Here is a 233,484-nt window from a genome sequence, read left to right on the forward strand (position 1 = left end):
TTTAATGTATTGTTTCAATGTTATTGTATCAACTGATTGTATAATATACATTTTTTAATAATAATATAAAGAGTAACGATAAACATTATACTTAAATAAAAAAATATTAATAAGGTATTGTTTAAAATAATTTAATAAAATATGTATCTGATTTATAAGAAATGACAAAATGTTAAAAAAAAAATTAACACTTTCCAGATCGTCACATCACTAGTTCGCCCTTCGGTGTTGCCAAATGCAAAAATTTCTATTCAATTAAAATGCCGCTATTGTTTGCACGAATAGCTATACATACACAACGTATATACACCATAATTAGGCCAAATACAAGAGGCTTTCATTTCTGTTCAGGGTTGATGAGGGTGTCATTGACCGAATATAAATTAGTTAAGGTTAAGTAGCTTTATTGTTTCGAATAAATTGTCGTGAAAATTAACTTGTTACTACCCACTTAATCTTTTTGGAGCTTAATAAGACGTGCTTCAATTTATTTTTTGTTAGAAAATTTAATTTAACGCCAATCATAAATATAAGATAAGAGCTTTAAATATTTTATTATTTTGATACTGAAAGCGTAAAGCGACGGTAGAATTACACAATCTTATTTAAGTGCAAAAAGTTTGTAACTCAGAAAGGTTTCACTTACATCACGAATGTTATTTGCACGTACTTTCCCGGATCACTATGATGTTTTCCAACATTTCAGCCAATCGACTAAAAGTAATATTTATAGACCATACTAATACATAAACCATGAGTATGTAATTATAAAGCCACACCTTTATTGTTTAAAGCCACATCAATCCCTTCGGTCGTTTTTTTTTGGTATATTACGTTCAGACAGTCGCCCAAGGTGAAATCTGTTTCTAAACTAGTCTTCTCTCGGAGCTTCACCTGTTTTGGTGGGGGAGAGGGGGGGGGCGTAGTACTGTTGTTCGGCAGTCGTAGATAGTATAAATAATATAAGTCGGTATAAAAAGTAGCCTATACCCTTCCTTATACTCATTAAGCATTTGGAAATTATGATGTTCAGATTATTAAATACAAATAAAATTAGTACTGAGGCATATATATTTATTTTAGTATTCCTTATCTAATTCTTCATTTTAGATTTAACACGCAGAGATATATTACGTACTTACAAATATAGTTTCGTGTTTACCATCAACGTATGAATCTTCTGAATATTTGTTCCATATTTTAATTTCTATGGATTATGCAATCACATAATCTACCTACAAACAGCAACACTCAAATCTGGTGTTTTCCGGTATAAAGGATCAGTACGCCAGTTTAAATACAACAACAACGTATATAGCATTGATATTTCTTACAGCGCCATTGTGTGACCCCTTTGCAAGTTTTTCTGATATTTTTTAAATAATAATAAAAAGAATACCACTTGCATAGGGCAATTATTTACGGATATTCCAATTTCATTTAAATTATACTTTCGACCTATTAACATAATATGACAAAATGTATGGAAATATAAATGATAAAATTCTGAGATACTTTTAGTTCAATAAATTCATAGCTAGCATTCTTGCCACGCGGTTAATATATACAGTAACTATTTTAATTCATATTTGTATATATTTAATCACTTAATGTTATCAATTCTCATGTTAATAAATTTAAATATTATTAAGCTGTTTTATGAATTGCATTTGCTTTGTTCTAATTAGAAAAAAAAAATGATTTAGTGTGACATATGTCAAAATTGAAAATAACCTTTTCAATAATAATAAACTTATATAAAAGGCATATATTGTTGTTATAATTCATATATTTCGTGTTAAAATATTATAGAAATTTATTGAAATTGTTAATACATATTTAATAATTTATTATGAATATCGCTCGCAAGGTCTCTTCAATAATACCGTATCACAATGCGCGGAAAAATGTGTACCGAAAATTTCGTTTTTCTGCTTCAAATTTCGACTCCTCGGCTCAATCACAACCGCAAGTTAGGGAAGAGAAGTATGATTTCGAAGATTTAAAAGTTTTAGAGCGCGTTGAGCGCCGAAAAGCCCAAATTTCGCCATTTATGAAAGATGTTTTCATGTCGATTTTCAATAGAGATTTACTCGCATATCCCGAAATTTTAAACAAAGAAGAATCTGCGGCTTTAGACAACAGAGTTGCGGCTTTAGAAAGCGTGTTTTCTGATCCTAAAAAAACAAAAGACGATCGTAGAAATGCGTTAATACAAACAGGGATGTACGGCGCCCCGGCAAGCCTTACAAATGGTGGCCTGGCGATGAATTACACAGAAAGTTTGCGGTATTTAGATGTGATATCAACAGATCTAGAACTAGGACTAGAGTTAAGTGACCATTGGGTTTCTTTAAATGTTCTTAAATTGGGTTTAAATGCAGATGTTTATCAGAAGTTAGTTAATGACCTAACATCTGGGGAAGAAACTATTAGTATATGTATAAGAGAGAAAATTCCGGAAAGGTTGATGCAAGCTGATTTCAGAACTACAGCCGAAATGGATGGGAAGGGTCTGTGTTGTATTCTTTTATTACTTTATTTCTAGTTAGAGTTTGCTCAACGTTTGAACTTTGAACATGATCAATGACCTAATATCAAATCATAAATATTTAAGTATTAAAGATTTAATGTTTTGAACATACTATTACTTAATAACAACTGTTTTGTCTTAGCCTATAAATATATAGACTAATAACCAGGCCTGGTGTTTGAAATAGTTTTCATAACTTTGGAAGTATAATTATCGAATCAGGTGTATCTTGGTCACATATACTATATAATAAAGCATTTTTGAATCATTAATATTTCACATACCATTGTTTCGAAAAGCAGCCACCATTGAGAAGAAACTGTGAGAATCTTTAATAGTTCTTTTTAGATAAGCAGATTTACAATTATGTTGTTATTCACAATAATTGTTTAATCAGTCCTCGTATTCGATCCTAAATCTAGATATCTTTATCCAAGTAGTTAATTGAAATAGTGTATGAGATCTAAAGGTATATTCATCAAAGTGCTTGTATCGTATAATACGACATATCTAGTAACAAATCACATGGAATTTGTCGATCTTAGATTTGTCTGTTTGCAAGTGAACTAAGAAATACATAGATAGTCCTTGTACATGAGTGGAAGATGATATGTAATACTTTGTAACAATGTAATTTTATGTCGTAAAACCTGTATTTAAGACATTAAATTATTTTTTTACAAACGTTACATATTACCTTCTTTATATAAGACAACTATTTATAGTTTGCTTTGTTATTTATTTCTATATTTTGATTATTGTTCTATCAACTATAATAATCAATCTCTATGCTGTCTTATTCGTACAACTAAAAGCAATTGTTTTTACATTTAAAATAATTTGGTAGAACAGTAAACAGACCACATGATGGTAAGAGGTCACCACCACATATGTTGACTTTTAGGTAGGATATATAAAAAAAAAATTGTTGTTTACTGACATACTCTGTAATTAAAATGATGAAAAAGTGTAATGACTGGGTTCTACTCGGTAGAATTTATTTCCGAACCAGTTATGGCTTCCAATTTAATTAAATACTGTAACATGACGATTCAAATGCCTTTGCAACGGATATTGATGCCGTTTTTTTAAATAGATAGATTCTAAAGATTGCGTCCCTAGCAGCCTGCCTGGCCCCCTAACAACAATGCTAATCCGAACGCTAAAAAACTGGCACAAAATGGCACAAAATTCATATTTACTCAGAAGCACTTTTTAACTAGCCCAAGTGCACAAGCGTGTGCGTAAATACAAATACATTCAAAATTCCTTCATTCTCGTCTATTGAAACAGCAGTTCGGCCATGACTCGAACAATACTGATGTCTAATGATGTTACAAACTTTCCTTTGCAGGTGTATGGCATTTAAATGGTGAAAAGATATGCACGAATTCGACCGGTTACTTACTCGTCCTGTGTCTCGTGGAGGAGACAAGGTTCAAGGCATTCCTTGTTCATCCGAGAGCGAATGGAATTAGCAGCAACAAGAACTTTGTCACATTCAGACAGACACCTGGTAAGTAATACTATTTTGTGTTTAGACATTACAGTAGAATATGTTATCAGGACTAATTGGGACCGAGACTTGTTCGGATGATCAAAATGTTTGAGACACCATCGTACAAAAACAACGTCCTTTCACCCAAAAATAGTACATTAATGTTTGGGTACTTTAATTGTAATACTTTTGTAAAAAAAGTCAAGTGCAATTTTTTTATAAAATTATCAAATCCTGATTGAAGAACGACTGCAACGCGCTTTCGAGCGGCGAAGTTGCGTGAATCATTTATATCATATTTATTTATTTTTATGTCAGTTCACTACAGGCACAAGGGATGTAACATCTTAGTTCCCAAGGTTGGTGGCGCATTGGTGATGTAAGGAATTTCTTAAAGCAACAAGACAGCGGTGACTACTTACCATCAGGTGGTCTATTTGCTCGTCGGCCAACCAATATAATTAAAATAATAATATTTTGGTAAACAGTATATAACAGAAAAAGGGTGGGCAAAGTCATCTGGATGGTATAACAGCTTTCCCTTACGTGACAATTTTTTGCCAGTTTACAGATACAATACACAGTCTGAAGTATTTCGATAATGTTTAAAAATATATATTAATTTTTCAGCCACCCCCTTAGACGAGATCACAGAGGAAGCGTTGTCACAAACACTTGCAGCATCCCGTCTCTACACGGCCACACTGTGTAGGAACAGTCTCATGAAATCCTTGCACACTTGCTTGGAGTATATAAAACCAAGGTACTTTTCAGGTAACCACCGTTTTAAATATAAATTAACTAATATTAATGTACTTGTAGTGTAGTGTACCTACCACAGGTAGGTCTGAGTACCACCCACTCATATATTCTACAGCGATACTTAGTATTTTTCTGTTCCGGGTTATTTGAGCCGGTGTAACTACAGGCACAAGGGATTTAGTTAACAAGGTTGGTGGCGAAAAGATGTAAGGAATGATTAAAATTTCTTACAGCGACCATGTCTATGGGCGGTGGTGACCACTTAAGATCAGGTGGCTAAGTTACACGTTCGCCTACCTATTTTGAAATAAATTGACCACTTTGTGCCTGATGGTATACGGACTCTATGATATTTATTATGGATGAAAAGGCTGTAGATCCTAGGTCTATGAATCAAATGCCCGAAGATAGAATAACTGCGCACGTGCCTCGGAGGGCACGTAAAGCCGATGGTTCCGCACCAGAACCTTGATCGTATCGTGCAGAGACTAACTAAAATTATACTTAATAAATGTTTTCAGGTAAACCGCTCACCGAAGTTCCGACGATCCGCGCCATCATAGGCGACACTCTGCTCAAGCAGTACGCCAGCGAGAGCGCCGAGTACTTCACCGCCGGCATACTCGACGGCTACCTGCAGCCCGACGCCGAACTCGAGATGGCAATGTGCAGGTTCGAATCGGAATATTCTATTTGCTAACGAACAGAATACAAGATGAAATAAGAAATTATTACTTTATTAAACATAAATGATTACTAATGGTAACGCAATGCTATGGTGAACGTACTGTGGTTTTTTTAATGGGTATTCCGGTGTACTAGGGCGCAGTCCTGGGCACCGGTGAGTCGCCTATAACACCCCCCCCCCCACTTCACGTGGGGGAAACGCGTAGTGCGTTTTTCCAGCGAGAACAAAAAAGAAAAGGTGGAAGTGTAAGTGGTCACCACCGCCACCGGAACTTCGTCAAAGTACATCGAAAATGTCAGTTCTCGAAGGAGCGTTAGCAAAAGAGTTCCGAGTAATAACTATTCGACTTGTGCAAAGTTGTGTAAGTGTTTGTATGTATGTTTGACTGCTGGGTATTGTCACGTGATCGACTATTCAAAATGTTTACCTCTAAGAGTAAAAGTAACGTAACAAGCCTCTAAATGTCCCACTGGTGAGTTAAGGCCTCATATCCCGTTAAAGACAAGTCTTGGAGTTTACTCAACGACGCTTCAATGGCGGTGGATAACTCTCTGTCCGCTTTTGATTAATGTTATCACTAAAAATAATCTTACCTTTAAATAGTGTGGTTACAAATCGCCAACAAAATCCAAACTTCAACAAAAAAAACTTCGACGAGAGTTTGATGACGTCACCGCGCCTCTCAGATACAAAACGACGTATCGATCGCACACAGACTATACGCGTGTGACAGAAGACGACGTGGAAGAATATGGCTCCATACACACAATATTCAAGGAAGCCCAACCAGACCAGCAGGCGTTCTTTTAAATTCCGAACCGTCAGTGAAGCTATGTTTAATTTCTAAGATCTTTCATTTGTTTTTCTAGAAACTTCATCGCAAATCACGCTCAGAACCAGCTGCTGCAACTCCTCGCGATACCGGGAATGGAGATGCAGGATCGATGTCTGGAGCTGATGGAAGAGATGAGGCTCCTGACGTTGAGGGGCGAGAACACGGACAACATTAATATGTACATAGGTAAGGCTTTGATTGTATGTATAGATATATTGTCAAAGCGTCGAATAGAGGCCAACACGCACACAAGTAAAGTAGTTTGAAAGTATGACGTTTGGCGAGTGTTAAGAGCTGTTCACAAGGAACATAACAACAGCTCAAAATCAAAATATACTTTATTCAAGTAGGCTTTTACAAGAACTTTTGAATCGTCATTTAACAAACTATTTAAAGTGAAGCTAAGCGGTTTGGAATGTACCTCTCTTACAGTGCCATTGTCTATGGGCAATGGTGACCATCATTTGCTCGTCCGCTTATATATATCATAAAAAAAATACTTTATTGCCAATGTCAGGATTATAAATGGTCTATGGTAAACGATTATTTAAAAATTCGATCAAATTACAAGTCCTTCATTTAACGATTTTTTTTATGTAATAGGTAGGCGGACGGGCAAATCGGCCACTTGATGGTAAGTGGTCACCGTCGCCCATAGACATTGACGGTGTTAGAAATATTAACCATTCCTTACACCACCAATGCGCCACCAATCTTAAGAGTTAAGATGTTATGCCCCTTGTGCTCACTGACTATTCAAACCATAACACAAGAATACTAAGTATTTCTCTAAAATATCTGATGAGTGGGTGGACAAAGCCCTTACACCAAGTACTGTTCAATTAGTCGTGTGTTAAAACCTAAAAGTCTAAATCAAAATGTATTTCAAATCGAATCCAAAAAATATTAATTAGTGATAAATTCACAATAGTAATTAACATCGATTCGTTAATATTATACACAAACATAAAAATCACTGAATCTACAACTAAAAGAATAAATATAATGTCGGAAATTATTGATTCGTCGCATACGCGGTGCGCGGGAAAACTTGAACGTCGATACAAGATGGCCGCCCATCGATTCGACGCTTCACTGTCGCTGTTCGAACCCGTAAATAAACAAGATGGCGTACGATAAGCCGTCACATATTATTTATAATTATGATAACGAAGATATTATAATTAGATGTTATTTAATTTCCAGCGCTAAATGGGATACATCACGCCGGTAAATCGATGGCGACCGAAATTAAACAGATGCGGAATCCGATGTTTAATCCTTCGTTTATTTTTAAGAAAATTCTGACAGACAGACATCAGGTAAACCTTAATCTACTGTTATATACTGTTCGACAGCCTTGTTGGTCTAGTGGCTTGATATAAAACCTCAGATCCTGAGGTTCTGGGTTCAAACCCCAGGTCGCACAGGCCGATAGCAAAATGGTATTTTTTTTTCTGTCGAAAAATTCTCAGTAACAGATAAAGTTACGTAAAGCCGTCTGCACCTGAACTCCTTCAGAAGCAATTTTAATCTTCCACTTACCGACGTAGTTTCGGTAATTTTTTTTTTTCGGAATAGAATAGGAAAGTAGAGTAGAATGAACTGGCAGAATCTTCACGTAAGGAAATAACACAAAAGACCTTATTAATAAAAAAAATTGACATCAGACAAAGGAACTCCTTAATGCTGCACAACTATTTGGTATATATAAATGGGTGTTTATTTATTTATGTATTTTTATAGTATAAGATGGCGGACGAGCATATGGGGGACCTGATGGTAAGTGGTCACCAACCGCCCTTAGACAATGGCGCTGTAATAAACATTAACCATTCCTAGTGCAATAGTTTTTAATAATGTAGTAATTGGTCATTATCTCACAATGTCAACTTTAATAGGCGACGTTCGTTTACGAATTTCAATTGTTTTGACTAATTGATCTCGAACCACCAATTCTTGTCATGGCAGCTAATCTTATGGGAGACTAACTAACCACCCACGACACTTTACAGTGCAGATATGTGCGTGCACAAATATAGGTGCATTTTCGTGATCTGAAGGGAGGGAAAATCCGACGCGATTGCAAGAGTTACGATGTTTGACTGGCATATTTAAGTGCTTTCCAAGGGTTGGGAGTATACATACTTTCATGTCTGAACTCGGGGCTTTTGTTAAGTAATTTACGACGAAATGACAAATAAGTTTTATCGGCCCAATCTGGGATTAAAACCTAGGACCTTGCGAACAGCGGCGACTCTGTAGAAACATTGAAATCCAGTTTTAAGATTTGAGTAAATAATATTTCGATTAAAAACTATTATAATGTTCCAGGAGAGAGATAATCCGAAGCTGGACCTCTATTTATCGGAACATCTGCATCCAACGCTCAAACAGTCTGCCGAGAAGCTGGAGTACTGCGTGCTGAGGATGCGTTTCACCTGCGAGACCTTGATGAGCAGACACGGCCAGGAAATAGGGAACGCGTTCACGTGAGTTAGAGTCGAAAATTAAAATAAAGCACATAGAAGTAAAGAAAATAACTGTTCGTAAATGTCGCATTGATACGCGAAGGCCTCCTCTTCCTTTGAAGTTTGGAGCATATTTCACGACGCTGCTCCAATGTGGTTCGGTGGATACACGTGCCAGAATTTTACCAGTTAATTTCACAGAATTAGACTCATGCAGATAACCTCACAATGTATTCCGTCAATACCGAATACGAGTGATTTATTATAATTAATAATCAGCACATGACAATTAATTGGTGCTTGCCTCGGTTTGAACCCGCAAACGTCGTTTAAGATTACATTACATTAACAGTCTGTAAATTTCCAACTGCTGGGCTAAGGCCACCTCTCCCTTTGACATGGTTTGGAGCATATTGCATCACGCTGCTCCAACGCGGGTTGGTGGATACACATGTGGCAGAATTTCGTTGAAATTAGACACATGCAGGTTTCCTCACGATGTTTTCCTTCACCGCCGAGCACGAGATGAATTAAGCACATGAAAATTCAGTGGTGCCTGCCTGTTCCGTTCTAACCACTGGAACACTGCTATCACATATATAAAATCGTTTGTTGCAACTGACTTGAAACCATTAACTGAGGCAGAACTCGAAATAATAGACCGTCATCTCACTACTTTTAATATCATTCAAACTATGTAAATAAATAATAAAATATAATCAAAAAACTCTAGAGACCAGAATTGTGATTTATAAGGAACTGTGGTTTTTTTTCCAGAGAATTAACAAGACTCGCCGAAGCGGCCACTGAAATTTTAGCCATGACCGCCGTGTTGGCCAGAGCGTCCAGGTAACGTTACTTGTAGAGAATGAGAATCTCGCGGCGCTACTTCTACGGATTATAAGATTTTTTTTTTTTATAATTCGTTTCGTTAAAAAAATGTAGTTGTCTATGGGCTCCTCTTTATGGTGTCTATATAATTTGACAGTATGTGTTAAGTTTAGAGTCTATCGGATACCCTTATAGCCATTAATACGTCACTAGGGTATTAATACAAGAGTCACTTATTTTAATACAAGGAAGGCTTCATCATTATAGTTGTATTTTTTTACATTAGCATTAGCAGCCCGTAAATGTCCCACTGCTGGGATAAAGGCCTCCTCTCCCTTTGAGAAGAAGGTTTGGAGCATATTCCACCACGCTGCTCCAATGCGGGTTGGCGGAATACACATGTGGCAGAATTTCGTTGAAATTAGACACATGCAGGTTTCCTCACGATGTTTTCCTTCACCACCGAGCACGAGATGAATTATAAACACAAATTAAGCACATGAAATTTCAGTGGTGCCTGCCTGGGTTTGAACCCGCAATCATTGGTTAAGATGCACGCGTTCTAGCCACTGGGCCATCTCGGCATAGTTGTATAATAAATAATAATAGAACAAGGTCTTTCATTTTCAGTTTTACGAATTGATATAAAGAAAAACACTTATGTTACTTAGTAAAACAATTAAATTTTTAGTAAGTAGATACTAATAGGTAGTAGGTACCCTCTCAGGTCAAGACCTCTAAAGCTTTCCATTTCTCTTGGTCTCGGGCTATTATGAGCGACATTTTTTTTTATTATTATTATTATTTACATAGAGCGTACTGCATCGGTCTGCGTAACAGCGAACTAGAGATGAAACTGTCCTCGTGTTTCGTCGAGAAGTCCAAGGAGAGAGTGCAGAAGCTTCTATTAGAAGTCAACGATGGGGAGTACTTGAACATGGACCACTTCCGGATCCAGTTCGGAAAGAAGGTTCTGGATAATAAGGACGTTATCGTCGAAAAACCAACGGCTAGAGTTTTTTGGTAAAATAAACTTTGTTAAATAAAAATAATTGTTTTATTTACATTTATGGCAACATCGGTAGTCAGCTTGACATATTTAGATTTTTATTGAAGTTCGAATTAAAAAACCTTTTTGATTGTTTAAATATATTTAATAAAAACTTTAATTATCTGTACTAATATTATAAAGAATTTTATTTTTTTTATTTGTATGTTAAGGGTATTCTCCGAAACTAATAATAATAATAATTTAATTACTTTTATTTGTTCACTGATAAAAACTAAGCTACATTATTCTGAGTGCTATAGGATTTAAATTATATTTATATATTATCGTTTTCTTTTTTAATAAATTTCCGTGCGAATCCGGTGCGAGTCGCTAGTTAAGTATACTAGTTTAGTATACTGTGCTATATATTACACAATAATATTTGGTGCGTCTATTGTTTAAAGTATTATAAGATTACTTCTACTCGAAACAACAAAATTGTTGATATAGACAATGCCTAAAGGATTTTTTAAGGTCTAAAACCACCCCTAGGATAAACACTAATATAAGAGACACCCTTATCGGCCGGCTTAAAATGATCACCGATTGTGACATTTTTAATAATGTTGCCACCCTTTTTATTCCTCTTACGTAACTTGGCAACACTGTCCGCTTTCTTTTTGGGTACTTTCTTCGGTTTTACGAAAGCCTCCGTCTTCTCTATGGTTGCGTCTATGGCTTGGACTTTATTTTTTTGTTTTCGCTTGTAATAAAACACTTCCCACCCCAATGTTATCATGGCCAGTCCTAGACCGAATAATGTCGCTATAAATACTCCTCCTGTAAGAAAAATTATTTAGTAACTTCACTATATTTTATTTCGATGTAAAACAGCCACAGGACGATCCCGACCCCTTGGGCAATTGTCGTCCCCACTGACACAAGTGATAAGCTTAAAAGTTTTAACCCTTGTAAATACGGATATTATTAATTCCTTAATAATTTCGATATAGGTATTATTCTTTTAAAATAAACATGTTACTGTAAAGTTCGAACTTCGGAATCCTAAGATTTTCCATTAAAACCTAATATTTACCAATTCTTAATGGTAAATGTCCAAAACGGTTTGCGATTCTAACTTTTGCCACCATTCACTTAGAAAATCTTAGGATATACATTTAAGGAAAAAATCATGTCATAACGTTTTGTTATAAAATAATATCCGAAATGAAAATAAATAGGTTAGGTTAGTTATACTTACATTTACCAACTCACGTCGGTAAATCTTAGGTTTAACTGGAAAATCTTAAGATTTACCTTAGTTCGAGCTTTTACAGTAACATATATACCCTGGACTGGACGGTAAAACCCCCTGTAGTCCGGCATGTTTTACCACATTTTGACAATCTTCGCTTATGTAGATAATGCATAATTGTGCAGGTTACACACTGTGCGCCACCGCTATTGTGCTCGACGCGTTTGTTATTTGGATTCTGATCGCTTTGTTTGAATTTGACTACACGTGATAGCTATCGCTCTTTAAACTTTAGAGTATAACACATAGAATCTTATCATTGGATTTGTAATTTGTCGGATAACAAGGTACTCTTTTGTGAAAAAATCTGGACTATTGGGGTCTTAGGCAGTAGGATACTCTATAATCCGACAATTTCGATAGTCCGACACTGCCCTGCAAAACGTACGTCAGATTACCGGGGGTCCACTGTATATTATTTTGTCAACCCAACGACAGTTAAATAAATTTAGTATCGCTATTTATTTGCGGTGCAAAAAGATGCCGCGAAAAGTAGTTATGGCGATTAACTCGGCATTAATAAAATTTACATGTTCTTATATAATAATAAACTTGTGATTTTTTTATAACATTATGAGCAAAGAAAAAATACTGATTTTACTTTTTTTAATACTGGCAACTGACTTCAAATATAACATGTATGATTTTCTGCTACTTTTACATATATAAGATAACAATGAATACCAAAAATATTACAAGTTTGATTATTTTTTAATTTATATAATTTTTCGTTTGTTACAAATTTCCTTTAGACAAGTATGCGCCGAATATCGAATAACACTACTAAATAATGACAAAAAAAAATTACAATTATTGACGAATACCGAAAAACCTAACCTTGGGAACTAAGATGTTATGTCCCTTGTTCCTGTTGTCACACTGGCTCACCTCAGCAATGCTGTTTGACGGTAGAATATCTGATGAGTGGGTGGTACCTACCCAGACGTGCTTGCACAAAGCCCTACCCCCGAGTAAGATTCTGACCCTTGAATAATGAGTACTGACCCAAGCTCTCGAGCGTGATCCCTTCAGACTCGTCGGCGTCGGGACACGCCTGTCTCGCGGATTCGTTCCAATACCTGAAGATCGATTCAAAGACAAAGTCAAAAATCTTTATTCAATATAGAAGTGTTCACACTTGATTATTGATTGACAACAATCTACCACCGGTTCGGAATTTAGCTCCTCGGACCTGATAGGAACCGGCGAAAGAAACTCAGCAATTACCAATATGTACTAACTTTTATTTACATAAGAATTATTAACATGAATGATGAAGGCCTTAACTACATTTATACTAATATTTTTATTTACGCATTTAAATTTACGTTGGGAGAATGTATTTTTTTTTTGCGTATATAGATGTACATATGTGTCTAACGTAATGTTCGTAATAAATAATATTACAAACAGTATTTAAAACGGGATATTTACCATGTTTTTTATTTTTATTTTGTGGAGCTCGGACAAGAACAGATGGTGGTGGAGGTGGACTTGAACAAGACATTCGAAATGTCGAAATATCGAGCTCCACCAAAATTAAAATAAAAAACATGGTAAATATCCCGTTTTAAATACTCTTAGTAATAAAAATAGCCATGTTAATTTAAATTCTTATATAAATATTGTCATATCCACATACTTCGAAGCCAGCTGTTCCAAAAAGCGTTCCTTCTGCAGATCCAGGAGAGTCCTGGACAGGTCCTCCTGGAGTCTCGATCCTTGCTGCACTGCGATGGCGTAGGGCTGTTCCGCGAACACCTCCCCGACTTCCGTGAGGTTACAATTGCGAGTTATCTCATATCTGTGCAGAAGTTACACTGAATTGTCACGTGACTTTAACAATAATACGACATAAATATATTAATGGTGAGTCTTGATCGATTCAGAACTCTGCGACCATTATTTAAAGACCGGACTTACACAGTACATAGAATATAATTAAAAATGGGCGCAATTTTGTACAAGAATATATTGGTGTATTTACTTGGAGGGATTTGTGCAAGCCTGGTACACCCCCACTCATCAGATATTCTACTGCCAAACAAGGATACTTAGTATTGTTGTGTAGGGTAAGTCAGTCAGTGTAACTACAGGCACAAGGGACATAACACCTTAGTTCCGAAGGCTGGTGGTGCACTGGTGATGTAAGGAATGGTTAATATTTCTTTCAGAGCCATTTACCTAACTATACCATCAGACATAGCTTACAGGGCCGGATCTACCATATGGCTTTTTGGGCTTCAGCCCAGGGCCCCGTGGATTCAAGGGAGCCCCAGCTAAGTTAAGTCAAAGTTAAAAATAGACGATAATGCGGAAGAATCCATAATTTTATTAAATTAAACAGATCCGTATGGTCCTGCGAGTCCTGCAATTAATCAAACCTATTTAATTAATTTAATTGAAGTCTACTCTCAGATATGTCTTAAGTAGGCCCCTAATTAGTGTTTGGCCAGGGTCCCCTAAACTTACCCCGAGAACCCCCTCTAGATTTTGGAGGTCCGTATAGGCGGGCCGACCGTCATGGCGTCACGGTAGCATGCGTAAAGGGCATTTCGGCGCCCGCCGAAAGACGGAGAAGGTACCGCTGGTGTTTTAGTGCGTAAACCCGGCGTACCTAGGCGCACTCGGCGTCCAGGGCTCCGGGGAGTCCCACGAATCCCTCCACTTTCCATCACATGGGGGAAGCGCGTAACGCGTTTTTCCAGCGAGAAAAAAAAGGCCCCCTTAAACTTACGGTCCGGCCCTGATAGTTAAGCTACTTGTACACGTATCATATGTTATAATATATCCAATTACTCAATCAAAATAAATCGAGTCATGGATTTAATGAAAAATAATAATCTCACTTGATTTCAGCGGAGTCGTGTATGAACGCGAAATCGGCTTCCGCGTGCTCGTTGACTTGCTCGAAGCCGGTCCTCGCGTCTGGGACCGGCCCTACGCGATATCATGTTTATTTATTTCAAATACATCGTAATAGTAACTAATCACGTGACATGTATATATATATATATATATATATATATATATATATATATTAAGTAAATATAAAATGCATATGTATATACACACAGTACATATACCAAAATAACATATTTTTAAATTTTTTTTCTGTCTCTCTGTTTGTTCCGGCTAATCTCTGGAACGGCTGGACCGATCGTGACGGGACTTTCACTGGCAGATAGCTCATGTGATAAGGAGTAACGGACACAGCTAGCTATATAATAAAATTACAAACCTGACGCATTGATAGCCAGTAGGATGTGTCCGTACTGTTCCCGAATGGGATAGTCCCAAACCCGGTACTGCGCTTGATCTGACGTCGCGTTCAACGTTATCTCCTTCCAGACTCTGGTGGGAAATACATTTTTATTATTTGCATTAACAGCCTGTAAATTTCCCACAGCTGGGCTAAGGCCTGCTCTCAATTTTGAGGAGAAGGTTTTTGGAGCATATTCCAAAACGCTGCTCCAATGCGGGTTGGTGGAATACACTCGTGTTAGGAAGGATGACAATAGTCCAATGGTGGAATATGCACCAACAAAAACCTCAAAAGGGAGAAAAGGTCTTCGCCCAGCAGTGGCAAATTTACAGGCTATTACTGTTGTTGTTGCTGTTGTTACGAGGTGTAAAATGTCGCATGATTGATCGTGACCCCTTGATCTATTGCCGTCCCTCCTAGCACGAGTGAAAAGCTTGCATCAGCACATATGTTTGTCGTTACGACGCTAGCCACTAGATAGCCACTCCAAGCGTATACAAGATCTGCACGCCACCATTATAGAGTAAATAAGTCCACAGACTACTCCATGGGCATACCAGATTTATGCACAAAAAACTGCGAAGGGGTCGTTTTTGCTACCGAAACTTTTGTATATATACCCGAAACATTTGTCTAAATAAACTCACATTTTTATTCATTCATCCATTGCATTCCACAATACTGCTCTCTACAAATCAGTTGTTTTATTATAATGCCACACCTCCTCTAAAAGCGTAAATAGGAATATTGGTAATTCCTTAATTAATTTTGGGCATTCCTTGTTTTCTTTTTAAAACAAAATCTCACCTGTACAGTGTGTCTTCAGCGAACTTCATGTTGATGAAGTATTGGTGTATCGTCGAGCTCTCCACGACCGTGTAGTTGATGCGAGACTGTCTCGCCAGCTGCTCCAGTGAGGACACTGGCGTCTGAAAGTGACTCAATTGTTACTAGTAACTGACATTTCTGAGTGATCCTCTCTTAAAATTCTGGAGCAACCTGCATCGGTGCAGAAATGTGCATATTTAACCTTTTTCTTTTTTTTCTTTAAAATTTAATTTTACTTTTTGAAAGGGTTTGATGAATTATCAGTAATAATAGTTATTATTATTATTACATAAGAATTCTAACTAAAGTAAAAACTCCGTAAGTGAGTTGAGAGAAATATCAATTGTTGGGGGTTCAAAAGAGCATAGTGTAACTAACACCTGCCCCCTTTCCCCACGGGGTTAAACCGCGGACGGAAAGTATGTTTTTTTTTTTAGTTCCATATAATCTTTACTAGTTTTGGAATTCCATGGTCACCCAAACAATTAATGGTAGAATTTTAGTTTCAATAGGCAGACAGACTGGTTAAAAAGCTAGCTGATGGTTAGTGGTCAGAACCACCTCCAGCTAAGTGAATATTTAATAGATCAAGATAAATTCAATGAAACATTTTCCAATAAAAACTTATCTAGACAGATTCATTTTAACTTTAAACTTAATATATACTATTATTATAAATGCGAAAGTCTGTCTGTAAGGCTTTCATGACTGAACCACTCAATCGATGTGATTACATTTTGATCTGTTGCAAGATTGAACCCCAAGAAGGATTTAGGCGACGGGGCGAGATTACTTTGATTGTTGATTTGGATAATTAATGAATAGTTGGCAATAATGTTTGATGACTGATTTACTTTTAAGAGCGGGTCACCCCGAATGGAGTTGTAAGTGTCATGGCAACGCGAGTCGTTATGTTTTGACAGGCGATTCGAATGCGATGGTTGCTTGCAAACCCATTTGCTCTTAATCGAGATGAATTATTGTAATCCTTTGATATTATTATGATTCTTCCAAATGTCGGATCAATCCCCGAAACCCAACTGTTCGGCATCCTGCTCCTCCGTCATATATATATATATAATTAAAAAGGGAAGTACCTGCATTCTCTCGACCGTCAGAAATGCAGCTAAATTAGCGGTAAATGTAGCGAGCATTAGCACCACGAACAGCCAATACGCGGCCACTAAAGTTCTCCCTGAGAGCGCTTTGGGGGCCTCTCCGCCCCCTTGAGGAGTGAAAGATGTCAGAGCGAACCAGAAACTCTCTTTTAAGGTGAACTCTCTGTAATAATAAACTTAAATAAGTAAGCAGACTAACAAATGGACCAACAAATGGTTAGTAGTTACAGTATTGGAGACTAAAATATCATGTCTTGTACTTTCAGTTACAAACACACACAAAATACACAAACACACGCGCGCACGCAATCCGCACACTTTCGACTTCCATCAACCAATGAGACAATCATATTTACATATAATCTACTCCAACCATAAGAGGAGAAAAGCCAAATAAACAACATTTGACAGCAAATTGCCGCGATATCATTGGTCGAGGGCTTGATTAATCTATGATATTCACTATGGATTTGCGAAACAATGGCGTTTTGAACGTCAACGAAATTGTTAACGGAAATTTGAAAGTAAAATTAAAGTGTATATAAGTAGTTAAGTGTAATAGTGTTGTATTATAAATAAAGATATATTAATCATAAACTCTTAGTAGTGCACGATATAGCTGAGTTATTAGCAAATCGCATGGAATACGTAAATCTAAGGTTTGTTTATCTTTTTTCCTACTTCCATTGGAATAGGCTATACAGTTAATTTTTGCTTCAATAACATTTTCATTTAAAGACGAGGTTAATTATAACATTATTTGTTGAATGGTAAGTGGTATGTGGCCACCACCCATGGACACTGACACTATAAGAAATACTAACCATCTATCGCCAATATTCTATTAAGACGTTATGTCGCTGGTGCCTGTAATTACACTGACTCACCCTTCACCGGAACACAAAAATAAACGAGACTTTCAAACGTCACTTACCTGCACGGATAAGGATAAGCGTCAGGGTTATTCCTGGCAGAGTACGGGGAGTACTTCTCCAGTAACCAGATCATGAAACCAGTAAGAAGCAAAGCTGCAACAATACTCAGCCACACTTCGGTCCGCAAGACCGTCATAAATTTAAATAGTGACGTTTTTCGGATCGGTTTTCGTATAACTGGAAACAATTACGGTATTTTATAGATAGAACTTTCTAGAAGGGAAGGGAAGGGTCTTTCACAAAAAAAGTCAAGGACAGTTCTCATTGGGTGGATTACTATAGTTAAGTATTCTGTTGAATATTCCAAGTTCAGGAACTAGAAAGATTGCCGCTCGCGACGCCATCTTGCAAAAATGGTACCAGAAAACAATTTTTCGATATATCTTCTCTCCAACGCTGTGAATGTTCCAAATTATTCCAAGTACCATTTTACCAAGATGGTGACGCACACGTCGTTCTCCTTGTATTTATGTATGCCAAAACATATCTACCTAATAATTAGATTATTAAATCAATAGAAGTAATATTTCTGTTACATAAAACCTATATATTAAAAGTTTTATGTATAGTTGTAATTGTTCCTCGCCCGTGTGTCTCTCTCTTTATTTGATTTTTTAATATTTATTATAATTTCGCTTACGTATTGCATCTCATTCCCTTAATATTTACATTAATCTAATATTGGATACATTTGGTTAAGTTTCATTAATGTTTCTTATTTAATTAAATGTTACATACAATTTGTTTCCAAAATGAACAAAGTGATTATTTCCAAACTAAAGTTAACCTTGATGAAGTCATACCTTACACATATAATATGATAAATACGAAACTAAATTCGTTTTTTACGCTTACACGTCTTAAATATTCAAGCGAATATCACAACGTTGCCGAGGTACAGAAAACCACATAGGCCACCTAAACCCGAAACTATATTAAATTCAAGTGAATTCTTAATAATTTTAACTTAATTTTATTAAATAATCATTAAATACCGATAAGTATGCCAGTCTGTTCAAAATACGGCGCTACAAAGTCCACTACTTCTTCCCTTTCAGCTGTCATCGTTAAAGCGGCGACTGCGATATCCGTTTCCTGTGTTAAGATGACAGATTAATGTTTTTGTCAAATTTGCCGTTGGAACACTTGAACCTTGGAATAGTAGTGCAAAGACCTTCATTAAAAGCATAACAGCTTCATTTAAAGTATAACACTTCGTCCTATTGCCTCCACTCCCTGACAGGGCTGGTCCATTTTTCTTCAAGGCGATCGGAATTGCGATTCAACGGAAATCTTGCTAGCATTTCATTCCACGTGGATTAATTAATTTTCCGAAAAATGTGACAACTTTACCTTTAGGTAAGAATTTCTTTTATTATAAAATCCTTACATACCTTTTTGTCTATGAGCGGTTAGGACCACTTAACATCAGGTAGTACGTACTGTAAGTATACAGCACTTACCATGTTCCCATCCGCCTATCAATATTATAAAAAAAAATTTTTGAATTATATAAATTAATGTTTTATACATAAGAATTATTGACATTAAGTCCTTAGACGTATACAAATATGAATTCAAATGAGTTACTGTATATAGCCATAATAAAGCTCTCAGTGGACATCTTGAACAATATTCGTCATATTGCAAACAGTTTTTAAAGAACCTGGGTTAATTTTACACGTGGTTCATTCCATCCAGGGTGAAAGGATACACCACTCATACTCACCCCAGTCATCAAATCCCCGACGATTCCATCCCAAGAACCATTCGGCAATCTTCTACCGAACGTACCAGATTTCGGAGTTATTATCTCGTAGTCGAAGCCCATCTCCTAAACAAAAGTATGCATTCAATTTGACTTCATAAAAAATAATCATGGCATGCGCCTTTTGTAGAAAAAATTTTCGTAGAATTAATAATAAAATTAAAAACTTTTTTCTAGTTTAACAAAAGGGTTTTATCCAGCTGTAAAATGTTAAATTTATAACTCACCTCAGCTATTTTGTCAATTAGGTCGATACAGTAACCCTCATATAGAGGTTCCCCATCTTCTGAGAACATCTGTTCCCCTGACTCCGGGTCATACTTAGGTAACGTCCATGGAACTGCCTATGACCAAAATGTTTGCAAATTAATACTCGTTGTTTTCTGTTCTTTTAAAATATTGCGGTCAAGTTTCACCTTAATATTTTCTGTAGCAGTGTTAAATGAAAAATATTTTTATGAAAGAATTACCGGAGAAGTTCCAATTCTGAAGAAATCCCTCAACGGTTCCAGAACCACACCAGGCAGCAACTTGTACTCCTCATCAGAAGCCCAGGTCGCTACTTTCTGAAGACCAGTTTCCGGTGTAAAAGTGGACATGATGAAACGTGACCGCAAGAACAAGCCAGACCTGTATTGAGGGAGGTATAAGAGTCTATCAATTACGGCAATTTAAAAAAAAACGTTACCAATAATATCCAGGCCTATCTTAACTGCCTCGCTGATGATGGCAAAGTTTTGGACCAACGTTGAGAAGATCTATTAAATGGGTTTTAGGGAAAGGGGGAAATCGCCAGAACACTGCTTGCAACGTAGCCGATATATTTCAGACTAAATTGTCGCCACGACGACAAATCTCAAGGATCAGTACACAACACGAAAACTATTGTAATCCAAAACTATGTACCTACACAAACCTTCCCTCCATAAATATTTTTACCATTTTACTTTGTTCTATCGTATTGGTAGCAGGAGCCTAGTAATAAGCAGCCACAAAGTATATGGGATACACATTGATTAACGATGCCTTATTTCATCTTAGAAGATGAAGCACTTGTACCAATTATATACATTTATAGAGGGTGGTAAAATTTGGTCATATTTAATATTTTTATTTAAGTTTCAGGGAGTCAGGCGACAGTGGTGATTAATGCGCCCCGATACGACAGACATTTTCGCCCATGAATACCCAAACCCTTCTCCGATACACTCTGCATCTTCTAGTATAAGTTTTATATATATTGTTTTAATAGTTTTTCAATTAGAGAGCACAAAAAAACATCAAATGTAGTAATATAGATTACCTTTCGAGGTCCCAAAAGAATAATGTGCCGTTATCAACTAAATCTTCCTCAATAATTTGATTGAATCTCTCTTTTGTTACGTTCATCTCGCCACTCGGACTCTCGCAGTTAACACTGACGATTTTATCCGTGTCTAATTTTGATAGCGTTTCTGCTACGTAATGGATTAAATTGTTGACAATATATTGTTTCTTCTGGAAATAATAATGTCACATCAACAAGATATACATCGTTAATAGCTTGCGCTCTGTTGCCGTAGATTTCGTTTTGATACCAAATATCAAAACTAAAATTTTTTTTCAGGGGGGGGGGGCTGTCTTGTAAATAGAAGCTATAAAAGGATACTTGAGCTGTCATTGTTTTTTACTCGGTGTTGAGACATCTTGTGAATCAGTTTTACATTGAATGGTCTCTTCCTGACCGATTTCGGTCACGGTGGTTAACCTCAAGACCGTACGGAACATATTATAATATACAAGAGTGCGTTCACACCGGTGCCCTCTTTATTCCCTCCCCCTCATAATCCTATGAGACGGCAAAACCGACACGACCGGAAAGAGTTCACGTGCTTTCCAAAGTACGACATTGTACACACTTCCAACATCCAGACTCAGAGCTGTTATTGAGAATTTGACAGAAACCGCAATAATTTTTTATCGACCCGACCTGGAGTTTTAACCCAGAACCTCGAGATATGTCATCTTATATCTAGCCACTAGTCCAAATATTAATATTATATGTAGTCATATAATTATGTACTCACCTCCAAACTCATTACACAACTGCAACCCTCGCTGAGTCCTAACAGCTTGCAGCATTCAGCAACATCAGCTTGCATCACAACGGTTGGTAGTATAATGTTAGATACATCAATGTTCTCATAATCCGTAACAATTAAATTCCAACGATATCTCCGCTTGACTAACTTCTCTTTGACTGCCTACAAGAATGCACATTTATTACCTTCTAGATACCCAGCCAAGCTGGGTACGTACAACTCATACACATATTCTGTGTCAAACAGCAATACTTAAAAATATTGGGCAACATCACAATACATACAACATCACATACATCACTCTGATCCCAATGTAAGTAGCTAAAGGACTTGTGTTATGGAAAATCAGAAGTAATGATGGTATCACAAACACCCAGACTCAAGACAACATAGAAAACTAATGAACTTTTTCTACATCGACTCGGCCGGGAATCGAACCCGGAACCTCGGAGTGGCGTACCCATTAAAACCGGTGTACAAACAACTCGACCCCGGAGTCTCACTTAATATTGTTATGTTCCAATTTGAAGGGTCAGTGAACCCATGTACTTACAGTCACAAGGAATATAACAAAGTTTTGTCTATGGGTGGCGGTGATAACTTACCATATGCCAGCCTTACTATACTATACTTATTTTAAATTAAATGAAAAAACGTTTTTATATATGTCTACGCGTTACTGAATGATTGTCGCGAAACAGCAGAACAGGGAAGGAAGATGAAGGGGCCTAACGGTACCGGTAACTACTGACTTCTCTCTTACACTTGGTACCCAAGAATATATTTTATTATTTTAACTCATAAAAGTTAAATACCGAATAGGGTATTCTGATATGTTTGAAAAAGTACTTCAAAATTTCGATTTTCCTAAAAAAAAGCCACAAAAACAAATACTTCGACAAAATAAACACGTTTTCTTGCCATAAATTTAAATTAAATTTTAAACTTTTTTTACTCCCGTAGAAATGCTTTTATGTCAACAACAACAACAAATTTTTATGATTAAGAATATTTAAATATATTTCAACATATATTTTTAATTTTATCAAATTTCATAATTTATTTTTCACGAAATAGTTAATTGTTGATTTGATCCTTCGAGCCGGATATGTCCCTCGTGACGTCACTTGTTAAGTAATGCGTAGACATTTTATATTACAACGAGAGACATAGCATGTTACATCCCAAGGCACTGTAAATAATAGCAGCTATATTACGTGCTCATAAGAAAGGGATGACTGTATTCTCTTCAAAATACCATGCCAGATACTTCAACTAAACATTATAAGCTCAGGACTTGACCACAGTCTGAAAGTTAATTTCGAAATTCACACGGACAATGACACAAAAACAGTTTTTAGGTTGCATCGGTGGTCGTAAGTTTAAAAAAGCTACTTACTTAAATGGTAAATTAAAACCGAATAGAATAATATCAAGAATTATAAAAATGTAACGGAACCAAAGCAGAGAATATCTGAAAAATAACTATCCAACTCTGGCAAAGCCAAAAGAATAACAAGTTTTTTGCTGATTGGGTTTATGTAGATATACTCGTATGTTCGATTGCAAGAATTATGACGTGATGGACTTTTCAAAATTTTGCCTAATAATAATCTTTTCACTATAATAATCGTACTACGATAAATCTTTACAATAACGCTGTAACAAATCACGAGCAAAACTCCGCACGAACGAGTAGCAACGTCTCGAGCTTCGACGCGAGTTTGCCTACGCGCGTCTTAGTTACAAAACGACGTATCACATTCTCATCGCTCGTTGATTATTATTTCAAACTATCTTTAAAATGACCAAAATCTTATTTAAATAAGTATATCTGCACAAATATTTTATTTATTACGCAATAAAGTTAATTAGGGATATTGGATACATACCCTTTTATATGTCGAAGTGACGAAAACACCGCTCCCGATGATAATATAAAAGTTAGGTTCAGGTCTCATGCCTTTAAGGGCTTTAGCGGAATCCCTGGTCAGGCCAGCGTGCACCCACACACGCACATGTGACCTTCCGAGTAACTCGTATAGAGTTCTATCGACATCTGTTAAAAAGTAAATTAGAATATTTATAACATGACTGGAAAAAATACGTGAGCGTCTCGGGACTTAAGCAATAACTGAAACTGTCCGAAATACGGCAAGCGCTGTGGGTTAGAGTGAGAGAGGAGGAGCCTGCCTAGCGCTGCCGTATGCATAAGAGAAAGAGAAGCCAGACAGACTGGCGTAACGCGTTACGTAACGAAGCGGTTTAACGTCCCATAAGAAGTTATCAATTCTAAACTAAGCGAACATTGGAAGTAAAATATTTTTTAAGGCAATGATCATTTAGTAATAACTTTTGGCATTTTATTTTTGATTAAATAGACTGTCCAAACTAAACTTAAGCTCTGAGTACAGGCACGCTGGTATAGTATGACGTTTGGCAAGTGTCAGGCGTAGCTGGCACGCACACCGAGACAATAAGTGGGCTCATTATTTTGTTTTAATTATTTTGTAGTGTCACACTCAATCTAGATATAAATATTCTATCCAAAGCACTTTATCGTATTGAGAAATTTTTCCTTGTTCCTTAATAATATACTTATAAAGTCAAGTTCATAGTTGACCTGGGGCAAAGTCTTGTTTGACTACTAGGTACTAATTCCCACAACTCACGGTGGGAGGGATGAAAAAAATCATGATGGTCCTTTTTTTAAATTTATCGGGTAATCGAAACACGAAGACGGTCAGTAGTCAGGAAGAATGAACTGCACTAGCCGCTCTCGTAACGCCGGTCCTCAAGATGTTCAAGCCTCGTTTGAAGGAGCCCAGTAGTTTTAATAGTTAAGACGTAAAAGCGTAACGCACAAGCAAATAAACTACTTTCGCATTTGGAATTTTAGATAGGATGCATGTATTAAGAACCACACAATTGACAACCAAAAATTGTAGGCCTTAGATTGCTTTAAAGTAAATTAATATTAACTAAAACATAACATCAAGACCAATAACTCAATCATTTCCTGTAATTGTGATTTCCCTTTAAAGATACTGACCTATTTCGCTCTCCAATATTATAGCAGCATCCGTTGCATTCCTCGTTTCCAAATAACCATCAAAACCTCCTATAAACTGCTGAGATCCTAGTAACGAGCGCACAATCGGTACGCCAGTTGACGATGACAACTCCTCAGCCATCTCCCAGGGCGACCAGGAAAGGTCTATGATAAGAGAGACTCCCTGGGATACGGATGAGCATACTAAAAAAGGGATTTAAGATGAATGTCAATACAATTAATGATTCAGTGCTACTGCTTCTATCTCTTTCTTTCTTTTGTTTCTCACTTTCTCTCTTTCGATTGATGATTCGTGCAGCACATTCGTTTGTTTTTGTAATGCCTAACAGAAAAAAAATTATTAGACGCAGCGCGATTCGGAGAAAGTTTTAGAACCATTATTAAAAGTGACAAGCGTGTTCATATTTCATGCATATGTATTGTAATTTATAAAAAATATTATAATTATGCCTTCCGACTTTGATAATCTGTAATATTATGGTTTCAGAAACAATAATTACTGATTTATTCATTTATATTTCTGAACAATATTCTTCTTTATTAGAGAAATCGCTATTTCACAGTTACCTACATGAATTAATTCTTTAAATTTTACGAAGTCACAATGTTTAATAAGCATTCAATAATTTCTGTATTACATTTTTGATTTTGCGCTTATTTTACCATTTATTTATTTTTTACCCTAGATGGCCTCCATATTTAAATCCTCATTACGCGCTCTCTAAAAGCCCGCCAAAATCATTCAGTCAGTTCAGTCAACTCCATTAGAATCTAAATAATTATTTTTATATAATATATAACAATACCAGCTGTCTTCAATAACAGTTCTTATTTTTTACGATATTATGGAATCACAAGTAGTTATCCGTTAAAATGTAGCTTAAATTATTCTAGACTAATCTAGAATATTCTAGATAAACATATTTCGACAAATTATTATTATTATTGTTAAAAAATGATTCTGTTTTTTACTCATTATTCCACGCCATATAAGTTATATTATTCCTAATAATTATTTATTATTTACACCACGCTTGAATATTTTCGTTTTATTTACTTCTTTTTTTATATAAACTCTTACACTGTCTATAACTTTCCTCTTCATTCTCTCTGTCCAGCTGAATGATGTCATCACTAATAACAAGACCCTGTTTGTTTTCTTCTGCTTGTTTAATGGCAAGCCCTACTTGCTGGGGCAAGTCATTTTCATGAATTTCTGTTATTATTACTGAAAAACATATTATTATTGTTAAAATGTACATTATTATTTTATTCATAAGAAACTAAGGCTTATTGTTGAAATTAATTGTCACAATAGTAAGTAGCATACACGGCTGCAGATCCTAAGGCCTTGGGTTGATTTCACGATTGAAACCTCTAAACTTAATTAGTCGTTTTGATACCGGAGGATATGCATTCAACACGGAATGTCTCGCCTCACATGCGGTCAAACTGATCTTAAATATCCGAGCAACGCCGCGCGCTAGATTTAAACGCTTTACAATTACCGAAGAAATTATAGATTTGCAAAATGCTAAAAATACCGATTTATTCTAATCTAATTTTTTTAAAATGGAATAGACAATGAAAATGAAATAATTAATTAAATTAGTTATCTATTTTTTAAATTATTTTTTGCGATTTTGAAGCTCCGATGTCCTTAATAGTGACGCGTAATGAAGTGTACCGAAATTTTATCGATTCATTCCTGTGTTTCTAATATGATATTCTTAAAGTCGTTTGTATGATTTGTACCTTGTCATATAAATAAGTCAATTTTACTAACATGATATTGTATAAAAAATATTTAATTGAATTTATATAACGATTAATTTAATGAATATGAATTAATACTTTTTTTAATAATTTAATTACTCTTATAAATGTAGATTTTTTTTTACAGGCGAATTGGAGATGGAATTTGTCAAAATTGGACTTATTAAAAAAAAGTACTAAAATCATAAGGTTCATTGATTTGTTTTTTAATTTTAATAAAAATGTTTTCCTTACCAAACTTCAAGGTCAGTTCAGAAACAACACAACTGATATTTACCAATATAATAAACAAAAATAAAGCCGGTATCTCCATTTTTAAAACTTCCCGCAGGATCTACATTTATTACAATTACCTACTTTACTTATTAATATTGCTGAAATGTATTCTTGCAACAAATAAGGTATGAATAACGTTAATAAAACATAAAACAAAATTCTTAACTTTTCAAACATATTCAAACTAAATCATAATTGAAAATAAAAAAAAAACTATTTTAAATTAAAAAAAATTAAATAAATAATTCGAGAGGAGTAACTTTTTTTTTAATTCCTAACAAATATTTTGTCTTTCGAATTGTCAAGACAGCCCTTAGCCGCCTAATTTTATTCTAAACATATTATGCTGGTAGACAAGAAGGCTGACTGTTATTGACAGTGATAAATCAAAGGCGCACTGCCTGTTAAATTATTAATATTTTAAAGGGGTAAACCGTATATACTCAAACAAAGCGGCCTTAGATATTATTAGGCATAATAAGTTTACACACAGTACAGTCAGAGTGAAAATTACTTTTTTTTTATTTTGTTTTGGTTTATGCAATGATACAAATCTGACTGATAATGCCGCTTACATTATACGTACATATTCATAAAGAATTAGATTACTATAAATATATCTATCTCTTTCTTATATGTAGCATTAAAAGGAAAGCATTTTATTTAAGACATAAGGCAACGAATACGGCAACAGAAATAATTATTTTAGGAATAAGATCACATTTCATGGGCAGACACCAGGTGTAAGCTTAAGATAGCAGTACCTTGGTCATTTAACCAAAAACAAAACAACTCGGTTATTACGTACAGATACGATGTTTGTAAACATATATTTTTGTATGTCACAGATAGGTGGGTGCTCAAAATGGTCTACCTGATGGTTATTGATCATCATAGATAATACACTTATACTAGCTAGTGATCATCTCTACCCATAGACATTGGCACTATAATAAAAATTAAATTCTAAATAATATATTTTAATAATAAAATGTTAATGTTGCTATACCTTCTTACGGCCTTACAATGAACAATGATACCTCTCTTTCTACAATTACTGATTTAACATTTGAGAGAAAGAGACAGAGCTTCGTTCAACCAATCACATCTTGACTAATATTTAAATTGAAAACTTATGTTGCTGTCAATCCAACTTATAAATTATTAAAAGTTGACAGCGCACGAACAGACTGATTCCGTGAGACAATCGTGAGAACCGACATGAGGTTGTGCTATGAATAATATATCAGCGTATTAGATAAGGGGGTTGCACGAAATTTCAGATTATAATTTGTTTAGTTTCAAAATCAAAAATATACTCTATTCAAGTAGGCTTTTACGAGCACTTTTGAATCGTTATTTAACAAACTATTTTAAGTAAAGCTACCACCGGTTCGCAATGTAGATTCTACCGAGAAGAACCGGCAAAGAACTCAGTAGTTACTCTTTTTCAACATCTTAAAATACAGTCATGTTAGTTAAATACAATTATATATGTATGCTATGTCTCCAGTCTGTCAATATTGTTTTATAATTTATTTTTTTTACTGTCCTGGATAGCCGGATTTAGGGGTTGAATAAGGGGCTAGAGATAACAAGAACATGTAAATTTTAAACAGCCATAATTATTTTAAAAATATTGTAAATAGCATCCTACCAAGTTCAAGACCGGGTCATAGGTTTGATAAAATAGTTTTATGTTTATGGTCTTGACTGTAGGAGTAATGAGAGTTAGGACTGTTACGTCTATAAGTCTTGCTTAACAGCATAGACACTTACGTAGCCTTCTGCCCAGTACCCGATACGACCGTAACGCCGTCCCTGGGCACCAAAAAATGCCGCCCATCGAAATCGAAATTTAGCGTAAAATTAACAATTTCAAATAAAGAAATCATTCATAAGCAAAAAAATGGAATATTTTTTTTTACGATTCACTGTTTGGAAATTTTTGTATTCTTTTTTCTCATCATTCTAATTTTTCTGCCCCTGAAAATTTGCCGCCTAAGCCACTAGTCCTGATTGTATTTAGTGTACCTACTCATAAATCCAACGCTGCTTTAGCCGTTCAGACAAACAAAAATAATCAAAGATATCATTTCCAAATACGTAAATTAGTTTGTTTATCTTTAATAATTACGGAATAGGCTATATGTACCTACTACAACACTATATTCATATGGGGGTGTCAACTAGAAAACAAATATTTTATGTAGGTACTAGGGTGGCAGCAGCATACTCACCTGCTCATAATTGACTACAAGTACTTGATTACAAGATTGAATTACAAAACGAGATAATTGCTAAATACGTTAAAAAAATTAAATTGTTTCATTGTATTATACCCTGTTCCAGTTAGCTTGATCTTTTTGACAGACGGGCTAGTGATGAGAAACAGAAAATATAACATGTATCGATGAAACGATGGAATGCGTAATTCAAATTAGAATTCAAGTTTTTTTAACTTATTTTTCTAATAAGAGTTATACCAGCTAAAGAGACCCCAACCACTAGCCAAAGAGACCACAACCAAAAGAACCCCCGTTCGTAACTAACTTAACAATGATCTTTAATAAGGATTTTTGTAATCGATATTTGTAGCAGTTACTGCCTGTTATTCGCGTCCCTACCGTATTAATTAGTAGTACCTATATTAATTTCAGTGTTTCTATTACAATTTTCCTTTGAAGCAATAAAAAGACTTAAAATATAATTTAATTTTAATTATAATTTTACAACTCGCCTCTGACATCCCTGGTTGGTCTCCGTGGTCTAAGAGCACCGGTAATTATTTTTTGGACTATGAACTAAATTTAAAATCAAAGCATCTCAAAGCAAAATATTCGTAATTAAATTTATAAAACCTTTACTTTAAAAAAATAATATTGTGTATTTAAATCAAGAACGTCGCCTCTAGAATGTACAGTCAGAGTAAGAAAACCTTCGTCAGTTTTCAAATTCATTCCTTTATCGAGTCGTAAACTCTTAGTACATTTTGAAACTAAAGCATTAAACAGAAAACTGCACATAAAATTAAACTAACATAGTATGATAACTAGATTCAAAATAGTGTACATTGCGACGCAATATGTCATACTCAATCGGTAAAGCAGATTATCGCTCATACTGAGCACACGAAAATAGACCTTAAGGTGACGAGCCTTTTCTTACCCCGACTGTACATACACCACATTCGTTAGGCTAGCATATATTTCTCAGATAATAAACAATTGTAATTTCAGTAGTTCGGGATGGCAAAATAAAATTATGTTGTACAATGATGTTTCAATCTCTCTCTATATTTTACAATGCTCTCAATCATCCAATTGTTTACCTTATGACAGCTCAATCACTTTTAAAATAAGAAATAGTGTTACATGCCAGTATTAAATGTTATAAAATAATACCAACTAAAGTTGTACAAATTATTGATCAATTACAATAATAATTGTAATAATATGTAATAATAATAATGTGACATTATTAATGATATTATTAATTATGATATCCTATGACGTAGCACCGTATTGGAGGCTAGGGCTAGTCTCGTAACACAATTTATTAACAATACTTAGTTAAATTCTCTTTTTTTTATGATCTAAGTATACCTCGCCGGCAGGCCCCCGATTCAACGTATTTACATACATTCATTCTGAACACTTCATCTTTATTAATTTAGATTGAAACCTATATGGACTGTGCCCTCGGGATCTACGGCATAATACCGCAACATTTTTTTAATGATGTAATGAATGATTTTATTTATGGAAAGTATGACATGCGTACGACGTTGCAACGCCGGGGGCCTGCTGATGCGTTGCCGGCCTTTAAGGAATATGTAGGCTCTTTTCTTGAAGGTTCCAAAACTAGTTCATAAATTTTGGCTATGGTCGTACCATACAACAACAACATTAACAGCCTAAATATTTCCCACTGCTGGTGGCCACCTCTTACTTTGAGGTTTGACCATATTCCATCACGCTGCTCCAATGCGGATTGGTGGATACACGTGGCAGACTTTCGCTGAAATTAGACATGCAGGTTTTCTCACGATGTTTTCCATCGCTGCCGAGCACGAAATGAATTATAACCACAAATTAAACACGTGAAATTCATTGCTGCTTGCCTTGGTTTGAACCCGCAATCATCGGTTAAGATGCACGCGTTCTAACCACTAGGTCCTCTTTTTACCATACTTCGTACCATATTTTGCTAAAAATGACCGTCGATATTATATTGGGTGCAATACAACCGGCGGCCGGTGCATCCAAAGCAGTTAATTATATTTAAAGATTATATAGTACTTTCTTAACTTTAGTGTCATGCGTCGGCCTAGCAAGAGAAATTTTACCTAGTTCTTACCACAAAGGTCTTTGGTAATAATTAAAGTTCTTTTATTCAGTATACATACTCGCAAATCTAAGCCATTAGCCAATCTATAGACGTGCCTAAACTTATCTATTTACTTACTTAAATTTTACTTATTCCTAGGCCGAATTTATTAAAAAAAAAAAATATTTCGAAAACAAAATTCATAATAAAACAATTAATTAGGCTTTTATAAAATTTATTATAGTTTATTCGTTCTCCTGGCTGCGGAGACGCGCGGCGGCGTTGGTGACTCTGATACTGAGCTGTTGTGCGCGTTCCACGATAGTCTTTCGCTTCTTAGAAGACACTCCGTGAGCTATTTCTGCGCAGTATTTCCTGTTCTGCATCATGAGGATTTCCAGCTCGCGGACATTGTGGACGAGGACCTAGAAAAAAAAAAACAATTATATTGTTTTCATATGACAAATTCAAGAAATTTAAGTAATAACTGCACACTAAAGATACAACGGAATTTTAAACACAGAATATAATTTACTGGTTAACAAAAGTTCTGCCCCATAATATAGGCAATTGAATTTTTGACAATCAAATTGATTGTTTGACAACTTTTTTCACACCTACAATTATTAAACTACTTCTTTAGCAGTTTGATATATTAGTTTAAGCACTTTTACTATCGTTTAAACTTATAAGACATTTTAGTAAATAAACTGAAATATACATTAATTTTTACATGTTTAAGAGAACCATTTAAGGTTCTTAATCATATTCAAAAAGTTAGACAATTACTAATCCTTAGTCAGAATATTTTTAGTTAGGTAAACTACTTATTATTAGGTTCTGATTATGACTGAAATATTTTTATGAGATTTCGTTTTTGTTTATTTTCCCTATTAACAGAGCATTATTAATCTTTTGAACTATAAATTTGAACTTAAACTGTGTTTACAAGATGTTAATCTTGAAATAAAATATTTATAGATCATAATTTACATATATTTTATAGTAAATAGTAGGAATACATTGCCTACCATTGATTGTAGACATAATAATTTCATTTCGAGTCTAATTATAAGAAAATTATTATTCACTTGTATCTATAGCTTTGTTGTATTTACGTTTAATTTATTTGTGTCACTATCATTATGACTAAATGACTATAATTGAAGTCATCCAGAATAGGATATAATAGTATTTATATTGCAAGGTTACAAATTGCGAGTATCATATCGAAAATGAATAACACAGAGTGCCCTTGCGTTGTAATAAAATCTACAATTGTATTTTTTATATGACGGCAATCTTATAAACACAATTTCAGTTTTTTTTTTCAAATTTCAAGCAAATTCGATAATTGCAAAATCTACTTGATTATAGTCGAACTTACAGCTTCTGAACTTTTTATGTTATTGTAAACTTTTGCGAATGATACAAAACTTTATAGATTTGATAGATGTGTATTGTATACATTTAAATATTATGTTTTAAAGATCTACAACAATGGACGTTCCTAAAAAAATATTAAGTTGATTTTTCTTTACTTTTACTATTGTAAAACCAAATTATTCAATATAAATTTATTATTTTCACCATAATATGTCCTGTATAAGTTGAGCTAATAAAAGTTTAATACATATTATTATATACATATATGTATATAAAGATATGATAGTAAAATATAGAAACAGATTGCCTAGTGTGCATTGTAGATATAACTATGTTACTACTAAATCCGGAAAGCCACACCGGCTTCGCTTGCATGCATTATGGTACAGGTGTACCTGAAATGCACTCAGGAATGCTTCAAATATTTACAAGTGTTTTTTTTTTGAGAATTCTTTCAATAGGATCATCATTACTATGCACAAACAAAACAAAACAAAACAAAAGAAAAATTTTTATTTACTTATAATATTAGTATAGAAGTAGATCGTTTCTCACCTTGCGGAAGCCATTGGGGAGCATGTGACGGGTTTTTTTGTTTGAACCGTAACCAATGCTTGGCATCAAGTATTGGCCCTTGAAACGCCTACGCACCCTGTTGTCAATACCTGTAATTTTATATTTCATTATTATATTGATATTTTGTTTTTTATTGGGATTGAATGGTAAATAAGTATACAAAAAAAAAATAGCACAAATTTTTAAGCCATACGTACCATGTGTATCGTTATTTCAATATATTACAATCTCTTTATAAAAGTCAAGTAGAAAGAAAACTATGTACAAGTATGGAATCAATGTACACAAATATATAAGTTTAATTTATTACTTATATCTATATTATTGTTGTCTTTATGTTTAAATTAATTGTGTTAGTGTCACTATCATTATGACTAAATGACTATAATTGAAGTCATCCAGAATAGGATATAATAGTATTTATATTGCAAGGTTACAAATTGCGAGTATCATATCGAAAATGAATAACACAGAGTGCCCTTGCGTTGGAATACGGTATATAATTGCATTTGCTTTAAAACTCTACTAAATATGGAACTTTTAAACATCGTTCATATAAAATCACATTATGGTTATAACCTATAAGATTAATGTTTTCGAGTTATTTCACGTTGATCAAAGCTAATGCAATAGTTGATTAACTATAATAACGTAGCAAATAAACTTTAAATTACTTTTGAATTATTTAAATTTACAATTAAAGTTATAAATTGGTTAAATACGGTCCAACAACATTTAACATACCTCTCGGTTTACGCCAGTTGCGTTTAAGTTTGTCATATCTATCAGATTGATGTCTGATGAATCTTTTCGTCCTCTTTTTGACGATTTGGGGCCTGTACACAGGTCTGATAGCCATTTTGAAATTGTTTCTTTCACGAAACGCGGCTGCGAACCACGCGGTGACACGGCCGCACGAAAAGGAAGAAGGAATAGACAAGTACAAACATTCCTAGACTTTGTGCGTTTTCACTGTCAGTTTTGTTGTGTCAATAATTTTTTAAAATAAAAAAATGTCTATGGTCTTATTTTATTTGTAATTGGAGTAAAAATCTTACCTTACTTATTCTAATTAAATCAGGCCACAGTCTTATTTATAAGCAATTTAGTAAATTGTTCGTTCAGCTTTTTTAATACTAAATTTCAATAAAATCTTTTCATCATAAGATATATAACGTTGTGTGCGCACTGATTTAACCTAATATTTTATTTGAGAATATCGTCGCAAAGCTAGATATGTTCACAAAAGAATTTTGTTGATTTAAAATATGAAAACGATAAAATGATAATATGCAAGATTGAAGAAATTTCTATTACAAGAAAAAATTCCTTATGTGTTTCGTCAATTAACAAAAAATACAATAACTTATGGACAAGAAAAATAATGAATATTTTGATAGAAACAATTCTGAGAAAATACTTTGATGAATTTATAATGCTTTACAAAAGTATAACTTCATTATATTTTTTCCTAGAAAAGATCACGCTAGGAAAGAGCAATAATGCCAACTCAGAGTACGCCTACGAATAATATGTAATTATGTAATATATTTTAACAATAGGAAAGTGACGACGCCTACATAAAATAACAAATGAAATATTTTGATGGATACTATAATATTTAGTATTAACTATATTAGTCAATAGAGATATGCAATAAAAACAAGTGAGTAAATGACTAAATTATTTGTAATTTTAAGTGTAGTGTTTAGTTCAATAATTTTAAGTGTGATACAACAAATCTGTGAGTTCCAATTTATTTAATTGTTTATTTAGTTTAGCCCATTATTATTTTTTTACCTGTGATTAGCATAGACAAAAGAAGGTGACAATTCAAACGATGCGCTCCGCGAAATTGAGAACAATCCGATTCTCTATGCCACAGACGCCAAATGTCGCCATCGATCAATGACATTTTGAGAAGTTGAATTTATTGATATAAAGCGTTAATGTAAATAATAAACAATTTCAACATAAACGTCGGCTTTCAGTCGATATGTATGCCAAGGGCAAAGGCTCTACGGTACCTTCGGACGCTCAGGCTCGCGAGAAGTTGGCCCTATATGTCTACGAGTACTTACTTCATGTCGGGGCTCAGAAAGCGGCGCAGACTTTCCTTTCAGAGATACGATGGGAAAAGAACATAACACTCGGCGAGCCGCCCGGGTTCCTCCATTCCTGGTGGTGTGTTTTTTGGGATCTGTATTGCGCCGCTCCAGAGAGGCGAGATACTTGTGAACACTCATCTGAAGCAAAAGCATTTCACGATTATGGATTTGTTAATTCTGGATACGGTGTTAATGGGATCGGTCACAACGCTGGCCCGGCTCCTCCAAATGACGGTACGATGTTTATTTCTAATGTAGATCAACCATAAAATCTGTTTTCTTGCAGTGTGGCACACTTTCTAAGGAATATTTTTTCTTATCAACTTAAGTAAATATGAAGGTGCGAACGTGTTAGAAAGTAGATCACTATTATATTCCATCGTACTTCTTAGTAACAAACAAATTGACTACTTAATTGTTAAAATTAATTTAAAATATATATTGATGGCTTTTTTATAAAAAAATTTTATGAATATTAGTAACATTTTAAATAACCTTAGAAATTACTCAAATAAATTATAGAATTACATTAACAGAATACCTAAGTATTAAGGTTAATAAATATTTGGTTATAATAAAAAACAATGTGTACTGTTAATATATAGTTTTAATATATGAGAAATTCCATATTTTAGCCTACTTATAAAAGAAAATTATGAAATAAGGATGTTTTAATAATTCTTCATTAACAATATAAACCAGTAGATAGCACAGCTAAGTAAAAATAAACATTAAATATGAGAAAATTGACTTGAAATACATTTAAAAAATAAAATATTTAATTTCAATAAAAAAATCTATTTTAGGAATGGGTGGAGGTGGTATGCCACCTGGTTTCTTCCCAAACTCTTCACTCCGGCCATCACCGCCTGCCCCACACCCTGGATCACAGCCCTCGCCTCACGGACCTCAGCCTCAGCTAATGGGAACGGGACAGCCGTTCATTGGCCCTTGGTACTCTGGTGGACCACGATCAGCAGTTAGAATGGGCATGGGAAATGATTTTAACGGGCCTCCAGGTGAGCTTTTAAAATTCCTATCAGAATTTTTATTTTTTTTATTAATAAAGGTAACATTAAGAAACCTTTCATGAGAAATATGATATATTTTAGGAAATTTTATTTTGAAGATACTATGAACCATTAAGGACTACAAACTAAGTTTTTTTTATCCATATGACGTCACTATTGCACTTATAAATTTATGTTGATGGTGATTTACTTTAATATATATATATATATATATTATTAAGTAAGTTTTGTAAGCTATATATCCAATAAAGACATCATCCTTCCTAATTTGAGGTGTGTGACCGAGATTGTGACAGAGACAATATTTTTTTTCTTTATTATTATTCCCTCTTGCACGCATAATTTCGAGTTAATCTGTCTTCTTCGACATTAACACTTATGTCAAAATGAAAATATTTATTATAAGCACTTCACTCTTTTATTGATTGTCAAAAATATAACATGTTCAGACACAAATATCTGAAAGGTTAATTCAAGTCATTGTTTATATTGATATATTTATAATTTTTTTTTTTCTTTGAGAAGGCATAGAGATAATCGCTTTATTCCTAAAGTGTGTTATTATCTGTTCAGTAATGTGACATATCTTGTAGTATGATTTTAATTAATTTGAATTACATTTCTGTATTTAAGACAATTTGCTATGTACTTGAGAGGTACTACTAATTCTACTAATCTATACTAATATTATAAATGCGAAAGTATAGTCTTTTAGCTTTTCTCATTAAAACCGCTGAACTGATATAGATGAAATTTGCCATGATATGGTCATAAGGTCTTTTTAGTTCTTCGATGGGGTAAAATGAGGGGTTCAGCCAGGGGTTGAGCCAGACAGTTATACAGTTTTTTTTTCTGGAGACTTTATATAGATAAAGTTAAAAAGCAAAACATTTTCTAGATAGAAACCTTTAGAGCCACTTCTAACTTCAGAATATTATTTGATTCATATAAGATTCCTTCGTCATATACAACTTGTAAATAAACATAAAGTGTGAATCTTTTGTCTCCAGGTCAGGGTATGATGGGCAATTCTCTGGAGCGCGGCGGCGGGGGAGGCGGGGGCGGCGCAGGGATGCTGGGCGGGCCGCGCATGACGCCACCGCGCCCTGGCATGGGCCCCATGAGCCCCGGGGCCTACGCGGCCGGCATGCGCGGCCCTCCGCCCCAGGCTCCAGGTGAGGACTCACGTCATGAATCTTTTCAGTAATATAGAATGTATTAGATTGAAATATTGATTTCAAACAAATGTCAAAAATGGTAATGATTTTAGCCCCAAATTTTTTAAAGAAGTTTCTGTCGAGTCTTGAATATTTTGAAGTCATTACTAATATTTCTTTCTGGAGCCACAGCAGTCCAATGTTGCTCTTATCTGATAGTTGTGTTTGAACCATTAATATATCGATAAAGTAAAACATCGTGAGAACATTTGAAGGTGTATGGCATTATTCTCTTTGAACAGTCAGAAACAAACATTGGTCTGTTCAAACATATTCAGCAATTCATTCAAAAACTCATAAACAGGTATGCCACCAATGGGGATGGGGCCGAGGGGCGCGTGGGCCGGCGGCAGTGGAGGCGCCGCCGGGGGTTCCGCCCCACTCAACTACAGCGGAGGCTCGCCCGGAGCGTACGGTGCGCCGCCCGGCTCGAACGGTCCCCCTGGACCTCCCACGCCGATAATGCCAAGCCCCCAGGACTCTTCAAATTCCGGTAAGATTTTTAAATGGTGATGGTAGGTGATGGGTTTTTGGTTATTATTCCTGTTATAAAAAACATTGAATAAAAAAATTATTAAATATATTTTAAATATAAAGTGTTAATATGTACATTGAAATACTTAGACATACTTAAATATATATTTTTAACCATAACTTAGTATAATTTTATATGTGTTCTTTGTATTCTCAGAAAAAACATATATTGAATATAACCAAAAACCGTCCTATGTAATATTAAATATAAATAAAATTTGGTAATTGTTAATTTCTTAGTATGTAATTCATGTTAACAACACTTTTGAAGAGTGCCCATGTGTTATTTCTAATAATTATTATAAAATGGTGCCATTTTTATTTAATTTAAAATATTATGTTGTATCGTATAAAGAGTAATGGGTTCTATACTATATTCCAATGCCAGGAGTAAAGATAAACATATAACTTTATATGTGATTTGCTATGTTATGCACTACAAACAGTTCTTGATTAATGTATTATCTTTATATATAAAACAACACTATTACACTTAACTACTTATATCCACTTTAATTATGCTTCCAAAGTATATTATCAGATATTCTACTGTGAGACAGTAGTATTATTGTGTTCCAGTTTGAAGGTTGAGTGTGCCATTGTAACGACAGGCACAAGGGACATAACATCTCAGTTTCCGAGGTTGGTGGCGCAATGGTGATGTGAGGAATAGTTAATATTTCTTACGGTGCCATTGTCTTTGGGCAGTGGTGACCACGTACCATCAGATGGCCCATTTGGTCGGTCAAATAAAAAAAAAAGTTACTGTAATAATTTCGCTGACGTTCAAATCGCCATTTTTTTTTCACCATTCATTATTTCAAATCTCGACCAATGAAATCCTGTCAATTCAAGGTCAACTTGTTTGTTTATCTCTATACTCCTTGTGCACTTGTAATTATATATATATATACTGTATTGTATTGTCCCTATTCTTGTTATTTCAAAAGTGATTTTAACGTTAAATATTAAGATTTGCAGGTTTTTTTTTTTTTGTTAATTACAACACTAAACCAGGTATTTGACTGTGGCACAATATTAAATGTTTCATTCCGCTGATGCGTTCAGAAACGTGTAAACGATTAAAATGTCGCATTTCTGAACGTCGTGTTTATAATTTTATGTTAAATCTTTTTTTTTTTTTAAATAAACACCTATTTTTCTTTTCGTTCCGCTTGCTTCATTCTCGCTTGTATCCATTCACGCTTGGGGTCACACGTGTATATGCTTATTACGTATCTGTACTGTGTCTCTAAAACTCATTGTCGTAGACATTTATAAAGAGTGCGTATCATGTGATATTTTTTCGACCCTATTTTTTTTTTTTTAAATGATTTATGTAATTTTTTTCCATGATCGTATTTCTTGTTTGTTTATTGATTTAAAAATTTAGATTTTCATTTTATTTTCTTGTCCAAGTGATTTCATGGAAAACATGATGTTTTCTATAGTATTAGAAAATGCATAGCGACTTAATGTATGATGTATCATATATAAATCCCCGGTTGGAAGTCATAAAACCTAATAATAAAACTTCTGTATACGGGGATGATTCTTTAACAATTATTTTTTTTACTTGTAATATTTTTATTTATCATAGTGCCTCATTACACTTGTATTGATTCCAAGCGGACGACTAAACACTACGTAGATTAGATACTCGTTAATTTTTCTAAAAAATAATGGCAACATCGAAAAAAAATATTAGTGATTTGTTTTAATAAATGAAATCATTTTAAATTTAAATGTTCAACTATAAACAAAAATCTAAACACTCAGAATTCAAAAACGGAAAAGGATATTAAAAAAAAAAAGAATATTAAAAAAAAAGTACTTTTAAAATTATTATTTATTAACGTTACTTCACCTTTAAAATTTAATAAAGTAATCATTATAATAGTAGTTTCTCAGCGGAGAGACTGGCATTTCAATTAAATATTTACAAGAAAAAAAAAAAAAACACATTTTTATGACTTCTGATCTGGTTCTGTAAATAAATTAATTTAATATTAAAAAAAAAAAATATTTGCATTTTGTGATTAATATATTAAATGTATCTAAAATCTTAAACGCAAATATTTTTGTCTAAATGTTAGATTTAAGACTTACGTAGATGTTTACTTTGATTGGATTTTGTTATTTCAAAATTAACTTTTAAATTATATATATTTTCCGTAAAATCGATTTCAAATTAAATATAAACTGTGATATAACATTAGATTTAAGTTAAAAAAAAATATATATCTGTCGTAAAAAAATGGGTTAAAAAAGTAAGAAATGGTGACGCGTAATATTGCGCGGCAGGCGGTGACAACATGTACACGCTGATGAAACCCGTGGGCGCTGGCGCCCTAGGGGCGGAGTTCCCGCTCGCCGTCGAGCACGGGCCCCCATCGCAGCATCTGCCGCAGCCCTCTGCAGCCGAAGGTGCTTATGAATAAAATAGGGACCCGCTTAATTAAACATTAAATAAAATTAAGAATTTAATTGTCAAAATTCAAACAAAATTTCACAATCAAAATAGTGACGTGGAATTAGTTAAAACAAACATATTTAAGAAATTGGTAATACATTTAAAAAACCGACTATTTAAGTTTTAAAAGAAACAATTTGTAAATTGTATGTAATAGAAATCACTATAACGATATTAAAAACACGAATTTTCCCGCGTTTTTTGACAGCTGTCTGTTCAATGACAGTTTGTTTTTTTTTATTTTGTTTTTATATCTGTAAAAATTGTTACGTTTAAAATGTCAAATTAAAAGAAAATACTGGGGATACCAGTGCGAATAAAAATATTTTTTTTTTAAATTAAATTTAGAGTAATATTTAAAGTATCTTGTCTACGTAGTTAAGTTAAAACGCTAGAAAATCATCAATTTTGTTTTTCATCGAAGCATGTATTGTTATTAGCGATGCTTCATACCATTTATTATCACAAGTCAAATACCCGATGTACGAATTGTATGTATAATGTATAATTGTATGACTCCGTTATGAGAATGAAGCAAATGAAATAATGTTACGACCCCAGTAATAACGAATATGTATGTGGTGACGCAAATTTTGCGTGTGAGAGAATTTTATAAATAAAAAAAGATTTAACGTAAACAGTCGAGTGAAATTATTTAATAGTGTTATTAAAGTAATTATTATAAAATGTTTTTTTTTATTAAAACATTTAACTAAAGTATATATATTTATATAAGCAAAAATGGCACAAATTAAAAAAAAAACCTAAAGATATATAATTACGACTAGGCTGTATAACCTAAACCCTTCGTCTATCTTGAATATGTTGAATATAAAAAAATTATATATTGAGAAGTATGGGCGTTATTGTTAACAATATATACGATATATTTTATTAAATTATTCATACTTACGATATATCTAAATTGAAAAAAAAAACAATCTCTGAAATACCAAAGTTTGCGTCGCCAGAACAGCATCACGTAAACACAATAATACCATATCGACCACAACACTTGGCCCAGGACTCGGCGGCGTGGACGGCATGAAGTCTTCACCGGGCGGCGTCGGTGGCGGAGGGCCAGGGACACCCAGGGAAGACTCCGGATCGGGAATGGGCGATTACAACTTAAGTAAGTGTATTAATACACCCTATTATACTTATGATTAATACATTTTTTTAAACAGGAAGGCTGACTGGCAGGTTTTGATAAGATTTTAAGTGATCATCACTCGTAAATTGCCACTGTAAGAAAAAATAATAAGAACATAACTTAACCGGTCAAATAGATTATTTTTGATCTATTCTAATTTTTGAGTAGTTTGTCTCTAAAATAAATTTTACCGCTAGATGGCGCTTAAACATAAATATTATTATTTCTGACTTATTACTGAAAATAATTCAGGTAAATACATGTAAATGTAGTTTATATTAACCGACTTGAATATAGCCAGGTCCTCTGTTACATGTGTATGTTTATACATGTGCAACTATGATATATGACCATTTTTACACGCGGGGTACTGATTTATACTTATATAAATATATAGAGGGTACATTTACAAAGTTATGATTAATAACGAAGTATTATTATAAATATATGTTTTCGATTTTTTCTTTTTTAAAATATATGTTGCCATAATTATTGCATGTAATTACTAGTGGTTAATATTTTCCACAGATTATAATCTGATATATTTGATCTACTTTTAGTTTGGAATAATTTAAATGAAATAATTAGTGATTTGTTTTTATAAATAAAAATAATGTTTTATTTATAGAAATGATAGAAAAAATAGTTAATGTGTACAAAAGTTTGATTTATTTCCCGTAGGTTTCGGCGGACCGGGCGGCGACCAAAACGATCAAACGGAATCAGCGGCCATTTTGAAAATAAAAGAGAGTATGCAGGAAGAAGCGAAACGGTTCGAGAAAGATCCAGATCATCCGGACTATTTCATGCAGTGAATACATTAGAAATACGTCGACTCGTCTGTGCATGGTACCCCAACGGTGGTAACCAACCTCGGGCCCCCGTGACCGCGACGCAGTGACGGGTTGACGGTTTATTTGCGTTCCAACGATCTGATGTTCGGATTTATTTAAGCTTCTGTCGTTCGCAAATTATTTATTAGTTTTAATTAATTATCGATATCTTTTAATTATTTTTTTTTGATGGTACTTTTATTGTTTTAATTGATTTGTAAACAACATCAATTACTTAATCGTTTTAACGCGGCATTACAGTGGAATACTTTTGCCTGACATTAAATGGGAACATAAAAAGAAGAATTGTCAAATGCCAAGTGTATATTTAGTCTGTGCCGATCAATCTGCCTACGTGACGTTAGAGTCCGTCTGCTGAGAGAATGCATTTCTGATACAACATTGAACCGACGTCGAATCCACGATAAAAATGTTAATATCCTTATTAAATTTATTATTTAATAAATGATGAAATATTTAAACTTGTATTTAATTTAAATGATGTCAACTGTTTTTGTTTGTAGTTTCTTGTAGCATATGTCGTGACTAACTGACGTCAGAGTCAATCTCTCGGCGGCCGGACTTTAATAAAATTATAATGAATGTTACCTCGACACATGTAGGCAATTGGAAATGTTACAGTTTCACCTACCCTAAGCTGCCATATTTCGTCCTCAAAGTACTTACAAAAGCAGTTTATGTTTTTTTTTTTATTTATACTAGAGTTGCACCGAATATTCGAACATGTAAATTTTATTCAGCCAAATATTCACCATTAATTTTGATTTTTTTTTCACGTTTCTGTTAAATAGAAAATAAATTGATATAGTTTTAATAAACTTCAACCAATCTCAAGATAGGATTCTGAACAGATACGGTTGAACGATTCGTTGCGACTCTAGTATTTATGTATGTCGTCATAAGAAAATCAAAATGGCGTTCGATGTTTGTATGTATTTTTTAAATTAGTTTTATGAAAAGTATCATCAAAAAAGTTTTCATATATAAAGGCACTTGCAATGTGAAATAGTGAAAAAAAGTTATTTTTTAACAATACGCCCATACTGATTAATATCATAAAATAGATTTTTCGAATAAATTATATTATAATATGTATCTATACATAGAATCACATTATAATGAATTGATATTTTATTTTTATGTTTTTAAATGTAAAATTTTATATGTATTTTCAAATAAAAAAAAAAAATAGACGTTCAACAAATTTTGATATTTTCAAAATTTAGTTTTTAATATACGTTTGCTCTTAATTTAAATCATGTTATATTTTGTCTAGTTGTCATATCTAACAATATTACAGTGGAATAATATCTCTAAGACGATACGCACCGATTTCTATCGACATACGTGCGTTAAAACATTTGACTTAGACATGTCGCCGATACAATCGAGAATTAATGTAAATGTATATAACGAACTTCTTTGTCCAAGTGAGCGTTTGTTTGATCCTCGAGTGTATAGGTAAGGAGATGTACTTCATATGAATAATGGTTCTATAATAGGTCGGAATGGCGCTACTGTAGATCCTTACCTGTAATTATCATTTGGGATTTAGAATTTTGACTAACGAATTTTAGTTCCATCCTCTGATTCCAGCAACGTTGTAAATTTCAGACATTTTAATACACAATGATGCTCCTTGCCTGTACACTCCATATTTGATTCATGGACCTATCAAAGGAGGTTTTAGCAATTTTAACGTACTCTTGTTTTGATTCGTCATACGTTGATCTCGTGACTCGTCTAAGCCATGATGGACCAGATACAGAAAGTTATTAAGAATGAAATGAATTTGTACGACTCGGTTTATTTTTCGGTCCGATTTTTTTGTACGAAGGTTCGCTGCTTTGTAAAGAGTTTATGGACACAAAAGAGTGCGCGATCGGATGTTTAGTTTTTTTTTTTTTATATATATATTGACAACAAAGTATTTGAATCTGGAATTGATTATGCCAACTGTAGATTATGTCACGCTACAAGGGTATGTACCAAGTGAGTAAAGGAGGTGGTGACGTCATTATGACGTCAGTTAAAGAGCAATTTTTCAATGACACGATAAAGACTGCTGGGTAAATGACCTTCCTCACCAAGTGGGTCCACTACATGTAGTCTTGAAATTGTGACGTCACGAGAGGTGGGGGGGGTCGTGTAGAGTGGTGACGTAATTTACGGATGGCTCGTATTTGTCTCGTCGTTTCGTGCACTCCTTTATTAAATGTATTATGATATTTTAGCAGTAATTAAAAAAATAAAACTTCCATTTGTTTTTTAAAAATAAATTATTTAGCGTACATTTTGATTTAAGCTCTAATGTTCCTAGATTTGTATCTTTATTTTAAGTTCAGTGATTTTTATTTTTCGTAGGATATCGGTGCGTCGAGTGTGGGGCCAGTGTGTATTTACTCATTAAAAAAAAAAACCAACAATGTAAAATTTTCATTTATTATTTATTTTTTATGGTAACTTTTACACGGTACGTTACTATAAATTATTTATTATATTTCTAAAATTAAAAAAATAATAATGAGTAACTCTCAATTTGGTCGCACTCAAGATTCAAATTTCGAATAAACGACAGAATTATTTCGATGATTACAATTGAATATAATTCCTCGTTTATCCGAAAACGCATTTATTCATGTTAAATAATGATTTTTTAATATATATATCACGCGGTAAAAAATCTTAGAAACGTTAGTAAGGTATCCGTGCCCAAAAATTACTTTTAATGTTTAAGGAATGTGTATTTCGTACGAGGTTTAGGTCCGCGCGCTAGAGAGAGACAGCAATATGTGAGGGTATTATCGGAAGATATTTTTCACGTAATTCTTGGGCACCGCGAAATGTCAGATTCGAAAATTTTTATGCAGTGAAATTTTATACATTGAGATAGACGTAATAGATATTTTTTTTTTTTCTATCTGGTATCTTTATAGAATAGGTTTTTTTTTTCGGGGTGTATGGAAAATTGTATAAATTAGAATTATTTCTTAGCGAGATTCGGCGAGGTAGGCTCTAAGGGGGCGTCGCCCTGTCCAAAGCTCTGCGAATACTTGGCTCCTTTTGGTGAATATAAATTAAAAAAAAAAAACTTTTCAAATTTAGAATCTCGACTGAACGTACATACTCTTTCGTTCTTCGATGTGTAAATAAAATTAAATTGGACATTCTTATTTTTTTTTTTTTTTTTTCAATAAATTGATCATTAAATATTTCTTAGCGAAAGTCGAACCTAAAAGGACCCAAAAATGTAAATTACGCAGAGTTCAAGATTAGATTAAGATTTAGTGTAAACTTAAAAAATATAGATTTCCACGATGCGAGTTGTAAAGGGAATTTTTTTAAAGATAAAAAAAAAAAAAATATTTTAAATCGGTTTTTAATTTAAATTAAAGTACGTGTAGCGTGAGGTTGTATGTTTTTAAGGTATATTATTTTTATGTTTCCTTAATTTTTTTCGTGAGTTAGGTAAATGAATTATTTTTTTCATTAATGTACGTTTATATACACTTACTAAAATAGTTATCATATATTAAATAAGTTGTTTTATTGTTAATATTAAACCCTAATAGATCCCCATTCGAAATATTTATCTTTGTGTATACGAAGCGTGTGACCGGAATGGAATGGGACCTTCTGAAACTGAGTTTTTATTGCACGCACTGTCCGCCCGCTAACGTCTCTGTAGCGTCGGCACAGTGCGAGTTTCCTGTTGATTTTTGCTCGTTATTTGTTATTGTATTCTTTACGAGATTTAATATTATTTTAGTGATTAGATTCATGTGAATAGTATAAAAAAAAACCATCAATCATAAAATTGAAATTAATCATACATACCCACTTGTTCGAAACTTCTTTTGCTAACGCTCCTTCGCTCGAAAACTCATTTTCGATACCTATATTTGAACAAATTTCCTGTTCTCATAACTGGACTATTTATGAGATCATTCATATTGTCTCGTAAAAAAAATCTTGTAATATCTCGGGACGCCCGACAGAAGTTATAACTTACTGTCCGAAATATGTCTATCGCTGCGGGATAGAGTGAGAGAGGAGAAGCCTGCCCACCGCTGCTGTATGCGTAAGAGAAAGGAAAGTTAGTTAGACTGGTGCCGTAACGCGTTACGTAACGAAGCTCTTTACCCTCCCATAAGAAGTTATCACTTCAAAAAACTGCTTATAAATATCCTACAGGGCTGAGTCCTCCACTTAAGGAGAAGTTTGGAGTTTATTATACCACGCTGCTCAAATGCGGCATGGATACACTTAGCAGATTCTTATCTACGACGTTCGGGTTTCCTCACGATGTTTAGTGATGACGAAATATAAACACAAATTAACATGAAAATTCAGTTGTGTCTCGGGTTTGACCTCGGAGTTATCGGTAAAGATTGACGTCTAACTATCGGTGAAATGGTCTAACTATTTTCCAGTTTTTTACTGAAGAAACGGAACTTCATACATATGATATGAGTTGTGGATAGTTCCCGATTGTTAACTGTTATGGAGTGTAAGGAGGTACGGAGAAGTGGGTACCGAAATTTATGGAATGAGGCTTCCAAAAATTGCTACAAAAGGCGCCAGAGCTGGATTCAGGTGAGGACAACTGCCCTGGGGCCCCTACAATAGAGGTTTCGAGGAGTTGAGAATTTAAATATAATACATATATGTTTAGATATCTGTTTTAAAAGACACTGATGATAAAAATAAATAAATTATATTGACAAATTTTACTGATAGTAATGAAATTGTTCAACTTAATTTGTACAATAATTATAAGGGGCCACGACTCCTTTGTGGCTCCAGACCTTCAAATTCAATCCTGAATTGAAAAAATTAACAGTTATCGACAGTTAAGTGTGCTGAGCGAGAAACAGCTCAAAATATTAGTAATTTAAAGAATGGATACAGTTTTTGTACCAAGAACTAATTAAGCGTAATGTTCATTTTATTAAAAGGAACATTTGTATTTCGTCCTTTATGCGTTCCAAAGTCATCATGATCTGTTTGTAATGTAATCTTTTTTTTATGATATAGTTTTGACGAGCAAATAGAAGATCTGATGTTTATTGGTCACCACCGCCCATAGACATTGGCGCTATAAGATATAATAACCATTCCTTACCTAATGCGTTACCAACCTTGGGAACTGAGATGTTATGTTGAGCCTGTGTGCACTGGCTCACTCACCCAAACCATACTGAATACTGAATACTGCTGTTTAGCAGTAGAATATATATAACAGACGGGCTAGAACAAAGCCCTACCACCAAAAATTTAATGAGTTTTGTGTACGCAAAGTCGAAAAATACTTTAATATTTTTTTCTATTCTTGCTTTTAAAACATTTTATGTAGAACCTTATTGAATGACAGAATGGTCAGTTTAAATGAAACAATTGAAATAATTTAATTTTCTATTATGACCTGAGACTAATTTCTAACGATAATAACCGAAAATCCTCAGCATAAAATTAAATTGATGAATGAGATTAAAGGAGCCGATGACCCAGTGTTCAGAATACGTGAATTAATAAGACTCGCCCCACTATTTTTCGCAACTCGAGTATCTAACGGAGTTGCCGTTAGATTTTCGAGTCCACCACGGGTTCGTATTTATCGCTAGTTTAATTAACGCCACCAAATAGAAACGGATATTGATTCAAAGGGAAAATTGCTCTAATTTAAATAAATTAATCAATAAACATTGGACAACATCATATACATTAGTCTGATCCCAATGTAAGTAGCTAAAGCACTTGTGTTATGGAAAATCAGAAGTGACGACGGTAGCACAGACACCCAGACCCAAAACAACATAGAAAACTAATGAACTTTTCTACCCAGGAATCGAATAAAAACCGGTGTATATTCAACTACGGAGGTTATCAGATTTTGTCTGTCCTCTTTTAATCTAATATTTTTCCTGTTTTAATCCAATATTTTTAACTAGCGACCAGCCCCTGCTTCGCACCAATGCAATGCTAATACTAAATTTACTACAGAATGTCTTTATATACAACGTTCACAGAATTTTGTCATTAGGCAACAAAACCCGCCGTGTTTCTGCATTTTATATCTGTAATATCTTCGAAAATATTCATTTAAATTACACGCTATTAAGGGCCGTACTTAATTTAGTAAGGATGAATGCAGTAAAGCTTAAAGTCGCTTCGTAAATAAGCTATTATTTCTCGTCTAAAGTAAAGGATAAAAATTTTTTATTATGGGTTATCCCTAAGAGATAAACCATCACGGACTTTTTTGATCTATCTCGTTAGGTTCAGCCAGCGCTTGCAATATAAGCATTGCAAACGTTGGCTGAACTTAATCCACCAAAAATTAAGAAATAAAAAAATAAAAACCGACTTCAAAATTGAAAACAGCTAGGCAACTATTAAGAATATTTGTAAAATTTAAAACAGCTATTTTCGACATGTGTACTCAATTAGATATATCTTAGACAAATCCGTTTTTGAATTTTGTTTGCCTTTCCGTTCGTCCTAAAAGATATTTTTATAGCGAGTAACCCTAGCCTAAACTAGTCTACAATACGGTGTTTTGTCATTTGATTTTATATCATGAATTATATAACATTATCATTACATATTATGAATATAACAGAAACTATTAAATTTACTTTATGATATACAAAATTATTATTGTAATTAATTGATCAATAATTTGTTAAACTTTAATGAATATTATTTTATGTGGCATAAAATTGAATACTGACATTTCTTATTAAAAAAAAAATTGAGTTGACACTAGAAAAAAACAATTGGATGATTGCGGGGCATTGTAAAAAATATACAGAGCATTATTGCAAAATGTGATTTTATTTTGTGATCCTGAACTACTGAAATTACAATATATATCACTTGGTGGGATGGCTTGTGCAAGCCCGTCTGGATAGGTACCACCCACTCATCACATATTCTACCGCCAAATAACAGTACTCTGTATTGTTGTGTTCCGGTGAGAAGGGTGAGTGAGCCAGTGTAATCACAGGCACAAGGGACATAACATCTTAGTTCCCAAGGTTGGTGGCGCATAGGTGATGTAAGGAATGGTTAATATTTCTTACAGCGCTTTTGTCTATGGGCGGTGGTGACCACTTACCATCAGGTGGCCCATATATTCGTACTCCAACCAATGCCATAAAAAAAATATTTTTTAGTTCACTAGCTGTGTCTAATTTTGAAGTCGGTCTAATTTTTATATAAATTATATTAATTTCTTAGTTTTTAGTTGATTAAGTTAACATAGAAGTAAATACTGCTCGTTAATAATAATAATAGGAGAACGAGCCCCGTCGCTTCATCCGCATCAAATTATTTTATTACAGGAATCTTAAGAGTACAAAATTTCATATTCATCTGTTTAGTAGTTCGTAAAGTATTAGTAGTTTCTACGTGTAATTTCAGTAGTTCGGGTTGGCAAAATAAAGTTATGTTGTACAATGATGTTTCAATCTCTCTCTATATTTTTACAATCCCTCACAATCATCCGATTGTTTTCCTTATGACAGCTCAATCACTTTTAAAATAAGAGATAGTGTTACATGTCAGTATTAAATGTTATTCCATGTAAAATAATATTAACTAAAGTTTTATAGTATGTAATAATAATAATGTGTGTTAATGATATAATTAATTATGATATCCTATGACGTAGCACCTTATTGGAGGCTAGGGCTAGCTCTCTAACATACAATAAACACTCTTTTCGACTTTTGCATTAAATTTATGGAATAATATAATACAAATACTTACCTATATATTCTTACGAGTAATTTACCAATATCTTTAAAAGTACTCAACCGATTTTAATGAAACTTATACTGTTCCCTGAGTTAGAGTGTACCGAACGTAAATTAAAAATAATTATCTCGATACGACTTTTAGTTTTCGATAAATTCGTGGACAAACATACTCTTACGAAATTAAGCACGCGTGCTTGGAAGCCTAAATGGATCATTATACTTACTCAAATATAATTCCTCCCTTTTTGGAAGTCGGTTAAAAATGTGTTTATTTACGACTTACACATTAGAAACCTCTAAAATCCCTACCAAATAATGCATGTATTATACATACAAACCTCCCTCTTGAATCACTCTATCTATTAAAAAAACCGAATCAAATGCCGTTGCGTAGTTTTACAGATCTAGGTAAGCATACATAAGGACAGACAGTTTTTATACTATGTAATGATACCTCACTTGTGGTGCCGCCATTATATTAAATGTATTATACGCGGAACCCTCGAGTGGTGTACATTGTAAAGAAAATACTTTTATTTAAGATTTTTTTTTATTTATTATACGGAATATTTTGCATTGAATAAATGACATCGTAATTTGAACTCAGAATTTCCATCCTTTATCCAGTTATTTCCAGTTAACTAGTCAACTCATATGAATTAGTGTGCGTGTGCTCACATAGATACTCTGAGTGTACCAATAGAATTCAGTATCTAGATTGTGAAAAGGAGTGGGGCGCATCAACTTGTATTGAAATATCTTTAACCAGATGCTACATCCACACGTGCTTGGATGAACTTATTAGACTTAACTTTTCCTTATATATTCATTCCTTAAATACCGGCAACGCACCCGCAAACCCCCCGGTGTTGAAGATGTCCATGGGCGGTGGTAAGCACATTCCATCAGGTGAGCCTCCTGCTCGTTTGCCCCTCGATTCCTCTATAACATAAGATAAAACAAGGAAAACGGATGAAAATGATTTTTGATTCCGTTGCGGTTGAAGATCACTTCTATAGGTATAATAATGTCTCACGTTGTTAAAGCGACTGACACGAATCTGCGAGACAAAGTCAAAATCAAAAATCATTCTCCAATATGGAAGTGTTACAGTTTCTTATTGATGGTCAAATCTACCACCGGTTTGGAAACAAACACCTTGGACCTGAGAAGAACCGGGGAAAGAAACTCAGCGGATTATTTTTTAAATCTCATATTTTGCTATTAAAGATTTTATAAAAAAAATATATACTTTCGTTATTTGAAATACTCGGAGGTGATCATTTCATTCCCAAAGTGTTCATCAACTAAAAAGTCGTTAGGTTTGTTATATCCTTTAGCACACAAATACTCTTTAACGATTCTTTTATAATTTACAATTGAATATTTTTTAACGTTTTCTGGGATCCTGGTGTCTCTTTTGTCCCATAAAAGAGACCCACAATTGCAAGTCGGTTCACGTGACGGTAAGTCTACTGCAAGCTAGTTTGGTATCATCCTTATATATATTCTACCGCCAAGCAGTAATACTTAGAATCGTTGAAATCCGGTTTGAAGGATGAAGTAATCAAATCAAATCAAATCAAAAACTCTTTATTTGGACATACACATTGTACAAATCATAAAATAAAATAAAAAATATACAAAATGACAAGCAACAGGAAAGAATGTGATGCCCAAATTAGTAAACCACTCAGCTTGTGTTGAAACCATTGTTAAATGAGCTTCAACGCTGGTATTCTGTGGTCGCCAGTAGCTACGTACGTCACGTCATAGGTAGCGAAAAAATAATTGATAAAGTAACTAATTATAAATATACATATCTGTGGTACTATTTGAATGAAAGTGAACGCCCTAGTTATAGTCTAGACGTAAGTAATCTTAGGGCTCCAATGTCTAAGGGGGATGGTTACCACTTACCATCAGTTGGTCATTACCCAGTCCAATCTTTGCTATATACAAAAAAAATGTAATCCACATTTGTGAACGTAAACATAAATCCACTTCAGACTCCGGGCTGTTATAGATTCTCTCTAACAAAGGATCCTTCGACTTTAAGCTATCAGTGTATTAAAATATAAACGTAACAAATAAAATCCTTTACTCTAACCTCCCACGCACACTAACACACTGTAACGTCGCCCACTAATACTAATGCACGTATATTATAATCCAACTTGGAGTACATCCCTTTGTAACTGAACAGATACACTGAGGATTTCGTCAGAAAAACCTAATGCTTTTGGTAATAGCCTAACTCTAGGCTTAAACCCAAGACCTCGGGATTGGCAGAGGTACAGGCAAGCGACATAAACTCTGCAGGGTACACCTGCCCCTCCCCACACATACGGACGAGTATAAAACAAAATAAAATTAAAATAGCCTTTATTGTATCACAAAACATGTTCACAAGATTCCAATTATATTATATCCAGTATATATTATTTCCATTTTAATTATTTAAAATATGTTTATTCCTAAAACATGCAACATTACTAATCTTTTGTGAAAGTCGTCTCTTTGGCGTAGGCCTCCCCCAGCGTCTACAGCAACAGCTACATGGACGGGAACTAGTAAATAATACATTATCGTTAAAAATACTTATTGTACTCGTAATGTTATGGGGATTATTTGTTAATCGTGCGTGTTTGACTTCGCGTGATCGCACGTAATAAGTTTTCCTTTGCCGAACTACTGTCATAGACGGAGAGTGTTATGCGTTATAGTCTGAATTAAATTTTATTTAAAAAACAAAAAACTTTTTAAGTTGTTTTGTGTTTAAATAGTTTAATTACATATATTTATGTAATAAATGAGGTTATTTCAGAAGGTATGCTTTGAATGAGTAGGGGACTTTCTAATTATGAATATACAAAAGTATTCCATAAAAGCTGATATACATACAATTAATACAAGAAATAGGAATAAACTTGTAACCCCTACTTTCCGTTTGCATACGGTACAGAGAACGTTTTTGGGCAATGGTATACGCATATATAATAAGATACCGGGAAATGTAACCAATTTACCATTTACGAAATTTAAAAAGTTTATTAAGACTAAATTAATAAATAAGTCTTATTATTCATTAAAAGAGTACTTTTTAGAAAAAAAACGCCTGGACTTAGGCTTGGTTTCCATCACAAGACACTAATTATTGTAAAAAAGATTGTAAGTATGTTTATTTGAAAAGAGGAACTATGCGAGTTTCTTGCCGTTTCTTATCGCTGGAGGCTGCTTTCCGAAACGGTGGTAGTGTTTAAAATTGACGATTCAAAAACGCTTCGTTGTGAAGTTTACTTGAATAAACTTGATTTGATGATTAGTATTTACTGAAATTAGCACAGTTACTAGAAGCCTTCCGGTCAAGGGAAACTACTTTAGTCTGTGTCTTCTAAGGTCAATGGAGCATGCGAAAGCGATCCCGTGGCGCCCGCCAATAAGACAGAGTGGGTACTGCTGGTTTTTCATTGGGTATTCCGGTGTACCGGGGCGCACTCGGCGTCCAGAACACCGACGAGTCCCACTTCCAGGTGGGGGAAACGCGTAACGCGTTTTTCCAGCAAGAAAAAAAAGGTGTTATCTACCGTCGATAAGTAATTTTGTTGCTCAAGCTGTAATTTTAAAATAATTTATTTTTGCCGTTTCATACATTCAAGTCAATTGTAAAAAATACTTTGGTAAAGAAGGCATATTATTCGATACAAGATTATATAGATGATAAAAAAGCGTGGAGTTAATGCTCGCTGATTTCCAGACAGGAGACATAACATACATATATAATTGTATTTAACTAACATTACTGTATTTTTAGATATTGAAAAAGAGTAAATACTAAGTTTCTTGGCGGTTCTTCTCGGTAGAATCTACATTCCAAACCGGTGGTAGCTTTACTTTAAATATTTTGTTAAATGACGATTCAAAAGTGCTTGTAAAAGCCTACTTGAATAAAGTATATTTTGATTTTGATTTTTTGATTTAAAGCTGGGGTATAAAAAAGACACGCTCGGTGTTTAGGTAGAACGAAAAGGTAAATTCATTTTCTTATAAATTATGAAAGGAGGTTTTATTACTTTTAATTTATATATATTTTTTTAAATGTTTCTTGTTGTAACTTCAACATCTGTAATTTTACATCTTTTATCTCACCAGACTACAGATATATATCTTTTTTTATTACTTTCCACTTGCATATTTCTAAACAGTCGGTTTTCAAACTATATTATGTAATAAACTAAAATTGTGAGAGTTACATGACAATTTTATAAAAAACTTGAAGGTAGGTATTGTGTTTACTAAGTGGCATAAATATATAATTATTATTTATAAATATATAAATTTGTTTGCTTCGAATATTTTTATTTCTACCCTTATTTACATTTTTACAAGATTAATGATAGCTAAAAAAAAATAAAACACAACACACATCAAACCACAGAAAATTGTACTAATGTGTTTTGCCTTTGCCTGATTATATATAGGCCTGTACAGACACCTAAGGGGAAGACCCCTTAGTTGTCTGTACAGGCCAATAAATGCATTAGGAAGGAAAAAATGCATGCAATTCAGGCCCTTTGTGATTAGACGAGGGTTTTATGATGTATAGATACTTGTGTCCTCAAAAATATTAATTAATGCTATTATTTTAAATGAAAATTTTAAGCTCTGAAAGCTCTAACTTGAGCGTGTTTTATTTCGAATAAAATATATAATTCTATTTTAAAGCTATTTTATTTATAATGTTTAGAATTTATACTGAACTTAATGGAGAGTTTGATGTGTTCAACTCATGGCAGTCGTGGCCGAGTGGTTAAGGCGTCTGACTCGAAATCAGATTCCCTCTGGGAGCGTAGGTTCGAATCCTACCGGCTGCGAGAGTTTTTACATGAAACGTTTTAAAATTTTTACGCGAAACTATACTTATTTTGAAGAATAATTTTAATCACAAACCGATATTCTCTGTATGACATTCATAATATTTTACTATAAGAAGTTTTCATCTGCGGAATGGTCCAGTGGTTAAAACACTTAACTTAACCGAAGAATCCGGGGTTCAAAAACAGCACCACAGTTTTCACGCGGATAATTTTTGTTTTTTATATAAGTCACGTCGTGTTTGACAGGGAAAGAAATCTTCGTAACGAAAATCCCTTTTGTATGTTTTTTATGCTATAGTTGTCAAACGGGCAGGAGGCTCATCTGACGGAAAGTGACTACATACTGGCACCGGTGTGCTTGTAAGTGCGTTGCCGGCCTTTAAGAAATGTGTACGTTATTTTCTTGAAGCTTCCCAAGTCGTATGGGTTCGGCTACGTCTCGAGTCGTAAGCTGGTTCCACTGAACAGTTGTGCGAGACAGAAAATGCCTTAGAAATCGCGCTGATATTGGTTTTCGGACATCTTCGTTTCGCGAAATGTGCCGCAGTGGATTGGTGAGGAATAAACTCCAAGCCTTCTCCTCAAACGGACATGCATTACTCAGCGGAGGACATTATAGGCTTTATATTATTAAAGTAAATACATAATTTTTATTTTGTACTAGATTATTACTCATCTTGTAAAGCCTTGGTCTGGGTCAATCCCATGGTCCTATAAAAAGGTAGGTTTTTCATTAGCAATCTCGAAGTTGAAATTGTTTAGACTATGTTTTCGTGCCTCGAAAATCACATTCCTATGTTTGGTGATTTTCCGTGCCGTCAAATTATGAGTAATTATATACAAAATAGAGAGTTTAATTGTGTTTGTGCACACACTTGCACACACTTGATAGCTCCCAAGAGAAAAGCCGCTGTGATCAAGGGCAGGTTAACATATATATTTTTTAAATATTAAGTTAAATATTTATGTAAAAGCTTTAATTTCATGTTATATGTATAAAACCATTCACAAATGTCAGATCATTGGGAAATTCAAAGGTTATGATTTTATTTTTTACGATGCACGCGCCCGTACCAAGTACGACTCGTTAGCTCACGTAACCAGGGTGTTCTAAACGAAACAGTCAAGAGCGAGTCGAACTGATATACTACGTGTTCCGTACCACAACAGTTTCTATGACAGCTATATTAATAAATCAGTATTACCTTACTGAAAAACTACTAAACAAATATACGTGGTTTCGTACTGACGTGCTAATATTTCATTAGATGTTGAAAAAGAGTTTCTTGCCGGTTCTTCTCGGTAGAATCTACATTCCGAACCGGTGGTAGCTTTACTTTAAATAGTTTGTTAAATGACGATTCAAAAGTGTTTCAAAAGCCTACTTGAATAAAGTATATTTTGATTTTGATTCGAGATTAGATGAAGTCTGACGCTTGAGTGTGTTTTCAAAAATGCTTTGTTAGTTTAATCTATTAAAATAACTATTTAAAAAGCATGAAAACTGTATATTTTTATATTAACAACTTCTGAGACTAAACGTCTACGGACGCCACAATTACTTAGGTGTTCCGTCTATGTATTGTACTGGCTGTGAATTTTAAAGAAAAGTATTTAAATTTTTAAAACAAAACAGCACTAATTCATTATTTATAAAAAAAACGATAGTGTTGTAGTGTATATCTATACATATAATAAAATTGGTGTGTCTGTTTGTAATATTAAAATAACCGCGTTTTACTAAATGCATATGTATGTATGTATACACGGTACATATACCTAAATAATATTTTTTACAATTTTTGCCTGTCTGTTTGTTCCGGCTAATCTCTGGAACTGCTGAACCGATTTTAACGGGACTTTCACTGGCAGATAGCTGATGTAATAAGGAGTACTTTTATTTTAGAATTATATGTGAAATAATAATAAAGTCACGCTTTTTCGCGGGCACAGCTAGTTGATAATATACATTAAATCAAGTAGAAAAAAATCACTTCGTAATTTGATAAAAAAATGTACACTAAATTTTGAATCAGCCTGTATACACGACAATGTTCGTCTGCTGTCTCGATATACGAAAATCTATGCAAAATTGCCATACCGAGGGCGTAACTTGCATCGTATAGACTAGGTAAGTGATCGAAATTTATAATATCGTCATTTAAAATGAAAATAAAAACCTACGTGAGATTCGATTTAACATAAAACCTGTAATAAATTCAGTAAGGAGAGTTTACTACGCTGTTTATATATGCTGGTTAGATATACAGGTTGGTGGATAGGGGATCAGAATCAATCTTGACACATGGAGGATGCCTCACGATGTTTTCGTTCACGAATGATAACAACATTAACATCCTGTAATTTTTCCACTGCTGGGCTAAGGCCTCCTCGCCCTCTGGGGAGCAAGCAATGCTGATAATTCAGTGTTGCTCGCCCGAGTTTACAACCAGATCTACCTCCACCACTAACATACACCATCATAATTAAATAATTTTCGTTGTTGTCGCAAAGGAGCCCTTAAACGGTATTTAGTAAGTGTGCAAAGGCCGGCTGATAAGTCCGCGGCATAAGGTACTTGATGGAAAAAAAAAATTTTTTTCATTGGTAATTTATCTGTGTAAGAAGTACGACAATAATCTGCCTCTACACGTTGCCGTTATTTATTGTTATACTAGATAAAAACCCAGCTTCTCTCGGGTCAAATAAATAAACAAATATAAATAATTAAATATACTAACTACCTACGAAAATATTATTAGGAACACACATTTTGAATGCACTCGTAAACGTCAAACATGGCCGCCCGTTGAACTGTCATGTCATTGAATATCATGGATTTAATATCGATATATCTCGATTATACGAATTTTGCGGATAGATATTATCGATTCCAAAATAATTATTTTTTAACGATCTATCATTGTGGATAGGTTTCGATCGGGTCTATCGTAGATCTGAAATTATGGATATAGATTGTTTTAATAAGAATTAAAGAACAGCCGCTAAACCTTCCAAGGTTAAGGTGTTAAGTCGTTTTTTTTTAATATACACAGACGTACTTTCCGTGTCGTTGTCATATTATATTTTTGTATTACATTATTAACAATAATTATGTTATTAATGTTCTTGCATTTTTTTTTGCGAGGTAACATCACGATTGGAATTTTTGGACTGCAATTTTGATGTTGCAAAGTTTGCATTGAACTCTACAATGACGAAGATGTAATGATTAGATTATTCCAGCAAGCTGCTCCACTATTAAGGTTTATATAAATATAGATGTCAGCGTTCGTTCCAATTCATTCATTCATTCATCGACTATCTTCACGTCACTATATATTGCTTATAGAAGTCAAATAGATTAAAAAAAGAAATCAAGAATTTAAAACACTTAAAACAATTTACTAAAAAACCAAAAATATCACCAAGCCATACATATTGAAGTAAAGTACTTACTCAGTTAAGTCAAAAGTCAAAGTTAAAAATCTTTGTTCAATATAGAAGTGTTTACACTTGCTTATTGATTGTCAAAAATCTACCACCGGTTCGGAATTTAGCACCTCGGACCTGAGAAGAACCGGCGAAAGAAACTCAGCGGGGTCTATGTATATATCTTTTTTTTTAACCATTTTTCATGTACAATGATGATTATATTTTAGTTATTTGAAACAGCCTGGAGGCGATCATTTCATTACCAAGGTGTGCAGTCAACTAAAAAGTCATTAGTGTTGTAATATCCTTTAGCACACAATCGCTCTTTAACGATTCTTTTGAATTTTATAATTGAATAATTTTGAACGTTTTCTGGGATCCTGTTGTAAAAACGTATACATTGCCCCAAAAAAGAGTTACTAACCCTGTGTAATCGGGTACTGGGTTAACAAGTTTATTCGTGTTCCTAGTGTTAATAGAATGTACGTCACAATTTATGTGAAAATCATTTATGTTTTTGCGTGCATACATATAACATTATCAAAACAAATTGAGAAGCGACAGTCATTATTTTAATTTCTTTAAATTTACCTCTTACCGAATCTTTTGGGCCCAGGTTATAAATTGCACGAATTCTGCAGTACAAAAATAGTATTAATGTCAGCTGCATTACCCCAGAGTAGGATGCCATACGACATTATGGAATACTATGGAAATAGCTGAAGTACAAATCCAAGCTTACAAATCCAAAATAAAACAACGAACCGTTTTAATAAATTACAAGTCGAACCAATATCGACCTTACTGTCCACGCCAAAAAATAAAATGACGTTTAAATTCAGTTTCGCGCGCTTTTGTTTTATTTGTTCTAGCTAGTTGTATGGATAAACGAATTCCTAAATATATGTTATAAAACAAAGTCTCGTTGCGTCTTTGTATCGCGGTAAACTCAGAAACGGATTTTCAAAATTATTCACGAAATTTAGGCGTACATTTCTGTCTAGCTACGAGGAAATTTTCCGAAAAGTGGGGATGATTTTTAATGAGGTCGAACAAATCTTACCGAATGGAACGATTAAATAACGATTTAAATGTAGTTTATCTAATAAATATTAGGAATACATAATATTCGTAAAAAGTAGTAACATTATCTATGTCAGAATTGGGTCTTTTCCGCAGTGACGTAGCTACGCCAATACAGCCAAAACGGTCGCAATGGCCCCCCTGACCCGAGGGGCCACAGATGATACTTTAATATCAAATTACTTTTTCAAATAGGGCTCTAGAATAAAAGTTAAAAAAAAACCGCAAGGAAAAAGTTACCAAAATTTCGTCAAATGCTTCTGAAACTGCATTGACTGAAACGGAATGGGACTACTCCTATGTTGCTCACCTTTTTTTACTAAATTTTACTTTACCGAATTCTGTTGAGAATTAAATGTCTCGATATTTTAAAACCTACATTGAGTTTACTGAGATCACGAGCTGCACTGTCCATATAATATAACTACGGAAACGCCGAAAAGTTGGACTCCAAAGCTCGATAGTCCACGTTCGTTTTCATAATTCAACAAAGGGGGGGCCTCCTTTTTTTTAACATTGCAGGCTCGAAAAGGCCACTGGTATTCCGGAAGTCTGCGCAGTAATAAAAAGTGTATAGTCTAAATAGTTACTAAACAAGAACTCAACAGCTATTTAATAAACTAAAAAAATATACAATGGAATATACAATATATTCTACCGCCAAGTAGAAGTATTGTGTTCCGGTATGAAGGTTGAGTGGGAACAGTGTAACTACAGGCACAAGGGACATAACATCTTAGCTCCCAAGGTTGGTGGCGCATTGGCGATATAAGGAATGGTTAATTTTTCTTACAGCACCATTGTTTATAGGCGGTGACCACTTACCATCAGGTGGCCCATTTGCTTGTCCGCCTATCAATGTCATAAAAAAACAAATGATACGTGTGTTATCAAAATAGTTTTAACTTTTTTAAACAGGTTTAAAGGATTGAAGATGTCACTGAAAATACTCCACTCTGCATCCCAAAGGCCTCGTAACATACACTGCGTCAGGTTTTCCGGAGATGACTTACCCAAGTTTAAATCTATGGTAAGATGTCATAATAATTTCATTTTATTTCATTATAAGCTCTGCGTTAAATTTGGATAATATTATAACTATATACTAATATTATGAAAGCGAATGTAACTGTATATCTGTTACACCATGCCAAACTACTGAAAGAAAATTTATGAAAGTTGGCATCAAGGAAACTTGAAATACAAGGAAAAATATAGGCTAACTTTTATGTCTAGGACCTGACGACCAACCTCTAAAACGAGGAGGAGTCGTGGACAACTATATAGTATAAGAAAAGTACGTAGACTGGTAAACTGTCCCAGTGTCCACCTTCTGATAAGTGGTCAAAACTGCTCACCAATTCTGAAAAAAAAATTACATCACATCTAAGTGGGTAGTACTTATCTGCTGAAGCGTTTATCAAATATTCCGTTGTGTTCCGGTTTGAAGGTTGATTGAGTCAGTGTCGTGACAGGCGCAAGGGACGTTCCCAAGATTGGTAGGGCATTGGCAATGCAAGCAGTGCTTAAAATTTGTTACAGCACCACTGTTTATGGACAGTGACCATTTACCACCAGGTAACACATTTACTTCCACCTAGGTATTTAATATAATAAATTTTGAAGATTCGTTTACATCGACATATTAAAAAATAATAACCACTCATATAATTTTAAGATGTAACTTTTATTGGCCTACACAGGACACCCCAGACCCAAATCCTACATATGCACCGCAGTCGCTTCTCAGCCTGGATTCGGGAGCTCCGAGTCCGGACAATGGATTCCAACCAGCCGCGCAACGATATCGCCTCAATGAGCAAAGTAAGATAAATATGTATTTACACAAGAAATATGACAAAATATGGAATTAGCTTTCATTATTGATATACCTAGATGGACCTTCAGTACTGAAAATGCATCAAAACGAATAGTGGCCAAGGCTTGGTCGCTAAGTACAGGCACACTAATAAAGTACTGTGACGTTTGGTTATGGTATTAAAGTAGAGAAAAGTCTAGAACTTCAACTTTGTCTTCAATATAATAGTTTTATATGGACCATTATTGTACTTATATTTTCAGAACCGGCAAGAAACTCAGTGGTTACTCTTTTTCAACATCTAAAAATACAGTCATGTTAGTTAAATACAATTATATATGTACTATATATATCCTGACTGGAAGTCAACAAGCATTAGCTCCACGCTTTTATATCAAGTATATAATCTTGTATCGAAAAATATACCTTCTTTACCAATGTACTTTTTTACAAATGATTTGAATTTATGAAACGGCAAAGTTCAAAATGTCTGCGGAATTTTATTATAGAAACGGATACCTTGCCCCAAGAATGATTTATTGACTTTCCGAAGTCGGAAACTAGTCGGAACTTGGCGAAGGCGTTCTAAGCTTATCCTTACTTCTTGTGCACATACAATGATTATCACTGATTTTATCAAAGTGATCAATGCTACTGTGAATATAGATAATATTGTTGTAAATATACTGTGACGCAACAGCGAGTATTCCTACTTTGTTAAAAACATCCCGAAGAGAGTATAACATTATGTTGTCTTAGATTTTCGCGATTATTACACATTGAAATAAAACTAGTTTTTAACGGATTTAATATACGCGATTAAATCCGTTAAAAACTAGTTTTATTTCAATGAGTATAACATTATTCTATCTTTAGAGAGATATAACTGATATTTCAAATCTTCTACTTGAATGACTGACGTGATTTGTGCAGGAATTAAGCTGCTCACCGCTATCAATCAGATAGTGCAACAGAGAGCTGACCTTGAAGCGAACAGAGCAACTTTATCTAGCATGTTGGAGGAGCTGAAACGGAAGCTGAAACGTAGGGTCGAAGAGTGTCACTTCGAGAAGAAAGAGAAAATGAAGGTGCATATATATTAATAAGCGAATCAAAAACTTTGTGTGTTTATGACGGAGGGGTATAAAATTTGTCACGGTTAAATTTTATCTGGAAAAAGATATTTAAGTTTTTTTTTGTAAGAGATTGTGTTGGCTCGTAACTATTTATGCTGGTTGAAAGAATATCTAGACGGTAGATGACTATCTATCTTGACTTTGAAATACTTTAACCTAAACAAAAATAAATTGCTATCGCGATGTTGTAAACAGTCAAAACACGCTTGGTTTTCATAAAATAGTACGACACTTGATGTAGCATCGGCAAAATTCGTAAACCCGATCACATCCGAATTAAGTACGCCTTCAACATCGTCAATCTTTTTTTTTCCTATGCGAAAATGATCTTTACGCAAACGTAATAATTTGTAATGCCATATAACCAAACACTTTCGCCATATTGACGATTGTTTTTTTTTTTTTAATTGTCGCTGCTACATTTAAATTGTGTCATTATTTTAGCTAATTTTACGTCAAGTTTTGGAACCAGATTATTTACACGAAAAGTACAGTAAGACAATCACTATGACAGGCTTTAAAACAAGCAAATCAACGATTAGAAAGAGAGAAATTCAGCATCGTGACCGAGATGGAACACCTGAAGCGACACTTGGAGAAGGAGGAGGCACATCACTTGCAACACGCGAGGACAGCGGTAGCACAGGTACAGAGTATTTACAGTATATAATACTACAAAGATTTTAGCTCAGGATCTTGGGGTTCTGTAGTTTTATTAGTCACCTATTCGACAACGTGGCAGTCCTAATATACTAAATTATCTTATATTAAAGAGTGAGTATACGTATAGTTTTTCTAATTGCTGTTTAAGTGCTGGATTTAGCTAAAAAGTATCCAATCCATATAATTTTTCAGCGACATTTATATTTTTTATATGATTATACTAAGCCTTCCACGGTTTTTTCAGCGAAAGGAGCTAAAGTATAAAAGTTGTTTCAACTAATTTATTCTTCAGTCAGGTCAGATCTCAGCCAGTGCCCGATAAAGGAAGGCCACTGACTCCGCAAAAGACAAAACGACAAGTTAATAATTTTAATGTTATATATGTATGTTTAGACATATAGATATAGTCAAATTATAATATAATTACTAATTACTTTTTTCTAGAAGTAGATGATACAAATGGAAAATTTATTATGTAAAATAATAATCAGGACTTCCACTCCTCTGTTGATACAGGGCCTCAACTCCTTTGTTGCCACAAGGTCTTCAGATATTTAAATGTATATGGATGACAAAACTTATTATTTTCAGGCGATCCAGGGTGTAACGAGATCATCAGATTTATTTACGCCTTGTTCCGTAGCGGAACTTCCGAACATCGTGAGCCGAAACGTCGCGAAAAACGCACCATCGAGAATTGTGAGCTTCTTTGATAATAATTTTCAAGTTAGAATTCTCTCTTCGTCGAAAATAAATCTAAATGGCAGGTGGAGTTAATATAAAGAAACCTTAGGTTTATACATGCCACGCAATTTATGAATAGCTCTACCGTATTATGCACTACAAACAATATATAAATGTGTTTAACCACCCCAGGGTGACGTTTTTCGAAATAAATATGTTTTTGATTATTATATATTCAATCAATTCATTTCAGAGTAAGACGTGTATAGGCCAATGAATAAGGAATACTGGAACAAGATTATGTGATTTCTAAGTCTAATATTGTTAAATGAGGCCTCAAATTAAAGTAGATGGCAGTGTTGCTGATTGATGATTCCAAGATATCATTCCGTAATAGGCGGTGGCAAAGTTACGTACTTCATTTTTCATTAGCAGCCTGTAAATTTTCCACTGCTGGGCTAAGGCCTCCCCTCCCTTTGAGGAGAAGGTTTTTTAAAGCATATTCCACCACGCTGCTCCAATGCGGGTTGGTGGAATACAAATGTGGCAGAATTTCGTTGAAATTAGACACATGCAGGATTCCTCACGATGTTTTCCTTCACCGCCGAGCACGAGATGAAATATAAACACAAATTAAGCACATGAAAATTCAGTGGTGCCTGCCTGGGTTTGAACCCGAAATCATCGGTTAAGATGCACGATTTCTAACCACTGGTAACGTACTTAAACGTAATAAATCAAGAGAACGGAAAAATTGCACGAAATGCTTACGCACATCCTGCTGTGAATCGGTAAATTACCGGCAAACTTAATTTTTATCCATCGCCTGCGACGACAACACGATTTTTAACGGTAAAACGTCCAAGTTTCACGTTAACGAAAAGTAATTCGTTAAACGTCGCATGAATCCGACAGACAATTGAAGCTCAATTTTGTATGTGACCTGTATTACTTAGTTTTTCAACAAGATAATAGATCAGACATCGGCGTATTAAGGTACTAAATCTTACACAAACGTAACAAATCTGTTACAATTTTAATAGATTGGCAACCTTGAGGAACATGTGACTACTAAATCCTTTATAACCACTGATATTTTTTATCAAATCAAATCAAAACAATTTTATTCAAGTAAACTTCACAACGAAGCGTTTTTGAATCGTCGATATTAAAAAACTACCCTATTTGGACGACCTCTGTGGTCGAGTAGTGTGTACACCGGCTTTCATGGGTACGCCACTCCGAGGTCCCGGATTCCCGGCCAGTTTATTTGTTGTAACTCTTGTATAGTTTTAGTTAAATGTATTGTTTTAAACGTACCGTTGACAGTACCGTACCGATGTCCTTCTTGTGAATTAAACAAGAAAATACTCCAATAGTGTTAAAGATAAACATTGACAATTCAAGGTCGAAGTTGTTTATCTAGTCTTCGTGCCATTATATTGGCATATTTGCCATGTAGTAATGGCATATTTGTATTAAACACAGGCTGACAACAAGCTGGCTGCCGCGCGGTTGATGCGCGACATTGCGGAGCTGAGGCAACGTGTCGCCCAAGTTGAAGCTAGACTCGCGAATGAACTAAAGGTAAACTAAACTTAACATTGCTTACATTTCAAGCATAAAATGTTGTAATTTTCATATAAATTTACTTTACATATTACATTACATTACATTAGGAGCCTGTAAATTTGCCCAATGCTGAGCTAAGGCCCCCCTTTGAGGAGAAGGTTTGGAGCATATTCCACCACGCTGCTCCAATGCGGGTTGGTGGAATACACATGTGGCAGAATTTCGTTGAAAAACACATGCAGGTTTCCTCACGATGTTTTCCTTCACAGCCGAGGACGAGATGAATTATAAACACAAATTAAGCACATGAAATTCAGTGGTGCCTGCCTGTGTTTGAACCCGAAATCATCGGTTAAGATGCACGCGTTCTAACCATTGGGCCATCTTTACATCAGTGAAAATCAATTTGTGCAATCCCCTTGCTAAATGATCTGGTTAATATGAAAATAACTCTAACAATACGCGTAATTTAAATGGGCTAGTCCGAAGTTAGTTTCTCCGAAACGTTCAAGTACTTCAATAATAAAAATATCACATATTTACGTAACTTTAAAAAATATTTTAATTGCACAAGATTCAACGATATCTACTTTATTAAAATCCAGAAGCGTTGCGTGCCTTGGCGGGGCTCCGTATAAAAATTGTTGGGCCTTGGGAATGGTAAAGATTTCTCACAAAATAAATTTCTCACGGTCGAGTATAATTTGCGTAAAACTGCTTCTAATGGAAACACCGTTAACCCATGCAGAGTACGATTGCATTGACGATCTGCTAACAACCAACAGAAGTGGCAATATGTTTGTTTAAACCATTAGAACACCATACCTATGGACTTGGATTTTTTATGCCAGCTTTATTGACATATGAATAATAGTAGACAGAAAAAAGTTTTTGAGAGATTTTGGAGTCTTTTGGAAACGCTCCTTGTGGTTTAAATGGACCCAATTTTAAAAATATTTTTCGCTCGTATTTAAAAATTATACGGGGACCACGGGGGTAATTGATACGGCAGATCAATTACACCCGGTAACTACGCCCCTGGTAAAACCTCTATTAAGACTTTTTTTTTATCTTTATTTATTATAGAGGGTTTTTTCACTAAGTGAATATGTCACCCTCGTCATTATATACAGTTAAATACACTTCTCACATCACATATTAGTACAATACAATCATAGATAAGGCTTTCTAATTTCTATTTTTGAGAGCTAAATTTACAAATTTATATACAGATTTAGCTTCGTTAGACAATGGAGAAGCTAAAATGCTATTATAAACACCAATATTATAACCACGACTAGCGATAACAGCTCCCTTTAGCGCCCTAACACGAACATATTCTTCTAAAATGTGATAGACATCCTCTACAACACCGCACACAGTACAATTAGGAGAATTCACTTTTCTCATCATATATCCGAAACTATTCAGTGGAATGTGACCAGAGCGCAGTCTCAAGGCAGTTGTAATATCTTTGCGCTTTACTCTATTAAGACTTGATATACTGTTTGGTAAGTTTAAATAAAGTGCGCACGTCTTAACTTACCAATATATATAAACTATCTTTACGCATATTGTATATTTATATACTTTATTTTGTGGAATACGATAAGAATAATACATTAGTGCATTTCCAGCGTAAACGGCAGGCTGAAATCGACATTGTTCGACTGAGGAAGGAGCTGTCAACTACAAAGAGCTGCGTCGCGTCGCTAAGGCTCCCCGCACAACGGAAACCATGCTCGAAATTTGTTTAATTTAAAAAAAATAAATGTTAACCAAAATGTAACTCATTAAATTTAGAAAATTATAATGAATAGACTCTGAATTTCCAAGTAAAATTTATATTTTGTATGTATTGTCTCATTGTTTAGTAATTGTAGCATAGATTCAAAGTGCAAATGTCTATGGTACTACATATTGTATACAATCTTATTCCTGTACAATGCGGGTAAGTGCTTTAAATTTAAAGGTACTTCTCCACCAGGTAGGAATAAAGATAAACAAACCTTAGTTAAGAATTTCATGCGATTTGCTAATAACTCAGCTATATTGTGCCCTACTTAGAGTTTATGATTAATATATCTTTATTTATAATATAACATTATTACACTTAACTACATATATCCACTTTATTTTTACTTCTAAAATTACCCGATAACAGTTTCTTCGACGTTCAAGACATAACGTCGCAAATCCATAGTGAATATCATAGATTAATCGAGCTCTCGACCAATGATATCGCGTCAATTTGCTGTCAAATGTTGTTTATTTAGCTTTTCTCCTGTTATGGTTGGAAAAGAGTATAGTCGATCGTCAATTCCGATGTTGTTGAGGAAAATCGATAGGATTGTTTATTGTAACACAAAGTTATTATTAAGTGTAACTTGCAACACCAATTCATAGCCAATTGGCAAAGCCCAAATTATGACGACTGCGTGTAGAAGCACCAAGGAAACATTCATGACTCGAAGGCCCGTAAATATATCAATGATATAGTTGTTAATAACGGAAGGGCGGATGCAATTCAAATGTCACTGGCGGCAGGACTCTAACCTGATTGGATTAACTAACTCACTCAAATTCTCTGTAAGAGGAGGTTATTTTAATATTCTGTTGAATTTACTAAGAGATTGTGTCTAGTAGTACAATGTTAATCAACCACAATAAAATAATTATATTTTGATTACGTTTCATTAATTTCCAATTGAAAAAAGGCCACAACAGCCATCTTCCATGAACAACTGAAAATTCTACAGGAGGAATATCATAATGCCTATCTATGTACACAAACACAAGAGCACTCTATGGAAGGGGGCACTCTATGGGGGGAGCACTCTATGGGGGGAACACTCTATGGGGGAAGCACTCTATGGGGAGGAGCACTCTATAGGGTGGTTATAAATGTATTTCGTTACATTCCCCATGTTTGTACCCCATTGTATTGCTCGCTTTCTCAAGCACAAGTATTTAATCATGGTTAACTTACAAGCTTAGAGCTGCTCCTTTTCTTATGTCATGATAAGAGACCGCCAGTCATATTAAAGACCTCAAAATCTGCATTCATTAAAAAGCTAGTTGCTAAACCTTTTTTTATAAAACAGTTGGTCGTGTTAGCCTGATGCTAAGTGAGCATCACCGTCCGTAGACATTGGCGCTGTAAAATATCCTTAAATAATATTAATATTCCTCACATAGCCAGCGCCAACCTAGTTATGCAACCAGTACCACGAAGAATATTCACGGTAAAAACCTAAAAATTGCATTGTTGCATTCTAGCGTTGGGTGGTCGTTGTACTGGGAAACATAACAATGTAAATGAATTCCTGGAATGTAAGATTTTAGTTAAGACAGTGGGAAACATGTATTTCAATAATTAATTAAACTGAGCATCCAAATCTGTTCAGACGTGTTTAATTCAATCCTCAATTATTTTAAATATATATTTTTTTATTTTTAAAAAAAATCAATTTGCCTCTTCGTAAACTTGACTACCTAGTAAACTAAAATGTTAACTCTATTGTGCCCGTATTTACTCTTACCCTTTAAACTGGAAAACAATAATACAATATATTGCTGCTTGTCGGTAGAATATTTGGTACATCGTTGGTAAACCCAGACAGATTGCACAAATCCTATCACCAAGTAATAAATGTATTCGAGGAGCAAGAAAACGAAATCTAAATAAAAAAAATAAGCAATAGGGCTTTAATAAACAAAAATATAAAGTCAATAAAACAAATAATAAATAATGTCCGCAAATAAACTTACAGATATTACAAGACAATATCAAAATTTTCAGTAAGAAACTTTCCTTCCGAGACAATCACAGAGTCCGCTAGAATATAGATTCAAAAAGCAGAGCGGTTGAAAGGAGTATTTATATCTCTGCTTTTAATCTATAATTGTACATATCGCGCATCCCAAGCTTAACGCCATAGACAACCGACAAAACTCTTCACTTTTACTTGCCATGCGTCAAATAATGTGTCTGAAATAATCTTTTCCCTTTAAATATTCGCATACAGACATCACACCGGTATATCGGCTGGCCGGTGTGTGTTCGCATATGTCTCTCTAATAGCTCCTTCGTCTTCATATCCTTGCCGCAGACTGCGCATAGACAATGCAAGCTGTTTTTATGCACGCTGCTGACGTGTTTCGCCAAGTTTTGAGCCATTGTGTATTTTTTTGTACATTGGCTGCATTGATATTTCGGTTTCACAAATATTTCTTTTTTCATTGTTTGCGAAGAACTTTTTGCAAAATTGCTGAGCCTAAAATAATGAGAAATCATTAAAATCTTCGACAAACTCGTAAAAAATTATTCCAAATTCAAGAGTTTCATACTTTTCCAGAAGTTAAATGACTGACTGTTAGTAGTTTGTAGTAGTTTATAAGTTATATTTAAAAATATAACCTACAAACTATTCTGCGGTAGTGGATTTTTAATAAATATTTTACAGATTACATATAATATACAGCCGAGAAACTGGCTCTAACAAAATATATCACGCCTATCCAAGCCAAGCTGCACAGTGAACAATTGACTACCGCACAAACCCACTTTCGCTTTTACTACTTAGTACTACGATGATGTCGAACTGGAATGATCCAAAAAGAAGCTAGCAGTTCTAAAATTTTGGTAAGTATTATTCGAATAAATGGAAATAAAAATTCTTTACCCAGGCAGAACTAATTATCATTTATATTCCTTAAACTTTTAAGTTCGAATTTTGCACTTGACTAACTGGTTTTTCACTACAACTAATAACTGTGTTAAAGGCGTTACAGACACAATCAAAACATTCCCTAGCAACCTTAGCAACAGTCTGTAAATTTCCCACTGCCGGGCTAAGCTCTCTATTTTAAGTTTAATTCCCCAGTAAGGAGCTTTATTCATTGAGAGTATATTTACTAGCAAAACTGGACGATGTCCTTACCGGTGCTTAAGTGTATACCAGTTGTCATGGCGATCAGTTAAATAAGTAACAGTAACAGTGAGTTGAGTTCAGAATAGATAATATAAAAACCTCCAAGAAAAATTACAAGTGGCAACAAAAACGTTGATCTCAAACTTGGGTCAATTCTACTGATACGTTGTCGATTCTATTCCGATCTAACTTTGACCGAACCGCAACTGGATCGTTGCGTTGTAGAATAGGTACACGGGTTAAACGGCAACGATTCGATTGCGACGAACTGTCAATTTGTTCGTAAAATTGGAGACCAGATCAACGTCAAACTATCCAAAAGATTAATTTACACTTGAGTGATATAGGAAATTCTTGCCTGTTCTTCGGTTTCAAGTCAGACTTCGCGTGCAGTTCGAGATGCTCTCGCATCGCATTCGTAGGAACCATCGTATTACACATCCTGCATATTATTCTACGCGGCTCGCAATTCTTCTTGCATCGTGAGCATATGAACTTTTTCCACCCTTCAAATGGTACCAACATTGGGTACCTCTGTTTACACACGGTACATGCGATATTCATCCTTTTAACTTGAACATTAGAGTTCATAATCGATTTACGTTCAATCAGCTTTCGCTTCCTCGGCGGATTTACCATGGTACTCTTGGTCAACTTCTTGTATAATTCCACGATTGGAGATTTCGGTACGTTCCTATTTTTTGAACGCGCAAAGCCTTCGCCGATGCCCAGGTGTGATTGATTCGTTGAAACTATAATTAAATCATGTAAATACAATTATTAAACTTAATCATTCAGTGATTGAAGTACGGTTGTGAAGTAAATGGGCGATTTGATGGTAAGTCATCAGAGCAACTCTAAAATAAAGGCATTTGTTAAGTTTGTAAACTTCAATACTGACATTCGCTGGGCGGTTTTGCAAAGGCGGCTTGCACGAGGGCTCGAAAACGCTGGGTGTTACGTAGTTGACGTATACAGCGCTCGCATATCATGCCATCTGTTTGAAGAACCTGAAACGACCATATTGTTAGGAATATGTCAAATCAACACCACTGGGCCAATTAGACCCTGACCCACTGGGACAAAATTACTACTGGGCTACCGTTGAGGAGACGCCTAGGCAAGAAACTCGAGGCCCGTGCCCGGCTTGACCTAGGCCAACCACGATAATGGTGTCAAATCAGTAAATAGTAATAAAATTGTCTATTGCCAAATCATTGACTTTAAATTTCAATTTTAACTTTGACAAATTTACGCAAATAGTTTGAAGATACATAAGCTTAGAACCTTTCTAGCGTAAATTGCAGCAAAAATATCCTAATCTTAAACTAATATTTTACTTTTTCAGTTCAAAAGTGAAACAAGACTTAATTTAAAAGTTGTTTTAATAGGCCTTCTATTAGAATATTTAAATAACTCCTAATAAAAATGAGGTATAGCTTAGCTCGATATAATTTTTCAATTATGTACCCGGACTCCAAAGCAGTCATACAATAGTTGGTCATAACGCCCTTCAACCCCCTCCCACACGTATGTGTCACAAAAGCAGTGTAAATTAACATCTCCTCCACAAAGACGGCAGCAACGTATCGGAATGCGGGCATCGCCTGACGCATGCGCTGTGGTTAGTTGAATAGAGTCCTAAAATATTTTTTATAATGGTTGTATTAGATTAGTGATGTAACAGATTTGTCAAAAAAAAAACTTTAAAATTACTTAAATAAAAAAAAAGTGTTAATTCAAACTTAATTGAGAAATTATAATAAACGCTTACATATTTTTTAAAATTATATATACAACTTATACTTAGGAAAACGTTTAACCAACTCGAATATAAAATTATGATGTTTACAGGAATTTTGTAATAATATGATAAAATTATAATTTAAATTACTTACTTTACTAAAAATCTTTTGCAACCTTTCTTTTGACCACAGCAAATCCATTTGATCCAATACTTATTATCAAGAAATTTTGGTAAACTCGAATAATTTTGTAATTTTAGGAGCGTAATGTCACACGAATTGTCAAGTGAAAAAAAAAATACATAACCTTTAGTAACATAAAGTTTTAATTTCTTCCAATAACGCTAAAAAATTTAAAATAGAGCATAAAATTAACAAAAGAAAGTTTTGAATATTGCTTTATATTGGATAATTATGACAAAATTAAAAATCAATACGTTAAAAACAATTTGTAGCAGAAGTTAAATATGTGTAATCGCCCTTAAACCAAATACATATTCAAGGCATCTTTAATATTAGAGGATATTAAAATCAGAGATGTTATGAAATTCCGAACCGCAACTGAAACTATTGGATATCCGAAATAAAAATATATCCATAACCGTAACCGCTACAAAACTATATATTATAATTTGATTTTTGCATAGTGTTATACTTAAAGAAAGTGGCTAGTTGTATTTAAAATTATTAGCTTTATATGAGTATACCTAATACTAAATAATAGCCTGTTAATAAATTCAAATGAATATCTCGTAATTTTTTCTTTTACAATTACTAAATAATTTAATATAGGTAACTGAAACTAACCGAAGCAATTGGATAATCTAAATAATTTCTTATCCGTATCCGTAAACTGGTAAAGTATTATTGATATATCCGTATCAATATTCAAATCCAAAATGACATATCCATACATCATATCCATACATCAAAACATAGTCGTTGTATACTCTGTGTTAATACTAACAATTGCAACACTTTATGACATTAGAGACTTGACAGTGACATTCGTGTATTTTCTTTTTATCGTTTGTGTTGTGTTGAGAAGTTAAATTAAGTTTTATTAATTATAAATTTCAATAAATAAAAACAGTGTATTAGACATAATAAAGTTTAACGATATATGTTAAAAAAAAAAACCAAACAAACTGCTATCAATTTAGTTTTATAAAAACAACAGCGTTAAATATAGTGTAAAATATATTTTTTCTAAGTTAGTAAAAAATAAATAAAATCAAAAATGGGAAAAGCAGAGGTAGGAACTCCGAAGTACATGGCGAACAAAATGAAAGCAAAAGGGCTCCAGAAGCTCCGCTGGTACTGCCAGATGTGTCAGAAGCAATGTCGTGATGAAAACGGGTTCAAATGCCACACAATGTCGGAGTCACATCAGAGACAGCTATTGCTATTCGCTGACAATGCTTCCAAGTACATCGACGAGTTCTCCAGGGAGTTTAGTGATGGTTACCTTGAATTATTAAAGCGTCAATTCGGAACTAAACGGGTACACGCGAACAAGGTTTACCAGGATTACATAGCCAATCGGTAAATACCTTTACACGTCCTGCCTGACTGAATACTACTAATGGAGTGTACATTACAATTAATTACATTTAGGGTGTGTAAAAATTAATGGTGTGTTTTTTATGATGTCCGCATGCAGGGTTAAAAACTTCACGATAAAGTTGCTCGCTATGCTGTCAATTAAGTATCAAGTAACTCACAACGTCACAATTTATCTTATTTTACAATCTCTAAGTTATAACATATTTAAATTTGTGACAATTGGTGAAACTATCTCTAGACAAAATTTCAACTAAATCGGTTCAGGGATTTAATTAAATTACTTTTGTTGAAACATTTTTATATATAAAATATTCATTTCTAATATTTCAGCGATCACTTACACATGAACGCCACACAATGGGAGACGCTGACAGAGTTTGTGAAGTGGCTCGGTAGAGAGGGCAAGTGCACCGTTGATGAAACAGAAAAGGGATGGTTCGTCACCTACGTTGACAGAGACCCCGCTACAATTGCCGCACAACAGGCCAAAGTTAAGAAAGAGAAGCTCGATAAAGATGACCAGGTACTAACAATGTATATGTCCAATTTTATATTTACTAATGCTATATGTAATATCTTACAATTTAAAGTCAATAATCATAATCCACCCCTGGTGGGAGATCGCCACTTTTGCAAAAATTGAAAAAAATTGTTAAATACGTAATAAGTGTCCTGAAGCTACCCTTTACTTGGTGAAATAACCGTAACCCATAGTGTCCGTAAGATAGTTTGAGTGTCATTATGGTTTTGGCGCGAATGACGGCGACGTTTCGAGAATGTCAAAGGTTTAAATGCTTATTATGACAAATTGCATTTACGCAAAAGTGACAGTCTCGCACCAGGAAAGCGATATGTCTGCTCTTAAAAATATATTCAAATAATTAAATAAAACTTCATAACTTGTAAAGAGATAACTACTATGATAACTTTGATGTCATAGATTCCCGATTATGATATATAATATGCGTCTGTCCTAATGGTATATGTCTCGATAACTTAATTTTAATGTACTTTTAAAGTTCCTGGAATTTTGCAGCCATTCAAAACGTAAATGTTATAAAAAATACCATTATTTTCCTATATAACTATTGAGATGAGATGTGCGTACTATTAAAACTTCTTTGATGTAACAATGTATATGCTACTACTAAAGGTTCACAGCATTGTTAAAAGTTTTCAATCGTTATTTTAGAAGAATCAATAAGATATGTTTATATTGCTAAACAAAATCTAAAAATTTTAAATTTACATATATGTATTTAAGAGTATCAGTTTTAATACATTTAACATATAAGTCTCTTAGTCTTTTTACTATTAACTATTTGTTTATAAAATAATAATGTACAATTTATAATATTTATTGTTCACATCAAGAGATATTGGAAGCTTTCTTTTAAAAAAAATTCAAAAAATTGTCATTAGAAATTAATACTATATTGCTTTGTAAATATAAGATTGATCATTTATATGAACAAAGAATAGAAATGGTCCAAGAATATATCCTTGTGGAATCCCCGTATTTGCCCCGGGAAATTTTGAGGCATTTATATCTAATTTCAATTGCTTAGGTTTGACATCAAAGATCGAGTGTGGCTTCCTTATCGCCGTATTCACGTAGCTTCCTGGCTAAGGTTTCATGTTGCACGCAATCGAATGCCTTAGAAAAGTCGTAAAATTTTCCTAAACCATCCTGTGACTCCTCCCTTTAGGGCTGTAGAGTGGACATGACAATAAATTAAGAACAACCTAAAATCATGTATTATGATTTATTTACAGGAAAGAATGTTGGAATTTATCCAACGGCAAGTGGAGAAGGGTAAAAAAGAATCTACTCAAGGGGAAACATCGTATACAGAGTTCAAAAGAGAGAGCAGCCAAGAGAGACTCACATTGAATCTCAACTTGAAACGGAAACCTGAAGGTAAGAATCTCTATTATTATAATTCTATCGGTTAAGGTACACCTGAAGCATCCGATCGCATTAAAGATTTCGGAACTTATTCTTGTTGTTAATGTTTTTCCATTGTGTTCTGATTGATTAACACGACAAGTAGCAGAATTACAAATTAGTACTTAGTACAGCAACAGCCTGTAAATTTCCCACTGCTGGGCTAAGGCCTCCTCTCCCTTTGTGGAGGTTTGCAGCTTATTCAACAACGCTGCTCCACACTCCTGGATACTATCCAATTCAATGAAATGCAGGTTTCCTCACGATGTTTTTCCTTCACCGCCGAGCACGAGATGAATTACAAACACAAATTAAGCACATGAAAATAAACATTAGTTAAAATGCACACGTTCTAACCACTGGGCCATCTCGGCTCATTACAAATTGCGATTATTTTATTAAATTAATATCTCCATGGACGTGTTGTTCGTGCCTGTCATCTTTTGATTCACGATTTTTTTAATTTTATGTAACAATAATACTTTTAATTTCTTTACTATGACGATTGTTGAGTTCTTAGTTTCTAATCAAAGACAACGAGATTTAGACATAGACAATTTTACTATTTTTTCTTACTAATGATAAAAATAAAGAATTTCAATCAGCATTACTACAAGCTTTAATGGAACCTCAATCTTGTACTATTTTGTGTTACTTAACACTAGTACCCTATTATCCTCACACGCAGGCGATAAATAGGCGTTTATATTTGTATAGCCCATTCAAATGGAAGTAGGAAAAAAGATAAACAAATCTTAGATTTACGTATTTCATGCGATTTGCTAATAACTCGGCTATATTGTGCACCTCGAAGAGTTTATTATTAATATATATTTATTTATAATACAACACTATTGCACTTAACTACTTATTTCTACTTTAATTTGACTTCCAAAATTCCGATAACAGTTTCGTCGACGTTCAAAACGCCATTTACTAGCAAACGCATAGTGAATATCATAGATTAATCGAGCTCTCGACCAATGATATCGCGTCAATTTGCTGTCAAATGTTGTTTATTTTACCTTTTACCTGTTATTTTCACTTACCATCAGATATCCAAAATGATGGTCCGCATACCTATTAAAAAAAAACCCACCTAAACATAAAGAATGATACTAAAAGTCTCAATATTATCTCAGTTATTGTAGATATAAAGCCGGATCCATTGACGAAGACAGCATTCAATTCCAAAGTGAAGGAAGAGTCGACGACCAAGAAACCAAAGACGGAGAAGAGCAAACAATCCGCCTTGGACGAAATAATGGCGATGCAGGAACGTGCGAAAGAGAAAGCGAATAGGTTAGTCAAGATACTGAGTTCACATCGGTTATAGCGGCCGTTCCACTAGCCAACTTCGGCAGTGTTGTTGTGGTCAAATGTTTGTGCGAACAAAGGTGCACATTGTTTTTCTTCTCAGAGACAAATTTAATGTTAATACTAACAATTTCTCACGTCACGAATACGTCATCAAGTTCGGATGCTACTATGTCATGTCCCCTGTGCTAATTTGAAAGGGCATGGACATCTTATCCTTAGAAACAAAAAATAAAAAAATAGAGTATTTTTTTATGATGCACGCGCACACAATGAACTAGATTTAATATATTTTTTTAATATTGGTGCTTTTAATTCTATTCTTAGTTAACCTTCGAATATTTCAGCAATTAATCTGATTTAGTCATAATTTTTGAACCATTTTTGATTTATTTTAGCGTGCAACAATGGGGTCAACATATAGGCTGCTTATAAGGGCAAATTAAAAATAATAGAATAAAAAAAATTAGTTGCTAACTAAACCGCCGATTGAGTATCAGGTCGCTCGAAATAGACAAGTTCATACCTTTTATTTTTATTAAAAATAAGTAAATTTTTATTATTTTATTGTATTTCATTATTGATACGCTGAAGGTGTAGAACTTTTACGTGCAACCACCTTGTTTTTCTTATTATTTAAGATATACGTATATTACAAATAATTCCATTTTTGACGAAAATACTTCAAGATCTTGAATACAACTCAATATTAACCCCCCCCCCCGCCCCCTCAGAGGCTAAAAATATAGCCTATTTTCGTCCTATCATGATCGGTTTAATGTCACCTTTATAGGCACCATTAATTTTCGTTGAATTTTGAGACACTGTTTATATACAGGCAGACAACGTCGGCCAGGTTATACTGGTAATTGTTTTTCAGAGGAAATGTTTATATTTACAGAAAAGACTATTGGCTGACCGAAGGAATAATAGTGAAGATAGTCACGAAGTCCCTCGGAGACAAGTTCTACAAGCGTAAGGCGGTCGTCGAGAGGGTCGTCGACAAGTACGCTGCGCACGTGAAGCTCACCGATGAACCCGTTAAACTCAAACTAGATCAGGTAAGCCTATTCTCACTGGGCAAACTCATTACATGTTTCCCTTATATCTCGGGGGGGGGGGGGGGCGTATGTGTGACCCACCGTTGCCCAGGACACTAGAATTCCCACTAAAAAACCAGCGGTACCCTCTCTGTCTCTTCGGCGAGCGTCACTGGATCGCTTTCGCATGCTACCGTGACGTAGATCAGGTAAGCAGGCATCGACTTACTAATCTTAACTTAACTTGAACCCCCAAGGCTATTTATTAAGGCAACTCCCTAACGACGAACCCGTGTGCGAAAGCTAGTATATAAATATACGTTTGGTTGTCTGATCTTCAGAACCATGTGGAAACCGTGATCCCGTCCCCGGGCCGCGCCGTCCGGTTCGTGAACGGCGCCTACCGCGGCCAGACCGGCCTGCTGAAGGCGCTCAACACTGACGAATTCTGCTGTGACGTCGAGGTCAGTTGCACGGTTATTTTTAGGAATTTCGAAACTTACGACAGGTTTTGTTTTGATTTAATTTCATTGCTAACTGCAAGTCACTCACGCCAAACATAGTAGCGCCAAAATGATGAGGTATTTTTAAAAGTTTTTTTTTTTTAATATCAAAAAGGTCATGTCATTAGTTCAGTTAGAATTGTGAATTTGTCGATAAGAATTTCCTTATACAGCCGTTTTCTAATTATCCAGTACCTTCTTTCTCTCGTAATTATCTAATCGTAACAATTTAGTAAATCGCAATCAAGAATCCTCTTTATTTTTCTGCACATCGAAAGCTGGAGCTCTTCAAAATTAGACCATGACCGAATTTTTATGTGCAGCTACCGTCCCATAATCGCTGTTACAAAAATCGGCTTACGCTATTAATATATAAGATTTGACATTAAATTCAATTTGAATAGTCTATGGTAGAAACATGGATTCGCGGAAAATTGGCGTTTTAAATGTCGGTGAATTTTTGTATCGGATTTTGTTTAAGTATAATTAAATTGGATATAATTCGTTCTTAGAAAAGTTCTTCATGGTGCGTAATATAGTTGAGTTATCAGAATATGTGATCCATCTAAAGATTATTCTTTGCTTCCTTTGATAGCCTTTTGACACAGACGTACAAAGTTTACGGACACACAAACGTACAAAAATAGTGTCTGTTTCGGTTTAAGCAACTTGTAAATAGACTCATTTAAATGAAAAGGGTATTTTTAACAGACGGACACTTCAGTTTATATTATTTATTACAGATTTCCGAGGGATTGCTCACGGGGAGATTGGTTAAAGGCGTTCAATATGAAGACATCAGCAAATTGGCGACGTTATGAAGATTTCTAATGAAAATAATAATAAAGTTTATTGTTAAACTATATTTTGTTTCATAATTTTTTATTGTTGGCAATACCAAACGGTATTGCTATATATTTAAGTTATATGAGTAATTACAGGCCCATTTTTATACTTAGATTTTTGAGAAAAATATTTTAAATTAACATTTCGTATGTTTATGTACTGATACTATTTTTCATAGTTAGCTAGTCGATTGTATCAGAGGTCGATCGATAATTAATTGATATGGGAATAACACTTACACAGATTTACGATTATTCGTGAACATTCTGGAACTTTGAAAGGATGTAGTAATCGCCGAATAAGTCAATACTTATTCTGATAATTCTGGGTTAGATTCTTTAGTATACGAAAGGCTTCTATATAAGTTAAAAGAATAGGGTTTTAAAGTGAATTCAAAGAGCTTAAAGAGTGTTTATTAAGGAATCAATATTATTTGGATCTGGTACCCCACAAGGATCAAATTTAGGACCTTTTCTTTTTCTAGTATATATAAATGATTCTTCCAGTCTACCTTAAAGGTATTTGTGAAATTTAAGTAGACGGAACGAAATCTAAGTATGATAGTGTATTAGTGTAATTTTTACCCAATCTTCTATTAAGAGAGCAAAACTAAAATATAGTATAACACAAAAATGATCTTTATGTATTTGTTGTTACAATGTTTTCGGTATCTCATTCGATTCGAATGAGATAAAAAAATCAGTGAAATCATTTATCGAACCCAACAGGAAGACTCAGCGGTAGAAAAGTTATACAACTAAATACTATTTATACAGCTTGCTAGTATATTTTGGTTATATTTACAGTATTGTCTTATGGCATATTTGTATATTCAAGTAAACTTTACGATAAAACGTTTTTGAATCTTCAATATTTAAACTGCCACAGTTTCGGAAAGCAGCAAATGTAGTCGAATTTCCTGAACATTAGGCTTAAATTCTCGTTCAACTTTATGCAACCACTTAAAGTAGTTATAAGCACTCAATATAAAAAAATATCTATTCGAAATATACTCTATTCCAACCATAACAGGAGAAAAGCCAAATAAATAGTATTTGACAGCAAATTGAAGCGATATCATTGGTTAAGAACTTAATTCATCCATGATATTCACTATGGATTTGCGAAATAATGGCGTTTTGAACATCGACGAAACTGTTATCGGAATTTTGGAGGTAAAATTAAAGTGGATATAAGTAGTTAAGTGTAATAGTGTTGTATTATAAATAAAGATATATTAATCATAAACTCTTCGTGGTGCACGATATAGCTGAGTTATTAGCAAATCGCATGAAATACGTAAATCTAAGGTTTGTTTATCTTTATTCCTACTTCGATTGGAATAGACTTTGATTTGCAACACTTCGTAATTGAAAACAAAGTGTTTGGTCTACGTTACTACTAAGGAATATATAAGGAAAAGAAAAACTTCATTGCACCATATATATATATTTATTATAAATGTGACATTGTAAAACCGTATATTTGGTACAGAATAAATATATTTAAACACCTTTTTAAATAACGTTAAAATACGAATGTTAAAGTTTAAAATATTCGAAATTTAAAATTACATTGACAGCTGTCACGTTGTCAATCAATGTTGCCGTAAAACTACGATTACTCATAAAAGGTTAAAAAATACTTAGCAGGTAGATTGGGATTTCTAAACGGAAGAGCACCGGTGTTTTTTTTTTTTAATATAATAAGGCACGACTTGGACAAGGAACACAGTGCACTCAGACATTATATAATTTAATCTAATCTATAAAAGAATCAACAATGTAATAATGATGTTCTTATAAATGTTTTGATAAAAATAGATTTATCTAGAATTGCACGATTTTTTAAATCACTTTGTGATTATAACACGAGGCGTAATATATTAAAAAGTACAGGTTATAAAAGAGCAACGTCATTTAAAAAATGAACGAATGGATGACAAATTTAAAGATGGACCGAATTTGTACGATTGAATCTTTTTTTATAATCTATAGTAACATTCATATACTACAATTATCTCATATACTATATAAATTGCGTAAACAACAATTAGCAATGTATAAAAAATGTAAATTAAACACGTAATTAGGGATGTGGCGACATGTTTGCGTTTCCAACAAAAAAATTGTTAATAAGATTCGACAGATACAAAAATGCTAAAAAAAAGGACATTTTAAGGGCTTATACACGTTGGGCCAACATTTGTCATTGGCGCTGACTGACCAGCCACGTTTCAAAGAGTTGTCGCTCTATGCCTATGCGCTATTAAGGGATACTGATATTGTTCAAGAGCTTATATCTTCATATAGCTGATGATATTCATTAATATTAGGAAATTTAATTATTTGTTTTTTTTTTTTTTAACTCATTAAGCATAGATTCGTGTTATTATATCTCTCGTATAATACGCGCTGTATAAATAGTTATTAGACATTGCTAACCAATGCCGAATGAAGAACGCCAAGGTGTTCACTTGTCAATTATGATCCAACCCAACGTTGGCCTAACTTGTTGGCCAAAAGTGTACTGGTTTTGTATTTTGGATTAAAATTATTTTACAATATTTCATAATAGTGTGTGATGTTTTTGAATTTTACAGATGATTAAAACGCAAAAAACGTCTCACGCAAACAGTGGCAAACGAATGTTGCCATATAAAACACGAAATAAGTACTGTAATCTCCTAAGCCTACTCCTAAAGCTAAATTGTTAACGCAACAAATGCATATTAAATACTAACAGAAAAAACTTTAAACTTACGTAAAATTGAAAAATATTTTATACGATATTAAGCTTTCACCGCGAAATTGTCATAAATTGTAGTTATGGCAGTGTTGCCTGTCGTCTTCTAATATTTTTTAGTTTTACTTCTTGAGGAGTTTCTCTTCTTCAGGATTTTTCTCGAACTTGCCGCGAGCTTTGAATTTGGAGTTGGTGTTTGGGCTGGCTGATATTGGTGGTGACTGAAATAAAAAAAAATATATAATTTAAATTATTCGGCAATACATTTTACAATAACAATGCTTTCAGCGTAGAATCCGTCGTTACTTGTTTGCTACATAGATAAATAAATATCGAACAACATCACATACATTACTCTGATCCCAATGTAAGTAGCTAAAGCACTTGTGTTATGGAAAATAAGAAGTAACGACGGCACCACAGACACCCAGACCCGAGACATCATAGAAAACTAATGAACTTTTTCTCCATCGACTCGGCCGGGAATCGAACCAGGGACCTCGGAGCGGCGTACCCATGAAAACCGGTGTACACACTACTCGACCACGGAGGTCAGAACCATATAGAAATTATTTTCTAACGCTTCTTCGTCCGAGTACTGCCATTTTTGGTATACTTTGATAAAGTTGCTATCAATTCTCTTAGCGAGCGGACCACACTTTGTTTATTCATAATAATAATCATTATATCACACAACGATACCTACCTTTAATCGTTAATATCTAGTTTTAGGAACGTCCGTCTGATGGCATGAAAAACAAATATTTATTTTAATTATCAAAACATCGAATAAACGCTCGTTACGTCAAATTTAAATTTAAAGCGAAGCGAAACTACGAAGCGCAGCTACTTCTGCTAACAAAAACCTTCTTCAAAACGCGCTGTATCTTCTAGTATAAGTTTCATCTATATTGGTCTAGTAGTTCAGATACATATAAATCTCAAGTTATATATATTGGATTGCCACTAGTATATATAAAAATATATTAATACAGTATGTATCAATGATGTTACCTGTTTAGACGGCGATTTCTCGTTTTGATTTTCAACGATCTCATCGAGTTTGTCGCCCTCACGGAGTAACTGGAAGATAGAAATATTTTAATACGCTATCGTTATGTACTCGAACCGCCTCAAGTTTGGAACTTGGGACACCAGTGCCTCGTAAAACTCGTAATGGTTGGTCCTGCACCTGATTTCCCTGTTATGTTGGTAGGCTGACAGGCAAATGGACCAATTGAGGGTAAGTGGTCACTACACCCAAAAGATTGGCGCCGCAATTAAAGGAAAATACATTACTAATGTACCACCAACCAAACTTTTACATCACCAATATGTCTAAAGTTACACTGGCTCACTCACCCTTCAAAAAGGAACATAACAACAGAAAGTATTGCTGCTCGGCGGTATAGTGCCGGTTGATTGGGTGGTACCCACCCATAAAGGCTTGCACAGAGCCCTACCACTAATAAGACTTGACTTGACCGATAACACGTGGCCAACCGAATTGGAACCGGCAATCTTCATCACGATACACTGACTCTGCGCACTGGAACATCTCGACTGTTTTATAAATGTAAAATAAGGATTTGAAATGGTTACCTTATCAACTTCCGGCTCGATCTGCTCGTTGGTGCCCCCCTTGTTGAGGGCGCCCTTCTCCATCAACGTAGCGCGCTTGGCCGCTAAGTACATTGATCTGAAATACGTATCGATCGATTTTAAATTAAGCCCATTTTAATTTAAAATAATCATAACTAGTTACCGTCTACATATGAAGGGGGGGGGGGGGGGGGGTGTTAATAATTCTTTATTTTTAATTTGCTCATAAATTTACATACATACATTACATTTAACAGCCTGTAAATTTCCCACTGCTGGGCTAAGGCCTATCCCTTTGAGAAGAAGGGTTGGAGCATATTCCACCACGTTGCTCCAATGCGGGTTGGTGGAATACACATGTGGCATAATTTCGTTGATATTAGACGCAGGTTGCAATGCAGGTTTCCTCACGATGTTTCCCTTCACCGCCGAGCACGAGATGAATTATAAAAACAAATTAAGCGCATGAAAATTCAGTGGTGCTTTCCTGGGTTTGAACCCGAAATCATCGGTTAAGATGTACGCGTTCTAACCACTTCGCTCAACTTTCCAAAAATTTACATTTATTGGACCAAATTTTGGTCAACGTTTGAACAATAATCTTTACCAGTCTTAACAGCTTTACACTGCTTAAGGAAAGCTTGAAGTGATTGTTAAATTACTTTATAATAAATAAATATTATAATTGACATTTATACTTATATACACATACATTTTACTACAGAAGTTTCGATAACATTTTCGTTGACGTTTAAAACGCCATTTTTTTGCAAATCCTTAATGAAGATCACGTCAATTCGCTGTCAAATGTTGTTTATTTGGCTTTTGTCTATATACTAATAATATTTGTTACGTAGTTAACGAATACCACAGATTTAGACGTCATGTCAATCCAAGGTCAAGCTTCTGTTACATGCCTTTTGATGGTGAGGTAGTACAGCTCGGCGATGGCGCGCACGGAGTAGTCCGGCACGAAGGTGTGACGCAGCATGGAGTCCATGTTCAGATTCTGCAGCGAGCCCAGCGTGGACGGCGCGGGTGACTCGGCTGGAAGGAGAAAATTTAAAGTATAGTGACTGCCTGTAATTGTCACCCTAATTGTGACCTGAGAAGGTCAGAAGGTCTTCGAGAACCAATTGTGGAGGTTAGGAGCTTATTCCCTGATACCCCAATAGGTATAGGTTAATACAAATGTCGCCAATTTTCACTAAACATATGCAGGTTTCCTCACAATGTTTGTACCTAAATATTCGTTTGAGTTTAAGGTGTTAAAACCAATAAGCTGTTTCGGCTCGCAAATTGTAACATGTATATTTGAACGCGATGGACTCAAAAACTACCTGAACGTATTCTCGTACGGCTTTCGCTTATGAACGGGGCGATTAATGAAGCAGGTTTAAGTGTATAATTCATTATGCTTTTGTATAAATCAGCCAAGATGGCGTAATGGTTAATGCGTGCATCTTAACCGATGATTACGGGTTCAAACTCAGACAAGCACAACTGAATTTTCATGTGCTTAATTTATATTACATCTCGTGCTTGTTGTAGGAAAACATAGTGATGAAACCTGCAAGTGACTAATACCAACAAAATTCCGCCCCATATCTATCCACCAACCTGCATTTGGGCAGTATGGTTGAATATGCTCCGAACCTTCTCCTCAAAGGGAGAGGAGGTCTTAAACCAGCAATGGGGAATTTACAGGCTTGTAACTTTGTTTAAATTAACGACTATGTGTTTGTTAATAGATTTCACGCTTATCTTTATCTAATATGTATAAATTACTTTCATAGAATTATATGTTTGTTAACTAATTTGATTCGTTTTTGTCATAAATAATTAGTGAATCAATTGAACTAACCGAGACCGACGTTCTGAGTCAACGCCTGCACTCCAAAGTACGTGAACGGTCCAGCTTCGAACACCAGGTTCTCCCGCCCCACCGTCACCTCTACACGACCCTCTAGAATCAGCACGAAGTAATCCACCTGGAAAAAGGAGGAAGGGATTTTTGTCGTTTAAAATGCCAGATCGGGAAATAAAATTCACATGAGACAGGAAAAGTTACGTCAAATCCCAACTCACCGATTTTCCCTCCTGGAAGACGTATCTCTTGGGATCGTTCTTGTCCTCGTCACCTCGGAGCTTGATGTGCTGGATGACGTCTTGCTTGAGCAGACGACGCAGCACCGTCTCCGAGATCATATCCGCACGGAACGGATCGACACCTATTATCGAAAGCAATTTTATTTATAAAATTAAATCAATGTCGTTAGACGTCCATAGCGCAAAGTCGCAAGTCTATCCTGATCTTTTGGGCTATTGTCGTCCCCACTCCAAAAACAAGTTTTAAGCTTAATCGGAGGGGTAAATAGGAACATTACTAATTCCTTAAAATAGTGCTACTTTACTTAAAAAAAGAATCTCCCATATTTAAAGAGGCACCTTAATCAGCTCCGTACCCCACTTGCAAAAATGAGTTACATACACACGTGACAAATTTTTACATTGGAGCAGCGTGGGGGATTAAGCTGCAACATCCCAATGCTGGGCAAGTCTTCTCAAAAGGAGGAACTTTAGCCTAGAATTGGAGTGGTATTTACAGACTAGCGAGTAGTTTTAACGGAACAATGAGAGGGGCGACTGACTGGTGCTGAGGAACTGGAAGGTGGCGAGCACGAGCTGCGGCGACACGTGCACGCGCTGGTGCTGGTGGCCGGCGAACGACGCGATGTCGTGCAGCTTGTTCATGGGCCGCATCAGCCGCTTCTTGGTGCGGTTGTCGCCTGCGGACGTGGACCAGGTTATTATACCTCGTTTTCGGGCTTTTTAAAAGATATAACTCGGTACTCACTGATGACGTCACTCTCGTCGACGATCTCCGCCTGGATCATCTCTTCGATGACGTCCTCCAGCGTGAGCAACCCTATCGTTTCGTATACAGGGTCACCGTCGCCCTCCTCTATACGTTGGACGAATGCCATATGTCCTTTGTGACCTAAAAAAAAAATAAAAACATATATAATATCTATGACATTAATTGTTAAATTACGTTTAAAATACATTTTTTTTTACCAAAAGTTGATGTCAAGCATCCTAACAACTATTATAAATACGGAAGTCAGTGTCTTATGGTACGTTTGAACCCAGTACCACCACCGCCAACCACGAGACTACGCATAGAAATAATACCTTTTGGCAATTTTCAGACGAACTTATATCTACAAAATTATATGGAATACTGGTTCAGGGGGGCGGGGCTCAGGTATTAAGTTTTTTTAATGTTCTTTTCTGTGTGTGCAAATTTTCATGATAATCGATTATCAATCTCACTTTCCGATCCAAAATATTAGTAATGATATCGTGTCCGGTGAGTTTCGTCTCCGTTCTAACAGAATAACTAATCGGTGTGTCCAATGGCGGTTGGTTAAATTTAAAACAATATGAAAAAGCATTATCTCTGGTAACAGTAACCTCGACTTCCGCAGACGCCGCAGACGGTCTTACATAAATAAACAGGCCGACATATAAAAGATAAATCACGGCGAAACGTGCTATTTTTCATTCCAACATCTTTTGGCACGCTCCGTGATATTTTAGTAATTAGCAATTCCTTTGTATAGGGTATAAGCTTGCTTTTTTTTTTGTTTTTTCGGCACAAAGCGTGACTTTTAGGGGATGCAAAGTTTTTTATCAATTACCGAAAATATTCAAATGTTTCTTTTTTCTTTTGTTTTAATCTTTTCTTAAGGATATTATGCCAAATGAAATTGAGTTTCAAGACCTTATAATTGTTTTATTACAATTACTTATAAATGGGGGGAATAAAACAACAATATGGGAGGTAAAAATAAAAATCATATAGAAACTTTAACATCGTATTGACGCGATATCATTGGTCGAGAGCTTAAATAATCTATGATATTCAATTTAAATTCGCCAATAAAATGGATTTGAATATCGGCAAAGCCGTTATCGGAACTTTGGACGTACAATTAAAGTGGATATAAGTAGTTAAGTGTAATAGTGTTGTATTATAAGTAAAGATATATTAATCATAAACTCTTAGCAGTGCACGATATAGCTGAGTTATTAGCAAATCGCATGAAATACGTAAATCTAGGTTTGTTTATCTTTATTCCTACTTCGATTTAGATCCATTAATCAAAATCAAAATATACTTTATATCAAGTAGACTTTTACAATCACTTTTGAATCGTCATTTAACAAACTATATTAGGTAAAGCTACCACCGGTTCAGAACGTAGATTCTAAGAAGAACCGGCAAGAAACTCTAAATTTAAAAATACAGTCATGTTAGTTAAATATAATTATATATGTATGTAATATATCCTGCCTGGAAGGTCAACAAGCGTTAACTCCACGCTTTTTTATCATCTATATAATCTTGTATCGAATAATATGCCTTTTTTACCGCATGCACAACTTACCTTCCTTAAACTGCTTTAACATAACATCCAGGGTGACGTCCTCGAAGACGAAGTTGCAAGGGTTCTGGTAGTACTGGCAGAGCGTCCTCAGCGGCGTGTTGTCGTCGGGATCGACGAACGCCAGGTCCTTGATGAACAGCACCGTCACTATGTTGCCGCGGTTACCCTCGTACACCGGGATTCGGGAGTAACCTGGAGGTTTACGCCTTGATTTATACACTGTTTGGGTTCCTTTTTATAATGTATATATAGCAAGCATATAAAGGAGGCTACAATCCCCACCATTAGAATATCTTTCATAAAAATTAAATTCAAACTTATTCCTATACTTTTAATACGTTTCACATTAAAGATATTGTCGAAGAAGATCAACTGTCAATAATATTTGTTTGCTTCACAATCATATCTTCACAATCAACATATTCCGAGATCCGTCTGTTTGTAGGTCCCACTACTGGGCTTATAAATTAACAGACAAGTGTAACAGACTTTTTATCCCACATGTTTTCCTTCATCGCCGAGCACGAGACGAATTATAAACAAACATTGAACATGAAGTTTGAACGCCCCTTACCCGGATTTAAACCTGCTTTCTTCGTTTAAAATTCACGTGTTTAAAACCTGAGCCATTTAGTCAGAACATAGAGAAATAATTGTATCAATATAGCTCCACCCATTCATAGCTCTTTCACAGCGTCGGGTTATTTTTAACATTTATGAAATCACAGCTTTATGGGGTAATGTTCAGTCAGGGTACAAGGGCAGGGGTGGAGGGGGAGGTTACAGGTCAAGGATAGAACTGTATGTTACAGTTTATATATCCTTCATGTCATGAAACAACTACCATATAGTTAGACCATAAAGTTCTTGTCTGTTTGTCAAACGAATTGTTTTTTTTTTACTAATGACTGTCTTGAAGATGGTCAAATTTCGATTTGCGAAAAAAAATTAAAGTGAAAAAAAGTAGTTAAGTGTAATAGTGTTATATCATAAATAGAGATATATTAATCATAAACTCTTAGTAGTGCACGATATAGCTGAGTTATTAGCAAATCGCATGGAATACGCAAATCTAAGGTTTGTTTATCATTTTTCCTACTTCCATTGGAATAGGCTATATGTCTTTGTAGGTACAACATTAAACAGTTTTGCGCGTACTTGTACACTCCCATCCGCAATTGTCTCGTCTTGATATTGACTGAGGCCTAAATACGAAACAACATTATGATTAAATAAATAATAATATATCTGACTCCGTTCACTCACCAGATTTTACGATCTCAGTCAAAGTTTCGAAGTCCATCACACTGTTTATGGGCAACATGTAGCAGTCCTTGAGCTTGGTCATCACGTCCTTCACTGTCTTCTTGCGAAGGTCGAGAGCACCAGAGATGATGTTCACTTCTTCTTTATCCAGATCGTTCACGTGGTTAGTTACCTTGGGTTGAGAAATATACATTAGAACAAGTATCACGTTTGTTCAAAGTCCAGCTAGCTTCTTTCAATAAACTCTACTGTTTCTCTATTCGTTTATTATTTCAAATAGATAGGCTTACTGGTGAGTTTAGGGGGCCCTGGGCTAGTACTACTTAGGGGCCCACCTATATGTACACCTATATACACACCTGAATGTAGACTAGAATTAAATGAATTGAATGGGTTTTATTAAAATTAGGTGCAAATTAGGTAATTCTTTCGCATTATCGTCCCCCTTGATCCGCGGGACCCTGGGCTGAAGCCCAAAAAGCCATATAGTAGATCTGGCCCTGCTTACTGGCAAATAGAGCATCTGGTGGTAAAAAATCACCACCCATATACATGACACTGTAAAAAATATTAATCAACCCCTAACATCTTCATCAGATTTTGAAAAAGAGTAACTACTGAGTTTCTTGCCGGTTCTTCTCGGTAGAATCTACATTCCGAACGGGCGGTAGCTTTACTTTATATAGTTTGTTAAATGACGATTCAAAAGTGCTTGTAAAAGCCTACTTGAAACGCCTTGAAAACCGACGTAAGATGTTATATCCCTTGTGCCTGAATCTCCGAAAGGTTTCGAAGGAGACATGTAGTGTTGTAGACTGTTCTATGGAGTCTACAAGTTCCACTTAACCCTACCATACATTATTTTTTAAATAACTTTCAGAGATTAAGAATATAATAAAAACAATAATAATAATATATTAAGATTAATAATATATTAAGATTAATAAAAACGCCACAGAAATATGCCCAAAGGCCAGTACTTTCATCGAATATTAAGACGTACAGACATAAACTTCGGCCTTTCGTTCATAATATAAATACTAACACGTATTAATATACAAATACCTATTGAATGTAATTGTTATCTGTAAGAAAATTTTAAGTGGAACCTCATTGGACGCTGTAAAAATAATAATTCAAGGTCGAATTGTAATGAAACGCCGCTATGCATAACGTTCGACTTGAACATTTTATATTTGTGTATTAGAAGGACAAAGCAACTTTTTTTTTATAACCCTTTGTTTAGTAGCGGACGAAAGTCCATCCTTGTACATCCTTGTACGTAATTAGAGATTAATATTCTTTCCCGCCTTAATATTTATAGTTTCTACTTAGTCTATACATATAATAAAATTGGAATGTCTGTTTGTAATATTAAAATAACCGTTTTTTACTAAATGCATATGTGTACACGGTACATATACCAAAATAACATTTTTCCAATTTTTTTCCGTCGTCTGTTCGTTCCGGCTAATCTAAGAATCGGCTGGACCGATTTTGACGGAACTTTCACTGGCAGTTACTCCTTAATAAGGAGTAACTTAGGCTAGAACTATATATTTTTTGTTAAATTCAATCGCGCACAAAGTCGCGGGCACAGCTAGTATAACATAAAGTCCCTTCCCAGGTTAGAGTGGTCCAATACGAAGGTTAGGGTTATTTTAATATTAAGGTTATTATAACAGTCATATTTTAGAAGACATAAGCCATGAGTCTACATTCCTAGCACGAAAAAAATAAAATCTGTTCATGTTTTACATCCATGTAAAATATCCAGTTGTATATAAATCCTTATTGTAGCCGTGAGGAGCCATGAAATACGTCACGATCACGAGATGAGAACCGTGGATGCGATGGGCTGGAAATTTAGTACGGTGTTTACGAATTACGCAACATTTTTTGGAAAATTCATCTATAGGGAGGTAAAGTTATAATTTTACCCGTATAAAGTGGGCACGGGAGGTAACCCCCAAAAGAGGTTGGAAGAGATCTCTGCAACTGATACCTTTGCATATTTTGTAGTAACTTGTTTTTTTTTAACATTTTTGTATATTTTGTGCAATCAGAACTAAATGAATACACCCCAAAGTCTGTCCCACCGTGGATTTGACATCAATTTTTATTACTTTCTAAGTATATCTCACACAGAAAAAACACGACGACTTGATTTATCCGTATAGTTTTTCTTTATACCATCAAATCTCTTCAGAACTTCCGTGTCCTCTGTATCTTTATATAATTTGATGTATCTTCGTCTTTTTCTTTTCATATTATATCAAATCAAAATATACTTTATTTAAGTAGGCTTTTACAAGCACTTTTGAATTCACCATTCAACAAACATTCAACATCAATACTATCAACATCATACAACAAACAAGTCATTTAACAAACTATTTAAAGTAAAGCTACCACCGGTTCGGAATGTAGATTCTACCGAAACGAACCGCCAAGAAACTCAGTAGTTACTCTTTTTCAACATCTAAAAATACAGTCATGTATGTCATGTCTCATGCCTGGAAGTCAACAAGCATTAACTCCACGCTTTTTTATCATCTATATAATCTTGTATCGAATAATATGCCTCCTTTTTTTTCTTGCCAATGTATTTTTTACAAATGACTTGAATCTATGAAACGGCAAAGTTTAAAATGTCTGCGGGATTTTATTATAGAAATGGATAAATCAAACATTTCAATGTGAAAGCATTTCGTTATAAACTTACCTTAACAAGTTCCTTTAGCCTCTCCCTGTTGTAGTGTGTACCGATCTCTTCGCCTAAGAAGTAGTCCAAAAGTTTGCTGGTCGGCCAAGCCAGTGGGGCGCATATACCCATCACGATCTGTGACCACATGACGTAGATAATAATTCATTAATAATTCACTACAGACACGCCATCGCAAACAATTTTGACGATGCATTTACCCGAATATCTTGGATTGAAAGCCAACATATGCTGGTTTTATCATATAAACGAAAATTAATTTAGAACAATATACAAACGTCATCTTGAGGAGATGGTTCGACAAAAATAGAATTATCATATTTATATGAAAGTCAATTTTTTTTTTATGATACCGGTAGCTGGACAAGAAAATGGGTCACCTGATGGTAAGTGGTCACCACCGTCCATAGGTAATGGCATTGTAAGAAATATTAACCATTCCTTACATCACCAATGCGCCACCAACCTTGAGAACTAAGATGTTACGTCCCTTGTGCCTGTAGTTACACTGGCTTACTCACCCTTCACACCGGAACACAACAATACTAAGTACTGCTGTTAGGCAGTAGAATATCTGATGAATGGGTGGTACCTACCCAGACGGGCTTGCACAAAGCCCTACCACCAAATATTCGAATTCGAACTTAATCATTTATTTAAGTCGCAGGTTCGATCCTACCCCTTGGGCTATTGTCATTCCCACTCCAAGCACAAGCTATAAGCCTTATTGGAGGGGTAAATAGGAATATTAGTAATTATTTAAAATGGACCATTGTTACTTATTTTTAAATATAATCGGTGGAAATCTATAATAGGATCGGGAACCTATTGGTACCAACCTTCATTATCCAAATACTCTTCGCACCGACCAGTAAACCGTGTCTCGCGCATATCGCCTGCGGCGTGATCTCCGCAATGAAGACGATCGCCAGAGTCGAGCCAATAACAGCCACCAGACCAGATGTTAAATCGTCCAGAATCACAGTAAACGTACTGTTCACGGCGACGTTACTCAGCAGAATCGTACAAAGGAGGTAGTTTCCATGAGATCGTACAGGCATGATTGCTCTAGCGTACTTTCTCTCCTTATCCGTACCCGTGTTCGCTATAATCTTCAACTCGGTCCTGTCCAATGCCATCAGACCAAGGTTCAATCCAGAGAACAGTGACGCCAACATCAGTAAAATCACAATTAAAATCAAGGAAGCCCACAGAGGTAACAGTTTGTTGTGAGTACCCAAAATCTTCCACTTCTCCTGGCCTTGATGGACGAAGTCTTCGTTGGGTGATCTCTTCGCGCAAATATAGAATTTGTAGTCCTCTAGTGGAGGTGGAGCGATCAATTCGAAGAGGGCTGAGTTCGTATCCGCTAATTTAACCTGGAAAACATTTCACATTACAAGCTCACGAGTCGTGATGGTCCAGTGGTAGAACATGTCGATCTTAACCGGGTCTTATAAGTTGTCGCGTGTTTATTTTGTATTTATAAATAATCTCGTGAGAAAATCTGTCACATGTAACTAACTCCTGCCATTAAGATTGGAACAGCCTGATAGAACAACTCCAAAAGCATCTCATCAAGACAGGGCACTTTTGCTGAGCAATGGGTCGTTAAGTTTTACCTCAGCTCATTGAAAACCTTATTTCGTATAAACAGAGAAAAAAATAATTAATATTATATTAAGGATTCATTATGACTATTAAGCACCGTTAGTGGAGCAAGGATAACAATAAAATATTGAGCTAAATATCTTAATCAAGAATAATTAAAAGTATCACTGACACTAATTTAACTTTCAAAGTGAATTAATTATCTAAATTAAAATGTTTTTAGTTCAACGGATAGCGAAACTCGAGAAATACCTAACTTTCTGTATAACATCTCAGTAAAAACTAAACTAAACAATAATGCTTTAACTTTGTACGTATTTTTTGTTTCAAAATCGATAGTTAGTCTGGCAAATAGACCACCTGACGTCAGACCATATGTGGCAGAATTTCATACAAGTTTGATTGCTTCATCGTCGAGTGAGACATTAATTCTAATACATTTGTTTATAACATTAACAGCCTGTAATTTTCCCACTGCTGGGCTAAGGCCTCCTTTCCCTTTCAGGAGAAGGTTTGGAGCATATTCCACTACGTTGCTCCAGTGCGGGTTGGTGGAATACACATGTGGCAGAATTTCGTTGAAATTAGACACATGCAGTTACTCACGATGTTTTTCTTCACCACCGAGCACGACATGAATTATAAACACAAATTAAGCACATGAAAATTCAGTGGTGCACGCCTGGGTTTGAACCCGAAATCATCGGTTAAGATGTACGCGTTCTAACCACTGGGCCACCTCGACTCTCCTAATACACTAGGGCACTATATTTTACCAACAACTTTTTTTGTCTATAAAGTCGGGATCTATAGTGACGCTGTTCGGGATATGTAAGGTGACACGGTCGTTAAGAATTCAGGCGCAGGGCCTCCAGCTTAACGAACGTTCGGAAATACTGCAAAATTCCTGGCTCGGGGCTGAATCTGAGAATTTCTCAACAGTAAAACCCAATACCGTTTTTTAATTGGGCCAACTCGGGGTTTGTTACCAGAAGTTTATAAATCATGAAGAATTAATTAATACATTTGTACCAAAACTATCAGATAATTATTACCTTATACTCTCCGTTCAGCAGGAAATGGCAAGGTGTGCCGTAAACTTCAGGCACATGGGTGAACGCTATAACAGTCTCGTCCGTGAACCCTTCACCGAACAGCCGCATCGTGAACAATGTTTCTCTCAGAACACTTGGTATCATTTCATCTACGATTTTCGGTTCTTTCTTAGACTCCTCTATCCTCAAACCCATGACTTTAAGAGTAGCATTACTAAAGACTTTAACTTTAGCACCCAGGCTAGATTCTGATGCAGTTTCAAGTTCTGGTGTTGTCGCATTGACGTCTTCTTCAACTTGACGTCTGATCCTAGCGAATTTGTCATTGGGATTCTCGTATGAGAATGTTTCGACGATAACGTCCTCAGCTTCGTCGCCATATTTGTTCACGGCTAAATCTCTGTAAAATGTCTTAGCTTTTGCATCTTCGATGAGATCGTCTACCTCTCCACGAGGCGTATCTTCGACTTCATTGTCCGATAGCCTGTAACAAAATAGCATTTTAATATTCCACAATCAATAACGGATCTATTTATATAGGCAACAGATAAAATTTAATCAATGATGTGATCACCACTGGTAACAATTCTGCTAACTGAAAGACTTTAAAAGAAAAGTGGGAAAGAGACGAAGCAATCGAGAAGATTGTTTGTCTCATTTTGTTTTAATAATTACAGACGTAATGAAAGAGGACATATGAGCTACACAATCAAGTTACCTCTTTTAAGAATGAAAAATTTTGTAATGGTTGGCGGACGAGCATATGGGCCACTTGATGCAAGTGGTCACCGTCGCCCACAGTCAATGGCGCTGTTAGAAGCCTTGGGAACTAAGGTGTTATGTCCCTTGTGCCTGTAGTTACACTGGCTCACTCATCCTTCAAACCGGGACACAATAATACTGAGTTACCTGTTTGGCGGTAGAATATCTGATAAGTGGGTGGTCCATACCCAGACGGGCTCGCACAAAGCCCTACCACCAAATCAATTATTTATATTGATAGTTTTATTTTATTTATATCGAAAGAACCATAACAGGATAAAACTTTAGCTAAAACTTTTCAGTCAGTATTTTAATCTTAAATAAATCCTCCTTTAAATCACGAAACTTATGCAACTGGCTGGCATTCGACGATTTAAACCTAATTACACAATCGCACTTAACCTGTATAATAATTAAAACGTTGCTTTGAGAACAATTGACACAGTTCCGTATGTTTACTAGGCACTTATCGATGAAAATTAACGATGTGTAATTGTGTGTGTAGAGAGATATCGCGTAAATTGCTCTGTGATAATATTTAGTTATTACTTACGTCGTTTGTCGAATAAGAAACAAAATTTGAATTAGTTATAATAATAATCGAACAATTATTAAATAAATTCTGACAACCTCCGTAGTCGAGTAGTGTGTACACCGGTTTTCATACGCCACAGAGTCGATGTAGAAAAAGTTCATTAGTTTTCTATGTTGTCTTGGGTCTGGGTGTTAGTACTGTCGTTACCTCTGATTTTCCATAACACAAGTGCTTTAGCTACTTACATTGGGATCGGAGTAATGTACGTGATCTTGTCCAATATTTATAAAAAAACATATGGATGTGAATGATACATAAAGTAATAGAATATACTCTCAGTAACACTAACACGCGAAATGTCTTACAGTTTAGTACCAAAACAGAAAGGGTAAAAGTTTCAAGTGTATCCGTGTGTGAGTCTGTGACATCGTAGCTCCTAAATTTATTAACCAATATTAATTTAGATTTATACCTATTTACCGAAGTGGGAGTAGTCAAGCTTTGAGACTAATCGGCTTTACGCGCGCGAAATTTATAATATTTTATAGCACGCAATCCACCTCACATTTTACTCCCTCGAGGGGGAATTAAAAACTGTAGCCTATGTCCTGCACCGGGACTCAAACTATGCCGTTTCCAAATTTCATTAAAACCGGTCCAGGTTCAGAGGTTACAGACAGAATTACTTTCGCGTTTATAATATTAGTAGTGATTAATAACAACAAGAATAAAACTCAGCACCCTTATTTGTTTTAAGTACATCGCGCGCACGGAGGAGTGTACGATTTGCCAAAGTTAAGAAATATATGGGGAAGCAGTGAGGCAACTTAAAATGTATTTACTTGTAATACATTGTATTAAAAAAAAAACTGTTGTTGTAACATTTTAAATGAAAAAAACGCTTTTAACATTTTTGTCAAATATATAATGGTTTAAGCAAATCACCGTATACACCGTGGCGACTTGTGTAAAAATGCTTGTACTCGTTTCCTCCACATGAAGAGGCTATGTAGGAATCAACGCCTAAGAAACCAACGGTACACACTTCACCTCTTTGGTCGTGTCACGGGATTTCTTGAACAAACTGCCGTACCATTCCGTCTGCTAGCGCGATTCCATTCCTACAGGGATTCCTGGGTATGAACCACCAAGTCCCGGCAGCGAGGAACGGCAACATATACCCTATACAGTAGTTTCAATACAATACACAGCAATAAATGGTATGTCTGTGTGTATTGAACGGTGAGTGAGCCAATCTAACTACAGATATAAGGTACATAAAAATACCAAAACAGGCAACGCATTCAAGGTGATACCACTTACAGTGCGCAATGTCTACTTGCCAGTGGTGACCACTTGCCAGTCTGTCTATCTATTTGAATTTAAAAAAAGAACCAACCCATTCCATTTCCCTCTAAGGAAAATTTTTATAGTCGCCAAAACAGTTCCGTGCTACGCCTACTGTTGGAACGAGATTAATTCCAAAATGGACGTCCGTACATCGCGTGACTTCTAAGCATTTAGCTGATTGACCTGATTTCTTTGACGGCCAGTAAAAGCCATGGACGTTTTCGTTATATAAGTACTTTATATGTGGCATGAAAAAATATTTTCGGTTAAGTGATTGCTATTACTTAAAAGCTTAAATTATATTATTGACTAGATGTGCCCGCGACTTCGAACGCGTTTGAATTTAGAAAATAAGTTATTGTTGAATCTAATTTACTCCTTATTACATCAGCTACCTCTCAGCGAAAGTCCCATCAAAATCGGTCCAGCCGTTCCAGAGATTAGCCGGAACAAACAGACAGGCGGACAAAAATTGTAAAAAAAAAAATTTTTTTTTTGTATATTTACCGTGTATACATACATATGCATTTATTAAAAAGCGGTTATTTTAATATTACAAACAGACACTCCAATTTTATTAGTATAGATTAACTGGAAATTCGCTCGCTTATTTTAGGCATGAATCAATTTTCCTTATGAGTTATCATACAAAGCAACAGACATACATTATTATTATTAATGACCATTATTACATTCAGGGTATACGAATTTAAAAATAAAAATACTATCAATATAAAGAATAATTTAGGTGAGAAATTGTGGTACAAACTCAGACCACCAGCAACTTATCAAAATCAAAACTATCATAAACGAACTATTTAATGTAAAGCTACAACCGGTTCGGAATGTAGATTCTGCCGAGAAGAACCGGCAAGAAACTTAGTAGTTACTCATCGTCATGTTAGTTAAATACAATTATATATGTATGTTATGTCTCCTGCCTGGAAGTCAACAAGCATTGAGTTAATGCTTGTTGACTTCCAGGCAGGATTTTTATCATCACGCTTTTTATCATCAATATAATCTTGTATCGAATAATATGCCTTCTTTACCAATATATTTTTTTCAGTTGACTTGAATCTATGAAACGGCAAAGTTAAAAATGTCTGTGGAATTTTATTATAGACGCGGATACCTTGCCCCAAGAATGATTTATTGACTTTGCAGAGTCGGAAACTTGGCGTTCTAAGCTTATCCTTACTTCTTGTGCACACACAATGATTATCACTGATTTTATCAAAGTGATCGATGCTTCTGTAAATATACATAATATTGTTGTGAATATACTTAATTGTAAGTATTCTATATCATTCCCTTGGTGGTAGGGCACTGTGCAACCCCGTCCAAGCAGCACCTACTCATTACATAAACTACCCGCGAACAGTACTCAGTATTGCTGTGTGCGTTTGAAGGGTGATTGGGTCATGTAACAGGCACAAGGGACATAACATCTTAGTTCCCAAGTTTGGTGATGCATTGGTGTTTTAAGGAATGGTTTATACCGTCGGCTGATTGGCTGATTATGTTGACCACTTACCATCAGGTGAATGCAAATTTTTAGATGTGGTCCTCTTCGCGGTTTAATCGCTGAACCGATTTAGATGAAACTTGATACGCAGACAGTTTGAGTCCCGGGGAAGAATATAGCCTACTTTTTTAACTCACCCCCTTTTCCCGGGGGGGTTTAGCTTTGTGTGGTATAAAGTGTTATAAATTTCGCGTAGGTTCAGCTAGTAGCATATATTTTATTTTTCTTTTTTTTTTTAATTCCGTATATTGTCTGAATATTAGTCGAAGTTTGATCGGAAAATATATTATAACTAAGATTATAACAGTGTTCAGTTTTGAACACGGCACTATCGCTGCTCTGAACTGTCCACCTATCGTGATTTTTGACGTCATATCCGTTCCAATGTCAAAATTTTCTCAACGCGCCTAAATAAGTATAATCTTTATGATAATTAATATTGAAAAGATAAAATACCACGCCGATTCACGTTCAAGAGTACTTAAGAACGTCAAACTAAACAAATGTCTACCCGGTCTTTCACGTAACTTGTGGTAGGGCTTTGTGCAAGCCCGTCTGGGTAGGTACCACCCACTCATAACGAGATACCGAGCCGTGACGTCATCAAGTGAAAGCAAACACAAATACAACAGACTAACTACACTCTCATTACACTCCAGCGTAACTCTTAAAATACCATCTGTGACGTCTGCCTTATTGGAAGGTCGCCAAGCTGTGAGCAGACGTTACTCGGTCTCCGCGGTAACGCGATGTGTTCGACGTAGGAGTGACAGAGACGGCATTACCTTTACGACTTTTATTAAAAACTTTATACCCTCTAATAGCTCTGTTACGCACTACAAACAGTTCTTTATCAAAATATATATTTATGAACCATCCGTCTCACATTCACACGTGTACAACTTTTATGTTGAATAACAACCCTAATAAGAAAACAAATTCTTTTTTTCCGACTAGTGCCATTATACGCAAAAGATGCGGATCCTTGGTGTACAGATTGCGGGATAGTCCCAACAGCATCATGAAGGTAATTGCTAGTAGGTTTGACTGTAAGTATGTTAGTAATTGCTGTGCTATTTCGAGCGGATTAGTTCAGCTATTACTACCATAATTACAATTTAGTGATAGTTTTTATTATACTAACATAGGAGATAACTAATATGTATCACTAACAATAAAAATGAGTCATAGTCACTTGAAATAAAAAGTTATTATTATTATTATTATCATATTGAAATTCTCGGTTTTATAGAGGAAACCGAGAATTTAAATATTAAAATTCTTTATAATTTTTAATTTCAATACAGAAATACTGAAATTAAAGTCTCGGTTTTCCTCTATAATTAGAGGAAAACCGAGGCTTTTAATATTTCTGTATTTAAAATTTTAATACTTCTGTATATTAATACACCATTCGGGTTTTCTCTATAAAAACCTTCCCCTTGAATACTTCTGTTCATTAATGAAATGCGCACATACGTAGAGAAGCGACTTTGTTTTACTATACAAAGATAACACAACCCTGTTCTACTTAACTACCAAAAATCTAGTATAATTTTACTTCCAAAACTCCGATAACAACTTCGCCGACACTCAAACTGAATTTACCATCAAAAATGCCATGACATTATTCATAAATGATATCGTCAATTCAATGTCAATCTTGTTAAATTCTCTGAAGCTCCTGTGGCTGGAATAGGCTTCTTATAATAATTTATTTATTTTTAATTACCTAAGAGTCCGATTTATAGGTTTGGAGGCCATAAAGGCGTGGAGACCCTAATATTATGAGTGAATTAGAATATTTGGATTTAAATCAGTAAGGTATATCTGTTGTCTATCTCATGTGGAGGGCCCGAGGGCCCTGGTTCCCATAAATCCGGCCTTGCTATTTAATTGCCTGCGTGCGTTGCGATGCCTTTAAACTTATTTGTAAACTATTATTCGATAAGACTTGCGCTAACACAGTCTTTATGCTCAAACGTATACCATTTATTATGGCTATCGGTTGAACGGTAGGGATTTTGGATAAAGACACCTGGATTTAGGCTCGGGCTCCACACAAGACTGTTTTAGAACAGTAATTGTGAATACTAACACCATTGTAAATCTGGTTACTTAAAAGAGTAACGTTTTAAAGGAGACTGCTTTCCGAATCGGAGGTTTTTTTTTTTATGGGGCAAACGAGCAGGAGGCTCACCTGATGGAAAGTGATTACCACCATCTAGCGGCGTTTCCAACGAATGATACAAAGGTTCACCATGTAGAGATACTGTAGAAATGTTGAAATTGAATTAATACTATTTTTAACATATTTTCTAATAAATTAGAAGAATTTTAATAAATAAGACAACACAGTTTTTCTATGTTCTAACGCGACCTTGGCGGAAAATATGAAATTACGTGAGCTGTTGCAACCTCCTTAAATAAGATTTTATCTCCGATTGTCTTTATTTATAATTATTCAATTCCTACATATATAATATTAGTCCAGTCATTTCGTCGGAAAAAAAGGCAAATAAATGAAAATTAAATTAATGATGGCGACCTCAGAGCCCCGGAAATCTTGGTAATTTCATTTTCATTTTTGAATGTATGTAATGACTGGTTTATATACTACTTGTCGCCTGCGACTTCAGTTGCGTTTTCGGGTTTGGTCGTCAGATGTTAGGGACAAAACGTAGCCTTCCTTGGAGTTCAAGGGTGCTGCATACCAAATATCATCAAATTCAGTTCGGCGGTTTGACCGTGAAAACGTAACAGACTGACATACAGTTACTTTATAATATTAGTAATAGGGTTGGTAGATCCCACCATCAGATGGAAATGATAAATGCCACCGGGAGAGAGAGAAACCAAACTAGTACAGATAATAAAAGGGCAAAGGAAAACAGTTCTTGTTTAATTTCTAATTTTTTTTAGTAGTTTTTGCCGAGCTTCAGTGTTAACAATAAAAACTCTTTATTAATAAGAAAAAAAATCGAAACATGTAAATTCAGTAACATTATCGTTCATTTAATTATGTTACCCGTTTACACCACCTAGATAGAAAAATGAAAGTTAATAATATACCGTATTAGTTTAGTATTACTTATTTTACCCGAGCGAAACCGGGTTTTCAACTAGTCAATAATGATACTAACAGTAATAACAGCTCTCGGTGAATATTTCAAATTCAGGTATCATAACAAATATATCTAAGTGTTGAAACGCGAAACAATACGAAAATAACTGTCGCATATCGTATGGTGAATTAGTGACAATTAACTCGAAGCCGAAGCCAACTTTACGATGTACATATAGTTATCGTACAGAAGTGAAACAGATTTTAAAAAAAAAAACAAGAATTAAAATTACTTCAAACAATAATGTTGTCTTAGATTTTCGCGATTATTACACATTGAAATAAAACTAGTTTTTAACGGATTTAATCGCGTATATTAATTTTTTTTTTTTTAACAACTTACTTACTTCAAACAATTTACTAACAAACCAAAAATCTAACTTCGAATTTATCTTAACATAAATAAACTAACACATCATACATACACCGTTAAGCTTACAAATTAAAACAAAACTCACTTTTAACAAATTACAAGTCGCGCCAATATCGAACTTACTGTACGAGCCTAAGAGAAAAAATAATGGAAGTTTAATTTAATTTCGCGTGCTTTTGTGTTTTTTTTTTTTTAATTCGATCTAGCCGTCGTAGATCGTGTGGATGAAGGAAACAAAATCAAAATATACTTTATACACCCAGACAGACTTGTACAAAACCCTACCACCAAGTGATGCGTGTCTTATGAACGCGAAGTACAAACTATGAGTGGAAGTCTTACTTATTCGGCGTAAATATTTTTACAGTTTTTAATTGCGTGCAAATATTGCATTACAATAAAATAATAATAATCTACTTATTAATAATAAAATAATTATTAATCTTATTATAAATTTAATTTAATCTTTTTTCACCACTACTAACACGAAAATAAACATTTATATAATTTTTAATAAAACAAAACATTGAAAATAAGATAAGATGTGAAGTTGTCAATTCCAGCAACTTGACACTTAATTGACAGTTTAGCAACCAACTTCACCCTTAGTTTTCGCGTCAACCTATACACGCATAAAAAAAAATCACTGTCATAATATTTCACGTGCCAAAAGAAATATAAAAATATTCAAGACGTCATTCATACAAAGATAAATTAGACATCACAAAATGAGCAATAAATGACGTAATTTCATATTAAAATAAAAGAAATACGGCAGTACACCCGTCTCTCTCACGCATGTCGTTAATCACGATTCGTAAATAGCACAGACCGTTTTATATCCCCGTCGCAGACGGAGTTTATGACGGGTGTAAAATTAAGATGGCGGGTTTAGCGCGAGATGGCCGCTGGATACGATCATATTTTTTTATTCCCACTTTAATAGATCATCTCATTTACTGCCATCCTGTATTTAGGTCAAGTTTTTATTGTAAATAAAAAACTAAATATGTGTGTCCACTGTCACGTTATTTATCCAACAAACTGCTTATCTTAAATAAAATCTCATTTTAAATGTAAAAAAAGAGGTGTCGTGGGAACCAGATTGAATGCAGATATTAAAATTCATATCAAATCAAATCAATTTTGTTCAAGTAAACTTCACAATGAAGCGTTTTTGAATCGTCGATATTTAAATACAACCACCGTATCACCACACCACCACCATACCACCATATCGTATCATAAAAATCATCATAACATAGTATAAAACAAAGTCGCTTACCGCTGTCTGTCCCTATCTATGCTTAAATCTTTAAAATTACACAACGGATTTTGATGCGGTTTTTTTTAATAAATAGATTGATTCAAGAGGAAGGTTTATATGTATAATACATGCTCAATATAGTAGATAAACACTGATAATTGTAGGGGTTGCAAAAGTGATGTCGTAAATAAACACATTTTTTGCGCTTACATTGCAAACACTGGCTGAACCCTACGAGATAGATCAAAATAATGTACTACAGTATTGTACACCTTAAAAGGGTCTTCAAAAATGCTCGCAAATGGTACCCACAATAAACCTTTTTTATTGTTTACTTTTTACGAGAGATAATGGCTTATTTTCGAAGCGATTTTAAGCAATACAGCATTAATCCTTATCCAATCAAGTACCTTAAAATACATTGTGCATTTAATATAGATCATACAGCATGTAATTTATATGAATATTTTCGAAGATATTACAGATTTAAAACACAGGGACGTAACGGTTTGTATTGTCTAACGACTGAAAAACTGTGAACCTTGTAAGAAAATCTGTAGTATACTTAGTTGACGCTGACAATGGTGACATTGCACACGTGCGAAGCCGGGGCGGGTCGCTAGTATTTAATAAAATTGGAATTAAAAAAATCCAGAAACTTTTTTTTTTTTTAAATGAATTTGTCTATGTGTTCTGTATTAAATAACAAGACAAAATAATAATAAAATGACAATGACAAATTTGTATTTAAAAACCCGAGTTAATCAAAACGAAAACCAAAAAAAAACTTATAATATCTATATTCATATAAAAAAGATTAAGCGTCTGTTTGTAAAATATCCGTTTTTCTCTCACCTTCTTATGATTATCTCTATTATATGTGAGAGATGAGATACAGCCTGGCGACAGACAGACGGACGGACAGCGGAGTCTTAGTAATAGGGTACCGTTTCACACTTCTAATTTAACCTTACAAAAAAGTCCGTTATAAAATAAGTATGACGTGATAATTTCAAACATGGTCGGCGCTAGATCTGTGCGATATCATTGGATAGACAAACAATCGGATTACCGTTTTAGCAATTTCTCATTTAATTTGTGATGTCAATGTTATTTGAGTTTTCATATTGAACTTAAGATAGTCAGCCTGTAAGAGTCCCACCATTGGGCTTACCACTTGGTACTCCAATAATGGATACAAACATACCCTTTCCACTAACAATCTATTCCTTTATCGCAATGGAAACGTAATCGTTGCCGCCCAGCTGTTTCCTCAAACGCAACGATCCAATTGCGTTTCGGTAGAAGTTCGATCGGAATACAATCGAAATCGTACTGTAATCGATATGTCGCAGTCATCTGGTTGAATCCGCTATTTGATTGTATGACTAGCGCGTTCATTGAATGAAGACATTTCATTGAATGACTAGGGCCGAACGTTTATTGAACGAGCGTCACTCAACGTCCAACTAGTTAGCGGATTGTAACATAGCCCTTTGAACACAACGGACGTAAAACAGACCGGTGATTGTAATTTAGTTCACTTTTTTCCTATTGTTCATGTTCATTTTTTAACCTAACTTAACCAAACATTACAAAGTCAGCTATATCCTATTCAACGACTATGCTAAATGACGTTCAGTCAAGACGTTGAACGTTACACGAAACAACTTGACGGGTTGTCCTTTAGTCATACAATTAAATGTCATTCAATGAACGCGCTAGTCATACAATCAAATAGCAGATTCAACCAGATGACTGCTATAGATATAAATAATTAGAACTGATCCACAGTTACGATTAGGGTATCGTCGAAGTTGGATCGCGATAGAATAGGGAACGTATACCTTTAAATTAAATTGGCACCAGGTTTCCACCACGGGATGAGATATTAACACAAATAAAGTACATGTAATTTCAGCTTTTTTCGGGTTTAAGCTGGCAATCGTGGGTTTAAGATGAGTCGAACGTCTCGGTTCGGTCGTTTTAACAAATTCATCAATTAAATAATGATGTCATTGTTATTCGTGTTTATTATTAGTGTGCGTGAAATAATTATCTTTTTTCAGTATCACGGTACGTCTCGTTAATCCGAGTATGCCACGATGTACAATCGTCGCCCTGTCTAAGCCAGTTAATCTAAAGAAAACAGACGTACAAAAATTGGAGTGCATTATTTTAAGGACATGCTGGAGTTTTCTGTTCCGACTTCGTACGGGTAAAATTAATAACATACTTAATTAAAGTATTATTTAACAAGCACTTTCAAATCTTATTATTTTTTATAAGTAAACAGAGGAAAAGTAAAAATTACATTAAATGACGCTCGACAGAAGTAAATATATAATAATATATAAACTAATCTATATTCTATTCCAACCATAACAGGAGAAAAGCCAAATAAACAAGACTTGACAGCAAATAAACGCGATATCATTGGTCGAGAGCTCGATTAATCTATGACATTCACAGTGGATTTGCGATAAAATGGCGTTTTTTTTAAACGCCGACGAAACTTTTATCGGAATTTTGGAAGTAAATTTAAAGTGGAAATAAGTGGTTAAGTGTAGTAGTGTTGTATTATTAATAAAGATATATTAATCGTAAACTCTTAGTAGTGCACGATATAGCTGAGTTATTAGCAAATCTTATGAAACACGTAAATCTAAGGTTTGGTGATCTTTTTTCCTACTTCCATTAAAATAGACTGACTATATGTTGAACTATTTAATATTGACATTGTTTAACTTGAGAAAAGCTTAGGTTATTGATTAAATCTTATGTATATTATTATGCTAATGTAACAGCCTGTGAACGGCCCACTGCTGGGCTAGGACCCCCCCCCCCCCCTATTTGGATTTGGAGACTAATTCCACCACGCTACTGCAATACTGGATTTGTGAATACACATTACACATGCAATAACCAATCAGTTAATCAATCAAAATATACTTTATTCAAGTAGGCTTTTACAAGGACTTTTTTTTTATAAATATTGGACAACATCACATACATTACTCTGATCCCAATGTAAGTAGCTAAAGCAGTTGTGTTATGGAAAACCAGAAGTAACGACGGCACCGCAAACACCCAGACCCAAGACAACATAGAAAACTAATGATTATTTTTTCTACATCGACTCGGCCGGGAATCGAACCCGGGACCTCGGAGTAGCGTACCCATGAAAACTGGTATTCGCGCTACTCGACCACGGAGGTCGTCAAACTTTTGATTTATCATTTTACAAACTATATTAAGTGAAGCTACCACCGGTTCGGTATGTAGATTCTAGCGAGAATAACCGGCAAGAAACTCAGTAGTTACCCTTTCCAACATTTAAAATACAAAGTTCTGTTAGCCAAATACAATTATATATGTACTTAATATATCCCGCCTGGAAGTCAACAAGTATTAGCTCCACTCCTTTTTATAATCTATATAATCTTGTATTGAATTATATACTTTTTATATTAATGTAATTCTTAAAAATGATTTGTATTTATGAATCGAAAATATCTGATAAATTTCAATTACAATAATCCTCGTCAAAACCATTACGTTTAAATATATATTTAATCCAACAGAACATTATAATAAAAAATGATAAAACTGTCTGTCTGAACGAAATCTAAATTTAAATCAGACGTTTACGGTCGCCATTAAACGCATAAGTGACGACCGCATAATATACACCGATAATATCGCGACCGAAGATGCGCGGGCGCAACTAGATCAGAAACACGTCACTAAACAAAAAACCATATCCATTTCGATGTAATGTTGTAGAAGTTTATGATATAAGAGTAGCGATTTTTTTTTCTCGCTGGAAAAATGCGTTACGCTTTCAAATAAGTGGGGGGGGGGGTTGGAACGCTTAGCGCCCCCGGTATACCTTCAAAAACCAGTGGTATATAGAAATGTTCCTATTGCACGACTTATCAAAATCAAAATATACTTTATTCAAGTAGGCTTTTACAAGCACTTTTGGATCGTCATTTAACAAACTATTTAAAGTAAAGCTACCACCTGCACCGGTTCGGAAAGTAGATTCTACCGAGAAGAACCGGTAAGAAACTCAGTAGTTACTCTTTTTCAACACCTAAAAATACAGTCATGTTAGTTAAATACAATTATATATGTATGTTATGTCTCCTGCCTGGAAGTCAACAAGCATTAGCTCCACGCTTTTTTATCATCTATATAACCTTGTATCGAATAATATGCCTTCTTTACCGATGTATTTTTTACAAACGATTTCCGGTCAATCAGGGGTAAATTCACGAAAAGTTTTTTTTATTTTTTATAATCGAATCAATAATTAAGAATAAGTCTTTTGCGAATATCTTTTACTAGTTGTCGTTTGATATAAAAATAATTATATTTAATATAAAGACATATTGTATATCTAAATATAAATAACTTATCGATACATTTTTTTTTTTTTTTCGATTGAATGACAGTGATTTGTCGTGCACTTTTAAACATGTCTATGTGTGTTGAGGATGTGTACAATAAATTTAAAAACATAATTATTTTTATGACGAAAACGCTTTTAAAATATATTCCTTAACATGCGTAAATCTTACGCGTAATCTTAACATTGTCACTTCAATTTCATATCGACCAACCTTGAGTCATCCATCTTTTATCAATTTATCTAAACAAAACAGCTGTTCACGTTAAGACCGGTCTGAAAACACTTACATAAGACCATCGGTTCAAACAATTGAGACGGATCAACAATTAACATTTTAATTATTTATAGTCTGTCGTACATTTAGGGATGCCAGTTAAAAAAAATATATTTATAATTTTTCTTATACGGCCACGTGAAACGGAAGATGGTCCAGAACAGGGAAAAAATGGTTTTGTTATAAACAATATTTATTAAGCAGGCAGGGTAACCCTGATCAAGTTCGACATTAATTATAATCGTTCATTGCAAATACATTGCCATTATACAAAATTCAAATGACAATTAATGTTACATAATTCCGCAGACATTTTTAACATCGCCGTTTCATAGATTCAAGTCATTCGTAAATAGTACATTAGTAAAGAAGGCATATTATTCGATACAAGATTATATAGATGATAAAAAAGCGTGGAGTTAATGCTTGTTGACTTCCAGGCAGGATATATTACATACATATATAATTGTATTTAACCAACATGACTGTATTTTTAGACATTGAAAAAGAGTAACTACTGAATTTCTTGCCGGTTCTTCTCGGTAGAATCTACATTCCGAACCGGTGGTAGCTCTACTTTAAATAGTTTGTTAAATGACGATTCAAAAGTGCTTGTAAAAGCCTACTTGAATATATTTTGATTTTGTTGGTAGACGGTAGATGTAAAAATCACACCGCGAAATCAAATAACATTAAAACAAAATTTATAATCAACTTAAATAAATATAATTCAAAATATAAATTCTAAATAATACACGCGTCGGTCGAAGCGATGAGTTTAACACACACCAACAAATTTAAATTAGAATATCTTCTATCGTTTTTACAGAAAAAAAACCATATTAACAGATACTGTAATGTCGCTCTTAAATAGTTAAACCTATCGTATCGATCGTATATCATCCGCGTAGATAACACAAATTTCGACGATAGCATGCGTGTGCTGATACCAAACACGCAATCATTGTTCAATTGGCTAACAGGCATACATCCTAATTGCCAAACACGCTCGAAGCCATGAACGATAAATTAATGAAGACATTTCACTGAAACGTTTAACCGTGAGTGATCGAAGTTCGTCTTGCAGCTCAGACGAGACATGTATAACATTTTCAAATACGAAAATTAAATTAGTTAAATAATAAAACAATATCGTTTGATTTGTTTTGGCTTTTTTTTTTTGTGCCAAGAGGCCAAAGATTATTTCATTATGTATTATAAAACAGCTACTATTTTTTTTTTTAAATTGTATAGGCTGACGTTCAAATGATCACATGATGGTAAATTGTCATGATGACTGATGGACTTTGACGCCGTAAATTTAACCATTTCTTATAACTCCAATGCTCAACAAACCTAGGGAATTAAGTCGCTTGTGAAGTTACACTGGTTCACACACATTTCAAACCGTAACACAAGAATACAAAGTATAACTTTACGGTAGAATATATGATGAGTGGGTGGTACCTACCTACGGGCTCGCACAAAGCCCTACCGCCAAGTGAATAAAAAAAATATTTATAATACAACACTATTTCACCTAAATACTTATCCACTAATTTTACCTTGATAATGTCTTCGTCGACATTTAAAACAAAAACAGAACGCTCTCGGATTATAGCGAATTCATTCATTCACGAGTTCCATTCTCGCAAAAGATCGCGTGACTATATTTTTTCTTTTTTTAATTTAATTTTCTTCCATTTGACTTTTGCTCCTATGCCTATACGGTCTACCTTTAACTCATTTTTTTTATAATTACACCAGCATAAACATTGGAGGCATGAGAAATATTAACCATTCCTTACATCGCCAATGCGCCACCAACCTTGGTAACAAAGATGTAATCCAAGTTCAAACCGTGTTGTTGTTTGGCGGTAGAAAACGAACGCTATCACTAAGTAAAACTTCGATCCTTTCGATATAATATCACTCTGTGATTCCACAATCGAAATCGAGTTTCGAGTTCATTCTCACAGAAAAAGTACCAAAACCGGGTGGGTACTTATTATTTGTAACGCGATCCATTAAACCAAATACACGCGAAAAATATTTTCAAAGTCTGACAACCCTACAAGGGCTATTTAATTGAATCAATGATGTAACTTAATATTAATCAATTTAGAGACATTTGAATACAAAAAAAATCTTTATCTTTTTCTATATACATAAAGAGGCAAAGGAAAAACAGTTCATCCGTTTGTCAATCTTTTCTTTCGTTTCGTCGAAACTTGGAAATTCATAACATAGATTATTCTCTTTGATGATGTATATCTAGATAGACTGTCGAAGCTGAGAACGCGTCCAAAAAAAAGTAGCGAATTGTGGTCACCGAGAACACGCACACTAGTAAAGTAGTTTGACGTTTGACGAGTGTCAAAGAATATCTGTCACGCACACCAATACAATAAAGTTAATTAGTTTTTAGTTCTTTTGTAGTGCGACGAGTAATTAAGTCATCCTCAAAATTATCAACAGTGATTACTGTCGAATTTCGATCACTCTGAGAACAAGAACCTCTTTAGCGTTTATTCCAGATAAAACGTAAGCTGTAAGCGATCTTATCAGATAGGTTTAACAGACGAGTGTATTTTATAATAATTAACTTTATTGCACATATTATGATAAACAAATACAACGTGCAAATAGTGACACTTCCAGACAACCTCGGTGTGAATAATCGTATCAATGTTAAACAAAGACGTAAAATTTGTTAATCCTAAATTGTTAAATGTCTCCGGGGATAAAGAGCCGATTCTAATTTTTTTTTCGCTGGATGAAAGCTACATTGGTCCTGAGCGTTAATTACGATAGAAATCATATTTATGTTATAACATTTCATTTAGCAGGGACTACGAAACTTTGCAAGCAAAAACATTAATGTTTTTGTAGTGTCTTGTTAAAAAAAAATGAAAGTAAAAATAATTCTATAAGTTAGTTTACTGCTGAGCACCTCTCTTCTCTTGTACAGGTTCACAAACGATGGCACTGAATGAAATACAAATCAATCCTCGATATATAAAAAAGCGAAATACCACTCACTGATAAATCACGAAATCTTAAGACCTTGAAATTTGGCAGGTAGGTTCCTTATATAATGTAGGCATCTAGGAACGGATTTCACGAAACTCCACCCATAAGAGGGGAAAACGGGGTTTAAAAGTCCACTAGTCAGGCACAGCTAGTATACAAAAAATGCTTTGATATTACGTCATCATCCTCCTGCCCTTATCCCAATTTTACTTGGGATCAGCGCAGCATGTCTTCCTCTTCCATACTTCTCTGTCGGACGTCATCTCACAAGTAACATGTAACTGTACACTTATGATACGAAAAAAACCACTTCCGTCCGTACGGTACCAATGTCTATGGACGATAATGACCACTTATCTGTACTAATATTACATTAACAACTAAGGCCCGACCACCTGTGGCCATTCTTTATAATGATGTCGGAGGGGTGCTGACCTGCAGTGAATGTGGTCGTACATGCGCTGCAAAAATTGACTATGTCAGTCACTTGAGAACACACAACAAAAGTTCTCAATAGTCAGATCACAGTCGCTGTGGCCGAATACGGTCGGGATAGGATATATAAACATCCTCCTCACCCTTTGAGGAGAAGGTTTGGAGCATCGTCCACCACGCTGCTCTAATGCGGGTTGGTGGATACACATGTGGCAGAATTTCGTTGAAATAAGATACATACAGGTTTCCTCGCGATGTTTTCCTACACCGGCGAGCACAAAATGAATTATAAACACAAATTAACCACATAATAATTCAGTTGTGCTTGCATTGGTTTGAACCCGCAACCATCGGTTAAGATGCACGTGTTCTAACCACTGGACCATCTCATCTGTACTAATTTTATTAATTAGAAAGAAAATCTTCCTGTCTATCAGTCTGTTACGTTTTCAAAGCTAAACCACCAGATTTTTAACCCCTCTTTTTTCGCTGGAAATACGTATTACACGTTTCCCCCGCGTGAAGTGGGGATGTGGGACTCGTCTTCCCAGAACTAGAACACCAGAATACCCACGAAAAAACCAACGGCACCACGGGATCGCTTCTGCATGCTACCGTGACGCCCTGACGAGATTTTTAAGCCCTAGCTTGGACTTGGGCTAACTTTTTTCATCCTTCGAGGAGTTAATGATGGTGATAAAGGGTTGAATACAAGTTCAAAAATTTAATTCCAAGCGGGCGAAGACGCGTGTTCATCTAGTCATTATATGTATAGCAATCATTATATCTTTATATGAAAAAAAAAATTAGAAAGTCACGACGTAATCTAAGGCGCAAAACAATAAACTTTCGTTAAAAAAAATCGAATTCGTCACGGCTCATGAGATTTCGAGTTCAGCTCTAACAACGACGTTGATTGGTCAAGAGTGGTTGGTCTCGACGGGTCATTTTTATGTTGATACCAATATTTTCGAAAAAATAAACTGCTAGTAAATTCGTTGAGCGAGTGTTATGACACCCTTCTACTGCCCTACACATGAAGCTTATGAAGAACTCACTACTAAGAAAGCAGCAGTGCCCTCTTCGTATTCGGGGGAGCGACGGGAGCGCAAGTTACCGTGACAAATATATCATTAAATCTAAGAGACGCATAAGTTTCACTTATTGGTGAAAATACGTAATCCGTATGGAAAATTGCACGTGACAAGGACCAAAAACTGCACTAACATCTCTCCTCTAATCTTCAAGAAACAGATCGCGATCCGGGTCAAAATATTTTATACGAATTATTTCAAGCGAACACGACAAAGTGCGAGTTGATCGGGCAACTTTGGGCATCTCCTTCTTGAAGAAGTTGGGGATACCAACTTCTCTAAAAAAGATATCATCACGACATTTGTGAAATATCATTACATAGTATAAAACAGAATCGGTTCCCGCTGTCTGTCTGTCCCTGTTTATGCTTAGATCTTTAAAACTACGCAACGGATTTTGATGCGGTTTTTTTTAATAGATAGTATTTCAAGAGGAAGGTTTATATATAATGCATGTGACAGATTAAGTAAGAAATTATCAAATAATTAGATGATTACAAAAACGCTTACATTATTTATTGATTGTTTTAATAAATTCTTCAATAAAAATAATGAGATTTAAATTATTTTTGAATTGTATTGATAACATTGATACTAAATAAGAAGGTACTTTGACTTTTCTGTTCATTATTGTGAGTCACGTGATTTGTAGTGAGGCTTATATAAGTGATGGAAGCTCTGTACAGAAAGTCTTTACTCTTTCTTGGAGCAGCAAGCTGTTAACATTTAAGGTATGATATAATTTTGTGATAAAGTATAATTATTGTTATTGCTTGTTAAATGACGATATATGAATTGTGGTTTTAGCAATTATCAAGAGACAAATTTAGTATTAAGGTAATTGGGCGTTAATGTAAATATTAATTAATACAAAATTACAATTACTACAGCTATTATAATGGTTAAATAAATATTTGTGTTTCATATATAATCTTTTATTGTCGTATAACCTTAAAATATAATATAATAAAGAAATGGAAATTATTCCTAAAATATCCTGACATTATTTGTCAAATCTCTATAAAAATTCTAACACGTGCATAATACAGTAGAGAAACACTGATAATTTTAGAACCCTACGAGATAGATTAAAATAATGTTCTACAGTATTGCACACCTCAAACAAAATACTCAGGTCTACAAAATACTCCGCGATGGTATATGTCTATCTCTTAGGGATAATCCACAATAACCATTTTTTATTCGTTATTTTTTATGAGATATTATTGGCTTAATTACGAAGCGATTTTACGCAATACAGTATTAATCCTTATCCACTTAAGTACGTAACTAAATTATGCATTTAATATAGATCAATAAGGCCCTTCACAACATGTAATTTAAATGAATATTTTCGAAGATATTACAGATTTAAAACGCAGGGTCATAGCGGTTTGTCTTGTCTAATGACAAAAAGCTATGAACTTTGTATATAATGACATTTAGTATATTTATTATCAGTATCGCCGTGCGAAGCCGGGGCGGGACGCTAGTAAATTATATAATGAAAAAGTGCAAGTGAACGCGACTAAAAACCGCTAGTTAAAAATAAAATATTTGGCACACGTGACGAATTCCAGATTGAAATTTTAGCAAATCTGAATGTCCTTTACGACGCTTTGGAAATACGCCAAGTAGACTGGACCAAGACATTAATATTTTATTAAATAAACTTATTGAGAAGTTCTTTACGACTCTTTACTGAGAACATAAAAAAGAATTAGGTCATTCATATTGTTGTTAAAAAAAATTTGGCAAATTTTTATTCCATTCCATAATTTGGGAAAAATTTACAAATCTCCACGTGATGGCTTAAAATATTTCATAATAAAAAATGATGTCTAATAATTTAACCGTGTAAATTTATCACTTATTATTGGCAGGCGGAGTGGCAAATAGGCCACTTGATGGTAAGTGGTCACCTCCGCCCACAGACGTTGGCGCTATAAGAAATATTAACCATTCCTTACGTCGCCAATGCGCCACCAACCTTGAGGTCTAAGTCTTGTCTTTTACGACACCGCTACCTCACTCACACTTCAAAACCGGAACACAACATGTACCAAATTGTACCGATTACCGGTAGAATATGTGATGAGGAGATTGTAACTACCCAGACAGAGAAAGAACCTCCATCACCAAATCAAATCAAATCAAAATATACTTTATTCAAGTAGACTTTTACAAGCACTTTTGAGTCATTTAACAAACTATTTAAAGTAAAGCTATCGCCGATTCGGAATGTAGATGGAAGAACCGGCAAGAAACTCAGTAGTTACTCTTTTTCAACATTTAAAAATACAGTCATGTTAGTTAAATACAATTATATATTGACGACCTCCGTGGTCGAGTAGTGTGTACACCGGTTTTCATGGGTACGCCACTCTGAGGTCCCGGGTTCGATTCCCGGCCGAGTCGATGTAGAAAAAGTTCTTTAGTTTTCTATGTTGTCTTGGGTCTGGGTGTCTGTTCTCTGTTCGTCCTGATCCTGTTAGTAATAGTCATTGGGATTTCCATCGGAAAACTCTCACAAGCAAACCGGCAAAAACTCATACACAGTAATATGGCCAGACTTCCAAATTTACCGTCGCGGCCAAAAGCGGTCAATTCTGTTTCCCAACCAATTCGCATTTAAAACATGTTCTAAGTGAGATATTCAACACTTAGTGTCACATCCTGTACCTATTTCCATAAAAACAAAGATCAATGCAAAACTAAATAATTCGCAAATAGTAAATTTAGCACAACATTCATACCGGTTAGCAATATGCGTGTAAATTGACGCTAAGAGAGCCAATGTTTGAATGAATGACGAATTTATATTTTAGACCACTTCGAACTTTAAAGCTGTCTATATATGTATATAGTACTAGTGACCCTTTGCTTCGCACGGGTGCAATACTGATACTTAATATACTACAGTATGTATTTATATACAACGTTCACAGTTTTTCAGTCATTAGACAATACAAACAGCTACGTCCCTAAGTTTTCAATCTGTAATATCTTAAAAAAATATTCATTTAAATTACATGCTGTAAAGGGACATATTCAACCAGCGTTTGCAATGTAAGTCCGCGATGGTATATGTCTATCTCTTATGGATAACCCACAATAAACCTTTTTTATTGTTTACTTTTTACGAGAAATAATGGCTTATTTTCGGAGCGATTTTAAGCAATACAGCATTAATCCTTAAATAATACATTGTGCATTTAATATAGATCAATATGGCCCTACAGCATGTAATTTAAATGAATATTTTCGAAGATATTACAGATTTAAAACGCAGAGACATAGCGGTTTGTATTGTCTAACGACTGAAAAACTGTGAACGTTGTAAGACATTCTGTAGTATATTAAGTGGCAGCATGGCACCCGTGCGAAGCCGGGCGGATCGCTAGTACATAATAAACTTTTCGAAAATATGCTAAAATATATTAGTGACTGAATGTCGTGCCGCCGGCCTATTGTAGCACTCGCCGATGTGCCGCGGACACAGATTAGCCAATCAGTAGCCACTTAGCAGATCTCGTCGGTCAGTCGCTCGTGCGTTACATACTGTGAACAAAAACGCAGACCGTCTCAACATTCACACTACGCCTGAAACCCTAATTACTGACGGCTGCTGACTTTACGTTGAATGTGAAATGTCAGTAACTGGTCCAGTCACGTAGATCGTAGCGTGAATATAGATATAACCTTACTCAACAAATGAGCAATGTCATACGAAAATATATTCTAAGACCAGATGTAGAGATTCCAAATTAGCGCAACTTCTCGGTGGCTGGGCTTTGTGCAAGCCCGTCAGGGTAGGCACCACCCACTCATCAGATATTCTACCGCCAGACAGCAATACAATAATGTAGACGGCAGCAGTTAAAAGTCTACCAGGCATGATAGACTTATATTGGCATTATTATTCCAACATCTTTGTCATACCTTAGAAGATACCTAAGTTAGACGGAGAGAAGATCCTTGACTGCGGCAGCCACCTGCAGTCAAAGTCACTCCTTAACCCTCGACTTCATAATGTGTCTATCTCTCTATGGAGCCAAATTTATAACATTATTAGCGGTATTATGTGGAATTCTTATTTCCAAAGATCACCTACAACATGGTCTTAAGATATAAAGCATCGGTCGGATCTTCCATGACCTTTTCTTTTAGTCCCTGGAATAACGAATTACGCGTTTCCCCCACGCTTAGTGGGGGTAGCATGTGGGACTCGCCGGTGCCCAGGACTGCGCCCTAGTAAACCGGAATACCCACTAAAAACCCAGCTGTACCTTCTCCGTCTTTTCAGGGGCGCCACAGGATCTCTTTTGCATGCTACTGTGACGGCCTACATTATCTAACAGGGCTTCTCGAATCAAATATTCACAGGAAATTTATTTAGGAACGCCTTGTCAATTAAACATCTCTGCTCTGCTCTTAATTTTACGGAGCGCTACTAACATCCTGCTGGCGCCCCTCAATTATACTTCGTTATGGCGCTGCGCATTTAAACATAAAAACATTTCAATCAACCGCAAACCCGAAATGACGGGGAAACAGAGCCTGATGGTAAGTGGTCACCTCCGCTCTAATATTTGTAATGCATTGTAATGGTCGGTTTATTTATTTAAAATCATCTTCTCTGCGTAGTATAAAACAAAGTCGCTTCCCGTCGTCTAAACGCGAGATCTTTTAAACTACGCAACGGGTTTTAATGCGGTTTTCGTCAATAAACAGAGAGATTTTAGAGTAACATATCATGCACTATATGTAAAATATGTATATTATAGTTGAGAAAAGCCAACAATTTCAACTTTCTTAGCCGGAACAAAAGAAGAATTTTTCTTTTTATGTTTAAAATTACAATTCTTGATTAAAATATACAAAACTATTAAACTTAACTACTTATATCCACTTTAATTTTACTTCCAAATTTCAAAGACAAATAAACAACATTTGACAGCAAATTGGATATGACTATGGATTTTTGAGTATCACGGATCAATCAAGCTCTCGACCAATTATATCGCGTCAGTTTGCTGTCGAATGTTGTTTATTTTTGTTTTCTTGTTATGGTTGGAATAGAGTATACATTAAAGAATTATACAGCCTTTATTACTAAATACACAGATTATCTAACGCACCAAGAATACTCGAACAGCAGTGGTGGTTCTTAAAATTTACGCGTTGAGTCGTATAAACTATATAATATTAGCTTGGGTAATTTATTAATATACAATTATATAATAAATTAATGAATCCTAATTATATCGTAACTCTACGAATGCAATTTGGCACCAAGATTTTCATTCATTACTCAATCACCTTGGTTAAAACATTTGTACCAATGTTGTTTCAAATATGTTTATTTGGATTCACAATTGGTTCCAATTTACGTTACGTTTGATAGTGATTTCAATGTATTATTTCAGGTACTTTTCGTAAATAAACATGTACAAACGTATGTATATTGGTCAGTGAAAAGAAAGAAACGCCAAAATGGTATTTTTGGAAAATGTGCTTTAAAACTTGTAGGTAAATTTTATTACCGAGAAGTACAGTTTTGGCAATTTTTCTCTTTTTCCTTTCCACTGACGATTTGTAGATCCAAATCTGCTACTTTATAGAAGGAGCGTCGATAACTTAGGAGATGCTGGTTACGAGTTGGCCCAGTGACTAGAAAATATTTATCTCAACCGAGGATTGCAGGATCGACTCGTTGAATTTTCATCATTTGCTTTAATTCATCTGATGTTCAGTCTTCACGAGCCGGATGAAATTCTGATAATTACGTATCACAAACCGCCTTTGGAACTGATTAGTGGTATCAGATTCAAACCACTTCCTCAAGGAACTTTGCTCACCCGAGAAATATTTACAAGCTGTGTCACCAACTGCAATGAGTTTTTCCAAACGGTCACATCGAATACCACGTCGCAAGTCATTGGCTTCACCTACATAATCAAATGACTTGCGATTTCGTTTCGGAACCTTCGAAATCCCACCACTCCCCGTATCGGCCGTTGATCATAAACTAATTTTAACGACGCCGTCTGCCTGTCTGGGCGCTAGCCAAATCTACGAGCACATGATACTTGTCATTCAAAATGGCGCTTATTAATTTATTGTTATTATTTTAAAATATAAATTTAAAAAAACACAAGGTTTTTAATGGAGCAAAATAACGTAAAATTAAAAAAAAAACTCAAACTTAAATTGTGTTACGCTGTTTGATTAATATTATTTATCGACTCGTCGACGCCTAGGCATACGACGATGAAAGCACACATCATTCCTCTCTCCCGTCGACGACGGCGTCCTAAGCCAAGGTCCGGCCTCACAGGAGGCACCCTTAGGACGCGCGTGGGAACCCACTTAAGGGGTCCTAAGGATATCCTTAGGACCCCTTAAGTGGATTCCCAACATCCAGGCTTAAGTAATTTAACACCGCCCGGTGACGCTGATAAGGCCATTAAGGGCAACAGCATTACACATTTGCACAACACAAACAAAATTGATTAATATATCTTCAATCTTTATATATAATGCAAAACCATATTAATTATTTTTGATTTTATATCATCGGACGCATATATAGCATCACGGGCCTTTAGCGCCATATGACCAACCTTGGAAGGTTGGTAGCGAATTGATTACGTAAGACTGCTGCGTAAGACTGCGATGTCACGTCCGTTGTGCCTGTACCTGTTACACAGCACTCACCCTTCAAACCGAAACACAACAATACTGTTTGGCGGTACAATATTTGATGAGACGGAAGATTCCACCGAGAAGAACCGACAATAACTTCAATTTACGTAATAGTTAACGTACAAACACTTTTGTGTGGCGTGCAGATATACCCGTTATTTTACCTCGCCTTTTATAAATAATAAGAAAATGGCGTAAGCATTTAAATCTTGAGAATTTATTTAAGGAACAGCAATATAAATAACCTTTAAAATGTAATAAAACAATTTCCTCATTTCGTAATCTTGGGGAATACCCTGCGCATGCACACATGAGGACAGATAACTTTATATTCAAGAAAGGCGTTCGTGACTTTGCATATTGGATGAAATTGAAGTGTTTCTTGACTGCGTGCTTAAATTAATGAAGTTTATCTTTATTATTTGAGGTTATAAAAAAGATATTTCGCGTGGAGTTGAATGCTTGTTGACTTCCAGGCGGGAGACATAGCATACATATATAATTGTATTTAACTAACATGACTGTATTTTTAGATGTTGAAAAAGAGTAACTACTGAGTTTCTTGGCGGTTCTTCTCGGTAGAATCCACATTCCGAACCGGTGGTAGCTTTACTTTAAATAGTTTGTTAAATGACGATTCAAAAGTGCTTGTAAAAGCCTACTTGAATAAAGTTTATTTTGATTTTGATAATATTATATCAATTATAATTTATATAATAACAAAATTTAAGTATCGTTTCACTGGGAAAGGAAGACTTGTCCTTTGGGATAACGCAGCCGCTAACACGATTTTTGTGATGCAGAAGTTTTTGGTTTAATAGTTAGTTAGACTGGGTGAACCACCCGACATTAAATAGTTATAGACAACGGCACTTTTACAAATATCAACCCACCAATGTGCCATTAATCTAGACGACCTCCGTGGTCGAGTAGTGTGTACACCGGTTTTCATGGGTACGCCTTTCCGAGGTTCCGGGTTCGATCCCCGGCCGAGTCGATGTAGAAAAAGTTTATTAGTTTTCTATGTTGTCTTGGGTCTAGTTGTTTGTGGTACCATCGTTACTTCTGATTTCCATAACACAAGTGCTTTAGCTACTTACATTGGGATCAGAGTAATTGATGTTGTCCAATATTTATTTATTTATTTATTTATAAAAATCTTTGATGTTATTTCCGTTGCGTCTGTAATTACACTAGCTCACTCACCCTTCAAATCGGAACACAACAAGTATTTGATAACGATGTTTGGGTGGTACATTCCCACGCGCCGTTAATCCAGGATTCGAATGCTGAACTCCACTCGATCAGCTGCCGTTACAGCCCGCCACTCAACGACTGCGGTAGTAACACGCTAGTCATCACCGATCATATATGTCGCTAACATATCATATATTAACAATGCAATAACAAATCACGTAAAATTCATTTAACATATAATTTACAACTGAACGTTAAACCGTTACGAGCTTTAACGCGTTTTGAGCGACACGTAACCGGCTCCTATTTATATTTATTATTATATATGTGTGTAGTGTATTTAGCTTCTTCCAATCTAAGTAGGAATAAAGATATACAAACCTTATATTTACGTACTTCATTAGCTATTTTTTGCACTACTAAGAGTTCAAGTAATATAACTTTATTTATAATCCAAAAATGTTATAATCAACCACTTACATCCACTTTTTAACTAATTTTAACGTTCGAACGCCATTTTATATCAAGAAAAAATGACGTTTTGAACGTCGCCGAAACTGTTAACGGAAGTTCGGAAGTTAAATTAAATTGGAAATAAATAGTTAGGTTTTTTATTTTTATTTAAGTTAAGTGTAATAGTGTTGTATAAAAAATACAGATATATTCATCACAAACTCTTAGTAGTAGCCGAGTTCCGATTTTTTTCCTACATCCATTAGAACAGGATACGGGTAGACTTTTAAATAGACCACCAGATGATAAATTAACCCCACTGCCCAGTGACGTTGGCACTGTAAAAAATATTAGCAATCCCTAACATCGCCAATGCGCCACAAACATTGGGAACTAAGACGTTATCCCTTGTCGTATGTAATCGCAGACGTCTAGTATTTATAAAAAAAAAATCACCGTTGAAACGTGTTCGATGTCTTAAAACCAATTAGACAGACCACTGATAAGTTTAGACATTTGAGCAATGAACCCTAAATTGAAAGGGTTTTGGTTATAAACAATGAACACCATATTTTATAAATTAGATGGAAATAATGCCTATGCTATCCTACCTCTATGAATGCCATCGCCGAAATTCGGAAAATACATTGGTCGTAATGACCTTAATAATGTCACAAATGATATCTACACGTTTTCGAGATAACGAATCAGATAATTTACGAGCATTATTTACGTAAAACGACAGCGCTATTGTAATACTTCTGAAACGTGTTAAATCACTATCGTTTTAAACTTGATTTATTGCCTCGTGGTTGAAACTCGACCATATTTTCATAACTAGTTGTCACCGGCGACTTCGATCGAGATTTAAGAGTACATCGTCAGGTTTTAGGCATAAAAGTCGCTTGTAGTTCAAGCTCGCTCTATGGCAAATTTCATCAAATTCGTCTCAGTGGTTTGATCGTGATAAAGCAAAAGACAGACAGACAGAGTTACTTTCGCATTTATAATATACATTACATTTTCATGTTCGTCAATCAATACCACACAAAAAATATATTGACTATCCGAGTAGAAACGATAATGTGGATAGAAACGGCTACGAAATTCGGCCGAACATTCGGTGAAAATAAAAAATTCGGCAGAAAATCAGCCACCACTAAAATAAGTACCTAGAAGGTTATTACTGTGTTCCAAATATTCCTGTATATTGTATAATATATCGTAGAAGATAATTTAATTTTTATCACATTTAAGTTAAGGTTTACTTGTTCCTACTAAAGTAAATGACCACGAGTATATAAAGGCCTAATTTTATTTTACAGTTATTGTAGATAGTATAATATCCATTACTTGCAGTCAAAATAGTGCAAGTAGGTATTTTATTTTACTTTATTCTTGCACTGAACGTTCGGCTTTTGAACTGAATTTCAGTCGAATGTAGAAATTTGGCCCAAGGCCCAGTGACAAATGAATTTCGGTCCACCCCAACTATTAATATATAGACATGCTAAGGATACACTGCTACTTTAAAAAAAAAAAACTGTCAATGAAACTGACATTTAATCTGTAAATCTATTCAATGAAAATAAATTAAATAATCTTGATTCCGATCAGTTTGTTGATACGAGAATATTAATTAATCGATAATAATCTTACAATTTATTTCGAACCTAATTATTTTAACCTTTTATTACATGCCTCTTTCCTTTACCACTGAACATACGATCTTATAAACTTACTAGCACTAAAAATCCATACTCGGAGTTCTTTCTTACATAAATTTGATTTGATAAAAAAAGGGACGTTGCGACATTTTCGGATTCATCACTTGACAACACAAGACAAAACGTCGGACAAAATTTTTATCAGCGAGAAAGTTGAAACAGTTCAATTGACTTTTTAAGTTACAATTTAAAACAACTCTAGCTATCTCTCTCTTACTCACACACACACACAAACAGCCGAATACATGACAGTCATATTTTTTCACAAATCGAATATTGAATATCGTTATTTTTCATGTAAACTTCTGATTTTGTTATTCTCAGGTCCCAGAATATTGTTGTGTATTTTAAGATTATTCATTGCATATAGTACGCGTGCACACGTGCTTTTCACGCGAGTCATGTTGGGTAAATGTAAAATAAAATAATTTATAGCCTATTCCAATCGAAGTAGGAATAAAGATAAATAAGCCTTAGATATGCCTATTTCATACGATTTGCTAATACCCCGGCTATAATTGGGCTGTGTGCAATTCTAAAAGTTTATGATTAATATATCCCAATTTATAATACAAAACTATAACACTTAACTAATTATATGAACTTTAATTTCACTTCCAATATTCCGATAACAGTTTCGTCCATCTTCAAAACGCCATTTTTTCGCAAATCAATATAAAATATCATAGATAAATCAAACCCTCGACAATGATATCGCATCAATTTGTTGTCAAATGCTGTTTATTTTGATTTTCTCTTCTTTTCTGTTATGGTTGGAATAGAGTATACCTTTAACTTGTAATACAATGACAAGCGGCATTTTTTTAATTAAAAAATATCTGTTAAACTTTAAAAAAAAAAAACATTGTTTTACGTTCTAAGCGAGATTCTTATTAGAACGAATTAAAGGGAGATAAGGTCAAAGAACAATCTAATTTTTTTTATATGTACAGTCATCTAAATGATCTCTCAATATTGTAAGAAAAAGTCGCTTCCCGCCGTCTTTACATTTAGATATTTTAAGCTACGCAGCGGATTTTGCAGTTTTCAACTTTTCATCAATAAACAGTTTGATTCAAGAAATATTGTAGTAGAGAAAAACCGAGTAATTCAACTTTCGTAACGGAAAAAAAATTAATTACATGTTTTTTCTTCAACCTAAAAGTTATATATATTTACTATGTGTACCCATGCGAAGCCGGGACGGGTACAAAACAATTATTAAAATTTACAATTCATTATGCATAACTAATACTGTATTGTCCTATTAGGACGCTAACTTAAACCACTAAGTAATTATTTTAGCAAAAAATATTTACGTTGACCCCATTAGATTATTCGCTTTCACAGTGAACGTAGGCCAATTAGAAAAGCAGACATTTTGATTTTCGAACAAGAAAATAGTTTATTCTTTATTCTTTCTAAAATCTTTTCAGACACCTACGTCATTATATTAAAAATATATGAAGTTTTTCGTAAGTGTTTCCTGTAAACACTGCCCTGCTGCCCCGTCACAGATATCCACCCTGTTTGTGTAAAAATAGTTTTTACTTTTAAAAATATCTCAAAATTCCTTATCTCAATAGGTATATGACATTAGATAAACATTTTTCGCGGGAAATTTTCGCATTTAAAGATATTCAATACCACGTTTAAATAAAGAATACTACAGATTGTACAGAAGTCAAAATTATGTGGGTAGCAACGTAACATTTTTAAAAATGGCGATCACTTTTGCGACTTTGAACTTACATATATACACGTAATAAAAAGAATCTCTAAAAGGACTGAAGGAGGAAAGAAATATTAATAAATGACACTCACATTTATTTATAGGAGCTATTTTTTTTTAAATTAAAAAGTAAAAATATTTATGGCAAAGGCACGAGGTTCAAAGTAAACATAAAACAGTAATTAAAATTTACAAAATGACGCATGCATCCAGACCATTTAATAGATATGAAACTGTGATTCATGTATTTATACATTTCAGTTGATAATTAATTTCATCTCTTTATTTACACTTAGGACGTTACGTTAAATTAATATTATTAATATGAATAATTCGTTACTTTTATTTTATTTACATTAATAACTGCAATATTTCTAAAAAAAAAACAAGTATGTTAAAAAGTTTTTAAATAATTTTGGACGGTATATTTCTGCTATAAAAACTTTTGATTACTGAATAACTCATTGATTTGTATTGAATACAAATTATCAAGGTTCCTTAACTCGGTCAAAATGCGAATTTGATTCAATTCAATGTACTCACCGTTCCTTACGCGAGATGACGTCACTGCCACCCAAATAGAATTCCTGCTGGTACCACCCACCATCGTCACCTTCCGCACAGAAGTAAAGCGTTTGAGACTTATCAACTTGTAATTTAACATCAATACCAACAGGATTTATGTTTGAAATAAAGTAACACAAATCGCCGGGCTCAGAGGTTAACGACCAAGAACGAAACTCCCCATTCACTCGCAACAAATAATCACATACGATTTCAGAACACGTGTAATTTTTCACATCGACAGATAATATCCATGGCGGGGACACGGCGAGCGTATTTTGTATTAGAAACAACAATAAAATTGCACCACTAGTCCGTAATACGCGCACATGAGCCATGTCAACCTCGACTGTTGATGAATGAAGTAATGAACGAGTAATCGCTGTCACAGGGATTTTGTTGCCATGTATTTTTTTATAATTAACCCAGATTATAATTACAATAAACAATTATCTGATTATAATATAGTCTTTCGTGTATACGTTTTATAAGAGTTTATCATTATCATTAGCTCATTAAATTATCAATGAGCTTAAGTAACAAAATTATCATTTTATTTTTCGGTGAGTATTTTCATGACTTATAACCAAATTGCAAGATAATTTTGCGTATATAGCCTTCGATAACATTAATTATTCTTATTAAATATTCTTAATAGTAAGTATTGATTGTGTTAAAACCAAATTAAAACAAAGTTAATATGATAAAAAATATATCAATTAAACTAAAAAATATTAAATGTAACTAAAGTAGTAACTAAAACTTTAAAAACGAAATAAAGTATTTTAAATGTTCCTTGTATCTGAGCAAAAGATTAACATGTGGCAACACCGTAACCCAAATAGCTAGTGATGAGCAACATATCGTGTCTCATTTATTGATTGTCGACTCAAAAATGTATTTTATTTTTATTAATGCTTATTGGAGATTGAGATGAAATGATTCAAATGTATACGGTTACATAAACATTATTTATCATATTTGCAACGCACTCAAAATACACAAGGACGGGTCGATAAGATTTGAGTGTCAGATAAGATTTATCATATTATTATTTTAATGTATTATATAATTCTAGATACAGATTAAAATGCCGATAATCACGCAGAATTTTCTAATTAATCTCTGATAAATCAAAATCAAATATTTTATAAATAATAATGATGATAACTCTATTTGCCCTACTTATCAGATTTTTGCTATTTTCCATTTATTTCGTGTGATTATCAATCATTTTCTAAAATTTTATTCATTACGAAATGAATAAAACATAGTTACTAAGTGACTTTACCTTTGTATAACTAACACATTCTTTTATTTTTTAATATCACTGTTTGTTTCGCAAATTTATTTGTTTGGTTTAAAAGACAGAACTAGATCATAAAATGACACTGAAATATAATTTATTATACATATTCTTCCATAAGAAGATTTCTAATAAAACTTAAATTTATCAATATTTACATATTTAGCATTAGCAGCCCGTAAATGTCCCACTACTGGGATAAAGGCCTCCTCTCCCTTTGAGGAGAAGGTTTGGAGCATATTCCACCACGCTGCTCCAATGCGGGTTGGCGGAATACACATGTGGCAGAATTTCGTTGAAATTAGACACATGCAGGTTTCCTCACGATGTTTTCCTTCACCGCCGAGCACGAGATGAATTATAAACACAAATTAAGCACATGACATTTCAGTGGTGCCTGCCTGGGTTTGAACCCGAAATCATAGGTTAAGATGCACGCGTTCTAGCCACTGGGCCATATTTACATATAGGTATAATAAATAATAAAATATATGATTATTTTTCGTCATGATCATACATACTTCTTAAACAATGTATCTTATCATGTAAACATTCAATTTTCGCAAAAAGTAAGTATATTAAGTCCTTTACTGGTGTTTTCGTTTTAGATACATAAATGCTTAACATGACAACTTCGTCTTCTCGTAAAAAGTGACAAGCACTTATTTATTTTGTAAAAAATAATTACCTATAAGATTCCGTAGTGTAGTCGTTTGTGTTCTGTGATGTATGAATAAACATGACATGCTGAATATTTTCGTAATCTTTTGTAAATAAATGTCTATGGCATATTTCGACTTTGAACTAATTATTTTTTTTTATTAAGTAGTGCTTCACACTCTTGGTATACAAATTCTAAGGTAGAGACGGTGCTGTACATTGTTTTTAATATTATGTGACTAATAATCTATTTTATGACATACTGGTATCTACCCACAGCTTCGACTGTCTGTGAGAGGAGAGTGATCTGGTGTAAGACACGTCCTTTTCTTTTGACAATGTATTGGCATAATTTTATGATGTTCGGTTAAATGTTAAATCGAGGAAGCGAAACTAACAAACATATAAATAGTTTCAATCTTAAATATTTTCATTTAATATTAGATAGGATTGTTTTATTTATAAAGTATTACAAAGGACAGAAAGAAAATATTGATAAATCCAAGCTCTTAGCGCTTTGGTACTTGTAAATGGTAATTACCTTATATGTCCTTAGGAAAGTACATTATTCGTTTGAAGCACCATACAGATGTTTTAAGCAATTGAAATCTATGTTAAATGATATAATGTCAAGATACATGTAAGGATAAAACTTATTTTACAATTTAAATAAATTACTTTAATCGGCTTAATAGCATTAGCTTAAGATCATAGATATGGAATAATTATAAATATATTTAATGAGTCATATTTTTTGAAGATAACTAGATAATTTAAATTTATTGATTAAATTCGTTGCTTCTTGGTACGTCTTTAAATTGATGTCATCAAAGCAAAGTAAAACATTGCGCAAGTTGTTTATAATAATACTAATCACTTATTGGCATAAACTGCAGATTCATAAATTCAAATCATTTGTAAAAAGTACATTAATCAAAAAACATATTATTCAATACAAGATTATATAGATGATCAAAAAGCGCGGCGCTAATATTTGTTGAGTTCCAGGCTGGATATATTATTTACATATATAATTGTATTTACCTAACGTCAGTTTGTATTTTAAATGTTGAAAAAAGTAACTACTCAGTTTCTTGTCGGTTCTTCTCGGTAGAATCCACATTCCAAACCGGTGACAGCTTCACTTAATATAGTTTGTAAAATGATTCAAAAGTGCTTGTAAAAGCTTATACACTACGCTCATTGTAGTTACGAAAATTCATATTTTTAATAAAATAAATAGTTTAAAGTAGAATATGGAATAATTTATATTAAATGTATGAACATTTTATCGATAGCGTAGTGAATAGCATCACTAGTCTTTAATTATGGTTAAAAAAATTCATTTTCTGCTTCTTTGAATTTATGTTTGTAGTTTGTATTAATGACCTTGTATTTTTTTTCTAATGGTTTTAAAAAAGAAATGTATTATTATTGACCATCAGAAGGCGAGCCATTATATTTAAGTACCTAATAGGATATACAGTTACTGTCTTTACCCTTGTCCCCTCAGGGCATCCCGTGGGGGCCCGAAAACCAACAATTTCTCTCACACGTTAACTGTTATGTATATTTTCAAAATTGCAATATTTGTAAGAAATAACTAACATATTTAAAATGCTAATGACCATAGTTGATATTAAAAGTTGAAAGCTACAGACGTGCCAATCAGATTCCTTAGAATATACGAAAATTACTTCACCGTTTGTTTGAAACTAAACTCAATACCTGGCTATAAGCAAATTATTACTACTTGGTAGAGGAATTTTTAAAATTAACAATAAATTGTTTCATTGTTATTTTGTTAAATATTTTACTAGTTATTTAATTTTAGTAATTTTAGCAAACCTGTCCCAAATTCATGTGTGCGCAACGGCCTCAGCATAGCTAGAGATGGCTCTGTGCTTACGGTTAGAGCATATCAACTGTTGTTATGGAATATTTGTTGCGGATTGATAAATTTTGCAGTCGATAAATTAGTAATATGGAGTATTATGCTACAGCATAGGTCCATAATACTGGTTTGTGATTTATTGATTTGATATCAACCCTGGTAAAATCAAAAGTATTATTTTGATGAACAATAAGATTTATTATTTAATTTAGTGTCAATAAACTTTTTAAATTATTTAAGTGGTAAATTGGTTATATTTTCCGTAATCGTATTATATATGCGAATACCATTGCCAAAAAAAGTTTTCTGTACCGTATGTATTTATTTTTATTCTTACTTTTTGTATTAATAGCAGTTTTTATGGAATATTTTTCTGTAAAAACATTATATTATCAAAAATATATTGTGAAGCAGCCGTTAATAGACCTATGTCTTTAATTTTTTCGCGTAACGGTGTCCTAGAACTAATATTGTAAATAGTTCGGATAGCTCTTTTCTGCAGAATAAATACTATTTCAATATCTGCTGCATTATCCCATAACAACATTCCATATGACATAAGACTATGAAAATAACTAAAATAAACTAGTCTAGCAGTACTTTTGTCCATGAGTTATCGATTTGTTTTTATTACATAAATGGCACTACTTGGTTTCCCTCCTAGAGCATACAAATGGGGGCCCACTGAAGTTTGGATTTTGCCCGTTGCCAGTCAGCCTATCTATGTATAAAAATATATCTTTGTAGATTTAGATTTTTCAATATAGATTTCTTAGTCTTTCTAGATTTTCGATCAATTACAATAGATATATTCAAATAAGGATTCCTGTAATTTATAACGACAGTACTATTTGGCATAATAAATTCGGTTGCTATTATTATTTATTCAGTTTATTTTCCTTAAGATTATTTCCAAGTCACTAGCTTACTGTGAAGGGGGAACACATTCCGAACTCGCACTGGTACATTGTGAGAAGGCGAGAAGTAACTTAGTATCTCACTCGTACGTAGCTCGCACTGAGGTTTAACGATGGTGGGTATTCTTTATTCCAACTATAACAGGGATAAAGTTAAATAAACAATATTTAACAGCAAATTGACGCGACATCATTGGTCGAGAGCTTGATTGTTCTATAATATTTACTATGGGTTTGCGAAAAAATTGCGTTTTTAATTTTAAACATCGAACTGTTATCGTTATTTCGGAAGTAAAATTAATGTGGAAATAAGTAGTTAAGTGTAATAGTGTTGTATTATAAATAAAGATATATTAATCATAAACTTTTAGTAGTGCACAATATAGCTGAGTTATTAGAAAATCGTATAAAATACGTAAATCTAAGGTCTGTTTATTCCTACTTCGATTGGAGTATGCTATAAATGTAAGAAGTGTCTTATATTCGTTCTTCACCGAAATGTATCAATTAATAGTACCGTAAAATGCCAGAACAGCGCTACTGTGTCTGGAATGTATTATCTCAAATTTTTATTTTTTGTAAGGCGTTTACCTTTTTCTCTTTAATTCCGTTTTACTGTACCGAGTATTTACACGTTACTTAATCTTTTTTCAACGTAATGTCACTTCTCGTTAGCTCAGCACTCGATAAGTTTAAAACTACCTAAAATATGACGAATAGCGTTACGTTGTTACTTATTCGTTAGTGTGGGGTTTGCTCGGAATTTGCTTCTGAATTAATTTAGAGATTTATGTTTGTAAAATTATTTTAGTGATAACAATGTTATTTGTTTAGAATATGTAGACAAATGTTTGAAAAGTCAATCGCACGAATAATTCCTGAAGTTGAAAATACACATATATAAACATCTACATAGGCTTAGTCTCTAAAATCTTATAAACCTATTTGACATTGCTAGTCAGAAAATAATAATTATTCTATCAGAAATTCTTTGCTAACGCGCGCTAGAGAAGTATAATTTTCGATTTATTTTGGCAAAGTTGCGTCCTATTACCACAGCGATTGAATTTACCCATAATTTTTTTGTTACTTTATCGTCTGATAATACTTTAAGATTAAAACCAAAAACTCACATCACAATGAGATGGAACTAACTGACCACAGATTATGTCTGCTATCTATTTTCATTTTTATATTATTGTTTCTCAGAAACTTCTGACTTAAATTGTTAACATTTCTATTATCGTATTTAATATTTTTTAATAAGTTGAATTTACTTTATTTAAAAACTTCAAAAGCGACGAGTTATTTATGCTAGTTAGCAATAAAATGCAGATATATTAAAAAAACATTATGTTAGAAATTAGCCCTAGCCTCCAATAAGGTGCTACGTCATAGGATTTCATAATTAATTATATCATTAATAATATCACATTATTATTACATACTATAAAACTTTAGTTAATATTATTTTACATGGAATAACATTTAATACTGGCATGTAACACTATCTCTTATTTTAAAAGTGATTGAGCTGTCATAAGGAAAACAATTGGATGATTGTGAGGGATTGTAAAAATATAGAGAGAGATTAAAACCTCATTGTACAACATGATTTTATTTTGCCATCCCGAATTACTGAAATTACAATTAATAAATTCTGAATTTATATTAATATTTTAAATGCGAAAAAAATGAGTCCGTTACTCTTCACGCTTAATCCGGTGAGCCGATTTAGATGAAATTTTTTATCAAGGTATTTTGAGACCCGGGCTAGGATATAGGCTACTTTTTTTTAATTCAGCTTTCGAAGGGATAAATAGAGGTGATGGTTTGTGTGCTATGAGAAGTTTAATAACTTTCTATGTAAACTCGCAGGTTTAGCTAGTAATATTATATAACAAGCTCAAAATAAAACACAAATCACAAATAGAAATGCAATATTTATTCATCAACATTATGGTATATTCGCCAAGTAGTCCTTAACGTGCGCGGGCTCCAGTCTGCGGAACCCATTCGAGTCGCAGATACCTACTTCTATGTTATCGGCCGTCATTTGACCTTCAAAGCCTTCTTTCAGTGTTAAGATAGCGGTGTGCACCGCATCATCTAATTCCAACTCCTCGGTATATCTGGAAAAATATTAAAATAATATAGAACCTGTTTTTGTGAACACACTAAGGGTTGTATCCGCATTAGAAGTTATACTTCTTTATTCTAATATTTTTTTAAATTTTTCTAAATCATGCTAAGTATTATTTTTCGAGTGAATACGAGAATGTTAGCGTCTTCGTAATGTCATGTTTGACGTCTTTTCCGATTCACTGTTTAATTTTACTCTCAACCTAACCTAATAAGAAATAAAACGTCAACTTTAAAACGTAAAAATAATAAAACTAGACAGTTAGCACAGGGCTTTGAGATATGCAACCTTAGTAGCTATTAAGCCAATGAGGCAGTCAAAAATTTAATAAGTAACATTGTAATAATACCTTTTTTCTAAAAATGTTTTCCCATTATTGAAATTCTTTCCCATAGCAGTAGCCTTCCAAGCAAAGTAAGCTCCAGACGGATCACATTGGAACAGGTACGGGCGATCACTGTCCCAGCCGCAGATTAGTAGTGACACTCCAAAAGGTCGGACACCCCTGTAAATTGACAATTTTGTATTTTATATATTAGTTGTTTAGATAAATTACTCTTTCATAAAAAAAAAATATATAAATTAGTAATTAGAAAAACACTTCAAGGCACAGATTATAAACATTAGGCATCAATAAAAAATTAATTCTCCATTGTTCCATGAGGGTTATATTTTAAATCCCATTTTGACATCCTAGATTTAATTTCAAGGTTGGGTTTCATGAATAAGGTACACAAGAGATATTCTAGTACCTAAATATTTATTGTGTTTTAGGAACCTTACACAATTATTATTATCTGTGAACTTTGTGAACACACAAAAATACTTTTTGTATTATTTATGTTGTCATGCTAACGTAAAAAATTAAAGCTTGGAACAGGTTATTGAACTCAATTATAACTATTTGATGTTGAAAAATAATTAATAGAAACAGTTATTACTTTTAATGAATAAATATCATGACCACTCATACATAAAAAATCATTTTAAAGAATTTCTATAACAAGTATTACGACATAATTATATTTTTATTGATTTTTTAAATTGATAGGAGAAAATTAAATCTTACAATCATTTTGAGAATCCAATAAAATCAAAATAACATTTAAATATGACGTTACCCTGATTGTGTGTACTCCTGCATCACAGTAGCAACACGCTGCACCAGCTGTGCGGTCGGTATAGGCTCGCGGTACATGAGGAAGTACTGCTGAGCCATCTTACGTGCCTGCGTCACCAGCAGCCTATAATCAGGGCCCATACCAGAGTACACCATCCCTGAAAAATTAATTTATATTATAAGTAATATTCTAAATACGAAAGTGGATTTGTTTTTTATTTAAGCTTAAGCACTCAACCAATCACCACACGATTTGGACAAAGGTACCTATCTCATGCACCTCACATGTGGGGAAAGTTAGTATTATTATAAACAGGTGTGTTTTAATGATACAGGTAGGCGAATGAGCCATCTCTGGTCACTACTGCCTATATATATTAGTGCTGTAAGAAGTATTAACCATTCCTTACATTGCGCATGCACCACCAACCTTGGGAGCTAAGATGTTACGTTCCTTGTGCCTGTAGTTACATTGGCTCACTCAACCTTCACAGGGTAATCTAAATTTAACATGGGTGAAACTGTGAAACACCTATTTATCTATAATCTTTTTTCGGGTACTCGAGATGGGCTCGCACAAAGCTATGAAGTAAAACCTTCCAAAAGGTACATCATCATCAATATACATGTATATTGACATAGAAGTTTTTAGTTAAGCAATGTAAAAACATTTTTCTTTATTTATTAGTATATATAAAAAGACGAGTCATTGTATTATTTGGACTTACCAATGTGCCCCGTAATCATCTCAACCTTGTTGACACTGTGCTCATCATACAAAATACTCTTGTGTTTGTTTTCAGTTGCAATCACGACTCCATTGGATGCTGAAATTTATAAATAACTTTTTTAATTCACTTTCGATTATATTTAATTACATAGTTTGGTTAGATATCTAAGTTAGCTGGTTAGGTGTTGCATTTTTACCCATTGTAATAGATGTTACGAAAACAATGAGAAGGCAAACCTACCTAACCTTTTATATCAAGAGTATAGAAATATTACCTTTGATACCGACGGAAGTACCGCCTGCTGCCACAGCTGCTAGAGCATATTCAATTTGCACCAATTTACCAGACGGGCTACAAAAATAGATGATAATTACAGCATTTGAAATAATTTACACTTTTAAAGTTTGTTTAGTCAAACACCGGGCATAATAGGTTTTTACGTAACTTTATGATACAAAACTATAAATTAGGTTAAATCATAAACAAATATCATTAAATAAGAAGTTACTTCAATGTAAAATAATTAAATTTACCTAAAAGTTGTTAGAGAAAAACTATAACGTTCGGACGCCATGATTACAAGGCAAATTGTCAAACTCAATGAGAAAGTCAAAATCGCTCTATCATGTTGTCAGCTTTGCAAAACAAAATCCGTTCAGAAATAAGTTTTATCATAAATTTTATATAATACTCAAAAAATATAAAATACTAATTATAACTAATAAATCAATTAAGGTTTTTTAATACATTTTAATGATTGCAATTTAAATTCACTTCACAAAATATTTTAATTTATTAAAAAAGCAATAAAGATAACAGCGAAACTGAAATTGTATTTCAAATATCATTGGTTAAACAGTAGACCAATAGCGTGCGAGAGTCTTCGCTCAATATTTTGACTATAGGATCGAATCGGAACCATTTGTGCTATTTATAATTTTACATACTTTAAACAGATTTCTATTTGGTAATAAATAAAGTAATGATGTCAAATCTTCGGGGCGTCTCGCCCTTATCAGAAGCAATGTCCGACACGACGCTAGAAAGAAATCGTGGAGAAAAGGCGTTGTTAACCAAAACGCCCTCTCAAAGCCAAGTATTTTTACATAAAACAACAAGTAATATGCTTAAAAATTACTCTGATAAAAATGGAAACGACGTTACGAAGACTGTTCATAAAGGCCGCAAAACCTTTGCGTTTTGGACACTAGTGTGCCTATTATTTATATTGGCTATCGGGAATCTGGTTCTCACGTTCACCATTCTCGCTGTATTAAGACTTGGGCAAGGTAAATTGGTATTTGTCTTAATGTAAATATATATATACTTATAATATAGGAAAGATACTAAGAATAATTTTTAAATATTTTATCTTTTTAGGCCTTGAAAGTATGGAGTTTCTCCCAGAGCACAACGCTATCAAATTCTTCGGATTAACAGATTTAGATCATATTTATAAGAGAGATGGTTTGATAGAAAGCTTCAGAGACACACCCATGAGTATAACGAGTGAAAATGGTTCTGTAGTCTTCAATTTGCAGACCAGGTATTCAATTAAATAATAATAATAATAATAGTTTATTTGCTCGAATATGGGTTAACAAAGGTATTTCATACATTTACAGTGGTCCAACATATTCTGCCGATTTGGCGTGCAAATATTTTTGAAGAAAATAATAATACTATTAATGAATTTACTACAATTACAAATATAAAGTTTATAGTTTTACAATTTAAATAAATAATTTTCAATTTCATCATTATAAATAAATAGTTATTTGTCAATTAATTCAAATAAAGTTACAATATTATTTATAATTTAAAATTTGTCGTTCAAAAATTCATTCATACTATAATACAGTTTATCTATCAGTAATTTAAAACAAAAATTCTTAAATAAATTTAGAGACAATTCTTTACAATTTCTGGGTAGGTGGTTGTAAATGCGTATGGCCATGCAATATACATTGTTGTGATACAAAGCTAATCGTTGAGCTGGAACGTACAGTTTGTCCTTAAATCTGCTACGCGTATTTATTACATCACAATTTCGTTTTAAACAAATAAATATTTTTATGAACAAATATACTAATTTCATATATGTATAGGCAAGGAACGGGTAATATATTTAGACTTTTAAATATGGGTTTACAGCTCTCGGTGAAATGAATATTATAAATAGTTAAAATATTTAGTTATTATTAGAGGGGAACTGAAAGAAGCTGTCGGTCATTAGTTGATTCTGCGTTGGTAACTCTTGGAGAAATATCCAGTTGAAAAATTACCAGATCATATATAATTATGACATTTATATTTTTTATTGATGAAAAAGATTGACAGAGATTTTTGCCTCTCCTCGTTAGAATCTACATTCAGGATCAGTGGTAGCTATACATAAAAAAGATCCTTGTAAAATGACTATTTTTAAGTGCTTGTAAGTATCTTAAATGGTGTTCATCAGAAATTAGTATTTAATTTTTTGTATTAATCATAGACCTAAGAATAGAATTAGGTATAAAACAAAATCTATTTGAATTGATTTTAATATTATAAAAATCCTATCCTAAAAAACTACTTGTTTAATACACATTTTGTAATCATCATAAGTTGTAGTAGTAAAAAGTAATAACAACAGCCTGATTATGTCCCACTCTTGGGCGAAAGTACTCTTTTTCCACCACACTGCTCCGATGCAGGTTGTGGCATGTTAAAGATGCACCTCCAATATCATGCAGGTTTCCTTAATATTCTCCTTCAGGGCCATCAATATATATTTTGTATTTATTATATGGTTTTCTCTTCTTATAGTTTATATATAAGTTAAGTAAATGAGCTAGTGTAACAGGGATGTAAGATCACTAACTTTGTCGGTGGTTCATTGTAAATTATCATTATAATAGTATAAGGGTTGGTGTATACTTGTCGTTACCACAACCACTTGGCATTTAACCTGGTGTTGCTTGTCTGAGTTAAGTGTAATTACTACACCTCTTTCAGATTATCACGCACGGATACAAAATTGGTGGTGAACACGTCTGGAGTCTTCATCAAAGGGGTGAACTCCCTCGAACTGACCGACCCTGACTCCGGCGAGCGGGTGTTCAGCACCGCGAACCCGGAGATCACGGTTACTGAAAGCATTAATAACTTGAATGCTAAGGTAAGAATATGTCCAATTATTTACTAAACTTGTGATTGATATGGTTTTTAATGATTTTTTCTCGGTAGAATCTACATTTCGAACTGGTGATAGCTAAAATTTTAATTTAGTTCTGTGAAATGGTGATTTAAAAGTACTTGAATATTGTATAATTAGGTTTTGATGTATACATATATTTAATATTACACCAGAGTGCTATATTTGATTAGGGTCTATTCTGGATGACCCTATAAAGATTATTGATACATAACACTAGACTCATAGTGTGATTGTAATATGGTTACAAAAAATGGTCCTCGTAACCGGATTTGTGTCAAATTCGTATGTGTTATGTAATATTCTATTAAACTAACATAACTTTGTGTTTTAAATGTTGGAAAACTACTGAATTTCTTCACGGTTCTTCTCGGTATAGTCTGCGTTCCAAACCAGTAGATTTACTATATGTAGTTCTGTAAAATAGAGATTCAACAGCACTAGTAAAAGCCTACTTGAATAAAGTATACTTTAATTTTGAATAAAGGATACGAAAGTGAATTTTAAAACTATAGTCTAATCTAAACTATTTAAATTTACTGATTTTTTCTGCTATTGATTAAAATGAGTTATAAGTATTGTGTCAACGTTAATACAATTCGTTGAAACCGTTCGTAAGAATCGCCGTCTAGATGTTTCTTTGTCATATCAAAAATTATTCGCAACTTTGATACAGGGTGTTAAATAAGGTGAGTTACTTACCCTGGTTCTGGTCAAGTCTGGATATTTACTTTTCTGAACTGGTGGTAGTCACATTGATTAACAAAAAGCGATTATTTTGTATTGTATTAAAATAAATTAGTAAAAATGGATAATACATTAAATCAATGGATTCGAAAAAGCTACGACAATATGGTGACGTATATTGTTTGAACTGAGAAATAACTTGTGCCTGTAGTTATACCGGCTTACTCACTTTTTTAACTGTAAAGAAAATCATGCGAATTGTGTAGAAGACTTGTACAAAGCCCCACCGAGTAAATCATTAGTAATGTCAGTCTCTTTCAGCAAGTATCAACGAAACGCATCTCATCACCAGTTGACGAGGATCTCACTTTCCGTTCTGAAACATCAGCCTACCTCCGAGGAGCGGAAGGCACTCACATGGAATCGAAGGAACTGTTCTGGAGTGCTGACCAGGATATCTACTTGAAATCAATCAACGGTTCTGTTGTCCTAAGCGGTAAAGAAGGTGTCTTCATCGATGTCAGATATTTGCCGATAGCGATACCCCTTAACAAAGATAAGTTCCATGGCACGGGGCAGTTTAAAGTGTGCGTCTGTATGCCCCAAGGGAAATTGTTTAGGATAGCAGTTCCCAATGGACAAAAGATCACGTGTTCCCATGTTAATATGACCGGGGAACTGAATCCTTGTATGTAGTGGTGTTTATAATATATATATGTGTAATAGCTGTAGATAGTAGTCATATAAATGTATATTTTATGTGTATAATTATTATAATATAAATGTACTCGAACTCAGAACATAAATCAAAGTTTTTGGGAGTAAAATGAGTGGTTGGTATGATGATTTAAATAGTGTAACTGTGTTTGCTTATTTGTGCCTTCTCAATACCCCTTTTTTGCGCTGCAAAAAGTCATTGCGCAATTCCTTTATGTGAAGTGGGGGCGGGGGTAATCTGGGACTCGCCGGTGCCCAGGACGCTCAGTGCGCCTTTTTTTTCTAGGTGGTACAACGTGGGAAGTGGGGGTATGTGTGACTCGCCGTTGCTCAGGACGGCACTAGTACGCCCTAAACTAAAAATCTAGCGGTACTCTCTCCGTCTTTTCATGCGGGCTTCCAATTCGTAAGAGGCGATTCTAGGGTGTACTGAGAACCCTACTAGTCACTGCAGCACCTATTGAGGCGGGGGGAGAGGGTGTCCGTAGCGTAGACGCTTAGTGCGCCCTAGTACACCGGAATATCCGCTATAAAACCAACGGTAGCCTCTCCGTGTCTTCGGGCGCCACGGGATCGCATGCTACCGTGAATTCTCAATACCTAATACCCCATGCTGATATACGTTAAGAACAGCAGTAGTCGGAATCTAAAACTAGTCCAATCGATTTATTTTTAGGAGATTATGGAATTATTACGTACAATTGTCTTCAAATTATAAGTATATATCGTAAGTCAAGTATTACCCTTGTACCTAGTCATTGTTATTTTTAATTAAAAAGTTGTTAACCGTGCTACGCAGTAGTTTATTTATAATAAAATAACTATTTATAACATTGATAGAACTGTTTCGTTTGGTTTTATTCGTGTAAATTGTAACTTACCTCAATCCCTGATCCTATTGTAGTTTTACGTTTTACGAAGCGGGAAAAGCGTTACTTATCTACGAGGACGTAGTGAGAATTTAATGGAGCGGGATAGTCGTGATATTGTACTTGTATGTTGAGTTACATTATAGAACATTTTCAATAAATACAATTTAACTTAAATGTCGGGAATTTTGTGTTGAACTCTAAACCATTTTAATTAAATATAATTTTAATCAAAAGTTAAACGTAATGATTTAATACTAAAAACAAAAATATTTCAAAAGACAACCTAAACTCAAATGTTGTGGTCTAACAGGATTAAATTTTCCACATGAATATATTTTAGAATGTATTCTATAAAAGTCTATAAAAACTGGCTTCGTAGGGTTTTTATCTTTGGGGTTTTAATTAGGTATTAAATTGTGGAACGTCATTTCTAGTTTAAAAATATGAAAAACGTTATTTAGGCTTCTGTTAATGAGTTAACGACAGTTATAAAGTTTTTTTAAAATACATCCATTTGGAGAAATAAATTAAAAATCAAAGTTCACTTAGAATTAAGGATTCGTGTTTATACTTACCAGAAAAATACTTTTGTGAGAGCGTTTTTGAAAAATCAGTCTTCAGTGTGAAATTTCGTATTGAAGATCGCAATTTTAGATATTGGAAACACATGACCATTGAAGTTTACTTCTAGCTGTCTTTTTCAGAAGTATCATATAAAATAATCTCTAAAGTTACATTTAGGTATTAAGATTTTAATAATCAAATAATTTGGAAATTTATTTCATATATTTATAGTATACTACTCTATACAACACATATTATGTTTACTCCATTCCAACCATAACAGGAAAAAAAGCCAAACAAACAACATTTGACAGCAAATTGATGCGATATCACTAGTTTAGTATTCACTATGGATTTGCGAAAAAAGAGCGCTTTGAACGTTCACGAAACTGTTATCGGAATTTTGGAAGTAAAATTAAAGTGGAAATAAGTAGTTAAGTGTTGTATTATAAATAAAGATATAATAATCATAAACTCTCAGTAGTGAGTTATTAGCAAATGGCATGAAATACGTAAATCTAAGGTTTGGTGATCTTTTTTCTTATTTCCATTGGAATAGGCTATAGATATATACTCATTAAAAAAAGGTGTTAAAATAAAACGCTCCGATACAAAGTAAGATCTTTATATCTTGTAATGTAACAATAATTTACTTTTACTCTATAGATAAAAAAAAATTATAATAAAATAATAAGATTAACATTAAAAATGGCTACGGTTCTATCTGGTATTTTAATAACATCTTGCAAATACTGTGGTAATCTCAGATGATAACATGGAAATGCACAATGTACAGATTTTCACTATCTAAATACTTAAAAAAAAACAATTTGGACTTGTTTTTCGATAGATAAACACAACGCCATAGACACAACATACTTTTTATTGTACGACGTCATTTCTGCCTATCGTATGGACAATTTCGGCGGATTACCTTACGCGGGTGATGTGGACGTTTCGGTTTTTATATAATTGTTTTAAATATAGAATGATTTATCATGGTGCAACAAAATACTTAAATATATAACATTTTTCGTTGTACATTATTTTATTTAGATATATTTCTTGTATGGCATTACATCTCACACGTAAGGCGTTCAGGCTTAATACATCTATAGACATATTTAAAATAAATCCATTTATAAGGTAGTGACCAGTATTAAATAGGGAAGGACAGTCCGAGCGAGTAATTTCTATTTTTGTACATAAGACCTTTTAAGCGTATTTAGGATTATGGACAATAAATATTTTGACTGAAATTCAAGTAAAAAGATAAAATAAGAAATCCCGCCGTGATGTCGTTAAAGACATTTATCTAGTCAAGAATTGATTTCATTTAAAAATATAATTTTCACAGATAATGAAAAAAAAATCCAATTAAAACTGTCTCCGAAGGAATTTGACAATTGTCTTTGGTTTACTATACTGTATCCTGTTCAATCGAAGACTGGCGGGAAAATAAAAATAAGACCACAAAGGTTTTATATTATCATTTATAAAATTATAATTAAAGTGGTTAGTTGTTAAAGTAAATAATAAAACCTACTTTGTCGTTCGTGATAAACTCATACCCACACTAGAAGTCTTTTATAAATTAAGTAGGCACGTTTAAACAATTAAAATTACACAAATACTGTACATGAAAAAATATTTCTTCTTCTATATCTACACGTCAGTCGCCGCGTCTTACGGCTGACTTTTTTATCATTTTTTTGTCCTTAACAACTGTACAAAATATACAATTCTTTCGTGTTTTTTTTTATGATGACTAAAATATCGATGAAGTAAACGTGTAAGCCATTTCATTATCTAAAATAAAGTCTTTGTTATTTATCCCTTAAAGCAAATTATTAATAATAATTGGAATATCCAAAAAACAGCTCGAAGATCACGCGCCATCAGCTTAACTCTTCTAATCCTTTGAACAAACTACCGCTTTCTAACCTAAAATATAATCATTCAGGCAGCTTCTGACTATCATAATACCACCAGTACAGAAATGGCCTACCTAATATTTTGGACGAATTTAATGTCTAAAACTATGGATATGTCATTTGGTAATGCATTAAATATGCAAGTAGTAAGTAGCTAATTATTTATAACTTGTTGAAAAAACATTTTTTTCTTTAAATAATACTAAAAGTCTAATTTTTTTAGTGCGTGGCCGATGGGGATAACCTTGACCTTTTTAGAGTTCAAAATATATTTTTCAGACCATTTAAGTATTGATGGTCTAACCTACACACAAAACTTAGGCCGAAACTACTACTAAATTTGAGCACCATATTGGTGATACAAGCAAGCAGTCTCCTTAAAGCACTCAATAGAAGCGCGGCGTTCATTTGCAATTCAATTCCTCAATTCCTTATGTATAATTATAATCATAAGACTTTCAAAAGCATGTTTTAAAATTTTTGGACGTCGAATAAATTTTCGTGTCCTCGCGTTATATAACTTCTAATTCGCCAAATATTGGTTTAATTTTTTTAATATAATTTTAAGTCTTGACGCTCTTAATGATTTGGCACTTATTATAATTAAATTTTCTCAAAAATTGCGTTTAAAATAAGCTCAAATTGCTTTTATTTTTCTCGAGATATAGAATTTCCTACGCGATTCAGATTCGAAGATTTACACGTGTACACAAAACAATTATAACGGAAATCCAACTGAAAAAAAATATTCATTACTATGATATATATACGTAGTAAGATTTGCTATTTAATGTACAATTTATTATAGGCAATTCCCGCGTAGTAAATTCTAAACGTCATTGCATTTTGGCGCCCATTTTGACAATTGATAAGTGACATCCGACCCGACTTTTTTTATTTACATTAATCGTAATGGCTGGATGCTAGGCTTGTTCTAGATGAATGAAGGGTTGAGCTGTGCTGGGGCATGCTGGATGTGGGGGGCGGGAGGCGAGCGTTGGCCGCCAATCTTTCTTGTTCCTCCAATTGACCCGTGAATTCATCTTCTAAGGCCTGTTTAATTGACAACAACATATTAAAGATCACGATATTTTTTTACAAATTTTCAAAATATTTAACATTTGACTCAGGCAAAAAAAACAATACCATGCCAAAAAAAAAATTTGAATGCAGACATACCATGCAGTCCACCGCTGGAAGTACATCCAGTTCCGATGTTAGGATACCTTGAAACCTTATTAGTTACCATGCTATAGACAAAGCATTATTATACTATCTCCTTCATTTTAAAATATTGCCAGTTACAAAAGTAATCTGATTTTTTTTTTCTACAAAATACGCACGAAGACATGTCTTTTTAAAGGATTAATTAGCGAAAAATATAGGTCAGAAATATGTACAAAATTTAATTAAAAGTTATTAGTTAATCTTGAAGGTCATTTTCTAAGATCAGCAACATGCGAGCTATATATTGATTTATTTTCCCTTTATTTATCTATATTATAAAATATTTCTTCTATTTAGAAATTAATTTTATTTTAGGATATAATATAGCAGAACTTCTATTTGTCTTTGGTATCGCCATAAGCCCCAAATACATATTGAAGATGACATATTTGTTATCTATGCATATACAGTATGTTACATTATTTTCAAATCAATAAAAAGTTTATTAGTTATTAAATAAGTTATTGAGATCCCGCTGTATAACGAATTGGATGTAAATTTCAAATGTACAACTTATATAATAAAATATTTGACAATATATTGACAATATTATATATAAAAAAATAGCCAGGTTCAAATCCCACCACCAAGAAATGAAGCAAACAATCCATAACATAACAACTTTATTATTATTTACATTATTGTATTATTTTTATCATAATCAAGCTTTTTATTAAAACACTTCAGCTCGTAATCCATAGATGATATGAAATGTCAAATAATACACCGGAAAACTACATACCATGTCCAAACGCTAACTGCGATCGACAGGCAAGATTAGAAAAACGATCGAAAATTTGTCGACTGAAATTGTATTTTGAACCGACAAAGTCGTGTAACGCTTGTAATTATTGTAACTAGCAGTTAATATATTGCTAAGAGACTTCAAAAAGGCAGTTCTATGTTCGTCTGTATGTATTTTTTATGTTTACCTAATTCAAGGTCAATTGTAGACAGATTTTATTATTATTATTTTTCATTTAATTAGACAAAGAACATTTCAACAAGTCTTTAAATAATTTCATTATATTTTATAAATATACGTTTTACTGATAATGGTTATCTTTTGAGACGATATTGTGACACGAAAAGATTGAACGGAAAGATTAAAAAAAAAAACTGATCTCGATCGGAAAAATAGTTATATATATCAATATAATTATATCGTGACACGTTCAATCATACATAAATCAAAATAGCTTATATCTTGACTCCGACAACTACCACAGCCTTCCTTATATACCTAATATATATCTCCAAATATTTTAAATATTTTCTTCTAAGGCTTGAAGAAATTTAATCTTCAACCCTTTCCAATCCCTCAAAGTATTACGATACATGCATTTTATGTAGAGAAGTGAGGGGGGGAATACACTTTATTACCCACCACCTCCCACTCTTCTTGTAACGTCATTGTTCCCATTCATTAAAAGACTTTATTTAACATTTCTGTAGTCATTTTTTTTCGAAAAAAAAAAAAACCGATATTTTCTCATCATGATATGATGTCGCCATTACTAGACATTTCGACAAATATACCTGTCTCCCTGTCTCTTTTTAACAGCACTTTTATACTTTAGGACTTTGATGGTAGTTATTAAGTTCTTTCTTATTTAAGAACATTTATTTCTGGATATGAATCCAGCAAATACATAGCTTAGTATTTTCAAACAGACAGGCGACATCTTTAATTGAATTTTCCAATATCTCCTACAGTTAAAAAAATATTTTAACTATCTACTTACCAATTTAAAAACAAAAAAAATACTCAAAGTTTTCTCCTAAACCAAAATTATATATCGTTTTAACTTTAAAGCAATTTATTATCTACAATAATACACTTAATCCTAAAAAGAAAAAACAATAGAAAATTAAAACTTAATGGCATGTAAAAGATACTTTATGGAAATTATAAAATTAGTTTAAACATAGTTTTTACACAAGCATTATTATATATACAAAGCATAAAAAATAACATGCATAATGACATACAGAATAAAGAATATGTTAAAATATGTTAAAATTACTTATAAAATATAAACTAAACATAATTTAAATAAATGATTAATGAAAAATGTTAGATGAAAATGCATTATTTAATTTAAAATAAAACGTAATTAAATTAAATTAACACTCGACAATCTTATGAAACTAATTTAAAATTCAATAAAATATAGAGTAAATTAATATTAAAACGCTAACAATAATTAATTATGGAATTGTTTTACCGATAATAATAATTCTAATTGTTTTAATTATACATAGACTTTCAAAATACTATCAACGATTATATTCAATAGAAACAATTTATATGATAACATTTAAAAGTTGACATATTTTAGGCACATTGAATTCTATATCTAAGATTTAAAACGAAGAACTAGCACTGGGCGTAGCCAGGAACAGTCACGACTCCTCTGGAAACCCTTACCGAGCAAATACGAATAACTGTATACTGATGTCTGTATCAAAATAACATAAAAGGTGAATATTTTAATAATGTTATTACGCGAAGTCTGAAACTTCTCGATAAGGCAGAGAACGACTCAAGAAAATGCAATTAGTATTTTTGTTGACTTTCCCCAGAATAAGATCCTGGCTACGCCAATGACTAGGGAATACGTCCAACTCTTTATCACTAAAAAACAAATACGCCCGTAATTTCGTTGGTAATTGATGGTATTATATTTAACTGTCACCACGTAGTTGTGGGTTGTGATCCAGATATAACAAAAAAGCTTATGGCATTCCTTGATCATAAGTTTGACAATGTTTTGAGTAAAATGAGAAGACATCAGAAAAGAGACGTCCGTCGCGGGACAGGACACCTGGCACTTGTGAAACATCGAAATCAGTAGAGTCGCACAGTCACTTGCGATGGCGAACGTCACCTCACCGTCACCGTACTTGATGTTTAACAATATTAAAAACATAACGCATTCCATTACTTGGGTACGATTTGGAAGGATTTTTAAACTGGAGGGTTTTATGAGCAAACGTTTTTGAGTCAAATTTCAAAGGCGTTTTTTGTGTTGTGTTTCAAACACATAATAAATCTACGAATAGGTCTACAAGTTTAGTATAAATAGGAAGATTGCTTGGCAATTCAGTGTTAATATTAATGGCAAGAAGGCGATACATTTATCAATTAACGATTATAAACATTTATAAAAACTGGGCATTAATGGAAGCATGGGCTTAAGCCATTGGTAAGGAATTATCATTTCATTATAAATAACTCATCACACGCCGCCCTCTCGGTGAGTATATAAAAGACTTATACATTTTTTGAATACAGCAGAGTCCTTTTGTAGAAGCTTTATACGACGAAAATTGACCTTGAATTGACAGCACGTCATTGGTCGAGACCAAACGAAGTGTAACCATTCCGGAAGAATTCGATTATCAAATCAACAAGGTCTATATCACAACGAACCATGTTGTGCGTCGTCCGGTTAATATGACGTCATAAAGCCGGTCAATAGACAGTCGGTCGATCCGTTAAAATACCCTCGTCAAACCAGCGTCCCTTCTAAGAGTTCCTAAACATACGAAAGCTTTAAAATTACACCAATTATTGAGACTAGACACAGTCCACTCGCCGTATTATATCCATTAAGTATGAACAATCTATCAATTCGTCTACAAATCTCCTTTAGAATAGCATAGAAGTGCCACAGTTTCTCTTCTTTTTTGAACTATATTCGTCGTATTTTTTTAAATTACCTTCGATTGAATAACATACAAAGCCTACAGTCAATACTAAGGTATTAAGCGACTGAATCTGGAGGGTCTTTCGTTTTCTCAGAGGCTACCGCCTTCAAATTCAACGTTGATAGCTGACTGACGGGTACGTTGGACGAATTCGAGTAACTATTGGAACCCCTGACAGCGCCCCACCGACTGAAATAAGCGTCCTCGCTGTTCTGCGAACTGTTACTGGTTACGCTCTTGTATGTGTCGTATTTATCGTCGATGGATGGCATATCTATCATGACCGCCTCCAAGGCGATGTCCTGTTTGAGACTCTGCTGGGAGATGCTGCGTTTCATCGGACTCATATCGTTGACTTGTTTAAACAAGTTCTCGCTTAAGCTCTGCCTGTTCATTTTCTTGTTATTCCTCACGGTTATCGGCACACGCTCGACCTGTTTCGATCTCTCGAACGTCTTCTTTGGTTCCTCTTCAATCTTCTGCACCCTTCTCTCAACCGGGACCTCATCGTACGCCATGATCGGATCCCGTTTAATATCCGGACCGCTGAACACGGAAAAACCGGATATTTTCTCCGATACCAGCTTCAGATTCGAAGTGGATCCGTATCTTTGGGCTTTAGTCAGTTTGCCCCGCTTCGTCGTGTTGGTGGCGCTGGATGCAGCTGATTTTGTTAGTCTGAAGTTGTTACTGGGACTGATGCTTCTTCGCCTGTCCATATTTGGCGTGTTCGCAGTCGATATGGCGAGGTTTAGACTAGTTCTGGATCGAGATAGTGATCCCATGAAGGAGTTACGTTGATGGTACGCCGTTAGGACGTGTTGTAGAACGTTCTTCGGCCAAGGAACGTCCAGATATACGCTCTTATCCGGTATGGTAAAGCCGAACTTCTTTTCGTGATCGTCCAAATGTTTCTCGAAGGTCTGAATCAGTTTCTGTTGAAAATTGTGCAATTTAGTGCAGCGTTTGACGTCGGACGTAACAAACATGTACTCTCCTGCTGTGACCTAAACCCGAGGCCTATTCGATTCATACTTTACATTGCAAACATATCGGAATTGTTTTTTATGTATCTTTATATATATAAAAAAAACTTGAGTAGCCGTTAAGCGTGACTAAAATTGAAACGCTTAGAAAATTTTTAGTATAGAGGTAACTAAGAGAGGATTTTCCAAAGTTTTATCTAAATTCGCACCCTTTAAATATGCAAACCTAATCGACATAGTCGATATGTACTTTCTATATATAAAGATTAATACACTTCCGATATATTCATACGTTTTAACATACAATATATCATGTTGCTTAAGGTTCCACCACCGATTTAGTTTAAAGCTAAACCAACATGCGTGTCATGCCCATTTACATATGCCATGCATCAATCTCATCGGAATATAACTATTTTAATGCATTTCACTGACACAGTACGCTTAAAAAAATATATATATTAGCACATTATTATTTTTTTTTAAACAGTCCAGTACCAACTTTAAAATAAAAACTGAATCTTATAAAAGTTTTACTATCTCGTATAAAAAATTATTGTTGAATTAATTTCAAGTATCAAATATTACTCTTATATGACATACAACCAATCCACGTGGTTTTATCCACTTTAAACGTTGCTCCACCCACGTAGGTCGTAGCTCAAAAATATAATACCTTTGCCTTTTTTTTTAAATTAAAACAATTTAAATCAACCAGACAAACAGTAATTTTTGTTATACTTGATAGCTGTTTTTTTTAAATTTAATAAAATTGTGCTATAAATTTAATTAACCCATAACATAACGATTATCAAGTCAGTCGAACACATATTAAAATAGTTATATTTCAACACATACACGTAATAAAGAAAATGTGTCATGCCTTCCACACATTAAATACGACTGAGAAAAAAAAAATTGTTTATCTGTAAACATGTGTGTGTTATACGTATTATATATTTAGCTATTCTGTAAATGTGTGTGTATTTCATTTCAGTCTGTGTATGTATTTATAAAAGAATCATTACGTATAATTGTCATTTGAACACTTACGACCTTATTTATAAACTGATCATATATTCTACCGGCAAGGTGTTTCGTTTAAAACTAAGCCAGCGTTACTACAGACACAGGAGACATAATATCTTAGTACCAAAAGTACGTGGCGCATCGGCGATGTCAGTAATCATGAATATTTATCACAGCGCCAATATCCACGGATGCTGGTGACCATCGACCACTTGTCTGGGTGGTCCATTTGTCCGACCGCCTATTTATTTCATAAAACAACATTATCTAGCGGCTGTTTAGTTAAAGACGGATTCATCTCTCTGACTTCATTGATTTGATATTTGAAAGAGCATATAGCCTTGTTACCTAATAATTAACCCCATTTAAAGGTTCGTCCTTTTGTATTTTATATTTATTATGACAATGCATTCTTCTGTAATAACAGTTATATAGAAAAAAACATGGGTCAATGACTTGTGACGCTAGTAGCGCTGAAAATACATTTTTGCATCATCAAATATACATCTGTCGGTTCTGATGAAGTTGATTGTATTTATAACGTCGATTTTTAAAATAATATCTGTAGCCGTTAAAGGAACAATGTCTAAGTTTTAAATCTTTAGGCTCGAATATGTAGTTGTGTACGTGTTTGCGTGCGTGCGCGTGTGCGTGCGCGTGTGCGTGCTCACCGCCTTCCTGTCGGCGAGGGTGGCGCGCCACTCCTTCAGCTCCTGCGCGTATCTCTCCTCGATGGCCTTCACCTTGCCGCTCTCGTGGTTCATCAGCGCCTTGCGCTTTTCGTTCTGGTATTGTTCCAGCTCGCGGAGTAGAGCCTGTATGAGTATTGACATATAGTGACTCGAACATTTTAAAAACTTATTAATTAATATAAACTAGAAATTAAAAGATAGAATAGTTGCACTGTTAATCTCAATAAACGAAATTGTGATATTTATTTTGACAGTTCGAATGTCATATATACATAACAAGAATAAACACGTGACGTCGGATGAATCCCTTCTCGTCGAGGTGACTGACTAACACAAGATGCACAGCCTAAGCCACTGGACATAATGTTTAAAAGTAAATATACTTAATTTATTTTGTCGTTGTCGTTGCGGTCTTTAGTATTCAATAATTATACTCGAGGTAACTCACCTCGCCGGCCGCTTTGAGCTCCTCTCGCGCCTTGGCGTGTTTGGTGGCCAGCCGTTGTTGCTCAGCCCGATACCGACGTTTTTCGTTCTCTTGGAACTAGAGACAAATCATATACAATTAATATATTTTTACGATTGTCAAGTTTTTTAGTACTACGGTGCTCAATTTGAAAAGGGAGGTTCTTACTATTAAAATTTCATTTGTAGTGTAAGGTCAGCCTCCACGAAAAATTGGGAGCTAATGTGTTTTTAACACACGCTGCTCATAAAATTATTTGTATTTCTTGGTGGCTTGGAACAGTTAATAAGTTGAAAATTGTAAATATTTAATTACAACCGGAACAAAACAATATTGAGTATTATTATTTGGCGATAGATCGTTTTCCGAAAACGGAAATATCAAACTATCTAGACATGCAGACCTTCTTGAGGCGCTCGCGGTCGTCCTCGTGCGCGGAGGGCGCGGCGCCGATGCGCAGCGACTCGCGGAACATCATCTCGCGCGCCTTCTGCTCCGCGCGGATGCGCTTCGGCAGCGAGCGCTTCTCCAGCGCCTGGCACTTCGCCAGCTCCTCCTCCTTGCGGCTGTTCTTCCTGCGGGGCGATGACGGGGCATGTTGTATATGTTTGTTGTTGGGCATAGAGAAAATTCAAAACCGAATTAACTGGTGCTGTAAGAATCGAACACGAGTAAATTTATATTTCGAGTCCCACCGTTTGATCTGCTCCAACTCCTTGTCGTGCCTCACGAGCATCTGGTGCCGACGGAGAAGGAACTCGTCCTTGAGCTGCCTCTTGGCGAGCTGGTGCCGCTCGTGGATCTGCTTCTCCTCGAGCTCCCAGAGCGCGGCCTCGCGGGTGCGCATGATCTGCAAGGAAGGCGGGCCGTGAGTGCGGGCGGATGCGGGCGGGGCGGCGCTGGTCGGGGCGGCGGGCGCACCTGGTGGCGCTGCTGCAGGTACTGGCGGTCGGCCAGCGCCTGGCGCTCGCGGTGCTTGTCGTGCACGCGGCGCAGCACGGCGTCGCCCGCGTCGGCCAGCGCGGCCACGAAGGCGCGCTCGCGCGACGCGTGCTCGGCGTCGAGGCGCGTGCGGCGCGAGCGGTACGCCTCCTTGCGCCGCTCCTTGGCCACCAGCTCCACCTCCTGTGGACGTGTTCTCGTGTTACTGTCGATTGGGTCGATATCGTCACTGATTATAATAGTACAGAGTCGTAAATGCTTCCACGATGTTTGGTGCCCGTGGCACAAAACTATAGGCACTGTAGAAAAATTAACTACTCCTTCGACTGGTAATACGTCGAGAACCATTGGAATCAGTGCGATAGTACCTTTGCCTAAAATTGACTCGCTCATAATACCATTCCTATGGCCCCCTGCATCGGACCGCTGCCTCACCTGCTTGAGCAGTCGCAGTTCCTGTTTGAGCGTGTCCCGGAAGTGCCGCAGGTCCCGCTCGTGCTCTGCGCGCAATCTCTTGGCGTGCTGCCGCAACTCAGTCTCGAGCTGCTGCTCGGCGCGCTCGGCGGCCGCCCGTTGCGCGCGCGCCAGCGTCTCCAGGTCGGCTTCGTGCGCGCGGGACAAGGACGCCAGCTCCGCCTCGAACCTGAACAGATGGTTGAAAATTATTGCATTCAGATAGAAATGGTTAAATCAACAGCACACAGATAGTCTAAAGGCAAATGTTTACACATGTATTGCACGAAGAAATCTAGAAGTCTGAATAAGTACAAGGCAAGAGAATGACATAAGCAAAAACAAGTACAAGAGAGTGTCAAGTGATGGAAATTAATGGAGAGCCACACTGCATCGAGCCAGTATAAATAAAGGTAACGACATTTTTGGCCAAAAATGAACAAGCAAACAATGAAAACACAGGGATATCATGTGTTGTAATATAATTTGAGAGGAAAACATGTCAAAACAGATATATGTGGAGGGAACTAAATTAGGTCTTTATCAGTAGAAATCTTGGCCATAATTGGTCAGAATAATTAAGTTCTTATATCAGAAGAATGAAGACACACACCTCTTGTCCTGCTGATCCCTGAGTTGGTGCTCCTTCGCGTTGAGGTCCTGGAACTGTTTCTGCTCCTGTTTCTGTAGCATCTTGATCTCGCGCAGCTCCTGCTTGCGCAGCGCGTGGTCGTCCCACGTGCGACCGCTCTCTTCGTCGCCCCATATAACCTACAAATATTTGAAAATAAATTATATATACATACAGTCATTTCGGGTACCTTTGAATTTGAGTGCAACTTTGAATAAAATGAAGCAGACTGTTTAATAAAAAATTTTCTAACCTTTTTTTGTAATTTTTCCTCCTTGAATGCGTAAAATGCAACGACCAATAATTTTTTTACAAGTCTATGGTAAAAAAAAAATTGATTGCTACTTGAATGAAAGTTAAAATTGGATAAGTTTTGGATTGTATTTGCTTATTAACGTTTATTCGTCATATTTAATAATAAATACTTGATTTTGGGTGCTATTATTACGATAAATACTGATAAACTTAAACTTTATCAAAACATGGCATAATTTGGGTAACTTTGAAGCATTCGAAATGTGAGGGAAAACTAAGAGGAAGAGGTGGAAAATGGAGATAATACACAAGTTAACCAGAAACATTTGTGGAAACAATAAAAAAATAGTAGCACAAATTCATCAACCACCAGCAGAGAAAGATACAAAAAATTATAAAACAAAAAGAAGTTCAAGGGAAAGAGAGAGTTCGGATTTGCAAAAAAAAAAATTACGATCAAGAAAGAGATGAAAAAAAAAAGAGAGGCCTAAGCCCAGCAGAGGGAGCTTAACTTTTTTTTTTACCTTGGAAGTGGTGGTGGTGACGATGACGCCATCGATCTCGAACTTTCTCGTCCGTTTCCGCGTCTTCTTCTTAAGGTTAGCCATGTGGATGTCTTCTTTCGACCTGGCAATTATAACATATATTAACGAAATTACATTTGGTTGACGATTATTGGCATAGATTTCTACTCTATTTTAAAATATACGAGGAGTATATAGTCTTTCAAATGCCGATTTTAATTGTAACTATTAAATTTCCAAGCTTTTACTAGAATATACAAGTAATATAAGTAAATATCGGACAACATCACATACATTACTCTGATCCCAATGTAAGTAGCTAAAGCACTTGTGTTATGGAAAATCAGACGTAACGACGGTACCACAAACACCCAGATCCAAGACAACATAGAAAACCAATGAACTTTTTCTACATCGACTCGGCCGGGAATCGAGCCCGGGACCTCGGAGTCTCGTACCCATGAAACCTTTATTTCCTGTCTATTCATATTCTTAGAAAAAACAATGAGCATCAGATGTAACTATGCATTTATTACATCTTGTAAGATTAGTTTTTTAAAATTTTAATAAGAAACTTTTTATCTGAAGACTGTATTGAATGAGTAAAGGATTGTTTTATTATAGTTAAAATAGGTATATCGCAATACGAAAAATCCTGTTTAAGGTTGTTGAATACATTGATAAGGCCTACTTTTCAGGCAATCTTATTGAGTAACGATACTCAAAAAAAAACCAATTCAATCCACGAAGACTTTTGTTTGATTTCAAAAGTGACTTCTGGGACTAACATGTACATTTAATTCACAGTAAAATCATCAATCATCAAAAAAATTACGTCATATTAGCCGAAATCCCCTCCCCACATGAGATTCGGTGAAATTTGTCTCGAATAAACGATACACGGAATTAAAGAATTATTATCAAATTGAATTCGGACCAAACAGGAACTAAACTAATGTAAACCTGCTTTTCATTTTGCAGTTAAAAACTAAGTTTTCTATCTATCATCGCTCATAGCGAACCTTTGTATCCTGTTGGGTTGTCCGTCTTGTGGTTTTCTCCTCAACACCACCTCTTCCGTGTCTTGATTTTCCGAATTTACTCTGTAATATAAAAAATAATTTATATACTCTTTTATTATTGTTACGAGATAATGCGTTGATCGTTCGTGGCTTGACTAAAAGGCCGCTGAGACCGAGATTTGTTCTCGAGAAATTCCTATGTATAGTTTATATGTTGAGACTTCAGTCAAGAAATCTGGGAGAGCCCAGAGTACACAGAATTAAGAAATTATTAGTATAACACTCTCATCTCTCCCCTCTCTCGAATAGTGCACCAATAGACTGTGGAAAATATCTTCTGCATAATTAGGCAGTTGAGATCAGTTGCCGTGACTTTCATTGATAAAGTCAAGCAGAAAAATAAGTGATTCTATTTCCACATCAAAGATAACATCAATATCATCCATAAACCAGGTTAAGAGTATTTGCTATACCCAGAATTTGATGCTGGTTGAAAGTGAGTTCTATTTTAAATTAGTAGTGTATATACCTAGCGGCACCGTTGAGTAGGTGGTGCGAGTCGGGTGAAGCGCTGGTGGCGCTCGTGGTGGTGGCCGTGGTTGCAGTGGTGGCCAGCGAGTCCGCGTCGCCGCGTCGCGACCGTTCCGAAGCAACCGAGCCGCTGTCCGACTGCGATCGACCGCTAGAATCGACAACAAATGGATAAACAATCACACCAAGTGTTTATTTTATTAAAAAAAAAAAGTTTTTGTACTACAATTTATGTGTGGAAAACATAATCTTTCGGGACATCGGGCCTCGACTTTAAAATTCATACAGTACTGTACAATCATATAGGCGGTACCTCTCGAAGCTGTCGGGGCTGAGTCTCGGCGCGGCGCTGGCGGAGTCGCGCACGCGCACCTCCTCGCCCACCGTCACCACCGACACGTGCGACGTGTCCTGAGGACGATTGGTACAGTTAGCACGACTGATATATGTACTTTTAAATTTAGTGTAACAGTTTTTACTTCTGTTTATATAAAAAAAATGTATTGTAATTCGATTGTATATATAAATGTTAACAAAACTTACGAGATTGAGATGATTTTGTTGACTGTCATCGAAGACTCCTGAATCACCAGCTCCGGGGCTGAGTATTAACACTTCACTACTATCCAGTCGCCGTCCGCGACTCTTTTCTGTAACCGATAAATGATTCTATTAATAAGACCTTTTGGTTACCACACACATAACATTCTAACACCAAAAAACATATATTTATATTTCTGAGATACACTTCACGATATAAATTTACGTTTGCAATTGACCATTAGGACTTAAGTCTTTTTTAATTTAATTAAGATAAAACTTGAGAACCTCACGTTTACAATAGTGGGATGATTTGGTAGCCTAATATAGTAATAGCATTCCCAAATAGGTTTGTCGTCGGGCAAGTGACGGTAAGTTTTGTTTGCAGTTGACCCCAGTTGGATCTATAGCGAATGATGGTGTAACATACCGTTGTAGCAGGTGGTGCAGTCGAGGGAGTCGAGCGAGGAGGGCGCGAAGGCGTCATCGTCGGAGGAGGAGCCGGCGCGGACCACTACCACTTCGTCCATGGGCGGTGTTGTCGATATGGTCACCGCGTTGTGGGGGAGCTGGGTAAGTATAAATGAATATTTATTAATACATATATCTTTTTTATACATTACACTTTGTATTTTATTTATCCGATGAAGAAATACAATAGACTTGAAAAAAAGTGTCATTAAATAAGGAGAAAAATTAAATAAAATTATGACTTAATATTTCTAAACTCTGCAAAAAGGTTGATACGCAGACATTATTATTATTATTATTAACTTTGCCGTTTCATAGATTCAAATCATTTGTAAAAAATACAAAGTAAAGAAGGCGTATTATTCGATACAAGATTATATAGATGATAAAAAGCGTGGATTTAATGCTTGTTGACTTCCAGGCAGGATATATTACATACATATATAATTGTATTCAACTAACATGACTGTATTTTTAAATGTTCAACTCATGTTCAAAAAGTAACTACTGAGTTTCTTGCCGGTTCGAATCTACATTCCGAACCGGCGTTAGCTTCACTTAATATAGTTTGTTAAATGACGATTCAAAAGTGCTTGCAAAAGTCTACATGAATAAAGTATATTTTGATTTTGACGAATGACAAATATCATCTAACCCATGCAGGTTGCCTCACGATGTTTTGCTAAAGTAAAACTTACATAATCGCTTCGACTATCGATGAAACATAATTATTCTATTGAATGGAGTAGTGTATACTGACCGGCGCGGCCGTGTTGAGCACGGGCGGGTGCGTGGTGGTGACGGTGACCAGCCCCACCGGCGCCGCCGCCAGCGAGTTGGGCTCCGCACTCACCGCCACAACGGTCACCGCCGCCGGCTGCAAGGGCAAGGGCTCTTTCATTTATCATATGGGACTGAGTAAATTTTCAAATATATATGTGTAAGGGAAAAGTATTACCATTATTTAATAAGACACGTATCACAAAATGATTACAAATTAAATCAAAATACATTTTTAGCAAACAATTGCCATTTTTTTTAAAGGTTACCGGTAAAGTTACTATCTGTCCTTGATTTTATAAGAGGTTATGAAAATTCCAAAATCCCCCTCTAGTTGAGCACAACGCTTCTGTGTCAGGAAATATGTAATTAAAACGACTCACCGTAACCGGTCTGATCTCGACCTTTCTCGGCTTCTCGACTTCCTTCTCCTCGATCGAGCTCGACCTCGAGTAGTCCTTACTAACGCGTTTGACTTCAACGCTACACCTGTCCTTGTCGTCCACGGACCGCGACCTCGACTCGATGCGACTAACTTCAGCGCTGACTCGCTTCGTATCGACTATCTCGTCGGTGGAGCTCGATCTGGAACGTTCCTTTTTATCGTTTCTAATGAGCTCAGCTATCGAGCGAACTTCGGGTTTAACTTCTTGGTTTTTATTTATCTCGACGCTGGATTTACTAATTTCCGTGTTAAATTTGCTAATGTCGGCACTTCTTCTGTTCGTCTCTTTTACTCTAACGTCCTCGTTGAGTCTGACATCGTCCGCGCTCTTTCTCACTTCTACCTTTGCCTTGTTCTTCTCTGGACTCGTCTTGACACTGGTCTTGTTGACTTCTGTCTTGTTGACGCTTTTGACGTCGAGGCTTGTTTTGGTGACGTCACTCGTTCGACTCGCGTCGATCTCAACTTTGTTGATGGCGAGGCTCGACCTGTTGACTTCCGTTGTGATCTCATTTATCTCGAGGCTTGTCCTCTTGATTTCTATGACTTTGTTCGTTTGCTTAACTTTTGGACTCCTGTTGAGTTCTTCGTTTAGTTTATCGTGTGCATTCGTTCCGTTGACAGTCGCCTGTTTGTCGTCTGTGGGTTCGGGGGAAGCTAATCTATGTTCGGGCTTTGGTTTCACGTCCTTATCATTAAATTCTTTTATTTCTGTTTTCTCTGATTTTTCTTCAACCGCCTTTTCTGCATCGCGACATACCTGTTTTCAAGATTTTTATGATTGTAAGTAATACTTTTATTCAATAAATTAAAACGATTTTAACTATAGGCTTCAAATTCTATTGTTTTAAATCTTTTTCAGCAAATGAAGCACTTAAATATTTTTTTTACAATTTTCTGAAATAAAATTTGGTAGCCATTAAAAAGATTGGGATAGATAAGGAACTAACCTGCTCCACGATGCGTCCGGCCACGGCCGAGGGCGTGGTGGGCGTAGAGGGAACTGTGGTAGGAGTTGAGGGCGCAGAGGGCGTGGTGGGGGTGACGGCGGGCGGGGGCGGCGCGGGCGGCTTGCGAACGGCACGCGCGGCGGGCGGGGCGGGGGAAGGGGGACCCGGTGAGGGCGGCGAGGGAGGTGAGGGGGGCGACGTCGCACCAGGGGGAGGAGGCGCGGGACCTTTTTCTTTCTTTGGTGCCTGAACATAAAAAATAATTACAATATAACTTTCCATTTGTTAACTTCCCATAACGTTGTAACCAAAATTTATAGAAGTAGGAAGGAATTTGTAATTGGAGCTCTCAAATCGGACCTCTGCCCTGTAAGTCGTAAATGATCGTCTCACCGGCGGTCTCCTGTCAGCGGGCGGCGCGTCGTCGGGCAGCGCGCGCTTGGCGGGCGCGGCGGGCGCGGGCGGCGCGGGCGACGCGGCGCGCGGGGAGGGCGGCGCGCGGGCCTCCGCCTCCGACACTGGGGGGCGAGGTGCGCAGTGATTACGTGCGTTATACTTGTTAAAATCTAGTCCGGCAGAGACACTTGCGGACAGTTCTATCTTCCGAGACTTATCTATTGTACTCGTAAATGAACTGAATCTCACACTACGACATAATGCTGTTCTAAGTTAGCACATGAATAGACGATTCATCTTAAAAAAATATCTATGCTGTTTATCCTTGAGGAGTTCCTTCTTTTGGAGTCAATCTTGGGACCCAACATGTAAAATTCCGTAGGATAAGAGCAATTGATACTTATTCAGCTTACAAGATTTGACGCAAACAAACCAACAACAACTATAAATCAAGTAAATAATTTTAAAACCGTATCGCATCAGAACAACTCACTCTTGATGTCCGGTGTGTCGCCCGACCTCACCGAGGTGGAGTCATCTTCCATGTCCACATGCATCTGGGAGCTGCGGTGCTCCTGCGCACGAAACAAAACCGAATCAATCATTATAACACGTTAAACGGCCGACACGAACGTTATGTGTCTATATTAACTCTGTAAAGGATGACATTTTTGATATACGACTTCAAAACAAAAATTAAAAAATTAAGCATATTACATCGTATAAAGTAAAATAAGCGACAAAAGTTTGGTGTTAGTATTTCGTTGATGCTTATACAGGGTTGCATAGACATAACTGTATCTAATAAAAAGTTCAGTTCTTGGATGTTTTTCTCGGTAGAATCTTTCACTCATTCCCAATCGGTAGTAACTTTACATTACTAAACTGTATACTAAAATGTAAACTTACTAACATTTCGGAATATAGATTACACCCAGACGAACCGAGAAAAAACTTAATCGATAATATATATAAAAAAATAAATATATAAACAAACTGTAATAATAAAAATAAATTAAAAAGCAACAAACATTAACAAATCCACATAATACAAAACCTAAAAAAAAAAACTTACAATGACAAAGATTGACCCGTTTATGAAAAGTTTCAAACCAATGGAATGAAGAATAAAGATAAATAAACAACTTCGACCTTGAATCGAAACGATATCATTGGTCGAGATCAAAAATGGCGTTTCGAACGCGGTTTTGAATTTGGAAATAATATTTAAGTATAAGTTGAGTGGAATGTTTTTTTATAAACATATAGCGGGACGGTTTGTTTATCTTTACTTCCGACATGATAACACAGTATAGATACCTTCGACGACGGCTGATCCTCTAGCGGCTGGCCGTTCGATTCGCATGCAATGTAAACCAGACACGTACGTAACATTAACGTACAGTATAACATATCACACTCGTAAATCAACAGGGACAACTATTGTGTGATTTCTTTACTGCATTTTAAATAGCAATCTGAGAAAACGAGATATCTCACGGAGGTTTACTGAATACAGGGCAAGCGAGGCGCCCCGGGCGCGAGCGCTGGGTACTAACCAACCCGCTGGTAGTGCTCCCGGCCCGCGCGCCGCCGCCCGCGCCGCGCCCGCGCCTTCCGCCGCGTGCACACGTACATTACATAAACGCGGAGCCGTGCTGGCTTCGGCGTGCGCCACTTTACTGAATCTAGATACAATGTCGGGCACGACGAGGCTCGCTCGGACGACGTACGCTTGTACTCCGTCTCGCTCACTCGCGCGACCGCCGCTTTGCGCCACATGAGATGGGTTGCGTCGTCACGTTCACTCGTATCACATATAATTCAACCTATCATCCCAAACCTCATTGAAGACGCTTCGCTTGAGAATAAATTTCAATGAAATATTGTCTAATATTTTTCTGACACGGTACTGAGACGTCGTACCAAAGCGTAATCAAAATCGTCTCGCAAATCTAAAGTACACGTAGTCGTACGTCGTGTACGTAAATGAAAGCGAGTGATCAATACCAACTACACGAATTGAGCCGTTGCCTTTTACTCTATATAATTAACCAATTGGACGTTTTTATACGAATCACACACGCCTAAAGCCAGCACAGTTCCAAATAAACGACATTGACGTTCGTTATAAAATCTAGTGGTATTTATTTTGTTTATATAATGTACGATTGAATTGTGTAAGGATTAGTATGGTTGCGTGTAAAATATAATTATTAATGTACAGTATATATTGTTAAAACAGTGTGAAGATGCCTTATCCTTTTCATAAATACAAATTCAAGTCAAAAGTACTCAATATTTGAACTCCATTGACATTTCGTTGTACGATATTTATAACAGATACTATACATCGTAATGTTTGAGTAAATTATTCATAAATATAAACATAAAATATTATATATACTTGGAAAAACTACTTTAATATATGATATAAATTAATTTAAATTTATGAAGTACTCATTTAAAAAAAAAAGTTCGTTGTGATGGTGAATTTTACTTTATCGTGGAATAATTAAAATGGCAACACATATCACTTCGGACCACAGACAATGTTCCATTAAAGTGTTGTAACTTAGATAAGGCGACAAAATACAAATATCTTTCATAAAAAGGATAAGTCAGATTCACAGTAATATAATTCAATTAAAAAATTATTAACGTGGATTAGTTAAGCGATATTATTATTGATATTAAATTTACATAGTATACTAAACATATTCCATTAGAATATATGTAATCCACTTTTATGAAGCAATATATAATAGCTAGACAATATATTATAATACAAATATGTTTAATAAACAACACATAATTGTTGATATATAGAACCCCATATTAAAAACTTTATCATACATACAAAAATATAAGTTTTTTTTTTCCATTTATAGTTTTATTTTCCACATAGTGTACTTTATAAATAAAAATATGTAGTACCTCTGAATCGTCGTCCAAGAGTTCTTCCTCGACCACCTCTGCGCGGTACTCGAGTAGGAGGTCACGGAGCGACTTCGAGTCGAGGTCGCCGGAGACGAACTCGTGTTTAAGGAGATCGGTGGCTGTCGGCCTCTTTTCTGGATCCTATGCATCGAAACGAAATTTTGTATACTATATTTTTTTTTAGCATTAGCAGCCCGTAAATGTCCCACTGCTGGGATAAAGTTCTCCTCTCCCTTTGAGGAGAAGGTTTGAAGCATATTTCACCACGCTGCTCCAATGCGGGTTGGCGGAATACACATGTGGCAGAATTTCGTTGAAATTAGACACATGCAGGTTTCCTCACGATGTTTTCCTTCACCGCCGAGCACGAGATGAATTATAAACACAAATTAAGCACATGAAAATTCTGTGGTGCCTACCTGGGTTTGAACCCGAAATCATCGTTTAAGATGCACGCGTTCTAACCACTGGGCCATCTCGGCTCTAGTATACTATATACTAAATGTAAACTCCCAGCATTTACAAATATGTACAAAAACTTGCTGACTTCCAGGCAGGTTATATTATATACACATATAATTTTATTTAACTAACATAACTTTGTATTTTAAATGTTGGAAAAGGAGTAACTACTAAGTTTGTTGCCAGTACTTCTTATATAGTTCTGTAAAATGAAGAATCAAAAATGCTTGTTCGTTCAAGCTTACTTGAAATTATATTCTGAATAAGTATAACATTAAATTAAAAAAAAAAAACACATAATTAAAAAATTACATAAACAATACAATATATTGTTAGTAAGTTTTGAAAAAGTAAAACACAAAAATTTACGAGGCTCCACCCCTTAAGGGGTTGAAACGGGGGTAGAAAGTTTGTGTTTTAAAAATTTTAGTTCAGCTAATACTTTAATAAAACTAACTAACTAAACTAAACAAACTAAAAAAAAAATTAAACTCTTTCATTATTAGAAGTCCGTTAAATATACTCACTTTCACAAGAGCCTTCGCTATGAAGTCATTGAAAGATTTACTCCAGAGGGACGGCTGGTCGAGGCTCGGTGGATCGCTCTTTTGTATCTTCAAGAGGACCCTCATCGGTGTCATCTCGTGGTTCGGCGGTTCCATCTGTGCGAACTCTATAAGCGTAATACCTAGCGACCAGATATCCACCTGGAAAAAGAAACACATTCAATTTTACAAAGTTTGAATGGCAGTTAAGGCGATTCAGTGGTTACTTGGGGTTGTAAGTGTACCCCCCAACTCATATACATTGGAACTTTAATAAATATGATGCTTGCCTTACTTGCATTAAGTCCCTCTAAGTTTATCCTCCTCCTCCTAAGGTGTCAACCTTAAAGTGAGGTATTAATATATAATATTGATTTAGGACTTTAGTGCTCCCGTAAAGAACATATGGCCCTTTCCAATAGAAGTAGGAATAAAGATAAACAAACATTCGATTTATGTACGTTTTTCATGCGAATTGTTAATAACTCAGCTGTATTGTGCACTACTAAGAGTTTATGATTAATATATCTTTATTTATTATACAACACTATTACACTTAACTTGGTGGTAGGGTTTTGTGCTGTGTGTTGTGTTACCCGTCTGGGTAGGTACCACCCACTCACCAGATATTCTACCGCCAAATAACAGTACTCTGTATTGTTGTGTTCCGGTTAGAAGCCAGTGTAATCCTGTTATTACACTGGTTCAATGGCCCATGTGCTCGTCCGCCGACCAATGCCATAAAAAAAAACTACTTTTATCCACTTTAATTTTACTTCCAAAATCCCGATGGTAAATTCGTCGACGTTCAAAACGCAATTTTTTCACACATCCATAGTGAATATCATAGATTAATCGGGCTCTCGACCAATGATATCGCTTCAATTTGCTGTCAAATGTTGTTTATTTGGCTTTTCTCCTGTTATGGTTGGAATACAGTATATAGCCGGTACGTCTTGGTCCTTGTCGCCCCATCAGAATAGTCAAAATATAGTTTTTTTGCACACTTGCATGACAATATAGTATTAATCTTTGAAATAGACATTCTTATTCTAGAAGTAGATTAAATGTATATTATTGACTCCACGCTACACACCATATGGTGGACCCACCTTGAAGTCGTAGGGGTGGTCACGGAAGGTCTCGCAGAGCACGACCTCGGGCGCCATCCAGTACGGCGTGCCGATGAACGTGTCGTGCTTCTGCAGCGTCGACTTGTTCTTAGCCGACACGCCGAAGTCGGCTGTGGGGGGGGGGGGATCAGATTGTGTGGTTAGTACTTAGAATTATAACTTTAACTTTTATTCGTCAAAAATAATTATTACAGATACGGCAAGACATACGGACAAAATGTGATAAGTAAGTCTTTTTTAATTAATTAAATAAATACTTGAATTAGGAAAGGTATTATTATACAAGTATGTAACGTGACATACCGAGCTTGACGCCCCCCACCATGGTGGCCAGCACGTTGCCGGCCTTCAGGTCCCGGTGTATGACGCGGCGCGAGTGCAGGAACTGCAGCCCGCGGCACATCTCGCGACACACGTACGCGATCTGCGACTCGTTGAGGCCCTTCTCCAGCTCCGACATCACCGAGTCCAGCGCGCCGCCGTCGCAGTACTCGAGCAGCATCTGAAATTATACTCGTTTATTTACCTCGGTCAAGTTGGTTCTCAGGAGCTTTAAACTTTTGGTTGGTGATAGAAGCCGCCAAGCAATCGAACCTTATCTTGATTATTTGTTTGTAGTAGTGTAATGCCTTAGTACGAAAAGCCTGTGCTCCTGCTCTCTCCTCTCGTGCATAGCTTAACGAATTATTAACTCGCGTTTGTGGCGGAAGTTTTAAATTGACGTGACTTGTAAGTACAACTATCCCCACTATATATAATAAATAAATAAATATCGGACAACATCACATACATTACTCTGATCCCAATGTAAGTAGCTAAAGCACTTGTGTTATGCTAAATCAGAAGTAACGATGGTACCATAAACACCCAGATCCAAGACAACAGACAAGAAAATATATTGACTCGGCCGGGAATCGAACCCGGGACCTCGGAGTGGCGTACCCATGAAAACCGGTGTACACACTACTCGGCCACGGAGGTCGTCAAAACTATTTATAATTCAAATACCGTTATTATATTTCAACTACCGTTTAAGTATTTTTGTTTATCTCACTTTTCACGTACCGCTCGACAGCAGTTCTCCGGCACCTGTTTTAGTGAATGTACCTCACGTCAACTCACCCATAGCTTGTTATCGATGAAGTACGCCTCGTGCAGTTCGACCACGTTCGGATGCCGAACTTCGGAGAGGATCTCGATCTCGACTGTGAAGTCCGCGAGATCGTCCTCGTTGTCGAGGACGCACATCTTGGCCGCGGCGAGCTGACCCGTCGTCTTGTGCTGCGCTTTGTATACCTGACGATGTGGCAATATTCAAAGTTCATCAACTCTAAAAACGATACTTTTCATAGATTTTTACAGGACTGATTGGACTGGACTTAATTATCAGACTTTTATATGTTCAAATGATATGTTCAAACCAGTCAATAGCGCAATGGTTTACGGGCATTCTAGCGATGTGCAGGTCACAGTCGATAAGAATTTCACGCCTCTATTCTGAACCAAAAACACAAATTGATAAATTCAAGAGCCTTTTTTTTATAAGTAAAGGTAAAGGTTGTGCTAGGACAGGAATGGAAATCGTTCAATTTCCAAGTCTCTTGAATTTATCAATTTTTGTGTTTTTGGTTCAGATTGGAGGCGTGAAATTTGAACACAATTCCTATTACACCCGAACAAAGTCGTGACGGACATTTCGTATGACATACCTTTCCAAAAGCGCCATCGCCAAGCTCGCCGACCATATCCCAGTTCTCGCCCGGGTCGCAATTGTCCCGTATGTTACTGAACACTTTCTTTTTCTTGGCGTCATTGCCGCCGCCCAGGTGCAGCACCTGAAAATTTTAAACATATATCTATTAAGATACCTTGTTTATTACTTTTTCTAAGGTCAATTACAGTGGCAGGGTCAAAACTAAACCTAAATATATGCACTGCAGACAGTTCCCTATTAATATTTATTTATTCTACTCAAATACCTATTTAAATTTATTATTACTTTCAATTTATTACGTTTCAATGACAGCTTTGCTATCAGAATTTGCTTTAATATCAAAGTTATTATTTGGCTTAACTCCTCCTGCTATTGGAATAGGCTGTACAAATGATTGGTCTGTGTAGTGTACCAATTGCATATTATTTATTGAATTTAATTTCACGAGAATTCGTAATAAAAAAAGTAAAATATCCCACTGCTGGTATGTGGCCGCCTCTCGCTTTGAGGAGGTTTGGAGATTATTCCAACAAGCTGCTCCAATGCGAATTGGTGAATTTCATTGAAGTTAGATAATTCATCACGACATTTTCCTTCACCGCGGAGCAAATTGAAAATTCAATGGTGCTTGCCTCAAGATGCAGTCGTTTTAACCACTGGGCCATATCGGCTCCCGTATAATGAATAGTGTGTATTACCTTTTTAAGATTATTAAAGAAAGACATGTCGTTAGTTTGCGCGCCGTGAGCCGACGCGCGGGCGTCTCAACCGTCTTTACTCATCCTGACGCCGCGCCTCTGCTGTATCTGAAACACGATAAACAATTAATTATTATATAGATCAGGGGTGGCCTTAACCGTCTAGGCGCCCGGGGCTGAACATGCATTCGGCGCCCTTTTATATCCGAACAGGGTCGGACTGGGAGGTCAAAGACTTTTTTCGTGTGTACAGAGCGTAAGTGCAGTGTGAACGAGGACCAGGTCTAGCGACATGCGTACGGTATTGAGAAACTCCAGACTTAGGCGCCCCGCTATCACCGGCGAATGATGATATATATATACACTGAAGCAACAGATAAGCAAAGACCTATACTCCTTCGATGATATGTTTCAAAGCATTGCTGCTCGGGGGTAGACTAAGTGATGCATAGGTGGTTCCTTGCACAAAGCCCTACGAAAAAGTAAAATGAAGTAAAATTTTGTCTATGACCTATGCACTAATAGTGCTATTTACGCATGTGGGTATACATTATACATGCAACAATTGCACGCACCACCCACGGGACGTGTAAAAGGCTCCTCGGTCATACTCGACGCATGCACGATGCGACATTAATTCCGGTATCAATTAACGTACGGCCTTAAGCGCTGTAGGTGAATATGTAATCCCGACAAAACGTGTGTTAGCGAGTAACCCTAGCCTCCACGGTGCTATGTCATAGGATGTCGTCGTTAATTATACCACATCATTATTACATATAGTTATAACCGAAACTATTTATTTTACATTATTATATATAAAATTATTATTGTAATTAATTTTATTTAATAATTTGTTAAATTTTAATTTTATGTGGCATAGTATTTAAGATTGGTAAAACTACGTATTTTTCCTTTTTTTTTACAGAAGAATATCTGTATTGGGTGGTACCTACCTAGAGCGCAAAACACAAGGTTGCCACTATCTGCCAATAGTATACCTTTAGTTTTTATATGTATATGTTACTGTAAAAGCTCAAACTACTCGGTAAATATTAAGATTATCTAGTATAACCTAAGATTTACCTAAGATTATGAATGGTAAATGTCCATAAAATTTTGGGTTTCGAACTATTACCATCATTCACTTGGTAAATCTTAGGATTTACATGTTAGGTAATGTTAGGTTGGAATGGTATAAAAGTCCGAAAAAGTCGTCCCTTTATAGTAAATACTTACATATATCAACTAATATCGGTAAATCTTATAAGCCCATATAAAGTATATAGTTAGATATTAAAGAAATCGACGAAAAAAAAATCTTACCAACGCAACGTAAATCCAAATATAGTCAAAGATTGGAAGTTAATTAACAATAAACCCGCTTGTATTACAAACACGTAACCCGCGACCGCCGCGGGCCTTGTAATCGTCCTTGTCGCACTGATAGGACGTGCGGGGCGAGGGAAAGTGACCTCTGTCGTTACTAAGCTACGGCGACGAGATGTATTTGAGTAATGTTCATATGGGTTCTTGGTGTGTGGTACATGTTTCGAGTAATTTAAAAAAATTAAATTTATATATTTAAATTGAATTAAATTTAAAAAAAGTTACATTTGCGAAGGTCTGTCTGTGTGTTGCGCTTTCATAGCCAAACTGAACTGAATTTTAAGTTTAAACACCTAAGAAGGATTAAGCTATTTTTTTACTACATGACGACCAACCCCTTGAAGACGAACGAAGCCGCAGACAACAACTCTTAACAAATATTTGGAGACGTAATTGTTGAGGACGATTTTACTGAGGAAATCAATCAAATCAAAATAGTCTTCGCTCGCGTTTTAGGGATTTGTCGTCAGATATTATGCATAAAACAGTAACCTAATCTCTTGGAGTTCAAGCGTTTTTTTACAGTAAATCTCATAAAATTAGGTTCAACAGTTTGGCCGTGGAAAAGCAACAGACAGAGTTACTTTCGCATTTATAATAATAGCTTACATTAGCAGCCTGTGAATTTCCCACTGCTGGGCTAAGGTTTCCTCTCCCTTTGAGCAAGAGATGAATTATAAGCACAAATTCATTGGTGCCTGCCTGGGTTTGAACCCGAAATTATCGGTTAAGATGCACGCGTTCTAACCACTGGACCATCTCCTAAACTAAGTAAACCGTTTCAAGTCATATCGAGAATTCTTTATTCTAATTGAAGACCAACGACTACCTCCTCCAAGCTTTTTTATTTATCGAGCTTTATTCGTCGCCGTTTTTTATTGACGTGAGATTAAAAATTTATCGATAGGCCAAGTTAACAATATACGCGGACACTTTACTTGACTTCGCACGCGATATCAATTCTTGGATATATCGTAAATGTTTCGAGTTTTCCTCCGCAGCCGAACACGTCGTGAATTATAAGCACTCGGACGAATGTGAGCTCAATGGCGCTGCCGGATTTGAAACCGTGACCTATGGTAATATGCACGTGTCAAAAGATTAAATATAGAAGCATTACAGTTATAGTCTTTACCAACGACAAGAAGACAAAGGCCAAATAAACAACACTTGACATCGAATTGAAGCGATATCATTGGTCGACAGCTTGAATTTTGTTCAATTCAAGTTATCGATATTATATTCGTTAATTCTTTATTCTCTGTACATCAACGGCTTTTACAATTAATATATACGGATATTCATATTGTTGTGAAAGAATTACGTTCGAACAATGGCGAATCTGTTATCGGAACTTTGAAAAATTAAAGTGGATACAGGCAGTTAAGTCTAATAGTGTTGTATTATAAATAAATATATATTTATCATAATTTAATTGAAATTATTAGCAAATCGCATGAAATTCGTAAATATAGGATTTGTTTATCTTTTTTCCTACTTCGATTGGAATAGGCTGCAGATATATTGATACCGGTTCACACTGATCGTGAGTTTTAAACTGAACACTCGTCAGAGAACTGGAGCGATGGAAACACTGCGCTGGAACAGTTTATAACTCGTACCAAGCGATCACGTATCATTAGTCACGTTAACTGCCTACCAATATTTTATCGGCGTGTAACCGAGTTTCCGTTGACGCGATAGTGTTGACATTTTACCATTAAAACTATGTATTTAGATCTCTTTTTCATTATCGAATTGCTTTTATAACATTACATATCAAATCCGTAACTGATATTTTAAATCGGCAAGATTTTATGTTCGATCTTATACCAAGATTTTGGTGGTAGGGTTTGGTGCAAGCTAGGAACGGTAGTTACCATCGCTGCAGTTAAACAGGTTTAATTATTATTAACCGAAACGATCGGTTGAAAGGTTGAGTGACCAATGTAACTACAAGGACGAGGGACGTTCCATTCCAATCCCAACGTTCGTACGCCTTCCTATCAGGGTTGAAAAAAATCAGGATTTAAAAAAAAACCTAATTAATCACGACCGTTTTGATGTTTTTCGTTTTATTATTTAATTCAACTACATTTTGAGAAGAGGAACAGTCAAGAAAATTTCCAGTGGTGAAGCGATTGTTTCGGGCGATAGCTTCTTCAGCTGCTGTGGAAAGAGTGTTTTCCACCTTTGGAATTGTTCACAGCAAATTAGAAAACCGACTGGGACATTTTTTAATCAAATATAATAATAATACTTATTTCTCAGATTTAAGCGACACTAGTTAGTACCTTAATTATAATTTCAGTACATACGTATTCAAGCGTTTCTGGATAATCCACCTCTAAGATATGAAATATACACCAATGCGGTACACAAAGAGGTCTTAAATTAACGTAATATTTTAAATTAATCTGTAAATATATTCAACTTCCAGGCGGGCAACAGCTAGTCTTATATAAAAAAGGACGTATGTAGATGTTAGTGTTAGATAACTTAGTAGGGCGATGGATGGGTGTCCAAGTAGGAGTTACAACGGACCGTCACAGCTGATCGGCGTGCACCCAGTGACCCGAACTCTCTCATTACTGTACATATGTTTTACGTCGGGAATCGAGACTTGCGCGTAAGACGAAATAAAATCGAAATAACAGATCACCTTATCAATACTAATATTATGAACACAAAAGTAACTATATCTGTATGTCTGTCAAGGCAATAAAATGAAGAAAAAAAAAATGAAAACCAAGCCCTTATACGCGAGAAAAATCGCGGGCAACAAGTGTTTTCAAATAGATACAATTAATGTATAGAAAATAGAGCAGTAATAACATAACCGTACTGTTGTGAAGCTACTGAGTTTCTTGCCGGTTCTTCTCGGTGAAATCTACATTCCGAACCGGTGGTAGCTTCCATTAATATAGTTTGTTAAATGACGATTCAAAGGTGCTTGTAAAAGTCTACTTGAATAAAGTATATTTAGATATATGTTTTTGTAATTATCAATTAAAACTAGTACCATCACATCTACGGCTTGCACGGTTAATATATAAGATAGCGTTATAACATAAATAAAGATATATTAATCAAGAATACTACATCTGAGCTATTAGCGTGGAATGCATACATCTAAGGTATGTTTATCTTTATTCTTTATATTATTACTAGCGACCCGCTCCGGCTTCGCACGGGTGCAATGCTGATACTAAATATACAACAGAATGTCTCTACCTGCATGTGTCTAATTTCAACGAAATTCTGCCACATGTGTATTCCGCCAACCCGCATTGGAGCAGCGTGGTGGAATATGCTCCAAACCTTCTCCTCAAAGGAGAGGAGGCCTTTATCCCAGCAGTGGGACATTTACGGGCTGCTAATGCTAATAATGCTACTATATTATACATTTAAACCTTCCTCTTGAATCAAAATCCCTTGTGTAATTTTAAAGATCTAAGCATACATAGGGACAGCGACGGTAGCGGCGACTTTGTCTTATACTATGTAATGATAGTTTCCGCCCTTGACTTGACGCGCGTGATATAATTTTCTGTTGTGACTACTCAGTTTCTCTTCTCACTTTTCGGTAGAGTCTACGATCAGAACAGGCGGTAGCTTTATATTGCCGTCAGCTCATATGTCTTGTATAAAGTGTATTTTCAGAATTTCATGTTTGAGTAGTTATCACGTTTAAAGCGTAACAAACACACAAACTCACTCTCAAATTCATAACATTAGTTAGGTTACGTCATTTATTTACTTGACTCAATTCGGAGTTATGATAACATAGAAAATCCTATATAAATAAATAAAATAAAATAGCCTTTATCGCTGCTTATTTTTACAATAAATTGATACATGCCTACTTTCTAACAACTAAATAACAGATTCTTATACTAATTTGTATTAAAGTATAAAGATCGGCAACTGGTTGCTTTTGTTGAACAGCTTGTCCGTCGACAAAGGCATCTTCTAAACATTTCCACGTATTCCTGTCTCTTGCTAATCGGCTCCATATTCGGCCAGCTATTTGCCGCAAGTCATCTTCCCATCTTTTGTTTTGTCTGCCTCTACTTCTTTTTTCATCCCTTGGATACCATTCTGTTACTAATCTACTCCATTTTTCTATATTTTCTCTCGACATATGTCGAATCTCTTGAAAATCCTATATACCCCTATATAAATTCAATCAAAATTATATTTTTTTCTTTTTCACGGAACATCTTAACGTACCACCAATATGTACCCAATATTATAAATATAAAACTACTTAGTAGACATTAATACTTAGAAGGAAAAAACAGCCCAAGGAATCTTATGTATATCGGAGCGTGGTTACTTTGGTTGTTGATTTGGATAAAAATTAATGTATCGAGTAGTTGGCAATAATGTTTGATGGCTGATTTACTTTTAAGAGCGGGTCACCCCGAATGGAGTTGTAAGTGTCATGGCAACGCGAGTCGTTATGTTTTGACAGGCGATTCGAATGCGATCGTTGCTTGCAAACCCATTTGCTCTTAATCGAGATGAATTATTGTAATCCTTTGATATCATTGTGGTGTACGATTATTGAATCAATTAATACAGTGAGTAGACGATATTAAATACGTTTTATTTTGTGAATATCTCCATTGCACGCCCACATAGTCTTACAAATGTCGGATCAATCCCCGAACCCAACTGTTCGGCATCCTGCTTATATATTTTTAAATATACATGATAATACGTACTTATTAGCGAATTAACGCATTCCAGCATTATGTCACCGCCGGCCAGCGCCGAGATTACTCACACTATAGTATTATATTGTTTGTATTGGTGATATGTTTGTGTGGGTGATGTCATTCGTTACTTTGGCGGATGGTCCAAGTGCGGTCCAAGTGCAAATAAATTGGTAGTAAAAATTTATAATCAAGTTCCTTATAACACTGTGTGCGGTTGTGTAGTGTTTAGAGATATATATTACCTGTTTTTATTTAAAAAAATATACTTTGTTTATTAATTATAAATAAATTGGTTTTATTATTTATTTATATGTCGGCGGAAAATCACATATTTAAGAAAACCACGTGCCCGAAAATTATTTTAATAAATGAAAACTGTTCGATTATTAAATTGATAATATTTAGTGAATTTTAAGATGTTAAATTAGTCTGAAATATTTTACCGTTCATAAATAGTGTTGTTATATTGAGTGAATAGTGTCCCCACCCAATTTTGTTATAAAATGCCGAACGCCTGCCGGTATCGAGAGGCTTGTTCGAACCGTCGGAGCGATCGGACCTTCTCAGTTTGGAATTAACCACAGAAGAATATTTCCTGAGTTTAATTTCACACCTTCGAGGATGAATAGAAATCCAAACCCTGACATTCGTGACGTCAGCAATACTGACGTCATGTTTTTTTAAAAACAAGCCGGGACAAGCCACTTCGTCATATATAATCTCACATACGTATTGGCTAAGTTTAAGTATTACGCTTAGGAGCACAAACTATCTGTGCAATTAAAACTCAAAGCTGTTGAATTTTACATTAGCAGCCCGTAAGTGTCCCACTGCTGGGATAAAGGCCTCCTCTCCCTTTGAGGAGAAGGTTTGGAGCATATTCCACCACGCTGCTCCAATGCGGGTTGGCGGAATACACATGTGGCAGAATTTCGTTGAAATTAGACACATGTAGGTTTCCTCACGATGTTTACCTTCACCGCTGAGCACGAGATGAATTATAAACACAAATTAAGCACATGAAATTTCAGTGTTGCCTGCCTGGGTTTGCACCCGAAATCATCGGTTAAGATGCACGCGTTCTAGCCACTGGGCCATCTCGGCTCGAATTGAATGTTCGGCTGTTGAATTGGTATTCACATTTAAAATGAGTATACATTATTATTTTTTTTTATTTATATATATTTCTAGTCAGTAAGATATACTTCGAAACACTCGCCAACAGAAAACATTTAAACAAATCGCTCCGCTCGTAAACTTGGACCGCTGCGCTTAACAATGGAAACGCGATCTGAATTTAAGTTGGACGTAATTGGAATATATATCTTAGGGTTTAATCATAAACCACGGTCAAGAGAAAAGGTTATAGACACGGTTGAACAGTTTTATTAACTCTAATTGATGGTTAATTGTGGGGGGGGGGGGAATAATATACTAGACATTTCTTTCTTTACGAATAGCGTATCTGTTTGCAATAAGCAGACAGACACATCCTACTAATGTGAATGAGAAAGTTTATGACTACTGGATTAATTTTGATGAAACTTTATCATAATATAGTTTATACATCGGTTACGAATATAATATCAAGTCATTGCGTAGATTTCGTTATTGAAATAAACCTTATTAATTAACATATTTCCCGTATAGGCAGTGTCATTTTATCATCATTGAATGTTCCCCTTAACGCTTAAACTCTGAACCGGTTCAGGTGAAATTTCGTATCGAGATAAAGTCCCGGAGAAGGAGAGATCATCCCTTAGAGGGGAAAATGGGGGTAGAATTTACTATAATAGTGTGATTATTGATTGATTTCCTGTGGGTGTAAGTACAAAATATATACGCGGACGGATTCGCGCTTATAGCTGGTGCTTAATATATCCAAAATGAGGGTTTCAATAGTATTGATTAGTTCTGTTCAGTAAGTTTCAAAACTAGTAGAAGTAAGAAGAAGCAATTTTTAAGCATATCTTTTCTGACATAAATGCGAAAGTAACTCGGCCTGTCAGTCTGTCTGTTGCTCTTTCACGACCAAACCACTGAAACGAAATTGATGAAGCTTGAACTCCATGAACGGAGTATTCTTTATACCTAGCACCTGACGACCAACCCCTATACCGCGAACAAAGTTGCGGTCAACAAATGTCTGTATTTCCAAAAAAAAAAAAATAGCCATTTCAAACTTCCTGACCCCCCCCCCCCAACCGTTAAAATTCATCAACGTCCAAAGATTTGGTTCTCATTGCAAATATCTAAATATAAATATTCGATCATCGCGCGGTAACAAATCAATTGTAGTCGTATCGTATTATTAGAAAGCACGTCACATTTAAATGACTAATTAAAATTAATTACTGATACGCGTCCAATATTAATGACAAATATTGTATTAACAAGCAGGGTCGTACGGCTGCACATTATTGATTGAGAAAAATTGATTATATAAGTTACTGTAAAAGCTCGAACTAAGGTAAATCTTAAGATTTTCCAGTAAAACCTAAGATCGAATCGAAAAGTTTAATTAGGATTTATTATTTTTTTTTATCGTACATGGTGGCGACGTCAGTATGACGTAGAAGAACACGTGACAACCGAAAAGTACAGTTGATGTGAATATCGAAAATTTATTACTAACGTGAACGACTAGACTTATATTTCGAATACCATCATGTCCGATAACGAGTTGACGCCTAACCCCTCGTTATATATATATTATTATGTATCTTACGTAGTGTTGATCATTAGTTCCGGATATTACCCCCTACATACAAACAAACACAGATATACTCGCGGTCTCGCCGAGCACGTCACATAATATACATCCTTTTTTCGTATTCATTAAGTTAATAAAGGAGCCGAGATGGCCCAGTGGTTAGAACGCGTGCATCTTAACCGATGATTTCGGGTTCAAGCCCAGGCAGGCACCGCTGATTTTTTTAAAATCATAATGGAATAGGAATTAAAAATATATATAAACATATTATTAATTAGCTTTTTTTTATTAATATTTTTATTCATATCTGATGAAGAAGTATTATTTAAACGAAATAGAGATTTTAAAAACAGAGGATGCCGAATAACTGACATGAACCCCTCACCCCGTCACCCCCGCAGAGTTTGACGTAGGACGAGGGCAAAAATTAGTAGTAAATTATTACAAAAGGCGTACTTCAACTCTAACACGAAAACAATACATTCGGTATAAAATCGTTTTAAGAGGAAAATCACAATATTAACTCGTAACCTTGACTGATTTAGCCAACCTAATTAAAAATAATAATAATTTTGTTAATCGGTAACACGATATCGTCTCGTTCGTTCAGTGGTAAGCTCGTAAGGCTTCAAGGCCCGAGGTCTTAAGTTCAATCGGGTAAGGACAAGAAAAGGTTATTGGACTATTCAGTCGGAAAATTCTCACAAACACGTAACACACACACGAAAAGTTAATTAAGTTTCATATACATATATGTCCTATACAGTATATTTCCTAAAACAACTACTATGTTATATATTTTTTTATTATTCGTCTTTTATATTAATATGTACCAATTAATAAATCTACAGTGAATGGTCTGGAAGGAGATCGCTGGTTTAGTGACATTAACTTTTATTGCTAGGTTTTTATATATTGTTTTCAGGGTGTGTGTGTGTGTGCGTGCGTGTATGTATTGTGCGTGTGTGTGTTGTGCAAATTTCTTTATTCCACCATAAGTTTAAATGCCTTAAGCAAATTCGGAAACAAGAGGTATAATTAGAATCCTTACATAATCCCGAGTGACACTGGCTATGAAACAATTAATTACTTTAATCAATCAGGTTTATAGTGTCGCACTACAAAAAAAAACTAAAACAAACGAGTTAACGTTACTATCTTGGTGTGCGTGACACCGCCAAACGTCACACGTACTTTACTAGCGTTCTCAGTTTTGACAATCTATCTAGGCAAATAAACAATCAAAGGTTAAAAATGTTCAAACCCTCGAACTAAAGTACACTGTACAGTCGATATCAAAACGTACAAAACATACATGCATCGTAAACGATAGAGCAACGCGCTATTCGAGTGCATAAAAGCTACGACCGCATCAGTGAAAACGTTTCGCGGCACCACCCGTTGTTATGAGAGTGACGCCCTCCGGTCTGAGATATCGTACAGTCGCGACGACTCGTATTACATTGACATTACTTGCAATTGAAAATAATCGCTTGCTTGTAATACTTCACGCGACAACCATAGTAGAAACTGGTCGATATAAATGGTATTTTTTACTCAGGAAGGCGGACGAGCAAATGGACCATGGCCCTTAATTGGTGGTAGGGCTTTGTGCAAGCCCGTCTGGGTAGGTACCACTCACTCATCAGATATTCTACCGCCAAATAACAGCATTTTATCTCTTCTCTATTCTATTCTTTTTAATCCAGCGACACCCTTCTATCTTAAAGAGCGTTTCACTCTCCTCAGGGAGACTCATAAGCGCGCTCTTCGCTCGAATGAAAATTTAATTCTCTCCATTCCTTCCCACTCTTCTTCTTATTATTCTAAGTCTTTCACTGTTGAAGCTTCTCGAATTTGGAACTTACTACCCTTAGCTATTAGACGCGCACAGTCGTTAGCCGTTTTTAAAAGAATGGTTAAGGACTTTTACTTGTTGCATTAAGCAGTCGTTTTGTCGTTGATAATTTTTTGTTCTGTTATATCTCCATTTTTTTATATATATATATTTTATGTATTTATTTATGTAAATATTTATTATAGTATATATTTATATTATATATATTTTTTTTTATCTGTGTATTGTGTAATTTTATATTATGTAAGTATTATATTATGACTTAAATTACTGTACCCTTCCCATATATGTAAATATTATGATCCTCTGCCCAAAGGTTGCCTGGAAGAGATCGCTGCTGAGCGATAAGGCCGCCTGTTGCACCTCATGCAACTTTGTGTAGCAATAATGTAATTTTTAGTCTTAAGTTTGGGTGCAATAAAGGATAAATAAATAAATAAATAAATACTCTGTATTGTTGTGTTCCGGCTAGAAGGGTGAGTGAGCCAGTGTAATCACAGGAACAAGGGACATAACATCTTAGTTCCCGAGGTTGGTGGCGCATAGGTGATGTAAGGAATGGTTAATATTTCATACAGCGCCTTTGTCTAATTGTCTAAAAAAAAACTTGATAACGCGTGGTCACCATAGACATTGATACTGTAAGGCGTTTTAACCATTCCTTACATCACCATTGCGCCACCAACCGCCGGGAGATACGCTATCTCGCTCACTCTTCACACCGAAACACAATAATACTATACTCTATTCCAACCACAAGAGAAGAAAAGCCAAATAAACAACATTTGACAGCAAATTGACGCGACATCATTGGTCGAGAGCTCGATTAAACTATGATATTCACTATGGATTTGCGTTGACGCAAAAAAAAATGGCGTCTTGAACTTAAACATCAACTCGAAAGAGCTTGAAAATGAACTTCAAGCTCTTTTCGGAATTTTGGAAGTAAAATTAAAGTGGAAATGTGTGTGTTAAATGTAATTGTAATGTTCACATGTGAAGTCGATCTACCAATAAAATAAAATAAATACATATTATATTTAAATATCAGCTCGCTGTGCACACACACCGTCTTCACCTCGCGCCCATTTTTATATATCCTCTTTTCCCGCGCTTTTGCGATGTGTGTCACACGAGATGACAGATGCATAAATACACAGATAATATATATTTATATAAAATATAAATCTAATGCTAATGAATATATTATTATAGATATGTGTACACTACAGTAATGAATAAAGATATATTAATCATAAACTCTCAGTAGTGCACAATACAGCTGAGTTATTAGCAAAACGCATAGCAATACTTAAATCTAATTTATTTATTTATTCTTACTTCCATTGGAATAAGGTAGGTGTATTAATTCTTTGTGGTATAATATCTAATGAGTAGTTGGTACATATCCAGCGAATTATAATTCAACTGTGTTAAATTAAAAAAATATCTTCTATATGGGTTGTACGTGAGTACGCTACGCTGGGCCAATGTTTAACTTTATTTATAAATACCCACTTAATAGTCAAAATATGTCAAAAAAAATTATTTGTAATCATTGAAATAATACGATACGACGCCCGCGCGTTCCATTGAATCGGTGTCAACGACATGACATGTGGACAACTTAGTGTAAGTTGTCCACATGGTAAGTAAGTGATATCACATGTTCCTAGTACCTGTATATACATTGGCACAATCACTTTTGAACCGGAACACGATAATACTAAGCATTACTGATCATCTATGGAATAACTTTACTTAGTAATAAGCGTATTTGGTTGTAGGGCTTTGTGCAAGCCTGTCTGGGTAGGTACCACCCACTCACCAGATATTCTACCGCCAAACAGCAGTACTTAGTATTGTAATAGTACTTAGTGAGTGTGCCAGTGCAACTACAGGCACAAGGGACGTAATATCTTAGTTCCCAAGGTTGGTGGCGCATTGGTGATGTAAGGAATGGCTAATATTTTTTACAACTATATTGTCTATGGGCGGTGGTGACCACTTACCATCAGGTGACCCATTTGCTCGTCCGCCTACCGATATCATAATAAAAAAACTGACGAATGGGGGAACCGGTATTGCGAAACGACGCATCATATTTTTAATACGTCAAAAGTTACTTAGTACACACAACTGCCGGCCTGTATCAGTTTTTTTTGCCCCAATAAAACGTTCCGAACGCTCCACGTGCCTTCTGTTTTACAATCGAACCTACCAAGAGCATAAGACCAAGTTAAAGATTTTTACATAATATAATTATGAATACAAAACAAAAAAAATACATTCTTAAAAAGGATTAAGTACTTACGTCTAATTGAAATAAACTAATATGGCTTTAATCTGGACGCTCATTGGTCGAATATTGCGTCATCGAACACCACCGACCAATGAAAAGACAGTATAAAACTTAATTAGTTAAGTCAAGTCTTAGATAGAATTAAACATACGAAAAATAAAGTAGAAAATGCTCTTAGATCGCAATCTGAAGCCTCTAGGCCTTCTCTTATAAGAATCAATTGGTAAATCTTTGCGCCAGTTTGGCTGGGTGACATAACGTAAAAGCAAAATGTCATAAAGTTTGAGTATCTATATATAGTATTTTCAACTAGTGTCGGAACTAAGAAAATATCAAATCGCATGGAATACGTAAATCTAAGGTTTTATTTACCTTCAACAATTCTTCGATTTGAATATACCATAGTTGAATAAACTCCCTTTCGAGTTGATAATATAACGTCTTTCATCGAAATCGGTAAACGGGGAGCTTCCGAGCGCGACTGTCCGACCGTCTCAGCGAAACGCATGCCTGACACGCTTTCAATTCTAATGCTGTGTGAGCATTCCCTTTGCCTCTATTGATTTAAAAGCAAACACACTTGACGCTAATATTTGTTCGGTGAAACTTTTACCTTCCGTTTCGAATACGACATATAAAAAAAAAAACAAAAAACTATGAATACTATACGAAATTACATAATCTTTTTTGGGTAGCGTTTTCTATATAAATCAATATACATAAAACTTATATAACAAAGATAAAGAGCGTTTCGTAGGTCTTAGTATATAACACATCACGGACAACGTCTTCCGACGGGTTTGCTTGTCTCACTAATATAATAAATGAGACATTTTGGAAGGATGAATGTTTGTTACACAATCACGCCAGAACTGCTGATCTTAATGGGAATGAAATTTGACACAGAGATAGATTATAAACCGGTATAGTTCATAAGTTACTTTTGACCATGACATCTGCAAGCCTCCCCCGCTCCTCTATGTGTAAATATTAAATAAATACTGGACAACATCACATACATAACTCTGATCCCAATGTAAGTAGCTAAAGCACTTGTGGTATGGAATATCAGAAGTAACGACGGTACAACAAACACCCATACCCAAGACAACATAGAAAACTAAGGAACTTTTTCTACATCGACTCGGCCGGGAATCGAACCCGGGACCTCGGAGTGGCGTCGAATGTGTGAAACTAGCAATTGATAAATTAGTTATTATTTAATCACAGGTATTATATACGAGTAACAATAAATAAAAAAGTATTTTTGCGACCGTGAGGGGAGATACATCAGGTACCAATCTGATGATCCTATCTGATTCATATCTAAATAAATACATTTGATTGGTATTTTAAAATATAAGCATTTCCAAATGGCAAGGGTGATATGTGAAAATCCGGTTAAAACGAGACACATTTCGCAAGTTGCCAATTCAATCGCGTTGAAATATTTTAGCTAGTGATGCAACAGACACGATTCCATCGATACGAGTGTTTGTGATAATACGGATAGTAATCCGTATGCGAAAACTCTTAACATCAGTAACGAAAAACAGAATTAGAAATAGAATTCGGATAATTTATCAGGAATCATGCAGGTTTAAGATTTGAACTCGCAATCCTGTTAAGAATCACGTGTCCAAAGCCTCTGGGCCATCTAGACTCACAATATTGTCATTCTATAAAAAAAAAATTATCGGTAATTTTTTCTCTAGACAAGTGCGTCGGACTTTTGAATAGCTAAGCGGGCATAAGCAGAACCACTTACTAAGGTTTCATAATAATCGGATGAATGATTTTGCAACGCATAGATTAACGAACATACAAAGAAACAATCATTTATATTTATATATTTTTTAAATAACAATAATATTATAATCTTACTCTCTCTCTCTCTCTCTTATCAAAATAAAAATAAAAAATTGAATTAAGAACATCGATGCATCAACCAACTATCGACATCACTCACAAACGGCAATATATTTTTTTTAATAGCAACATCAAAGCGACATTTATAATGCCAAGCAGGAAGTAATGGTGCACACGTGTAATACCGTTCTTTGATTTACTACAAATTCCTCAGAGATTAATATATTATCTGTTGTAGATAAAACCGTTTGTGTCATATTGACATACGTGCAAGATTCCTATCAATGTAATCACACGCCTTAAACGTAAAGACAGGATACATTTAGAATATGTATTCAATGATTATTTTTTGCCGTGTTTACAACTGAAATAGGCATGTTGACTCCTATAGCCCATTCCAATGGAAGTGGGAAAAAAGATAAACAAACCTTAGATTTACGTATTTCATGCGATTTGCTAATAACTCAGCTACATTGTGCTTTACTGAGAGTTTATGATTAATATATCTTTATTTATAATACAACACTATTACACTTAACTATTTATATCCACATTAATTTGACTTCCAAAATTCCGATAACAGTTTCAATCATAGATTAATTAAGTTCTCAACCAATGATATCGTTTCAATTTGCTGTCAAATGTTATTTATTTGACTTTTTTCCTATTATGATGTTTCTCCTGTCTAGTCAAGTCTGTTTCTCCCATCACAGAACATACCTCGTCTACATTCATATGCTTGGTGGTAGGGCTAGATTGAAACCCATCTGGATAACACAATATATAGTATTGTTGTGTTCCGATTTGAAAGGTTACAGTTGGTGTAACTGCAGCCTAAATGGACACATTATCTTAGTACTTCAGATTTATATGGGATATTTTTTTACAGTATCAATATGTAGTATGTATCAGGGCCAGATCTACCATATGGCTTTTTAGGCTTCAGCCCAGGACCCCGTGTATTCAAGGGATTCCAGCTAAGTCAAGTCAAAGTCAAAAAAAGGCGATAATGAGAAAGAATCCATAACTTTATTAAATTAAACAGATCGTACGGTTTGCAGCCCTGCGAGTCATGCAAATAATCAAACTCATTCTATTAGTGTGTGTGTGTGTGTGTGTGTGTGTATGTCTTAGGTGGGCCCCGTACGGTCCGGCCCTGCCTATATGCCAGTATTTTTATATGTTGTCACTGCAAAATTGTGAGATATTAAAAGAGTCTCGCTTTTGAATATAACATCATTATGGAAGCTTAAATAAGATTCGGAATGAGTTTTTAATTTACATTTTTCACGCTAACATAGTTATGTATAGACACGTAACACGCGAGCTGTTTTTGATGAATATTTATTAATATTAAACTAGTAGAACGCGTGCATGTTTTTTTTTTCATTTCGACTAAGGCGACATTTTTTTCTGCACAAATGTAAAAAAAATTTGACTTATTGTATGAAGCATCCTATTTGGCTACAATTAATTTAATTTAACAATAATTCTCTAACTAACTAACAATAAGTCTCTAGTGCTCAGTTTTTATTTTTGTGTGTGTACGTTTAGTTAATTAATATGTATTTTGTAATTTGATAAACAATTGCATTATTTTTTTTCTAAATATACACTTGTTTTTTTAACTATTATTTTTTTTTTGCGTTACGTCACCAACAGGTTTTTTTATGTAATTTGTAGACAGACCGGCAAATGGGCCACCTGATGTTAAGTGGTCACCACCGCCCATAGACGGCTGCTGTTAGGAATATTAAACATCCCTTACTTCGCCAATGCGCCTTGGGAACTAAGATAATTACACTGGCTCACTTACCCTTCAGAATGGAACATAAAAATAAAAAAAGCATTGCTGCTTGGTGGCAGAATATCTGACGAGGTGGTGGTACCCAGACGTGTTTGCAAAAAGCACTATCACCATCAAAAACTTGACTTATTTTTAGGATATCATTTTGACTCAATAGGTAAACAATGAACCTAATATATCATATAAGTAGATGATATAACTAAATTATAATAAAGATTGTTTCTCACCGGTTTCGGTTACGTTTCGGAAAGACATTCGTTTCGGTTATCTGATGGTTTCGGTAAGGGCAACTCAACAGCATTCTGGGTTACGAGTTACGACAACTAAGACCTCTATAATCAGAGTCCGGTCATAAGACCAACGATTTAATTTTTTTTAGGTATATATCTCCAGAGACCTTATGTCGGGGCCTTTGATGTTTATCTCGAATTACAATGCGATTATATTTTGAAATTTTATCTGTAACCTCTAAAATTACAAGGATTAAAGTCCGAGTTTTTTATCTATAGTTCTCGGTATCTCAATATCTCGGTCCAAATTAAAAACATCAATAGGTCAGTTTACCGTCGAGCGATGTAAGTCGTCCCCACTAACCTAAACTAACACGAGTGATAAGCTTAAAAGAAGGGGTTGACCGGTCGTTGTGGCGATCTTTGGGGGAGGTCTAAGTCCAGCAGTGGGCGTCCTTCGGCTGAGACATGAGATGATATGAGGAAGAATAATTTGGAGCATTGCTACAATTTAAATTAAAAAAAAAAGAAACATTTCTACAATAAAATACAACTACGACGTCGTTTTAAAAATAATAAAAGTCAAACATAATGACTTAATTACAGAAATTAAAAATATATTTATATTTAAATGTAATTAATCGATTTAATTTGTTTTAATCGAGTTCTTGCTCGTAACGAACTTTCTAATGTTGGTGGAACGCCAGTCATCCGGCCACTTAGGACCAGACCTATAAAAAAAAAACTTGCCAACATTTCGTAATTATTTATCAACATGGATTTCGACATGACACTAACGTGTAAACTAAAAAATGTCGCGTGCGAAAATTTCGTACTGAACAGATTAACTTAAAAACGAATTATTTCCTTATCGACGTCCTCCGTGGTCGAGTAGTGTGTACACATGGATACACACACACATACATGGGTAAGCCACTCCGAGGCCCCGGGTTCGATTCCAAGCCGAGTCGCGGTACGTCGTAACTTCTGATTTTCCATAACACAAGTGCTTTAGCTACTTACATTGGGATCAGAGTAATGTATATGATGTAGTTATCTTATACACATAATAGCTTATTTACTTGGTGTCAGGACTATGTACAATCCTGTCTGAGTAGGTACCACTCACTCATTAGATTTCCTACCGCCAAATAGCAAAACTTATTATTGTGTTCCGGTTTCATGGATGTGTGAGTCAGTTTAACTACAGGCACAAGGGACAAAACATCTCAACTCCCGAGGTTGGTGGTGCATTGGCGATGTATGGAATTGTTAATATTTCTTACAGGACCAATGTTTATGGGCGGTGGTGACAACTTCCTATCAATTAAATAATAAAAAATGCCGACCGTCCTATCTTAGCCCGGCTAATAAGTGGGTTTGAGCGGTTACGAAACAATTCATCGAAATTAGTCCAGCCTTTTAGGAGTTCAGTGACATACACGTATCGTAATTAAAATATATATAAATTATTCATATATATATATCTAATTTTCATAATTCCAGGGCAACATTAACAATTACAAAGTCAAATTTAAATAATGAATCCATTAAAAAAAAAAAAAAACACGCAACACGGTTTTAAGTTTAAACGAGTTAAATATAGAAATACCTAATGTTTTATAAAAAAAAGAACTCTTTGCACAAAGACAGTGAAACTATTTACACGATATAAAATACTTTGAAACGATCGATTTAAAACTAATGAAACGAATCTCAAAATTCTGTAACACATCAAAGTTCTTTGATCGTACCGAAATAGTGTAGTAACGGCTTTTTATATATATATATTTATATATGTATATATACGTATACAGCTATTTTATACATAGAAATACATACGAACATAAATCTTTCTATTCCGGGACCGCTATAAAAATGCGACGCGTTCGTTAGACTAACTGTTCACCGGACGCGACGCCGACTTACGTTACGTGTGCGATGACTTCGACGACATCGGATACAGAATGACAGTTCTTTTTTTTTAATTTATTTAACTTATCAAAGGTTTAAGGAGACTGGTAAACAGCCATTGGCACTGTTCGAGATATTAGCCATCCCTTACATCGTGAATACGCCACCAATCTATGGAACTAAGGTGTTATAATTTGTAACCAAGATTTTAAAACTCAGAAACAGCTGAACGGTTTTTCATACGGTTTTCGTCAAAAGATGGAGGTAATTATGATAAGATTAATTGTATAATTAATTTAGGTTTTGTGTTGATTAGTTGAACATATGAGCATGACGATATTTTTAACTTTACCGATTCAAAAATTTAAAAAAAAATTGTAAAAAAAATATAATTACTAAATAAAGCATATTATTCCACACAAGATTATATAGACGACAAGAAAGCGTGGATCTAATACTTGTTGACTTCCAGGCAGGATATATTACACGTCAAGATGGCCAAGTGGTTAGAACGCGTGCATCTTAACCGATGATTTCGGGTTCAAACCCAGACAGGCACTACTGAATTTTCATTTGCTTAATTTGTGTTTATAATTCATCTCGTGCTCGGCGGTGAAGGAAATCATGTGAGGAAAGCTGTATGTGTCTAATTTCAAAAGGTGAGGAGGCCTTAGCCCAGCAGTGGGAAAGTTACAGGCTGTTTATGTATGTATTTAAAATGTTGAAAAAGAGCAACTACTGAGTTTCATGGCGGGTCTTCTCGATAGAATCTACATTCCGAAGCGAAGCTTTACGTTTAATACAGCTCTGTAAAATAACGTTTCAGAAGTTCTTGTCAAAGCCTTGTTCTATGATGTAGATTTTGATTTCGACGATGTTTATTGAAGATATCGGAAAATATCACATCGAATGGGAGCTTTGCTGGCGCCGTATTAACCAACGACCGAGCGATGCCGGAACGGGTACCGGTAGCGAAGTATCATTCAGCTTAATGTACTATTTTCTTTATTCTATATCGATTGTAGGAACTAATATACATCCCTCACTGCGAAACTTACAAGAAATCAAATATCATCAATCCATCGGTGTTAAACTAAATAAACGATCGGGTCAAGAATACTAATCTCGAAAGTCTCTAACACATCCAAGCTTCATTCGAAATACCAGCAAAAATTGACAAAAAACAAACCCGCTGAGTATCTTTCGCCGGTTCTACTCAGGTTTTTTTTTATTTCATTTTCCAAATCAATCAAACTTTAATACTTCTATATCGAATAAAGGAATTTGATTTGAGTAAACATAGACCCTAGACTGAGCACTTTTCAATTACTTTACAGAACTGAATCTTCTATAAAACAATTATTGATTTCTCCTCTGCGTTTCTAAATCATTCGAGCGATTAAGATGGAACTCTTGTCATATACTGCGTTCTGCTAAAGCTGGATCCTCATTATATTGTTCACCCGACAACATATACGAGCGGAACCAACGGATAGTTATTATATAGGGATGACAGAGTATACTTGAATGAAGTATACTTTGATTTCGATTACCTACATTTCCGATTGCGGTATTTAATTGCGCGAGAAACAAATCGAGTGAGCATGACCGCAGACAGGACTTGCGGTGTATGCAGTACATTTGCGACAATCATAATACCATCCATATATGTATTATTACTAAAAAAACTGAAACTTACCCCGTTTTACCCCCATAGGAGTGGAGTTTTGTAAAATCCGTAAAGTTTGCCTGTAGTTTCTGAGATGTTGTGATAAATAATAGTGAGTGGTATATACATATGTATATATTTCTATATGTTTAATTTGACGCCATTAAAATATAAATAACTTTAAAATTTATATCAATAACTATCCATCAGTCTTCACTCGGCTACAATAAGTCTATATACAACATTTAAATTGACGAGCAAAAACAATTACAAAAGGTTTTGTTTTGTTTTCGGCTTCCGAGAAAGTTGAAATTCTCGCCCTTTTTCTAGTATATCATGCATGCATTATACATATAGACCTTCCTTATGAACTCTCAAAATCCGTTGCGTAGTTAAAATATCTAAGCGGACAGACGGCGGGACGCGACTTTGTTTACAATTTTTGTTTCTACACTACTATAGAGTCGATCCTAGTTTTTAACTGGGTGTCGGTGAAACATTAATGTATCGAAAGAAACAATTTTTGAAGATGTAAACTTGCAAACTCTTTGGTGCGATTTGACGCCATTAAATTAATTTATCCGGAGGTATATCAAGTCACATGTCGTCGTCCTCCGTGGTCGAGAGTAGGGTTTTCATGGGTACGCCTACTCCGAGGTCCCGGGTTCGATTCCCGGCCGAAAAAGTTGTAGAAAAAGTTCATTAGCTTTCTATGTTGTCTTGGGTCTGGATGTTTGTGGTACCGTCGTTACTTTTGATTTCCATAACACAAGTGCTTTAGCTACTTACATTGGGATCAGAGTAATGTATGTGATGTTGTCCAATATTTATATATTTATTATTTATTACATGTCTATGAATATACAATAATATCGCTGTTTGGCGGTAGAGTATGTGCTGATTTTGGTGGTGTGGTGTGGTGGGGTCTATCATAGAGTACCTATCTAGAAGTGCTTTATACTAACCTATTCAAACTTAGTTTGTTCCTTGTACCGGTTTTAAGTATCAAATTTTTTGAACTGACAGTTACCGCTGGCCGTATAGGCATCTGCAGTGACACCGGGTGGGCGTAGAAGACTGCCGGATGTTGGGAGCGCACTGAAAGGCTCAGAGTACGCGCATCCACCACCTCTTGTGAGACCTGACCTCGACTTAGAACGCAGTCGAGACGTCAGGAGTGACATTGTGTGCTATGTACCAGCCGGAGGGGTAGGTGTGTGTGTAGTATTCTCACAAAATCATAAAAAAAACCATACATGCCTAACATTATACTGAATATAATATATATATAGAGAAATTAAATCTGACTTTCGCATCTAAAATATTACTTAAATTCTTCAATTTCAAAAACATAGCTGTATATAGCAGGTGTTACCGGTGGACAAATGTCCCACAGCGATTTCGCGATGTGTTATGACGTGTTTTGCAAATATCAAATGGAGTGTTATTTATACTGAACACGAAAACACCGACGACGTAACACGCTTTTAGTTCTTATGTAATCACATGTGACATTGAGGGGCGTTTTTTTTCGATTTTCCTTTTTAAATGCAATGAGCCTCGCGTGTGTAATGTGTATATTCCATTGAGACAGTGTGTCTGTCTCTATGTGTGTGTGTGATGACTTTGGTTTAGTATTTGATTAATTTCATCAAAATCTATATATACTTTGTTCATGTTGGCTTTTACGTGCACTTTTGAATCGACATTTTATAAAACTATTTTAAGTAAAGAACCGGCAAGAAACGCAGTAGTTATTCTTTTTCAACATTCAAAATACAAAGTTATGTCAGTTAAATACAACTATAAATGTAAATAACATATCCTGCCTGGAAGTCAACGAGTATTATCTTCACGCTTTTTTATCATCTATATATTCTTGTATCATAATAATATGCTTTGTTTACCGATGCATCTTATACAAATAATTTGAATTTATGAATCTGCACCGTTAAAAATATCTACGAAATTTTATGATAGAAACGGATACCTTAACCCAAGAAGGATTTATTGACTTCATCAAGAGCCGAGATGTTCCAGTCATAAAATCAAGAAATATTACAAAGGGGAGGGCGGAGTGTGTAGCGAGATATAACTTGTATTTATATTTTCGTCGAACGCGCGATTTCTAAACCGAAAAACGTGACCTCAACACGCCGTTGCCAGGCAACGATTTCCCCGCTAATCATTGCCAGCAGCTCGTTGGAAGGACGTGATCGAAGTGTGGACTAGACTTCTGTACAGAGAAGAACGTTGAGATGCATTAACCGGCGTGTGTATTCGCTTTTGTTGCTTTACTATAAAGTTCCACGCGCTCCTTCAGTCTTATGGGTACGGAACCCTATTACTAAGACTCCGCTGTCCGTCTGTATCTCGTGAACCGTGATAGTTAGACAGTTGTAATGTTCACAGATTATTTATTTCTGTTGTCAATATAACAACAAATACTAAAATAGAATAAAATAAATATTGAAGGGGGCTGCCATCCAAAGACACGGAAAATATCGTAAGAATCCTTGCGTCGGGTGATAATCATGAGAATCCACCAATAAGAGTTGGAACAGCATAGTTGAATAAGTTCCAAACCAAAGCCAAAGCTTAGTCTGATGGAGTTTAAACTTTGGCCCACCCAGTGGAATATTATCAAGCTGTTATTTACTAGCTAAAGTGCGTTACGTAAATGAGTTAACGTAATTACTTTTTACAAGTTTTTATTTACATTTCAATGTTTGTTTAGGTCAAATCTTGCAAGCTGAGTTGGAACCACTTCCTTGTATTCTACATAGTCGAAATTTGACGTGTAAATACTGATAATAATGACTGCTTTGGCGGCCGCAGAACCCGAGGTGCTGGGTTTAAACCCGAAGTCAGGCCGATAATTATTGGGTGTTCCTATCGAAAATTTCTGAGTAAAAGCCCGGAGTCTTGAGGTTGGTGTGTACACTCAAATACCTCGGATAGCATGCATATGTCCTTCGCGTGAAATCTCCCCGGTCGGATCGGATTTGACGTCCCATAGGGTTACGAGAGACGCAAGTCCGTTTCTATAGTAAAATTCCTCAGACATTTTTAACTTTGCCGTTTCATAAATTCAAATAATTCGTAAAAAATTAATTGGTATTACTCGATACAAGATTATACAGATGATAAAAAAGCGTGAAGTTAATATTTGTTGACTTTCAGGCCGGATATATTACATACATATATAATTGTATTTAACTAACATGACTAGTTTTAAATGCTGAAAAAGAGTAACCATTGATTTTCTTGCCGGTTCTTCTCGGTAGATTCTACATTCCGAACCGGTGGTAGTTTCACTTGATATAGTTTGTTAAATGACGATTCAAAAGTGCTCGTAAAGACCTACTTGAATAAAGTATATTTTGATTTTGATTTTGACGGAATAGAGAGCGCACTTGTACTCATAATATGTTCTCCGTAGTAGTCTGGTATCCCTAAAGATGAGCCACCGTGACCGAAATCAGTCAACACGATATTATAATCAGACAATAATAATTGTTATTTATTAGAAGCATCTGATTGTACACACAGGAATCCTGTGACAGGATTGACTCCAGACAAACACCTCAACGGAAAACAGCAGAGACACGAAAATTGCACACATGCAGAAGATTATTTTTACGATTCCACCGTCCTGTGTGCCAGTGTGTGTGTGTATGTGTGTGTGTGTGTGTGAAAGCAACGTTCATATAATATTAATTATTAACATACTAATACATTCATTCAACATAGATAACGGATTATTAGCAGGATATTTTTATCAATCTTGTGACGTAATTTTAATTTATACTAAATTTTTATTTTTATTTATAGGTTAAGGCTTTAGCCTTAAAAAATAATTTACTTGACTTGGTATAGAGAGGTACCACACATCATATATTCTACCAACAAGCAGTTATACTGAAGGATGAGTGAACTACTGTAACATGGTACCCAAGTTTGCTGGCATATAGACGAGGAATCGTTTTAATGATTCAGTAGAAGTCGCGAGGAACGGCTAGTTAAAGATCAAATACCTTGTACTGTAATCAACGTTTCAACATATTTACAATTTTTCGACACGTACGTCTGCACTCGGTTGAGTAACGTGCGATAACAAAAACGTAAATACAACAGAAACGGATGCTCAAACGAACACACCGACAATTCTAATATTGAAACGATAACAGTGTCAACAATACTTTTGCAACTACACAGTTTTATAGCAAGACTTCAGAAAGCTTTATAGTTTCAAACTGTATATAAATAAAAAAAAAAAAAAACATTTAATTTTTCATTAAACAGAATGATTTACATTAAGGTTAATCGCCAGTCTGCATTCTTATCTTAAATTAAAAAAAAAAATTGTTTCGCAGGCGTCGCTGTTTATATAGAGGGGGGGGGGGGTTCTATTTTGTCTGGGATTGCAATGCATTATCATATCACAACAATCATTACGCGATTCGACCACTTGACCTTTTATCGTCCCCAATTTACAGTTAACGCTTAACCTTAAGACACACATATTAGTATGTATTCCTCGAAAGAGGAAAATGCCTAATATTCATCAGCGAAAAATGGCGAAGAGCAATTTATTAAAAAATTAATACAGGAATGAATAGGTGCGGCAATTATCGGCGGAGACCTCTCTGTCGAGCTTGATAAGCGACATGCTCAGTGCTAGAGGAGCTGGAAAAATCTGATTTTTAAGTGGGTGATTCCGTTGCACCCTGCACCAGCGAGACCCACCTCCCCCCACTTCATGTGGAAACGCGTGAATGCGTTATTCCAGCGGAAAAACAAAGCACAGAATAGGTACCCATATCTGTATTAAAATAAACTAATATAGTGTTTTTTTTTAATTACAGAAAAATCATTTAATGTATAATATAAGATTATAATGATTAATATTATAAGCCTTCTTGACTAATGTAACAAAAAGAAAAAAAATCTATAAAATAAATATATTACTCATATTAAAAAAAATATCATTAAAAGGAATTTTATATGAATATTATGTGTAAAAATGTTTTACGAAGACTCACTAATGCGTTAAATTCTGCTTCTCTCGGATAGAATCTACATCCTGAAGCAGAGGTTATATTAAACTAGCGACCTATCGAGGGTTCGAGAGTCGAGATGGCCCAGTGGTTAGAACGCGTGCATCTTAACCGATGATTTCGGGTTCAAACCCAGGCAGGCACCACTGAAATTTCATGTGCTTAATTTGTGTTTATAATTCATCTCGTGCTCGGCGGTGAAGGAAAACATCGTGAGGAAACCTGCATGTGTCTAATTTCAACGAAATTCTGCCACATGTGTATTCCGCCAACCCGCATTGGAGCAGCGTGGTGGAATATGCTCCAAACCTTCTCCTCAAAGGAGAGGAGGCCTTTATCCCAGCAGTGGGACATTTACGGGCTGCTAATGACCTATCGAGGGTTCACACACATTGATTCTACAATTGGATTATTAATTCCAGAGATTATCTCCTACATAACAGACAAATTATACATCTTTGCAACATTGGTATAAAAGTATACTTTTTATTATTTTAAAATGACAATTCAAATGCTCATTTCAATAGTATTTTAGTTTGGATTCAGAAATGCAATGTTGTTGACATTTATCTCTGACGATGAGATAAAAAAAAAAATCTTCATTAACAACACTAAGTACTTTATGATACACAGTAAGACCTATTTATTAAATTTCACATCAAATAAATACCTAAATTTCATTACGTACGTTCAATTTTAGCTCTTATCTCTTATTTAAGCATCCTAACCTTATTGATAGTGTCATTTGATAAACATGAGATATGCCGTTATCATAATATCAACTGATAAGAGCACATCTGTAGAAAGTTGATATAATTATGTTAGAGATCAGATGTTATAATAATAGTAACCACTCATTCCGGCTTTGCTTGCAAATATACAAAGCAAAATTCTTGCCTTTTTCCAAGAGATTTGCGGAAGTATGCAGATCAACTCACAATACATTCATAACAATCAGGTGAATGGTTAAAGTATACGCATAGAGGACAACAATTCATATTTTATACTAGGAAGATTGCTTATACATCAATAATAGCTTATTAAAAAATATTTTTTTGTTTGTAACATTTATTTTAGAACAAAAATTTGAACTTATCCCAAACAAATTTAGGTTCTCGTGAAACTTATGCAGTATAATACTGCAGTAGTTGTGGGAACCAGTTTTCAAACCCTAATACCATATATATATATATATATATATATACATGCATTCGTCATTTGTACAGTAGCAGTATATTATGTAAATAAATATTATTACATATTATAGATATGAAAAATATTGGCTTAAGTCAGTTTCCTAATTGATTGTATCATTCAATGATGCTTTCTCACAGTTGATTCATCACCAACTCATTTATTTGTTATGCGTACCGGGCTAAACGAGTAAAAAAGTCAATGAAAGCTTTCTTTTTTTTCTAAACAGTCAATATTAGTTGATAGAAAGTACAGCAAATTTATATCATTTGAAAACAGATACATTTCTGGGCATCTATTTTGCTAAAATAATATTTCTGTTATTAGGTAATGGATATAAAAATAAATAAACCTTTTGTTAAGACAGATATTTACTAAATGTACATTGGAAATTTTGATTCACAAACAACATCAAATGTAATATTTAATATATATCTACCTATAACTTTTTAAGTGGGATTGCTGTTTTAGCCAATAAGTTTTTTACTTATATTTTTTTTGTAAATATTAAATTTGGAACAAGCCAAGTCTTAAAGGAGAAAACTTTCCTATGCAGGGGGATATTTTACTGCCCGTTTATAAAGTATATATATGTATATAGAAATTAATCAATAAAAAAAATACTGGGCTATTGAAATAAAACCTTATTTAAATAATTTTAATTTATAATAATAGATCTATATTAGTATTTTTTTAATATAGTAAATTGTCAATGTAATTTCTCTATGTACCACATTTTTATCACAACTGTTATCTTAATTAAATTATTCAACATTTGTAAAGGATGCAAACAAAATGTGCAACAAGATAGTGCAGGAAAGAACAGTTACATTGACTAGAGATAAAAAATAACCATGATAACACTATCAGCATGGCAAATTTTACATAGTTATAAGCAAATACTAAATCAACATAGCAATTTTTGTCTATCTCTGAGCTCATTAGCATGGAATGTTAAATTGTAATTAGCACCATTGGTACACAAATAAACTTTATTAATTTAATTTAATTGCCGCGAAATTTTTCTTCTTTTTTTTTTTAAATTACACCAATAGGCAAATGTAGTTACGTTTGCAGAAAATAATTTATATATTTGTTTACCTTCAGATTTTAAATTATCTAATCTATAGTCTATTCACACACATCACTGCAATTCAAAAGTGAAAATGCACACAAACACTGCATTATTTCACTCCGAGAATAGAGAAATTGCACGGGTCGCGCCTAATTGAATTAGTCGAGTTGACGGGCTAGCGACAAAATCATACGGCACGACGTGAGGTCTCAGAAGCTACGCCGTTGATGGCACGACATGAATGATATGAAAAGTGAAGATTTGACCCAGCCTCGCCTACTAGTCGCGTCCTCGACAGAAACCTGTTCATCTGACTCACCTACTGAACTAAAGAACGCAGTTTCCGGACTGCATCAAAATATCTATCCGTAACATTAAAATCTATCTATGTATATTTCCCAATTACAATTATATCTAAGCTTATAATTTGCCAATTAACCATTTAAAATATTCGATGAGTGAAAGGGGACATACCTTGCGGAAACTTGGAAGCGATGAAAAGTAATTCCAGATTGTACGTTGTAAATAAATTAACACAAAAACACTGAGTATCCGTTCACAAACAGTTTCAGCACAAACAAAAAGTCAATCCACTGTATTTTCTAATACTATACCGTGTGCGGCGGATAAATGTACTATCCTGTGAAAGACGCCATTTTGATTTCGTCAACTAACGTTCATAGACAATAAAATATAGAATATTATGTTAGATTAAAATGTCACGTTATTAGAAGTTTAGAAAATAACAAACACTCATTATTCAAAATACTAATTTATTTATAAATTAATAATAAAAGCCGTAAGCCCTTTTAATTATAATTAAGTGTAAAATATTTTTTGTAAATTAATCAGTCAATTATTTATAAAAAAATTAAAAGGTATTCAAATTTGAATGTTAAATAAACTAAATTACAGTTTGTAAATTAATAATTCTGAAATGATAATTCATATACAAAAGTTAAAAAATAAACATTATTCATGTATATATAATTATATCATAAATAACTATAAAAAATATTTTTATCTGTATTTTAGTTTTTATTTACTCTTTGTTACACCTATCTTTATAACAGTGGCCATTAAAAAATATTACCCCAGAGTTGGCAAAAACTTAAAACTGAACTATTTTAATTTTATTTTTATTTTCAATAAATGATAAATGTATGTTAGAAGAATTAAATATTTAATGTAATATTTTATTCCGATCGAGGAGTATTTTCCCCCAACCCAACAGTAACTTTAAATAAATATTATGATCTCTAAAACTTTTTATAGAAGTAAAATAAAAGTATACACGATTTAGTAAAAATAAATTATACATATAAGCTTTTTCTGAACATATTGATACGATTAAAAAATATACATATTATGGGAAAAATATATTTTGCATTTTTCATTTTACATTATATATATTTATTTTGAGCAATCCTTGATTTAAGTATAGTAACACTACAATTGTCAAAAAGACCTAAGAGCAGCTGTAATTGTACGTGTTTTCGTCTGATAATTCTATTTAACCGAACATGGAAGTGTAATAAAAATAGTCCTAAATGTGATAAACGAACATGTCGAGCCGCCGTTCTATGCTCGGTTCGGCTTTGGACTCGTTGCCGGCGCCCACGGACCCTCTTCGCGAATTATTCGAGGCTTGCAAAGTTGGCGATGTTACTCGAGTGAAAAAGTTAATTACACCACAAACAGTGAATGCTAGGGATACAGCTGGACGTAAATCGACACCTCTACATTTCGCCGCAGGTATGTTATGTATTAATTTATCAAATATATCAATCGAATGAAGTTTATTGTACGAAAACAATAAAAAAGTGAAAGGCTGTATTGTTAATTGCATAATTGTTCACGGTTGTTGGTTGCGCCAAATGTCGTGATTTATCTCCTTTACTGCTTAGTTCCTTGTTATTTTCAATTGTTTCTGTGTTTTTTTTTTTTGTAACATTGAGTCATGACATGTTATACTTATATTAGTTAGGTAATATCTTGATTGATTGTTTTTATTTACTTTTTTTTTATAAATAACATGTACAATATAAATAAAGATAGACTTAAAAAGCAGTCATTTCTGCACATATACAGTAGTTTATAAAATATATAATTATGTAACAATAATTACTGCAGTTTTACCTATTATATTCATAATATAAAATTAATTGAGAGCCGAGATGGCCCAGTGGTTAGAACATGTGCATCTTAACCGATGATTTCGGATTCAAGCCCAGGCAGGCACCACTGAATTTTCATGTGCTTAATTTGTGTTTATAATTCATCTTGTGCTCGGCGGTGAAGGAAAACATTGTGAGGAAACCTGCATGTGTTTAATTTCAACGAAATTTTGCCACATGTGTATTCCGCCAACCCGCATTGGAGCAGTGTGGTGGAATTTGCTCCAAACCTTCTCTTCAAAGGGAGAGGAGGCCTTTAGCCCAGCAGTGGGAAAATTTACAGGCTGCTAATGCTAAAAAAAAATGCTAATGCTAAAATGAATTGACCTAAAAATATGTTACAGATTTTATATTAATAGTAAAAATCTTTTTGTAGTGACCTGGATTACTTAAAGTTGAAATTTAAATAATTAAAATTATATATGTATATATATTAAACTCCTTAAAAAACTGAACACCAGTAGTTACTCAGTAGTTGATTTGATTCTAATTAAAAACATTACACATTAATTCCTCGGAACTTGTTTTCTGAGTATTTTCTGTCTTTTTCCAATTTGATTTAACACTACATAAAATTAAATTAATGTTATTATTTGAATACATCATTTAAATATCCTACTTCGATAGCTTGCACAATGTTTTTTTCTAGTTTTTAAACTTAAGAATAATTGACTCCCTCGGGTGTAATATTATGTCATGTGGGGAGGGAAGGTCATAGGTTTAAGGTATAAAATACAAGCTCGCTTCATTAGGTTACTTACCAATAGTTTCTGTGTCACATATATGAAGCTAACTAAAGTACTAGTTATTGTTGGGTCACAATATTTGTTAAATGGTTATTGTACTACAGTAACTGATGAATAAAATGAGTATTGAGCCATTAATATTGTTCCTTTAAGTTGTGATATGTTGATTTACTGTTGATTTATGACTCAGAGCCAAGATGGCCCAGTGGTTAGAATGCGTACATCTTAACCGATGATTGTGGGTTCAAACCCAGATAAGCACCACTGAATTTTCATATGCCTAATTTGTGTTCTTAATTCATCTCGTACTTGGCGGTGAAGAAAAACATAGTGAGTAAACCTGCATGTGTCTAATTTCAACAAAATTCTGCCACATGTGTATCTGCCAACCCGCATTGGAGTAGCGTGGTGGAATATGCTCTAAAACTTCTCCTCAAATGGAGAGGAGGCCTTAGTAGTGGGAAATTTACAGGCTGTTTATTTAAAAAAAAATGTAGAGAACCAGCTGTTAACTTTGTTGTTTATTGTATATCGAAATGAGACATTGGTCACTTACATGTATAAGGAATATTTTTTAGAGAAATGAATTTGTACTGTTGTTGTACTCATTAAAACCCTGATAGCAATCTTACACCCATCAAGATCTAACAAGCACTAATTTCCATGGAGTCTGCGTTGCTCATCAGGTTGTAAAACCTATGTGGCACCATTATCACACTCTGATAATTATCTCAAAAGCACATAAAACGCTTGTCAATAAAGTAAATATTATGGATTGTTCTTTTAGTATGGATAGCAAAAACATAACATTACTAAACAATGTAATTTTTACAGAGTATGATTTGTACTTAATATGACCTTAAAATAAAACGGAATTAAAATGATCCATGTTTATTTTGAATATATAATTCAATTAATTTTTTGTTGGCGTTTTTTTTTCTAAATGTAGAGAGGCAACTGCAATTGGCATGCGAAGTGTGTGAGTGGGATAGAACGAAATCGGGCCATACGAATGGATGCTGATATATGAAAAATCGATTCATTAAGATTTTTATGATGTTATCTATTTAATATAAATCAAATTTTCAGGCTATGGAAGAAGAGAAGTTGTCGAAATCCTGATAGCTGGCGGTGCGGCTTTACAAGCTCGGGATGAGGGGGGCCTCCAGCCGTTGCACAACGCATGCTCGTTCGGGCACGCGGATGTTGTGCGTGCGCTGCTCGCTGCGGGAGCCCCGCCCGCAGCGAGAGACAACTGGGGCTACACGCCGTTACACGAAGCCGCCGCGAAGGGGAAGGTGGATGTCTGTATCGGTGAGTGCTTTTATGTGTCCGTCCATCATAAGGGCCAGCCTTCGTCACCTGATAACTAGACTAAATTTAAATCAATCCTGACATCGCCAATGTTTGACCAACCTTGGGGATTAAATTGTTATGTAATTTGTGTCTGTAGTTACAAAGCTCACCCAAACCCGAATATGACAGTACTAAGTATTGTTGGTACCTACCCCGACGGGTTTGCACAAATTCCGCCACCAAGGATTATCTTCCAAGTATATTAATTAGTTCAGGTTTGGAGAACTAAGATATGACTTAATTACGTTAATTGGACAATTCTATCCGTAGACACTGAATTTCTAGATAAGATTTTTGTGCCACTATAATAGACTAAAACCATAAAGGTCTAGTAAAATTATTGCAGCGTTTAAAATTATGCTGGACGTGATTGTATTATTATTTAGTGTTAAAAGGTTACATAATAAAAAAAAAAATCTTGATCATTGTTTCCAGCACTCCTTCAGCACGGCGCCGATCCGAACATACGGAACACTGAAGGCAAGACACCGTTAGATCTCGCCGATTCCGCGACCCGACCTGTTCTCACTGGTTCGTATTTTGTTGACTATCTCGTAGCGAGCTTATAAGTCTATAGATCTGGACACGAGTCCAAATCCAGGCTTCGGGTTTGCTTTTCTATCAAAGAATTTTCAGCGAAGTTGGATATTGGTAGTGTGTCTCGGATAGCTCGTAACGCCGTTGCTCCTACTTCTGATACTTCTGAACTTTCCGTACGTGTCTTATTGCTGCCCGATCGCGTTATGTGAGTAAGGGAATAGAGAGTGAGCGTTTGCACATGTATGCTGCTCTCCGTTGGCAAAGATTGCTGGGACCGAAATTGTCTAGGAGGACAGCGTCATATTTCCTTGCTGAATCTCTTTGTCGCAAGTCTTTTGTTTCGACGTTAATACTTCTTGTTTTCTGTTGAATCAATTTAAAGTTCCGTATTATCTTCTATCATTCAATTCCAAAATATACTTTATTCCAGTAGGCTTTTACAAGCACTTTTAATCGTCATTTAACAAACTGTATTATGTGAACTTGCTACCGGTTGGGAATGTATCTACATATATAATCTTCTACCGAGAAGAACCGGCAAGAAACTTTGTAGTTATTCTTTTTCAACATCTAAAATGTGTAAACGTTCACTGTTTTTTTTGAACGCGCGTCAGAGCGTTTTGTGAATATTTTGAAATTTTACTTAAACGTCCGTCAATGTAATTTATTTTTTATTTTGGTTGGTTGTCCTAATGATATTAAAGTAAAACAAAATTGCCTCTAAAATATTCGACAAAACACATTGAGTCATTATTGTTTTGTAAGTTATGTTATTTAGAAACGAATGTTAAAATCCAAGGTTTAGTCGAATCGTAATAATTTTGACGAATAGTATGATCGTTCCGTTCGTTTTTTTACACGTACGTATTCCTAATTAAAGCTTCCATTTGCAATTTAGAACGCCGGTTTTGAAGTTATCACGATATATCAGAATGAGTATCATACGTTAAAAATATCAAGGTCAATATAATTCACGTTCAAGTTTAAGTAATTACTTTTAACATTATGCAGTGTAAAATTATGATTAGAATTAATTAGTAAATAGTTAACTGTAACATCGGCACAATAAAAAAAAAAATTAAAGGTCACGTAAAAAAATAAAAACATTTATAATAATATTGTATACTCAATACAAGATTATATGAAAGATAAAAAAGGGTGGATTTAGTATTTATTGATTTATAGGCAAGTTATATAAAGAAAATATTGTCTTTACTGACATAGATACATTAACAAAAACAGCCTGTAAATTTCCCACTGCTGGGATAAGGCCTCCTCTCCCTTTGAGGAGAAGGTTTGGAGCATATTCATACCACGCTGCTCCAATGCGGGTTAATAATATATATGTAAATAAAAAAGTGGAAAAGCGTAACTACTGAGTTTCTTATCGGTTCTTCTAGGTAGAATCTACTTTTCGAATCAGTAGTCCTCTTATGAGCCTACTTGAATAAAGAATATTTTAATTTTTGGTTTTGCATTATGTCTGAAAATCTTAAATAGTTATACGATCAAATAATGTATGATTTTCAAGTATGAAAATGTCACACGAGATACGGGTTATCATAAATATGTATTAGGAATAAGAAAGAACCCAAAATCGAACCGTGTGAAACGCCTTTTCTTGTAGGCGTGGCAGACATCACAACCGATGTCACAGAATCGGATATCGCCCATACCATACTACTATGTAAATAATTTGTAAGAAACGTTAGCGCGACGTCAAACTCTAGTAATGGCACGTAGAACACAACAGAACTAGCTCGAGGTAGCGTTCTGCCGTGACACGACCTAACACCGCAGGCGAGTACTGCGCCGCGGACGTGCTGGAGGCGGCGCGCTCGGGCGCGGACGACCGGCTGGCGGGGCTGCTGACGCCGCTCAACGTGAACGTGCACGCGAGCGACGGGCGGCGCTCCACGGCGCTGCACCTGGCGGCGGGCTACAACCGCGCGCGCGCCGTGCGCCTGCTGCTGCAGCGCGGCGCCGACGTGCACGCCAAGGACAAGGGGTGCGCCGCTCTGCTCTGCTTTTGCCTCTGACCGGGTTTGACGGGACTCTCTCTGGCCAACGGCTTATATGATCAGGAGTAACTTAGGCTAGGTAGTTGATGTAGTTAGAGGTAGGTAAGAAAATATATTTAGTGAATGGTCCTTGGTCTTTTCAGACATTTAGTTAGGTTATTAATTTGCTTACGCTTTTGGAAACTGTCGGTGACTACAATTATTCTGAAATATTTCATTCATTATAATTCGTTTTTAAGTTGATTTGCTTATAGTTTAGTTTGATTTTTTAATACATTATACATCATGTACTCATCCTTCGTTCTCCCCCCCAGAGGGCTGGTCCCGCTGCACAACGCGTGTTCGTACGGCCACTACGAGGTGACGGAGCTGTTGGTGCGCGCAGGGGCGGACGTGAACGCGACGGACCTGTGGGCCTTCACTCCCCTGCACGAAGCCGCCAGCAAGGCCCGCTTGGAGGTCAGTAGGAATGGAAACTCATATCAGGGCTGCCAGATCGTATAAAGTGTATAATTAACTTACCTTTTGCATCCAGTGTGTATAATAAATTGTCTTGTATAAAGAAAAAATAAATAGTGAAACGGAAATGAAACGTTTTAGTTATAGTATATCTATCTCTTTTACTCATGTGCATTTAAAAAAGGACGGCAAATCATTTAGTCTTGTCAAAATATTTTAATTAAAAAAAAAAAAGAAAAGTATACTGGAATTGAAGCTATTATTTCCCTAAATTAGGGCTAATATAATCAAAATCATATTTTATTAACAAGTACTTTTCTTACAATAGTTTTACATGTCTCGTTTAAGAGGAAAATAAGGGATTCATGTTTTAATATATTGCGTTCATTTCATTACGGTTCGTGTAAACCCGTCTGGGTGGGTACTACCCACTCATCACATACTATATGTGTACTATTGTATATCCATAGAGCAATATTTAGTATATTTTTGTTCTGGTACGGTACAGGCAACGGTCACGGTCGGTGTCGCGTTGATGACGTACGGCATGGTTAATATTTCTAACAGTGCACAGTGGTGACCATTTACTATCAGGTGGCCCACTCTGTCTGCCACCTATGAATATTAATAAGAAAATATATCTTTCAGGTGTGCTCCCTCCTCCTGAGTGAGGGTGCGGACCCCACTCTGCTCAACTGCCACGGCAAGTCCGCGCTGGACGTGGCGCCCTCTCGCGAGCTGAGAGAACGGCTGTCATGTAAGTACTCGCCTATGTGCAAATCACTTTTTTCACAATTCACGCTCGATAAATTATTGTTAACCAAATGAGAATACTGTACAATTATAATTTGGTTTGATTGGATAATTACTGTTCACAATTTTTTTGGTCACCCTACTTCTCTTGAAAATTGACATTTTCAATTACCGGTGACAAGTTAGTTCAGTGATTTCCTGCTGAAATGACGCAATTCCACTTGGTGGTACGGCTTTGTGCAAGCCTGGGACCACCCACTCACTCGACGAGAGAGTGAGCCAGTGTAACAAATACAAGGGACGTAAGATCATAGTTCCCAAGGTCGGTGGCGCATTGGTGACGTAAGGAATGGTTAAACTTTCTCAAGCTATGAGCAGTGGTGACTCCTTACCATCAGGTGGCCCATCTGCTCGAAAAAAAAAATTGGTTATCTGTAGCGGTTTGATAACGTACTACTCGGACGCATCCGCTGACGGAGAGGAAGAGAGATCGATGCGTCACAGGTCACTTAGGCCGATCGTGCGTCTCTTTCGTTTGTCCGCGCTCTCGCTCGCACGTACACGCACAAGTCATGCTTTTACACGAGTGCAGCCGGCATTCATACATTTAAAAGACGTCACGTCAATAATTAGAAAAAAAAACGGTTTTTTTTATATAATATGAGATTGGTTCAATTTGCCAATTATTATATTAAAATCGAATTTTTATTAATTTTAGTCGAATTTCGCGGCCATTGTTTGCTCGAAGCGTGTCGACTGGCCGAACCGGCGAGGGTGAAGAAACAACTATCGTCGTTAGGACAGCAGGTGACATATACGAACTCATTTTAATAATAATTCCCGCACGCTTTATTTAGCGATTTTTAAAACGCATATAGTAACTTTTATTTTTTTAGGTAAATAATTAAACTCATAGTTAGAAATTTACATCACCAAAAAATATCAAAAATTATTACATTTATAGTTTTTTTTTTTAATAAATGATACGATCGCCTCCTGGCTATTTCTTTTCATATTGCATTAGCATTAGCAGCCTGTAAATTTTCCCACTGCTGGGCTAAAGGCCTCCTCTCTCTTTGAGGAGAAGGTTTGGAGCATATTCCACCACGTTGCTCCAATGCGGGTTGGCGGAATACACATGTGGTAGAATTTCGTTGAAATTAGACGCATACAGGTTACCTCACGATGTTTTCCGACACCGCCGAGCACGAGATGAATTATAAACACAAATTAAGCACATGAAAATTCAGTGGTGCTTGCCTGGGCTTGAACCCGCAATCATCGGTTAAGAAATACGCGTTTGAACCACTGGGCCATCTCGGCTCATCGTGTTTCTCTAATCGCTCACATATTCTCCAGGACCTCTCGGCGCTCCAGTGCACGCAGCAAGTAACGATACCGATACCGAACGAACGGATCGCCGAGCTGGTCAACTTCCAGCACCTCGGCACCGGCGACCGGCCGCTGCACTGCGCCGCCGCCAGCGTCTACCCCAAGAGGAAACAGGTAGCGCTCTCTCGTAAGGCGGACCGGCGAAGAACCGCTCACCTTCGACCATAGACAATGGCGCTGTAAGAAATATTAACCATTCCTTACATCGCCAATGCCCCACCGACCTTCGGAGCCTGTACTCTGGTTCAGTCAGCCTTCAAACCAGAACACAACAATACCGAGTATTGCTGGTTGGTAGGAGAATGTATGTGTGGGTTGTGCACAGATCCTGGTAGGCCCAGAAAAAAAATACAGTCACTAGATCGTGTTTAGAATAAGGTGGGAAGGATATTTGAAAGTTCTTATACCCTAGCGTGGTGCCATTGGTTCTAACCACCGGCACAAGGGACATAACATCTTAGTTCCCAAGGTCGGTGGCGCGTTGGTGATGTAGGGAATGATTAATATTTCTTACAGCGCCGTTGTCTATGGGCGGCGGTGACCACTCACCGTGATCAGGTGGCCCATATGTTCGTCCGCCAACCAATGCCATAAAAAAAACCATTGATGAGCATATGGTTAATAATCTCGTAGGTGATGGAGATCCTGATCAGGAAGGGCGCGCGGGTGAACGAGAAGAACAAGGAGGGGCAGACGGCGCTGCACGCCGCCACCGACGCCGCGCACCTCGACGCCATGGACCTGCTGCTGCGCCACGGTGAGCCGCCGCCCTCCCTTATACACAGGATACTGTGTACATTCTGTGCTACCGTATCTCCCGTCTGCGTGCGGTGCAGGGGACTGATTTGGGCGAAGCTTCACGCAATACGCATATATAATAAGATACCGAAAAATATAATCAATTTACTATTTAAAATTAGAGTTTATTAAGATTAAAAAAAATTAACGTTCGATAACTTAATTAAAAACTGAACATTCGGTTTACGTCATAAGTTGCGATCGAACAACGTCCAATCAGATTAGAGTCAAATTAGCGATCCCGTGATGCTGAAAAGACGGAGTGGGTACCGCTGGTTTTTTAGTGGGTGTTCCGGCGCCTTCAGCGCTGGCGGGCCCACATACACCACTTCACGTGGAAACGCGTAAAAGCGTTTTTCCATCGAAAAAAAAAAGGGTCAAACTAGTCATCTGCTCATGATCAAGGCTTCAGAAACTGCAAGATTCTCTCACGAACTATACTTTCAGTAGGACAACGAACAGTATATACAATATCACATCAAAATAAAAAAGAAATACATTTCACAATGATCTCGGAAATATCACATCACACAATATGTATCAATGATCAGAGATGAGAACTAAAAACATAAAATAGTGTATTTTTCGATGAACTCGATGAGCGAGGGCGGTGTGCGTGCGCAGGGGCGAAGGTGAACGCGTGCGACGGGCGCGGCGAGAGCGCGCTGTCGCTGGCGGCGCGGCGCGACTCGGCCGCCGCGTGCCGCCTGCTGCTGGCGTGCGGCGCGCACGCGCCCGACGCGCGCCCCGACGCCGACGGTGAGTGCCGCCCTACGGGGAACTCGTGGTCAATACACCTTCATTTATAACACAACACTATTGCACTCGGCCACTTATTTCCAATTTCATTCGGCTTCCAAAATTCCGATAACAGTGTCGTCGACGTTCGAAACGCCGTTTCTTTAGGAATCGATAATATATCAATATACTATTATTTATAATACTCTATTCCATTTAATTACTATTATCAAGTTTAACTTGTCTTCCATAGACCCAATAATACCATAATCGACGTTAAAAACGCCATTCATACTCCGTATCATAGATCATTCAAGCCCTCGACCAATGATATCGCTTCAATTTGCTGTCAAATGTTGTTTATTTGGCTTTTCTCCTCTTATGGTTAGAATAAAGTATAGGTGCGCCGGTGAACCTGTGCGTTGCGGTGAGAGCCGTAGCGACACTAATGCATTTTCCTTCTTCGACATATCACATTTATTCCGACGGAACGCCTCTTGATGACAATTTCTTGTGTTAATTGTAAACGACTAAGAAATTTTCTGTGTTAAGTGCGTTAGTATCGTCTCTGCACTTTCAGCCTCAAAAGACCCACAATTCAACGCATTGTCAACGAGTATTGTCACTTAGCAGGCGATTGGCGGACAAATCTTTATAATCGAGGCTGGCAAACTTCGTCCGTACCAGCCCTCGTGAGATAAAGGCTAGGAGCTTATTGCACCTCGATACTATAATACGGGTCAATGGTATACATGTGCCGTACGATGTTTTACTTTCCATTTCAACCTCAAAACCCATACTTGCCAGGATTTTAAATCGCTATTTTTGATCAAGTTTCGAATAAGTCTTTTAATTAATAATGCATTATTACATTAAGAACTCATCTAATATTCTACCGCCTAAGAATACTTAATTTACTATTGTGTTCCGGTTTGAAGGGTGAGTCATCTAGTGTAAAAGGCACGAGGGACTTGACATTGTCACGGTAAACAGTTCCTAAAGTTAGTGGCGCATTGACGATTTAAAGTTTGGTACGATTTAAAGGGTAACACTGACCATGATATTGACCTATTTCTAGTCGCTTACCTATATATAAAAAAAGATAATTATTTAAGTTATTATATTAAATTAAAAAAGTTTATTTTGTTTCGTTATAAGTTTTATTTGATTTTATTTTAATTAGGACAACCAATAGTAGATACAATATTACATCCAAAATACATTTGAAAACTATCTCGGCAAAAGTTCTACTTACAGGTAGTCTCACCACGCAATATCAAAATACACAATGTATGTATTAAAATATAAATTAAACATAAGCGATAATTAAATATAAGAAGTATAATACATTTGTTAACTATTATATAAGAAATAATAATTAATAAAACCAATAAAATATTCCATAAAATTAGAATTGAGCACAAATTAAATTCTTTATTTCTCGAATGAACCGAGGGCGACTATCGTGACATGTGTCTAAATCTTTTACTTGATTACTGGTGGCGATGTATAACAATGTTAACCTCGATATGATGGATCTTTTTCCTACTTGCGTTCTATATAATCTGGTATAAAACTTGACACATATTACGGGAATTAACGCGAGGGACATTTAAGTAAAATTTTGATAAAAGTTCCGGACAGTCGATATAATTGTTAAATAAATTAAATAAAAATTTCATTGACAATATTTTTCGTCTATTTTCCAGACTTTGTATATTGAAAAGATTGCATCTTTCATTATGAGACTTTGAATTAATCCTAAATCTATATGATACTTGACGAAGAAACTTTTTTTGTATATTCTCAATTCTATAAATGTGCAACTTTTGACACGTTGACCAAATTAAGCAACAACATTCGTATCTGCTACGCACGAAATAATTAAAGAGGCTTAAGACAGTTTCACTCCTTTTCAAGACTTTGGAGCATCTAAGAACGAAGCCTAGTGATTTATTTACTAAATCAAGAGCTTTATCTATATGCAGTTTGAAATTCAGTTTACTACCCAACATGATGCCTAAGTCACGAATCCTGTCAACTTATATCTGTTCTATATTTTTTACATAATATTTGGATGGTATAACTTTTTTTTTACGAGAAATTTTATGTGTTATTACAAATTTGTCAATGTTCAGGATCATTTTGTTATTACAACACCATTCAATTAATTTGCATAGATTTTCCTGTAATAAAACCATATCAGAAAATTGTTTTATTACTTTTGTTAATTTAAGATCATCAGCATATAAACTCACGTGACAATCCTTAAATATTGGTACAATATCATTATTAAATATATTGATAAACAATGGCCCTAAATTCGATCCTTGTGGGACTCCCGAGGAAACAACGAATGGTTTAGAATGGTGTCCATGAATTACCGCTCTTGAGATTCTACCCATTAAATAAGTTTTGCACCACTATAGCAGCCGATCCGAAATATCATATGATTTCAATTTATTTAAAAGAATGTCATGATTAACTTTGTCGAAAGCTTTTGAGAAATCTGTATATATGGCATCCATTTGAAGGCCACTATCAATACATTCAGAAATTTTACAAACATGAAGCGACGTTCATTTATAAATTCATGCAGATTGTCACTTATCTAATTTTTGACATGGTTATATACATATATGTGTATAAATTAGGGATTCGCAAACTTTAGCCATAATAAACATTTTTGAAATTGGGCGATAATTATTAACTAACTCATGTTTATTATATTTATATATAAGAACAATGCATGTTTCTTTCCAAACTTCAGGAAATTGTCCAGTTTCGAATGATCTGTTATAAATTATTGATAGTGGCAAACATATTGCCTTAGCAATATTAAATAAAAATATTGCAGGAATATTATCAGGTCCAGGTCCCTTGGCTATATCAAGTCTTTTTATTTTATTACAGACATCCTCTCGCGTAATTTTTAAGTTTCCAATTTCATTGTATGGACAAGTAGTACTGAAATCTAGGCAATGAGACACGCTATCGTCAATAGCATATGTTGAGGGAAAGTGAAGCAATAGATAAATTAATTATTAATCTATAGATTTCTTATCGTTTAAAATCCCCACGCGTTGCTGCCGTCGCCCGTCCTTTTCGACCTAGATCTTATCATGTCATCAGACGCCATTTTGAGGTCGTAGGCCCACCCCAGCCACGCGAAGAAATCGATAAACAACGTCGTCAAGTTCAAAGCGTTGTTGCCCAGTTCGGCCGTCTTGTAATCCCACGGGAACACGTGGTGGTAGTTATGGAAACCCTCGCCGAAAGCAACGATTGATACGGCCAAGTTTTGGACAGGTTTTATGTTGATGTCGTAAGGTTTGTTGCCCCATAAGTGTGCGGCGCTGTTCACTAAGAACGTTGTGTGTAGGTTGGTCACGTAACGTAGTACCGCTAGGTGCCACGCGGTCGCCAATGTTTCCCCGAAGAAGTACATCGGGATGATCGTTGGCAGCAGAAAGCAGACTGATCCTATGAAGGGTATTGCGTATCTGTAATAGGAATTTAATTCATCAGATATAATATAATATTTGACAGGTTTTATCGATATTAATGGTTTTTTATATTTTATTTAAAATAGGTAGGCAGATTCGGTAAGTGACTCGTGAATGCGTGAACTCGTTACGATGAAAAGTCAAAAGTACGATTTAAATCAAACGCGCCGCATGGAACGCGTATACAAAGGCACAATTGCGGCTCAGTGTTCCTTGTTATACAAATATGAACTTTAAATACCGTGCACATATTTTAAATTAACATGTATTAGAGTTGCCAACTATTCTGTTTTCATAAGACATCTCCTGGTTTTTGGTAGTGTCATGGGATTCCCTATTTTAAAATTCTTATACATTCCTATGCTCGCGAGTGGTCGCACGGAACCAAACTACTAATAATATTACTATTGTTATTATTGCTTGAATTTCATTACAAATCAATTTAAATTATACTATTCCCGGCTTCTTACTCTACTGTGTACTGTTTCTAAACTAAATATTCCTGGTTTTCATGACTTTAAATCCTAGTTTCGGAAATTTGTGAAAGCATTTCTCCCATTTGAAAAAAGCGCCGCGGTCTGATACGGCGCGTTTGATGTGAATCGTACTTCATACTTCGCCGTATTTGATGCATCGAAACTCCGATATATATAGCCAATTCCAATGGAAGTAGAAAAAAAGATAAACAACCTTATTACGAAACCAAACATTATCGATCTACGTTTTTCATGCGATTTGCTAATAACTCAGCTATATTGTGCACTACTAAGAGTTTATTATTAATATATCTTTATTTATAATACAACACTGTTACACTATTAATTCCCACTTTAATTTTACTTCCAAAATTCTGATAACAGATTCGTCGCCGATCAAAAGGCCATTGTCAAATCCATTGTGTATTTCATAGATTAATCAAGCGCTCGACCAATGATATCGCGTCAATTTGATTACAAATGTTGTATATTTGGCTTTTCTCCTGTTATGGTTAGAATAGAGTATATATAACCCCTTTTTACCACTACCACCACCACTGAGGCATTTGGCCTTGTAGCAGACCATAAAGATTTAAATATCAATAACTCACTTCCTCTGAAACCGGAGCACAGGATTCGCGTAAATATCAGACATGTCCACGAACTTCCCGCGCCTCTTGACCTCTGCGTGCTTCCTCACTAAAAGCCAACCGATGTGAGAATAAAAGAAACCCCGCGTTGCATTGTGTGGATCGGCGTCCGTGTCGCTATACCTGAGAGAATAAATTATTTTTCTCACCATTTTGACAAAAAATATATAATTACAAACATACTTAACTGTACGCCTCTGAGCCAAGATGGCCCAGTTTTTAGAACGCGTGCATTTTAACCGATGATTACGGTTTTTGTTTTTCATGTGTTACCACTGAATTTTCATGTGTTTAATTTGTGATTCATCTATAGCGCTATATCTAACATATATCTAATATATATGTAACATATAGCTATATCTAATATAGCGGCGCATTATACGATATAATGCATTCGTTCTGTTCTAACTATAAATATCAATGTGACGTCGGTCTGTAACATTTCAGTAACTGTCATGTACTTCTTTTATCATCCGTTCCTATTGATGGAAGGAAATATCGTGAGGAAACCTGCATTTGTCTTATTTCAATGCAGTTCTGAAATATGTGTTTCAAGCAATCCGCATTTGGAGCAGCGCGAAATAAGCTCAAAACTTTCTCCTTAAAGCGAGAGGTTGCCTTAGACCAGTAGTTGCACACCTAGAGGCTGTTACTTTACACCTCTTGGTGGTGGTGAGATGATGAGTAATTTTAATCATTAGTTTTCTATGTTGTCTCGGGTCTGGGTGTTTGTGGTACCGTCGTTACTTCTGATTTCCATAACACAAGTGCTTTAGCTACTTACATTGGGATCAGAGTAATGTATGTGATGTTGTCCAATATTTATTTATTTATTTATTATTTACTGAGTTTGTTGCGGTATCCTTTGATTAACTTTTGGGGTTGTAGAAAATATTAACAATTTCTTACATCACCAATGCGCCATTCCTTGAGAGCTAAGGTGTTATGTCCCTTGTGCCTGTAGTTCAAACCAAACCAAACCAAAGGGTATCTTTCTAGACAGGCTTGCAAGTAAATAGTATCTCGGTAGTATCTATAGTTTATCCAATCACAGCAGGATTAATAAACGACCTTGAAATTGAATTGACGCTATACCATTGGTCGAAGTCTTCTGATATTTTATTTATTTATTAAAAATCTTCAACAAAGGATACACGCTAACAAAAACATATTTTTTAATGTTTCATGTGTAGCATACTATTGTTTTAATCTATAACAGGTCCAAAACAAGGAATCAAAAACTAGTTAGGACTAGTACGCTGAAAAGACGCGTTACGCGTATCCCCCACATGAAGTGTGGGGAGGGGGGACTTGCCACTACCAAGTAAATTGACCATAGATTGAGTCTTCATGTGCTTGTAATAAGCTGCCACACGTATGTAATCCACCAACCCGCATTGTAGAAGGGAGAATACCCCTTTGTCCATTTGGCCGTTTACTTTAATTTAAACAATTACGCCATCATTTTACTTCCTGTTTGACGGACAAATAATTGTTACGAAATAAATAATTAAAATTGAAAATAACACGATTCGAATCGTTAATTAACCAATACGTTTAATTAGTTCAATTAATTATGCACATTACTGAATTAGTTCGTCGGTTTTTTTAATTTAAATTAGTTGTTTTGTATAATTTTTTGTCGCTTCTTTTTACGTTGGTATAATATTTACATACATTTTAGAAAGTGGATTTATACGGGTAATTTTGTTGTTATGTAGTTGATAACAAGATGAACCCGTGACTTTGACCGCTTTTAATTCTAATTAAATATTTTATCCACAGTGAGTAGTTTCTATAAATTACAAAGTATAAGAATGGAGGTGTCGTGAGACCATCGGTTGGAACGAAGTTGCTTTCGTTGTATTTCATTAAACTAGCTGAACCTGCGTCTTTACCTGCCTGAATTTTTTTAAAACACAAGCTTCCAAGCCCCTTTATATCCTTTTAGGGGTGGAGTTTCGTAAAATCCGTTCTTAGGGCATATGTACATGTACACTCTATAAGGAACCCGCCAAAATTATAAATTTCAAGTTTGTAGGTGTCATCGTTTCTGTGATTTCGTGTTTAATCAGCGGGTGGTATTTCGATTTTATTTACATATATAGATTACACAGACTTTGGAATAAATGAACAACGTTCGAGAATAATAAAATGACAATGACGTCATTAAAAAACACGCGTGAGTTCAAACAACAACATAAAAAAAAGTTTAAATGATGCTATGTGAAATAGTAACTGAGGGACATAGGTCACTGAGGTCAACTGAGGTCACTTGAAGGTCATAACGTGTTTTCCGTACGTGGCGATTTCTCCCAACTGCGTTGTAAAAACGTTTTATTTAAATTTCTCCTACGTCTCATCATACATGGTGCAAGTATTTTATATTTATTTAAATTGTGCAATTCGATGTTATTGTAGACTAGCTGTGCGTGCAACTTCGTGCGCGTTTGTGTTTAAAAAGTTATTGTTGTAGCATAAGTTACTCTTTAATGCTTCAGCTGTCTGCCAATGAAAGTCCCGTCAAAATCGATCCAGCCGTTCCAAAGATGAGGCTGAGCAAACAGATAGACAGTCAGACCGACAAAAATGGTAAAAAATGTTATTTTGGTATATGTACCGTGTATACATACATACATGTGCATTTAGTAAAAAGCTGTTATTTTAATATTACAAACAGACACTCCAATTTTATTATATGTATGTAGAGAATTATAGATACAAATATATTTTCTACAAAACTTCCATGAAAAAAATGAAGCCATTAGTAGATTTACGGTAATGTAAATAAAATTGTTACAACTAGGTGTCGTGGGATACCCAGTCAGAAGGAAGTTGTTTCAACTACATCATCATCCTCCTGCCCTTAACCCAATTTTATTTTGGATCGGCGCAGCAAGTCGTCTTCTTCCGTACTTCTCTGTCAGACGTCATCTCAGAAGTAACATTCTTTCCAGCCATATCGTCTTCCACACAATCCAACTATCGTTTCTCCATTATCCACGTCCATGCTCAACACCTTCCTCAAAACATGGTCCTCATTCCGCATAGTCAAACTCAAACTCAAATACCTTTATTCAATATAGAAGCATTACACTTACTTATTGATAGTCAAATTAAACACTACCACCGGTTCGGAAAAGGAAACGCCCTGACCTGAGAAGAACCGATGAAAGAAACCCAGCGGGTCTTTTTTTTGTCAATCTAATTAAATACATATATTGAATATGAATAGAGATAGCCAGGAGGCGATCGTTTCATGCCCAAGGTGTGCTATCAATCATAAACTCACTAATTGTATAGTACCCTTTCGAACACAAGCGTTCCTTAACATTTTTTTTAAATTTGGCATCAGAAGCATTTTGAACGCTTTCTGGGATCCTAATGTAGAACTGCTAAACTGCCCCACAAAAGAGTTACTGACTCTGTGGAGTCGACTAACAGGACATAACATGCCCATACCATGACAGTTTCCTCATAGCTTCTCGATCACCGGTGCCAGTTGCTCGCTAGCTTTGCTTCCACTATATGTTATGTATTAAATAACCGATAGTGAAATAAATAAACAAATCAAATAATACTAAAAAATATGTTCAAATAAAAGGTCCTCTGATGCGGTATGGGGTCCTTACGTGACGTTTTCTGCCAGTTCACTCCACGTAAGCCGCGTAAAGGAACTTCGTTCCAACAACTTTGTCATGACACTTACGTTTATGACATAATTATAATGTTACTTATGACCTTAGTCTACTCGTGTTTTTAAATATGAACGTGCGACTTGTACGATGATCTGTCTATTCATAAAGAGGTAATGACATCCATTTTTATGAATCGTTATAAACGAATGGTGCAGGTTTTACGGCAGTTATTAAAGAAACATAGTAATGTTGGAATATTGTAGTCATATTTGTTATAGTTTTAATCAGAATTGGTAATCAATGGAATCTTATCTAGGATTGTAGGTTCAATAAATACCACTGATTTATTCTTGGATTAATTTGTGTTTATAATTTTTTTTTTGGGTTTAGCGGTGTACCTTTTTATACAGAGACATTTGATTAAAAAATCCATTGATTTTTCTCCTGTTTATGGTAGTAGTACCCAATATTATGAACACATAAAAACAGCAAATTTTGTACATTTCTTTTATAGTGGCTTTTTTCCTAGACTTGATTTTATGTTTTAAATGGTGAAATCTCAGAAACGGTGGTACTTAGAAAGAAAAATCCAATGCTTTTGACCTTTGACTTTGAAATTTTAGCAGATTAGGTGGGGTTTTGTTATTTTATTCGTATTCCTGCCCCAAATTTAAGTTTTGCGAATTATTGTCAATAGAAATGTCTATGTTCAACTAGTTTTAATAATTTTAAAATCAGTTCTTCGTAATATTACCGGTAGTTAAACATTCATGCATACAAACACACGTATCTACAAAGACACAATCTACTGACACCAACTCCTATTGAGTTTACCAGAGTCGGTTGATTATTTTTTAGAAATCCATATCCAAACACTTGTAACTATATTTTTTTATATAAAATAAAAATAACAGCCAATAAATCTTTTACTGCTAAGCAAAAGAACCTTCTCCTTTTGAGGATATGGTTTGGAGCGTATTCAAACACGCTGCTCCAATGCAGGTTGGTGAATGGCATGTGGCAGAATGGCATGTGGCACATGTGGCAGAATTTCATTGAAATTTAGACACATGCAGGTCCTCACGATGATTTCCGTCACCGCTGGGCACTAGTTGAAATATAAACACAAATTATAAAAATCAGTGGTGCTTGCCTGGGTTGGATCCCGCGGTAATCCGTTTTGATGCGCGTGTTAACTTTCAAGTTCCATCCCAAATTATTATTGCTCATTCCCTAAGTGCGCCCTAAGTGCGCAGATCTCGCTATACAATATTATTTATAATTAAATGAATAATATAATAGTTATGTGTAACTTTGCCGATTCATAAATTCAAATCATGTGTAAAAAAATACATTATTAGAAAATCTTATTTATTCAACGCAAAATTTTATTTAAATGATAAAAAAGCGTCGAGCTAATACTTGTTGACCTCCAGGCAGGATATATTATATATAATTGTAGTTCACTAACATAACTTTGTATTTTAAATGTTGAATAAGAGTAACCGACTGTCGATTCTTCCCGGTATAATCTACACTTTGAACCGGTGGTAGCTTCACTTAATATAGTTTGTAAAATGACCTTTCAAGAGTGCTTGCAAAAACCTGCTTGAATAAAATATATTTTTAATTTTGATTTTAAATTAGGAACCAATACCTCGCATTATGAAGTATTTTGTAGTTATTTTAAAATTTTCTCACCTATGATGCATCCGATGGTCGCGCACCCAATCGATCACTGTGTTTTGGAATGCGAACGTGTTCATCACCATCAAAAGAATCTGCAAGGGCATCTTCGCCTTATACGCTCTGTGCGTCCAGAGCCGATGCGCGCCAGCCGTCACACCGATAGATGCTATCACGAATATCGTGAAATCTGAAAGCAAGGAGTCATATTAAACCACTTAGTGGTAATACGCCCCCCCCCCCACGCAAAACATTGTAAAAATATCTCGATATAACCTGTATTCAATCAGTGACAGATTTACCCCCTTATCCCTATGAAAGATATATATTTTTAAATCACATGAGAGGTGTCCTAATGATTCCAGAAGATGCTGCATCAGGCTAGGGTTACTAAGTTGTTGTTGATCATTAAAGTCACAGGATACTAATTTCGAATCCTTCAACGACTTGAAAAAGGTCACTGGTCTCCTAAAGCCTGAAGAGATTTGCTTTCATCATAGCTGGAACACTCTCGTATAAGTCAAATGATGTTTCAAACAAAAACTGAATCAAAATCGGTATTGATTTTTTTTTTTTTTATATTGGACAACATCACATACATTACTCTGATCCCAATGTAAGTAGCTAAAGCACTTGTGTTATGGAAATCAGAAGTAACGACGGTACCACAAACACCCAGACCCAAGACAACATAGAAAACTAATGAACTTTTTCTACATCGACTCGGCCGGGAATCGAACCCGGGACCTCATACCGGGTGTACACACTACTCGACCACGGAGGTCGTCAATTTGATTTGTTTGAACCCCTAACAAATAACTATGCCTGCATTTCCCTCCTCAAATCTACCCCTCTATGACCTGACCTACAGAACCTTCTGGTAAATCTGCCACAGTACTAGATCATGACATTACGTACTTACGAAATATAAGAGTGCTCCACGTAGCGACAGTGCAAGCGAGGTATATTCCGTACAGAGCTGTGAGGTGTCCGTATCCAAAGGTTACCAGGTTACGATACACGACATCGTATTTCCGCGGTGCTGCTTGAGGTGCAACCAGCTTTTCGAACTGCTCTTCGTCGTCTTTCTTCGGCTGTTCCGTGACTTCACGGACATTTGATGAGAATGGTGGCATTTTCTGTGGAAATTATTATTTTAGAAGAATAGGTCTGTCTTGAAACACGACACGACGGTTCGTGATAGATTTTGGGCAATCAATAAGAAAGTAAATAATTTTACTATGTTCCAAGACTAAGGAGTGTTGGTGAGAATTTCTCGGCAAAAATCTTTCAATCTCCTGGGTTCAAAGATTGGAGCCTCTGGTCCTGTCTTTATAAGCCAGTCACTGAATCCACAAGTCAGTCAGCACCGAGATAATTCTATGACGCCGTAACAATTACCGATTTCATATTAAATTACGTTACATTATATCAAATTGTTGTATCTTTACAATTAAAATACAAAAAGGTCGTATAATTACAATGATGTGAAATTAATTATTATTTAGAAGTATTAAAAATAATAATAATGGTTTTTTTATTACTAACAACTTGTTATTTAACACAATTGTCTCAATTTTTTTGGGCTGAGTTTTTTTGCTTTTAATTATTTTTATTTTTTTTGTATTATACGTTCATCGTACGTCGATCGACAATGAAAATGTTCGGAGTGGTGGGTTTTTTATGATGTGGGCAGGCGGACGAGCAAATGTGCCACCTGATGGTAAGTGGTGACCACCGTAGATAAAGGCGCTGTAAGAAATATTACTCATTCCTTACATGACCAATGCGCCACAGACCTTGGGAACGATGTTATGTCCCTGGTGCCTGTTACTGGCTCACTCAACCTTCAAACCGGAACAAAACAATACCGACTACTGCTGTTTGGCGGTTGTTGGTACCATCGTTGGTACCATCCACTGATCAGGTATTCTATCTGATCAGTGGATGGTACCAACTCAGTCGGGATAAAAACTGGTTTAAAAATTGAGAAATGTTTATTGTATTTTAAATATGGGAGTTTACCAAACAGACCCTCACGTGGTAAATTGTCACCACCGTAAACATTCGACATTAAATATATATCATACCATAAATCGCCAATACGTTTTTCCAAGTCAGTTCCCAAGGTTGGTAGCGCGTAATGTTAGGTATGGTTAAAATTAACAGTGCAAATGTGAATGTTTGATTGTGACCACCTACCATCAGCCCCAGTTCTTCCTATATATTTACAATTAAAAAGAAAAATAGTATTAAAGTCTGTTTATGCTGAAACGGAGTACATAGAAGGTACAATAAAATGTTTTTGGAACGGAGTTAGCGGAAAGCGTTATGTCAAGGCGAAGAGATGGCAACAATCTCTTTCTCTCTATCTCTCTATTCAAGTTTTTATAAAAGATTATTGAAATTTATTTTTTGTTATAAATTTAATTCACATGGTATTTTTAATTAATATTTTTTTCTCTCGTTTAATTACTCTCAAAAGTTGTTAATCTATGTAATTGTATCGGTTATTTAATACTTCATATAACATAGCAAAAGCAACATCCAACAGGACCAGTGCCCCAGGACACATATTTTATTTAAAACAATAGACTAATTTTATTTCAATTCAAAAAAGTTAAAAATTCAAACTTCAATCAAAATCAAAACATCATCATCATTGAAATTCGGAAAAAAAGTTTTTATAAAACAAAAAAAAAATCGATAAATGTTCGAAATTCGAATATTTTTTTTATTCCTGTTTCCAATTATTATTTTTTGTGATTTTTGTTGTGTAAAAAAAATAAAACTATTGTCAGACAGACGCAAAAAAGGTACTTTTTTGTCTTTGCCTGTTTAAATATATTTTTTACTCATTATTAATTTATATTATATAATATAATTATTATTTTAGTCGTCTATGTGGATCGTTTCATTTTCAAGTTGAGTTATCATTAATTTTATAAATTAACATAATAAATAATCCATCCAAATAAACTCTAGAAAATTATAAAAGTTTCAAAAGTGTCACAATTGCGAAGCTAACCTTTCAGAAGGTAAATTTAAATTTCGAATATATATTTAAAAAACTTACTATCTTTTTAAATGTCTCCTCAAAGGTCACTAATTCCTAATACTCAGCCGTTACACTCAACGAAACTCACAATAATATAGTTCGGTTATTACGTAGGAACTGCCGTCTTAGAATAATTCCGGTCCTTATATAGAAACGAAATTAATGGCCCTGATTCGATAAAGTTATATATATGTGTTACTGTAAAAGCTCGAACTAAGGTAAATCTTAAGATTTTCCAGTAAAACCTAAGATTTACCGACGTGAGTTGGTAAATGTAAGTATTCACTATAAAGGGACGACTTTTTCGGATTTTTATAAATGAAAATGAAAAAATAGTTTATTCTTTATCAAGTTGTACATAGCAAATAAAGGTTGGGACCCTCTAGTGAGTATAGTATAATACTCGTGACAGAAGGACCCGCTCTTCCATAACATACAATTCTGTCCATGTTCTTAAAAAGAATAAACAATATCTTACTATATACTAAAACTCACCATCAGTAGGTAAACTAACATTATATCAAAATAAATAGTTTACTTGTGTGTGTGTGTGTGTGTGTGTGTGCGTGTGCGTGTGCGTGTGCGTGTGCGTGTGCGTGTGCGTGTGCGTGTGCGTGTGCGTGTGTGTGTGTGCGTGCGTGCGTGCGTGCGTGACTTGGCTCTCATTTTTACATTTATGTTTTTGATGGGATATCACTACTTTTTGTATATAAATTTTTAGTAGGTACTTATTAATAACGAAATTAATACAAAATAGTTTTTGTGAAACTATTCTATTTTCCCACGTTTATGGGGTATAATTGTTTTTTTTTTGTAATACGTTCTATATTTTCTTGTACCTCTGAAATGTTAGAGTGAATTGCCTATTCAGTGTCCGGTTTTTTTACGCGTTTTCAGTTTATACTTAATTTGGCCAAGTCGGGGCGATATAACGTGCGCAGACGGATGTATGTGGACTCTACAATAGAGCTTTCTTGTGCCTTGATTTGACTTGGACCTAAATTGATAAGATGTACTCCATCTAAGGTTTTAACTCTGGAAAGGCTAACGTAAGCCTGCTCTTTACTAAATATAGAGGAGCCTATGTCGAGAAGAGCACTGTCAAGGTGAAGGCCTTGTTATTTGTGTATAGTAGTAGAATATGCTAGGCAAATAGAGAATTGTTTCCTTTGAGCATATTCATTACTTAATCTCTGAAACTCGGTTATGACTTCTAGTACGCTAATTAAATGATGTTTAAATTGAATTGTTATTTTACGTGTGCTATTGCTGTTGTCGACGTCCCAATGTACCTTCTCTATTTTTCAATTGGACCCATTCACCAGTCTTTTGCTGACATCAGCATGCTTGCTCGAGCGCTAGAGTACATACTTAAATCATCCCAGTTACGATATACATACTCTACTACAGTCTTACGAAACCAATTTTTTGTTGTATACTAGTATACTCAAACAAAGAATATGCAATCAAATAGATTAGGCAGCTTCCATCGGAAGGCATTGGAATAATTCTTTTGACGTCGGCAAACTCGCGTCGAGGCTCGACACTTTGTTACTCCTTTGTTAGTACGAAGTTCTGGAGACCAACTTCAAACTTGTAACGCTTATAACTTAAACGTTTCCGATTCAACTTCGACCGAGACGCGACTGCATCGTCGTATAGTAGAATAGGAATACGGCTGAATGGCAACGATCACGTTTCTAATCGACTGCGTTACGAACAGCTAGTTAAAATCACGATTATTTAGTCGTGTTTTGCATTGTATATCAAAATCTATTTTCAAGCATAATAATAGTCAATAGTGTAAGGTCAAAATTAGAATAGTCAAAATTCGTTTCGCTATTATTTATCAAACGCCAATAATTAGGGATGGAGGGATTAGAGAATGAAAATTACGTCATTTTCGCGTCCCAAGAGTAGGAAGTCAGGGAACGGAAGAGAACTTATCCTTCCCAATCGAGCAAGGAGTAATCATAAACCAACCGTGAACTTGCAAATTTCATTAATTAATAAATATCCAACTTTAATAAAGTTCCTTTTAAAATTTCACTGAAGTCCAAAGCGCTATTTATTCACGATTTCCTAAGGAATAATTCAAGATATCGACCAATGATATCGCGTCGATCCAATGCAAATTTGTGGTTACTCCTCTCGTGGTTTAAGTAGGCTATACTTCTGGCTGGCCTCGTTGACTTACTGGCCGAGTTAAGTCGCTGATTCCTGTAATATTACATTGGTCAGTAATAGACGATTGTCGATGAAATAGCTAACAATTCATAACAACCAATGAGCGCTCATTTAAAATCAAACGAGTTAATCCGACTTTGATTAGCGTTTTAGAAGCTGCGGATTATTTCTTGAAAATAAATATAATTGTCTACGGAACGCAATATTTAGAATCGCAGACGTACTTGCCAAAAACATTATTTTGTAACTGGGACTATTTAATTTTCTCATCAGAAAACAATGCCCCTTTTATGAATATTATGATTTTTTTGTGCGTTGCTTTGAATTCCGCCATTTTTTTCGGACACTTCATATGTACGCCTTTGTTTATAATATTGTGATGTATATGATGCTTAAAAAATAAATTTAATTAGTATTCATTTTTAGTGATAGTACAGATTCAATGATTACATACATTTATAAGTAAATTGTAATATAAATATCATTATTCACTTTGTGGTAGGGCTTCGTGCAAGCCTGCCTGGGTCGGTACCACCCACTCTCAACTACAGGTACAAGGGACATCTTAGCTCCCAAGGTCTATGGTCCATTTTTTTCTTTTTTTTAAGCATTAGCAGCCTGTAAATTTTCCCACTGCTGGGCTAAAGGCCTCCTCTCCCTTTGAGGAGAAGGTTTGGAGCATATTCCACCACGCTGCTCCAATGCGGGTTGGCGGAATACACATGTGGCAGAATTTCATTGAAATTAGACACATGCAGGTTTCCTCACGATGTTTTCCTTCACCGCCGAGCACGAGATGAATTATAAACACAAATTAAGCACATGAAAATTCAGTGGTGCCTGCCTGGGTTTGAACCCGAAATCATCGGTTAAGATGCACGTGTTCTAACCACTGGGCCATCTCGGCTCTTTTTATTTTTTTATGGTCCATTGGCAATTGCAATTTTACTGCCCTTATCAAAATTTACTTGGGGTCGGCACAGCATGTCTTCTTTCATACTTCCCTATCTAACGTCATCTCACAAGTAACATTCTTTCCAGCCATATCTTTCACACAATCCATCCATCTTTTCATTGGTCGTCCCCTTCCTCTATATCCATCCACGTTCATGCTTAAGTACGTTCCTTACTTACATTGATGCAAGGTATATTAATAATTTCGTGCAGGTCTAGGATAGACCCGATAAAACCATTCCACAATTATATCGTTAAAAATGCCATACTGCAACATCATAAAATTATTTTAACAATAATTACAGCCATTTGAGCAATGAAATTACTTAACGACGGAATCTAGGTACACTATCGCCTTAATTTTCTGCCATAAAACAGTTTTACAGCTAATAAGGACACAATTACGTGAACACGGACTGAAGTCGTAGCGTGTCAAGTTTGTGCATATCAAACTTCGTGCAGGCATGGTCGGACGGCTTGTAAGCAGTGCTGGACTAAGCCCGTCAGAGGCCCGGGCGGCAAAGCTGAAAGAGCACCAGCTTCTAATGTTGTGTTTATGTTTATTTATAATATATTTATTTATGTTTATGTTTAAAAAGTCTAGATAGCTGTAGAGTGTAGAGATCTTGATGAAATTATTTAATAATATAATTTTTATTTATAATTCGTCTCGTGCTTGGCGGTCGTGAGGAAACCTGTATGTGTCTAATTTCAACGAAATTGTGCCACATGTGAATCCACCAACCCGCATAGGGCCACTTAGTGGGAAATTTACAGGCTGTAAATGTTGTTGAGGCTGTCGGAAAAAAAATTGCCGTTTTACTGGCGAGCGGCTGGGCGTGGCTTATAAATATTTATTATATAAATACAGTATATTTAAAAATGATACCGCGCAGATGATATTTAAACAAACAATAGGGTCTTAATGTCGTGAGATATTTTTTAATGACGCCAATTGAATTATGAAATAATAAAAAATATTTTTTTTTTTATTGTTTATGAACCTTATACTACAGATTTAAAAAACTATGCGAAGTGATTTTCGCATATTCATTATTATTAATCTTTATTCAAATAAATATTATAGTTACATTGATCAACTGATAAGATTTAAAAAAAATTGACTCATTTTGATTTTTTTTGATCTTACGTAAGAACTATCGAAACTCCTTCCCACCTCCTTGTAAGAAAACATAAGAAGAAATAGTCGAGCCCCCCCCTCCCCCTAAATCCTCTGACGTAATAAATGAATGGATGATTGGTGATGGATAAGCATGTTTTTTTTATGGGTTCCTAAATTATTTATAATTCCTTTTCTCAGAATATTACATGAGGTAGTTTTGATTTTTTGTTAATTTTTTATGATTTCTTACAGATGCCTGTTCGAACGCAGCGGCCTTACGGTTGCTGGAGGCGGCGCGGACGGGCGACGTCGAAACGGCGCGAGCGATTTTAGACGCGAGACCGCGCTTAGTTAATTGTAGAGACGTCGATGGAAGACATTCTACGCCACTGCACTTCGCTGCTGGGTTAGTCGAATATTTCTCCTCTTTTTTGTAAAATCGTCAACTCAAAAAAGGTCAATGATCTCAAATAAGATAAATATTTCTGCTGTGAGTTGGTGTATAATTACTAATTACAAAAATCTCGCTGATTTTCTTTCACCGGTTCTCATGTCTGAGGTGCTTCATTCCGAACCGTATTTTGCACAATTAATATGCAAGTGTAATGATTCTCTGTTGAATAAAGATACGAATTTTAATTGAGATTAATTTGGATATATTTTCCATCGATATTCAAGCAACTCAATATTGTGCACTACGAGTACAAACAGTCCTTGAATAATACATCGTTTTTTTTATAATACATGTACCTATACTTACGTCCATTTTAATTTTACTTCCGAAGTTCCGATAGCTACTTTACGTACATTAGAAACGTACATGAATGCGTTTGGAATTTTTTTTTTTAGATTTAATCTTATTTTTAAAATGTTTCTATTATATTATGAAGCTCATCAGTGGCTCCCTGAACAAAAATAATATTTAAAATTGTTTGACAAACAGAAGAAGAAAAGATACTAAACTGTTTTGTCTAAACCTATCTCTACATAGTATAAAACGCTTCCGATTTTACGCTTGGATCTTTTAAACTACGAAACGCATTTTAATGCGGTTTTCCTGAATAAACAGAGTGGTTCAAGAGGAAGATATATATGATATGATATAATATATGCATATCATAGTAGAGGAATGCCGAGATTTTCACCTTTCCTAGCCGGAAAAATAAGATTATTTCTTTTTATCTTTGTTCTTGAATCTTAAAGTTTGTATATAGACCCTTATTGTGCTTGTGTGTTGCTATATTTTTTTAAGTAATAGGTATGCGGCCGGAAACATGGGCCACCTGATGGTAAGTGGTCACCACCGCCCATAGACATTGACGCTGTAAGAAATAATAACCATTCCTTATATTACAACAAGGAGCCATCAACCTTGGGAGCTAAGATGTTAGGTTAGGTCACCCTTCATGCCGGAACACAGCAATACTAAGTATTCCAGTTTGGCGGTAGAATATCTGATGAGTGGCTTGTACCTACTCAGACGGGCTTGCACAAAGCCCTACCACCAAAAAATGTATATATGAATTTAATATAAAGTTTATATATAATATTTGTAATTAATATATGAAATACATTACTGTATTTTTAGATATTGAAAAAGAGCAACTACTGAGTTTCTTGCCGGTTCCTCTCGGTAGAATCTTAATTCTGAACCGGTGGTAGCTTAATTTAAATAGTTTGTTAATGACGATTCAAAAGTGCTTGTAAAATCCTACTTGAATAAAGTATATTTTAATTTTTTTTTTGCAGATATAACAGACTACCCCTGGCTCAGCTACTTTTACAGAGGGGGGCCGACGTCCACGCTAAAGATAAGGGGTGAGTTCTCTTTCACTCATCACACTGAACCTCGTCCTTTTGTAATTGAGATACGCGTGGTAACGTCGGCAAACGACACAACAGTTATCATCGTTCAGAACTTTTTTGCTAACGCTCCTTCAGTCGAGAACTGTCATTGTCATTTATTTTGACAAATTTTCGTCCCGTATACGAGCTAGGTTCTATAATTGTGTTATAAATATTCATACATGCACATGAATAACTCAACTTGATTTGAACCTACGACCTATACTAAGTTTAGTTTTTTATCTACTATATATCAGAGTGCATTTATTTTATTAGGCAACAAAAAAGTATCGTTCTTTCGTTGCAAACCGGTGATAGTTTTTATTTTGGCTAATTAATAAGTAAGAGTTGCTTGTCTCGGAGAATCGGCTTGCTGGTTGGTTTTCGTGCAAGCCTGTGTAGGTGGGGTATCTATCTGATATTCCACCGCTAATCAGAAATAGTATTGTTGTATTCCCGTTCGAACGGTGCGTGTGCCTGTGTAATTACAGACACAAGGGATGTATGACAATTGTATGTACGGAAAAATATTAATGTTTTTATGAGAAAATGTCATTCTCATAACATTGGTACAAGGAACAAACACAATCTTGTTACTCCTGTTATCAACTGCATAGTCAGTAATCTAATCTCGACTGCATAGTCAATTAGTCAGTAACTCTTTTGTGGGGCAATGTATACGCTTCTACAACAGGATCCCAGAAAGCGTTCGAAATGCTTCTGTTGCCAAATGAAAAAAAAAATGTTAAGGAACGCTTGTGTGCGAAAGGTTAACAATTAGTGAGTTTATGTTTGATAGCACACCTTGGGAATGAAACGATCGCCTCCTGGCTGTTTCTATTCATATACAATTATGTATGTAATTAATTTGCCAAAAAAAAAAACCCGGCTGATTTCTTTCGCCGGTTCTTCTCAGGTCAGGGTGTTCCTTTTTCCGAACCGGTGGTAGTGTTTAATTTGACCATCAATAAGTAAGTGTAATGCTTCTATGTTGAATAAAGGAATTTGAGCTTGAGTTTGAGTGTGTAGGTCTTAGTTTCTAAGGTTGTAGGAAATTGAATTTGCAACAATGGTTTGATTTGCTCGTCCTCCCCTCAGAGGTCTGGTCCCCCTCCACAACGCGTGCTCCTACGGCCATTTCGAGGTCACGGAGCTCCTGGTCTCGGCAGGGGCTGGTGTAAACGCAGCGGACCTGTGGCGCTTCACGCCTCTGCATGAAGCTGCCGCCAAGGGTAAAGCGGATATTGTACGGCTACTATTGAAGGTGAGTGATCTTCTTTGCTGCGCGGCTGCGCCTGCGCCTGCTCTGATCCCCTTCTACTAGCTTTAAGTGCCTATTTAATCATTGTAGTTAGCCATACTTCGGGTAAAAAATGGTCTATTATTGTTATGATTAGGAAATAATTACTTTTAAAAATGTATCTCTTAAAATTGACTGACTAACGCTTTTTCGCTTAGTAATAAAGGAAATTATATGATATACATTAACAGCCTGTAAATTTCCCACTGCTGGGTTAAAGCCTTCTCTCCCTTTGAGGAGAAGGCTTGGAGCATATTCCACAATTAGTCACATGCTCCTCACGATGTTTTCCTTCACCGCCGAGCACGAGATGAATTATGAACACATATTAAGCACTATTCAACACAAATTCAAAGTATTATTTTAATGAATAATAAGATTTATTGAATATTTTCTTCTGATATACTTTTAAAATTAGTCAAATGGTAAAATGTTTAATTTTTAAAAATTTGACGTGCTCGTCGAGGCTTGACTACGGTGTAGGCAACAAATCTCATATAATCACAGCTACAGTATCTGACTCGTTTTGATGATCGTATGAATAAAAAAAATTTTGCACTAGACCAGTTGTCGGCTATCACATAATAATAAAAATGAAATTCCAAAGTTCCTATGGAGGTAGCGAGGGGGGGAGGGATTTGCGGTCGTAAACACGCCGATACCCTTTGCAGCACGGCGCGGATCCCACTCGGCGGAACCGCGACGGGCTAACGCCGCTGCAGCTCGTGCGCGCCGGCGACGGCGACACGGCCGACGCGCTGCGCGGGGACGCCGCGCTGCTCGACGCCGCCAAGCGCGGGGACCTCGCGCGCGCCAAGTCAGTGCCCCGGACATATTTTAATGCACACACAGGCGCCTTTCATATTCCCTACCTGTCATAATCCGATGGAGCAGCATATCCGACCCGTTCGAAAAGAGTTCAGGGACGACGGTTTTAAGTGTTTCCTGAAGTAAATACTGTCAGTTTCAAGACTCCGGGTTGCTACATAAAATTTCTTATTATAAAAAAATTCGATAACACTTTATAATCTCGGCTCGGATATCAAACCCTGGACCTCGAGGGTTGGGGTCTTACAAGCTATCAATGAGGCGACCGTTTCATGTATTTATCGTAATACATATAACTCGAATGGCTTACGACGCGCACGCCAGTAAAACTCGCTGCCGGCATGATTTTTCACACATCCCTAACAATCTTCGTCATAATTTAGCCAATTTAGACAAATCATACTGAATAATACAGAAAACTGTATAATAAATTGTTATGGGAGGGTAAAGAGCTTCGTTACGTAACGCGTTACGGCGCCAGTCTGTCTGGCTTCCCTTTCTCTTACGCATACGGCAGCGGTAGGTAGGCAATCAAAACTCTAATGTACATATTCAGGAATTGTAACTAAAAATAAAACATATTTTATGATCAATAACAGATTTTATTAATAATATATATATATCTTTCCTTACCTAAATTTCTCAAGTTAAACAATTTCAATATTAAATAGTTCAACTTAGATTAGTCTAAGTTATCGCCTTCTGTCGGTCCTCTCGAGATGCATATTTAGTTTTTTTTAATTATATCTCCACAAACTAAGTCAATGTCAAAATGGTCAATGTATAATTTTGATTGTATTTTTTTTAGGAAACTAATAACTCCTCAGAATGTCAACTGCAGAGACGCTCACGGAAGGAACTCAACGCCACTTCATCTTGCAGGTCAGTGCGTTACTTTATACACGGACCTATTCGGTAGGGCTTTGTGCAAGCCCATCTGGATATGTACCAGTTACTCATCTACCACCGAACAGCGATACCAAGTATTGTGGTATCCTATTCTAAGGTGTGGTGGTCGTGGTGTAGTGGTCCAGTGAAGCTTACATTTCTCAATGAAAACTTATGGTGAGGCAAGCTTTATAGAAGACCAATGAACAGTTAAACACAATATAAACTTTTTCCTTTAGCCGGCTACAACAACTTGGAGGTCGCTGAAGCTCTGCTCGAAGCGGGGGCGGCAGTCTCAGCCAGGGACAAGGGGGGCCTAGTGCCGCTCCATAACGCCGCGTCGTACGGTCACGTGGAATTAGCTGCGTTGCTCCTGAGAGCCGGAACACCCCCTAACGCAGCTGACCGGTGGGGTTTTACTCCTCTACACGAGGCTGCTCATAAAGCGAGGACGCAATTATGCGCGTTATTGGTGAGTCTCCTGGCCGATATAGGTTTATCATAAGTAATGTAAACGTCATCCTTATTCGAGTACGAAAAATTATAGGTTTTTTATGTATATTCCACTGAGAAGAACCAGGAAGCTTAGTAGTTACTCTTCTCCAACAGTTATACCACATATACTCGATTTCAACCATAACAGGAGAAAAGCCAAATAAACAGCATTTGACAGCAAATTGATGCGATATCATTGGTCGAGAGCTCGATTAATCTATGATATTCACTATGGATTTACGAAAAAAATACCATTTGAACGTCGACGAAGCTATTATCGAAACTTTGGAAGTGGAGATGGCAGGGACGAGATGAATGCGAACTGCACAAGATCGGGATGGTTGGCGTTCCATGGGGAAGGCTTTCGTCCAGTAGTGTAGCTACAGGCACAAGGGACATAACATCTTAGTTGGTGGCTAATTGGGGATGTACCCAATTAGCCAACAAACTCACAAACTCATATAATAAACACGTTAATTCGTATATCTGTAATTTATATAATAATAACGTACGTTTATTGGATATTCGTAAATGATATTCGTGTGCCGTCAGCTTATGTCATCACGTACAAACGAGTGAGCAGTCTCGAGCGGCCAATCGGCTGCTGCGTTCGGGCGAATGATTATATAATGACCTTGAATCTTTACCACTAAAATAATATATTATTGCCTGGCAGCTGGCGCACGGTGCAGACCCATTCCTCAAAAACCAGGAGGGGCAGACGGCGCTGGAGCTGTCGGGTGCGGATGACGTGCGCTCGCTGCTACAGGACGCCATGACGGGCACGGCCCCCAGCGAGCACGGCCTGGCCCCCGCGCCCCCCGCTCCCGCGCCCGCGCCCCCCGCGCCCGTGCTCCTGCCCAGCGGTGACACCGCGCCTCTCCCACTGCCCGTGAGTACACCCCTTTCCTTCTCACACGCACAGTAAAATAGTGTGATGGAATAACTGCAACTTCTCGTCCCTATAATATCATTAACCTCTTTTCCATAATCACAAATTATACAGGTGATGCCGAGCAATTACTGGTCGGAGGGTTCGCGAGGCAGCCTGGAGGACGCGGCGGGCCGGCCGGCCTCCGCGCTTTCCACTTCCGAATCTCTACACACCTTCCTGACCAGGTGAGACGACATACCTACATCTGAGGTCTGGTAAAGAAAGCAAATCGAAGAAGTTTTTAATCCAACTTTTTTTTTAAACTAGATTAAATTTGTAAAAATAAACTCTAAATCTAAGTTCCACAGCGGAAGACACCCTCTGGGCTGTACTATCCTCTCTCGGTCACGAGGTAGTTACGTGTATGCCTGTCCCCAGTATCGGCCTGGAGGCGCTGGCGCCAGTGCTGGAGCGCGAGCAGATCACGGTGGACATCCTTTCGGAGATGTCGCACGAGGACCTGCGCGCCGTGGGTGTGGCGGCCTACGGGCACCGCCACCGCCTCATCAAGGCCGCCCGGCACAGCCTGCAGGCGCACTCGGGTGAGGCCACGGCGTTGGTAGAGCTACCACGCTCCACAGCGATAAACGACTTTGTGTCCTTTGTATTAGAAGCGAGTTTTATTGACATTTTAGTTAGTAATGGGACTGTCTCAAGTAGTAAACATAAAATATGTTGACGCGTACCGTACGCTTACTTCATTTTTCTAACGGTACTCCAGTTAACTTTGATAAGTATTTACACGAGTGCTCGGGTTTTTCATTTATTTATTTTCATATTTATTATGTTTAAATGATTTTTTTAATCTTGAGTGTCAAAGTGAGCGTGGCTTGAGCAAGCTGTAGTACCTGTTTTTGACTGTAATTTAACCTCTAGGAAAATTGCAAATATTGGTCCTAGAGTTCTGTGAGTCCGGACTTTCGGTTCCATTTCAAAAGGTCCTATACTTGACGCACGTATTTTTTTAGTACGTATGCAATAAAGCAATGAATCATTTGCACAGAGTGGTACGGCGGCACGACGCTGGTGGACGTGACGCCGGGGGAGGGCGAGGGCGCGGCGGAGGCGGAGGGCGGCGCGCGCGCGGAGGGCGAGTACGCCGTGCTGGAGCGCGAGATGCAGGCCTCCGTGCGCGCGCACCGCGACCACGCCGGCGGGCACTTCACGCGCTACCGCGTCGTCCGCGTGAGTCCGGGAGCCGCAGGGCCGCACTCGATACTTATGTTAAAGATCTCGTCGATGGTGACCGATCGAAATATTCTTTTAAGTAGCCTTATAAAAGAATATTACACCATTTCGAAAAAATAACTTAGTATTTGTTGATTTCCAGGCAGGAAATATATAAATTGAGTTGCACTTTACTGATATACTCTTTATTTAAAATGGTACAAATAAGTAACAACTGAGTTTCATGCCGTCTCTCCTCATGTCCGCTCCGTCCCCAGATTCAGAAGATAGTGAACGGCCGGCTGTGGGAGCGCTACCAGCACCGGCGGCGCGAGGTGAGCGAGGAGGCGGGCGCGCACAACGAGCGCATGCTGTTCCACGGCTCGCCCTTCATCAACGCCATCGTGCAGAAGGGCTTCGACGAGCGCCACGCCTACATCGGTGAGTCGCTACTGACTGCCCTCGCTACCTACAGGACGAGCTAAAATGCGACGTGTAATGCCTGTAATTATTGTATCAAATGTTGGGTTGATGGCTTACTTTTTTAGCCATCGGTCCATGCAGATATATGGTATCGAGCTGATGAGACCTTAGGTCTTGTACACACATGACATATACCAATACGCAAGGTTGTGAGCGCAAACAGAGGTGTTCTACCTACTTCCTCGCTGTCATAATCCCCAGTAACTGTTTGTGTCACGATTACGGGAGATGCCTTTAATAAATACCCAACTGACTAGCAGCTTTTAAAAATGTTGACGTTTGACTCGAGGTGGCATGTTCGGCGCCGGGATCTACTTCGCGGAGCACTCGTCGAAGAGCAACCAGTACGTGTACGGCTTCGGCGGCGGCTCCGGCTGTCCCGCGCACAAGGACCGCAGTTGCTACCTGTGCCACAGGTCGGTTTGCACAAGGGTCCGAGCTGGATTTGGATGATCATGCAGTCTTCCCGTCTGTACGCTTGGATCTTTTAAACTACGCAACGCATTTTAATGCAGTTTGCACCAATTAACGGAGTGATTCAAGAGGAAGGTTTATATGTATAATACATACACGATATAGTAGAGAAAAGTCGAGAATATCAACTTTCCTAGCCGGAAAAATTAACATTTTGTTACAATATTTGTACTTTAATATAAAAGTTGTCTATATACTTTATGTACTCGTGTGCAGCCGGGACGGGTAGCTAGTATATTATAAAGCTGATGAATTTATTAGCCCATTCATTGAGAAAGATTTTGTAGATTATTTATAATGTCACGCTCAGAATAGTGAAGTATTTCACGAGTGAAGACCTTCGGAACAGCTGGTATACTTATTAGCCCTGGATCTTTCGTGTATAAGGGATTAGTCTTAGTCATAGTTATGCTATATTTATGATTTAATTGAATTATTTACTTTTTCAACATTCGGTAAACTATTTACTTTATTTAAATATTGATATTTGAAACATTGATTCTGTTATATTTAGAAAGATGATATCTTTAAAGTTGCTACATGTTTAGTTAACTCTCCCAGCAAAATATCAGAGATTGCTTAACGAAAGATCGCCAGCATCGGAGGTTTTTGGTTCAAGAAACCAGTACGGGACATGTAAATCTAAGATCTCATAGTTCACAGGTTATGGAGTCCAAAGAAACTTCAAGGAGAGAAGGAAATGACCATTTCTAGTATTTTAGAAAGATTAGTGTGCGTCTCGGTACACCCGACCGAAATTATAACTTAAAATAAAGGCCTACCGCTTCCTTATACATGAGAGAAAGAGAAGCCAGACATACTGGCGCCGTAACGCGTTACGTTAAAATAAGTATAACTTTAAAAAATGATATAGCCAAGTGTCCTGACTTCTCTCGTTTCAGACAAATGCTCCTGTGCCGCGTGACGCTCGGCCGCGCCTTCCAGCTGCTCAGCGCGATGAAGATGGCGCACGCCCCGCCTGGACACCACAGCGTGGCGGGCGCGCCCAGCAACGGCGGCCTCTGCTACCCGGAGTACGTCGTGTACCGCGGGGAGCAGGTCCGTACTCTCGCCCTCACCGACCGCAGAACAGCGACTGCGTAACCGCTTCATGCTACACTCTTCAATACTGACAATTTGTTCATCCTAAAACTAGTTCAGGATTTAATTCTTCAGCGGGATTTTATTATATCCTTAGACATCAAAACTACGAAACATTAGTCTTTAAGTTAAATGGTACTAAATATTGTACCGGTCCTATCGATTTAAATATTATTTCAAAACAATATTTGCTGTTTAAAATAATAATATTAAAAATAATTATAACCTTAAATTTTAATTTGGCGCTAAAATTAAATGTCAAACATTCACTTTTTTTTCGTTTTATGCAAAGACCCTGGTTTTGAAATCTTTTATAAAATGTTATATTTTCACAGGCCTATCCAGAATATCTGATAACTTATCAGATAGTATGCGAGGAGAACACCTCGGGTGCAGTGTAATCAAGGACAATAGTGTATTTCGTGCAGTATTATATATAAAGATTTAAGGGCATGTCCACATCTGGACGAAATTGTCTTTTCATTAAAAGAAAAAAAAAATGAAGAATGTCTTTCTATTTTTTTACCCCGTATTTATATATTATGATTTTGTAAATAAATGCGAAGGCTATCTTTGTTATTTTTTAAGCTAAATTTTCATAACTGTCTTCGTGTTTTGAAAATGAATGAAATATTTAGCTCGCGTTGATTTTTTGTATAGAAGCCGATTACGAAAGTGTACATTGGATAACTTAATTTAAACCAGATGTGTTCGTGTCTTTCTTCACGTAAATGGAGAATGGAATTTTTATAATAAGCTAGTTATATCGAACTAGGTTAATTTAATTGAATAAAAAAAATTAAAATATTTTTTTTTTTTTTTATTTTGTTTATAGTTTCCGCCTTCGTGTGACATAGGTTATTTCTGTATCCCTGACAAAGTATTCGTAAAATTCATCGTGATCGGTTGAGTACTTGAGTAGTTGAGAAGTGAAAGCGTAACAGACAAACAAACACATTTTCTCATTCATAATATTAGTTAGGTTAGAAATCCAAATGAAAATGTTTTGTATTAAAAAAAAAAAGTTAAATGACCGCTGTCAAATAAAAAATAAATATTAATTGTAAGTTGTCAAATGGGATAAATTTTTCGTGGTCGAATTACAATAGTATAAATTGAAATAAATAAGTTTCGGAATCAAAATAATGACAAAAGAAAGATTAGACGTCGGTACAATCACTGATAAAATCGATATCGAAGCTCGGTACAAACGATGCAAGCTACTAAATACAATACAACACATTGATATTGGCGGGAAAAAACGCGCGGACTATAGTTCGCCATTATCTCTGTCGTCTATATCGTGTTCGCCGAAATGCGATCGAAGTTTTTCGAGAAAAGACTTGGACGCGAAACTGAGCAAACTGTCCGTTACTACAAAGGTGTCCGGATACAATCCGGGACACGACGTCTTGTCTAAAAGGACATTGAAATTCAAGATGACGAAAACCAATCCGAATGTATTCGGGAACGTGGTGTTACGCTGATAAAATAACTAAAGTCTAGTGTTAAAAGTTCGTAATTACATTTGTAACTAACATCTAAAATGTATATTAACATTTTCCCAAACATTTAATGAATAATAAATTTATTTGTACTTAAACTAGCATTACTAATGTAAACTAAAAATGAATATATGTCCATTGTCCATTCTGATTAACAAAAGTAAGATCGATATTGACCCTTTTAGAACCAGCAATATTTAAACATAATTCTTTCCGTTTCATCTATATGTAAATAATAAAAAAAAAAAATATATAATTTATATTGAATTATTTATTGCGGTTGGAATTTATTTGACACACTAATATTATTTCGGTAGGTCAGAATGACAAAATCAATTCAAACCTTATAATAATTCTCCAACAAATATATTTCTCAATCCCTCGCAATAATTAAACACATTATTTATTATATATATTTCTAGTGACAGATCAATATCTTAAGAAAAGA

At 35.4% G+C, this 233,484-nt stretch overlaps 13 protein-coding genes and 1 non-coding gene across 18 annotated transcripts; 7 read left to right on the forward strand and 7 right to left on the reverse strand.

The window, feature by feature from the left end:
• The first annotated feature begins 1,758 nt into the window (after window positions 1-1,758).
• LOC125074685 (complex I assembly factor ACAD9, mitochondrial) lies at window positions 1,759-10,661 on the forward strand. The gene is made up of 9 exons (XM_047686070.1): window positions 1,759-2,513; window positions 3,888-4,049; window positions 4,662-4,805; window positions 5,315-5,465; window positions 6,351-6,502; window positions 7,523-7,638; window positions 8,651-8,808; window positions 9,565-9,636; window positions 10,432-10,661. The coding sequence occupies exons 1-9, from the start codon at window positions 1,853-1,855 to the stop codon at window positions 10,643-10,645; spliced, it is 1,830 nt and encodes a 609-aa protein (XP_047542026.1). The 5' UTR covers window positions 1,759-1,852; the 3' UTR covers window positions 10,646-10,661.
• A 477-nt stretch (window positions 10,662-11,138) lies between these two features.
• LOC125074677 (glutamate receptor ionotropic, kainate 2) lies at window positions 11,139-27,081 on the reverse strand. The gene is made up of 18 exons (XM_047686058.1): window positions 27,003-27,081; window positions 26,074-26,220; window positions 24,972-25,175; window positions 23,812-23,978; window positions 21,905-22,081; window positions 21,142-21,335; window positions 20,309-20,468; window positions 20,066-20,182; window positions 19,800-19,904; window positions 19,066-19,165; window positions 18,070-18,247; window positions 17,115-17,298; window positions 15,997-16,118; window positions 15,166-15,278; window positions 14,774-14,864; window positions 13,567-13,728; window positions 12,930-13,003; window positions 11,139-11,449 (listed from the first exon to the last, which is right to left on the reverse strand). Exons 1-18 carry the CDS (start codon window positions 27,079-27,081, stop codon window positions 11,139-11,141), a joined length of 2,685 nt encoding a protein of 894 aa, XP_047542014.1.
• Window positions 27,082-31,591: 4,510 nt separating this feature from the next.
• On the reverse strand, window positions 31,592-34,275 carry LOC125074576 (60S ribosomal protein L32). Its single transcript, XM_047685916.1, has 3 exons — window positions 34,080-34,275; window positions 33,315-33,424; window positions 31,592-31,798 (listed from the first exon to the last, which is right to left on the reverse strand). The coding sequence occupies exons 1-3, from the start codon at window positions 34,192-34,194 to the stop codon at window positions 31,619-31,621; spliced, it is 405 nt and encodes a 134-aa protein (XP_047541872.1). The 5' UTR covers window positions 34,195-34,275; the 3' UTR covers window positions 31,592-31,618.
• A 950-nt stretch (window positions 34,276-35,225) lies between these two features.
• On the forward strand, window positions 35,226-43,801 carry LOC125074871 (single-stranded DNA-binding protein 3). Of its 5 annotated transcripts, none has more exons than XR_007120164.1 (6): window positions 35,226-35,677; window positions 36,250-36,462; window positions 37,485-37,649; window positions 37,996-38,184; window positions 41,670-41,830; window positions 42,533-42,669. XR_007120164.1 is itself a non-coding variant. In XM_047686333.1 (6 exons), the coding sequence occupies exons 1-6, from the start codon at window positions 35,332-35,334 to the stop codon at window positions 42,664-42,666; spliced, it is 1,035 nt and encodes a 344-aa protein (XP_047542289.1). In that variant the 5' UTR covers window positions 35,226-35,331; the 3' UTR covers window positions 42,667-43,801. The 5 variants fall into 5 exon arrangements, 4 of the variants coding, with proteins under 4 accessions (XP_047542289.1, XP_047542286.1, XP_047542287.1 ...); XM_047686333.1 differs by having other exon boundaries at window positions 41,723-41,726; window positions 42,549-43,801; XM_047686330.1 differs by having other exon boundaries at window positions 41,675-41,830; window positions 42,533-43,798.
• Window positions 43,802-55,260: 11,459 nt separating this feature from the next.
• On the forward strand, window positions 55,261-55,342 carry Trnas-cga. Its single transcript has one exon. It is a non-coding gene; the product is annotated as a tRNA-Ser (tRNA).
• A 5,455-nt stretch (window positions 55,343-60,797) lies between these two features.
• Window positions 60,798-67,494, forward strand: LOC125074542 (tropomyosin-like). Its single transcript, XM_047685869.1, has 7 exons — window positions 60,798-60,893; window positions 61,567-61,687; window positions 62,616-62,770; window positions 63,333-63,464; window positions 64,073-64,180; window positions 65,654-65,752; window positions 67,375-67,494. The coding sequence occupies exons 1-7, from the start codon at window positions 60,798-60,800 to the stop codon at window positions 67,492-67,494; spliced, it is 831 nt and encodes a 276-aa protein (XP_047541825.1).
• A 2,274-nt stretch (window positions 67,495-69,768) lies between these two features.
• Window positions 69,769-72,675, reverse strand: LOC125074543. The gene is made up of 5 exons (XM_047685870.1): window positions 72,570-72,675; window positions 72,142-72,312; window positions 71,573-71,681; window positions 71,030-71,423; window positions 69,769-69,850 (listed from the first exon to the last, which is right to left on the reverse strand). The coding sequence occupies exons 1-5, from the start codon at window positions 72,615-72,617 to the stop codon at window positions 69,769-69,771; spliced, it is 804 nt and encodes a 267-aa protein (XP_047541826.1). The 5' UTR covers window positions 72,618-72,675.
• Window positions 72,676-73,463: 788 nt separating this feature from the next.
• LOC125074716 (DNA/RNA-binding protein KIN17) lies at window positions 73,464-79,653 on the forward strand. Its single transcript, XM_047686126.1, has 7 exons — window positions 73,464-73,961; window positions 74,313-74,505; window positions 75,759-75,903; window positions 77,073-77,232; window positions 78,149-78,308; window positions 78,629-78,751; window positions 79,534-79,653. The coding sequence occupies exons 1-7, from the start codon at window positions 73,657-73,659 to the stop codon at window positions 79,609-79,611; spliced, it is 1,164 nt and encodes a 387-aa protein (XP_047542082.1). The 5' UTR covers window positions 73,464-73,656; the 3' UTR covers window positions 79,612-79,653.
• Window positions 79,654-81,280: 1,627 nt separating this feature from the next.
• LOC125074711 (unextended protein-like) lies at window positions 81,281-126,016 on the reverse strand. The gene is made up of 14 exons (XM_047686122.1): window positions 125,647-126,016; window positions 95,095-95,578; window positions 93,268-93,807; window positions 92,429-92,545; window positions 89,704-89,875; window positions 88,438-88,629; window positions 86,841-86,984; window positions 86,635-86,772; window positions 86,072-86,214; window positions 85,848-85,974; window positions 84,901-85,030; window positions 83,984-84,080; window positions 83,396-83,464; window positions 81,281-82,602 (listed from the first exon to the last, which is right to left on the reverse strand). The coding sequence occupies exons 1-14, from the start codon at window positions 126,003-126,005 to the stop codon at window positions 82,504-82,506; spliced, it is 2,811 nt and encodes a 936-aa protein (XP_047542078.1). The 5' UTR covers window positions 126,006-126,016; the 3' UTR covers window positions 81,281-82,503.
• Window positions 126,017-132,367: 6,351 nt separating this feature from the next.
• On the reverse strand, window positions 132,368-135,051 carry LOC125074726 (proteasome subunit alpha type-2). Its single transcript, XM_047686139.1, has 6 exons — window positions 134,972-135,051; window positions 134,713-134,789; window positions 134,436-134,534; window positions 133,709-133,865; window positions 132,937-133,092; window positions 132,368-132,576 (listed from the first exon to the last, which is right to left on the reverse strand). Exons 1-6 carry the CDS (start codon window positions 135,010-135,012, stop codon window positions 132,402-132,404), a joined length of 705 nt encoding a protein of 234 aa, XP_047542095.1. The 5' UTR covers window positions 135,013-135,051; the 3' UTR covers window positions 132,368-132,401.
• Window positions 135,052-135,352: 301 nt separating this feature from the next.
• Window positions 135,353-139,830, forward strand: LOC125074802. Its single transcript, XM_047686228.1, has 4 exons — window positions 135,353-135,727; window positions 135,819-135,984; window positions 137,436-137,598; window positions 138,643-139,830. Exons 1-4 carry the CDS (start codon window positions 135,421-135,423, stop codon window positions 139,015-139,017), a joined length of 1,011 nt encoding a protein of 336 aa, XP_047542184.1. The 5' UTR covers window positions 135,353-135,420; the 3' UTR covers window positions 139,018-139,830.
• Window positions 139,831-145,846: 6,016 nt separating this feature from the next.
• LOC125074803 (serine/threonine-protein kinase 10) lies at window positions 145,847-194,433 on the reverse strand. The gene is made up of 27 exons (XM_047686229.1): window positions 194,233-194,433; window positions 165,955-166,062; window positions 165,252-165,377; window positions 164,665-164,838; window positions 163,846-164,044; window positions 163,522-163,652; window positions 162,392-162,571; window positions 161,400-161,543; window positions 158,956-159,037; window positions 158,460-158,584; window positions 158,067-158,312; window positions 157,055-157,876; window positions 156,652-156,768; window positions 155,851-155,989; window positions 155,424-155,530; window positions 155,194-155,291; window positions 154,879-155,031; window positions 154,350-154,430; window positions 153,328-153,430; window positions 152,531-152,688; window positions 151,900-152,107; window positions 151,444-151,647; window positions 151,218-151,372; window positions 150,926-151,097; window positions 150,505-150,600; window positions 150,036-150,179; window positions 145,847-148,284 (listed from the first exon to the last, which is right to left on the reverse strand). The coding sequence occupies exons 2-27, from the start codon at window positions 165,979-165,981 to the stop codon at window positions 147,406-147,408; spliced, it is 5,070 nt and encodes a 1,689-aa protein (XP_047542185.1). The 5' UTR covers window positions 165,982-166,062; window positions 194,233-194,433; the 3' UTR covers window positions 145,847-147,405.
• Window positions 194,434-195,225: 792 nt separating this feature from the next.
• On the forward strand, window positions 195,226-232,339 carry LOC125074796 (poly [ADP-ribose] polymerase tankyrase). The gene is made up of 24 exons (XM_047686222.1): window positions 195,226-195,513; window positions 197,771-197,995; window positions 198,473-198,568; window positions 200,378-200,585; window positions 200,913-201,057; window positions 201,706-201,814; window positions 202,529-202,617; window positions 203,170-203,316; window positions 203,836-203,959; window positions 204,625-204,759; window positions 222,269-222,422; window positions 223,766-223,834; window positions 224,960-225,125; window positions 225,833-225,978; window positions 226,798-226,871; window positions 227,117-227,349; window positions 228,049-228,264; window positions 228,379-228,491; window positions 228,685-228,848; window positions 229,310-229,491; window positions 229,752-229,914; window positions 230,246-230,372; window positions 231,333-231,489; window positions 231,867-232,339. Exons 1-24 carry the CDS (start codon window positions 195,324-195,326, stop codon window positions 231,930-231,932), a joined length of 3,498 nt encoding a protein of 1,165 aa, XP_047542178.1. The 5' UTR covers window positions 195,226-195,323; the 3' UTR covers window positions 231,933-232,339.
• Window positions 207,393-217,857, reverse strand: LOC125074798 (acyl-CoA Delta(11) desaturase-like). Its single transcript, XM_047686225.1, has 5 exons — window positions 217,771-217,857; window positions 215,617-215,833; window positions 214,710-214,884; window positions 209,332-209,493; window positions 207,393-208,241 (listed from the first exon to the last, which is right to left on the reverse strand). The coding sequence occupies exons 2-5, from the start codon at window positions 215,828-215,830 to the stop codon at window positions 207,806-207,808; spliced, it is 987 nt and encodes a 328-aa protein (XP_047542181.1). The 5' UTR covers window positions 215,831-215,833; window positions 217,771-217,857; the 3' UTR covers window positions 207,393-207,805.
• Window positions 232,340-233,484: the final 1,145 nt, after the last annotated feature.

This window comes from Vanessa atalanta, chromosome 28 (assembly GCF_905147765.1).
Source record: "Vanessa atalanta chromosome 28, ilVanAtal1.2, whole genome shotgun sequence".
NCBI classification, from domain to species: domain Eukaryota; kingdom Metazoa; phylum Arthropoda; class Insecta; order Lepidoptera; family Nymphalidae; genus Vanessa; species Vanessa atalanta.

Excerpts from the sequence above, each read along its gene's own strand:
- LOC125074798 (XM_047686225.1), bottom strand. The coding sequence starts at position 215,830 with ATGCCACCATTCTCATCAAATGTCCGTGAAGTCACGGAACAGCCGAAG. Across the intron at positions 209,494-214,709 it reads GACCATCGGATGCATCATAG|GTATAGCGACACGGACGCCG; the intron begins GTGAGAAAATTT and ends TTATTCTCTCAG. Across the intron at positions 208,242-209,331 it reads GTGCTCCGGTTTCAGAGGAA|ATACGCAATACCCTTCATAG; the intron begins GTGAGTTATTGA and ends TTCCTATTACAG.
- LOC125074677 (XM_047686058.1), bottom strand. The coding sequence starts at position 27,081 with ATGGAGATACCGGCTTTATTTTTGTTTATTATATTGGTAAATATCAGT. Across the intron at positions 26,221-27,002 it reads TGAACTGACCTTGAAGTTTG|TAATAATAACAGAAATTCAT; the intron begins GTAAGGAAAACA and ends TATGTTTTTCAG. Across the intron at positions 16,119-17,114 it reads TGACGGTCGAGAGAATGCAG|ACGCCAGTGTCCTCACTGGA; the intron begins GTACTTCCCTTT and ends AGTCACTTTCAG.
- LOC125074685 (XM_047686070.1), top strand. The coding sequence starts at position 1,853 with ATGAATATCGCTCGCAAGGTCTCTTCAATAATACCGTATCACAATGCG. Across the intron at positions 5,466-6,350 it reads CTCGAGATGGCAATGTGCAG|AAACTTCATCGCAAATCACG; the intron begins GTTCGAATCGGA and ends TTGTTTTTCTAG. Across the intron at positions 6,503-7,522 it reads CAACATTAATATGTACATAG|CGCTAAATGGGATACATCAC; the intron begins GTAAGGCTTTGA and ends TTTAATTTCCAG.
- LOC125074576 (XM_047685916.1), bottom strand. The coding sequence starts at position 34,194 with ATGGCTATCAGACCTGTGTACAGGCCCCAAATCGTCAAAAAGAGGACG. Across the intron at positions 33,425-34,079 it reads CAACTGGCGTAAACCGAGAG|GTATTGACAACAGGGTGCGT; the intron begins GTATGTTAAATG and ends ATAAAATTACAG. Across the intron at positions 31,799-33,314 it reads TCCCCAATGGCTTCCGCAAG|GTCCTCGTCCACAATGTCCG; the intron begins GTGAGAAACGAT and ends TTTTTTTTCTAG.
- LOC125074802 (XM_047686228.1), top strand. The coding sequence starts at position 135,421 with ATGATGTCAAATCTTCGGGGCGTCTCGCCCTTATCAGAAGCAATGTCC. Across the intron at positions 135,728-135,818 it reads TGTATTAAGACTTGGGCAAG|GCCTTGAAAGTATGGAGTTT; the intron begins GTAAATTGGTAT and ends TTATCTTTTTAG. Across the intron at positions 135,985-137,435 it reads GTCTTCAATTTGCAGACCAG|ATTATCACGCACGGATACAA; the intron begins GTATTCAATTAA and ends CACCTCTTTCAG.
- LOC125074716 (XM_047686126.1), top strand. The coding sequence starts at position 73,657 with ATGGGAAAAGCAGAGGTAGGAACTCCGAAGTACATGGCGAACAAAATG. Across the intron at positions 78,309-78,628 it reads TTAAACTCAAACTAGATCAG|AACCATGTGGAAACCGTGAT; the intron begins GTAAGCCTATTC and ends TCTGATCTTCAG. Across the intron at positions 78,752-79,533 it reads AATTCTGCTGTGACGTCGAG|ATTTCCGAGGGATTGCTCAC; the intron begins GTCAGTTGCACG and ends TATTTATTACAG.
- LOC125074726 (XM_047686139.1), bottom strand. The coding sequence starts at position 135,012 with ATGGCGTCCGAACGTTATAGTTTTTCTCTAACAACTTTTAG. Across the intron at positions 133,866-134,435 it reads GATGATTACGGGGCACATTG|GGATGGTGTACTCTGGTATG; the intron begins GTAAGTCCAAAT and ends TTAATTTTTCAG. Across the intron at positions 132,577-132,936 it reads AAAACATTTTTAGAAAAAAG|ATATACCGAGGAGTTGGAAT; the intron begins GTATTATTACAA and ends ATATTTTTCCAG.
- LOC125074711 (XM_047686122.1), bottom strand. The coding sequence starts at position 126,005 with ATGGCTCATGTGCGCGTATTACGGACTAGTGGTGCAATTTTATTGTTG. Across the intron at positions 92,546-93,267 it reads AGAGTATTTGGATAATGAAG|ATCGTGATGGGTATATGCGC; the intron begins GTTGGTACCAAT and ends ATGTGGTCACAG. Across the intron at positions 86,215-86,634 it reads CTTCCAGTTCCTCAGCACCA|GTGTCGATCCGTTCCGTGCG; the intron begins GTCAGTCGCCCC and ends TTTCGATAATAG.
- LOC125074542 (XM_047685869.1), top strand. The coding sequence starts at position 60,798 with ATGTCACTGAAAATACTCCACTCTGCATCCCAAAGGCCTCGTAACATA. Across the intron at positions 60,894-61,566 it reads TACCCAAGTTTAAATCTATG|GACACCCCAGACCCAAATCC; the intron begins GTAAGATGTCAT and ends TGGCCTACACAG. Across the intron at positions 65,753-67,374 it reads GACTCGCGAATGAACTAAAG|CGTAAACGGCAGGCTGAAAT; the intron begins GTAAACTAAACT and ends GTGCATTTCCAG.
- LOC125074796 (XM_047686222.1), top strand. The coding sequence starts at position 195,324 with ATGTCGAGCCGCCGTTCTATGCTCGGTTCGGCTTTGGACTCGTTGCCG. Across the intron at positions 197,996-198,472 it reads GAAGGTGGATGTCTGTATCG|CACTCCTTCAGCACGGCGCC; the intron begins GTGAGTGCTTTT and ends CATTGTTTCCAG. Across the intron at positions 202,618-203,169 it reads TATCGTCGTTAGGACAGCAG|GACCTCTCGGCGCTCCAGTG; the intron begins GTGACATATACG and ends CATATTCTCCAG.
- LOC125074871 (XM_047686330.1), top strand. The coding sequence starts at position 35,332 with ATGTATGCCAAGGGCAAAGGCTCTACGGTACCTTCGGACGCTCAGGCT. Across the intron at positions 35,678-36,249 it reads CCCGGCTCCTCCAAATGACG|GAATGGGTGGAGGTGGTATG; the intron begins GTACGATGTTTA and ends AATCTATTTTAG. Across the intron at positions 38,185-41,674 it reads CCAGGACTCTTCAAATTCCG|CATCACGTAAACACAATAAT; the intron begins GTAAGATTTTTA and ends TCGCCAGAACAG.
- LOC125074803 (XM_047686229.1), bottom strand. The coding sequence starts at position 165,981 with ATGTCTTTCTTTAATAATCTTAAAAAG. Across the intron at positions 155,292-155,423 it reads AACAAAATCATCTCAATCTC|GACACGTCGCACGTGTCGGT; the intron begins GTAAGTTTTGTT and ends AATCGTCCTCAG. Across the intron at positions 151,098-151,217 it reads GAGTTGGAGCAGATCAAACG|GAAGAACAGCCGCAAGGAGG; the intron begins GTGGGACTCGAA and ends ATCGCCCCGCAG.
- LOC125074543 (XM_047685870.1), bottom strand. The coding sequence starts at position 72,617 with ATGGATTTGCTGTGGTCAAAAGAAAGGTTGCAAAAGATTTTTAGTAAA. Across the intron at positions 71,682-72,141 it reads ATGACTGCTTTGGAGTCCGG|GTTCTTCAAACAGATGGCAT; the intron begins GTACATAATTGA and ends TGGTCGTTTCAG. Across the intron at positions 69,851-71,029 it reads GACTTGAAACCGAAGAACAG|TCTGCGGCAAGGATATGAAG; the intron begins GCAAGAATTTCC and ends GTCTATGCGCAG.